Genomic DNA, 254,153 nt, shown 5'->3' with positions numbered 1-254,153 from the left:
TGTTATCCCCATAAATTCTATCCTGCTCTGGACACAAATTTAATAGGGAAAATTTGTCCTTTAAACCAGATAAGGTGTGAAATCTCTTCTAAATCACCAAGAAGTGTATGTAGAGGAAAAGACTGTACCTGATCACTGTGCAAGGTATTACCATGGCACACTGATTTCATGGTTGTTTCTTACCATGTCTTAAATTCATACATCTTGGGAATAGACTAGAACTCCTGCACCTTTTAGCCTTGCCCTTGTAGAAGCATAGGTATCTGTCCAGAAGCCAGGGACAATATCGTTTCTTCTATTATTCTGGTAATCAGAGAAATTGCATTTCTTCTTCAAGTGATTGCTCACGTGTATTCCACAATAGGTGTGCGTGCTCGCCACATGCACCGGTGCCGGAAGCTTTTCCCCCAGCAGTACCCGTATGGGGGAGCGCCCCCTCGAACCCTGGAGTGGCGCCTGCCTGGCGCGGTATAAGGGGAGTTGCGCACTCCCCCCGCCCTCAGTTCCTTCTTGCCGCCAGTGAAGGTGCATTGGAACTGCTCTGCTCCAGCTTTGCTTTAGCTCGTCCCCAGAACTGTTTGTTCGTTCAGCGTTAGTACGTTAGTTCGTTCAGCGTGTAGTTAGTTAGCTGTTTAATTAGTTTAGTTAGTCAGTGAGCATGCCCCAGGGTTTAAGTCGTACGGCTCTTGTAGGTGTTCTATGCCAAGAAGTGACCCACATGCAGACTATTTGCGCTGCTTGAGAGAAACCTATATCAGCAAAAGGTGCAAGGTTTGCAAGTCGTTTAAACCTACGGACCAAAAGAGAAAGGGACATTAGGCTCAGGGCCATCCTGATGGAGTCGGCGCTGACCCCGACCCTGGCATGCTGCTCTGAACCGGTACCTTGCACCGCGGCATCAGTACATGGCAACCCTCCGGTGCCATCGACCAGTTGGCACTGCTCCCCATCCATGGGGCATGCCAAGAGGGCCAGGAAGACTCCCTCTTCGCAGCGGCACCGAGGGAAGTCTGGGACAGAGGCTAGGCCCATGTTGGGCAGTCCTCGATCCCTGCCAGGCACCAGGTCTCCTACTCACTTTGAGTGGAGTAGCCTGGCCCCTTCAGAACAGGCCTCTCTGGGTGTCCGGATGCTGTCCATGTCTGAAGCCCTCCAGGCGGCCCGGGACATTATGTCCATGCTGGTGCCCGGAGCGCCGCCAACGTCAGCCCCGCACTCCAGAGGCAAGCCGCTGCTGGGATCTCTGCAGTTGCCACTGGCTCGGTACCGGTCTCGGTCGAGGGAACATTCCCAATGCCGATCACCGCCCAGCGATTGTTCGGGGCAGAGTCCAGGTGGATTTGTTCTCGACGCCAATCAGACTGTCTGGCTGGGTTCCGTCCCTCCGGGATTCGCGGCACCGCCCGTCCTCAAGGAGCGAATATTGGCGGGACTGCGGCGGGCGTTGCTATCGGTCCTCGTCTCGGAGAGGGTACCACAGTCAATCATGGCACGGTCATCGACGCCGTTCCTGCTCGGACTCCTGCTCCAAGTCTCTGCCAAGACATCGCAGCCCTGGGCGTCGATTGCCGGCGTTTCGCCGTTGTGGGTCTGCCCGTCGAGGTCATTTGCAGAGCAGCTGTTACTGCCGGTACTGGTCCTCCACGTCGAGATTGCGGTCCCATGGCTGTCGTAGATCCCGGCACCGCCACTTCTCCCGGACCAGAGACAGCAGCAGATCTTATGCCAGCCCGGTCTCCATTTGTAGCCGTCCTTCGATGGGCCAGGCCAGGCCAGCCAACCCGAACAGCCGGCCCCCGCCAGCGCCACACCAGGTGCAGTGGCACCGAGCGTAGTGGCTGGCCCAATGGTACCAGTGGGCACTGTGGCCTCCGGTGCAGCCCCCGGTGGGAGCTCGCTGGGTGGCTGGAACTTCGGGGGCACTGTTGGCCTCCCTCTCCAGACCCCCGAGAAAGGAGGCGGTGGGACGTGTGTCCTCAGCACCATGCCCAGAGTCTAACTAGGTGGTGGACCCTCTGGTGCCGACCAACACCCAGAGCACCGCACCGGCCTCTTCTCCCCTCCCGGAGGAAGAGATTGCGGCCCCATCCCCCTCCGTCCCACAGGAGGACTTCAGGGCCCACCAAGAACTCTTAAAGAGGGTGGCAACAAGCCTCCACCTCCAGGCAGAGGAGATGGAGGAGCCCTCAGACTCCCTGTTTTATGTGTTGTCCCCAGCGGCACCAGGTAGGGTGGCCTTGCCTCTCCATGAAGGGATGTCTAAGATTTCAAATGCCCTGTGGCAAACATCGGCCTCGTTGGCCCCCATCTCTAAAAAGGCAGAACACAAGTACTTTGTACCAGCTAAGGGGGCTCTGGCTTCCTACCTCGAGCAGACCAAGCCGTTAAGAAAGTCCTCACAACTGTTCATCGCCGCGGCTGAGCGCACGAGGGGCCAGCCAATTTCCACTCAGCGGCTTTCCAATTGGATCACTTCGTGCATCCGGTCCCATTATGAGCTGGCAGGTGTGTCCCCCCCCCACCCATTGTGAGGGCACACTCGACTCGGGCACAGGCCTCGTTGGTTGCCTTCGTGGCCCACGTCCCCATCCAGGACATTTGTAGGGCTGCCACGTGGTCTTCGGTTCACATGTTCATCTCACACTATGCAATCGTCCCCAAAACCAGGGATGACGCTGGGTTCAGCAGGGCTGTCCTCCGTCCTGGGAACTTGTGAACTCCGACCCACCTCCAACAGGTATAGCTTGGAATCACCTACACATGAGCAATCACTCAAAGAAAAGACAGTTACCTTTTCAGTAACTGGTGTTCTTTGAGATGTGTTGCTCATGTCTATTCCACATCCCACCCTCCTTTCCCTCTGTTGGAGTTGTCTGGCAAGAAGGAACTGAGGGTGGGGGGAGTGCGCAGCTCTCCTTATACCGCGCCAGGCAGGCATCACTCCAGAGATTGCAGGGGGCGCTCCCCTCTATGGGTACTGCTAGGGGAAAAACTTCTGGCACCGGTGCACATGGCGAGCATGCACACCTATTGTGGAATAGACATGAGCAACACATCTCGAAGAACACCAGTTACAGAAAAGGTAACTGTCCTTTTCTCTTTAAAGAGCCTCTCTTTTCTTGCATCTATGCAAGCCCACAGGGCCAATTTAACATACTTTTTAAAAGTTTATATTATATGTCTTATTATCATGGACACTGATTTGCATGTACAATCATATATGTGTATTACCTACTTAAAATACATTAAATGAAAATTTAGCCCAAAGCATTAGCTAATGTGGACCCACTTAAACTTATAGGTTTTGAGGATAAACAAATTAAGTCCTTCAGTCTCTTCAGGAGGTACCTGTATTGGTTTTGTCACCTTTTTTTGTCTCACCTTTTTCTATTTTGATATGTGCAGATAAGAACTGTGTACACTATTCCAGATGCAATGTAAAGTGATATTATAACATCTCTTATCCTACAATAAAAATTTCTTCATATATACCCATTCATCAATTATCCTCTTTGCATCTGCACTTTGCTAGAATCATAGAATATTAGGGTTGGAAAAGATCTCAGGAGTTCATCTAGTCCAATCCCCTGCTCAAAGCAGGATCAACACCTACTAAATCATCTCAGCCAAGGCTTTGTTAATCCAGGCTTTAAAAACCTCTAAGGATGGAGATTCCACCACTTCCCTAGGTAACCCATTCCAGTGCTTCACCACCCTCCTAGTGAAATAGTTTTTCCTAATATCCAGCCTAAACCCCCACCCCCCGCACTGCAACTTGAGACCATTGCTTCTTGTTCTGTCATCTGCCACCACTGAGAACAGCCTAGCTCCATCCTCTTTGGAACCCCCCTTCAGGTAGTTGAAGGCTGCTATCAAATCCCACCTCACTCTTCTCTTCTGCAGACTAAATAACCCCAGTTCCCTCAGCCTCTTCTTGTAAGTCATGTGCCCCAGACCCCTAATCATTTTTGTTGCCCTCCACTGGACTCTCTCCAATTTGTCCACATCCCTTCTGTAATTGGGGACCAAAACTAGACGCAGTACTCCAGGTGTGGCCTCACCAGTGCCAGATAGAGGGGAATAATCACTTCCCCCAATCTGCTGGCAATGCTCCTACTAATACAGCCCAATATGCCATTGGCCTTCTTGGCAACAAGGGCACACTGCTAACTCATATCCATCTTCTCGTCCACTGTAATCCCCAGGTCCTTTACTGCAGAACTGCTGCTTAGCCAGTCAGTCCCCAGCCTGTAGCGGTGCATGGGATTCTTCCTTCCTAAGTGCAGGACTCTGCACTTGTCCTTGTTGAACCTCATCAGATTTCTTTTGGCCCAATCCTCTAATTTGTCTAGGTCCCTCTGTATCCTATCCCTACCCTCCAGCGTATCTACCTCTCCTTCCAGTTTAGTGTCATCTGCAAACTTGCTGAGGGTGCAATCCACACCATCCTCCAGATCATTTACGAAGATATTGAACAAAACCAGCCCCAGGACCGACCCTTGGGGCACTTAATACTGGCTGCCAATTAGACATGGAGCCATTGATCACTACCCGTTGAGCCCAACAATCTAGCCAACTTTCTATCCACCTTATAGTCCATTCATCCAGCCCATACTTCTTTAACTTGCTGGCAAGAATACTGTGGGAGACCGTGTCAAAAGCTTTGCTAAAGTCAAGGAACAACACGTCCACTGCTTTCCCCTCATCCACAGAGCCAGTTATCTCGTCATAGAAGGCGATTAGATTAGTCAGGCATGACTTGCCCTTGGTGAATCCATGCTGACTGTTCCAGATCACTTTCCTCTTCTCTAAGTGCTTCAGAATTGATTCCTTGAGGACCTGCTCCATGATTTTTCCAGGGACTGAGGTGAGGCTGACTGGCCTGTAGTTCCCAGGATCCTCCTTCTTCCCTTTTTTAAAGATGGGCACTACATTAGCCTTTTTCCAGTTGTCCGGGACTACCCCGGATCACCATGAGTGTTCAAAGATAATGGCCAATGGCTCTGCAATCACATCCGCCAACTCCTTTAGCACTCTTGGATGCAGCACATCCGGCCCCATGGACTTGTGCTCGTCCAGCTTTTCTAAATAGTCCCGAACCACTCCTTTCTCCACAGAGGGCTGGTCACCTCCTCCCCATGCTGTGCTGCCAGTGCAGTAGTCTGGGAGCTGACCTTGTTCGTGAAGACAGAGGCAAAAAAAGCATTGAGTACATTAGCTTTTTCCACATCCTCTGTCACTAAATGTTTATGCACATTGATTCCAAGTCCGTTTTCCCACTTATCTAGATTATTAATATTTGTAGGATTTTCAGAGGCATTCTGTAATGGCTTAACTCTCCTATTGACTTCAGTGGGAGCAGAGCTAGGCAATGCTGGAGGGCTTTTGAAAATCTCACTCATTGTGTCAAAAGTGTGCCAGGTGCTGTAAAACAGTCCTCTAATTTCCATCTATGCTGTGTTTAATACCCTTCCCCATACAGCTCTGTTTTGATCTCCCCACTCTTACGTACTTCATACTTATCTTCATACTGAGTATGAACTCAAGAACAGATTCCAGCACTGTTTAAACAAAGCAATATATACATATGATGGAGCAGCCTACAGTTGGATGTCCTCTCAGAGATGCATATTTAATAGTAAACAGACTGTGGGAGATTATTTGTCACAGGTTAAAAAGAAGAGAATATTTAAACCAGTAATGCAAGTTTAAAAGATCTAATGGAGCGTGATTGAGATTATGTATGCTAAATTTGTTGCTAGGAATATAATGAAAATGAAGAGGATTCAAAGAGAAACACACAGTAGGAAGCAATATTAAATAAGGTAGCCGAGGAAAGAAGAGATTATTTAAAAAATCTAATAAGGGAAGGTGTTGGGTTTAGTAATATTTCATGTAAAAAGAGCTGTGGGAGAAATGCAGTCATAGCGCATAATTAACCTGGTATTTCCTTGTTTTTATGGTTTTGAATGGGTAGATATTGCCTTTAATCAGCCTTAACTCGTTTGTAATGAAGTTTTGCTTGGGTGAATTAGATATTTCAGTTTATCTTCACATGTTTCTTACATCTTCGTAATTCCTGAATTTATTGGTGGTAAATGGTGTAGTCTGCTTTAACTGACAGTGCTTAATGTGTGAATCTTTTGGGAACATTATTGCAATAGTAAATGAGTAGACAAGCTGACCTCTGAGATGTTTTACTCATTTGAGGCTAAGATGTGGCTTTTCCACAAACCCTGAGTAAGGGACAGCACACTATTGCATTGCCCCAAGAGCTGACTGGGAACCAGACAGTGACTCTGATTATGCCTGTGCCTGACAGAGTTCTGTGCCTGGTGCAGATTCCTTCCCCTGGCAGACTGGCTTGGCTGTGCTGACCAGCATGTTAGAGGGAGGACCCAAGCGTCTTCTCTTATCCTCCCCCTCCCAGCCCACCTGCATGAGAGGGGGACTAATGCCCCCTGGAGGCTGCTTTTCTCCCTGTTGCACTCAGCAATATATAGGAGCCAGTAGCCCCCTAGCTCATTTGTGCAGCAGCATTAGGCTAGTGATCTAGTCCTCTTGTTGGAGTGCACATAGCTAAATGTCAGAGAGAGACAGGATACAGTGGTCAGCACAGCGATTAAGCCCCAAGAAGGTAACTTGGGTGCCCTTTGGGTGAGGGGAGGATTGCCAGCCTACATCCAGTGGCAAAAGCTTGAAGTAGAAGCATGGGGGTAGGTGCCAAATCCCGCTTAGGAACCATAGTGTTAAGTGTTTATGTCTGAGGAACTGGGCTTACAAGGATTTTTAAGTTCTGTGCCTCCTGTGGTTGGGCAGGACTCTTGTAGTGTGGGCAATGGAAGGGCAGGGCTCTGACATCTACACTGGAATAAAAGACCCATGGCATGGCCATGGCTGGCCCAGTCAGCTGACTTGAGCTTGAGGGGCTTGGACTGCGGGGCTAAAAATTGCTGTAAAGATGTTTGGGGTTGGGCTGGAGTTCAGGCTCTGGGAGCTCCCCACCTCGGGTTGCATGTCGGAGGCTCGTTTGCTGCTCAAGGTTCTCTTCTGTAACAGGCCAGTTACTGAACCAAATACATAGTGAGGGTTGTTTTTGGGGAGGGATGAAGGGGATTAGCCTGTAGTAGGGATTGATTTCTTAGGGATGGGGAATGGGTAGGGGGCATACAATGTAAGGGGGTGTATAGACCCCAGTTACCTTGAAGATAGGGGAGGGGGCAATGAAGGAAGCTCAGGGGAAGGCAGAAGCTGAGCCAGCTGGGCTCAGTTGCAGCTCCACCAGCAACAGGCTTTGTTTCAGTGTGCATCAGAGCTGGGAGGGGTAGAAAGAAGGAAACTCTCCCTGAGACCTCTTTGGAAAGAGCTTGAGACACCTGTGTCAAAAGACCCTCTGAGCCTTATCTGCATTTCTTTTAAAAGGAAGCCCTAAGAGACCCCTCTTTACCTAGGCCTTCTGAGAGTGAAGAGGATGTTGTATGGTGCAACTCCCTTTTTAGTGTAAAAGAGAAAAGAAATCTTTGTTTGTGAATCTAAAATACAGGTGTGGGAGCCTTTCTCAAAGGGATGGAAGCTGCCAGTGGAGGTATCCACGGCAGGGAGTCTCTCACACGTGGCACTAGGGGAGGGATTGTGTTGATGTCTTTTTGGAACATTCTGCAGGGAAAGGGTGCCTCCTGATACAGCAGCTGCACGTGGACAGGGAGCAATAGAAGCAGATGAAAGCATGGTGACCCAGTTTCTGCAGATCCAGCATCAGCAGAAGACACAATCGGCCTCATAATGCCAGGAAAGAAGTGCACTTGGCTGCACAACAGAGTCCTCAGATGCTTTACTGTAGTACAGCTATTGCAACTACTGTATACCGTTCATCCGTGGAAACCTTTGTCTACCTCATACCACTGTGTATCAAGGCCCAGAACCTCAGGGTGTAGCCATGGAATGCACAGCAGAACTTGGGAGAGAAGCTGCACCAGTAACTGCAAGTTTCACAATCCTAGGCTGTCTTGGTCCAGTGTTTGGGGAAAGTCTGAGCAGCCAAGCCACTGCACAAAGTTAAAGTGGCTTCTAATGGCCCTAAGAACATTAGAGCAATCAGGAATTGCTGGGGTTCAGGGATTACTTCACCAAGACCCCTTTTCCCTAGTCACATCTCCTGTGCCAACAACCAGTGTGTGTGTGGCATAGCAGCCAGTATGCTGGCTCTGTACCAAGGGAAGATCACAGGACGAAGGGATAATCCTCCTATGGCTAGTTATGCCAGCTTTAGGGCTGCTTTATGCTTGTGGCATGATGCAAAGCAGCCAAGTACAGCCAAGAAAACGTGCCCTGAGCTAAATCCCTCCTTGAATCAGTTAGGCCAACTGTGGAATATGCTGCACAAGTCAAGATACAAATAAGCTGTGGCTGTACATGTTTAAGCTCCAAAAAGAACTGCACAGAAAAATATTTATATCAATCTAAAACAAGGAAAGATGAGCTGTTAATCTTTGCTTTTCAGAATCAATAAGTCCAGTGGCTGTTTACTGATCAATTGCATCACTATGCTTACTTTGGGCTGCAGACAAACATTTAAAAATGTTGACCTCTTAAAAATTTCTTATTTTTTTAGCAGACACAGGAGTGGAACAAGTCATAAGGTAACATGAAAAAGCCAATGCTGATAAGTTTTTTATTTTTTGATAGGCTATTTTACATTGCATGGGAGTATAGGGATATTTCAGATGGAATTAATCTTTATAAGAATTTAAATATTTGTTTTCCAAAGTAAAGTAACTTCTAAGGTATTCTCTCAAACAATGTTTAATAACTTTTGGGTTGTCTAATTTATTTGTAATGGTAGCCTAGATCAGACAATGATGGGTCCATTTAGAAACCTAAATGGTATCTGAATTATGAAATACTTCAGCACAAGAAAACTATAATTTTTCTCTTGACATCTGAAGAGACATGGTTTTGGAAAATACCAGTATGAAACATAAAGGCCTTACCCTGACCTTTCATCTTGTGTCTGCAATTGATTACAGACACAAATCATAGAATTCAGACCTCGAACTTCCTAATTGGAACTGTTAGTTGTGCCTGCAGATCAGATAGTTAGACCCTGAAGTGTGTATCCACAATCTATTGTGACTATAAACTTGCACCAACAATCAACTGCAGGTGCCAGAGTAGAGGCTGTTGTTGAAAATATCTCTCTTAATATTTTGTGGTAGCAATGTGACAGACGTAAATTTGGGTGTAAAATGAAAGAGGTCCCTTTTTTGATAACAGAAATACTGAAGACTATAGCGATATTAGAAATTCTATATGAGATTTCCCAAAAGACACTGCACCAAATTTTTGATATTTTTTCCCTAATCCTGATCAATGTCAATGTAACTTCATGGCATTCATTTCTAATAATGGACAGTGCCATTTGCTCAATATAAGATATACAAAGAGTACTGAAAGAATCACTTTTCTCTAAAAAGTAAAGTATCTACTGTATAGTGGAAGTTTTGATTGCCGGAGTTGTTCAGTAAATGCATGTTTAACAATAGGAACCTGTAGAGCAGCCTCTTGGTGGCAGAGTGTAGTAACATGGAAGAAGCTAAATACATCAACAGGCTGCTGATTGCTCTAATTACAGTTGGAAAACATTAATGAGATAACTAAATCAGATTATAGAGAAAGCATAAAACAACCAACTAACCATTATGGAGAAAAAATCATATTTAGTAGGTATAATGGAAGTACTGTTCAGGGCAATGTGTGGTAAATTCTAATAACAGGACTGGGCTTAAGGGTCTGTCATGATGCGGTGAGGACAGAATCCTTTCCTTTCAGGTCCTGGGGGTGGGAACAAGATAATCTCCTCCCATCTTGTGGAGCAACAGCAGAACTGCTCCACAGCTCTGAACTGTAGTCTCAGAGCTACAATAGTACCCACAGCAACTGCATCCCCAAGCACTGAAGAGAATAAGTCGTGAATCTGAAAATTCTGGATCACTGGCTGCTCCTCTTTCCCAAACCCTATGCTATAATCACTTCCAGGGAGCTACTGCACAGCGGATATCTACACTGAACACAGGTGCAAACCTCTTGCACAGGCTTCATAAATCTTGTCCCACTATCCAGTAGAATCACATCAACTATGCATCAGCCTGGGGTTTCCTCAGCTGTAGAGGAGATGGCAAGGTTTGCTTCTTAGGGTCCTTGTCAGTGCTGTGGTGGCAAACCACTGTTGAGTTCTGAGGTCAACCTAGAATGAAGCCTTCAGGCTTTTGTACACTCCTTTCTCTGTCCTCCTCCTCCCTACCTTTCTGTGCTATCCCATTCTGCTGTAAATTTGAAAACAGCAAATACTGTTTCTGTAGCCAAATGAAATGGGTCATTTCTCATTATTGCAGGCTCACTGCAGAAATGTCACCCAAGTAGGTGCTGATGAACAAAGGGGCAGCATATGTATTACTACTCGGATTACAGTATTGCCAAGGTGCCTGGTGCTTTACAAATCAACTAGAGATGGAGTCCCTGACCTGAAGAGCTCGTAGTTAGACAAGAACATAAACACAGGGAGAAGCTATGAGGAAACCAGGGTGGCCCTATTGTAGTTCCCCTCCCCGAGCTGGCAGGAGCATGAAGTATCTGCACAAGGAGTATGTGCATATACCTCCTGACAAAGGAACCGTTGGCAGACCATGCCACCTGGCCCCTAGACAGTGGTCTGGGATACAGTGATTATTCTAATCTGATTGTTGGTATAATGTTTATCTATAGACCAAGGGAGGGTTCCAGCCTTGGACTAGGGTCACCCACACTAGATGCACATTTCCCTGCACCTGAATGACAAGGGGATTCACCCTGAAGGAGGGCAGGCAGTGCTGCTCTTACCCTTCCTCATGATCTTTGCAGTGAAATGGCAGCTTTCAGTCAAGGCTTGTGGCATGGAGGAACCCCACTGATGACAGCTGCTTAGCTGTTGTGGCTGATACAGTGCATTCAGTAGCTCCCTGGGCTATGCTTGCTCTCCTGCTAGCATTGTCCTCCTTTATGTCGCACACTCAAGAGAAGTCAACTAGCACTTGATTCTCCCAGAAGATTTTCCACCACGGGGAGCATCCTATTGAGTCTAGGCTGGCACAAAGAGACATGGACCTGAAGCAATTCTGAACCCTCTTAGAACATGCCATATTTCATCTGCAGAAAAGAAGAGTGAGGGGGAGTGATTAATAGAAGGTGAACTTTGATATCGTGATGCAAGAAGGTTAATTAAGAATCTACTATTTACAGCTTTGAAAAATATGTGGACTTTTTATTTATTAAAATTTGATTTAACTCCCACACCTAATCATATTTTTGTTTATCTCCAATAGATGCATATTATAAATCAATGGAGATGATAAAAGCGTATCCTGACTGTTCAGATAGTTATTTTTCTTCCAGCAAGTAAATAACCCATTCCTGGAGTCCAAGTTTTCTCTGACGGCTGAGAAGCCAGGACAGAATTAATGAAATGAGAAGTTTCAGAGTAACAGCCGTGTTAGTCTGTCTTTGCAAAAAGAAAAGGAGTACTTGTGGCACCTTAGAGACTAACCAATTTATTTGAGCATGAGCTTTCGTGAGCTACAGCTCACTTCATCGGATGCATACCGTGGAAACTGCAGTAGACATTATATACACTCTATATATATATGTACACTCTGTGTGTATATAATGTCTACTGCAGTTTCCACGGTATGCATCCGATGAAGTGAGCTGTAGCTCACGAAAGCTCATGCTCAAATAAATTGGTTAGTCTCTAAGGTGCCACAAGTACTCCTTTTCTTTTTGCAATGAAATGAGAAGTTATGCTGAACATGCTCCTTGTCATTTCTCTCGTTTCGTCTTCGAATAGAATACTTCACTTCTGCTTTTAGAGGAAAGATGGCTGCTCATCTCAAAGGAGAAAAACCTCACGTTTGACCTGACTTTCTCCACCGGAATGATTTGGCGTGTGAAGCTGTAGGAGGAAAAGTAAATGTATGCAATTCAAAACACAAATTGTGCTTTTAGCGCAGATTATACTTGACATTTCTACAGCTATTTCCTACTGAGGATCTAAAAGTGTTTTGCAGCACCAATGAATTAAGTCTCTCAACATTCCTGTGTGCTAAGTATTATTATCCACATTTTACAGACGGGAAAAAGGAGACACAGAGAAATTAAGAGATTTGCCAAAGGTCACACAGGAAGTCTTTGGCAGAGCCAGGAATAGAACCCACAAGTCTTAATTTGCAGTTTTATAATCTGAACACAGTCTTTCCTAGTGTTCAAATTCTGAAGATCTAATCAACACAATTTTTACCTATGTTGGAGCAATCCGATGAAAGGAGCTAGATATACCCAATGATATACATCCACTTTGCAACAGAGAAAATTGTCATCGTGTTTGGGTTTTTTGGGTCAGTCATCCTGGCTTCCTATGCTCCAAAGAAGGGCAAGTCAGTAATAATGCTATTGATGATGCATTACGACAAGGTTGTAGAAGGAGACAAAAAAGAAACCCCACATAATTCTCCAGTAGAGTGACAAAAGTGGTGTCGATAACAATGACCATCTTGCAGAAATGTACTTCGTACAGATGCAAGACAAATAGGTGACCAATGGTTCTTTTCTTCAACATGCTTGATGTTGCTGGCATTGCAAGTTTCATCACTTAGGTCAGTGACAATCCTGCTTGGCGCCACACTTGCCCAAGACAAAGAAGGCTCTTGTTCCTTGTCACTCGAGGAGAATGACTTGTAGATGCACATATAAAGAGAGGAATCCTTCACGCACAACATCTCACCATCCCGATCAAAGCAGCACTCTCATCCCTTGGCTACCATCAAAAAAACAGCCACCACGGGAGCACCTAGCAAACTCAGCAGTGGACTCTGCTAAATTTGCCTAAGGTCAGCTGATCGGAAGGACAAGCAATGTGGAGAATGCAGTGAATTTGTATGCTCTGACAACTCCATACTGATGCTGATGTGTAAAAATTGTATACTGACTCACACTGAATGAGACTCCAGCTAGTTCTTTCAATTTGCTCGTTAAATAAAGATTTTTCACCTAAAACATTAAAGAATTATTCTTAGTTTCTGAATGCATTTGGGGGACAAAAGTCCCCCACAATATAGTTAATGTAACTTTTTTCTCAATACTGCATGAACGTTAAAGAAAAAAGTGCTCTGCTGTAAAATGAACCATGTCCTTAAGATTGTTCAGTTTAGCATATGTATGTACAAAACAGAAATACATATTCACAAATATAGGATTGTATCTCATTGATGGAGGTACTAGTAGTATACCTCCACGAGCAGGGCTTCTTGTCCTGCAGCTACGGGGAGATAAGAATCCTCAGTGGAAGGCCAGGTGTGGCCTGGTTTGTGATTAAAAAGATATTTTGTCCACTTGTTTTTTCTGCATCATGTCATATGAATCCTTATAGCAATGCTTCTAGTCTGAAGAACCACTCACGAAGGTGGAGGTTTTTCAGGTGTACGCATCATGAGTTATTTACAAAGAAAATGAAACAAACCCTTCCCTATGTCACAGCAGTAGGTAAATTTTTTGTAAATAAAGATGCAGAAAGAAGAGTAAGGCCCTGATCCTCAAGCAAACAATTGAACTCAATGGGGTTCTGTGCAGGTTCATTGGAGTACAGTATTGGAAAGAGAAATGCATACAAAGATGGAGAAAGAAGAGTAAGGTCCCGATCCTCAAACAAACAATTGAATTCAGTGGGGTTCTATGCAGGTTCATTGGAGTATTGGAAAGAGAAATGCATACAAAGAAATATTTTTTTTTTAAAATATGGTCTTATATGTATATGTCTATAAGCCTTTAGGCAACTTGATATTTTCTTTTTACTGGATAACTTAACATTGCACTAGGAAATGAAATGAAATAAAATAGTATATATTTAAAATTATTTTATTTTTATTTTTTTTATTTGTGTAGGTTTTATTTGCAACGGACGACTTTTTTGCTCCTGAGGAGAATCTCTGGAAGGTATAGTAGGCTGACGTTCCCCACTTTGGAGGGTATGCCTGGACTGTTAAGATTTTAGGCTTCAGAGGCAGGGACTGTAACTTACTGTCAGAGACCAGGACGTGGGCAGTCATACCTAGTGGTTAGAGCGGGAGTCAGCTGTCAGAACCTAGGGTCAGAGCCAAAGACAGAAGTGAGGCGTCAGAGGAGAGGGTCAGAGTTGCGTTACTTGGAGTGAGACAGAGCTAAGAACAAGCAAGTCCCGGAGCCAGGGGTGAAAGTGGGCTGGTACGGCGTACTGGTAAGAAGGCAGTACTGGCCTTTACCCAACCGATATTAAAGCACTGCTGCAGCAGCACTTGAACGTTGCTGACCCCCCTGTTGGTGGCCCTTCCGGTAGGGACCCTACCAGCAGGGCTGCCAACAGGGGGAAAAGGGGCAGCTGCCCTGGGGCCAGCGATTTAAAAGGGCCCAGGGCTCCTGGCCACCGCTGCTGCTACCATTGTCTTTACTGGAAATTACTTACCTTGTAATTATGCTTCTCCCTTTGCAAGATTCTTGTTCTTGGCTCCCTAGTTGAGACAGGCAGAACTTCCTTAGTTGTCTAAGGGCAGTGGGAGTGGGTAGAAGCACAAGACCTCCTTGGTCCCCAGTGGTGCTTGTGTGTGGAATATAACTGTAATCCCTAGAACCTTCCAGTCACATCCTGAATTAGCAAGAAGTAAAAGCTCACCAAATAGTATCAAGCCAATCATTGAAAAATTAATGCCTCTGAAATGCAGCACAATACAAACCGATCAAGATGTAGAGATAAACACCACTAGCTGGAGATGTCTGTGCAGGAAGCAAACCCCATTGTGATTATGCAAAAACATGCTTGCATTATTATGAGAACATAAAAATGGCCAGGCTGCATCAAACCAACAGTCTATATAGCCCAGTATCCTGTCTTCTGACAGTGGCTGGTGCCAGAAGCTTTGGAGGGAAAGAACAGAACAGGGCAATTATTGAGAGATCCATCCCCTGTTATCCAGTCCCACCTTCTGACAGTTAGAGATTTAGGGACACCCAGAGCACGGCGTTGCGTCCCTGAATTTGTTGGCTAATAGCCATTGATGGACCTATGCTCCATGGACTTGTCTAATTCTTTTTTGAACCCTGTTATACTTTTGGCCTTTAAAACTTCTCCTGGCAATATGTTCCACAAGTTGTCTGTGTGTTATGTGGAGTACTTCCCATTGCTACTTCATCTTTTGCATCCCACCCATTAGCTGGTTTCGTCCAACTCTTACCTCTTGTCGTTAACCTGGATTGCTGTTTGGGGTAGTGACTACCTTTTTACTGTGTGTTTGTACAGTGCCAAGCACAATAGGAGCTAGTGCAATACAAATAAATAAAAATAAATAGGTTTCCCTTCAAACTTTGAGGGGGTGGGTGGATGAATGTGAATCCTAAATGATAAAATCTTCTGAGAAGCAGAATTACTAGGTAGGAGATTTTTCTTTCTCTAAAGATGCCATCCAGGCAGGAGTCTCACCCCTAAGATATATCTACACTTTGAGAAGGGGAGGTTGAGGACAAATACCCAGTCCAACTGTGATCAAGCTATTGTCGAGGTATTCAACCTTATTTCATTTATGGACCCTTAAAAATTTTTGAATGGAGGTGCGGACACCTTTGAAAATCTTAGACATAGTCTACGGACCCCCAAAAATCCACGGACCACGAGTTATTGAAAACCACAGTTCTGTGGTAACGACAACATATCACAGACCCCTTAGACATAGTCTTCAGACCCCCGGGGATCCACGGACCACAGGTTGAAAACCCCTGAGCTAGTGCATTAAAAATAGATTGTAGTTGTGGAGATTGGAGCAGCATGAGGAGCTAGTGCCCCCCCTGCGGAGTACAATCCTGTCAGAGATGCTAGTGTGGCTAGCCCCTCCCACCACTTGCACTACCACAGCTACGCTCTATTTTTAGTGTGCTAGCTCGATCAGTGCAGGTGCAGGTATGTTTCCTCAAGCCTGGGACATACCCTTAGAGATTGAGAAACTTGAGGGATGCACCAAGCAAAAACCATGAATAAAACCACAACAAGGCCCAAGAACAAGCCCAGTGTTAACAACATGAATATAGCTGGCTGAAAAATGGAAATTCCTTCCCAGGAAAGACTATATATGCTTGAATTTTGTTTTTTTTTTAACCAGACCAGAACAAAATGTTAAAAAATTGAAATTTTGTGCAGGAAGGAATTTCCAGAAACATTCAGTTTTGGGAGAACCAAAATGGAGGTTTTTGGCTTGCTGGCTGCCTGCCTGTCAGGCTCCCTGGCTGGCTGGCTTCCCTGGGAGCCTGGGGAAGTGACTAGCAGGCAGCTGGGCATCCTGGAAACAGGCTGTCTCGGGAGCCTGGAAATCAGGCCTACTGGGGAGTCAGCCAGGTGGGCTGCTACGTAACAGGGACCTGGCCACTCCACAGAAGCCAGCTAATCAGGGAGATGGCCAGTGGCTCCCCAAGTACCCCTTAGAGCCAGGAAGCTAGCTAGGCCGGAAGTGGGCCACCAAGCTTTCTGAGTAGCCCATAGAGCTGGCTGCCAGACCACTCAGCTCCCTTAGCAGGCTGGGAGCTGGGGAGCCTGGAACAGGCTAGCCTAGTGACCCTGGCAGCCCTTGCTCCTCAACATCTCACTTGGTGGGCTGCTGGAGAGCCTGAGCCCAGAAAGCTGGCCACCCTGGGGAGCTGGGCTGTCTGTCTGGCTTCCCTGGCTGTGCAGTGGATGCCTGCCAGGTGAGAAGCTGGGCAGCCTAGGGAGCCGGAGGGACCCTAGGCTCTCCAATATCCTTCCAGGCAGCCTGCCAAGCAGCTGGTGGGGAGCCCAGGGAGGCAGGCAGTGGGTGGGCACGCTGGCAGGAAACCAGATGCCTGGCTTCCATCAAACATTATGACAGAATGGACACATTCCACAGGAATACGTCAATTCCACAGAACAGAATTTTCCAAAAGAAAACATCTGACCAGTTCTAGACATGAAAAAGAAGGAATGTTTGCATGTGCATTTTTGTTTGGAGCATAAAAGAAGGGCCAGATACCTCCCTGTTTCAGGGCATCTCAGTCACTACCCCATGTAGTGCACTACCTGGGCAGTCCGTGTGGTGTCTCAATCACAAAAACCCCTCACACGTTCACCGCATGTGTATTTATTCTTTCCTTACAAAGTATCACAGGGTAGTGCAGGGTTACAGCAAGTAGAGGATTCCACACAACCTTCACTCCTCAGCCCAGGCTCACCCTCTGAATGCTATGTTCCGCCCACTAATATCCTCCCAATTACTGAGCCAATTGCCCCATTAGCCTAGCAATCGCCACCCAATTGTCAGTGATCCCCAAAGGAAATTGATTACTTGGTTTCAATTAAGCCCGTACTCTTCTCAATGCTGGAGCAACCTCAGTGACCAAGATGCTACTAATAGTGCCTGGTCACATGCCCCAAAACACTAGGCTTAATATTATAGCCTCTAGGCAACCAGAAACAAAGGATCTGGTTCTGCATTGTCTTTTCCATTACGGAGTCATTTACACTTGTGCAAAGTGACGGTAAGGTAGCTGTACAATGAGCCAGTTGGTAATAATGAAGGGTGGTGGCCCCTATTACCTCTCTGACATCTTCATTGTGACAGGTGGCTCTTGCTACTTTTGATAAAAGAAACATTTGTACAGTCTTGTTTATGATTACCAAACTTTTTGATTCTTGATTACTAATTTATTTCAACTGCTGTCTCATTACTACTGTAATAATAACTTCTGAAAGGTACCCAGGTGTAATCAGAATTCAGGCATTACAGTACAGTGGAAACTATTTCAATTAATCAAGTGGGATTTCCCCTCTCCCCCTGCCTCAACTACCATTTCCTTTAATCTCCTAGTAAATAATAGCACAAACATTTAGGAACATAGGAACTGAAGAGTGGAAGGGACCTCCTATGTCCCAGAGTCCAGTTCTCTGCTTTTTGATGACAACCCTGCCATATAATCCTGTTCATACATCTTTCAAGCTCCATCTTAAAACTAGTTGGGTTAACAAATTTTCTTTGCACACATTCTTCCTCTGACTGCACCTCTTTTGAGGAAGCAACTTTAAAATACATTTTAGCTTTGATTAGAATTTATGATGACTTTCAAATACTGCCATTTAAAATACAAAAACAGTTAGCAAACTGTTCCTACGGTCATTACACATGCAAAAATTTCTCTGATATCAGTGGGGTTACTCTGGATTGATACCATATATGTAACTGAAAGAAAAAAACTGGCACATGGAAGTCCAGCTCCTTAGTTGAAGTAGATCAGTATAAATTCATTATTTGATGCATCTGATATTTTTCTAGAGACAAGAATGAGACCTATATGCTCCTTTACTAATAGAATCAGTCAAGCGGCTTGAAACCTGCATGTTCTATGCTGGTCAAAATTCTGTGCTCAATACGCTAAGCTTAGTGGAGTTGTATTGGTGTAAGTGAGGAGAGAATATGGCCTGTTGTTCTTATTTATTTTTTAGAAAAAGAGTCCAGTTTTTAAACCAGATGAATTGACGGATTATGGCAGATGGATGGATGGGAGACAAGGAGGAAAAGGGTTCCAGGTAATAGGCTTAAGATTAGTCACTTAATAAATAGTAACAGTAGAGGATTTGCAGAAGAGGTGGGAAGAGGAGAGGAAATTGACTGACATCATTATGAAGCCTTCCAGTTTTGAGAGTGGTGAGTTTGGAGTTGTTGGGACTGAATGAACCAGAAACGCCAAATGAATCTTTCACAGTGTGAACCACCACATGGACTAAAACTACTGGCTTGGGTTCATCCAATCTATAGGAATCCAGACCTTCAATTTTTGCACAGTCATACTGAATGGCAAGAGTTTAACCAGTAGATAAATTCATGAGTTTAATGCATACTGAAAAAGCTCCAGAAACTGCTTACAAACTTCCTGGGAGTTTGAGTTCTTTTTGTGCTTTAAGTATCCATTCTGTGATGGCTCTTGTTAAGACCTGCTCTTTTGTGTTTTGTTTTTATTTGAAGCCCAAGTACTGTATATACACTTGTAGTGATTTGGGGAGACTCCTAAACCTGCCATTGCTCATTCCAAAATAGAGATGGACCCAAACCAAAATGCTGGATCCAAATACCCCTAAACTTAGATGTATTCAAAATCCAGACTTAGGTCTTTGTCTGAATTTTTAAAATGTCCTCTATTTTATAATGGTGTGAACCAAACTCCCAGGTATAAGCACACTCAAAATTCTGGGGTTTTGAAATCCAGATCTGAATTCAAATTCTGTGGTGTGAGCTCATCTTTTCTCCCAAATACACGCACATTGCCACATTTTGAGAAAAGGCAACCAGATAGCCAAGTTTGGAATAATTCTTTCTTAAAGAGTTGTCGACCTATCCTTTGATTTTCTGTCCAAGGCCTTAGGAAACCACACACCTTTTTAAAATCCAAACATCTAATGCTCTTCAAAATGCCACTATACCAATCAGCAATTTGGTACTATTCATGTTTTGTCAAGTATGCTTAGTGTCTTTATGGAGTTCTTCAGGTTTTGATTACATGCAAATTCCTTCAAAAATAAATTGGAATGTGTTGTAGCTTTTTGATTGTTTTACACATAAGTTGATTTTACAAAAGCACAGATCTGAACACCTCCAAATTTTGGTGGTGTTGAGGATTGTATCTGGATCTAAAGTTAACCACTTGAGCCCTTTTCTTAAACATATTTAAAAAGAAGTGTTGTACTCGCTAAATATTGTTGAAGAGAATTGACACTTTTATTCCCTGGTGCTATATTAAACTTGTTAGAAAACCAGTTTGTCCTCTGTCTTTCAGGACATGATTGGTGTATTATCCATTTGGGAGTACCAGGTATTGTCCGTGGATTTGAGGTAAACACATCTTTCTTTGCTGGAAACTGTGCTCCTCGTATATCAATTCAAGCAGCCAATCACTTCAGCAGCTCCGGACTTTGCAATTAAGTAAAACACACTATATGAAGCTTCCAAAGCTTTCATATTTTCACCTCCTGTCACATTACGAATATTTTTCTGCGACTTTTGGAGATCTTTGCACCTATTTTCAAAGAATTCTACAGGTTTTTCCTCGTATTCTTTATGTTTGCTATCGAAATGGCATTTTAGATTGGATGGTTTCATACTTTTCATTTGTGAGAGTCTCGTAACAAATCACACATAGTAGAACAGGCCCCACCTCATCGCCACTCCATGAAAATCCCAGTTTAAGATATTCTTCAACATATTTGCGAGTTTTTTTCATTTTTCTTTGCAGCTGATACATTCAATAAACTTACAGATGGTTCATACGGTTCACTAATTTTGTCATCACAATTGTCTGATGTAGCCATATCACTGCATTTTTCGGCATAATTATCACTAACATTCGTATTTCCTTCATTATTTTCTTTTGTATGTTTTAAACTTCCTGTTTTTAGCCAGCGATCCATTGTAAATGGAAGAGCTATTTGCTCTTTACATTGTATTGCTAATATTAGAGCCTTATTATTATGGGGGAAAGTTAAGTGCAATAATTTGTTTCTTATGGTAGTTAAAATAGTTACATTTCAGGCATTGCATGGTTAGTAGTTGGAGTGATGTAATTCCTGGAAATATCGCCTTGGGAAAACAGCACTTCTGGCAACGCAGTGTCAGTAACGCTGGGCGACCAAGGCTGTGAATGATGGGGGAATACAGCTGTTGCTTCAATTGTTTTATATCACAAGTTCACACCACTTACCCCACGGTGTTGCGTGTGCTTAATAACAAAACACATTTCAGAGAATTGCTGAAAAAGCACAAGAACAAATCTGCACAGACACACCCCTGGAGCCCCAACCTGGGGTATTCTATCTGCTACTCAAGATCCATAAACCTGGAAATCCTGGATGCCCCATCATCTCAGGCATTGGTACCCTGACAGCAGGATTGTCTGGCTATGTAGACTCCCTCCTCAGGCCCTACGCTACCAGCACTCTCAGCTACCTTCGAGACACCACTGACTTCCTGAGGAGACTACAATCCATCGGTGATCTTCCTGAAAACACCATCCTGGCCACTATGGATGTAGAAGCCCTCTACACCAACAATCCACACATAGACGGACTACAAGCCGTCAGGAACAGTATCCCCGATAATGTCACGACAAACTTGGTGGCTGAACTTTGTGACTTTGTCCTCACCCATAAATATTTCACATTTGGGGACAATGTATACCTTCAAATCAGCGGCATTGCTATGAGTACCCGCATGGCCCCACAGTATGCCAACATTTTTATGGCTGACTTAGAACAACACTTCCTCAGCTCTCGTCCCCTAACGCCTCTACTCTACTTGCGCTATATTGATGACATCTTCATCATCTGGACCCATGGAAAAGAAGCCCTTGAGGAATGCCACCATGATTTCAACAATTTCCATCCCACCATCAACCTCAGTCTGGACCAGTCCACACAAGAGATCCACTTCCTGGACACTACGGTTCTAATAAGCGATGATCACATAAACATCACCCTATACCGGAAACCTACTGACCACTATTCCTACCTACATGCCTCCAGCTTTCACCAAGACCACACAACACGATCCATTGTCTACAGCCAAGCTCTACGATACAACCGCATTTGCTCCAACCCCTCAGACAGAGACAAATACCTACAAGATCTCTCTCAAGCATTCTTACGACTACAATACTCACCTGCTGAAGTGAAGAAACAAATTGACAGAGCCAGAAGTCACCTGCTACAGGACAGGCCCAACAAAGATAATAACAGAACGCCACTAGCCATCACCTTCAGCCCCAACTAAAACCTCTCCAACGCATCATCAAGGATCTACAACCTATCCTGAAGGATGACCCATCACTCTCACAAATCTTGGGAGACAGGCCAGTCCTTGCTTACAGCAGCCCCCCAACCTGAAGCAAATACTCTCCAGCAACCACACACCACACAACAGAACCACTAACCCAGGAACCTATCCTTGCAACAAAGCCCGTTGCCAACTGTGTCCACATATCTATTCAGGGGACACCATCATAGGGCCTAATCACATCAGCCACGCTATCAGAGGCTCGTTCACCTGCGCATCTACCAATATGATACGTGCCATCATGTGCCAGCAATGTTCCTCTGCCATGTACATTGGTCAAACTGGACAGTCTCTACATAAAAAAAATAAATGGACACAAATCAGATGTCAAGAATTATAACATTCATAAACCAGTCGGAGAACACTTAAATCTCTCTGGTCACTAGATTACAGACCTAAAGGTTGCAATATTACAACAAAAAGACTTCAAAAACAGACTCCAACGAGAGACTGCTGAATTGGAATTAATTTGCAAACTGGATACAATTAACTTAGGCTTGAATAGAGACTGGGAGTGGATGTGTCATTACACAAAGTAAAACTATTTCCCCATGTTTATTCCCCCCCACATACCATTCCTCAGACGTTCCTGTTAACTGCTGGAAATGGCCCAACTTGATTATCACTACAAAAGGTTTTCTTTCCCACCCCTGCTCTCCAGCTGGTAATAACTCATCTTAAGTGATCACTCTCCTTACAGTGTGTATGATAACACCCATTTTTTCATGTTCTGTGTGTATATAAATCTCCTCACTGTATTTTCCACTGAATGCATCCGATGAAGTGAGCTGTAGCTCACGAAAGCTTATGATCAAGTAAATTGGGTAGTCTCTAAGGTGCCACAAGAACTCCTTTTCTTTTTGCGAATACAGAATAACATGGCTGCTACTCTGCTACATTTTTTAGTTCTTAAGGAAAGAAAATTCTCCATAAAGGGCTAAATCCAGAGTCCAAAAAACCAGCCTGAGTAGTCAGGCTAGGTGCCAAGCAGATGTACCATGGGAGAAATCCTACCAACCTTTCTCAGGCTTTAGATGGCTCAAGAACTACTCCATTAGAATGAATGAAGTGTATCCATGGCTCCGGATGTGGCCTTTCCACAGTGAATGATGGGAAAAACCATGTAGGAGTAAATCTTTTAGCATCATTTCTCCCCCTTCTTGCCCTGGCTCTATCTTCTTTCCCTGCCTGGTGCCATACTGGTTGCTCGAGGAGGTCTGTTCCGCGCTGATATTACATATCCCTGCTATGTTCCTCCACTGTCCTCTATACAGCTATCCCTTTGTACAGCAGAACTGCACTGGTTCCACTGGCAGGGATCATGCTGGGGCTGCAGAAGAGGAGCCTGGATTTAGCTCCAAGAGAAGAACCGGAGCTATTTTAAAACAAAAAAAATTGAAATAATTCAGCTAAAATGTTTTTGTTAGTAGAAATAATATATCAAATACACTTCCAGCATAATATATTTTTATAGGCATGGTCCACCTAAAATAAGTATTCCTACAAAATGATCAGCTTCTTGCGATGGCACTACTCAGCTGATCAAATAGTGCTTTTACTACTTCTGTCATTCTATATATTTTAATTTAAAAACAAAAATATTTCAATAGCCCTAGTTACTGACTGGGTGTGTGTTTATATTACTCCTGCGGTGGATTTACCAGAGTTTTGGCCAAGAGGGGACAGGATAGGAACTGCAGCTTCAGATGAAGAGTTAAAAGCTGTCAGGAAGGTATATGATGTTGGAGGCTGGCCGGTTCTTGGGATTCTAATGGGATACAGAAGCTTTTACTTCTAGACCATAGTTTGAATTAGGCCTAATTTGATTCTGAGTTAATGTTGAACTGTGATGGCTTTTCAGAGATCTATTATTAGAATGAGTGTTGGTCTGAATCCAGATCCTTGTGAGCAGGTGCCCATAATACCAATTGTGCTGATGGCTTTAATGAGCATATTTACTTTGGCAGCGTAATCAAAGAGGACAACAATTTACTGGGCATGGATACTGAATTATCCTTTCACACTTAGAGGGAGCACCTCCAAAATGGTGTTGAGACATAACTGTAGGACAACCTAGGGAAGTTTGCATGCCGGTGCTGTACCTCTGTATTGAGTACAGGACTTCATTTCTCAGGGCTGGCACCTTTCAAGAGTTCTCAAGTCACTTATTATGTTTTAAAAAAATAAACAGGCCATTAATGTGACGTATCTAATTGCCATGACAGTTTCATTGTCCTGTACAAGGCTTTTCTTCATTTAATTCCAGTTTGTTCCAATGAATCTTGCTTACCTGTGGCCTCGTGTTGGATGCCTCCATTTTTAGGCGCCAGGCTTTAGATACTTTAAATATATTAAGCTGGGTACCCAAACTTAAGGCACTTTTGAAAATGGTCTTGTACAGGTCACATAGGAAATCTGTGGAAGACCTGGGAATAAAAAATCAATTTCCTGACTCCAAACCACAAGATCATCTATTCTTCCCTCCTTGAATGCTGTGGGATATTTGCCTGAGTAAGGACTGCAGAATCAGACCCATAAAGTCTGTATTGCATTACATATGGATTGAAGGTTGTTCTAGGAATATATACTAGATTTACACTAGTGTAAATCAAAAGTCACCCCCAATAGAGTTACTTCAGACTGACACCAAACGTAACTGAGAGCAGAATACAGCCCCTTAACTCTTTATTTCATTTTTGTTTTGCAATGAAAATCTCAGTTTTGACATTATATTAGCATCATGTATTTATTTATTTGTAAATAAAAAATTGGGAAAATAAAAAGTACTTCCCTACACATTTAATCAAAGAACACCCCACCTTCATTTGAATGGTCAGTCCTCAAAAATGGATGGTTTATTTCAAACTTTCTTAGATGACAGATGAATTTCTTTGAAAGTTCAACTCAAAGGTACTTATTTTGGAACTGTATAAGCTGCTGAACACTGGGGCTTAGAATGCAAATACCATCCCAACCCTACCTGTAAAACACAGGTGATTAATAAAGGAATTCTAGCAAGTATGGGGTAGAGAAATAAGGGCTCAAATATATCAGAACATACTGGGATGTATTAATTCTAATTAATAAACATATGGACTAAAGAAGAATATCCGTCACGTTGACCCAGACAACTAATTAATTAATATTTGTTATCAGATGAAGTCAGATGAATGGACTCTTCTGGTTCCTATGAAAGAGTTGAAACCAAGATACCTTGATACTAGCCACAATTATTTTTCTGCCAGCTGTAAGAGAGAATGGACTCACATAAGGCTCAATATCTATCCAGGTAATTGATTTTTATATATCCAGGTAATATATATTATGTAGTGTGTGTGTGTGTGTGTGTGTGTGTGTGTGTATGTATGTATATATATATATATATATATATATATATACACAGAGAGAGAGAGACTCATGAACTATGGTATTTAACAACTTCTTGGCTGGTTCTGTCTATCCAATCTCACGTACTGCTGCCATCGGAACAGGAAGAGAGCAAGTACTTTGAAATAAAGTAACTAGGAAAGTGCTGGGCTAGGTATATGGCTTGGTATGAGGATTAGGTTTTTGCTGCTTTTGGTTGGCTAGTGGAATGATCAAGTAGAAACAAGACACGACAATAGGCAGTAAAGTCTATTAGCAGGGCATAATCTTTATAAATACAAAGCAAACAAGTTAACAAAAGCAAAAGAGTTACAAACCAAATTTTTCCCAGCCTAGAGATTAGCCTAACCTTCAGAGTCTAGGTAGGGAGCCCTGACTTCCTCCAAATATTGTCCTCTTCTCTTCTTCCCTTCCTCTTTCTCTCTAGCAGCCCTTCCTTTTACACAGGTGTTCAAAAGGCATCTGGAGTTCTCCCCTTGTGCTCTGGGGACTAGACTGTGTTCCTGAACCTTCCAACAAATGGGGTTCATGATTCTAAGTCAGTCGTTTACATTTACATTTACTAAGTCAAGTTCACTTGGTGTTTTGGGGTTCAGAACCAGAAAATGTCCTGTGAAATTCAAAGTGAATGCAGCAAGATCTGACAATTCTAGAAATCAGCAGAAAAGCAAGGAAATGCTGGGCTCCTCATGCAAATGCTGGGCTCCTCGTGCAATGAATGCTAATGTTTTAGGCTTGGGTCTTTTTTGCCTTAAATATGCTGAGGTTTCTTTATCTTTGGGTCACAGGATCAGGCAACCCTGCCTCAGACAATTGATAGTGAATAGTTCCAAAATGAACACATCAGCTAACAGGGAAATAGTGGAAATCTATTTTAGGCACATAACCCTCTCTGTGACCATTGGATTGCATTTAGTGATCCAAAGGTGATTGTAATTATGTGAGATAGACTTCAGTCCTTAGGAAACTAGCCTGTCCCGAGCAGTTTAATACCTTCAGGGGTCTGGCAGTTTTCCAGGGCCAGAGTGCTAGACTGTGAAGGAAGGAGGACCTGAGATGGAGGAGGTGCCAGACCAGGCCTCCTGAGCAATGTCAGTCCTGGCTAACACTGTTGTTTCTGGTAGGAACAACCTGTTTTCTCCCAGCCTTCTTTCCTTCATTTCCCTGCCTCCCCCTGATGCTGATCTCACTTATGTATTTGTGTGTGAAGCATGCACAGGAAGCAGTATGGGGTGAACAGGGGAGAGAAAGTGGCTGAGGATGGAACAGAACAGGGAGACAGAAAAAGTAGCTCTGCACATAAAAGTTGGTGGCTTGGAGCAGAAAGCTCATTGCCAGTCAGAATGGGGCCTTCCTGCGGCAATTACGAGGGACCAGAGGTCAGCCAGAGAAGCCTCTTTCTGTTATGTGCATATCTTGGGATTTCCAAATTTGTGAGTTTAATTAGTTTTTTAGTGAGTTCAATTTAAAAAATATATACACCACTGCCGGCAGCCATGCACACGGTTGTGTAGCTCCTGTGGAGATAAACACCACAAGAAGTACCATCTCAGAAAGACATCTTCATTTGTGGCCCCTGATTGGTCCAGACACCCTGTTTAAGCCCAGGAGGAGTTCCAGGAATTGCATGTGCAACAAGATGGACTCTATTGCCACTGCCAGTTGTAGTGTTGGGCCTGCCCCTCTTGATCTTGGACTCCTGGTTCCTGACTCTAGCTCTGATCTTTGGTGCTGTTCCTGGCCTCTGACCATCACTGCTCTGACCAGTAGGCATGACTACCCAATCCACAGTCATGACAGTTGCCTGATTTAAATTTCCTAATGCATTAGTATACATCTGGATAAAGGATGCACTGTATAACAGCAGCTTCTTTTGTAATAAACTGTTCAAATGGAATTTAAAATAATATTTTGCTTTTTAACAAATTTCTGAAATGCTCGTGAGAAGGCATACTCCTAGAAGAAACTTTGGAGCAATCATAGAAATGTCAGGCTGGAAGGAATCTCAAGAGATCATCTAATCCATTCCCACCACACTGAGGCAGGACCGAGTATATCTAGAATGCACAAATATATCCAGAACTGTGTTGTTATAAAGCTTGTTTGATCCTTCTATCAGTTTTGCTCTTTGATTCTCAGTGTGAATTTTATAAACTTTTATAAACTCTACACAATGGTTTAAAGGGATTGACAGTATTCTCAGATACTACTGCACTGGGATTATTAGTGCACTGACATGTATCATGGATATCCTTCTGGCCTTGATGTTTATTAATGACATAATAAATTGAAGAACCCCAGTGTGGAAACGTGTCATGATCAGCTTCCACACTGAAATCCAAACCCTTTCCTTTTATTCCAGTGTCTGTACATTAAAAGGAAAGTACAGTATATTTTGCATTTGCCATCTGTGCTGTACACTGCATCTGAATATGTATAAGCATGGCCATCATGGTTCTATTCATTCTTAAAGATAAAAATCATGCACTTTAATTTTATTTTTTGACAGACGGTGGGATTGCACACTTCAAAGTGTATGGTGTTGTGCAGAAAGACTGGTCAGCTTCTGGCCCAAATGACTTGGATGACTTGGTGGCAATGGAGAATGGGGGTATTTGTGTTGGATTTAGCAGTGCTCAATGAGGCCACCCAAGAAATATTCTAGGTAAGTTAAAGGCATTTACTATTTCTGGTTTTAAATACTAAAAGTAAACTGTATTCACAGCATAGAATCAATGTTAATCATTCTCCTATGTAGTTTAACAAAAACTCCCTCTTTGGTCACAGTAGTTATGATAACTGGTTTAAAGTCGAATTTACTGAACTATGATTCAGTCCTGTAGTCTTTTCTCAAACAAAACTCACATGAGATGCAGGTCTGGGCCCTACCCACATAGTTATATGAATTTACCAATTAAATATATTTGTTTTATTAACTTAATTTATGATAGATGCAATCTTCCATATGGGCCAGGATTTCTAATGCCATCTGTAAACAAGGATTTCACTTCTAGGCCACTGCTCAGTAGTAAATTTTAAATTGTTACATTTAGAGGGCTCATTCTGTAGCCAGAGCTCAGATTATCTTCTCCTGTGGCAAAAACTTCGGGAAGGAACTTTTTAAAAAGAAGACCACAAGGATTTCCTCATGGAGAATCCCCTGTAGCATGTAGATAGTACGGTTTTATTCCTTCCACCACAGAAAAGCTGCCCCAAACAGGGCAGATATCCTGAAATCTGCAGGATACATCCATATAGAGCAGGGGTCGGCAACCTTTAAGAAGTGGTATGCCAAGTCTTCCTTTATTCACTCTAATTTAAGGTTTTGCTTGCCAGTAATACATTTTAACGTTTTTACAAGGTCTCTTTCTATAAGTCTTTAATATATAACTAAACTATTGTTGTATGTAAAGTAGATAAGGTTTTTAAAATGTTTAAGAAGCTTCATTTAAAATTAAATTAAAATGCAGAGCCCTCCGGACTGGTGGCCAGGACCCGGGCAGTGTGAGTGCCACTGAAAATCAGCTTGCATGCTGCCTTTGGCACATGTGCTATAGGTTGCCTAACCCTGATATAGAGGTTCTGAACTCCCTGGCATGGTCTTTCCCCATACCCCTCACCTCCCTGGTAGTGAGCTGCCACTGGAGCCATGCTACCAGGGACTCCCTTTTGGCTTCAAGTGGCTCGCAGGGACCCCAGTGTGTTCTGGGAATGGTGGAGGGCGTGTTATGCAAAATAGTGACTAGTCTAGGGTGGTATTAACTCTTTCAAGGAAATTCTTCCGGGCTAGGACGGCGGCTTTAATGTTTCCACCACTGGTCTGCCCCTTCCCAAATTCCATCCTCTCTCTCACAAAGACCCCAGATCATGTGGAGAAGAGGTCTGGAAAGTCAGGGAGGGAGAGGAAATGGTGCTTTGGAGGTGCCAGAGCCTTCCTTCCCTGGTGGAGCACTCCTCTACATGTGATTCTTGGGGGATCTGATCTGTCCTCTCTTTTGATGCTCTCAGTCTATATCCCTGTGGAGAAGTGTTCACATCACAAAACCCACCACCACCGGCAGTCTCAACAGAAGCAAAGGACTGAATTGAACATAGTAACACCCATTCTGGCCCCCCTAGAAATGGGCGTGCCTGGTTATGGTTGTGGCATACTGGTGGGGCAAAGTGATGAAAATAGCATATCCATTGCCTGCATTGTACATGTTCAGTGGATATACAGCAAGGTGACATACCTGAAAACTACACTCTAGCATCTTTCATGAGCACTGAATTCAGAAAAAACATTGAAAGCAGAGAGAAACCACAGGTGATTTATAGAGAATACCTTCCGTCCACTGTGTTACTGTGACAGGGTGCTCTTAGTAGCTATAAACTGAACCCTTTGGAAGCCAGCACCCTGGTCTCATAGAACACCCAGAGCACTGGTTGTAGTTAGGGCTAGTCTACACTAGACGCGCTCCAGCGGCGCAGTTGCACTGATGCAGCTGCACCGCTGTAGCATGTCTGGTGAAGAGGCTATATGCTGACAGGAGAGAGCCCTCCCATTGGCATAATAAAACCACCTCCATAAAGGGAGCAGCTATTTCCGTGGGAGAAGCTCTCCCACTGACATAGAACTGTCCATATTAGTGCTTAGGCTGGTGTAGCTTACATAAGTTATATCAACATAACCTATAGTGTAGCCAAGCCCTCAGAGTAGGAGGGACTTAGTTTGGGTTTGAAAGGGCAGAAGAGATCACTTGCACCTGTAGGAAACCTGAGGAGGTAATGAGGAAATTAGCTCACCAGCTGGGTAGCTCTGAGTAGAACGCAAGCAGTAAAAAAGGCAGAGCTAAGGAACAGCATGGGACAGACTGAGAGCTGGGCTTGGAACTCAGGGGCAGTTTGGGCTGGTGGCTGACCAGAGCTGGAAATACAGACTGAAAGTGAAAGGCTGGAAGTTATGTTGGAAAACGAGGGAGAAGAAATAATGGGTTAGGAATTGCTTCAGATTAGGAAGAAGAAAAAGGAATAGAAGAATTTGTATCCAAAGAATACGGAGCAGAGATGGATGGATGTATTCTTACATGGCTGAGTAGAATATAAAGATAACATATTGAATGAAAATGTCAGCATATAGAGGGGTTCTCAAACTGGGGTTGTGAGGTTATTATGTGGGGGGTTATGAGATGTCAGCCTCCACCCCAAACCTTGCTTTGGCTCTAGCATTTATAACGGTGTTAAATATACAAAAAAGTGTTTTTTTAATTTATATGGGGGCAGGGTCACACTCAGAGGTGTGCTGTGTGAAAGGGGTCACCAGTACAAAAGTTTGAGAATCACTGGCATATAGGAACTCAAAAAAGCTATAGACAAAAGTAAAAACAGTCCCAGGTAAAGATAGTATATGTAATGAAATGCTTAAGCACCTATCAGAAGGGAGTTTAAGAATTTTACTGAAATTATATAATAATACATGGGGAAAAGGAATACTATTGGCAACAAGCAAAACATGGTAAATTACGCACAGTACCTGATGCGTATAGACCTATTGCCCTCACATCGTGTGTGGGCAAAATGATAAATTAGAGAATAGTAGCATACTTGGGGAAAAAAAAGAAATAAATTGTGTACAAAATGGTTTCAGGAAAGTAAGATGCACAGCTGATCATACTGTAAGATTAGAAACAGAAATACAAAAAACCATGAGGAACAGAGAGTTTGACAGTTTTTTGGACATTGAAAAAGCATCTTACATGGTATGGAGGGAAGGCTTGCTGTATACGCTAACCGCAGCTGGAATAAAAAGAAGAATGTTCTGATGGATAAGAGATTTCTTAAGTGATAGAACCATACAAGTCAGCGTGGTGGTGGCTTTTTAAAATATTTATAAACTTACTAACGGCAGCGCACAGGGGAGCATTATCAGCCCAACCCTATTTAACATTACGATTAATGATGTCCCGGAGGATATATGGGCAGGAATAGGTATTACTCTATTTGCTGATGATGGTGTTATATGGGCCAAGCATAGAAGACTTAAGATAGCAGTGGAGACAATGAAAGAGGCGTTCGGGAATTTCAGAATGTGGAGATACTTGGGGATTTAAGTTCACTTGCTAAAACAAAGGGAATGAACTTCACAACAAGGAAGTTTGGGAAAGAATGAAAGCTCTATATCTATACAGAAAGAATACAGGTAGTTCAAAATATTACATTCTTAGTAGTTATGTTAGATGATAAACTAACTTGAAAAGGTCATATAGATAATATCAAGACTAAATGTAAAGGTAGGATGAATCTTCTGGGAATAATTGAGGTGCAGATAAGAACACATTGTTATTGTTATATAGGACATTAAAAAGACCAGTTATATATTATGGATGCTAAGCCTTTAGAATTCAGCTTCTAAATCAGCACACACAAGAAAAGAAAGCTGATCCAAGCCCAAGCTCTGTGAATTGTATGTGGTGCAAGTATTACGACTCCTTTGTGTGCTTCACATAGCAACCGGAGAAATGCCTATAAATTTAAGGATAAAATTGTTAGATTTTGCCTTTTGGGCTCAGGTTAATGTAAATAGTGAAGATAAGAGTACAAAACAAGTATATGAGGATTGTTGGGAATTAAGTCAACAAGAAGTAACTGGGCATCACAAAAACTCCCATATGCTAATAGGGTCAAAAGGCGGGTATAAGACTTGGGTGAAAAGGAAGATCTGGGAGAAATTAAAATCTTTAGTCATGGAAAATTGAACTACAGCTGGACAGTTATCTCTCTAGCTGTGGATTTGGAATTTTATATGAAAAAACAAAGGGAAGAGCAGGACCATTAAATATGATGACTATGATTTAGGAGTTTATACATGGCAAATCTCTACCAATGACTCTACAGAAGTCTACAGGTAGAGTGGGAATGGCCTTTTGTATCCCTGAATTTGGAATTCAGAGATCTATGAGTCTATCCAATTTTGTGGTCATTATGATGGCTGAATTGACGGGCACACTGTTAGCACAGTGTTAATTGCTTTGCAAACCTGCACAACCATGATGCCAACAGTGGACTTTACAACCCCTCATTGGTTTGCAACTGACAGGTAGCTGTCTGGTGTTGCTAGCTTCCACAAGGCAATAGTCCCTTGGTTCTGCATTAGTATGGCTTCTCTGAATCAAGTGTTCTGGTGTGGGAGGTTTGGTGAAAGCTCATCGCACATCTCCATGAAGGTCTGTTTCCTAATTTAGAAGTTCTGAAGCCACTGCTGGTTATCCCAGGTTTCCAATACGATGTGATCCCACTAGACTATATGATTCTCCTGCACCAAAAAGGATGGTCCAATCATAGGCATATTGTGGCTATAGCAGCATTCACCATATCTGTTCCATGGGACACAAATAGATTCACCTGGATAAGAGATGTATGCCTAGCTATGACTGTTCTATCCTATCTGACTCTTTATCAGGTATAGTGGTGATTAGAAAAGAAGCCACATAAAACAGGAATGACTTAATCAATGAACTATTGTTCTGTACTACAGAGGTAGTACAAATGGGTATACACATTGTAATAGTGTGGATTCCAGTGCATGTTGGGGTACTGGGCAATGAAATGGCAGATAAAGCAGTGACAAATGCCTTAAAATGGGGAGGTTGATATACAGATACCTTTGCATAAACAGGACATCAGAAGTTTGGTTAAGAGAGAACTTAAGAAGCAATGGTAAGAACTATGGGCCAAAGAGAAAAAAGGAAGAAGGTTCTATGAAATGTGTGCTAAACTTGAGGATAGTAGTGTACTTAATAACTATGATAGAAGAAGTAAATTAACTATATTTAGTGTGCTAACAGGTCACTGTGATCTGAATGGTAACTTAAATTTGCTAAACAAGCACAAAGATGGGTTGTGTGATGCATGCAAAGTCAAGAAAGAGTTGAGCATCTGCTGTGGCAATGCAAGGACAATTACATCGAGAGAAAGTTAGTCATAAAGAATCCAAGATGCCTCGGGATGAGAGAAGATAGTCCAAAAGGACTGGTGAGAGTACTGGGAAAATGGAGTAGCATTTAAAAAAAGCATCACTTCACTTTTTTAAGGATACAGGACATTGATTTTTTTGCTTATGTGAAAACTGAGGTAGGTGACGCTCATAGTCTCACATGCTGAGTCTGCTGCACCATAAAACGACAGGAAAAGAAAGGAGTGGGGCTGCACATGACGGCTGCTATGTTGTGATGCACTTGGAATATAAACATCAATAAAGACACTTGGTGGAGGTACTCTGCTGGACTGTATGTGCCGCTTAATTCACAAAAAGGATTTATCAGCCAGGGTTTCCAGGAGCTGAAGGGGGAGCCAGTTCACAGTTTCCTATTTTTGTAGGGATAGGAAGAGCAACATCCATAGAAGATGGTTGGGAAACAGCAAGAAGACCGGACAGGCCACCAGTTTTAAAAGTAAGGAATATGTGAGTTACAGTTCTTATTTTAGATCTGTTTACAATTATTTTTTTCATAAAGATTTTCATTTTAAATCCCCAAGAGGGGTGTGTGTGTATATAGGGGTGTGTGTGTTAGTGAAACTTGTGAAGATTTAAAATAAATTTTTCTTAGTGTGTGTTGTGTTCCCAGGAAGTAGCAGCAACTCATATTGTAGGCATTGCAATATATTCTCTAGGTCTAGTTCAAAACTGTTAGGCCCCCTATGGTCTGTCTTTTTCTCACCATCTCTATCTGGATTCTTAACCTTTCTTGATAATGAAATGAACTATACTAAAAGGAGAGATGATTATCATCTTTGGGAATCCAGGTTGTTAACAGAGAGACAAATGGATATAATAATAAAGTTAAAGGATGCAATATTTATTGAGAAATGTGCAAGCATGTTTAAAGGGAGCAAATTATTAATGGCCTAATCCTGCATTCATTGCAGTCAATAGGAGTTTTGCCACTGATCTCAAAAGAAGCCCTAAATAATGGAAAACAGGTTGAATGCTTATTGTAAGAATTACATGTGATGTGGAATGATTGAAATGCCGGCACTTGCAACTGGAAAGGGATCACTTTGTTTACTCCTTTAGTTTACTTTTGTTTAATGGAACCTTAAGATTAGGATGATTTTGGCTTTCAGACTCTAAAAATGGGATTTCTTCTTGAAGAGAAACTACTTGTCATCTTACAGCTATCCATAAGAAAACATACTGAATTGCTTGTGAATTCTCTGTTTAAATGCATTATATTTGTATTGACCTGCAGATTCCATATCTTACTCAGTCCTATTAATAGAGCTCTAAACCATTCCGTGAAGGTAGCTTATATATTATTTAATATAATTCTTTGCAGAAAAATTTCTCATTGTTAGAAGGGAGGTGGGGGAATCCTGTGTTCAATCAGATTAATTCAATAGTTTGAAAGTAAATCGTACCTTATACTTTTTTCCTTTCAGAAATCAAGTTCAGCTAGTAAATGCAAAAATGTACCGTCTTGCCTTTTACCTTTTTGATTTTTTGTAATTCACCGAACCACGTAAAAGGCTTTTCCCTCTTATTTTCAGGCTGATGACAAAGGTATCCTCCTCATACCAGGGAATGAATGGGCAGTTTTCTGGCTGGCACATCCTTGTGTAATAACTCACATTGAAATAGACACTTTAAAGGTAAAACAAATGCTGCTTATTTGGCCCCTGTATTTTACTGATCATATCAAAACCATATGTTGTACCATAGATATATTGTGCAGGACCATTGGTTACTGGGCAAAGGTGGAGTTAAACTGTTTCAGCAGTTGATGATCAGCTAAGCTCAGGGGCACCTAGGGTGTATCTTCCTTCTGCTGGGCATATCGGCACCAGGACTGGGTAGCATAGAAGCCACTATAGCTGCCCTAATCAGGGGAGGATTCCTCGATGCTGAGGGAATCTTTGAGGGCAGTCACTGAGTGAAATCCTGACTCCATTGAAGTCCATGAGTATTTTGCCATTAAAATCCTGGTTTCATTGAAGTCACGATCGAATGGATTGGAGAATCTGAGCACTTTATATCAGTTCTTACAAAGAGTCAAACCATATTCCTCCAAGCAGTAGGTTTTAAATATTTGTAGAAAAAATGTATTTTATTGAACAAATATAGTATGACAAATGTGGAATTTATGGAATAAATTATGTAGATGTTATTGGTCCTGGTGATGGAGGTGGGTGCATAATTCACTAATATTCATGAATAAATAGAAGTGTTGTGATTTTTTTTATATTAAAATATTTGTAAATAGCTTTTTAATTATTTGTGCAGCTCTACTTATTTCTTCTAGTCATAATTGCAGTATAAACGTAAAGAATCAATTCTGTGTTTTGTGAAATTCATTACTCTGTGTTTCAGCTCTGAAAGCCTAAATTTATCTTAAGAAAATAATTATAATGCAACAAAAATATACAAAAACATGTTACTGTTTGCTGTCAGGTAACTTTCCAGATACCTGCAAACTTGAGGCCTGTGTTCTGAACACACAAGAAGGAAAAAGATTGCATAACACAGAAATGGAACCTTAAACAGGATCCAAAATGGAACCCTTTGCTTTCTGTTACAAAGGTAAGGCTTTTATTTCTAGATCACATGAATACTGTGGACTGTTAGCTTATAGCCTATTGGTTGTATTGAAATAATGCTTTTTTAAAAAAGTGTTTTGTAGGTGTTTATATGAGTAGATCAATTTACAAACACTACAAGGACAAAACTACACAGTATAGTAAGCAAAAGTGGACACACACCTTGTTTTCATTATTTTTTTTTCCCTTGGGGGATGGAGAAGCATTATACAGTATATCAAATAATAATGAGATTTATTTTAGATTCTTGAATTTTGTAGTTTCTTCTCTGTGTATCTGAATTTCATCTATTCTATCTGTAACTAAAGTGTTAGTGGACATATGCTCCCTTCTGTCTATATGTAACAGTTATTCTGTTAAAAGGCAGTATTTAAGTATGCCAGTTTTACCTTACATTTTTGTTTTAGCTTAAGCCTAACAAGAGGCATTTCTTCGACGGTACTGCCCTGGAAATGCAGGATGTAATCACTCATGTGAGACTCATTGTTCCTGATGGAGGTGTAAGTAGGATGCGTCTCTGGGGTTTCCCACGGGCTCTATTTTATACAAGCAAATGAACAAAGAGGATTTTCTAAAAAAGGCTTTAAGGGTTATAGAATGGATGTTCACTTTTTTCCGTATTATATAAACTTGAATATATTTGTTGAATGGTACACATTCATTAAACTAAGCATGACTTTTTCCCAGCAATAATTCAAACATAACAATTCTGTATGTCTCATGGCTGTACAATAATACAATGACTTCTGTACTCCTAGGAATATAAGGAAAGTAATATATTTTTGCTGAAATTGATTTTCTCCAAAAAATACATCAATGATAACACAGTGCACTCCTGGGTGATCATAGCTCATCTTTGTGAGAATCAAAATTGAAGGCCAAATTATTTTAACCACTTTGTAAATCCACTAATTACCCTAAAATGTACTGCCTGTAGTGTCTTAGTGGTGAAAAGAAATGGCATTTTTAAATACAAATAAATCAGAGACAGGCTATGCTTTTATTGTTATGTCTGTCTTAATTATAAGCCAATCAAAAAGATCTACTTATGTTCTACAGCTTTCACTCATGGCTACAGTTCTCATATACAGCCATTTCATAATTATTCATTATATAAATTATGTATTCATAAGCATCTCTACAGCCTATCCTTCTGATAGTACAAAGTGCGCTCATGGATTATTTTGCCAAGATTCCAAACCCTAAGAAGAAAGACAGGTTGTGTCTCTCTGTCAGCTTCAAGTGTGTCAATATATTGGTGGAATTTGGAAACATATATTTCTTTATGAAAACACACAGAATGATTTTAACCCTCCTTTGCCTTGCACTTTTTTTGCTGTAATCTAACACACAAATATTGTCTGTTTCTCTATGAGCCTATGCTTGAAAGTTATGCTTAAAGAGTGCTTAAAGTTATGCTTCTAAACCCCTATTTAGCGATCTAAATTAGTGACCTGATTTTCAAAAATACTGAGCATCCCGGAGTTCTCTTTGACATTAGTGGGAGCTATTGGGTGCTCAGCACTTAAAAAAAAAAAAATCAGGTCAGTGCCTAAATATGTCTTCAGAAGCATAGCTCTAAGCACGCAGTTTTGTGACCCTGGGCCTAGATTATGCTGAATGAGGAGAGAAAAAAGTGCTCAGCCTGGGGCTGACTCCACAAGGCATGGTGAGGCTTTTTGTGTGATGACACATGATCATGATATACTGCAGACAGGAAAAGGTGGCCCCACCTTCTGCTTTGCTTTCCTTACTCTGGGCACACACCAGCCTTGTTCCCCATGCACCTCTCATTTGCACGATGGCTTCTGGGGGGAAGTGGTGTGATGGAGATGGAGAGTAGTTAGGGCCATGGGCAGGCATCTTTATGGGGGGTGAGTGTGGGTGGGTTTTTAATTGTTTGTACTCAAGCTTATATTGTAGTAATTAAAATGCTGCATGATATATATATGAAGGCAGATACGGCAAACAATTTTCTGGAATTTTGCATAATAATTGAATGTAAAATAGCATTGATTGTAACAATTATGGAGGCACTGGCAGTGATTCTGTAGTTAAAGCTGAATTGCCCATGAAATGGGGACTGCTTTTTCTTTATACGTAAGTAGTCTGTCACTGTGAAATTTGACATAAATGTATATTTTATATAGGGTCAAAACTGGGTATTACAGAATTGTATCTGACTTTACTTGTTTAATGCACTGTATTTGAGAGCATTCAAAATATGTTGTGGCATAACATACTGTTTGTAATCTATGCTTTTGATTTACACCTAATTAATATTCCTGACATCATTAGTATTATGTTGTTTATCACTCTTATGAAGTGTCGGTGAAAAGTGCTTATTCTGTAATACTACAATCTATCCAAGGTATTTGTAATCCCTATCTTTAATGTATTTCTCCTCATAACACCCTGCTGGATAGGGAAATGCAGCTATCCCCATTTTGCAGATGGAGAATGGAGGCACAGAGAGATTAAATACCTTGCTAAACGTCACACAAGAAACCTGTTGCAGAACAGGGGATTGGACCCACAAGTGCCAGGCCAGCATCCTCCCCACTGGACCATCCTTCCTCTCATGAGTCATCTAATATGTGTCATCTCTTGTTCTAAGAAAGAAGCTTTTCTCCATTTTGTTTATTAACCTTTATGGCTTACTTTGTATTCTATCCTTTAGTTAAAAGAAAAGGAGTACTTGTGGCACCTTAGAGACTAACCAATTTATTTGAGCATAAGCTTTCGTGAGCTACAGCTCACTTCATCGGATGCAGTCAGTGGAAACTGCAGAAGACATTATATACACAGAGACCATGAAACAATACCTCCTCCCACCCCACTCTCCTGCTGGTAATAGCTTATTTAAAGTGATCACTCTCCTTACAATAAGAAAAGGAGTACTTGTGGCACCTTAGACACTAACCAATTTATCTGAGCATAAGCTTTCGTGAGCTACAGCTCACTTCATTGGATGCGCATCCGATGAAGTGAGCTATAGCTCACAAAAGCTTATGCTCAAATAAATTGGTTAGTTTCTAAGGTGCCACAAGTACTCCTTTTTCTTTTTGCGAATACAGACTAACACGGCTGTTATTCTGAAACCTCTCCTTACAATGTGTATGATAATCAAGTTGGGCCATTTCCAGCAAAAATCCAGGTTTTCTCACCCCCCCCCCTCACTCTCCTGCTGGTAATAGCCCATCCAAAGTGACCACTCTCTTTACAATGTGTAAGTATAATCTCATTTGGAAGGAGAGACTCTCTAACACTCAATAAATTTTGAAGTTTTTAAAATCTGCCCCATAATTATGAGATTTTTTTCAACACCATATTTCAAATTTCTGTCTACAAATATTCTGAAAGTTCACTCCTTCACCGTGTCACAGCATGAGAATTTCCCACCAATAAATCTCACACAAGAGAAGCATGACAAAGTCCCTAAGGAGCCTGAAAATACTTCTAAAACTGGTAACAAATAATCACTCACAAACTGAAATGATCTATTTAAAGCAATAGCAATCAAGCTTTTGCAGTTGGAGAACCACAGAAGTGATTGCACTATTTTTTTAAAATTGCTTTTTTCCCTCCCTGGGGACAGCTGCCAGAATGTTGTCAAGCAGTCCTGTGCCACCTTACTCTAATGTGGAACCAATGACTTTAAAATGAGTTTTCTACCGGTTTCTCCTCTTTAACTAGGGGTGTTTTCTCTGACAAAAATTCTACTAGCTTGTTTGTGCGAAAGGGAGTTCTCTGGGCTTTTGGAAGGGCTACAACGTAGGGGGAGGGAGCAATGACAGACCTGAATTTAAGGTGACATGATGGGAGAATAGTAAGTAGCAGGAAGGGAAGGAAGAGAGTTTGAGGAAATTTTGTGCTAGGGAGAAAGGAGGAGAGACTGAGGGGATTTCTGCAAAGGGGGTGAAGTGGTTGCAGGTCAAGAGGAAGGAAGAGGAACTGATGGGGGTGGGAGAAGGGGGTGAAGTGATGGCAGGTGGCGAGAAAGAAGGGGATCTGATGGGGGTGGGAGAAGGGGTGAAGTGACTGGGGGTTGGGGGGAAGGAAGGGGATCTGATGGGAGTGGGAGAAAGGGGTGGAGTGATGGCAGGTGGGGAGGAAGGAAGGGGATCCGATGGTGGGTGGGAGATGGGGTGAAGTGACTGGGGCTGGGGAGGGAGGAAGGGGATCTGAGTGGGGTGGGAGAAGGGGGTGGAGTGATGGCGGGTGGGGAGGAAAGAAGGGGATCTGATGGTGACTGGGGGAGGAAGGAAGGGGATCTGGGTGGGGTGGGAGAAAGGGGTTAAGGGGGTAGGAAGGAAGGGGATCTGATGGGGGGTTGGGGAGAGGTGACTGGGGGAGGAAGGAAGGCGATTTGAGTGGGGTAGGAGAAGGGAGTTAAGGGGCCAGGAAGGAAGGGGATCTGATGGGGGCCGGGGAGAAGTGACTGGGGGAGGGAGGAAGGAAGGGGATCTGATGGGGGCTGGGGAGAGGTGACTGGGGGAGGGAGGAAGGAAGGGGATCTGATGGGGGCCGGGGAGAGGTGACTGGGGGAGGAAGGAAGGGGATCTGAGTGGGGTGGGAGAAGGGAGTTAAAGGAGCAGGAAGGAAGGAAGGAAGGGGATCTGATGGGGGCCGGGGAGAGGTGACTGGGGGAGGAAGGGGATCTGATGGGGTGGGAGAAGGGGGCTAAGGGGGCAGGAAAGAAGGGGATCTGATGGGTGCCGGGGAGAGGTGACTGGGGGAGGAAGGAAGGGGATCTGAGTGGGGTGGGAGAAGGGGGTTAAAGGGGAAGGAAGGAAGGGGATCTGATGGGTGCCGGGGAGAGGTGACTGGGGGAGGAAGGAAGCGGATCTGATGGGGTGGGAGAAGGGCGTTAAGGGGGCAGGAAGGAAAGGGATCTGATGGGGGCCAGGGAGAGGTGATTGGGGGAGGGAGGAAGGAAGGGGATCTGATGGGGTGGGAGAAGGGGGTTAAGGGGGCAGGAAGGAGGGGGATCTGATGGGGGCCGGGGAGAGGTGACTGGGGGAGGGAGGAAGGAAGGGGATCTGATGGGGTGGAAGAAAGGCGTTAAGGGGGCAGGAAGGAGGGGGATCTGATGGGGGCTGGGGAGAGGTGACTGGGGGAGGGAGGGAGGAAGGAAGGGGATCTGGGGTGGGAGAAGGGGGTTAAGGGGGCAGGAAGGAGGGGGATCTGATGGGGGCCGGGGAGAGGTGACTGGGGGAGGGAGGAAGGAAGGGGATCTGATGGGGTGGAAGAAAGGTGTTAAGGGGGCAGGAAGGAGGGGGATCTGATGGGGGCCGGGGAGAGGTGACTGGGGGAGGGAGGAAGGAAGGGGATCTGATGGGGTGGAAGAAAGGCGTTAAGGGGGCAGGAAGGAGGGGGATCTGATGGGGGCCAGGGAGAGGTGACTGGGGGAGGGAGGAAGGAAGGGGATCTGATGGGGTGGGAGAAGGGGGTTAAGGGGGCAGGAAGGAGGGGGATCTGATGGGGGCCGGGGAGAGGTGACTGGGGGAGGGAGGAAGAAAGGGGATCTGATGGGGTGGGAGAAGGGGGTTAAGGGGGCAGGAAGGAGGGGGATCTGATGGGGGCCGGGGAGAGGTGACTGGGGGAGGGAGGGAGGGAGGAAGGAAGGGGATCTGATGGGGTGGGAGAAGGGGGTTAAGGGGGCAGGAAGGAGGGGGATCTGATGGGGGCCGGGGAGAGGTGACTGGGGGAGGGAGGAAGGAAGGGGATCTGATGGGGTGGGAGAAGGGGGTTAAGGGGGCAGGAAGGAGGGGGATCTGATGGGGGCCGGGGAGAGGTGACTGGGGGAGGGAGGGAGGAAGGAAGGGGATCTGATGGGGTGGGAGAAGGGGGTTAAGGGGGCAGGAAGGAGGGGGATCTGATGGGGGCCGGGGAGAGGTGACTGGGGGAGGGAGGAAGGAAGGGGATCTGATGGGGTGGGAGAAAGGCGTTAAGGGGGCAGGAAGGAGGGGGATCTGATGGGGGCCGGGGAGAGGTGACTGGGGGAGGGAGGGAGGAAGGAAGGGGATCTGATGGGGTGGGAGAAGGGGGTTAAGGGGGCAGGAAGGAGGGGGATCTGATGGGGGCCGGGGAGAGGTGACTGGGGGAGGGAGGAAGGAAGGGGATCTGATGGGGTGGGAGAAGGGGGTTAAGGGGGCAGGAAGGAGGGGGATCTGATGGGGGCCGGGGAGAGGTGACTGGGGGAGGGAGGAAGGAAGGGGATCTGATGGGGTGGAAGAAAGGCGTTAAGGGGGCAGGAAGGAGGGGGATCTGATGGGGGCTGGGGAGAGGTGACTGGGGGAGGGAGGGAGGGAGGAAGGAAGGGGATCTGGGGTGGGAGAAGGGGGTTAAGGGGGCAGGAAGGAGGGGGATCTGATGGGGTCCGGGGAGAGGTGACTGGGGGAGGGAGGAAGGAAGGGGATCTGATGGGGTGGAAGAAAGGCATTAAGGGGGCAGGAAGGAGGGGGATCTGATGGGGGCCAGGGAGAGGTGACTGGGGGAGGGAGGAAGGAAGGGGATCTGATGGGGTGGGAGAAGGGGGTTAAGGGGGCAGGAAGGAGGGGGATCTGATGGGGGCCGGGGAGAGGTGACTGGGGGAGGGAGGAAGGAAGGGGATCTGATGGGGTGGGAGAAGGGGGTTAAGGGGGCAGGAAGGAGGGGGATCTGATGGGGGCCGGGGAGAGGTGACTGGGGGAGGGAGGAAGGAAGGGGATCTAATGGGGTGGGAGAAGGGGGTTAAGGGGGCAGGAAGGAGGGGGATCTGATGGGGGCCGGGGAGAGGTGACTGGGGGAGGGAGGGAGGAAGGAGGGGGATCTGATGGGGGCTGGGGAGAGGTGACTGGGGGAGGGAGGAAGGAAGGGGATCTGATGGGGTGGGAGAAGGGGGTTAAGGGGGCAGGAAGGAGGGGGATCTGATGGGGGCCGGGGAGAGGTGACTGGGGGAGGGAGGAAGGAAGGGGATCTGATGGGGTGGGAGAAAGGGGTTAAAGGGGCAGGAAGGAGGGGGATCTGATGAGGGCCGGGGAGAGGTGACTGGGGGAGGGAGGAAGGAAGGGGATCTGATGGGGTGGGAGAAGGGGGTTAAGGGGGCAGGAAAGAAGGGGATCTGATGGGGGCCGGGGAGAGGTGACTGGGGGAGGGAGGAAGGAAGGGGATCTGATGGGGTGGGAGAAGGGGGTTAAGGGGGCAGGAAGGAAGGGGCTCTGATGGGGTGGGAGAAGGGCATTAAGGGGGCAGGAAGGAGGGGGATCTGATGGGGGCCGGGGAGAGGTGACTGGGGGAGGGAGGAAGGAAGGGGATCTGATGGGGTGGGAGAAAGGCGTTAAGGGGGCAGGAAGGAGGGGGATCTGATGGGGGCCGGGGAGAGGTGACTGGGGGAGGGAGGGAGGAAGGAAGGGGATCTGATGGGGTGGGAGAAGGGGGTTAAGGGGGCAGGAAGGAGGGGGATCTGATGGGGGCCGGAGAGAGGTGACTGGGGGAGGGAGGAAGGAAGGGGATCTGATGGGGTGGGAGACGGGCGTTAAGGGGGCAGGAAGGAGGGGGATCTGATAGGGGCCGGGGAGAGGTGACTGGGGGAGGGAGGAAGGAAGGGGATCTGATGGGGTGGGAGAAGGGGGTTAAGGGGGCAGGAAGGAGGGGGATCTGATGGGGGCCGGGGAGAGGTGACTGGGGGAGGGAGGGAGGAAGGAAGGGGATCTGATTGGGGTGGGAGAAGGCGGTGCAGTGGGGGAGGACGGAAGGGGATCCGGCGCGGGGCAGACTCCGCGCGGAGGGATCTGAGTGCCCGCAGGGGAGGTGCCGCAGCCGCGAGCAGGAGGCCGCGGAGGAAGGAGAGACTGGGCGAGACCAGGGCGGGTTTTTCGTGCAGACCCCCCGGCCGCGCTGTCCTGGTGGCGGGCCCCCGCTCGGCAGGTTGCCGGGGAGACCAGTCAGTGCCCCGGGGCCCGGCTTGCCCGCTGCCTGCGGGGATGGGGATCACAATCCCCGCGGGTCACGTCAGCCCCGTGCCGGGAGGGGAGAGGGGCCGGCTCGGGACAGCTGCTGCGATCCGGGGGTGGGGGCCGGGCCGGGCCGCCTGGGGACGCTATGAATTAGGAGGCCTGGGGAGCAGCCCCAGCTGGTGCCTGGTACAGCTCAGGAGGCCGGACAGCGGCTGTGAATAGCCCCCCACCCGTGCCCTGGCTGGGGGCGGGGGGGTTATGGTGTGTGTTAGCCTCAGCTGCCCCTCCCAGCCCACCTTCCCCGGGGCCATGGTGCCATCGCCACGCCCCCGGGCCAGCTACAGCCTGACGGGGGTGACCCCGGCCAGCACGGTGCTGGTGTACCGCAACGGGGACCCCTTCTTTTCGGGCAGGAAGTTCGTGATCCACCATCGCTACGTGAAGACTTTCGAGGCGCTGATCGCCCTGCTGAACGAAGGGGTGGAGGTGCCCTTTGGGGTGAGGATCCTGTACACCCCCCAGGAAGGGCACCGCCTCCGCAACCTGTCCGACCTAAAGCAGGGCGGCAAATACGTGGCTGCCGGGCGGGAAAAGTTTAAAAAACTGGAGTAAGTATGAAAAACTGGCTCAACATTTAAATTTTGTACAAATCTTTTATTATTACCATAGTTCCGAGAAACCCTAATAGAGATCAGGGGTCCATTGCGTTAGGTGCTATACAAATGCATAATAGGAGACAGTCCCTGCCCCAAAGAGCTGACAAAACTAATTAGACAAAACTAACAAAGGGCGAAAGGGCCTGAAACATTGCACAAAGATGTGAGTTACCTACGATTACACAGTAAATCTGTGGCCAAGAGAGGAATGGAATACTGTTTTCCTGAGTCAGACACCACTGCCCTCCATACCCACTGGAATACATTGACAAACCAAAGCCAACAGAAGTGTTTCCAAAAGTTAAAATGGGGAAAAAAATAGCTAATGGAAATAGTTGGCTTTAAACAACTCTACATTTCTCTGCAGGGTTTGCAATAAAAATGTGGCTGCACTGAGAACCTGAAACTGACTGTGGTATCTGGCTGGTGAATCTTGCCCATATGCTCAGGGTTTAGCTGATCGCCATATTTGGGGTCAGAAAGGAATTTTCCTCCAGGGCAGATTGGAAGACGCCCTGGAGGTTTTTCGCCTTCCTCTGTAGCATGGGGCACGGGTCACTTGCTGGAGGATTCTCTGCTCCTTGAAGTCTTTAAACCACGATTTGAGGACTTCAATAGCTCAGACATAGGTGAGAGGTTTTTCGCAAGGGTGGGTGGGTGAAATTCTGTGGCCTGCGTTGTGCAGGAGGTCAGACTAGATGATCATAATGGTCCCTTCTGACCTTAGTATCTATGAATAAATGTGAAACTGGCAACACTGAGTTTTACTTGTCCAAGCTGATAAAAATGCAAAAAGCAAACAAAGTATAAATAGTGAAAAGTAATTTGCCTTTTTAAAATGTGAACTTGTTATGATTAATTCATATAATTACCCATTTCTTTACCCACCTGTAAAGTGTCCCTTCTAGTGAAGCCAGTTTCAAAGCAGGTGGTACCAACACTTAGGCCTTCTCTTCACCAGGAACAAAGGTGTGTTTTTTAATAAGTGGTAAAATCCTAGTGAAGACAAGGCAATTTGTAGGTTTAACATGAGTTAATGGGTTAAAGATCAATTTGGTTTAAAGAGAATCTCCAGTATTAGTATAAGGACAAAGTTTGGAGTCTACCCCAATGAGGGCAGTGGTACTGACAGCAGCTGGTAAATTACAATAGGAAGGGCCGTCTTGCAGATACTATAGCTTCTAAAATGTTATGCTCTATATTGAGCTTGAATGGAAATGTTTGAACATCTGGAATCACAACTCCATCAACTCCACTGCCTCTGCTGTGTCTCCTAGTTTTGCAAAGGAAGAACAGAGTGAAATTAACAAGATTCCAGTCAGCTTCACTGAAAAACTGTAGGCAGCACAAATTTCATGCACCAGCTGTGGTTGCTGCTGCTGGTTGGGGAAACTGGAAATTATTCCTGAGTAGATTTGGGCTGGTTAAATGCTGTAGAACAAGTGCTCAAGAACATTTATTTGAATTCTGAATTACTGTTTGATCAGACGTGTTTATGGCCTTGATTGTGCTTTTTAAAAAACATCTGTGAGCATGTTTTTGTTTGCAGAAACTCACAGAGAATAGGTGCAGTTTGTATGAATACCCATATTTGCCTGGGTGTTTGTGCATGAACAAAATTGCGTTATTGTTTGTTGTTCCAACAGCAAGTAACTGAAAGGGACATAACTGAGCACTACTGATTATTTTTTCCCTGCATTTTGAATGTGAAACTGAAATTCACATAGTAGTTTTTAACGGAAATCAATTTATATAGTTTCTTATCAAGTCCAAAGATCTGATGTTGACACACTTCTGGAAAGAGTGTAAGATAACTGCTGTTATAGGCCCATAAACATTTTTGTTTATTCCAAATAACAGCTGCTTTTTGAACAAAACTTGGCATTGGAGAAGATGACGTAATAACACAAAACAAATCAAAACAAAATACCACAAAACAAATAAAGAACATCATATTTGGAATCCATATGGGATTTTATAACAGTTTTAAAATAGAGTAGTTCAAATTTAGGACCCAATCATACAAGCTGCTGAAGAATCTTCTGGAGAGGTGTTGTGCATTCTCAACTCCGACTCAAGATCATGGAGAGGATCTTTGCAGGATACTCAATAACTCAGCAGTGTTCTTTTGAACTTACAATATCAGCATCTTAAAAAATAAAAAGCATCCAGAGACCCCAAATGAGATTGAAGCTCCATTGTGCTGTGCACTGTATACACACACAGTCCCTGCCCCTTAGAATTTACAATCTAAAATAAATGGACAAGACAGACAAAGTCTGAAAAGACGGGAGTATTATTTCCTCTTTACAGATGGGGAGTGAAGGTCCAGAGGTTAAATGACTTGCCAACAAGTCTGTTGGAGAGCCATGGAATAAATTTAAATATACTGAATCCCAGTCCAGTGCCTAAACAACAAGCCCATCCTCCCAATTTATAAAATATACCAAAACTGACTAAAACCTGCAATATTTTGTCACTAATTAAGGGTGTCACAACTCGGTTAAATGTTTTATGAAATTACTACTCTGTTGAAACAGATGAATATATTTTGTCTAATTTTCCTTTTTCTCCCCCTTCTGCAGTTATATTCATATAAGCATAAAAAAACCACAAAGACGACGGAAGGTAGTGGTGGTAAGTATATAACTCTTAACACTACCCTTTTAACATATTGTCAGGACTTAGGTTATTAATTGGCAGTATCTTTGTTTCTTTCATAAGGAAAATTTTGAAGCACAAAAAAAATAAAAAAAGATTGCACTCCAATACTTTCTAATCACTGGACATATCCTTGAAATCTCTCTTGCCACAATTTCTCCAACTCTTAATACCATACAGTTTATATATGTGTTTCTCTAAACAAAGGTTCACTATTGTAATGATTATTGTTTTATATCCAATATTTACATGGTAAGGATTTGTAAACCTATTAAAACTTCCTAAATAAATAAGTAGTTAAAGATTTCATTTGCAATTTTATCGGAAAAGATAATGTACAGTCATGATGCTCATGAAGAACAAGACGTGCCTGAAATTAATTGTCCCAAATTTTAGATTCCTGCACTTACCTTTGAGATACACATCACACTTGCAGTTTGTCATGGCTTTTCTTGTCTGTATCACTATGTTCTCCATTACCTGTAGACTGCCTCAAAGAACAAATTTTATGAATTTTTACCAAACAGACAGTAATTATTGCACCTTCTCTTTTTTTATAGGCTGTGCACCTAATAGTATTTGAAAGTGTTAATTTCAGGTGACATTGATTGATAACAGTGCTTTATAAATAATGTAAGCAATCTATAGCTAGAATTTAAGGGATATTAATTTCTGTTACAAAAATAACCCATAAACATAGGGTTAAGGATTTGCATCCAAAGATGAAAATAAAAAGGCTTAACCCATATCCATATTACATTTTTATTTAACATGGATATGGTTACTCAGGAAGACCAGGGCTACTCAGGAAGGCTTGGAAGGTTTGAAGGCTACTCTGGAAGACCAGGGCTTCAAAAAGCCTGCTCCTAGTGACCAGAAGAGCCAGCAAACAGAAGCGACTAATAGGGCAGTTTTGCAAAGGAGTTTACAGGGGGAGCGTGAGAGAGGACTAGATACACTTAACATTTCTTAAACGTCTTTAAACTTAAGCCAAAAAACACCCCCTGATAAAAACAAAACAACAACACAGGAACGAGCTTCAGGAATAAAAAGAGAATGAAGGCAGAAGTCCAGCAACAGAGTGGGGGCTACCCAGTTTATTGCACCCAATGCAGCATGTATGATTACCTACCCTATGGGCAAGTGGCCTATGTGTGCATTCAGTGCAAGGAGCTCCTGGCACTCAGAGACCGTGTACGGGCTTTGGAGACCAGGGTGGCTGAGCTGGAGGAGCTAAGGAAGACAGAGAGGTACATAGATGAGACTTTTCGGGACACAGTAGAACGGTCCCACTCTTGGTATGACAGCTTCTGTGCTGTTGAGGAGATTGAAAGTCTCAGGGAAAGAGAACATCCAACTGAAGCAGAGGGAAACGATTCCATAGTTGGGACCCTCCTTCCAGATGATGTTGTGGTATCCTCTTGCACTGAGGGTACCTCTCCGGGGGAGGGAACTCCAGTTATTAGGAAGAGACAGGTATTAGTAATGGACGATTCGATCATTAGAAACATAGCTGAGTTTGCGATGACCGGGAGAACCGCATCGTGACTTGCCTGCCTGGTGCAAAGGTTGTGGATCTCTCGAGACATCTAGATAGACTTACGTGTAGTGCTGGGGAGGAACCGGTGGTTGTGGTACATGTAGGTACAATTGACATAGGGAAGGATAGGAGAAAAATCCTGGAGGCCAAATAAGAGATTGAAGTCCAGGACCTCCATGGTAACGTTCTCTGAAATGCTTCCAGGTCCATGTGCGGGGCCAGTTAGAAAGGCAGAACTGCAGGGTCTCAATGCGTGGATGAGATGATAGTGTAGGGAAGAGGGTTTTAGATTTATTAGGAACTGGGGAAACTTTTGGGAAAGGGGGAGCCTATACAGGAAGGATGGACTCCACGTAAACCAAAATGGAACCAGATTGTTGGCACATAAAATTAAAAAGGTCGTAGAGCAGTTTTTAAACTAAGGGCTGGGGGAAAGCCGACAGGTGAGGAAGAGCATGTGGTTCGGACAGAGACATCCCTTAGGGGAGGATCTACTAATGGAGATTCTCTACATCCTAGTGAAGAGAAGATGATAAAATACAGGTAGGATCTGATGAGAAACAGTCAAATGAAAAAAAGTCTCATTCAGTTACATCATGTAATGTGAGACAGCTAAAAAGTGAAAGGTTTTTAAAGTGCTTATATACCAATGCTAGAAGTCTAAATAATAAGATGGGTGAAGTAGAGTGCCTCGTATTAAATGAGGATATTGATATAATAGGCATCACAGAAACTTGGTGGAATGAGGATAATCAATGGGACACAGTAATACCAAGGTACAAAATATATCTGAAGGACAGAACAGGTTGTGCTGGTGGGGGAGTGGCACTATATGTGAAAGAAAGCATAGAATCAAATGAAGTAAAAATCTTAAATGAACCAAACTGTATCATAGAATCTCTATGGATAGTAATTTCATGCTCGAATAATAAGAATATAGCAGTCGGGATATATTACAGACCACCTGACCAGGATGGTGATAGTGGCTGTGAAATGCTCAGGGAGATTAGAGAGGCTATTAAAATTAAAAACTCAATAATAATGGGGGATTTCAATTATATAGACCTCAGGACAGGATGCAGAGATAAAGTTTCTTTACACCTTAAATGACTGCTTCTTGGAGCAGCTAGTCCCGGCAGGGAAAAACACCATAGTGGCTCAACACTGTAGCATTTAATTTCAGAAAGGGAAACTACACAAAAATGAGGAGGTTAGTTAAACAGAAATTAAAAGGTACAGCACCAAAAATAAAATCTCTGCAAGCTGCATGGAAACTTTTTAAAGACACCACAATAGAGGCTGTTCAACATAAATATATAACCCAAATTAAAAAACATAGTAAGAGAACCAAAAAAGAGCCCCCATGGCTAAACAACAAAGTAAGAGAAGCAGTGTGAGGCAAAAAGGCATCCTTTAAAAAGTGGAAGTTAAATCCTAATGAGGAAAATAGAAAGAAACATAAACTCTGGTAAATGAAGTGTAAAAATATAATTAGGAAGGCCAAAATAGAATTTGAAGAACAGCTAGCCAAAGACTCAAAAAGTAATAGCAAATTTTTTTTAAGTACATCAGAAGCAGGAAGCCTGCTAAACAACCAGTGGGGCCAGTGGACGATAGAGATGCTAAAGGAGCACTCAAGGATGATAAGGCCATTGTGGAGAAACGGAATGAATTCTTTGCATCGGTCTTCACAGCTGAGAATGTGAGGGAGATTCCCAAACCTGAACCTTTCTTTTTAGGTGACAAATCTGAGGAAATGTCCCAGATTGAGGTGTCATTAGAGGAGGTTTTTGGAACAAACTTGCTAAACTAAACAGTAATAAGTCACCAGGACCAGATGGTATTCACCCAAGAGTTCTGAAGGAATTCAAATGTGAAATTACAGAACTACTAACTCTAGTCTGTAACCTATCATTTAAATCAGCTTCTGTACCAGATGACTGGAGGATAGCTAATGTGATGCCACTTTTTAAAAAGGGCTCCGGAGGTGACCCTGGCAATTACAGGCCAGTAAGCCAGTCTTCAGTACCAGGCAACCTGATTGAAACTATAGTAAAGAACAAAATTGTCAGACACCTAGATGAACATAATTTGTTGGGGAAGAGTCAACATGACTGGTGTGGAGAAATTAAATAAGGAAGTGTTATTTACTCCTTCTCATTACACAAGAAGTAGGGTCACCAAATGAAATTAATAGGCAGCAGGTTTAAAACAAACAAAAGGAAGTATTTTTTCACATGAAGCACAGCCAACCTGTGGAACTCCTTGCCAGAGGATGTTGCGAAGGTCAAAAATGTAACAAGTTTAAAAAAAGAACTAGATAAATTCATGGAGGATAGGTCCATCAATGGCTATTACCAGGACGGGAAAGGATTGTGTCCCTAGACTCTGTTTGCCAGAAGCTGGAAATTGGTGACAAGGAATGGATCATTTGATGATTACCTGTTCTGTTCATTCCCTCTGGGGCACCTGGCATTGGCCACTGTCGGAAGACCAGATACTGGGCTAGATGGACCTTTGGTCTGAGCCAGTATGGCCATTTCTATGTTCTTATGTTATGTTTTCTTTACCTTGCACCTTCCATGGAAGTGAGACAGAAATGAGAATTGAAGACTAGAAAAATTAAAGGAGAGATTATGCAAAACTATTAAAGGGTGATTTCGATTTCAAATCTGTAAACTTGTACGTGACAAATCCTTAGTCTCTACCCACCATTTATTACTCCTTTAAAAAGGGGAGTTGGAAATACAACCGCTGCCATTTCATGTCTTCATCGTCTGGTGGGCCAAGTAGGCTTAGTACTCATTTTGCAAACACATGCAGACCTGTTTCCTGTATCTTGTATTTTGAATTTTTCATGCTACTGTATTTTGCATTATGGGCTCTGGTATTGCACACAGTACATAGCGTGGTAGCATGCTAAATTCAGACACAATAGGGCAAGTGGTGTTAACTCAAACGGACACATGAATCCCCACCTCCTGGACCTCTTAGCCCTCTCTTCTCCAAAAATAGTTGCCACAGTTGGATCTGTGGCTAATTTCTTTTGGGCCATGGATCCCTGACAGCCAGGATACAGATGCAGAGATCCAGGGGATCTGTGATTAATTTGCCAGTGCTTGGAGTCTTTAGAGGCTTCTAGGAAATTTCTCTTAATCCTTGGATGCCATTCGAAACATGGTGAGAAAGGAATACTCAAAGGAGAAAGTGGCAAGATCAAGACCATTGTCACAGATTTTTTTCAAGGTACAAATAACTTCTGGTCACATGCAAAGAAATGCCGGGACATCTCTAGCTTTAGAAAGTGTACTTACCTCGACTTTGACTAAAAATTTCAAAAGTCCAATCCACAGACAAATTAATTGGTCTGGTGTATTTTAAGTCTCTCTTCACCTCTTCAGTCCCTTCATCACCTTTGCAACAGCATTCCAGATCATCCTAATGTTCTAAACTCCTCAACATGCTGCTTAGCTCAGAATCAGAACCTGCACGAGCCTAGCAAGGTCTACATCACGCAGAGCCCAGTTTTGTCACTTGGTGTGTAAGTGAGGGAGCCCAGTACTTCACTGGGGCTGTTAAATTTGCATGTAGGTTTCGATTTAGATTGTAAGACTTTTTGGATGACGGGGATTACATCTTTCTTTTTCATTTTATGTAGTACTGAGCCCACTGTCTGCGCTCAGCAAATACTTACAGGAGGAGCTGATATAAAGTTTGCCCAACATTTTGAATTATAAAGGATTCTTGCAACCTTTTCTTTGAGAATTGTTAACACTTACCAGTACTATGTTGTATGTAGAGGGCTGGAGAAAAAAGCCAGTTTGGGTTCCCTTCATGACACTCCCGGACCCAGCACATGGCCCCAACAGCCCACAGAATTTCAGGGTTGAAAGGACCTCAGGAGGTCATCTAGTCCAACCCCCTGCTCAAAGCAGAACCAATCCCCAATTTTTGGCCCAGATCCCTAAATGGCCCCTCAAGGATTGAGCTCACAACCGTGGGTTTAGCGGGCTAATGGTCAAACCACTGAGCTATCTCTCCCCCCATCACCCTGTCCTGTGGGTACCACATGGGCAAGGAGACTCATGAGGTGGGAAAGCAGGAGAGCTAGGCTGCATATTGCCCTAGCAACCCATCCTTTCAACTCTGGGATAAGAGGCTTCCCCTGCTGCTAGCTTATGTAGTTGGTTCTGTAGGTTGGTTGGTTTGTTTGTTTGTTTGAAGTGGTAGTTGTCTCTCCTGAAGCCTCAGGGTTCAAACAGTACTTGGAGGTTGGTACCTTGAACAGGAGGGGATTAAAAAGTAGAAAAAAATCACTGCACAAGTAGTTAACATGTGCTCTACCTTGGGCTGTAATGGCACTCATTGAGGCGGAAGGAGAGGGGGGAAGGGAAGGCTAAATATGAGACATGATAACAAGAAATTTGTGGTTTCTTACACATGGCCACTGCATCCCTTTAATGTTGTTTGTTAAAAGTCCTCTGGGAGAATCTGTGCTATACATGTTTATCATTAAGGTTAAGAATCCATCACAGGTATTTTTAGTAAAAGTCAGGGACAGGTTGTGGGCAATAACCAAAAATTTATGGAAGCCCATGACCAGTCCCTGACTTTTACTAAAAATACCCTTGGGGAGAATAACAGTTGAGCACAGCTGGGAAGCTGACCTCCGGCAGCTGCTCCACACCCGCTGCTGCTCCTGCAGCCCTAGGGGGGCTGACCCAACCCCAGCTGCTACTTCAGCCCTGGGCTGTTTCTCCAGTGGCCAGGGGATTGCTGCTACAAAGGTCAGCCCGCTCGCCAGCTGCTCCGGCAGCCCCAGGGCTGACTGCTGCTCCGGCCGCCCTGGAGACTGCTGCTCAGGCAGGTCGGGCCTGGCTGCTGACCAGCTGCTGTAGCCCCTCTGCCGCTCTGCTGCTGCTCCAGCTCCAGGAAGGCTGACCCAGTCCCGGGTGCTGCTTTAGCCCTGGGGCTGCTGTTTCAGTGGCCCTGGGGCTGACAGTTGCTCCAGCCCTGCCACTGTGGAAGAAGTCCCGGAAAGTCACAGAATCTGTGATCTCTGTGACAGAATCATACCCTTATATATCATCAGAGGCTTTTCTGTGTTGCCAGTCGCTTTCATACCTAAGCCCAGGATCCTTGACTGGAAAAACTGTCTGTGCCACTCCTGCTTTTGGTACTTTGCCAGCAGCACTAGTGAGCGTGGTAAGGTAGAACTGATGCAATTCTACTTTGGTTTTGATTTTTACTTCTGCTAGGTCCTCAGTACTGAACATATGCTACTGTCAGGGAAGAGGAGGAAGGGGGAGGGAAAGGCTAGCATTCCCAGTGGCAGAGTAGGATCATTCATGTGCAGCTCCGGCATAGTGTGCCTCGCTATGGTGCAGCTGGCGAAGTAGTGAAACTGAGTAGGATAATGTCAATTATTGCTTTTTGGTGCCATGGAGAAAAGTAATAAAAATACAACAAACAGTTGCTCTTACTCCTGTAGGAACTGAAACACCTTAGTTCAAATTAAACTGATGAATTCTCTGAATCGTGCTTCTGACCTAGTTTTTAACAGTTAATCTAAACTGCTACATTTTCTGTATTCTCTGTTTGTCACCCATTATGCTTTGCAAAATGTCTCCTAGTTTATAGTGTTTTCTGAAAGTGAAACCACTGTTCAAGCTCCCTAAGGAATAGTTGTTCATTGAAATTCCATATACAGATTATGGGCCCTGTGAAGGTATAAGGGTTATTATTTGACTGAGGTTAGAGGCCAGCAGTGGGTTGACTGGCTGATTAGCCCCTCCTGCTGCACCTGCAGGAATAGACCTGCAGCTTAACTTGCTGATCCTCATAAAAGGAGTAGCAGGAAACGGAAAGGAGGAACTGCAGTACCTACTAGAGGCTGGAGCTACTGCTGGGAAGAACTGCTCCTGGAAGCAAAAATGGACAGAAAGGAGACTGGGGAAATCCTGTTATCAAAAGCTCTGAGGTAAGAGCCAGGATCTTTGGACTGAGGAACTACAGGGGGTGAGGGACAGACTTTGGGAAGTTTTGATCTTGTTTGTTGAGGAGACTTGAAATAAAAGCAAAAAGGAAACCACAAAAACTGACCCTGCTGGAAATTGCCTTCCCTGGACGCAGTGAGAAGATTCCAGGTAGAATTCCACCAGGGAGTTCACTGGCTCAGAAAGAGCAAGCTGGGGTGCAGCCAGAAGAAGGAGTTATAAAACAGGCTCCAATCTCTTACATATAGTACCTGTAGATCTGAACCCCTTCCATAAAGAAGGGCCGTGGAGGAGATACTCCAGATGATTGTGAATCAAGAGCAGGTGGAAAATGAAAGGAACCACCAGTCCCAGAAGGTACTCCTGGCCTCTCAGCAATGTTTGCAGGAAGCCCAGCTATCTGAGCTTGAGTGGAACAGACTCTTCCAAGTAGATATGGCCTGCTTAATCTCATAGCAGCTGTGGTGAGACAGAAACAGCCATGGAGGTATGGTCCTGCCCCAGAGTTTCACCCAGTCTCACCTTGACCAAGATGGGCAGCACCTGATGACCGAGAGACCCACCTGACCTACCTTCGAGTGGGCTGGGAGAAGAGTTCCTGGGCAGCGTGACTGGTCCCATAACTCACTGGTGAGGCCCAAGCAGTGTATTGGTCACCGAGTGTGGATGAAGCACAATCCTATGCAATGCAAAAGGCTGCCATCGTGGACTGCCCTGGTCTCTCTACAGAAGCTTATTGGAAGATATTTTGGTTGGAGACATTCCTTAATGGGGCATGCCCCTGGGCAGTAGGTCAGTGGCTCTGGGACTACCCAATAACTAAACCCAGAGGCCGAGACTATGGTGGAACTTATTGACAATATTGGCCTAGAACAGTGTTTCCCAAACCTGGGACACCGCTTGTTCAGGGAAAGCCTCTGGTGGGTCAGGCCGGTTTGTTTACCTGCCGATTCCACAGGTTCGACCGGCTCCCACTGGCCGCGGTTCGCTGCTGCAGGCCAATGGGGGCTGCGGGAAGTGGCGGCCGGTACGTCCCTTGGTCCGTGATGCTTCCTGCAGCCCCACTGGCCTGCAGCAGCGAACTGCGGCCACTGGGAGCTGCGATCGGCCGAACCTGCGGATGCGGCAGGTAAACAAACCGGCCGGGCCCGCCAGGGGCTTTCCCTGCACAAGCAGCGTCCCAAGTCTGGGAAACACTGGCCTAGAACAATACCTACACATATGCTGGTACAAGCCTGGGTTCGACGGTTTTGGCCCGCATCCATGGCAGAGGTGGTCGAGACAACTGAGAGATTTCTGGAGGTTGAATTACCTGCAGGTGGGAAGGCCAGACTCTCAGTCAGCTAGCCACACTTAGAAAGGCAGCGAGAGACGATAACCTACCAACCCAGCGAGAATCTACCAAAATTTTACCCCACCCATGGGACCCTACACCCAGAACAGGGGCTCCAAAGTCCCAGGCTTTCAAGGAACCACCATTGCCCTCCTGTGAATGGCTCTGGTATGTTACCGCTGCAGGCAACCTGGGCTCATCCAACAGGGAATGACTCATGATGGACTGTGCCAGTATAATAAAGGGGATAGAGCCAGGGAATTCCAGTTGGGTGACCAAGTGCTCCCACTTCTTCCCAGGTCAGAGAGTGGGATAGGGACAGACTTGGGGAATTTTTGATCTTGTTTGTTGAGGAGACTTGAAATAAAAGGAAAAAGAAACCACAACAACTGATCATGCTGAAAACTACTTTCCCTGGACTCAACGAGACAGTTCCGGCAGAGTTCACCCAGGGAAGGCACTGGGTCAGCAAGAGCAAGCCAGGGTCCAGCTGGAAGAGGGTACTATAAGACAGGCCCCAATCTCTTACAGGCCTAGTCCACAAAACCTTTGCATGAGTGGTCCTTACTCATGTGAGTAGTCCCATTGTGTTTGCAGGAGTGATTCCTTCATGATTTCTGGTTTAGGGCTTTGCCCTTAAGGTAATGGCTAACCCAGAAATGATTGTTGGACTCAGTGTTATAAGTTGAGCCCCATGACATTGTTTTATAATTTTTCATTTTAGTTTTTGGGAATTATTTGTTTCATTTTATCCATTAAAACCATTTTATTATATTTATGTGAATAAAATAACTCAAATGACCGTACATAAATAAAACTAGTGTATAAATCCATATTTATGTGTACTACATCATTTTATTAAGCACTGTTTATTATTCCATGCCTTCAGACCTCACCAACCCCATCGCAGTCAGTCACCCCAAAATACTCTGGACAGCTCCTTAACACCGGCCATAGCACTTCCCCAAAATAATTCCTGGAGCATATCTTTTAGAAAAAAACATCCAGTCTTGATTTAAAAATTGCCCGGGATGGAGAATCCACCATAACTCTTAGTAAATTGTTCCAATGGCATTACCTTCACTAATAAAATTTTACACCTTATTTCCAGTCTGAATTTGTCTAGCTTCAACTTCTAGTCATTGGATTGTGTTATAACTTTGTCTGCTAGATTGAAGAGCGTATTATCAAATATTTGTTCCTCATGTAGGTACTTGAAGAGTGTAATCAAGTCACACCTTGACCTTTTCTTTGTTTAAGCTAAATAGCTTGAGTTTATCACTATAAGGCATGTTTTCTAATCCTTTAATCATTTTTGTGGCTCTTCTCTGTACCCTCTCCAATTTGTCAACATCTTTCTTGAATTGGACACTGGAACTGGACACAGTATTTCAGCAGGGGTCACATTAGTGCCATATACAGATGTAAAATAATCTCTCTACTCCTACTCAAGATTCCCCTGTTTTATGCATTCAAGGATTGCCTTTGTCCTTTTGGCACAGTGTTGCACTGGGATTTTATGTTCACCTGATTATCCAGCGTGACCCCCAAGTCTTTTTCCGAGTCACTGCTTCCCAGGTTAGAGTTCCCCATCATGTAAGTATGGCCAGCATTCATTGTTCCTAGATGTATATCTTTACATTTGGCCATATTAAAAACACTTTATTTTTTGCTTGCACCCATCTTACCAAATGATCCAGATCTCTCTGTATTAGTGACCTGTCCTCTTCATTATTTACCACTCCCCCAATTTTTATGTAATCTGCAAACTTTATCAGTGATGATTTTTATGTTCTCTTCCAGGCCATTGATAAAAATGTTAAATAGCATAGGGCCAAGAAGTGATCCTTGCTGGACCTCATTAGAAACATACCCATTTGAAGATTCCCTGCTTACAGTTACATTTTGAGACTTCTCTATTAGCCAGCTTTTAACGAGTTCAATGTGTGCCACATTCATTTTGTATTGTTCTAGTTTTTTAATCAAAATGTCATGTGGTACCAAGTGAGATGCCTTAAAGATGTCAAAATATATTACATTAACACTATTACCTTTATCAACCAAACTTGTAAAGTATAAAGAAAAAAATTCAAATTACTTTGACAGGGTCTATTTTCTATAAACCCATCTTGATTGGCATTCATTGTATTACCTTTCTTTAATTCTTTATTAATCTTTCCATTATTTTACCAGAAATTGCTGCAGGCTGATAGACCTATAGTTATCCGGGTCATCTCACTTATCCTTTTAAAATATTGGCACAACCGTTATACCAATGTTGTTAAACTGATACAGTTATACTGGTGGTATCCCCAGGTGGACATACTTATCCCAGAATAAGAGTGTGGGTTTTTTGGTTGAGCTTAAACCCCTTCCAAAGTGACACAAGCTAAACTGAAAAAAGGCACTTTCATACTCGAGTGTCCATCTAGGGAGTTATTCTGTTGTAACTATATTGGTTTAAATTCACACCTTAGCTTATAACTTTGTTGTGTAGATGAGCATTTCTGGGCCTCAGTTGTCCTTCTCTAAAATGGCTGTAGTGGTGCTTCCCTGTCTTGCTGGGATTTTGGGAACATAAACACATTAAAGACTATAAAGGTGTCAAGATACTTTGGTAATGGGTGCCATAAAAGTACTTAAAATGGATAGTGGGAGTAATGGTAGTAAACACTGTGCCTGGTAATAAGAGTTGGCAAGATGAGGACTATTGTTTGTGTATTATTACAACACAAGCAACAAACATGCTTGATGTTTCTCAGTGTTTACTTGAAAAACTTCAAAATTGAGTACAGTCCATTATTGGCAATATCTTAAGGGGAAAGGGCACACTTGTGAATCCTACTGCACTAAATTAAATGTTAATAGATGAGGAGTGGTCACAGGTGGTTCCTGATGTGTTATAAAACAGTTAACCGAGGACATTGACTGGAAGTCTGTTTTCACATTGTCAAGGTTCCTTCCCCACTCTGAACGCTAGGGTACAAATGTGGGGACCTGCATGAAAAACCCCCTAAGCTTATCTTTACCAGCTTAGGTCAAAACTTCCCCAAGGTACAAAGTATTCCACCCTTTGTCCTTGGATTAGCCGCTACCACCACCAAACAAATACTGGTTACTGGGGAAGAGCTGTTTGGAAACGTCTTTTCCCCCAAAATACTTCCCAAAACCTTGCACCCCACTTCCTGGACAAGGTTTGTTAAAAAGCCTCACCAATTTGCCTAGGTGACTACAGACCCAGACCCTTGGATCTTAAGAACAATGAACAATCCTCCCAACACTTGCACCCCCCCCTTTCCTGGGAAATGTTGGATAAAAAGCCTCACCAATTTGCATAGGTGACCACAGACCCAAACCCTTGGATCTGAGAACAATGAAAAAGCATTCAGTTTTCTTACAAGAAGACTTTTAATAGAAATAGAAGTAAAGAAATCACCTCTGTAAAATCAGGATGGTAGATACCTTACAGGGTAATTAGATTCAAAACAGAGAATCCCTCTAGGCAAAAACTTAAGTTACGAAAAAGATACACAGACAGAAATAGTTATTCTATTCAGCACAATTCTTTTCTCAGCCATTTAAAGAAATCATAATCTAAAACGTACCTAGCTAGATTACTTACTAAAAGTTCTAAGACTCCATTCCTGGTCTATCCCTGGCAGAAAAACAGCATATAGACAGACAGACAGACCAGACCCTTTGTTTTTCTCCCTCCTCCTAGCTTTTGAAAGTATCTTGTCTCCTCATTGGTCATTTTGGTCAGGTGCCAGCGAGGTTACCTTTAGCTTCTTAACCCTTTACAGGTGAGAGGAGTTTTTCCTCTGGCCAGGAGGGATTTCAAAGGGGTTTACCCTTCCCCTTATATTTATGACACATATTTTGACACAATCATACAGAAGATCGTTCCATAGTTTTATTGCTCAGTGATATTAGTAAATACACACCCACATAGGCAATCATCAAAGCATAAGTAAATATACTGTTATGGTCTGCATATTGAATCAGTTTTTGTCTTTTTTGTCTTTTCACTAACCTTTGGAAGAGAAGAGCCAACTTCTGCAATGGTTTACAGCCCCTGCAAAGTAATTAATTGCATTGGGATTGCGTAGGTTATAAATAAGGCTAAGATTTAGTCATGGGTATTTTTAATAAAAATCATGGACAGGTCATGGGCAATAAACAAAAATTCATGGCCTGTGACCCGTCCATGACTTTTACTATAAATAGGCCTGATGGCCAGCCCTTGCTCCAGCGGCGGAAGCTGACTGCCCCTCGGCCACCCACTGCTCTGAGGATCCCGGGGACCACTACTCTGGGTCCGCTCCGGGACTGCTGCTGCTCTGGGACCGCTGCTCCTGGGCCACCCCAGGACCGCTGCTGCTCCATGGCCCCTGGGGCCAGCCGGATCGGGCCACTTGAGCAGCAGCTGGTGCAGCTGGCCCCAGGACTGCCTGAGCAGCTGGCCTCAAGCCGCTCCAGGAGTGGCCAGTGTGGCTGACCCCAGTGCTGCTCCAACAGTGGTGGACCCAGAGCTACCCCAACAGCGGTTGGTGCAGCTGGCCCTGGAGCCATCTCAGTAGCTAGCTCCGGGGCCAGCTGCTGGGGTGACCCTGGGGTCAGCTGCACCGGCCGCTGCACCTGTGGAAGTCACAGAGGTCCAGGAAAGTCATGGCATCCGTGACAGACTCGCATCCTTAATTATAAGTTAATGCAGAATTTGGCCACTGGTATCTCGGTTAATGTGTTTGTGTGCTAATCCTCATGTATCTCTCTTAATGTTTTCTTTGTGACTTTTAGCACTTTGTTTCCAGCCATTGTTTATGTGGGTAGCTTTGAAGGGGTTTGATGCACTTGCAGTTTTATGATCTGAGTATGTATTACTGGGTGCCCTGTTAGTGTTACTCCTTCTGTCTCCTTAGTTTGCTGTTACATGTTCTTAGGATCCCAAACTGGCTCTAGAATTCAAATTCAAGCAGTTGCGAGTCAATATGCAAATACTTACATGATGGTCTCTCTCTTTTTTTTTTTTTTTAAGTACTTGTGTGGGGGTGCTTTTTGAAAAATCAGGACAGCTTAGTATCCGTGTTCTGCTGTGATTACTATATTCTGAACTGTTGTGTGAGACCCTGTTTGAGTCTTAGTCCCAGTTTCTCACTTCTTGGAAAGGCTGCTGAGTCTCTCAGGGAAAGGAGTTTATTATGCCACTTGACAGTGATCCCTCTGGTTGATCAAACTGTGTCAGCAGTCTCTGAACAGAATCCTCTCCCGGAAGGATGCGGGATGGCGGTGACACTAAGCCTTGAGGATGGGAGAGGTAAAGCAATGAAAAACTTGGGGCTCTTCGAGCCTCCGACAGTTTCTCCAAAATGATGCTCTTCAGAATCTGACCATTGGATGGGACGGAGCTAAAGTATAATCTAAGTATGGCCCAAAAATGAAATGAATACTTTGCCTCAGTTTTCAGGGAGGATGATAATATGGAACATGTGCGTGAAGGCAGTATGGCTGAGGGAAGTTAGTGTCTAGAAATGGAAATTTCAGGTGGAAGAAAATCTTAAAGAGCTTGATGTACTCCAGTCAGGGGGATTGGATAATTTCCATCCCAGAATACTGAAAGAACTAGCACATAAGATTGCTGGTCTTGTAGCAAGGATTTTTAATAAATCTATCTATTTAGGGGTAGAACCATATAGCTAACATCATACCTGTATTTAAGAAAGGGGAAAAAATGTGATCCAGGCAATTACAGACCTGTTAGTCTGACCTCAGTAGTATACAAATTAGAACAAATTGAGAAGGAAATGATAATTAAATTAATGGAAATAAATGGTAAAGGGAATGTTGAGACATTATTGACATGAACTGTGACCGTATAGATCATTGTTGCAACCAAGGTCCTATAGTTGCACCAAATCTTGTATAAAGGAGGTCAAGTAAGGTGTCTATGAAAAGGTTGTAATTTGCTGGTCATAATTATGCTGTCTGTATGTGTCTATTATTTTTGTATTTGAAGTTATGAATATTGGCTATGTACTTGTATCTCAATGTGTTCGATTCTAAGTAGCACTAGTGAAGCAGTTGGCCAGCTTATTGAGAAGGGACTCTTTAGATTAAGTGCCCAGTCAAGAAACACTTAACTGATAGTGGACCTTGGGAGACTCCAAACACTTAACTGAGAATGGACCTTGGGAGACTCCAATCCACATATGAGGAATCTTCCTGGGAACGTTCAAGGTAGCATGTGAGCAATGGTTGCTCTACCTGTAAAGAACTGAGTCATGCATGGACATGTGACTTGCCCATGTGACTCCAAACTCCATCTTGCTGCTGTGCTGTGGATGTACTCCAGAGACAGATTTGAGCCTGCAGTTTATTCCATCACTGCTACAAGCCTGAACCAAGAACTTTGCGATTGCTGTATGTAATTGATTACTTTGACCAATTTTAACTCTCATCTATATTTCTTTCTTTTTATGAATAAACCTTTAGATTTTAGATTCTAAAGGATTTGCAACAGCGTGATTTGTGGGTAAGATCTGACTGGTATATTGACCTGGGTCTGGGGCTTGGCCCTTTGGGATCGGGAAAACCGTTTTTCTTTTACTGGGGTATTGATTTTCATAACCATTCATCCCCATAAGGCGCGGTGCTAGTGGTGATATCGGGAAACTGGAGATGAGACTCGGAAGGGGAGGAGGGCATGGCTCTGAGTTGGCACCAATAATTCTTTCTCTCAGTTGCTTTGCTGGCTGGTTCTTGCTCATATACTTAGGGTCTAACTGCTTGCCATATGTTGGATCTGGACAGAATCTTCCCCCAGGTCAGATTGGCCATGATCTTGGGATTTTCTTCACCTTCCTCTGCAGTATGTAGGTGTGGGCTGGGTATATCTCACTTAATCATTTCCCTGCCATTGTGGAGACCTTGATCACTGGTGCACATTGGTCCCTCATGTTCACTGCCTGTGGACATAATAGTGTAGTCTCCTATAGTCTATAATACTGTGGTCTAATTTTGGTTGTTGGGTTTAGTGGTGTTGTAGCCTTTGGGATACAGGAGGGCAGACTAGATGATCTGGTGGTCTCTTCTGGCCTTAAACTCTATGGCTCTATGACTCTATAACATTTGAACCTGGGTCTGCCATGTATATAACTGAGCAGCACTTTTAAGATTAAAATGTTTTAAACATCCCGCATAATGTGTGTTTTATTTTTCTTGCAGATTAAACCAGTAGTTCATAGTAAAATACGTGTGCCTTCCAGGTGGCAACTGATCTATAATAAGCCACGTAATATCAAGTAAGTATGTTGTGAATCAAAACTCTAGATTTGGTTTTAAATATTCTGCAAAACTCCAAATGTCTAGTTCAGTGGAAAGATTATGTTTATAATGAAGCCCAGGTACAACAAACGTAATTTGGAAGGGCCAAATTCAGTCTTGATTTACACACTGTGTAGCTCCTATTAATTTAAATGTAATTTGTATCATGTGTGAGCCAGAGCAGAATTTGGCTCCCTCTATCATTGTGGAGGGATGGAGGGAGGGGCGAGAAAGAGGGCACCACATTCCTTATAATTATATTGATTTTTTTTTTGGCAGCAAACTATTTTTTGGAAAAAAAATTACATATTCTAGGGAGTTATGTGATGTAGCTTTTTTGTGTCACAGATAATATTGTAAAAGGACACTTAGGATGAAAGTCATATTTAAAAAAATCTGTATTAGAATCACTAAAATAGATTTTTAAAACAGTGAAGTGTCATGAATGGAGGGATCAGAAATGAGCAGATTCTCATAGGGGTACAGAAGGAGGGAGTTCCAAAGGGATGGTCACACTTGATATTGATCTGTGGTGAAATATACTGCCCTCCATATGTTGTTAATAAGGAAGCGTGTTGTATGGCTGCACTACCTCCACTAAAAGTGTGATGTTCTGTGGGCAGTGGAAGCAGTGCAGTTCTGTTGCACAAGAAGTGGGGAAGGAATAACTGGATGTGGAGGAGAAGAGCCAAAAATGCGTTGTGCCTTAACATATGATGCCACTTTAAGTTCCATTTGAGAGAACTACAGTGGTAATACTCATAGGTTACTTAAAGCGATGAGCATTCCAAGAAGAGCCCTTTTAAAAGTTTATGTATTTTATTTACGTATTTTTTCAACTTTTAAAATGCCCATTGTTCCCACTGGATGCATGTACAAATATTTAAATTACAAGAAGTGACAGAATCCAAAAGACAATAATAAGATTATCTGAATCCCACCAATTAATCATTAAGCCTCTATCATCACCCTCTGCCAACAATTTATCTTTCCTAGTTGAAGCTTGGGAAAAATAAATGAGGTTGCACTAGGACCAAAAGTTAACAGATTTGGGCTCTGGCAAATGTAGAATTCATTTTACACCTCCATTTGAGGATCCTACTCTAAGAATGCCCTGCCTTCCATACTCCATGCAATTAAATAAATAGATTTTTAGCCCAGGAGTTTTGTATAATCTCATCTGTTATGGTATCATGTGGGGAAAGAGGTGGTTTCAGATGTAATCATGATCCAATCCATTCAAGGCTTTTGAGGTCAAAACCAATAACTTTTAAATTGCACCCAGAAGTGAATAGGAAGCCAGTGCAGTTTTCAGAATCCAGAGGTATTGTGCTTCTGGTGATAAATGTAACTAACAAGCTAGTGCTGAAATATTTAATCTTCCATAGCCTTAAAGCAGTTCAAACTAATTTCAGCATCAAACCCAAAAAGAGTTGAGATAAAAAATGTAGACTAAAGAGTATTTATGATATCACGTATGATTTGAATTGCTACTTCAAAGAAAGGAAGAGGGTGTTTATTTATATACATAACTCTCAAACGTTGGATGTTTTCCATGAGTACATTAATATAACTGAATTTAGAGATAAAAAAGACCCATTAGGTCATGTAGTTCATTCCCATGACAGTCATGGCTTGCTCCCTACAATATGTTTTCTAGTGCTTTGTCTAATCTAGTTTTAAATTATTAAATTAAATTTAAATTGGACCCTCCAAATCATCGTTCGGGATTATTCTACGGTTTTATATTTCTCACCAACAGGCACTTTGTGTGGGCTATTTTGTTCGTAATTTTATTCTGTAAAAATTATATCCATTAACATAGTTCAGAAAATAATGGTATTTAAAATGTACCATAGCAACACTTTTTTGGTAAATCTAATTCACTGTTTTAATGCATGATCTCTGTGTTTTATATTAATTTACTGAAAATTCCACTAGATGGCCCCAAATATCTTCCAAATCCAGCCTTTCTCATTTTAAAATATTGTTTTAAAGTGGCATCCGGACACACACATCTGCTCTTGACTGCAATTTGACATACTGTATTATTCATCCCAGGAATTATGATTATTATTTTTTATACTTTTTAAGAGTAGAGTTCATGAGAAGCATTGGCCATACAACAATATTAACCTATATAGGGAGTTGTACTATGGCACAATGTGTAACTTCAATGTGTATTTACAAAATATAGTGCACAGATGCTCTTGGAGAAAAAGGCATAATGAGGAAAATTAAAAGTCAAAGGGATGGATGGAAGCCCCAGTGCATAGGGTATTTAAAGCTGAACTGAATAAAACACTTATACATTCGTAATAGGCAATTAATTAATTATTACAGTGTTCAAACATATGCTAGGTGCCCTGAATTATATGTAACTAGTACCTGGTCCCTGTTTCAAGTGACCTATAATCTAAGTTCCCATGTGATGTAATAAAACAGTGTTGGGATGGAGAAGGAGAAACATGAAGGTAGAGTCTCACGGGTATTGCAGCAGCTTTTCAGCACTTGGGCATCATAAAGTGGTTGAACTCCCGCTATAGCTGGCCAGTGGAGAATTCTTCTTGCGTAGCAAAATTCTCTGGCATAAAGCTAGCAGAGCTGGCTCCTTTTCCAGCCCTCCCCTCTTGCCCCAATGTAGCATTCTCCAAAATGCTACCTTCATTCTGCACAGATGCAAGGTCAATTATGGAACTTACAGCAAAGGTGGGAGTTAGAACAGGCTCTCAACTACTATATACCGGTGTAGGATCTGGAAGCTGTAACTAGTGGAGACTCTCTAAGCTGATGGGAGAGAGCTCTCCCATTGACTTAATTACGCTACCTCTGCAAGAGGTGATAGCTATGTTCTCCCACTGACCTAGCGCTATCTACACCGGCACTAACTTTGGTGTAATTTACGTCGCTCAGGGGTGTGGATTATTCACACTCCTGAGTGACGTAAATTATACTGAAGTAAGTGGTAGTGTAGACAAGAGTTGAAAGGGAACAAAATAAGGGAAGAGAAAAAGGGGAAGGGAAACATGGTTTTAATAGGACTAACATTTATGGAGTCGGTATTACTCACTGTGAGTGAGAGTCGCAGCATATGACCCTGAACATTCAGTTGCTACATACAGGCCATATACTATCTGTGATCTCTGTGCAAACCTCCCACTTACAATGTGGGAGATCTGCTCTTGCGTAAATCTGCTTTTACATAGTAAACAGCCCAAGTGTATATTCCAGTCCACCAACTATACCTACGAATGTAACTCAGCCCTCCACACAGGAGGAGTTTGACAGCCCTACTTTAGGGCTTTTGTGTAGGCTGCAGTCACCTGATGCCAATTCTTGTGTACACCACATGGTTGTAAAGCATGGTTCAGCCTCATGCAGTTTTGGCGTTTTGGATGTGCCATACTATGCTAAGCAGAACCAGATACGTAGCACGGTTTGGTGCTTCAATGTAGGCAGGTCCACAAAAAATGTAGTCAGTTTTGGATTGTTGCACTAATCATTTTTGTTAATGGGATAAAATCTCATTAGAATGTTAGTGGCATCATGAAGAGTAATAAGGAAATAAAACATATTCAAACGTTGTTCAAATCACCATCTGTGCTTTATAGAGACAAGACAGTCAGGTTGAACTAATAGACTAGTTTTAGTCTTTTTAATTTAGCTGGTTTGAAGAAGAGAGGTGCTTTCTCTCCACTCCCTGGGTTAGCCAAGCTGCGCTCCCCCATAGCTGGTCCTCTTCCTTGGTGAGAAGGTCAAAGCTTCTCCTGTTTCAATCTACTTTGGCCTGCAGGATCCCTCACCCTTTCTAGGGAGAGAAACCCTATTATCTCCTTGAAATTGCTCCCTATGTAATCAGCACAAGTGTGTGGGGGTGGGATAGCAGAAGCTGCTTGTTCTTCTGAGAGAAAAGAACACTTATGCCTCAAAAAAGTCTGGGTGGAGTGTGTGGCGGTAAGGAGAAATATCAATGTACAACTATGTGGCTATGCAGGGGGAGAGCTCATTTCACACTGTATATGGGTTACCTTGACTGCCCCCTCCTCCTCCATCAAAGGAGCACATCCTCTGTCATTCCTCAGAGTTTCTGTCCATTTTGTGGGCAGTGCTCAAGTGCTCCTTCCCCTCTACAGCAAAATGTTCTAGGGTCACTGGCGTTACTGGAAGCCGCACCAAGAGCCTGAACATTCTCTGCAGTCAGCCAGTGCTTACTCTTGGCCCTGTCCCCTGCTGCTGATATAAAATGCCACCTTCCCAGCCGAGAGTGAGGCTGCTTTTGTGGAGGGGGCCTATAAGGCTGATGGCCCAAATAGCAACATTATTTTTAAAGAGACCAACAGTGCTCTATTCTTTACTGTGACTCCTTCTAAGAAGTGAGGGGTCAGCCAAAAAGTGATTCCAGCCACTCTTAAAGGTTGAGTAGGAACAGCTTTCTAATATGGGCACCAGTGAAGAAATCAATTGATTCTATTATCTCTTTTAAAGGATTGTACATTATTTCCTCTGGGAATTGTGAGGACATCTTTGGACAATATGGAGAGAAAGTAATTGAATTTTCAAGGGCTATATTCTTCTTGGCTTCTCCAAGTGGACATATTTCACTGACTCTCCCATCATGTCAGACAGAAACGTATTAAAGGATACAATTCTTTCTTTTTATGGATGAATTTTCATGTTTTATGAAATGGACTAAGATTTAAAATGTATTGTTGAAATCTTCATGGCTACACTACTAACAATCCAGATTACATAATGTTGTCAACTGATATTTTTAGTTTTTCTTTTGTCTATGTCTTTCACTACTGAAGAAATATGGCTTTTTTTTGTCTTTTGGCAGTGTTTTCACAAATGGAGATATGCTTAAACCACCTGTAAAATTTATCATACCCAGGTTTACTTTGAAAAGCTGGAATTGCGTCCTTGCACTAATAAATGAAAAAATCTTTCTTCGCTGCGGTGGTGTTCATAGGTAAGATTACAACTTGTAATTTAATACAAAAGTCCTGAGTCTGGCAATTTAGGGTTCTTTTTGTATTCATATGCTACACCAGTTATTAATGACAATCTAATATTTTGATTGGTTGTGTATGAAAGAAAATGGAATATCAAGGGCAGGACTTTTCCAGGTTTCTGAGAATTTGTGTTTCCTATTGCATTTAGTTTAGTACCTTTTTATATATCTACATTTAATAAATGTTCATAGCAGTTGTTTTGGTTCATCAGGACACCATTGTATGTATCTTTGTTTTAAAAACCTGGTGTTTTGTATTTAGTACAGACATTAATGGAGAAGATCACAAGAGTAACATAAAAGACACCTTTTCTACCCTTGAAAAAGAACAATCTTTATGGAAGGGCTAGGGTCAGGAAGATAAAATAGACTAGTGATAACATAATGGTGAAGATAAGATTAACCAATGCTTTAATTGTGAAATAGTGCGTCAAATTTATAACTGGCGTAACTTCAGCTGACTTCCTGTTTGGCTAAGGTTGTTGTTTTATTAGTGACTATTTTTTTTTCGTAGTGATCAGAGTGTGCTATGTGGTTCAAAACAGAAAAGAAGGCATGAAAGAAGGCAGAAAAGAAGACAAATCATGCCCTGAGGAGCTTGCAGTATATAGACAGACAAATGAATGAGGGCAAAAGGAAGGGGTTCAACATATATGCCCAATTTAGATTTTTTTGGGTTCAAAACTCTTGGATGCCTTTCATATTAATGGGAAGTTTATTTTCTTTTCTGCTCACAGATCCTCTCCTTAGAATTTAAATAAAATGCGCACACCATGGGCAGACTTCTGTCCCTTCCTCAACTTAGTAGTTTAGAGACAATCCATACTGTTCAAAGCACCCACTTAGGAAACAGCTTTAAACTGTGAAACCATTTTCGTGATTACACCAGAAAATATATTATATCCTCCTCACATATGGTAATTCAAAAATGGCTCAACCATTCTTTCTCAGATTTTCCAGGAAAATGTCCCATTAGGTTAAGTGTTTAAAGTTTTGGCACTGTAAGCAGTTTCATTCAGCGCCTCCTGGTGTCAAAGCGTGGTATTGCAGAGTCTTTGCCCCTAGCGCCCTCTGTTGATCTTTTGGCTCTGCAGCAGCCTGTTTCTGTTCACACCTACCTCTCTGGCTAGGTCATGTCTAGTCCGGACCCCCTTTAAGGGTAACAAAAATTGAAAAAAAAGTTCACGTAAACAAAAGGTTAGACTCACAGACTTTAAGGCCAGAAGGGACCATCATAATCATAGTCATTGCAGGCCACGGCATCTTACCCACACTCTGCTGTAATAGGCTCATAACTTCTGGTTGAGTTACTGAAGTCCTCAAATCTTAGTTCAAAGACTTCAAGCTACAGATAATCCATCATTCACTCTGGTTCAAACCAGCAAGTGACCCCATGCTCCATGCTGCAGAGGATGAGGAACCCCCCCCCCCCCCCGAGGATCTCTGCAAATCTGACCTGGGGGAAAACTCCTTCCCTGTCCCAAATACGGTGATTAGCTAGACTCTGAGCATGTGGGTGAGAACCATTAGCCAGACACCTGGAAAATAATTCTCTGTGGTAAGTATCCATCTCATTTCTTACCTCTGACTGCTGGAGATATTTGCTAATAGAAGTTGCATATGCCATTGTAGGCAGTCTCATCATACCATCCCCTCATAAACCTATCAAGCTCAGTCTTAAAACAAGTGAGGCTTTTTGTCCCCATTACTCCCCTTAGGGGGCTGTTCCAGAACTTCATTTCTCTGATGGTTAGAAACATTTGTCTAATTTCAAGGCTAAACTTATTGATGGCTAGTTTATATCCATTTGTTCTTGTGCCAACATTGCCCCTTAACTTAAAAACTCCTCTCCCTCACTGGTGTTTGTCCCTCTGATGTATTTATAGAAAGCAATCATATTTCCCCTCATCTTTCATTTTGATTAGGCCAAACAAGCCAAGCTCCTTGAGTCTCTTCTTGTAAGGTAGGTTCTCCATTTCTCTGATAATCGTAGTAGCCCTTCTCTGCACTGGTTCCAGTTTGAATTCATCTTTCTTAAACATGGGATTCCAGAACTGCACACACTTTACCAGATGAGGACTCACCAGTGCTTTGTATAGTAGTAATAACACTTCTCTATCTCTATTGGAAATACCTTGTCTGATGCATCCTAGGATTGCATTAGCCTTTTTTTCACAGCCACATCACACTGATGGCTCACAATCATACTGTGATCAACCAGTAGACCCAAGTCTTTTCCCTACTCTGTTGCTTCTAGATGATATGTCCTCAGCTTTTAGCAAGAATTCTTGTTGTTAGGTTCTTAGACCTTCCTTGGGCTCCTCTTCAGCCTGCTGTCTGGACTCTCTTCGCATCCCTTCTTCCAGACACTGCTTCAGGGCCTTCCACAGAAGCCCTGGTGTGATTCCTTCTGCAAATAGTCTTGTCAGCCCTTTCATGAGGTCTAGATGTTTCAGGCTGTCACCTGACCCCAATTAGTTCTGCCCCTTCTGACTAAGATGCTGTTGACTATTGCTGAGGTGGGCTGATGGAACAGGCCTAGCTAGCTCCATGCTTCTTGACCCATAAAAGAGCAGGACAATCTACTCCAAGCCTAAAAGGGAAATTTTGTGAAAGATATAAACAGCTGAAAATCTATAACTGTTCTGTTTTCTCCACTACCTTATTTACACTTCTGTTCATATGTCAGGAAGTGTGCATATTCAGATTTGGTTAAATTGCCTGCTATCCGTACTCACTACAGTATTTCAAATATCCATAACCACAAATTAAAAACTTTTTTTCTGTTAGCAAATGCACTATGCACAGAGGACTAATTCGATGCTAAGTTTGAGTTTTCTGCACCAGAATTTTGAAGTCTGAGGTCCATGAACAAAAGCATGTGCAGGTTTGTGGCAATTAGATTTTGGCATCTACCTATCTGTGTTTGGAAATCCTGATTTGCACATGTTACAGTAATTGTATGCAAAAATGTAGGTGAACAAATTTATGCACTTTTTTGCAATGGAACGTGGGCCTCTCCCTTTAAAACTAGAGTGCCAGATCTTCAATAATTTCCAGTCCCTCAACTCCCATTGGCTCAGTTCCTTGCAAGAGGTGTGCAGCACCTTTGGGGAAGTAACTCGTGGCCCTTAAGGTTCAGCAGTTTTTGTGTTACCGTATGTGCATAAAAAAAATCTTGGTCAGAATGAGAGTAATTTTCCCTATCTTATTATAACTCCAAACTGACTAAATGGATTTTCCTCGGTTTTTACAGGAAAACCCATCATTCAGAGACAAAGCATGGATATGTTCAGCCAAAACATGAAATTTTCTAAAAATTTCACCAGCTTCTCAGCTAGTGAAATTGGGCATAGCTCCACTTAGCTACACACATTTACACCAGCCGAGTATCTTCGCCATTGTGTCTGCATTTAATAGAAAGCAATTGTAACCTTAACTATAGCTTTTGCTCTATAATTGTAGCTGTTTCCTTTTCTATTGCATCATCATCATCAGGGCAAAGCCCGAAGGGACATGGCCTTCTTGCATATCGAGTGCCACTTGGATTGATCTCTGGCTGCATCCCTAACCTGAATTGACTGAATTGACAAATATTCAGATTATGTCGATTACTGGCAGTCATGTCATTCCATAGAAACTTCTGGTGCACAGGTGATCGCCAGCAGTGTAGCAGCATTCCTTGGTATATACACTTTGGAATTCAGTGGTCTTCCATTCTAATGATATGTTCATACCAAGAAAGCTGCTGAAACTGAACCAGCGCTGATGGAGGTGGTTGCTGGGTTTGGCTTCAAATATCCTAAATTTCTGATCTTGTTCTGCCACTTGATGTGAAGCAGCTGACAAGAACTGAAAATGTCAATCCAGTGTTCTTCAGCCTTCCTCAGTTCCCATGTTTCACTGCAATGCTGATTTGCAACTTCATAGGAAGCTTAATGTCACAACGATCCCATGAGGTTGCTGAAGGTCCAAAACATGTCACCAGCTGCTGCTACTATAAGTGTCTATATCTTTTGAACATCCTCCAGCACTATCTATGGTGCTTGCAAATATATAAAATATGTCATTATTATTTAATAAATATTTAATTTGCTTTCTAAGGCTTTGCAATAAAATGTTAAATTGTCCTCCCGTATTAAAATAGTAACTTAATTTATGTGTATTGTTAGGATATAGCTATTCAGGCCTGTCTGTAAAGGCCTATACTCTAAGAATTTAGGTGTATTCTTATCACTTGGCTAGTTATAGAGGTATAAAAGGAAGAATCAAAATCACTGTCTGCTGGTGTAAGGTCAAGCTAAGGCCTTTGGCTAAGCAACAGAGGCAGCCATAAGCTGGGAAGCGACCGGTCACATCCTCACATTCCAAACTAGTCACATTGAAAGAAGGTGCTATTGGGCTGTTAGGAATACAGTGCTGTCCTGATAATGCCTATCGCCTCCAGAGAAAGGGAAGTGCCTAGAAGATGTAAAAGGAAACTTAGTTTGATAGCATCCTGTCTGGCAAGAACTCACTTATCAATAGCTGGGATGTGAAATCCTCACTTCTGTATTGTTTTGTCATTATAGTTCCCACTTTGCTATTGTTTGTCTGTATAATCTCTGTCTGGTTCTGTGATTGTTTCTGTCTGCTGTATAATTAATTTTGCTGGGTGTAAACTAATTAAGGTGGTGGGATATAATTGGTTACATAATCATGTTACAATATGTTAGGATTGGTTAGTTAAATTTCAGGAAAATGATTGGTTAAGGTATAGCTAAGCAGAACTCAAGTTTTACTATATAGTCTGCAGTCAATCAGGAAGTGAGTGTGTGTGTGGTGGGGGAAATGGGAACAGGGAATGTGGGTGGGGAAATTGGAATCATGTTTAGCTAAAGGGGGAACAGGGACACAGGAAGGCTCTGTGGTGTCAGAGCTGGGAAGGGGAACACTAAGGAAGGAAACTGGAATCATGCTTGCTGGAAGTTCACCCCAATAAACATGGAATTGTTTGCACCTTTGGACTTTGGGTATTGTTGCTCTCTGTTCATGCGAGAAGGACCAGGGAAGTAAGTGGGTGAAGGAATAAGCCCCCTAACATGTATAATTCCTCTGTTCTGCTGAATCACAGCTGGGTGGAGCATTGAAAAAACCCTGAAACTTGCACCGCAAGTCTGAGTATTGCATTATACTCTATTCATTGTTACTTCCTAATCTTTATTTCTATTTCTTTTGCTTAAAGCCTGTACACATTGGATGGTCATGCTGTACATGACTCAGATGGCTTAGAAGATGATCATTATTATGTTGCAGTGGGCAAAGAAAAGTTTAAATCTTTGCCATACTGGCGTTCTTCCAGAGTTTCACCAGAAGTTCAGCGGTAAGCTCTTTCTTTCAACATCCATTTTTTCATGTTCTACATATCTTCCTACCGTTTTTTCCACTGCATGCATCCAATGAAGTGGGTTTTAGCTCACGAAAGCGTGTGCCCAAATAAATGTTAGTCTCTAAGGTGCCACAAGTACTCCTTGTTCTTTTTGCTGATACAGACTAACACAGCTACCACTCTGAAACCTCTTTTGTAATGTAATCTTAATTTGGAGGGCCTGATCATGCAAGATGCTGAGGACTTCGACAGTGAACCAGCAAAGAACTTAAGCATGCGCTTAATTTTAAGCACACGAGTTGTCCCATAGGACTTCAGAGTTTGACTAGTTCAGAGTCAGAGTGCTCAGTGCGATTAAAGTCCATAGTTATAGTTTCTGACAGATAGATTTTGGATTTTCTGGATTCAGTGCATTGTCTCATATTTCTTAGTTTGACTGTATCAATACATTCATTTAACTGAAACAACGAGGAGTCCGGTGGCACCTTAAAGACTAACAGATTTATTTGGGCATAAGCTTTCGTGAGTAAAAAACCCACTTCTTCCATGCATCTGAAGAAGTGGGGTTTTTTACTCACGAAAGCTTATGCCCAAATAAATCTGTTAGTCTTTAAGGTGCCACCGGATGCCTCGTTGTTTTTGTGGATACAGACTAACACGGCTACCCCTCTGATACTTGGATTCATTTCACTGAAGTGTTTCAGTCTTTGGTTTTTTTTTTTAAATATTGAAGGCAAATGGTGACCTAACCTTGCTAATGTTCTTAGTGACTGCTGTCATTGCTAGTTTGTAGATTATCTAACGTATAATAGTAAAGGCAGGGCATGTGCCGTCTTTGGGAAACTGAGACGTGTTTCTGCATAACCAGCCTTATACAGCTTCTCCATTAAAATATCTGCCATTTCTATACCGGCATATATTGGCATTCATTTCTGCAACAAATGTTTGCCAAAGAGTTATAGTATGTGATGCTTTTAAAACACCCTTTCATAGTGCACATTGTTGTTGTGAAGTTTTCTCTGAATTTCTTAATTCTGTGTATTTTAAATCACAGCCTTAGCACTGCATTTTCTCTCTCTCTCTCACTCTCACTCACACACACACACATTCATTGCATTTTCGTATTATTTAAACACAGTTATCATTCATATATAAAATGTATTTTCAATTACTTTTCCAGGGTTATATTGCTGGAGCTTTTACTTTTTTTAAAATAAAAGCTAAAAGTGTAATTTTATTGAATTCAGTTATTAAATTGGTTTCTTTCTTGGAATGTCTGTGAACTGCTTTCTAGACTGTAGAAAATGTCAGTTAAAGGGCACCGACAAAGGTATTGCTGAACAGTGACTAGTTTTCATGCCTATCAGGAATTGCTGAGTTAAGCAGTTTTTGTAAAGTGTCTCTATGGGATGTGTGTTGACTGCTCTGAACTGATTGCTATACTGAAAATACGGTTGAAGTATCAGGCAATATTTGTGGGTTTTCTAGTAATCTTTGCTAAAGCTATTTTTCTGTCAAGTTTTTTAATGGTCATTATTATCAAGAGAAGAAAAATATCCATCATTTTCTCTCGTATAGAGGAACTGGATGGATGGTTCAGACTGTTCAGCTTATTCATATGGCTTCTGCTTTTTTGTTTTTGTTGTCCTTCCAACTTCATTTTTATTTTTATATTTCACAAAAATACTACAAGCATTAATTTGCAATGACCAATCAGCCGAATGCATGGAATCCCACTTTTTTCCATAAATTGCCTGTTGTATATAAAGTGCTTCATATCAGTTTGATATTAGAAAATTCATATTTTTAGTGGGTTTGTTCTTATCAAGCTTTCTTTTATTAGTTTTTGAACTAATGTCATGAATGGTAGAACCCAGACCCAGTAGGATTAGAGTTGATGTTGATCTACACATATCTTTTGGCAGTTTTATCATTTGGAAATATACAAGGGCCTAATAAATTTTATACAGTATAATGCAAAATTACAGCTCTAAACACTAGCTTCCCCAAAAACCCTAATGGTGAAATTCAGCCCTGGTGGAGATAGACAGCTCAAGGTTCTCCACACTGCAGAATTCATCTTGGGGAGCACTCGCCCAGAACGGTCTCCATGCTGGTCAGATGTGGTAGATTCTCTTTGTAGCGATGGTCACAGTCTATAAAAGTGTATTTGGTTGATTGGTCACTGAAATATAAATTATGTGGTGGATTTCTGCATTTTGAGTCTGTCAACTTATATCTTTCAGACCTTAAATTGGATATACAAGAGAAATTTCAGCTTCCATTTCAGTCTATTGCTTTTGCTTTTTTGGGAATTGTTGGAGACTCCATTAAGTCAGCAGCCTTCCTCCTGTTTCTGGGAAGTTTCTTATCCAGCATTCAGATTTCTTTCAAATGACTGTGTTGTATTAGAATGTTAGAGCTCATAACAGCATTAATCCTAATAGATTTGGCCTGTATACAGTATGCGCACACTTCCTTAGTTTATGCCCACATCGTTTTTCTTCTTCCAGGAGAAATTGCTTGATCAAGACTATTCATCTTTTTCCAACTGTAGTGAAATCAGTTAAGTGGTGGGTTCAGCTAATTAAAGACATGGTAGGATTCCACTATATCAACATTTCTCTATGGTGATTGGCAGTTCCAATACTACTAATCATTTGCTTGGTAACTTAGAAGGCCCAATTTACTTTTTATCTAACTTTATTGCCAGTGCTCTGATACAGGGTGATAAACACAGTAAAAAAACTTTGATCATCTCATCATTCATAAACGGTTATAGATGAAATGTAAATGATAGGTGATCTGGCATCTGCTGTTCTGGAAATTCTGGTGGCAATCTCTGAATCCTTCCACCTGTTTATATAAATATTGTATTTGAGTTATCATCGTCTCAATCTGTGAATCCAGCTCATCTTTAATTGAACTGTAAGAAGTCTTTATAGAAAGTGATCAGTGTTTTGGATTTCACCTGAAACTGAATTGGCAAACAGCACAGAATATGGAGCACAGAGATACCATGGCTATCAGAACGGGGGCCGGAATATACTCCTCTAGCTAAGGCTGCTGGGTGATTTTGAAGAGTAGTAAATAGGAGGTTAGCATAGAGATCATAGATAATTGTAGCAAGGATTGCATCTGTGATGAAAGGATGCAATCCTTTGTCCAGTTGAAGAAGAAATAACCAGTTTCTAGTCACCCACTGTTATCAGGAGCAGAAATTACACCACTAAAATCCTGAGATTGCAAATCACTTCGAAAATTTGTAGGCAGAGGCCCTCATTTGCAGGTATTGCAGTAACCTCTGCCAACTCCACTTCTCTCTGCCAAAAAACCCCTTATCCCATCTGAACTGACTCTAGTTTCACCAAGGTTCTTATCTCAGCCAGATACTGAGAACACAGGGAAACAGTTATGTTCCGGGCTGATATAACTCAGCTGTAAGTATCCTTTACATCAGCATATCTGTAACGCTGTAAACCATAATGCCTTGCAGTCTTCCCCAGTTTCTTTAAATATACATTGAGTAAAAGGGGTCACAACAAGATTTTCAAACTGTGTGAGACTTCACAAGTGATAACACTCAGGGAAGACCTGCCCAACACAGACCTCTGGGCTTTTCCAAAAGGAATGTGTAATCACTTTAATAGCTCTGTCCACTCATTCCCAAATGTGAGTTCTCTTGAAGCTAAGAAATTCCTTATCCATAAAGCCTCTTCTCTTAAGCATATACTTGCTTAGATGGGTGGTATCTGGTAGATTGCTTCTTGTTTCTTTATGTGTATTGGATTTCATTGACATGTCTGGGTTGAAGACTAATCCATCAAAACTCACCTAGGATTGCTTGCAATTGATCTTGTAACGATTGAAGTTCTCCCTGTGAATCATAGATCAGGCACTTTCTAAGAGGCCTTACATATTTATGTACCAGTTTGGCTTCTGTGCATGATTTGAATCTAATTTAGACTTGAACAAGTGAGAAGATCCTCCCTCTGAGCCTATTAATGATTGTCACTTGCGTTTCATATTCTTTATTTGGGGCAATTACATTAGATAGATGGGGAAGCGAGCTTCAAGCCCTTATAGGCCTTTTTGTTTTTTTCTGAAGGACAAAGTAGGTAGTAAAAGCCCATACAAAGACTGTTAAAGTCAATGGGAGTCTTTTTTTTATATGAACCAATTTTTCCCTCTTCTAGTGTTCGTTCCCCAAGCTAAGCTGTTTATCATAAGATTGGTGTCAAATGAGCTCTTTGTTGCTACACTTACGATTTGAGGGACTTTTACAAATCCCCTCATCTCCTTTTGACTTATATTGGGTTAAAGCTGAGGGAAACTCATTTTCAAGCTACACTTGTCAGAGTGGATAGTTGAATGTACTTCCATTTGTCTTGATTTAGCTCAGGTGCCCATTCTTAAAGGTCAGTGAACTTATTTTACTGGAATGCCTCTTGTGCAGTCTGTATTGTCAGGTACCTATAGCTGAGTTCCATGTGGTAGAGTTCTTACCACACACTTATTCAGTATATTGACTTGATATATTTCCTGAATAGATACTTTTTTAGAAGACTTATTCTTTATTCTTTGTTTAATAAAAAACAGTTTCTTCTGATAGCTTTGACCCTTCCTGGGGGTACCCAGAGCTGTGAGGCACTTCGCTACAAACCTGTGCCTGCCAGGGGTCAGCTCCCCAACTCCACTGGCTACGGGCAACACAAGCACACCCCAAAAGGTCTGTGCATGCCCATATGTCTCTTTGCAGGTTAGCAATAGGCACACTCCAACCTCTAAGCATCTCCCTGGAATATCCAGCCCCTGATCCATTGGATATTCACAGTATTTACAGATTTGCTGCTCCCAAAGAATCAATATACCCCAACTTATCAGTTCCACCTTAGATCACCACTCTTCTTAACAGACAGCACTTAGATATGGTTATAATGAAAACAAATATAAGTTTATTTAACAAATGATAGAGATTCTGGTATTAGCAAATAGAAGTATTGGAAACAAATGGTTACATATAAAATACAATCATAACATACATTCTAGACCCTAGACTTATTTACATTGCAGAACAATGCTCACCCAAAGTCCTAGCAGAATTTTACAGCCAGGCTGGGCTGTGATCCCACTTTCATGAAGCAAACACACACTTTCAGTTTGTTTCCTGGGTGAAGGATAAAATCTTGTCCCCTCTCCTTTTTTGAAATTTAGTTACAGGCTATTGTCTCTTTCCCCAGTAGGTCCCCTTTTCAGAAACTTAGCTTGGGGTTCCTTTGTTTCTGTAAATTCTCAGGTCTGCACCTGGTTCATATAGGAAACATAGCCTGTCTCCATGGATGTTTTTTGTTCTACATGGTGATTAAGTTAGCTCTGAGGTTCACCTCGCCTCAGGTCACAAGCTTTGCTTCAACCGTTTTGGAACCTAATATTTTACATATCTCTTGAACTATTTCCTATACAAACTTCTTGCAACAATTGTGACCAGTGGGCTTCTAGCTTTTGGTAGAGACCTCAGATGCCACACTTTAGTGAACTAATATACTTATATTTAACCCTGTAAAACTGTATGCACCCTACTGTGCCCTCTGTCAGTTGGCACCAGGAGGTCCTTGGGTCATAACAGTATTTGTGGCTCTTTAACAAATTGTTTGCATAGATATTCTGTTTGCGATGTGTGAACCCTTGGTGCATAAACCTGGACCTTTTTGGAAAGCATTGGATGTGCACCCTACTTATGCAGGTAGCATAAATCTATGGAAGCAGGCAATCTTTCCCAACCTCCCACAATTTAACTTGGTAAGTAACCGTTCTTTTTCTTCAACAATTCCCACTATAATTGATTAAAACACAATCCCCAGACCCAAAGGAGGTGGGATCAGAGGAGCCTTACTTGGATAGATTGCAAGAGTGCTATCCCAGGCTGAACATCTTAGCCTCAAGGGTAGTCCAAGGAGTAATGAAGGTGTGAGCCTTTTATATCTCAACAAAGGGGGCATTAGTGGTTTTTGACTTGTGAAATCTCTTCTAAATGCATGTTTGCTGAACTGTGGGAGAGACCTGATTATTTTAAAGTGAAGAGATAGTACAGATTGAAGAAAATGGAAGACTGGTGACGATGAGATCCTTTTTGTTTTGCTTAGATGAAGAACCTCTTGCATTTCACAGAGCAGAAGATTTTCTGGACTCTCTCAGAGCCATCACAGTCCAAGTTGCTCAGCCAGTTGGCATCTTTGTTCTCAGACTTGGGCATCTTGGATTGAGGTGTAGAATCTGATCCTACTCCTGGGATAAAAGTTCTGGCAGGCTGGGGAGAGGCACTGAAGTTTATGCTGCCTGGACCAGCAGGTTGAACCACCAAAATTGATAGGCCCATTCTAGACCTATGAGTAGTAGCATCTGTATTCTATCTTGTCTGATCTTCCTCAGCATTTTGGGATGCGAGAAATAAAAGGGAACACACTGAAAAAACATCTGGTCCAAGAGGGATGCATCTATTGGAGACCCAGGATTATGCACTTGATATTGTGCTGTTTGGCAACCAGGTCTTCTGAAGTGTTCTCTGGGAACAGAATGTTGATGAATGACACTTTCAGAATTACTCTTACTGTGCACTGTATTTCCAGCTGAGATTTTCCATTAGGATTTTTACTTTTACTGGAAGACAGAGACCTGTGTCTGTGATATGGTGATGAACATGAATTCCAAAATATCATGGTTTTACCACATTGATGTCTTGATAAGGGCAGTTTTGCAATTTATGCAGAGAGCCATACACTTTTGCAAAATGGTTGTACATATACATTTTGCAAAATGTGCTGTTCATTTTTGCATAATATTGTGATTGCCTTCACATTTACTGGAATCAAATCTGGTCTTTGTAGGTTGCTTAGTATCTGTCTTGGTTGTATTCTCCATCATTGGTTGTAATCTCCATCACTGGAGATTTTAAACAGCAGGTTAGACAAACACTTGTCAGGAATGGTCTAGATAATACTTATTCCTGCCATGAGTGCAGGGGGCTGGACTACATGACCTGTCAAGGTCTCTTCCAGTCCTATGATTCTGTGATTCTATTTTTAATTAGATGTGATCAGTTCTTTCACTGCTTGCTAGCACTTTCATTTGTAAGGCGTAGTTTTTGCTAATTCTGCAAATATCCTTTTGTTTGCAAAGTCAAATCAATTTCTCTCAATAACCTAGCAACTAATGTAGTCTCTAATTAGTGCATCTGTTAATTGTTCAAATTCATATGGACTGATGTGCTCAGTGAAAAGTATATGTATTTGTTTCATCTTGGTATCTCTTAATATATCTCCAGAAGCAATTTATGGGGCCACAGTAATATCCTGTGGCGCTATGGCATAATGAATGTCTCCCTGAAGCCTTTCAAAGAACTATGTGGAAAATATAAGCACTAATACAATGAACACAAATACCTGCAATATAAATACTGGACCTCCGAAACATCCTTATTTTTTTATATTTGAATAACTGCAGATTATATTATAATTTAAATAGTTTGTAGTTTTGTTAAAAACTTTGATTTAAAAATATTTTTGTAAAAGTATTTTTGCAAATAGTATGTAGATAATCTCTATATTTTTAAAATTTGCTTTGCCGTTAGGTTTTAATGAATTTTGACATTTTATATTTCTGAGTATTGTTAAAACTGTCTGCCTCAGGTACTTCAAGTACCTGAAGAAGAACTATGTGTAACCTCAAAAGCTTGTCTCTCTCACCAACAGAAATTGGTCCAGTAAAATATTTACCTCACTCACCTTGTCTCTCAAGTACTTAAAGCAGTCTTTTTTGGAACTTGTTAAATCTGCTGTCCAGTTCAAAAGACTCTATGAAGAGAATTCACATTATTATTGTGCATTGATAGGGACTGGATGATTCAGGGGGATTTGCACTGAGATACAGAACCTTTCACCTGTAGGTAGTCAGTTCAATCTAGATCAGTAGTGACTAAAAGTTGTCACCATTTCAAGGTCTTTTGAGGGACCTGAGTAAAGAGAGTTAAAGTTCTAACTGTAGTTGCTAGTGGCCACGTGTATACTTCACAATAATCCCGAATGCACAAACAGAAATCCATTTTAGCCTTGGAAATTGAATGCTTTCACCCTCAAGTCAGCGTTTGAAGCATATTGAGGAATATTGTGCCATCAGTTTTTGGGCAGAATTCTTCTTCACTGGTTTCTGTGGGGATCTCTGCTCAAATAATTATGGCATGGTATGGCCCATGAGCAGGCAGCTGTATGGGATTTTTCACTGCTGCTTATGATTCTGTGGCTTGACTGACTTTATAGTCATCAGCTACACTACAAGTTGTGATGACATGGACTCAGGGTTGCCAGTGAAGATTAAAATTCACTATGTTCTATGCTAAAAACCACATGATGTTATAACTTACAAAATGAGACCTTGATTTTGGAAACAGATGAACTGGTGCAGACCCTCATTCCTGCACTGAGTCCTAATAAAGTCAGAAAATATTAACCAAAGGGGTTCTGTGTGGGACTAAGAGTCAGCACTGACACATCTGTTTGCAGGATCAGGGTCTAAATAAGACATTTTCTGTTGCATTAGTATTCAGGTTCATGTCCTAACCACTAGTGGAAGACATGATCACAAACACGTGAGTAGGTCTGAAAGTCCAGCCAAGAGAGGTCAGTGGTGCACATAAAAGCTATCCCATTTCAGTACGTTACAAACTATGCCGTAAACAGGTTCTTGGATCCCAGCAAAAAGTTGTCATTATCTGAAAGTTGCCAATAAGTGAAAGGGCCCCCCATTTTCAAATGGATGTATACAGTACATACCAGTATACATGTACAATGATATACTATAGTCGTATTTTTGTATTGTATTTTTGTTTGATACAATGTTAAAAATAAACAGGAAACATGAAAAAGCCATACATACAAAATTGTTTCCTTTAACATTGCAATTTTTCTCTGTGTAGCTTCTGAAGTAAGATGGTAGGTTAAGCAAATGAAGTAAAACAGTCAGACTGTATTCTCCCTCCCTGCCAACTGTTTATGTGACAGGCACAGGTAAATTAAAAAAGGAAATTTTGGTATACTTACAGTCAATGCTTCAGGTGTGTCACACAAAGTAAAATGTCACACAGTTTTAAGTCATAATTTGTCCAGTGTCATCACTGTTCTTTAGAATCCACAAAACAACAAATTTTAAAGACACCACACTTCTCAGCTACTCACACTCGCTTAGTCTGGGATTCACATGGGGCCTCTAGAGCCTGAGCTTTACTGGTGAGACAGTCGACAAGTTTGAAGTTGTGACACAAAGCCGAAAGTGCACAACTGTGCAGTGTGTTATGAATGTTGGCTAAAGCATGTACGGCAGTAATGTGTGTGCACTGTAGGTCTGGGAGACACACAAACAGTCATGTACTACCTCACATTTGGAGCCAGCAGATTCATTACAAGTGGAACCTGTTCTAAGTTGTCGATAAGTGACATGAGAGTTGCTCATATATGAATTCTGTTAATACTAAAGTCAGTGAGATGTGGTCGGTTCTTGGGAAAATGTTGCTAATAACTGAAAGTTGTCTTTATCAAGATTGCAAATAACCAGCATTAACTGTATGATCTTTTACAATGTGTTATACACTTTCCATGTTGTATCTTTTCAATAAATGGAAATAGGAGTTCAGTTTTTAGGGCTGTCATAAGTAGTGCATTCATTTAAAATATGTTTAAAATAGCAAGAAATGGATTGGCATGGATAGTATTCTTTTTTAGTTTAAAATTGACAAATACTCATATTAGGGTAACTATATTTTTTTTATAGCAGATATGGTGAGTCTCCAAAAAGGCCCAGAAAGAAAAAGGCAAGAGTAAGTGAAAAAATAAAATTAATATTTTTTATACTTTACTTTAGTTTCTTTTGTACAATCAACACTGTAGAAGTAATAAAATATTTCAGTGTTAACAGTTTGATAAAAATAACTCATTACATAATGGGAAATCTGCTTTAATTTATATTTCAGCTCAAATGGTCTTAATTTTAGGCTTTTGCCACATCAAGTAGATAAAATGCAAACAAACATTAAAAACATATTGATACATTTTAAAACTGGGTAATCTTTAAAAAAAATTTCATTCTAATCCAATTGAAGAAAATTGTTACTAAATCCCTATTTTTGCTGCCCTCCCCATCTTGGCTTTACTTGTTTGTGTAAATCCCAGTGGAAGATTCAGTAGTTTCATTATTTAAATTTAGAGAAATTAGATATTTTATGAGAAGAGTCTTCATGCTATGGAATAGGGTTAAAAAACCCCCCAAATGAACCAAAAATTGTATTGCTTCCTTTATCCAGGGCACTGTCAATTGTCTGTTTAGATTGTGAGCACTTAAGAGCAGTGACCATTTCTACTTAGGAACTAGATTGTTTATCATTTTGTTTATCATTTTTACATTGCAGATATTTGTAATAAAAATAATATAAAGTGAATCCTGTACACTTTATATTCTGTGTAGTAATTGAAATCAATATATTTGAAAATGTAGAAAAACATCCAAAATATTTATGATAAATTTCATTTGGTATTCTATTATTGTTTAACAGTATGATTAAAACTGCGATTAATCATGATTAAATTTTTTGAGTTAATCGCATGAGTTAACTGTGATTAATCAACAGCCCCAGTATAATTATTTTTTTGTACATTGGATTGTTGCTGTGACTTTAAGCTACAGAAAAGAATTGGGAATTATCTTTTTGGAAAGCAAGATTATGCTGAATTATGAAGAGCTCATATAGAACTAAAATGACAGAAGAAGATGGATGTGGATAGGGTGGAGAAGGGATTAATGGATTGATTTACCTGTGGCAGTAAAGCATGGGAAGATATGCTTTCTGGTTGTGAAAATATCTAGTAGATGTTAAACTCCAGAGCAGAAGAATCTATGGACTATGAATAAGGTAAATCCCACTGGACACTTGATGCAAACAACCTAATGTTTTTCTATCAACTTTTTATTAAATTTTTAATTTAATTTAATAGCTCACCTTAAGTGATCACTCTCATTACAGTGTGTATGGTAACACCTATTGTTTCATGTTCTCTGTGTATATAAATCTCCCCACTGTATTTTCTACTGAATGCATCCGATGAAGTGAGCTGTAGCTCATGAAAGTTTATGCTCAAATAAATTTGTTAGTTTCTGAGATGCCACAAGTACTCCTTTTCTTTTTGCAAATACAGACTAACACGGCTGCTACTCTGAAAACAGAAAAAAACATAAACTATATATAAACTCGTCATAATGCGTAAACTTCTCGTAATATATTAATCATGTGCTACCTTATCTTAGCTATACTTGAAACATTTAATTATATATAATATGAATGGTTACAAATAAATTGATTTATATTTTATTACTCAGTTAACAAACAACTGAAAGTTGTTTATAAAAATCCAGCAAGCTATAGGGAATTTATTAAAATAAGATAAAAATAGAAGCAATATTCAGAGAAGGGGGATAAAGACAGGGAGGGAAGTAAGTTGGTTGAGAGAGAAGGGGAAGAAAAAGAAGAGGCCCATGAATTTAAGAGAGTCATTCAAATACTCCCAGATGAGCATCCCATATCTGAGAGTTTTTCTAGGGTATTTCTGTTGTGGAATACAATTCTTTTCATAGTGGCCAAGTTTGTGATATCTATGCTCCAGTCTTCATTTCCGTTTTTGTAGTACTAGTCTTTTAGAAGTTTGGTGCTCCGCTGAGCCAAAGTTTTTTCAGATGTATTCAGCTTCCAATTAACATCCATTAGGTTTAAGATGACCTGTTTAGCTTGTAACACAATTTTATTTGATAGGAAAAAATTAACTCTGCATTGTGCCAAAAGCATTGGTAAAGTAGCATTCCCAGAGCATATGGGTTAAGTTAGCGTCTGCTGTCAGTTTCAGAATGGAGAGAGGTAAATAATGGTGTCCCCCAGGGGTCTGTTCTGGGACCAGTCCTATTCAACATATTCATAAATGATCTGGAAAAAGGGGTAAACAGTGAGGTGGCAAAATTTGCAGATGATACAAAATTACTAAAGATAGTTAAGACCCAGGCAGACTGCAAAGAGCTACGGAAGGATCTCTCAAAACTGGGTGACTGAGCAACAAAATGGCAGATGAAATTTCATGTTGATAAATGCAAAGTAATGCACATTGGAAAGCATAATCCCAACTATACATATAAAATGATGGGGTCTAAATTGGAAAGCATAATCCCAACTATACATATAAAATGATGGGGTCTAAATTAGCTGTTACCAGTCAATGGAGTCATTGTGGATAGTTCTCTGAAAACATCCATTCAATGTGCAGCGGCAGTCAAAAAAGCGAACAGAATGCTGGGAATAATTAAGAAAGGGATAGATAATAGGACAGAAAATATTATGTTGCCTCTATATAAATCCATGGTATGCCCACATCTTGAATACTGTGTGCAGATGTGGTCACCCCATCTCAAAAAAGAGATATTGGAATTGGAAAAGGTTCAGAAAAGGGCAACAAAAATGATTAGGGTTATGGAACTCCTTGCCGGAGGACGTTGTGAAGGCCAAGAGCATAACAGGGTTCAAAAAATAACTAGATACATTCATGGAGAATAGGTCCATCAATGGCTATTAGCCAACCTGGGCAGGGATGGTGTCCCTAGCCTCTGTTTGCCAGAAGCTGGGAATGAGTGACAGGGGACGGGTTACTTGATGATTACCTGTTCTGTTCATTCCCTCTGGGGCACCTGGCACTGGCCACTGTTGGTAGACAGGATACTGGGTTAGATGGACCTTTGATCTGACCCAGTAGGGCCGTTCTTATGTCCTTATGAATCACAGTGCCTACATTTATCTGATGTAGTGGCACGTGGTTTGAACAGTTTGAGAGGGGTCCAGTGCATTTCTAATATGATTTTCTGCTGGATTAATCTTAAAAGGAGGTCCAAGAAACAGGTCAGAGCACTGGTTAAAATTTGTTTCCATTGTTTAACAGAGCTGGAATAATTTGTCTAGTTCCTCCTCCCATTTCTTATTTAGGGAATCGGTGTTTAATTAAAATTTCTTGGCCAAGTGTGCATGTACTGTTGCCATAGGTTTTGGCAATCTGAGTAATATTTGGAGAAATGGGTAGGGGGTAGTGCAGGTATTGGGGCCAAACAGATGGGAGATGGCATGTTTAAATTGGATATATTGCCACTTCTTCTTAGTCTGTAGACTGAAACTTTCTTTTAGTATTGTAAAAGGGAAAAAGGTATAATTTTCAATAAATTGACTGACGGTCAAAATCCCTTTTCTAATCCAATCTGGCCCGATGATGGGGTTGCCAGCTCTAGAGTTTTGAGTTACTGCAGTTAGATGCTTTGGTATGTAGAAGATGGTGGTTTTTAGATTTAGTAGACTTGGTATGCCATGTATTTCTGGCTGCCACAATAGTTGGTAATTGTTCTTTAGGGAATCAATAGTAATCCAAGTGCAGCGCATTGGAAAGTGGTAAAGGAACAACCAATTCTTCTTCCATCTGGACCTAATCCAGGATTCTATAGCATAAGGGAATGAGCCACTGTGTTTCTGGCTAAGAATTATTGCATGATGGTAAAGTTTAAAGTTCAGAAATCTAAAATCACCTGTTTTGACAGGGGCTGTAACTTAGTCAGGAGATTCTGGGTTTGTTACCAGCACCCCACAAGAAGGACCTGAACATGGTGTCTATTTTGGTAAAATAAAATAGGAATGTGGATAGGGAGGAAATTCAGCATAAAAGGATTCTAGAAAGGGCATTCATTTTGATTTTGTTTTTTCCCCCAAATGGGGAGAGGTAGTATCTGTCATCTATTTAAATCATGATTAATAGGGGCTTGACTATGTTTTTAATTTAATTAGGGAACAGGATGTCCAAATATCTGAGGTGCATCTGTTGCCATCTATATATCCCAATAGGAGAGCTACTGCCAGCTAAATCCAATAAGGTCTTCATTGTTTCCGACTTATCCCAATTTATTTTGTAGTCAGATAATTTACCAAAGTTATCTATTGTTTGTACAATATTTGAACTAGCTTGATCCGGATTTTTAATCAATAGGAGGATGTCATCTGCATATAGAATAATTTTTGTCTCTGGAGGCCCTGATTTGATCCCTTGAATCCCTTGGTTCCCTAATTAGTTCTGCATGTGGTTCTAATGTTAGATTGAACATGGTGGGGCAGGGTGAGGGACATCCCTGTTTAGTTCCCTGAACATATCAGAGAGCGGGGATATTGTGCTGTTTGTTAGAAGATGAGAGTTGGGATTGGAATATATCAGCTTGATCCATGAAATAAAGGATTTCCCCAACACAAATTTATCCAGGGTAAGAAACAGATATGTCCAGTTCACTCTGTCAGAGGCTTTCTATGCATCAAGTGAAATGATTGCATGGGAATTTTAGGATTGATGCTGGAATGCCATAACATTAATCAACAGATATGTGTTGTCTGCACTATGTCTTTTTAATAAAACACAGCTGATTGGGGTGAACCAAATCACTCATTACTTTTTCAAACATCTTAGCCAATATTTTTGAGTATTTTTATACCAGTATTGATTAAAGAGATGAGTCTATAACTGTAAGACATTTGTACATCCTTACCAGGTTTACGTAGTACAGTAATTAGGGCTTCCCTCATAGTAGGAGGTAATGTACCTTTCTTTAAGGCATCTTTGTAAATATTTGACAGCTTAGGGGCTAGAATATCTTTGAAACTTTGATATAATTCTATCAGAAGGTCATTAGGGCTGGTGGTCTTGCCCAGACTTATTTCTTCCATGGGTTTGATTATTCCCTCTGATTGCAAGGGAGAGGTTAGCCTCGGGTGCTGCTCTTCTGAGATTTCTGGGAGGTTAAGAGTTCCAACAAAACTATTCAGTTCTTCTGGGTGAGGTGGTAAATCATCATTGTAAAGAGCCTGATAGAATTTCAAAAATAGATCACTGATCTCTTTTTGATTAGTAATAATTGGCCCTTGTTCTGATTTGAGTGATGTTTTTGGAACCTTTGATCTCTCTCTTTTAATCTGTATGAGAGAGGTTTCCCCATTTTCTCCCCGACTCCCAGTATGTTTGACTCTAAAAAAAAAAAAAAAAAAAATTCCAGCTTGTGCTGAAGTCAGTCTGTTTACTTCATATGTTAGATTAATTAATTTTTTAAGATTTTCTTGGGTGGGGTAGTTTTCACATTTTAAATCTATAGCTTTAAGTAGAACATACAATTTCAATAACTGAGCCTGGCTAGCTTTCTTCCTACCTGCTGAGTAGGAAATGAACCTGCTCCTAATAAATGCTTTTAGTGTATCCCATAGAATGGATGGGAATATCTCTGGTGTGTCGTTTTGAAGAAAAACTTTAGTTTCTTCTGTGACACAGTTCTGAAAATCTTTATTTTTCAAAAGAGAAGGGTTCAGTCTCCATCTTTTATGAGTTTAGTTCAGCTCAGGAGGAGAAAATCATAATGTCTCTGATCATGATAGACTTGATTTCTTTATTAAGCACTGGGTCCACCAGATTTGTAGAAATCAGAAGAAATGTATTTGTGAATATGGGGCATGTGGAGAAGAAAAAAAAGTGAAATCCTTCATTGTAGGGTTCTGTAACTACCATATATCTTTTAACCCCAATTCTTCTATGTAATCTTATAATTTTTCTAGCATATGATTGTGTACACTGGGGCTGACTGGCTAGTCTATAAAGGGGTTCAACACCTCATTAAAATCTCTTGCTAGGATTGATTCTAGTGGGATATTAATTAATTTTAGAAGAAAAACTTGGATCATCTTTATTGGGTCCATATATGTTAATTAAGGTGTATATAGTTTAAGAGATCTTAGCCTTCACCAGCAAAAATCTACCTTCCTCATCTTTATTTACCCCTAAAATTTGTAATTTGAGTCTTCTGTGAAATGAAATTGCTACACTGTTGGCAGTGGAGGAGAAATTGTTAAAACACCCTTTTTCCCCAACCTCTTTTCCTAAATTTTCTGCATCCAAATCATTAAGGTGGGTTTCCAGTAGGAAGATATCTTTTATTTGAATAATTAGTGCAAAGGAGGAGGTTAGGCATCAATTATAAAGGCTGAGCCCTTATAGTGAAGGAATGAGAAATGCCCTGCTGTGAAAGGTGTACGATTGTAAAAATATGGATCAAGGTAAAAAGATCATAGTAAATTAGGGTTGGCATACTACAGTTTGATTATCAATAGTGCAGGATGATAATGGTGCCAGGGGAGGCATTGTAGCTATTTTTATAATGTAGGAAACAAATGGAATGTACATAGGCCTGTGGTATTTTTGTGTATATCTTTAATAACGATCTGCATGTGTGCAAATGCTAGGGTGACCAGATGTTCCGATTTTATAGGGACAGTCCCGATATTTGGGACTTATATAGGCTCCTATTACCCCCTACCCCCGTCCCGATTTTTCACACTTGCTATCTGGTCACCCTAGCACGTGCACATGCATTCACATTTGAAAGATGAATCATGGGAGGAACTGCCAAGGTAAGTAACAGTATTTAAGGAATATTATACAATACTATAGAATAGAGCACTAAGTATAGTGTATTGCACTAAGCACTTAGGAAATATTTATTTACACAAACTCTTTTCTGGTAGATGTTCTTTATTTTTGTGTAATTTAAATATAGAATGAATCTTAATTTGAGCAAAATGGTGTTTGTCGGATTTGCCTCTTATGTATCTGATTCTTTTTTCAGTTTAATAGAATTATCATCATCCAGCTATAGTGAATTGGAAGAAGGCTTGAAAGAGTAGCAGAAATGTGACCTTACAAGAGTGTTAGTGATTACAGACAATATAGAGTATCATAGATGAGTGCAATGTGTTAAAGTGTAGCTTGATTGCTTATTTGATTCAGATGGATGAATATCTGAAGTTATATATCGAAACCAACCTTTCAAAATTCATGTGCTGTAGAGCTGGCTTGTTAATATGAACATTTCTAACATAATGAAAAAAGATGTGGACTATAGGATATATTTTGTATTATTACACATGCAATAAGGATTACCCATGTCTAACACGTAAGGTTGTAATCACTATTCCAGCTGCTAGAAAGAAAGTTTTAGTAAGATTGTAACTACTGAATGCAGAAATTAAACGCAATAAAGCTTGTTAATATAAGACTTCTGTATTAAAAACAACTAGTTCATTCACAAAAATTGCTGAAGAGAAAAATTATGTAACTAGTGAAAAATTCAGGTAAGGGTAAGATTTAATTTTTTGCAATTTTTTTTTTGTACATAGCATGGGCACTGCAGTTTAATAAATTAAACCGAAAATATAAATAAAACTCAGTGAAGGCCACATGCTTCTTACTTGACATTTTAGGTTAGTAATTTCAGGGACAAGGCAGTATCTCACGATAAATGTGAAACATTCCCGTCATCAATCAACATCATAAAGGAGCAACACTGGAGTTCAAATGTTAGCAAATCTTCCATTTTAATACATCTTCAGATTAGATATGTCATATGATGGAAAACACAGACGACGTTGCTCTGATGAGATTCACTTGAGAAAACAGCACGTCTTTTGCATGCACCTTCATTCATTTCGTTATGGAGATGGATTGACTTCAGAACAGGCTGCTACTGTTTTTTGTTTAGGTGGCTATATGGTTCATCCAAGGCTGTCTTGGGAAACTATTTTTTTAGTATCTGAGTTTTCTAACCTATTACAATAATACTGAAATGTAACTAGGTTTCTTGAAATAAGTGTTATTAATGAATAAATATAGTATTAGTAATAGAACGTTGCATGTTTAGTGCTTTCTTTCCTTTTCTGTAATTGTAACTTCTGAATATGGATTGGTTAAATGGTGTTTATTTTTAAGTGAATTAAGAACACCAAAAAGGTGCCAGAGCAAAAGCTGAGTGACTGGGGATGGATCACTCGATAAATTTCCCTGTTCTGTTCACTCCCTCTGAAGCATTGGGAGCAGCCACTGTTGGAAGACAGAACACTGGGCTAGATGGACCCTTAATGTGACCCTGTATGACCGTTCTTATGTAAAGCAATGGAAACTGAAGGTGTCTACTTATAAAATAAGCACAGTGTGGATAATTACAATGAAATCTTCCATGTACTGCCTTTACTAGCATAATTCTATCCAACTGAGAAACTACATCTAGAAATGAGAAAGTAGTTCAAATCCCTTGCTGATTTATGTCTTGGATTATGGTTGTTAGCTAGGGTGACAATTGGCATCAATTATGATACTTCACTAGGAACTGTACTGAGACTACTTGTTAATTTCAGATAGGCCAGGGAACAGACATCAGATATTAACAACATTCAGTCATTTCCAATCCAGTATGGACTGAGACTGTAAGCAAGAAGTGAAAGATTCTGTATTCTAACTATGTGTATTTTTATGGATTGTTAAGGCAATATAGGTTAAACCTAAAAGACACATGTACTGTATATAAATCTCCTATAAGTGTCCTGTTCTGCAGACACTTACTACTGGGCACAGTGCTTACTATTGTGAGTTGTCTCCCTGACTTCAGTACAGGGACAGGTTTATTTGTGGAAGGAGTTCAATGGAAGCGTGCCCGTTTACAGCAGTGCTGAACTTGATCACTTCGATAATTTTTGACATCTTACCTGGAACAAAGTTAAAAGTGAATGTATCCTTAGGAATTTAGACAATAAAAATTACAAATATATTCTAAAATAAAATATTTGACATTCAGTTTCTTTTCAGTTCTTCATGCACATTGCCCTAGCCCAATTATCCATTAGCCAAATATAATAATCTACATTATCTGGTCTGAAATTAAATGAGCAAATGTACCAGCACAATGTCATTAGTCGACACTATCTTTAGATGACATTTTGCTGCCCCATCTTGCCCCATCTTGCAGTACTTACGAATGTGAATAGTTCCAGTGACTTAAATGACAACCAACAGTCATTTCACAAGTATTTGTTAGACAACCTCTTAAGTCATGCTGATCTATACAATAACAATGGTCAATGTAACAGCAGAACTGATGATACTAGCAGCAAAAGAACTATATATTTATAATTTAGATTGGGTAGATAGTATAAAATCTGCAAAGTCTTTAGTATTTGGATTCATAGGAGCAGCAGTAGCCAACATCTCCTATTGACATTTCTCTTTTGTATTATGTTTGATAAAGATACTTGTTGCACTACTCTATGGGATTGGGCTGAGGTGATGGAACTTCTTTGAAATATAGATGCACCTCAGACATGCGCACACACACACATACCTATAATACATTGCAATGACAAATTTCTGTTGGAAGCTGATCTAGTGAGATAAAATTCCTGATGCATTAATAGAGAATATTTGAACCACCAAACTGAAGAGCACTTTTTAAGGTGTGACTCTTGGTCACAGTAGTTTTCTATAAATAAGTTCCTAGTTAACTTACCAACCAAGCATTCCCTGTCTCCCCTCCCCCGCCCTTGCAAAAGATAAAAATGATGTCGATACAAGCATAAGAAAGGATAGGGAACAAATTAAAGTAGCTGACAGAATGTTGTAGTTACATCAGAGAACTAAAGTGCACCCTCTAGAGCAGTAGAACACATTTCTACAGAATGCTTAATACATTTTACTGTCTTTTGAATCTGGTTTGAATGAGTACCTCCGGATGATGTATGGTCCATTATCACTAATAAGTATACAGTACTTCCCTTTTTCTGGATCTGTTCTCTAATATCCATTTTTAACAAATCATATATTTTTCTCAGATTTGCCTTAAAATAATCTATAAATGTAATTTTAGTGTAACATTTTTCATATCTAACTAAAGCAACAGTATATCTTTTACGTTAAAGGTATAAAGGTGTTTCTTACTGTACAGTGAAATCCCTAATATAAGAAATCAGATGAGAAGAAAATGTTTACTTTTATGTTTTAAATGTTGTAATTTAAAAAGATTTCTTTAAAAAAAAATCACAGCTCACCGTAAATTGATACATACATATCTGAATGCCACTTGAAAGAGGAAAGGTGGTCATCGTAAAGTCAATATAGCAACAGGAAAGTAAGAAAGATTCTGTTCTGGCTCCCAAATCATCAACCAAATAATTAACTGAGGCCAAAATTTTCAAATTTGAGTCCTTAAAATCAGGCATCTAAATCCATGTTTAGGCACTCAAATAAAGTGTCTGGATTTTCAGTCTGCCTTCACTGCCAAAAAAGGAGTATTTTTACAATTAGATAGTTAACTTGAATTAGCTATCTTGCTTTAAAATCCTTGTGGAGTCAAGGCACAGGTAGATTTTATTTCAGTGTCGCTAATCAAGGTCAACCTTGTACCCCTCACCTGGAGTTTACCTCAACTAGGTACATAGAGGTAAAAACTACAGAATGTTGTGGTAGGAATTTTGCCACAAGATATCTAACTCAAGTTAAAACATACCATTTTTGGCAGTGAAAACAACCTCCAAGTACTAATCACTGGGAGCATCTATGAAAATCAGGCCATGTTTTTGGATTTGGGCAACAAAGTATGAAAATTTTGACCTAAATTCCAACTGCAGGCCCAAATTATACCGTTGGTTACACCCTACTGAAAGCACTATTTAAAGAAGAAGAACACGCCCCCTCACTCCCAGCCTATGAAACCGCAGCTTGAGTTTTCAGAGCTAGCAATTACAATAACCATATTTCTGCTTGCAAACAAAGTGAACTTAAATCATAGAAATGTAGGGCTGGCAGGGACCTTGGAGGTATTCTAGTCCAGCCCTCTGTGCTGAGGCAGGACCAAGTATAGCTAGACCTTCTCTGACAGGTTTTAGTTTAATCTGTTCTTAAAAATCTCCAATGATGTGGATTCCATAGCTTCCCTTGGAAGCCTATTTCAGATCTTAACTACCTTTATAGTTAGAAAGTTTTTCCTAATACCTAACTGTGGTGGGGTATGCAAACACCAAACTGGAGAGCAAAGGGTTATGAAGCTCCTCTGGGCCAGGAGGCCCTGTCCCACTGCACCTGCACAGGCTGGAGGAGGAACTTAGAAAGGGGAGCAGAGTAGCTCAGTGGCAGGCAGATAGTGGAGGTGAGCTGACCTACACTCTGAGCTCTGCTGCTTGTGGCCTGGCTATAGTGATGTGAACAAGCCTACAAAGAAAGGACTATTGACTCTGAAGGTTAGAGACTTTATCTTTGTGTTTAATTCTTTACTTTACCCTGTGGGAAGAGAGGGGACTGGTAGGAAGTGATCCAAGGAGGTAGCTGCATAGCACCTGAAGGTGCAGGATTTAGCTACCTAACATTATGCTCTGGATTAGGGCCCAATGGAAAGAGTGGGCCTGGGCTCCCTTACCAGCCCTAAAGAGGGACAGCTAGGGAAATCCATTTCTTGGTGGGGAACCTAGTTGGGGGAAGACTCTAAAGATGCAAGGGTCTGGACCACAAGACCCCCAACCCGAAGGGGAAGCCCTGAATCCCTTGCTTAATCATGATGACCTCCCTGTTATTGGAGACTCTATATATACCCTGAAAGGGGTGGACTTGAAAATGTGACTTGTCTGGAGAACTAAGTCACTGAAAAGACAGATCACTGCAGGGTAGAGCAGTAACAAGAAAGGTGAATGCTGGGGAAGAAGTCAACCTGCCACATCCCCTCCTGATCATTAGGCAGCCTTGGTGGTGAGTGTTCCCCTTCACACTAACCGAAGTCTCCTTTGCTGCAGATGAAGCCAATTACTTCTTGTCCTACCTTCAGTGGACATGGAACACTGATCATCATTCTCTTTAACTGCCCAGAACCGGACACAGTACTCCAACTGACCAGTGCAGAGTAGAATGGGACAGTTGCCTCCTTTGTCTTACATACAACATTCGGGTTGATACACCCCAGAACGATATTAGCTTTTTTCTCAACTGCATTACATTGTTGACTCAGATTCAATTTCTGATCCACTATAACCCCCAGATCCTTTTCAGCAGGACTACTGCTTATCAAGTTATTCCCCATTTTGTAGTTTATTCATTTTGATTTTTTCTTTGTACTTGTCTTTATTGAATTTCATCCTGTTGATTTTAGACCAATTCTCTAATTTGTCAAGGTCCTTTTGAATTTTATTCCTGTCCTCCAAAGTGCTTGCAGTCTTTCCCAGGTTGGTGTCATCTGCAGGTTTTATAAGTATACCCTCCACTCCATTATCCAGTGAAAATACTGAATAGTATCAGACCAAGGAGAGACCCCTGAAGGACTCTACTAGATATATTCCCCCAGTTTGATAGCAAACCCATTGACAATTATTCTTTGAGTTTGGTCTTTCAACCAGTTTTGCACCTACCTTATAGTAATTTCATCTAGGCCACATTTCTCTAGTTTGCCTATGAGTATGTCTTAAGGGACTGTGTTAAAAGACTTACAGAGATTAAGTCATACCATGTCCAGCTTCTCTCCTATCCACTAGGCCAATAACCCTGTCAATGAAGGAAATGAGTTGGTTTAGTACAATTTGCTGTTGACAAATCCATGTTGGCTATTACTAATCATCCTATTATCATCTAGGTGCTTATAAATTGATTATTTAATAATTTGTTCTGGTAACTTTCTAGATATCAAAGTTAGGCTGACTGGTCCTGTCAAGGTTCCTTCCCCACTCTGAACTCTAGGGTACAGATGTGGGGACCTGCATGAAAAACCCCCTAAGCTTATTTTTACCAGCTTAGGTTAAAACTTCCCCAAGGTACAAACTATTTTACCTTTTGTCCCTGGACCTTATTGCTACCACCACCAAGCGTCTAACAAAAATAACAGGGAAAGAGCCCACTTGGAAACGTCTTTCCTCCCAAAATCCCCCCCAAGCCCTACACCCCCTTTCTTGGGGAAGACTTGATAAAAATCCTCACCAATTTGCATAGGTGAACACAGACCCAAACCCTTGGATCTTAAGAACAATGAAAAAGCAATCAGGTTCTTAAAAGAAGAATTTTAATTAAAGAAACAGTAAAAGAATCACCTCTGTAAAATCAGAATGGTAAATAGCTTACAGGGTAATCAGATTAAAAACATAGAGAATCCCTCTAGGAAAAACCTTAAGTTACAAAAAGACACAAAAACAGGAATCTACATTCCATTCAGCACAACTTATTTTATTTAAACAAAACAGAATCTAATGCATATTTAAACAAAACAGCCATTTAAACAAAACAGAATCTAATGCATATCTAACTAGATTGATTATTATTCTTTACAGGAGTTCTGACCTGCATTCCTGCTCTGGTCCCGGCAAAAGCAACACATAGACAGAGAGAACCCTTTGTTTTCCCTCCCCCTTCAGCTTTGAAAATATCTTGTCTCCTCATTGGTCATTTTGGTCAGGTACCAGCGAGGTTATCATAAAATCATAGAATATCAGGGTTGGAAGGGACCTCAGGAGGTCATCTAGTCCAACCCCCTGCTCAAAGCAGGATCGATCCCCGACTAAATCATCCCAGCCAGGGGTTTGTCAAGTCTGACCTTAAAAACTGCTAGGGAAGGAGATTCCACCACCTCACTAGGTAACGCATTCCAGTGTTTCACCACCCTTGTTGTGAAAAAGTTTTTCCTAATATCCAACCTAAATCTCCTCCACTGCAACTTGAGACCATTACTCCTTGTTCTGTCATCTGCTACCACTGGTTATCTTAGCTTCTTAACCCTTGCCCTTCTTCAGTTCTATGGAACCTCACTTGCCCTCCATGAGTTCTCCAAGATAATTGGTAACAGTTCCAAGATTGCTTCAGCTAGTTCCTTCAGTACTCTAAGGTGAATTTCATCAAGCCCTGCTGACGAGAATACATCTAAATATTCTTAACATGTTCTTTCCCTATTTTGTCTTGCGTTCCTTCCCCCTTGTTAATATCTGGTCACAATTCACCTTTTTAATGAAGACTGAAGCAAAATAGTCACTAAACACCTGAGCCTTCTTGAGGTCATTCCTTATTAGCTCTCTTTCCCCAATAAAAAGAGCACCTACACTTTCCTTTTTCCTTCTCTTGTACCTAATGTATTTATATAACCTCTTCTTATTGCCTTATGTCCCTTGCTAGGTATAACTCATTTTCTGCCTTAGCCTTTCTGATTTTGTCTCTATGTACCGGTGCTATTCTTTTGAACTCATTCTTAGACATTTGCTCATGTTTTCACTTTTTGTAGGATTCTTTTTTGATTTTTCAGGCCATTAAAGAGCTCCTGATGGAGCTATATTGGCCTCTTCCTTTTCTTTTTGTCTTTCCTTCACATCGGGATAGTGTACTGTTGCTCCTTTAATATTATCTCTCTGAGAAACTGCTAGCTCTCTTGAACTCCTTTTCCCCTTAGATTTTCTTCCCATGGGGGTTTACCTAAAATTTTCTGACTTTTTTGACTTCTATTTTACTTATTCCACTGTTCTCACTCCATCCTTTCCTTAGAATCATGAATCTATCATTTCATCCTCACTTTCACCCAGATTGCCTTCAGATTTGCAACTAGTTCCTCCCTGTTAGTCAGAATGTTGTTTAAAATGTCTGTTCCCCTTGTTACTTCTTCCACCTTCTGAAACAAAAGGTTGTCCTCAGTACATTTCAATAACTCATTGGACATTTTGGGTTTTGCTGATTAAAGTCTCCTATTACTACCACGGCTTGTGTGATTTTGCTCTGGAAGTGGAACCCTGGAATACCATTTTCACAGTAGTTTTGCTGAGTAGTTCCACACCTTAACTCTTGTTAATAAATGTGCTATTTTGTTTGGTTTTTCACTAGTGTTTGTTTGCTTTAGCAAAGCTAACACAGGACAAGCTGATGGGCTGTCTGTTTAAAGTGGCAAAACCAAGGGGGTTGCAAGTAGAGCTGGTTGGAAACTGGAATTTCCATTCTGTGGGAAGTGCCAACATTTTTAAAAGTGTTTTTTTTTTTTGGTTCCAAATTGGAAGAAAAAGCAAAAGCTAAACTTTGAAGTTTCCTATGAAGTGAAACCCCCAAAAATGTTTGTTTGGAACTTTAGAAACATTTCATTTTGATAATGTTGAATCATTTCATTTACATAAAAACATGTTACTGCAATAACAAAATGTTTCATCTTTTCATTTTGACTCATTTAATTTAGACTTTTATATTAAAAACATTAATGTGCATACTTATATATAATATAATATAAAAGTCTAAATGCAATGAATCAAAATGAATTAAAACATTTTCACCTTATCCAATGAAACATTGTGACCTCATCAAAATGAAATGAGAAAATCTAAATTGTTTTAACCTTTTCCCTGTTGCAAAACTCATTAAAAACTATGAATTCTCACAAAATGTTTTCTTTGACAGAAAATTGTTCCATCATATTTTTCAACCAGCTTTAATTGCAAATCTGATTAGTCTTTCCTGCTATCTTAATGCTATTTCTACATAAGGACTGCTGTATTAGAAGTCTCATAAAGATATGCTTATTGTCTATATATATGTAAGTACAACTTCTCAGTGTTATGTCCCTACCTACAGTGGAAATCTAATGAGCTGACCCACACACAGGAACCTAGTAGCTTCTCTGGAAAAAGCATAGTCATAATTTTTAGCCACATGCATCTAAAATTGCAACTATAACAGTATGAAAATCTACATTATAACAGCAATAATCATGATATGGATTAGTTCTTTGCCATTGTAAATTACAGTCATGGTCTGGTTACGGAAAAAGGCTTTAGAGGCTAATAGAAATATCCTTGATATTGCAGTAAAAATTGATGAAAGCCATTTAGTAATTTTTAATAGTCTAAAATCCATTTAATCTCCCAATTCCAGCTGTTGCTCCTTGTTGAGCCCTGTAACAGCGGCAGTGCAGGAATGAAAGTGGAAGGGCTATTGCTCTTTTCCAGCCTTTGCAAAGTCAAAAGGCCTTCTAAGAAACTAAAGCAATAAAGCAGATGTGTGTGAAGGATTCTGAAATGCATTGTTGTTAATGCTGAATGTTCACAGTTGCAAACAAATTACTTGGGCATATGTAACAGTTAATATAAAAGAGATTGTTAATCATTTGGATGTTCTCTGTTTAATGTTTCATTTAGTCAGAGAAACACAGTGCAAGTCAACCTTCTTGTAAACATTCAGCAAAATCACAGAAAAGTCCCAAACCAGCAGATGGAAAAGCACACTCAGTTTTTTATGCCAAAGAAAGCAAAGAAGTCAAGAAGGCAAGACCTGAAAGGATTACACCCCTGGGATCTGATAAGGGTAATATGAAATACTGCTTCTGTTGTGTAAGGCAACAGTTATGTTTTAAGAATTTTATTTTGATGAACTATTTCCATTTTTGTTTTTTTAAGTCTATGGAATGGTTGCTGAAATGTTTCTATTAAATATAATGTATGAGGAGCAGAGAAGTGAAAATATTTATTGCTCCTTTGGAAGTAGTACAGAGAAAACACACAAACCAATATTTAAAATATAGGTGCATATAGACAGACTTCTTAATCCATAATTCCCTCGCAATGTCCATGTCATTTGGTCAGCCATTTTAGAACGGTTTATGGTGAACATAGTGAACGGTTTATGGTGAACGTAACAGTGTGAAAATATATCCATTTATAACATTTATATCCCTTATTTCTTGTATAAAATCATACTTTAGGAAAAAAACATAGCTGTTGTACTGTATACATACTATGTATATTTGTGTACATATTTCTAAACTTTTCTTAGATTGTAAGATCATTAGCCTTGGGTGTCAGGATCCCAGCTATTGGGGTGCAGGGTTCAGGCTAAGGCTTGGGTTGGAGGGAACTTGAGAATATGGTCTGAATTCAGTCTAGAGGGTCAAGGCCAGAAGCAGCAGTCCGTACCAGCGTCATGCCATAGGATCAGGTCGTAGTTGAGGTCAATGGGCTGCATCGGGGTAGAGCCAAATGAGCCAGCCAAAGTAGGATTAGTGGAACCACGGCAGGGCTAGGCATTAGAAGTGGAGCAGGGGACCAGGAACTGAGGTGTCAGGAGCAGAGCAGGGGTCCAGGAGTGAGGCCAGGTGTCAAGAGCAGGGCTAGGGTCAGAAACCAGGAGCAAGGTAAGGTATCTGGAATGTGCAGCACAATCTGTTTGCAGGAGCAATCCAGGGACCCAAATAGTTGTGCAGACAGCCTCCAGGTGTTTACCCTAGACCTTAAATAGCATTCTTGGGCCAATCAGGGAACACAGTAGGCTTTGCCACTCAGGACTGCTATAGGTGGGACATCCAGTATGCTTGAACCTATAGGGCTCATAATCTGCTGTTCCATGCTTCACTGGAGCTGTTGGGTAGCAGTGTGGATTGAACCAGCAGACATGGGTTTTAGAGCCCGAGCACCTCACGTGGGGATTGTGTCCACCTGCCTACCTCTGTTTATATGCAAGTTTCTTCTAAACATCTTAGGTTGTAAACTCATTAGACTGCGCACTGTGTCTACCTGCCTACTTACATTTGTACAAAACCTAGCACATGAGGGGTAATCAGGTCCTCTGCATACATTAATATTAAATTATGCAAATTGCTGATCTTCATTCTGTCTCAAACTTCTGAATGTATATTCTTGCTTTTTATTAAGAAATAAAACATAATAAATTAAGAGAAGACAAGAAGAAATTATGTTTTGGCTATTTGATTGCCCTTTACTCTTCTAGGGCATGAAGACTGATAATTCAACATTTTTAGTCTGTTTCTGTAATAGTTTTAGTTTACTGGACATTGATATTTGCACTGCTACATAACCCTTTTTTGGCCAAGTGTTCTGCACAACACTTCCTAGTAAGTCCTTTCAGGCAAAAATAAAATATTTCAACAGGAATACATTTTTTTTCCTTGAAACTGATTAGGTTCTGCAACTTTTGGAAATAAAGCCAATAAGATTAACGTTTTTTCTTATTATAGAATTGATTCTTTACTTACTAAGAAAAATAATGAATTTTAATAATCCTACATGTCAGTTTGATGAACAAGGAACTGTGACATGTTCATGGAGGTGTACAAGCAGTATTTGATAACTAATGTTTTCCATTACTTTCCAGCACCAAGTATTTTTAAAGCTGGTAAACCCCGGGGAGAAGTTCAAGGGGCAGCAGAGGTACAAGAAGACAAAAATCTGAAAGTGGAAATGCCTATTGATCAGGTAAATTCAAGGCAAACTTATTGCCCTCTAATAAATTTATTGGTATAAAATATTCTTGGCCCTTTAAAATAGGAATTAATTAGCACATCCCTCTCTCCCTCTGTCTGTCTTTGACAAGAATAAGGTAGAAATAGATTTCCTAGAGTCTCTGGGCAAAAGCAGCCCTTTGTTTAAGTTACTGTAACTATTATATTAGAAAAATTAGTGAGACCTGACTAAGCTACTAGTCTGTAAAAATCCCATGGTTGAATTAAAGATAGAAATAGTGAAAAAACTTGGTGTATGATCTTCCACTTTCCTTGCTGAATTATACGTATCAAAGCACATGTCTTCTCTATTAGTCTTAATGAAAAAGATCAGCAAGCCTTAAATAAGGCCTTGTCTAGATGAGGTCTTAATTTGCACTGATATTTCTTGCACATTGATTGGTGCATATTAGACAGTCTACAATAATTGTGCATCCACTGTAAAATATTTTCTGTTTCAGTATGGATTGGTTTGTATACCTGGCATGGACTTTGGGCGGAGTAGGTGAGCAACATTCTGTGCAAGTATCCCGGAGTGCTTTGCTTTGCTTTGTTGCTATTCTGTATGCATTCTGGGACTTCTCTTGCTTTGCATTGTGGGATACTGTAGCAGTGTGCACTCACTGCTGCAGCGCCTTCCGCTGGTCATCCAGGAATTAACTCATCCCAGCCTCAGAGCGCCTCCTGTTGGCCGGTGTCTCCCTACCGATATCTGCTTACTGGTCAATCTCGACCACTTATAGTACTTCTGATGCCGCATCCCTCACCGGACCACAGTGCCTCCTCTCCTGGGTACTGCCAGTGACAGTACCCCCACACTTGGGCTCCTCCCTTCCCCAGGGAACCCCAATCCTCTAAGCCCCCCTCACCTCAGTGACCCACTGCCAGTCTTCATCTAGCCCCTTCCCTCAGGGGCAAACTGTAGTCTGAAGTGGCCACTCATCATCAGCCAGGGGGTTAGACCTGCTGCCTTTTCCTACTCTGGCTGCTCCCCACAGCCCCAGTGCCCCCTCAAGCCTAAGAAGCAAAGCCTCAGCCTGGGAGTTTGCCAGGTTGGAGCTCCTCCTGCTGCTTCTCCCAACACTACTCTGCCCAAGGTACGCCCCTTCTGCTTGCAGGCAGCCAGTCCTTCCCTCTCCAAGGCTGGAGAAAGACTGACTGCCTTCTGAGCCTGCAGCCCTTTTATAGGGCCCTGCCTGGCCCTGATTGGCTGCCTCCCAGTCTTTTCTGATTGACGCCTAGCCCCAGCCCTCTCCAAGGGCTGGCTTTTAACCCTTTCTGAGCCGGAGTGGGGTGACCGCCCTGCTACAGATACATAGCAGAAGTTAGCTGGGAGTGAGTGGAATTGTGGCACTTGGGGATAAGCTCAACAGTGCCCATGATTCCTCTCCTGCCGTCTTATTAATTTCTTGTGGGCAAGCCTGTTCCATTTTCAAAACATCCGGCATTTTGTGTCTGCTATCCTGGAATAGTGCTCCAAGTTGTGATGCTGACAACTGCCAATCCACAGAGACTGGTGAACATTTATTTGAGATCTTATCGCCAGGTGACTGTGGCTTTGGATGCCATATGCCGAGCACTTTTGGCAGCTGCAACAGCAGCTGTACCAGATTGTTTTGGAGACTTGGGGTGATCAGCCATTGTGGCAGAATGTGAGGATGACAAAGGGCACTGTAATAGGGTGCACTTTGTCCCTGTTTGCAGATACCCCAGGAACCTCTGAGACTCTCCCCATTGAGTGGCAACCTCAATTTATTTATTTACATTTCTAGCACCAATATGGGAATGCAGACCCATGCAGCAATATAATATACAGTGCTTCTCTATGTTTAAACCTTTCCCACCAGGCCAGAAGTCTCCCTTCCTTGAGATTTCTGAACACACTGGACTCAGCTAGCCCAGGTCCTCTCCTGACTCCCTTCCTTCCTGTGTCTTTCTATACTCCTCAGCTGATGGGCTAATTGGTTCATCAGCCCTCCTAGCCTGATCGGCTAATTAGCTTGCATATCTCCAGTCAGCCTTTTCCAAAGGCTATGTCTATACTGCAGTGTAAGCCCAGAGTTAGCAGAACTTTACTTAACAGACCATGGTTTATTAATCTAGGGTTTGAGCATCTACATTCATTTGTAACCCTAGATTAGGAATGGGAATCTACACTGCATTATGTGGGCCCAAGTCCAATCCCCCATATCCGAGACTTCCTAGCGCCCTCCCAAAAGGTGTCCTTTGCTTGTGGTGCAGTGAGGGAAAACTTGACTATCCACCAAACTTAACTGTCCAGAGGACAGTGAAAGCTGTCCTGTGGAATTGTGGAATACTTTTCGTGGGGTCCCAGAGCATGAGTCCAGCAGGTCTGTGTTTACACTGCAAAGCAATAGGGTTTGAACCCAGGGTCCCGGCTTTAGTCCTGTGTCCCAGGTCCTATGCTTGACTCAAGCTCAGACCCTTCACCTCTGTGGGGTCCTGGGACCCTTCGTCTGAGCCCTGGGTTAGCTCAGTTTATGTGTAGATAAGGAGGAGTTAGGCGTGACGCTGACTTTGTAACCAGGGCTTACATTGCAGTGTAGACTTACCCTAAGTGATTAGATTGCTGGCTCACTTAGTGTCCAGCATTCTGCCAGAGGCACTTTCCGAAATCTGCCCTGGGCTCACCCCTGAGCTGCAGCTGTAGCACACTGTCATGAATACTCCCACAACCATTCAGAGCCATGTGGCCATCATCACCTGGAAGCTTGCCACCCCAGACAGCTACTGGTCAGTAGCCAACCAAGCAGTCAGAATTACAAATTTCAAAGTTTCTGTCCCCTTTCTCCTTAACAGACCAAATATCAGTCAGTACAGCTCTCTTGTGGGCAGCAGGACCGGGCTTACTCTAGAAAATTTATATGTGTGCCAAGCTATGGTGGTATTCAGCACTGGAATAGAAATGTAGCTTGTTCTTTAAAAAAAGAAATATTTCCCTCTGTAAACTCTGGCACTTTGAGGTTTATTAAGAACATAAGAACAGCCATACTGGGTCAGATCAATTGTTTGACCCAGATCAATAGCCTGGTATGCTGTCTTTCAACAGTGGCCAGTGCCAGATGCTTCAGAGGGAATAAACAGAACATGGCAATTATCAAGCGATTCATCCCCTGTCTTCCAGTCCCAGCTTCTGTCAGTTGGATGTTTACGGACACCCAGAGCATTGGGTTGTATCCCCGACCATCTTGGCTAATAGTAATTAATGGACCTATCCTCCAGGAACTTTTCTAATTCTTTTTTGAACCCAGTTATACTTGTGGCCTTCACAACATCCCCTGGCAATTAGCTGAACAGGTTGACTGTGCATTGTGTGAAAGTACTTCCTTGTTTTTGTTTTAAACCTGCTGCAATTGGTGGCTCCTGGTTTTGGGAATTTATATAGTGGCATTATGATATTTTTTGCCTTATTACCTGTCCCTTTCCTAATAGTTCCCAACATTCTGTTGCTTTTTTGGACTGCTGCTGCATATTGAGCAGATGTTTTCAGAGAAATATTCACGATGACTCCAAGATCTTTCTTTAGAGGTAAAAATTTAGACCCATCATTTGGTATGTCTAGTTTGGACTACATTTTCCAATCTGCATTACTTTGCTTTCTGAGATCCCTCTGTGACTCTTTACAGTCAGCATTGACATTAACTATCTTGAGTAATAACTTTGCCATCTCACTATTTATTCATTTTCCTAGATCATTAATGAAAATGTTGAACAGCACTGGTCCCAGTATAGATGCCTGGGGGACCCTGCTATTACCTCTCTCCACCGAGAAAACTGACCATTTATTCCTACCCTCTGTTTCCTATCTTTTAACTAGTTACTGATGCATGAGAGGACCTTCCCTCTTAGCCGATGACTGCTTTCTTTACTTAATAGCCTTTGGTGTGGGACCTTGTCAAAGGCTTTCTGAAAATCCAAGTACCCTTATTCAACTGGATCAGACTTGTCCATATGCTTGTTGACACCCTCAAAGAATTGTAATAGGTTCGTAAGGCATGATTTCCCTTTACAAAAGCCATTTTGACTCTTACCCAACATACCATGTTCATCTATGTGTCTGATAATTTACCTGGTATTGAAGTTAGCCTTACTGGCCTGTAATTGCCAAGATCACTTCTGGAGCTGTTTTAAAAAATCAGTTATATTAGATATCTGCCAATCATCTGGTACAGAGGCTGATTGAAGTAATAGGTTACATACCACAGGTAATAATTCTGAAGTTTCGTATATGAGTTCCTTCAGAACACTTGGGTGAATACCATCTGGTCGTGGTGACTTATTGTTTAATGTATCAATTTGTACCAACACCTCCCTCTAACACCTCAGTCTAGGACAGCTCCTCAGATTTGTCACCTAAAAAGAATGGCTCACGTCCTCTGTAGTGAAAACTGATGCAAAAAATTCATTTAGCTTCTCTTCAACAACCTTGTCTTCCTTGAGTTCTTCTTTAGCACTTCGATTGCCCGTGGCCCCACTGATTGTTTGGCAGGCTTCCTGCTTCTGATGTACTTTAAAAAACGATTAGTTTTTGTGTCTCTTGCTAGCTGCTCTTCAGATTCTTTTTGGCCTGCCTACTTATACTTTTACACTTGACTTGCCAGAGTTTATGCTCCTTTCTATTTCCCTCAGTAGGATTTAACTTCTAACGTTTAAAGGATGCCTTCTTTTGTTTTTTGCCTCTGACCACTTCTTTTACTTTGCTTAACCATGGTGGCGCTTTTTTGGTCTTCTTACTATGTTTTATAATTTGGGGTATACATTTAATTTGAGTCTCTATTATGGTGTTTTTAATAACATGCAGCTTGCAGGCATTTCACTTTTGTGACTGTACCTTTTAATTTCCATTTAACTAGCATCCTCATTTTTGTTTAGGTCCCTTTCTTTAAATTAAATGCTAATGTACTGGGCTTCTTTGATGTCCCCCTCCCCATAAGGATGTTACATTTAATTACATTATATTCACTATTACTATTACTACCACTATTACTGAGCAGTTCAGGTATAGTCACCTCTTGGACAAGATCCTGTGTTCCATTTAGGACTAAATGAAGAATTGCCTCTCCCCCTGTGGGTTCCAGGACTAGCTGTTCCAAGAAGCAATCATTAGTGCTATCTAAAATTTTATCTTTGCATCTGGTCCGGAAGTGACACATACCCAGTCATTATGTGGATAGTTGAAATCCTCCATTATTATTGAGTTTTCAGTTTTTGTAGCCTCTCTAATTTCCCTGAGCATTTCACAATCACCATTAGGTTGGTAGTGTATTCCTACTGCTATGCTCTTATTATTGAAGCATGGCATTTCTATCCATAGAGATTCTATGGTACTGTTTGGTTTAAGATTTTACTATATTTAACTCCATGCTTTCTTTTACATATAGTGCCACTCCGCAACCAGCACAACCTACTCTGTTATTCCTGTATATTTTGTACCCTGGTATTATCGTATCCCATTGATTATGATTGTTCCACAAAGTTTCTGTGATGCCTATTTTATCAATATCCTCATTTAATACCAGGCGTCAAGTTCACCCATCTTAGTATTTAGACTTCTAGCATTTGTATACAAGCACTTATAAAATTTATCAATATTTAGTTTTCTGCATTTGTGTGATGTAATTGAATGGGACTCTTTTTCTTTTGACTGTTTCTCTTTAGTTCCTACTTGTACTTTATCAACTTCTGTCCTCTCATCTCTACGAGGATATAGCGTATCCCCTTTAATAAATCCTCCGCTCAGGGATGTCTCTGTCTGAACCAAGTGCTCCTCTGAACCAGTCGGCTTTCTCCCAGCCCTTAGTTTAAAACCTCCTCTAAGACCTTTTTAATTTTACATACTAGAAATCTAGTTCCATTTTGGTTTAGATGGAGCCCATCTTTCCTGTATATGCTCCTCCTTTCTCCAAGGATTCACCAGGTTCTAATAGACTTAAATCCCCTCTCTGAACATCATCTGAACATCGTTGTCTCATCCATGCATTGAGACCCTGCAGTTCTGCCTGTCTAGCTGGCTCTTTGTGTGGACTGGAAGCATTTCAGAGAATGCTACCATGGAAGTTCTGGATTTTAATCTCTTACCTAGGAGCCTAAATTTGGCCTCCAAGACCTCTCTTACCTTTCCCTATGTCACTGGTACATACATGTACCATGACCACCATCTCCTCCCCCAACACAGAATGTTAGTGTATCTAGATGTCTCAAGAGGTCTGCAGCCTTCACACCTGACAGGCAATTCACAATGTGGTTCTCCTGGTTATCACAAACCCAACTATCTATGTTTTTAATCGAATCCCCATTACTATTGCCTGGCTATTCCTAATGACTGGGGTCCGCTCCCCTGAGAGGGAATGAGAGGATGACATCATCTGTAGGAGAGTCTTAATTATGGGATTGTTTCCCTCTACTCCAGCTTGATGTTCTCCTTCCCCCAGACTTTCGTACTCCTCCACAGCACAGAAGCTGTCTGAGTGGGGATAGGACTGTTCTGTTGTGTTCTTGAAAGTCTCATCTAGGTACCTCTCTGTTTGCCTTATCTCCTCCAGTTCACTCTGGTCTCAAGAGTGCACTGAATGCACAGATACACCACCTGCCCACAAGGCAGGTAATCACACATGCTGCATTCAATGCAATAAAAGACATTCCAGAATGCATTATTCTCTTCTGTCTTTGCTGTGGTATCGGTAATGTTTTTAGGAAATCAAAAAGTTGTATGATCTGATGGATAAGGGTTGTCTTGATACCAGTAAGTTTTTAAAGTAGCATGTGTTGAAGGCAGCTTCATAAAACTTTTTCCTCTGCTACTTAAATAGTATTCCTTAAATTTTTAAACCATCAAGGTAAGGAAAAATGCTAAAATCAAGTTTATTCATGCATCTGCCAAAAACTATGGGCTAAGTATTTGCATGTTACTCAGGTGTATGAACCAGGGATTTAAATTGCGGTATATAAACTATAAAACATAAAACATGTATTTATAACATTTTAGTCCCTCTGATGATGATAGAAATGAGAGGAAAAAGCTTCAGTCTTTGAACTTAAAATAGCCGTGTAAGGGGTCACAGCTTTTTACTTGCTCCCTTGCACTATCTCCTCCAATGATTCAAAGCATAGCTTCCAGCTTTATACTCCTGAGCAAGGGTATGCCTTCTAATCCCTGACAGACACTGGATCAGTTAGCCCCCAAGAAAAAGATGCTTTAGAATGTTAATTGCTTGGTGCCTGGGAGATGATGTGTGGATACTTGCTGAAATTCTGTGGCCTCTGGGAGAATACTCCGATTTCCCTGTGTGTGTATGTACTAAAATATTTTTTGATTTGGAATCTATTAGATTCCCTGGAGATAAACACTGTCAGGTTTTGTGTCTACTTTCTGCACAGCACATGTGGAAGGGAGATGTAGCCAGTTTCATTAGCAAAATGAGAGCAGAGTGGGGACTTGGATCTAGCTGAACAGCATATGAAATGGCAAGATTCTTCTAGTGTTTACACTCAGTTACTTTGTGACACAACTGTACCTACAGATCATAGAATATCAGGGTTGGAAGGGATCTCAGGAGGTCATCTAGTCCAACCCCCTGCTCAAAACAGGACCAATCCCCAACTAAATCATCCCAGCCAGGGCTTTGTCAAGCCTGACCTTAAAAACTTTCAAGGAAGGAGATTCCACCACCTCCCAAGGTAATGCATTCCAATGTTTAACCACTCTCGTCGTGAAAAAGTTTTTCCTGATATCCAACCTAAACCTCCCCCACTTCAACTTGAGACCATTACTCCTTGTTCTGTCATCAGCTACCACTGGGAACAGTCTAGGTCCATCCTCTTTGGAACCCCTTTCAGGTAGTTGAAAGCAGCTATCAAATCCCCCCTCATTCTTCTCTTCCTCAGACTAAACGATCCTGGTTCCCTCAGCCTCTCCTCATAAGTCATGTGTTCCAGTCCCCTAATCATTTTTGTTGCCCTCCACTGGACTCTTTCCAATTTTTCCACATCCTTCTTGTAGTGTGGGGCCCAAAACTGGACACAGTACTCCAGATGAGGCCTCACCAATGTCGAATAGAGGGGAACGATCACGTCCCTCGATCTGCTGGCAGTGCCCCTACATATACATCCCAAAATGCCATTGGCCTTCTTGGTAACAAGGGCACACTGTTGACTCATATCCAGCTTCTCGTGCACTGTAACCCCTAGGTCCTTTTCTGCAGAACTGCTGCCAAGCCATTCGGTCCCTAGTCTGTAGCGATGCATGGGATTCTTCCGTCCTAAGTGCAGGACTCTGCACTTGTCCTTGTTGAACCTCATCAGATTTCTTTTGGCCCAATCCTCTAATTTGTCTAGGTCCCTCTGTATCCTATCCCTACCCTCCAGCGTATCTACCTCTCCTCCCAGTTTCGTGTCATCTGCAGACTTGCTGAGGGTACAGTCCACACCATCCTCCAGATCATTTATGAAGATATTGAACAAAACCGGCCCGAGGACCGACCCTTGGGGCTCTCCACTTGATACCGGCTGCCAACTAGACATGGAGCCATGGATCACTAAATGTACAGACTGACACAGACAACTGCATATTATTATGCAGAAATGCAGACACTCCTAGACAATATAAAAACACAATATTACAAAAACTTACTACTGGACAGTTGTTGAGTACAACTGAGTGTGAATGCATTATTCATTTCAAGTGAACTTCAGGCTTTTTCTTGCAGTGTGGGTAAGAATCATTCAGCCTTTACTGAACAGATGAAAAACAAGCTTTATTGAATAAAGAAAAGCAAATTCAGGCTCTCTAGCCTTGAAGTGTTTGAATCACATAACTGATTCTCTTTGTGTGTCTCTGTCTGTCTGTCTTTCTTTCTGTCTGCTTGAATATCTGGAAACACATTAAATGATCTCATGTCAACTTGCTTATTTCCTTGAGTACCCCCAGTTAGAAAATTGTAGAAATATTGCCGGCAATATATATGGGTTGAAGTAGAGAGGTGGAAGAGGCTGGTTTCTAAGATTGGTACAGTCTCTTAATCCATGGTTAGCTGACTGGAGCGCTGTGCTTTGCTATCAGCTATCAACTGCTGCAGAAGTTTTATCAGCACTGTTATCCAGATGTTTCAGAATGGCTATGAATCTTAAATTTGACCTTGTTTTATGTTTCCACAAATTATCTAAGTTTTGGAGTTGCTTCTATTAATTTCTTTGCTATTGAGCTATGGTATATGTCTGTGTATATTGCACCAGGCTACTCCTCTCCAACTATGGTAAGTTAGGCATTAAAAGCCAAATTAAGCTACTGAAAGTAGAACCAGCCCCTGTAGTGGGGAGGAAGAAGGAGCTGCACCAGACAAACAACAGTGCCTGGAGGCATTTCTTCTGTTCAGGGCATGAGCAAACATAAAGTCTCTGAAGTTGTGAACAGCTGTCAGTGAGCATGCTCCTTTGCACTTCTTTTCAAAAGCTGTAAGTGGAGCTCTCCAGTGCAGCTCTCAAGGCTTAAAGGCTCATCTAGCAGTTTCAAAATATCTCCCACAATACATTTAAACCATCCCATGGCTTACTGAATAGTTTGTAAATTGTGGTGATAAGGGATGGGAAATAAAACTGGTTATGTCCAGTTCGGCAGTATTTGACAAATGGAAAGATAAGACCCCAGTAGGGTGTTCAGGAGGCTTCAACCTCAAGAAGCATTTTGAAAATACCTGTCTTTTGATGCATTCTAAAACCAGACTAACCCTCTGCTTTTCAAATGTATTTTTTGGATCTAGAACTATACATTATTCCTGGAAAGACTAATGTATAGTCATGTACAGAGGTGGAGATGAATTGAAAGTTTGCTGGAGGCAGAGAAATCTCTTTATCCCACTTCAGTTTCAACGCTTAATTGTGTGAACACGCACACTTATTGTATTGTTACATATTAACATTCACTTTAAGCTAATGGATGCTTAGTTGCCTCCTTTTATTCAGATCTAAGTATATGGTATTTAAAGATTTTGTGCCTCAAATATGACAGATTTTTCCTTCCATCAAGAGTTTTGGTGGAATGTAACACCAAGATAAGTGTGACTTTGCATGAAGGGTATGAAGCACAACTCCATTTGTTCATAAGAATTCTGCCTCCAAAACCAAGAACTTCATTATGAGCTGATAAATATTAAAGTGCCCAGGTTTACCTTATTGCAGAAAAGTCAGTCAGTCAAATCTTTGGAGCTCTATGTGAGGCAAGCATGAGGCTCTCTTCATATGTATTTAGGGAACTTCTCCACTGGGTTATTTGAAATTGTAATCCTTGTGCTGCTGTATTATAAGATGAGTAAGAAGATAAAAATACAACTCTGTTTACTTCTTCATTCAGAGAATGGAAGGGTGGTCTTGTGGCTAAGGCATGCAATGAGAACTCAGAAGATCTGGGTTCAATTTCTGATTTCCAGCACACTTCCTGTGTGGCCTTGGTCAAATCACTTAATCTCTCTGTGCTTTAAAAGTCCATCTCTAGAACAGGGATAATCAATCTTCTAGTCTCTTTAGACTGTAACATCTTTTGGGAGGAGGAGATCTCTTACTTTGTGTATGTACAGCACCTAGCATAGTGGGGCCTTGATTGTGTTTGGGCTTCTAGGTACTATCCTAATTCAAATAATTAAAGATTCAACCAGTTAGTTCTTTAAAATGCCTCTGCTATACTCTGAAGACAACTTTGAATGGAAGGCTTGCCTCATGTCTCCAGACTCAGCTTGGTTCCTACCTCAAGCTGTTTGCTTTACAGAAAATCCCCCTTAAAAGATTCAGAGATCACTTGATCATTGAGAACTGGGATAAAATTTGTGATAGTTAGGATCCTCAAAGTTGGAACTGTTTATTGTTCCACATAATAGTTTAGGCTGTCTTCTGCATAAAGGACCTGCATATTAGGGGCTGTTATAAAGAGGATGGTGATCAGCTGTTCTCCATGTCCACAGAAGGTAGGGTAAGAAGTAATTGCTGTAATCTGCAGCAAGGGAGATTTAGGTTACGTATGAGGAAAGACTTTCTAACTATATGGATAGTTAAGGTTACCAAGGATGATTGTGGAATCCCCACAATTGGAGGTTTTTAAGCACAGGTTAGACTAGGGATGGTCTAGGTTTACTTGGTCCTGCTGCAGTACTGGGTGCTGGACTAGATGACCTCTCATGGTCCCTTCCAGCTTGACATTTCTCTGATTTTATGATCTAACATGATATCTTTGTGACTTTTCTGTACATTTGTGGCATCTTTCAGGACAAGACCCAAACTATTTTTGTTTCTTGTATTTGTGGACTGTATGGCAGATTCAGGTTATGTTTGCCAGCTTCTGAATTTTTTTTAAAGGCTTGTTGTCTTTTGTTGTAAGTTTATTCTTAGTTATTGTCTATGGCAACCATAAGACATTGGTCTACATACTTTAATCTAGGTAGCCTGGGTAACAACAGTAGTGAAGTCATGGTGTCATTGGTTACCTCACAAGGGACCCTGGGTACATACTCGGATTGCTAGCCTGTGTCAGGGTCTGTGCCACGTTTTATGTACGCTAGCTAGATTAAAGCTGTCATGGGTATGTCTACCCATGCTACAGTTAATTTGTGGTGTAGACATAGCCAATGAAGAGCATAGATCTCATGTTTAATTTAACAGATACAGTTCTCAGTCTGCTCTGTGTATAGAGGAAGGGATTAGACCAGTTCCATGTTTTAAACATCTGGATAACAATACTTGCACAGTACTCCAACAGACTGGTTAAAACATCAGTGTTGCTGATACTTTAAAAATGAAGCAAGGAGAAGTGTTTACCAGTCAGGATACATGATATATGCTACTTCATCTCTATCTTGATCTTCTCCAAATACAAATAATGGCTTTTATGTTTCTTTTTTGCATAAACAAATCTGATTAAAGACACCATCATCTTTCAGTTTCAGGAAGAATGAGAGAGATTGCCTAAGGGCAATGAACTATTACCTCCTGTGAACTCTCTCATTCAGTTCATCTATCAGGTCAAACCACTTGTGACAGTAAAATCTTTGTTTGTATTTTAAATTGAATTTAGAGCTTGTGAAAGGTGCCAGATGGACAGCCCAGGGAAGTGAAGTCATCTGTTTATTCATGGAACAGATGCTGCTCAAGATGCAGCAGTGGGTTGCTGCTTACTAGCCCACCAATATGTAGGAACTGATCTGGAGTGATTAGCTCAGGTTAGCTTGGTTCAAGACCTGACACTCCTTTGCCTCTCTGTTCATATACATTCTAATCATATAGAGACTGAAAGTCATATTCCTCCTTAAGACATCCCAGTGCCAGCTGCTGTTATAAAAGGAGACATAGTTTCTTTTAATTTCCCCACAAAGTCCCCTAATTCTAGTAACAACTGGAAGTTACTATTCTCAGAGTAAGAGATAAACTTGGTCCTGCCTGCACTCTAAGCTACATAGCGTTACTTTTGGAGACTGAGAAAAAGACAGCTGTTTGTTGAGGGCATGCTAGCTTTCTCTTGTGTTCTGTGACTAGTTTTAATTGGCCTTCAAAGGAAGTGGGTCACACACTCTTGCACAGAAAATGCTTTATCATCACCGCTCTCTGAATTTCCCTGGGTATTTCACCGGACACTTTTTTTTTTTTTTGTAGCTCTGTATACAGGTGCAGAATGAAACCTGACTCTATAGGCTTTATTAACGAGGCTTCCCATATATTAGTGCTCCATTTCGGCCAAACACTACATCACCTCCTTGGTGAAAAATGGCTCTTGTACAGACCCATTATTTACTTTTAATTATAAATCCATCTAACTGATAACTAGATCAATAAAAAATTTGCCAGAATACTTTTGTTCTCCACTGTGAATACTTAAGCACAAGAACCATGTGCTCATTGGTTGAGAGACAAAGATAATACCTGTGTTGTTCACCTCTATGATACTAATACTAAAAGAAGTCTTTAGTGACTCATGTTCACAGTTTGCATGGGTTTGCATATACATTTCAGCTGTCTACTCATGATGCTTTATTAACTCTACTAGCCATATAGAGATTGTAAACTGGTCAGCTATTGTAAGAATTTCTTTGCTGCCATTTTTGAACTCATATAATATTTCAGGAACTGGGCCTGCCTGTTACACAGCTCCTTCCTGATATTATCACAAGATAGACCTCAACCTGTTACATATGAAAAGATTATCCTGAAAATAAAGTGGCTTCATCTGTCTCTTTTACTAAGAAATTAAATACAACTTTGGTGTCTCTCTAACTGATACCATATTTACAATGCTGAAATTCTTTGAAGATTTCATTCAAGAGACTGGCAGGAAGTAACACTGCATTTCCATTATTCTACCATCAGTGGACACTTTCAAATTATACTTCAGGGCAAAAAATACAGATAAGTGGAATTACAAAATCAGAAATATTAAACTGTGTTTCTTCACTGTTTAGCCACACTAAATCATTAGGTCGACCCAACTACAATGCACAGGGTGCAAAATTTTTCACAGGCCTGAGAAATGGAGCTAGGTCAATCCAATTTTTCAATAAAGACTAGGACTAAGACTAGCAGGAAAAAAAAATCAGCTAAAGAATACAAATATAATTCCCATTGAAATAACACCAAAAAGTGAAATGTAATCACCAGTCAAGAAATTTTGTTGGATAATACAAGCCTTTGGGACTTGTGATAAAATTTGCAATGGGGATAGTTAACATAGAACCAACCTGGCTTGGTAAACGCGACCTCGTGGAAAGATGGAAACAGAGAGCTTATCTGATTTCCACGTCTTGCTGCAATCTTAAAAGGTGTATCTTGGAGGCCCTCCAAGCAGTTTTCCAGAAGACAGTCTGTTCAGTTTTGCTGAAGATATCAATGCAGAACACCACTGCAGACTTTACTAGAAAAGTCAGACGGGCTTTTGATATTTGCCCATAATTAAAGGGAGACCAACAATTTAAAAAGAAAAGGAGTACTTGTGGCACCTTAGAGAGTAACACATTTATTTGAGCATAAGCTTTCATGAGCTACAGCTCACTTCATCGGATGCACGAAAGCTTATGCTCAAATAAATGTGTTAGTCTCTAAGGTGCCACAAGTACTCCTTTTCTTTTTGCGAATACAGTCTAACATGGCTGCTACTCTGAAATCTGTCAAAAATTTAAAAGTCACACTTATTTCTGAAGATATTTTGTCTACTATTGATACAAGTAACCCCTAAAATCCAGTATAATTGAAAGTTTAGGAAGAAAATCCCCCACAAAAATTCTTTTTATTTTGTGCATTCCATAGCCCATTGTGTAAAGTTAGTTTTCATTGTCTCCACTGTATAGTCCATTAGTTGGTCACTTCCCTCTTTTGTGTGTGTGTGAATCTTTTACACAGCAACAGGGAAGATAAATGTATTTTTAAAAATAAATAGGGCTCTGAAACCCCAACAACGGGCAGGGTACTCAACTTTCAACACACTTTTTAACTGAAAGAAAAGGAGTACTTGTGACACCTTAGAGACTAACCAGTTTATTTGAGCATAAGCTTTCGTGAGCTACAGCTCACTTCATCGGATGCAGACTAACACGGCTGTTACTCTGAAACCTGTCACTTTTTAACTGAGAATTTCAAACTGATATTGTGCCTTTAATGCTAAAGTACTTGGGGTCAAATCCTGGTCCACTGAAGAAAACAGGATTTTTGCCACCAACTTCATTGGCATCAGGATTTGGTCCGAAGGTGAAGATGAAAAGCTTTCAGCAATCAGGTTTGGGTCTCCTGATGCGTTAGGCTTTGTTTAAACACTTAGGAAACCTTGGTCTGCGGCCTGGTCTACATTTAAAAGTTTTGCCAGCACAGCTATACAGTAAGGAGCATAGACACAGTGATAGCGACATCAAAGTCCTTTTGCTTGTTTTTTTCAGGGAACTGGTATAAACTATACTGGCAAAATAATTAAAATAAAATAGACTGCATCTATACTAGGAGAGGTTGCAGGCATAGCTCTTCTGGTATAGCTATACCAGCAAAGCCTATCTAGTGTAGACAAGACCAGTGTCTCAAAGAGTTTCTAATATAGAGCAGCAAATACCAACATTGCAAACTACTAATTTTATTTATATTTTTAAATAATCGCATATGCTGCGCAGGCATTTTACTACATTTAGTCATAAAGCACTTTTAATCAAATTGCGTGGCTTTAAATATTAAAATATTTGAAAACTATATTTTAATTTTAGATCATAATTCGGAAAAAAGAGTATTCAACAGGGTAGGTTGCCATTATTGAGGCACTGCTCAAAAAAAAATCTCATGAAGTTAAGAGTCTCAGTCTCTAACATTTAATTTTTGGGGAGGTTATTGGAAAGGTGGTGTCTGAATAGCTCCAGCTGTATCTTGAACTTGCAAATGTTGCAGATCACTATCAGTTTTGTTTTAGCTGCACAGGTGGTTTTGTTGATGGCAATCTCTTTCAGCAATGGTGTACATGCTGATGAGGATCAAAAGCTATCAGCAGCCTTTGATACTAATAACTACTAGGCTTTGATAACTTGTCTGTGGGATCTTTCAGGAAGATAACCCTTCAGTGGACTCTTTCCTTCCTCTTTGAAAGGTGCTAAAGGGTAGAATGAAAGCATTATTTTAGTTCCCCAAGATCTTTGACAAGCAGAATACTGCAGGGTTCCAACTTGCCAACCATCCTCTCCAATATATATGTCAAGACTTCAGGGGAAATAGGGAGAATTTTTTGTTTTGCAGTGTCCTCAATCTGACAATTGTGGTGAAGTGGTTGGGAGGAAACTGGTTAAAAATGAGCCCAGATAAGATGGAGGAGATGCTGATTTGAGGAGGAGGAAATATCTAGAAGGCATGGTCTTCTATTTGAAGTGTCTTTGATCTTCATTATTCTCATTCTTGTGCAGGAGGAGGAAAGTTTTGGATGCATCTCTGCTCTTGGTGGTGATGCTATTTCAGATACAGCTATCCCAGACTGCCATCATTTCTTTCTGATTCTTCATAGTTTCATAGAGTTTAAGGCAGAGGTTCTCAAACTGGGAGTCGTGACCCCTCAGGGGGTCATGAGATTATTACATGGGGGGTCGCAAGCTGTCTACCTCCACCCGAAACCCCACGTTGCCTCCAGCTTTAATAGTGGTGTTAAATATATTTAAAAGTGTTTTCAATTTATAAGGAGGGTCACATTCAGAGGCTTGCTGTGTGAAAGGCGTCCCCAGTACAAAAGTTTGAGAACCACTGGTTTAAGGCCAGAAGGTACCATTAGGTGTCATCTAATCTAACCCCCTCTATATAACAGGCCATTACATTTCATCTGGTTACCTAGCATTGAACCAAATAACTTGATTTGACGACATCAAGAGGTAGAGAATCTCTACCACTTCCTTTGGTAAGTGTACCAATGGTTAATCACTCTGACAGTTAAAAATGCATACCTAACTTTTCATTTGAATTTGACTGGTTGCAGTTTCCAGTCATTAGTTTTTGTTTATGCTTTTCTCTGATAGAGTCTGGTATTTTCTCCTCATGAAAGTATGTATAAACTGTAATTAAGTCATCTCTCAATCTTTTTTTTTTTAAAAAAAGATAAAGAGATTGAGCTCTTTAAATGTATCACTTTAAGATATTTTCTCCAGCTCTTGGTCCTGCTTTGAGCAGGGGGTTGGACTAAATGACCTCCTGAGGTCCCTTCCAACTCTGATATTCTATGAGTCTATGATTCTATTCTATGAATCAGTTTTGTCACTCTTTTCTGTACCCTCACAGATTTTTCAACATCCTTTTAAAAATGTGGGTGGAAGAACGATAAGCAATATTCAAATATTGGTCTCACCAATGCTGTACACCGGGGTAGGCAACCTGTGGCACGTGTGCCAAAGGCAGCCCGCAAGCTGATTTTCAGTGGCACTCTCACTGCCTGGGTCCTGGCCACCGGTCCGGAGAGCTCTGCATTTTAATTTAATTTTAAATGAAGCTTCTTAAACATTTTAAAAACCTTATCTACTTTACATACAACAGTAGTTTAGTTATATATTATAGACTTATAGAAAGAGACCTTCTAAAAATGTTAAAATGTATTACTGGCATGCGAAACCTTAAATTAGAGTGATGAAGACTCAGCACACCACTTCTGAAAGGTTGCTGACCCCTGCTGTACACGATGCAAAATCACTTGCCTACCTTTACTTTCTATCCCCCCAGTTTATACATCCAAGGATCTTTTATATTCTTTCTTTATCAATTAAATCCTGTATAATTGTTTATCAATTAAATCCAGTACCAGCTTTTCCATTATCTTTCCTGGAATTGATGTGCGGTTAACTGACCAATATTTACCTGGGTCATCCTGCTTTCTCTTTTTGAATATTGCCACTTTCAACATTAACACTCCTACAGTGTTCTGGAATTTCCCTAGTCTTCCAAGACTTATTAAAAATTAACATCAGTGTGCCAAAGATTTTTTCAGCCAATTCTTTTAAGACTCTTTAGTGCAAGCTATTTAGGTCTGTTGATTTTAAAATGTTTATCACTAGTAGATGATGATGTCTAGCATCCTCCTCAGCAACTAACAGACTGGAAATTGCTTCATCATCCTCATGTGATATGAATACATCCTCCCTCTTATTTAAAAAAAAGTCAGAAATATTTATTGAACACTTCTGTCTTTTCTGCACCATTATTAATAATTTTACCATCTCCATCTACCATTGCTAGGATTTCTTTTGTTCCTAATATACCAGGGATGGCCAAACTTTGGCTCATGAACCACATGCGGCTCTTTTATAATTAAAGTGCAGCTCACAGATTTCCCCTCGGGGTTCCCCCATTCCCCACCTACCAGACTGAGGAGGGAGCTTGGGACTCTGCCTTGCAGCAGGGTGGTGGAATAGAGACTTCTGCCCAGTGGGGAGGAGGATCTTGGGCCTTCAGCCTCACAGGGCGTGCCTGCTCGGGTTCTGGGCTTCAGCAGGAGCAGGGCTGAAACCCCGAGCCCCGGCAGGTGCCTCCCAAGGTACTGAAGCCCTGACTCCCAGCAGGTGTGCCCTGGCTTGCAAACTTCTGAAAATTGTCGTATGCTGCTCAGGGGTCTGTAAGTTTGGCCACCCCTGTAATATACTTAAAAAACTCCTTCCTATTGTCCTTAGCCCTGTTAGCATGGATTTTTCCCTATGTGAATGGAGTCCCAGTGGGGGCCAGCTATGGTCACTCAATTAGGGTGAACTGTAACAAATGGGGCAGACAATCCCTATAAAGCTGGTGGATATTCCAATACTTAGATTTACCAAGACAGCATAAAACAGCTTCTTTATTACCTTACTGGTTACTCAGAAGTCCAAACAATACAGTTCCCTTAAAGTGATCCAGCCTAAGGCCTCCATCCAGGTACCTAAGTCAAATATTTCATAGGTTATAGTCTAATGTTCAAATCTCATATTCAGGGCATACCAGCATAACTGGCCGGACTCCACCCATCTGGGTTCGAGGGGCAACACCTCCCCCTCTGCATCAGTGGGAGGCCACTCTGCCTCACCAGATGGCTATCCAAGAAATTCATCTTAAAGAATTCCCAATTTTCATTCATGTATTTCTGTCTAAATTTTTCCTCCCAATTAGTTTTGCCCATAATTTCCCTCAGTTTCGGGAAATAAACCCTTTTGAAGTCGCCACCACAATAATCTGTGCCTAAGTAACTATAAGGCTAGAATGCAATGTGCTTTACTGGGGGATATCCTTGGAAAGGCATAGTTAAGCTTCTAGGAAATGGTGCAGGATGCATGAGAGAAGGGCAAAGGGTAAAGAAAGACAGCCGCAGAGAGTTGGTGGTTCAGGAAGATGTGTGAAGGAAAGCCATCAGAAGATATGGGGATAGCCCTAGAGGGGGAAAAATGATAACGGTCCTAAGGAAAGAGAAAGAATGGGACAAATGGAGGATGGGAACAGAAATAATAAATGATAGAGAGGAAAACAGAAAGAAATTAAATATGATACAAAAGAATACAATGTGTGTGTAAATGAGAGAATGAGAGAGAGAGCCGTAAATACACATTTCTTTTTTCTATTTGCCAGGTAGTCTTGTAGGGTTGATCCCATCACAGATATGATTTTATATTTGTAGTATAAAATTCTGATGATTTATTTTTGTTTGGTTTGGGGAGATGCATTGTGGGAGGGGCAGCAAAATTTTTCTTTGCCTGGAAAAACAATACATCTAAGGTTATCTCTACTCTAAAGCTACTTTGCATTACTCTGACTGTTAATTGTTTCCTTCTCTTATATTTTTCTTAGAATGTATTTAGTCAGGTAGTTTCCCAAAATTTATTTTACTCCATCAAGCCAAAATGAAGTTCCTTGACTTTATGCAGAGCATTTGCAGCTTTCTGCTCTCACAAACCTTCCTAGCTAAATTTTCTCTCTGCTCCTAGTCCCTTTCACTCCCTATGTTCCATTAGTGTTTACAATTAATTCTTGTTTTAAAATTCCAAAGCACCTGCTAAGCTGGTACATGCAAAGTAAAATACCTATGTTTCTATGGAGAAAGTGGTGTCATAACATTGCAAAGGAAACTAAGGTGTCCTGACATGGATCAAGTGCTGCTTGCTTTACTCATACACCTTGTCCCTACAAAGTCAATATAACTACTTATGTGAGAAAGAAGTGCAGATTGTGGCCCAGTGTGTTTAATCTATATCCTCATTGTATAGCAGGAAAAGATGGTTTACTTTTCTTTTACTTTACTTTTTACTTTTAGTGGTATATTGTGGAAAAGAGATTTTTCCTTTTCACTGTTAGAATTACTTTCTGAAGTTTTTTTAATTCCAAATTCAGTCTAGTGCGGATTTAAATTTCTGTAAACTTTATAGAGATTGTCATAACTGTGCTATTTTGTGAACTTCCTTAAATGACCTGTTTACTCAGAAACCTTCTACTAAGCTGATCATTAGCCATTTCAGCATAATGGAAGGAGGTTTTGGTATTTGGTATAATGTTTTTGGTATTGTAAACCACACTCATTCCTTGTGGTTGTGATAAATCACTTTCAAACGTTAATGTTGATTATGAGTTCATATAAATTATTTATGAACTGACTTTCTTTTACTGATATGAAATATACACATTTCGTTATTTAAATACTTTGAGCCAAATCCTTCAGCCATAACTTAGGCAAAAGTCCCATTGAAGTCCATACTCAGCCTGAAGTCAAAGTAAAGTCTGCTGGATCAGCGCTTCTGTTTCTTAACAAGTACATAATTTTTGTGCGTACATATTTTGAAGCACAAATTATTAAGCTAGTATTTCTCTGTCTATTATTACTGTTGGGTAGACTAAAATTTTATTTTAAAATGTATGTTAAAATGAAATTGAAACCAAAATAAGTGTAATAGAAAAGTAGTTAGTAACTAGGATACAAATTCTGTCTATTACATTGATTTTTTTTCACCTAGGTTCCAGCTCAGATTGTCCAAGAAGAAGAAATTGTGGCACCTGCCAGTACTCCTGCTGATGAGGTTAGATTTTTTTGTTTTCTCAGTAGGGAGGAAAGTGTATAAATCTGTAAATTAAGAGTGGACTAGACTAGCAACCCTTGAATCTAACCACTTTTTGAATTTCAGGATTGAATGTGAAACACTTGTATTTGATTCTGAGATCCAAACCAACTAATGTAGCTTTAGTCCTATGTTGGATCCCAAACTGGGCTGGATCTATTTTCTTCTTTTGGTTTTGATGCCATTGAACTCTCAAAAGAACATCTGATCTCATAAAATATACATTATTCAAAGGTAGTGGAAATCTTGCAGGATCATCTGAACTAACTATATTTCTGTCATTTGGGGCCTCAGATTTACAATAACAGTTCATAAAATGTCAGTGGCTGCTGAACCAGCCTTGACTGAGACTTGAACCTAGCCTATAGCTAATCATCACTTCCTTAACCCATCTGTACCATAAATTAAAATGCACTACATTTGTAGTGATGTAAATGTCCTTAATTTTCAAAACCAAGTGCCTAAAGTTAGGTTCCTAAATCCATATTTAGGCACTTAAATAAGTAGTTTGATTTTCCAAAGTGCTGAGCATCTAGCAGCCAACATAGAAGTCAAGGGAAGTAGCTGGCTGTTGAGCACTTTTGAAACTCAGGACATGTATTTTTGTCCCTAAATTTGGATTCACAAACCTAACATTAGGCACTTGTTTTTGAAAATCTTGGCCTAGATTTTTATTCATATTTTATTTAAAAAAGATTTTAAGACAAAGTGCTAACTCTCAGCCTTGTGCAGTACACACTGTGGCAGAAATCCTAGCCCCATAAAAGTCAGTGGAATTTTGCCATTGATTACAATAGGGCTAGGATTTCATCTAGTATGTAGTTTTCATTCTGAGAGAATTGTTAATCTGCAAAGCATTGCTCCTGTATCAATGTCTTCCCCTTTGGGCACTATAAAATGAAAAACAGAGTCAGTGTGGTCTAGTAATTAGAACAGAACACTGCACAAAGGATTCCGAGGTTCTCTTCCTAGGGACAGGTCTACACTATCACTTAAGTTGGTCTAACTTACATCGCTCAGGGGTGTGAAAAAAACCTGCCCCAAGCCATACAAGTTTTGCACTTTCCACAACAGCGCTTTGTCAGCAGGAGATGCTTTCCCGGCAATATAGCTTCTGCTTCTCGCTGAGGTGGAGTAATTATGCCAATGGGAGAGCACTCTCCTGTCAGCATAGCGCGTCTTCACCAGATGTGCTACAGTGGTGCAGCTGCACTGATGTAGCGCTGCAGTGTAGAATTGCCCTAATTCTCCCACAAAGTGTGACCATGGACAAGGTCTCTGTGCCTTGCTTTAGCCATCTGTAAAATGTATGTAATAGTATCTACCTCACAAGTGTGTTGTAAGGTTTGCTTAATTCGTGTCTTTCATGTGCGTTAAAAACTGACAATTATCAAAGCTTGTTCAGCACCTAGAGCCTAATGCACACAAATTCCACCACTTTCAAGCCCAGAGCAGCTGTGAAAGGCAGTGTATGCTGGCTCCAAGGTACACCAACCTGTACAGATGACAGGCTGGTCTGCCACAGTTGTGATAACTACAAGATTTTGGTTGGATAGCTTTACTTTTAATTAAGGTTCGATGCACCCAAAAATAATCATCTTTATTGTAGGCCGAAGGTGTGTGATATTGTACAAGACAGTTTTCTCAGATTAATTAAAGGATATAAAAAGGGAATAAAAAGAAGAGAAGTGTTTGTAATCAATATCGTTTAATCAAAATGGTTCAAGCCTGTATTAAACACACATTTGCTTCTGTTTTTATTTCAATGCCACAAGTAAGCCAAGCGGTGGTTTGTAGGCACTGTGCCCTTTGCAACATAAATAATAGGTAACTAAATGGTTCAGTAATGGAGTAAGTACTTTGATCCCAGATTCCACAGGATAATTAGAAACAAACCTTTGATAATTATTTGTAAAAATATACCCAATAATTATTAATCACATTGTTTACTAACACACATCCCCTTCCATAGATTTATAACCAATTTATACTCTGTAGCTAGAGAACTGGACATACTGTTAATAATCTGATAGATTATTTTAAAGATTTAATGCAAAACTAGATGTTATTCTCATAATCTCTCACATAGTGCTTTCCATTTACAAACATCAGTTAATGATCACAATGAGCCTTTGAGTAAGGCATTATCTAGAGCAGGGATGGGCAAATTTTTTGGGCCGAGGGCCACATCTGGGTGGGGAAATTGTATGCATGGCCAGGGCAGGGGGTTGGGGTGAGGGAGGGAGTGCGGGATGTGGGAGGGGGTGCGGTGTGCAGGAATGGGCTCAGGGCAAGGGATTGGGGGCAGAGGAGGCGTGCGGACTGCGGGAGGGAGCTCAGGGCAGGGGGTTGGGATGCAGGAGGGGTGCGGGGTGCAGGAATGGGCTCAGGGCAAGGGATTGGGGGCAGAGGAGGGGTGCGGACTGCGGGAGGGAGCTCAGGGCAGGGGGTTGGGATGCAGGAGGGGTGCGGGGTGCAGGAATGGGCTCAGGGCAAGGGATTGGGGGCAGAGGAGGGGTGCGGACTGCGGGAGGGAGCTCAGGGCAGGGGGTTGGGGTGCAGGAGGGGTGCGGGGTGCAGGAATGGGCTCAGGGCAAGGGATTGGGGGCAGAGGAGGGGTGCGGGGTGCAGCAGGAGGCTCAGGGCAGGGAGTTGGGATGCAAGAGGGGTGCGGGGTGCAGCGGGGGCTCAAGGCAGGGAGTTGGGGTGCACCAGGGTGCAGGGTGCAGCAGGGGGCTCAGGGCAGGGAGTTGAGGTGCAGGCAGGGGGCTTAGGGCAGGGAGTTATGGGGTGGGATTCAGGAGGGGTTCGGGCTCCGGCCCGACGCTGCTTACCTAAAGTGGCTCTGGGGTGGCAGCGGCACACAATGGGGCCAGGGCAGGCTCCCTGCACACCTGCCTTGCCCCATGCCACGCCGGACGGCTGGAACCACGTCCCTGCGCGGCCCCTGGGGTAGGAGGGGCACATGGCTCCATGCGCTGCCCTTGCCACGCCTCCAGGTACCTCCCCCGAAGCTCCCATTAGCTGTGATTCCCTGTTCCCAGGCAATGGGAGCTTCGGGGGGTGGTACCTGGAGGCAAGGGCAATGCACGGAGCTCTCTGCCCCCCCTGCCCCCGGGGCTGCAGGGACATGATGGCGGCCAATTCTGAGAGTAGCACGGGGCCTGCCACACCATGCGGGGCAATCCTGCGGACCAGATCCAAAGCCCTGACGGGCTGGATGCGGCCCGCAGGCTGTAGTTTGACCACCCCGATCTAGAGTTTATATGGAAGAAACAAGGATGCTAAATGATATGCCTGAAACACAGAGTTAATCAGTATCAGAACAGGGATTAATAGTATCACAAATAATAAACAATATATAAATCCATGAACTAACGGTTCACTTCCAGCAAACCGTTTTTTCTTTTAGTGGGGTTTTCATAATGAGGAGTGGGGAGGAGGTACTTGCAAACCACAGTGATCACAAGAAACAGTGGTGAAAACTAAGGCCAACTATGGTACCTGGATCCTGAAACCTTTTGTTCTGAATGTGTTTGCTGATACACACTCACTCTCTTTTTCCTAGCTGGAACTGGGAAATATATATTTTTTCATTATTTGATTCTTTTTTTGGTGGAAAAAAGAAAAGATTATGGGTGAGACAGTTACTACTTGTAATGACTCAACAGCTGGGAGATGCATTGCCATCTGCTGCTGAGGCAGTTTAATAGCTTAGTCCAAGATTTAAAAAAAAGGGGCCTAAAGTTCGGGCCCTGTAATCCTTATTTGGGTGCCTTAATATGGATTTAGGAGCCTGACTTTAAGCACCTTATTTTGCAAATTTTGGACTTAGAGCTTTAAGTCACTGTCAAAACTGTGATCAGGCCCAAGTCATATGCAGGGAACGTGGGCATAGGAGTTTGGATCTGCCTGAAACAGACAATAACTACATAAAACTATTTTTTGTTTTATCATTCCAAGTGTGAAGGACACACACAAATGAAATATAGAGAGTCTCTTATTTCAGTAAGAACTCAAATAAAGTCAGGATGTGGGCGTTAGTTCTTTACTGGCATTGTGTGGAAGGAAACGGGGAATCTTCTAGATTTATTGTGGCATTGCCCAAAAACAGATACTGGGAAGAGGAAGCTAAATATAATTTTAAATACAAATCTACCCCGAGAGATCGGATATCAAAGGAGTGCTCTGATTAGCAAATATATAAATGAATAAATCTGAAAGTTGTTAGGGGTTTGTGTTCCTCCAAAACAGTTCTAAGAACGTCTTCATTTGTGAAAAGAACATTTGAAAGAAACTGAAAATCATCTATCATTCTGAACATGGAGGACTGAAATAATGAAATGAGTGACCTTCTGGCACTTGAAGGGATACTGTTTAAGAGGAAGAACAAAGAATTTTGAAGAAACATGGAGAGTTTTTGTACCTTTATATGACCTTTAACAGTTATAACAGATCAAATCCAGAAGTATTTTCAGTTTTGTCTGAGAAAAAAATAAGTAAAAGCAGAGTAAGGACTTTAGGCTCTGTATGTCTGTGTCTGATCATACTTCCAGTGAACTGTACTGTCATTGTTGTACTGCTTCTAATATAGTTCTAATGGATATTTTTAAATACCCTTTTATTCCAAGTTCTAGTTTTACATTTTTAGATCCATATTGCAGCTTTAAGCCTCTCTTAAGGTGCAATTTTGCTAGGAGTGTCAGGGGAGCAAAGTGTGGCACTTACTCTACACCCTTTCAAAGAGTATAGCATGTTCCACTCTGCAGTCTTCACCTGCCTAGCTCTTTGCAGATTTGGGGAGAGAAGACTTCTCCCTAGTCCCTTCCAACCCCATAATCAGCCGGAGACACAAGACTCTGGCAGGCTATTCACAGGATGATCTCAAGGCTCAGATTACAGAATGCTTCTGCTTGAGAAGAGGATGAGCTACTTGTGGCTTTCCTTCTCTTCTACACACACCTTCAAAGGGCTAATCCCAGTTTTGCCCTGAGGGCCATACTCTGCCCTTAGAATTGAACACAAAGGGAATTGTGCCTGCATATCTGAAAGCAGAACTCAACCCCTTGTATAGTGATAAAAAAAAATTAAATGACAAAATATGTATAGTTTGGAATATTGATCCAAAATGTTAGCATAACTGAGTGTTTGTGATAATGTCATTATATTCTTCATGGAAAAAAGATTAAACTTGTCTGTCTTTGTAATTCTCCAAGCACTATGTTTCTTGAGAAATTGATGCCTATAACTTACTTTTAGTAAAAATGTACAAACACTGTTCAGGTCATTAAAATACAGTGAAAAAGTCAATTTGAGATTTAATAGAATTTACAATAAAGGAAAATGGTGTGCATGTCAAAACTATTCTTTATATGTTGTCCGTGTGTGAGATTAAAACTGAGAGCAAAGAAAGAGTGATAAACGTTAGTAATGGCATTGCAACTGAAAGTGCAAGTGACTAATCGTGTACCTTTTTTTTATAGGTTGAGGAAGATGGAAGTGCCTATGAGGATATTGAAAAAAAGGTTTGTATAAAAAAGAATGTCAAGTTACTGGTTTCAGAGTAGCAGCCATGTTAGTCTGTAGCTGCAAAAAGAACAGGAGTACTTGTGGCACCTTAGAGACTAACACATTTATTGGAGCATAAGCTTTCGTGGGTTATAGCCCACTTCATCAGAGGCATAGAATGGAACATGTAGTAAGAAGATATATATACGTACAGAGAACATGAAAAGGTGGAAGTTGCCACACCAATTCTAAGAGGCTAATTAATTAAGATGAGCTATTATCAGCAGGAGAAAAAAAACTTTTGTAGTGATAATCAAGATGGCCCATTTCAGACAATTGACAAGAAGGTGTGAGGATACTTAACATGGGGAAATAGATTCAATTTGTGTAATGACCCAGCCACTCCCAGTCTCTATTCAAGCCCAGGTTAATGGTATCTAGTTTGCAAATTAATTCTAGTTCAGCAGTTTCTTGTTGGAGTCTGTTCTTAAAGCTTTTCTGTTGCAAAATTGCCAACTTTAAGTCTGTTACTGAATGACCAGAGAGGTTGAAGTGTTCTACTGGTTTTTGAATGTTATGATTCCTGATGTTGGATTTGTGTCCATTTATTCTTTTGCGTAGAGACTGTCCAGTTTGGCCAATGTACATGGCAGAGGAGCATTGCTGGCATATGATGGCATATATCACGTTGGTAGATGTGCAGGTGAACAAGCCCCTGATGGCGTGGCTGATGTGATTAGGTCCTCTGATGGTGTCACTTGAATAGAAATGTGGACAGAGTTAGCATCGGGCTTTGTTGCAAGGATAGGTTCTTGGGTTAGTGTTTTTGTTGTGTGGTGTGTGGTTGCTGGTGAATATTTGTATCAGGTTGGGGGGCTGTCTGTAAGTGAGGATTGGTCTGTCTCCCAAGATCCGTGAGTGAGGGATTGTCTTTCAGGATAGGTTGTAGATCTTTGATGATGTGCTGGAGAGGTTTTAGTTGGGGGCTGAAGGTGACAGCTAGTGGAGTTCTGTTATTTTCTTTGTTGGGCCTGTCCTGTAGTAGGTGACTTCTGGGTACTCTTCTGGCTCTGTCAATCTGTTCTTTCACTTCAGCAGGTGGGTACTGTAGTTTTAAGAATGCTTGATAGAGATCTTGTAGGTGTTTGTTTCTGTCTGAGGGGTTGGAGCAAATGCGGTTGTATCGTAGAGCTTGGCTGTCAACAATGGATCGTGTGGTGTGGTCTGGGTGAAAGCTGGAGGCATGTAGGTAGGAATAGCGGTCAGTAGGTTTCCGGTATAGGGTGGTGTTTATGTGACCATCGCTTATTAGCACTGTAGTGTCCAGGAAGTGGATCTCTTGTGTGGACTGGTCCAGGCTGAGGTTGATGGTGGGATGGAAATTGTTGAAATCATGGTGGAATTCCTCAAGGGCTTCTTTTCCATGGGTCCAGATGATGAAGATGGCATCAGTGTAGCACAAGTAGAGTAGGGGTACCCGCATGGCCCCACAGTATGCCAACATTTTTATGGCTGACTTAGAACGACGCTTCCTTAGTGCTCGTCCCCTAACGCTCCTATTACAAAGAAGATCGGGTGGGTTAACACTGGGGCTGCTCTATTGGAGAGAGATTTAGAGCACAATTGTAATCTCCTGATTTACAGAGGATTTTTAGGGGCATCATGAATCTCATTCATATCTATGGAAAGGGTAACATTGCAGACAGCAAAGAAACTGGGTTTTCAAATGGGGTCGAAATAGTTTCATGTGGAAGCCCAAGCACAGGGATGGAATTTAAAGGGCTCTAGGACTGAAGATCCTGCAAAGGGCCAATCATTTGTTACTCCAAGAAGGGGACTGAACTTGAAGAAGTGATCTGGCTGGAGAGCTGGGGCAATAAAAACTGAGAAGGCAGAGTCTCCAGAGATGAAGCCCTGGGGGCATTGCTTTATACCAGGGCCGGTAAGGACTTAAAGCTAGCCGAGAAGGGGCTGAGGACTGAGCCTAGAGACAGGCTAAAGACTAACGAGGGCACAGGGATAGGCCCTGTTGGACCTTTTACCCTGGAAGGGATTTGTCTGTGCATAGAGACCGTATGTGACTTGGCCAGAGGGCTGGGCCGCTCAAGTCCCACCTGACAAGGTTAACAACTCACAGGGGGTGTTGGGAGCAGAGAGAGTGAGTACAGGTTCACACCAAATGGACAAGAAGTGAGTGAGCCCCCTCACAGCAAGTTGTCATGCTATTTTCAGGAACGATTTGTCTAAGGCTATTCACTGTATTAGAAACATGATCATACATGCTGTCCCCTATGGGAATTTTGGCATTGAAACTTGGCCAACGCTTAGGAGAAATGTATAATTACCCATTGTTAAGAGGCAATATCTTCCTATAGTGTACAAAAATCACTTAATAAAACTGCATTAGTCGGATTAAAAATATGACAGAGAATCTGTAAAACATTTGTAGAGCTCAGAGTGAAAATTTTGTGTTTCAGAAGTAGTAAACAAATTAATTATATATACAGGAGTAGCCCATTAACAGTCACCAATTCAGGAAAGCATCTTGATTCAGGAAAGCATCTCTATTCAGTGTACCACTTAAGCATGTTCTTAACTTTAAGCATGTGCTTGAGTCCCATTGATGTCAATGGGACTCAAATACATGCTTAAAGTTAAGCATGACCACAAATTCTGTCCTGACTAGGGACAGAGTAGAGCACATGCGTAAGTTCTTTCCTGAGACAAGGCCTTAAACAACTTTATGTTGGAGTAAAATGTTATTAATGTGAGTAAAATAGTTTACATCTTTTACTTGTGATTCTAATGAAGGGACTGTATGTGTGTGTGCATTTCTATATATATTTAGTTTAGTTTCATGTGCCACCAATACATTAGTTTAACCTACATGTCAGCATGATTATCCTTTAGTATTTACAATTCATTATGTCCTGTGTACCAAATTCTGCTTCCAGCTATACTCTCTATAATTTATGGGGTTTGGATCTGTGCATGTTACTAACTTTTAAGCATTCAAATTCAGATAAGTTTTTCTCCCCTCCCCATAATCTCTAATATGTTGTAGAACACATTATATATCAAAATAGTATTAATTTGCAAAAACAACAGACATAAGATACATAGATGCTTCAAGGAAACTAAGAGGGTAAAGTGAAGAGTTTAATACTCAGAAAGGGAATATAATAACAATTGTATTTGAAATAGGTTTGCAGGCATGTAACTTAAAGCAAAACTTGACTTTGGATGTTTAAAATTTAATACCCAAAAGAATTGTATAGTTTGATTGTTACAAATCTTCTTCCTTTATGAGTATTAAACTCTTTCCTATTTTTTGTGTGTGTCTAAAGAATGTGAAGGTTAATGTTTGTAAAATGCTTTGAGACCCTCAGCTAAAGGTGACAAGTATCATGGAGAAATTATTATTTTTCCCTCTCATGAAAATTTTAAACTGAAAATTAGATATTTGCACTGGCAATATTATCAGTGTGTACAGCTGATTACGTAGGTTTAAACAAGTTATGGGACTTGAATATATGCAAAAAACTATAACAGTAATTGATAATTTTTGGTTGCTTTATCAGTATACTAGCAAAGGGTTTCTCTTTAATTAATATTGTTAGAACTGCCAATAAAACTCAGATTGTTTGATCAAGTGTCTCTTGCATAGAAATTTTGTGATTAAAAAATCAAAGTCACATTGATTCTGTTTATTGATTTTTATAATATGTTGCCCACACAGTATCTTTAATTTTTTTTCTCCACTTATTTTCTTTATACTGTTCTCTGGCTACAATTAAGTATTTTAGTACTTCCCACCTAGACAAGGTCACCATTGATCACCGAGAAGTTGTATAAACTAAGCATCAGTCATCAATAATGCTAAACAGGAAAACAATGGAGAGAACATTCAAAACTGAACTTTTAAATGTCCTATCCATCCATTTAGGTTTTTATCCATATTCATTAGCATATTGTATGTAGAGGAAGATCAAGTATTAATGCAACAATGAGTTAGAGCAGTCACAGATGCTGGCTTCTAATTTTCCCTGCTCAGCCCCAGGCCCTACCCCAAATCCACACCTTTCCCCAAGCCCCCAACCCACCTCTTCCGCCCCCACTCCACTCCACCCCGGCCCTGCCCCCACTCCACCCCTTCCCCCAGACCCCACCCTTGCCCTGCCTCTTCCCACCCTGCTCCTCCCCACTCCCGCCTCTTCCTCACCTCTTTCCGCGTGCACCCCATCTCCACTCCTCCCCCTCCCTCCCAGCGCCTCCTTCATGCTGCAGAACATCTGTTCTGCGGCATGCAGGAGGCGCTCGGAGGAAGGGGGAGGAGTTGATTGGCAGGAGGCTGCTGGCGGGCGGGAGTGTGGGGAGGGGAGCTTGGCACCCACTAATTTTTGTGCACAAACTAGGAGGCATGCCTCTCTGGGGGGGGCACCAGAGGTTCTTTGGGGAGGCACAAAGAAACTGGGATTCTGCAGGACTCACTGCCATAATAGCAGGAATGGGATAAAAATAGAGTGGTTATTGCAGAGTGGTACGGGAGCGGGATTAAAAAAAAAGATGATCCTTCCGGGCCACAAACAACATGTATGTTCCAACCAGCAGCTGCGCCTCTCTGATCACCCAGCTATGAAGGCAGGGCTGCTGCCAGCAGAAGCAGCATTGCCACCCTTACTTCTGCTGGCCTTCAGAGCAGGTGACGGGAAGTTGGTGGGGGACAAATTCTGTGAATGGTAAGGGTGGCGTGACGGGAAAAGTTTGCGTACTCACTTAGGAGCTCTTTTACAGCCTAATGCTGTAATAATGTCCCATTGGGAAGTTTTTCACTATATCTAACCTTCCATGATTCCATCTGATTACTCCAAATTACACCCAAATAATTCTCTTTTATCTTTTGGGCCAAATTCTTCCTTGGAAATGTTCTGGACATTTCCAGTGACTTCAGTGGGAATTGCATTTGTATATCCAAGAAAATAATTTAAATTGTGTTTGAATTTGTTTTTTTGTATGCTTCAGATATTTGTAGCCTGCCAGCAAGTCTCCCCTTATTTTGTTGTAGCCATTCTATACATGTTAGCTGTTTTAATTTTTCCTTATAAGTCAATGCGTCACCGTCTCTGAACCTGTTGCATAGAAAAATACCAATGATTTGTATTTCAGGAAAAGAAGAAAGAATGGAGCTTCAAAAATATGTTTGGATTCTTTCTCAAAAAGCCTGAAGAATCTAAAGGTATGTTATGCAGTTATTGATGGATTAGAAAGAACTCATGCACAAAACAAATTTACAACAGAAAACTGTAATACAGTCATCCTAATTTTGTGTTAGATGTAGCTGACTTTCACCTTCCTGCATAAACTCTCCCAGTCAAATCTCTATTTGTAGGTTTCCTACACTGAATGATGTAGATTAGGAATCTTTTGAATCAGCAGATTTGAAATTTGAGCTGCAAGCCAGCATGTATAAGTGTATTGAACTGGCTGATGAGGGTATAAGTATGAGTGAAAAAAAAACTTGGCATCAGTTTTCCCCTGCTGCTAAATTATGAATTTGCTCTTTGAAATAAAGTTGGCTAACAATCTGACAAAGTTATTTTTATGCTGCCTCACATAGCTAATAGATTGGTTAGTGCCATGGCACTGTTAGTGGAACAGGCCTGTGTGAAATATCTAGTGCTGGTGATCAAGATAGCGATTCTACTACTATCTTCATTGGCTGCCTAATCTAGGTGAAAAGGAGACCAAGTGCATGAATCTTCCCCGCTGGTACATAGCCCCTGCATAGGCAAGATCCTCGCAGTACCTCCTAAGTGGTACCAACTGGCAACTGGGTCCTTGCATGCCCAGGCAAATTCTGTGAGGGAGCTTGGAGCAGCAAGGGGTCCCAGAAATGTAGTGAACATGCCCTGACACTCACTAACCTATGCCCCTAATTACTATGTTGATTTCTGTGGTTTCTGTGGCTGATGAGAGTATTCTACTCTACAATGGCATTGCAAGACGATGTCTACTACTATAGAGCAGTGGTTCTCAAACTATGGGGTGGGCTACACAAGAGAGGCGCGGGAATGTATCAAGGGAGGTGTGAGCTGTGTGCTTTTTTTTTTTTTTTAAAGAGCTCTGGCTGTCAACCCTTGGTGGCTGGGGCTCATGCAGAAGGGCTATGCACACCTGGGAGGCGAGGATAAAAGGGACAGCTGGAGCCCCAACATACTGGGGCCGACAGCCAGAGCCCCACCACCTGGATTTGCTCTAACCCCTCCCCCCCACACACACACAGTTAGTCCCTCACTGGGAGGTAGCCTGGGCTTGGGCTCTCCTTCCCTCAGTCCCTCACCTGGAGGTGGCAGGACTCTGGCTGTCAACCTCGGGATGGCAGCAGCAGCGCAGAAGTAAGGGTGGCAATGGGGAGTTAAGTCTGCTGTGAAAAGTGATATTGACAAATACCACTTTTCACATTGCCTCCCTTACTTCTGTGCTGCTGCTGGCAGCGGTGCTGCCTTCAGAGCTGAGTGCCTGGCCAGCAGCCGCTGCTCTCTGCTCTATCTTCAGAGCTGGGTTGCTGTATGTGTACTTTGTGTGTGTACTTTGTGTGTGTGTGTGTGTGTGTAAACGCCTGCAGACACAAAGAAAGGGGCCCCAATCAAATAAGTTTGAGAATCACTGCTATAGAGGGCTCATGGAATAATTCCACGTTGACAGCTATAGCCTGAACCCTAACTCTTACCAGTTCTCTTGGGAATGCGTGCTGCTGGAGCACTGCTGAATGGAAAAGAGAGCATGGATGGTGTGACACAAGCCATCACCACAGAAAATAATTCATGCCCGTGATCTGATGATGGGGGAAAGTTTTACAGTGATGGGCAAGTGGCAAAGCCACAGGTGTGGTGATGCTGGTGGCTGTAGTCACACATTTGAATGTAGGTGGCTCACAACACCAATTATAAATGTTTCATGGACTATCAGGACTTTATGCAACAACGCTACTGCCAGCCGACCTGAGAGAGGCATAGCACTTGTAAGGGAGTATGTTTAGCCATGTAAATTTAAATCACATTCAAAAATCAACCACAAGAGGGGGAGGTTGCTCATACTGAATAAGTAACACTGGTACTTTCAGTAAAATTTAGTTAATAGTTAATATATGTTTTTATTTTTTCACAAAATGTAAAAATTAAAGATTCTATAAAAACACAAATTCCACGTTTTTCTGTGGGAAATGGATTTCTAGGGTCCCTGGTCATGAGATCCAGTCTAAGCTTAGAGACGTACAGAATCAATGGTAGAATGCCAAGGTAGATGAAATCCAGGGCTATGCTGACCCTCATGAGAACAAAGACTTTGTGCTGCTTTGAAGACATATCTGTTCCTACACATACCACTACAGTGGTATTGAAGAGTGTGGACAGCCTAACACTGACTATTGACAAAAGAGAAATCCTTCAGTGGTGACAACAGCGTTTAAGTGATCTAACACACTGTCCAACATCAGAGACAAGACATTAATAACAGTAATTGATCAGCCAACATGTAATAACATGGATGCAACCCCATCCTGTGACAAAGTCAGCACTGCAGTCAGTGCCACAAAGAAGTTCAGGGCTCCTAGATCTGATGGCATTCCTGCAGAAATATTCCAGTATGGAGGTGAGATCCTGCTGAGGTGACTGCATAGACTATTTCTCAATACACGGAGTACAGAAGATGTACCGCAAGACTTCAAAGACACCACCATTGTCACCATAATCAAAAGGAAAAGTTAAAAGTCCAGTTGTGGTAACTATTGCGGTATCTCATTACTCTCCATGGCTGGAAAGATTCTGACTAAAATATTCTTTGATCATCTATGCAACATAGAATCATAGAACTGGAAGGGACCTCGAGAGATCATCTAGTCCAGTTCCCTGCACTCAAGGCAGGACTAAGTATTTAGACCATCTCTGACAGGTGTTTGTCCAACCTTCTCTTAAAAATCCCCAATGATGGAGATTCCACCACCTCCATAGGCAATTTGTTACAGTGTTTAACCACTCTGACAGTTAGGAAGTTTTTCCTAATGTCCAACCTAAATCGCCCTTGCTGCAATTTAAGCCCATTGCGTCTTACCCTATCCTCAGAGTTAAGAACAATTTTTCTCCCTTCTCCTTGTAAAAACCTTTTATGTACTTGAAAACTGTTATCATGTCCCCTCTCAGTCTTCTCTTCTCCAGATTAAACAAACCCATTTTTTTTCAATCTTCTTTTATAGGTCTTGTTGACCTTTCCTGGACTTTCTCCAATTTGTCCACATCTTTCCTAAAATGTGGCGCGCAGAACTGGACACAATACTCCAGTTGAGGCCTAATCAGCGTGGAGTAGAGAGGAAGAATTACTTCTCATGTATTGCTTACAATACTCCTGCTAATACATCCCAGAATGATTACTTTTTTTGCAACAGAGTTATAGTTAACTCATATTTAGCTTGTGATTCACTATGACCCCAAGATCCCTTTCTGTAGTACACCTTCCTAGGCAGTCATTTCCCATTTTGTATGTGTGCAACTAATTGTTCCTTCCTAAGTGGAGTACTTAGCATTTGTCCTTATTGAATTTCATCCTGTTTATTTCAGACCATTTCTCCAGTTTATCCAGATCACTTTGAATTTTAATCCTATCTTCCAAAGCACTTGCAAACCCTCCCAGCTTGGTATCATCCTCAAACTTTATTAAGTGTACTCTGTATGCCATTATCTAAATCATTGATGAAGATATTGAACAGAACCGGATCCAGAACCGATCCCTGCAGGATCCCACTCGTTATGCCCTTACAGCATGACGGTGAACCACTGATAACTACTCTCTGGGAACGATTTTCCAACCAGTTATACACTCACCTTGTAGTAGCTCCATCTGTGTTGTATTTTCCTAGTTCGTTTATGAGAAGGTCATGTGAGACAGTGGGTATGTCTACACTCACATTTTATAGATCTCTAAGTTGCTGGCTCAGGAGTCTGAAAAATCACCCCCCTGAGCACAGCAAGTCTGAGAGCTTTAAAGCGCTAGTGTAGACAGGCTCTGAGCGCTGGGAGCCGGGCTTCCAGCACTCAGAGCTAATCCCCTCAGCAGCACTTTGAAGTTTCCATTGTAGACATACCCAGTATCAAAAGCCTTCCTACAGTCAAGATATACCACATCTACCGCTTCCCCACTATCCACAAGGCTTGTTACCTGTCAAAGAAAGCTATCAGGTTGGTTTGACACTATTTGTTCTTGACCAATCCATGCTGACTGTTATTTATCACCTTATTATCTTCTAGGTGTTTGCAAATTGATTGCTTAATTATTCGCTCCATTATCTTTCTGGGTACAGAAATTAAGATGACTGGTCTGTAATTTCCCAGGTTGTCCTTATTTCCCTTTTTATAGGTGGGCACTATATTTGCCCTTTTCAAGTCTTCTGGAATGTCTCCCATTTTCCACGACTTTTCAAAGATAACTGCTAATGGCTCAGATATCTCCTCAGTCAGCTCCTTGAGTATTCTAGGATGCATTTCATCAGGCCCTGGTGATTTGAAGACATCTAACTTGTCTAAATAATTTTTGACTTGTTCTTTCCCTATTTTAGACTCTGATCCTACCTCATTTTTACTGGCATTCACTATGTTAGATGTTCAATTGCCACCAACCATCTGGGTGGAAACTGAAAGAAAGAAGTCATTAAGCACCTCTGCAATTTCCACATTTTCTGTTGTTGTCTTTCCCCACTCATTGAGTAATGGGTCTACTCTGTCCTTGGTCTTCCTCTTGCTTCTAATATATTTGGAGTACTTGTTTCCTTTTATGTCCCTAGCTAGTATGATCTCATTTTGTGCCTCGGCTTCCCCCCACCCCGTCATTAACTTCACGCTACTGGAATCGCAATGCGGTTTTGGGCCAACATGAGGTATGGCAGATTTGATATTGGTAGTCCATCAGATGCATAAGAAATGCAGATAACAGCACCTGTCTTTATAGACCTGGCTAAAGCATTTGACACCATCAGTAGACCTGGCCTTTGGTAAGTGTTATGTAAGTTTTGTTGTCCAGAAAAATTAACCAACATTCTGAGACTATTTCATGATGGAAATAGTAGATGGTGTTCCGTCCAACCCATTTCCTATTACTAATGGTATTAAGCAGGGCTCCATTATTGGTCCACTCTTTTTCAATCTCTTCTATGCAGCAATGCTTGATGATGCTACAAAAAACCTGAATGCTGGTATCAGGATAAATTTCCAATCCTCAGGAAAATTATTTAATCTGAACAGGCTGCAATCTTCCATGAAGATCTTCAAGGCAATTATTTATGAGCTGCTGTATGCCGATGACTGTGCTCTAGAGATACATACTCCAGAAGATATACAATGGATTACAGACAGATTCACGCAGTCTGCAGAGAGGTAAGGGGTGACAATCAATCTGAAAAAGACAGAGGTCATGTCACCAGGAAAACCCTACATGAAACCAAAAGTCACTATCAGCAACACACATCTGAATGCTGTTACAGACTTTTACTATCTTGGTAGTATATTGTCGAATGATGTTACTGTAGACAAGGAGCTGATAAGTTGTATCAACAAGACCAGTTCATCATCTGTCAAACTATAAGGCAGTCTGGCAGCAACATGTTATTAAGCTTCAAACTAAGTTAAACTCTATAAAGTGGTTGTACTGTCAAACTTCTTGTATGGGCATAAGACCTGGACCTGCTACAGGCATCATATTAAGCTGCTAGATAAGTTCCATTTACAACATCTGTATGCCGTACCTTGCGTCAAATATGGCAGATAAAGTTACCAGTAATGAGGTTCTGGAATGTAGTCACTCTACACAAATTGAAGCCATGTTTATCACATCACAGTTACCCTGGGCTGGTCGTGTGTTGAGGATGGATGACACCAGCATGCCAAAGCAGTAGCTGTCTGGCAAACACAGTGTGCAACTGCATATGAGGCAGCACAAGAAACGCTTCAAGGACACACTGAAACGTAACTTGAAACAGTTCAATGTTGATTTTGACAGCTGGACTGATGTTTACAGATCATGCTGGCAAGCAGTGGTCAATGATGGATTTACCCAATTCAAGATTAACTGCAGTATGGATCTTAAAGGATACAGGCAGAGTTGTAAACCTCGGCAGGCACAGACTGTAATCCCTTCCTTGGCATCAAGACATAAAACCACCATCAGCATCATCTTTGGTCATGAAGGACAACAACAACAATGTGAGCTATTAAATAGATGTCTGCTGGATAGCATGTGGTTAGATTATGGGGATACAGATTAAAGAGTAGAACTCAAGACATTATGGATCCTACTTTGTACTTAGACCTCAAGCTCACATTTCCTTTCATATACAGATATGAACTCTGAACTTCCACCTTCCTTTTCAATGTATTAAGCTTAGCTATAAAATGGTTTCTATTGATGTTGTTATCTCTACAATAAACTGAAAAGAGTTTATCTGAATCTTATAATAGGAGGCATGGCAAAATGCACTTGGAATTGTGAATTTAAGAACATAAGAATGGCCATACTGGATCAGACCAATGTTCCATCTAGCCTAGTACCTATTTTCTGACAGTGGCCAATGCCAGATGCTTCAGAAGGAATAAATAGAACAAGACAATTATCAAATGTTGTCCAGTCCCAGCTTTTGGCAGTCAGAGGCTTAGGGACACCCAGAGCATGGAATTGCATCCCTGACCATCTTGGCTAATACCCATTGAAGGACCTATCCTCCATGAACATATCTGATTCTCTTTTGAATACTGTTATACTTTTGGCCTTCACAACATCCCCTAAAGATGAGTTTAACAGATTGTCTGTGCATTTTGTAAAGAAGTTCTTCCTTATATTTGTTTTAAACCTGCTCCCTATTAATTTCATTGGATGACTTTCACTTTCTCCCCACCAGTCATGATTTTATAGACTTCTATCATACGCTCCTTTATTCATCCAATTTCTAAACTGTACAGTCCCAATCTGTTTAATCTCTCCTCATATGGAAGCTGTTTTATATCCCTAATAATTTTTGTTGCTCTCTCTGTACTTTTTCCAGTTCTAAGATACCTTTTTTGAGATGGGGCAAGCAGAACAGCATGCAGTATTAAAGGTGTGAGTGTACCGTGGAATTTGTATAGTGGCATTATATTTTCTGTCTTGTTATCTCTTTCCTAATGGTTCCAAACATTCTATTAGTTTTTTTGACTGCTGCTGCGTATTGTGCAGATGTTTTCAGAGAAATATTCATGATGACTCCAAGATCTCTTTCTTGAGTGGTAACAGCTAATTTAGCTTATTAAGTGGCTGTTGGGTGGCTCGGCAAGCACTACAAATGCTAGAAGAAGCTAATTTAGACCCCATCATTTTATATACATAGTTGGGATAATGTTTTGCAATGTGCATTACTTTGCATTTATCAACATTGGTTTTCACGTGCCATTTTGTTGCTCAGTCACCCAGTTTTGTGAGATCCCTTTGTAACTCCTCACAGTTAGCTTTGAACTTAACTATTTTGAGTAATTTTGTATCTTCTGCAAACTTTTCTACCTCACTGTTTACTCCTTTTCCCGATCATTAATGTTGAACAGCACTGATCCCAGTACAGATCCTTGGGGGACACCACTATTTATCTCTCTCTACTGTGAATACTGACCATTTATTCCTACGTTTTGCTTCCTATCTTTTAACCAGTTACTGATGCATGATAGGACCTTCCCTCTTATCCCATGACTGCTTACTTTGCTTAAGACCCTTTGGTGAGGGACAATCTCAGACTGGATCACCCTTTCCACACATTTGTTGACACCCTCAAAAATTCTAATAGATTAGTGAGGCATGATCTCTCTTTACAAAAACCATGTGTGCAATGTCATGGGGTTCACTCACCACTAGGGGTGCCTCCTCCTGGCCACTCTGGGGATTAGCTCCTTCCACATGCTGCACTTTCCTTTGGCAGTCTCTCCACCCATCTTTGCAACTCCAGGTACTCCTTCTTTGTAACTTGGCCCTCAAGCCAGGTCACTATGCGCCCTCATCTCTTGGGGTATCAAAGTCTTTCAGGACAAACTGTCCCAGGAAGTCTGCTCTCCCCTGCCTGGTCTGTGCCACTTTGCCAGTGCCTGGTAAGGGAACCTGAGCCCACTCTCTACTCCAGGACCCAGTTCTGGGGCCCTCTCATCAGCACCCAAGATCTGCCCTATCCCATACCTTGCTGCTTTTCCCCTGAGCCTTTCCTACCTTTCTGGCTCTCCCTGAAGTCTGGGTTTGCCACTCACACACCCTCCTCCCAGGGAGTAACTGTAGACTATCCTCTATAGTCCCAAACATACCTCCCTTCTTCTAGAGGGTGACTGCAGACTCCTTCCCTGCAGCCCCTAGCTGCTCTCAGCTCCTGGGCTTTATACAGGCTCCTCCTGTTCCTGCCCAGTCGAGCCTTATCTAATTAATCCCTGCTCCCTGACTCCTCCAGATGCAGTCTGGGGACTTAATTGGCCCAGCTAGCCAGTGTAACCCCACAGACCTTGTGTGGGGTGGACACCCATCACATGCACCTCCTTTTGTGTGACGGTTTCCATTTATGCATATAACTAGCTGTTTATGTGCACAGTTACAGGAAATGGACATTCAGGGTTGGCATGCAATAGTTCATGTGTTTTTACACACATTTGTGAGAATTTGATCCATCTTGTCTAATTTTTAAAACTTACTTAGCTGTTAGACAAATCAAAGGACAAAGATAGAATGATTTTAAAGTTACTGCTGTGATTAAGTTTAGGCCTTGTCTACACTAGAAACGATTTGTCGGTATCACTACGCCTGTACAATTATAACCGCAAACATTCCAAGTGTAGATGCAATTGACACCAACAAAAGAGTGCTTTGCTGGTATGGCTTATACCAGTTCCCTGAAAAAACGTTTTTGTTGGTAAAGTAATTGCATCTACACTTTTGATGGTATAAAAATGTCATAAAAAGAAAAATCACAGCCCTAAGAGATATTACCTCACTGGCAAAGGCCTCTAATATAGACGAAGACATAGTGAAAGAATTGTTTTGTTCTGAGCACCCTTTCAGATTTCAAATCAGGCTAATCTCTTTGATTGTTGATAGGTTTCAGAGTAACAGCCGTGTTAGTCTGTATTCTCAAAAAGAAAAGGAGTACTTTTGGCACCTTAGAGACTAACCAATTTATTTGAGCATAAGCTTTCGTGAGCTACAGCTCACTTCATCGGATGTTGATGATCATGTGGACAATTCAAGTGTGAGAGTATTTGGATATAATGGACAATGAGGAAGTGTTGGAGTAATCAGTGGAGCATGCAAAAGGACTGATTAAATTGACTTGCCTTGTGATCAACAATTTTTAATTTTAAAGGTTCATTGTGATTTTGTGATTAATTTAAATCCTGTCTATTTTGACATCTACTTCAGACATGCAGAATCAGCCTACTCAAAGCCAAATAAATTATATTATTCTCTAGCTCTCACTTCCCTTCTTTCCATTAATTTGGTATACTTGGAATACTGTATACAGGGCTTCTCCCTATTTCACGTGCTGTTCTTTGGTAGATATTGTAAGAAAGATTAACTTCATAGAATGCCTTTTTTAAAGCTCAGTTTTGTTTTTAGATGTACTGGATACAGAGAGAAGAGATGTGTTTAGGTTCTTCTGAGAGGCATTGTGTTACAGAGAATTGAACAGGGTGCTGGGGGCACGGGGATAGTGGGTAATCCCACTTCTATTTTTGAGTCATGCAACTTTGTGTAAGTCATACTAGATCAAATTCCAATTTTATTTTACAATTTAATTGACTTCACATGAGTTGTACATTAGCTCACAATTAGACCCTGTGTCTGTTACTTCCACTATCAAATGTTGATAATGCTTACCTACCTCACCTGCAGTCAGAAAGGGTTCCCAATGAGTACAAGTTATTGTTTCTCTTGTCATCCACTTCTTTTAGGGCTACTTATGTCAGGTAACTCACATCATTCTGAATTGTAGGAATGAGTATGTCGTGGAGAATATGATGATGATGTCCTTTTAGCAGAAACTGAGATTTGTGATCTGCTAGGTGAAGAAAAAAAAGAGATGTGTACAGGTTCCTGTCATGAAACAGCCATTTTACTAGAACGCCATGTCAGTTAGTTACTGCAAATGTTACTGTTTGTACTGCTATCAATTCCTGCAATCTCTTTCCTGTTTTCTTTATTGGAAATCAGACCCCTGACAACAATCAGTTACATCTATGGACCTTTAACTTCTGTGGATTTACACCAAGGGAAAATCTGGCCCAGGAACAATAATAATTCTATAACTGGACACTTCACTCAGTTACATCATATTGTAGAACTGCTTCCTTGTCCAGTGTTTAGGGTAAATATTGTGACTGAAAATTCTGTTTTTCATTTTCTTCATTTAGAAGTGAAACTTAATTAAAAGATGATGGCTAATACAGTAGCACTATTTATTTCTGGATAGATGCAGCAGATGAGTGCTTAGTTTTCATTGAACTGGAGATCATAATGTGATAGGGTCTTTTTAGTTTAATATTCAATAATTTAGTTAAATATCTATATTTTAGCCTTGCTATTGAAAGGAGGTTACGGAAGTAATCTATTTTTATACTGAATATTATCGTTCTATTCCTACTTTTTCTATAGATGGTCTTTATTGCATGGATTTCAAAGGATGCTGCTCTTTCCATGGGACCGTATTTAATTTTGTCACTCAAAAGCTTGTCTCTTCACCAACAGAAGTTTGTCTCAGAAAATATATTACCTCACCCACCTTGTCACCCTATCCAATGTTACTGTTATTTGAGACCCTGATTCAACAAAGCACAAACATGTACTTAACTTTAAGCATGTGCTTTAGTCCCATTTAAGTCAATGGAACTTAAGCAAGTGCTTAAATAAACTTCTGAATCAGGGCCTGAGTTAGGTGTTTCATGCAGCCTTTCATGTCATATCACAGTCATATCTGATTTATAATACTGTGTGTATATCCTTCATAATTTCATAACATAGCAGTAGGACACTGTGCCTATGCTTCTTTTTGCGAAGTTATAATGTAAAGGTATTATAACATTTTGACCTTTTATTATATGAACACACCTCACTGGAAGACACATCTGGAAATAGTTTGTTATTAACTGTACTGTATTTTAATTATATGAATTATAAAGTACATATTTTGGGTATTTTTAGATGCACATTTTTAAAGATGTAGTTATGTGTTCACCTGGCTGGTGTACATCAGGTGCATGCAGAGTTGTGCCTTTAAAAATCTGTTCTGTAACTGCTTCGTGATAGAGAAATTTGCAGAGACATAGGTTCATATATTATTTTATATTCAAAATAACAATTTGTTAACATTTGATGACTGTTGTTATGGTGCAGAGATTTATTTCCTTGTCAAGGCAGTGGACTCAGGCTTTTACTTACAGCAAGAGGGCTGTTTTAATGCTTGTCCTAGGTAGTTATTTCATTCATCTAATCCATTCTGAACTGTCTTCCTCTTTATTCTTCCAGTAGTGTGATCTTTACTACTACGGTATTCTAGCTATTAGCTGTTTAGTGTGAGATAGACCTTCACTGTTTCACCCTTTCATGAGAATTATTATTTTTCCGACTGTCAAGGCTATTATGAGCCATTTTGTCAATAGTAAGGGTGTATTAATTTGGAAGGACAAGGAGTCATATAATATCTTGATTAGGGGATATTTATTTCTAAGGCTGTGGAGAGGTTATTAAGTATTTCTGGCCAAAAAAGTCAGTTCAGAATATGAAAATCTTATGTGTGAAATACTAGCTGTTTGCTGATGTTCAGAGAATTGTAATCCTTCACAGACGTTTCTTTTATCCAGTCATCCTGATTTTGAGGGTGACTTCAACAATCATAGTTTGTAGCAGGGGATCTTTGCATAGATCCATAGAGCCAGTGTCTGGTTGTGTTGACAACCATGTTGTTTCTGTACCTGGCGCTGTGCTTCCAGCTGTGGAACGTCTTCTTAAAGTTGCAGACACCCATGTTTACAGCATGGTGCCGTGCTATGTGGTCAGCTGCCAGATGCTCGAAGATCAGATCAGAACTATTCATCGTATGCAGATTTTGTTTTGAGTATCTTTGAAGTGTTTCATCTCCCCTCCACATTTACAATTGCCAGAGCTTAATTTGGAATATAGTATTTGTTTTGATAGACAGGTCTCAGGCATATGAATTATATGACCAGCCCATCCCAGCTGGACATAAATCAAATGAGCCTCAATACGAACCAAACCGGCTTTTGCCAAAACTTCTGTGTTGGACACCCAATCCTGCCATTTGATGCCCAGAAGATGTTATGTGTGCCACAAATGGAAACTGTCAAGCTTCTTAATGTGCCATTGATAACAGGGCCATGTTTCACATCCATAGAGTAATGTTGTGAGGACAATAGCATTATACACTTTGATTTTTTTCTGTAAACAGGTTCTGTTACTTCCAGATTTGGTGATAAAGGTAACCATATGCAACACTGGCTTTCTTAATTCATGGGTCTGCAAAGATGTACTTAGAGGCTTATTGCATTTTTACCCTGATAGAGTCCTACTTTATATACTCTATGGGGGGAGGAGGGCTTTACAGTAAAACCTATTGTGTATCTTTCTGAAAACCCCTTAATACTGCTGAGTTGGTGTTTGTCATTTTCCGTACTGTTTTCCAGTCTCTTTTGTTGAACTGGAGTTTTTAGTTCATTTGCCTATTTGATTTTTTTACTTTTGTGGCAACAGATTTGATAGAGTTCAGCTATCAACATATATTGTATAAAACCTGCTCTATTTCCAAAACTCTTTCTTGTATGGAACTCTTAGAGGTTCTGAACCTGCATTCTTTATACACCTAAAAGTTCCACTGCTTCCAGTGATGGCTTTTGGTGCCCAAGGAATGCAAGATTAGGCTAATTATTTGCACAGTTCTGGCTACTAGTGGTAAAATGGGTTGCTTTGCAATATCCTTGCAATACCGTTTGTTCTCTGTGTTGGCAGCCTTACTGATGTGCCAAATAGTGTATTATGGAACACACACCATTGGCTGTTCTTCTCAAATGTAGATTTCATATGTCTTCAATCTTTGGTTGACTTATTGTGAGTAGATGACCGGTGAGAGGAATGTGTCATGAATGTAGTAACAAAATAAAGTGTGCTTTCATTGATTTTTTTATAAACTGTGAACGCAGAATCGTATATGCAAACAGTATATGTCTTGTGTATATATTTTTTATGTATATATACATACTACATATACAATGTACTCTATATATTTCATATGCCTGATGAACATATAATGTTTTTAGATATTGCTTTTTGTCTTCCCTTTTTATTTTAGTTTTATATTATTTTCATTAGTAGCTTGGCTATTTTGTAACAACTGTGATCAACTATGCCTAGTTGTTTGACTTCTTTCAGTGAATCTGCCTACTCTGTAAGCATGCAGGTGAATCACTTCAACATGCATTAGTTTTGTTGTATAGTCTTGGTTGTTGCCTTGGCAGATCTTCTGCGTTGAAAAAAAAAATCACCTCTTGCCATTTTCTTTCACAGTAGCACAGAACACACAAACGACGTCTACTCAAACTATCATTCAGATATCAATATCCATAAAAACTCTTCCCAACTTCTGACCTGCAAAAGGCCATACATGCTGTGAAACATTACATCTTGCCTGGGCCTATGCACCATGAAAGGACAAGAGTTGTTACTGAATCTGACTACAAAAACAACTGTCTTTAAAGCGATGATAGGGGAATGGACTAGATAGACAACAGTGAATTAGATGACTAGATGGCAGTGGTTACTCGTAGCTTTTAGGTGATTTATCTGTTTGTTTATTAAATTGTAAATCCCATTTTTGGCACCTGTGACCGTTCTGCTGGAGGTAGCTGTACTTAGGCTTCCCCGCTCTTGGAATGCAGTGGAGATGTGAGTTGCCTCCCTCTTCCCCCTTAATTTCAGAGACAAAAAGATCCTTGTAGCCCAGAGCCTTTACACTGGCCTCTCTGGAGGGGAAGAGAAGAAGCCCCAGCTGCTCTTTTTTTAACTACAAAGCAGGAAGACAGAAGAAACATAGGCCAGGGGAGGGATTGCCAATGAAGAGTGAGAAGAAGAAATAAGATAATCCAACCACATTCTGCACTCAACTGGACATGTGGATGTCTCATTGAGATCAATAGGAGCTCTACGTACATATCTGGGGACAGAATTGAGTCCATCATGTCTAGTGAACGCTGACACATGGTTATTTAGCATGGAAGTTGTTTTTGCTCTCTTTTCCTGGAGTTATAAATGTTATTTCTTGAAAGGGTACTAGTTACTTTAATGAAAGCATAAATTAGTATTTATATAGTGTTTTACATAGTTTAGGGAGACTAACTTATTGCAGTCAAAATCTGTATTATTTTAAAGTAAAACAAAGAATCTAATTATAAAATGTTTTATCACATTTATTTATTTATTTTGTAGACAAAGAGGGAGAATCCGAACAAAACCAGCCTGCAGAGGAACCCATACCAGAAGAAATTAATGAAAAAAAAAGGAACATAAAAAGATGATTTCAAATGTCATGTCATGTTGTGCTATAGAGGTACGAAAGATGTTAATACTTAATTTTCCCCTTATTCTCTTCCTTTCTGATTTGCAAAATGAGCTGGATTGAAATGATTGGCTTTAAGATTTTTTAAAAAACAATAGAAACTGGAGATTAAATATGCCTGATTCTGAAAATATCTCACTAGTGTGCTGGAATATAAGGCCCATGCCTACACTATAAACTTACACTGGTATAACTACGTCGCTGAAGGGTGTGAAAAATCCACACCCCTGAGTGATGCAATTATACTGAGCTTACCCCACTCTCATGGAGGTAACTATGTGTAGTTTAACTATGCCTATGGGAGCAGCTGTCCCATCAGCATAGTAGCATCTTCACTGAAGCACTACAGCGGCACAGCTGCACTGCTTCAGTGTTTTAAGTGTAGACCTGCCCTAAGGCTCTGGCATTTGTCCAAGAGTCAAGTGAAAATGTTCCTTTATTCCTATATTGATTTGTGACCCACATTTTTTGAAGGCATTCTTTAAATTTTTCAGTAAATGTATAGATTTTTAGGCCAGAAGAGGCCATGATAGTCTAGTCTGACCACCTGCATAACACATCATAGAATTTCACCCCGCCCATAACTTGTGGCTGAACAAGTGCATACCTTTTAGAAGCCATCCAGTCTCAATGTAAAGATTCCAACTGGTGGAAAGGGTACTGAATTCCTTAGTAAGATGTTCCACTACTTTATTATCCTTCCTATTAAAAATGTCGTCTTTCCAGTTTGAACTTTTTTGACTAAATAAGGAAATATATTTTGCCTCATAAATGTAATACTTTACTTTCTACCTATATGTAATAACTATATGATATAAAATCATGGTGTTCGATCCATATTATTATTGCTAAAATTACTGCTTCAGGGCATGGATTTCCCCTACCCTTTTCTTGAGGATACCATCGTATCTGGTAGCATCCATTAATTCAGGGTGTCTAGTATCCTGTTTGAAATGCTGTTCCTGAGGATGGGAAGGTGAAAGCCATGACTGAAAGCCATGAAAGCCATGGTGAAGCCATGACTGTTCTACAATCATCTCACAGTAGCTGCTGGACACTGGCCTGATCCTCAGGGCTGGCCAGGTTCTCCTGGACACAGAACTTGAGTGGGGGCCTGAGGGTGGCTTTATGCTGTCTGTGGCTTTTCAGGAGGAGTTTAAGGTACAGGTTTTGATCTATAGAGCCTTAAATGGCTTAGCGCATACTGACCAAAGAAATCACCATCCCAGCATGCCATGCGTTTGTGTTGTAAATCAGTAAAGTGCTTGAGCTGATGCCCTGCTGATGTAGCAAGAGGCCTCAGGGCTTTGGAACCTCCCTCGGTCCATAGCAGCACAGATGTAGGGTATGCTGCAAAGCTAGTCTTCAACCTTTTTTGAAAAAAGCCGGAGGAGAATTGTTGGAGCAGGATGGTGATTTAAGTTGGCTAGCTTGCTGGCTATAGGCTGTACTGAGCAGTATAGCTGCTGTTTAGGGATACTGAAGTGTTATTTTAGAGGTGGGTCTCTAATTTACGGGAAGGACTCCTAGAGTATATGACAGCTCAAGTGCCTCTGATGACATCCACTACGATAATGTGGGGTGGGGACAGAGGTGGTTTTTCAGGTAGGTAAATCCTAAACCATTCGTTTAAATTCCATGGGGAAAACCACAGGCATCGTAAAGCCACCTTTTTAGTGTATGTATAAATGCAAATACATTAATAAATAATTCTTAAAAGTGAAACTCGTAAGCAGATGTGCAGGGTGGGGGGCAGGGAATCAAACCTGATTTAAACATTAAGTAGTTAGTCCTGATTGAGTAATCATAATAGTGCATCTCTATATAACTTTTAAAGGCAGCTACAGTGCTTGCAAATTCATATGGCCACTGAGGGAGACAGTGTTTTCCAGTGATAACAGTAGTGGACTGGGAGTCTAGAGACCTTGGGTTCTATCACTGATTCAGCCACGGACTTTTTATGTGAACCTGGGTACATGTGCCTCACTTGTGTGTAAAAAGATGGTAATAATGATACCTACTTTTGTATATTATTTTGAGATCCTTGACTGAAGGAACCTATATAGGTGCCAGTGAGTTTTATTTATCTGTCAATGAACTCTATTTCAAATCAGGATTGAGCTTTAAATGTCAAATTGTTTCAGACTGGGATTTTAGTAGGTAAATTGGTGAACTCTTCAGTGCCTTACAGTGATAGTTTTTCTTTGTGCACTTTCATATACATTTTGTTAGGCTCCTAACCTGCAATTTATAGTGTGATGCACTGTTGCAGAGCCCCATTGACTTCAGTGGGGCTCTGTGTGCATGTAGCCGTCTGCTTGTGTCCTGTCACCTATAGGACCAGAGCCTTAGGCCCCCAATCCTGCAAAGACTTTTGCACCTGTTTAATTTTATGCACTGTGAATAGTCCAACTGAAGTCAATGGGACTGTTCACAGTGCATAAAGTTAAGCACGCTAGCAAGATTGAGGCCTTAGATTGTAAATTGTTGTTTGTGGGGACTGTGTCATCCTAGGTGTCTATATAACATCTATCATATTTTGGGGGACTTCAGTAATAATAACAAACAACCACAGTCATCTGTGTTTTGACATTATCTTTTCATTTCTCTGTTTCAGGATTTTAATGATGCAGGCCAGGATATAGTTTGCAACTCATGAAATATCATGCTTATTACAGGGGACTATCTTCTGCACCATCAGTTAAGACATAAAGTTCCTCATAAAGAAACAAATACGTTCCTCCATCTTTCTTGCACAATTAGAAGTGTAAACCTTTAGTGAGTGGTTATGTGATCTTTACTCATTCATTGGGTATGTATACATGCCTCCTATTAAGCCTTGACTAGTACGTTTGAGAATGAAGGAGTTTAATTAGTGACTACCAAGTACTGCAATCTTTACTATACATGTTGTTGATGATTAATTTTTTTTGTAATTTTCTGATGAGTTATTTCTCTGTTTCTGCCTAATCAGCAGGCATACTGCGAAATATAACTGCACTTGCAAGAATATTACCGTCTCATAAGATGAATATGTTTGATGATTAAATTAGGTAGAATAAAGTAATAACAGTCACATACTCAAGGAGAATGACATGCTGATCCTTTGCTTTGGTTTGATGACCTTTATAAAAAACAGAATAGCATTTTAGAAACAATCCAATCTATTTCAAGTCAGTCCCAACATAACAAGGAAATGTAAAGAATCCTCAATAAGCCATATGCTTTTGGAAAATGAAGGAATTTCTCCTCAGTTAAATTAAAAATACCAGCCTTGATCTGAGGTCAACATGACATAAATCACTGAGGTAGCAAAAAATTCTCAAACCTGATAAGAAAACATATTTGCTGCTAAATTTAATTACTAACCTTGATCAGAAATGTGCTTGCAGCCTAGCATTCATATCAGGAAGAGACAGACTTCTGTGCAAACAAAATGAAATATCTGTTGTTTCCTGCATATAAAATAAATCCTTTCCTACCCACATTTTCCCTAATGATAAGCACCAGTTTTTAGCCATATCTTTACACAATGTAGTATTCATGAACTCGTAACTGTTCTTCCATGAAATACAATTGTTTGATGTAGGGCCAGCACAATTCTGATTGAGAACTAACATGCAGAAGACGAAAGATTTGGAACAACTTAGGAAATATTACTCCTTGAGCTGTCTGTGACTAAGGCCCTGATTCAGGACAGTACTTCAGCACATGCTCATGTGCTGTCCTGAATCGTGCTTTCCTGAATCATGGCCTATGTGCTTAGTATTTGGAGAACAGAGTGAGAGAATATGTATTCGCACCCAGAAGGAAAAACCCTGGTGCTCCCCTGTCATTCTGTTTGTATCCATGTATTGTAAGCTCTTTGGACTGTCTTTCTCTTCTGTGTCTGTACAGCTGCTAGTGCAATGGGGTCGTGGTCCATGACTGGGGCTCCTTGGTATTATGATAATATGCATAATACATAATAGTAGAATAGTGTTTTCACTAATTAAGTCTCTTCCCAAGAAGAAAGACAGGAGATGAAAAAGAGGTCTTTGTAAGGTATTGGTTTGGTTTGGCAACCTTTGATTCAGGAATTATGGTGGTAAGAGCTGTTGCTTTAAATTAGATATCCATGGCTGCATATATGTATCATTCAGAAGCTAGTCAACCTCTCCTATTCTGTGGAGAATCATTTTGGTGAAAAGGTTGAGGTCAGTATACAGAGTTAAAGGAAACCAAGGCCTGCTTTGTTCACTGTATTCCACAAACTCTTCTACTGTAGAGAGGCAAACGGGAAAGTGCTAGTCCTAAGGGACCTTATGCCAAAGGAGGCTCATCATAGGGGAACAGATTCCACCCTTAGCACCCTCTACACTGCAATCAGGACAGCTGGGGCAGGAAATGTTTCTGCCAGCATTCCTCCAGTTCGCCGCCTCCTCCTTTAGCGAAATTCTTTGCTGGTGGGTTATGGTTAGAATCTGGTTCCTTTGTGCAGCTCAGGTGATGTGAAAGGGCTGGGGTATAATGCAAAATCTAGCCTTTAAAGTAAAGAAAATTGTTCATGTGTAATTCTTTTTCTTTTGAAGACTACACAAGATTTCCACTCACCCACATACCAAACCAAATTCTGCTCATTACATTGATTTTTGTTCATCCTGGCAGATAACTCTTGTGTGTTTGTTTCAACAGCGTATTTATGGGAATTTTTGCTTGCTGTGTTGTCAGGAAGTTACTGGATGGTTCTAAGGAGGACCCTGACAATTGGAATAGAGGGATTTGGGTGGGGGCTCAACTACCAGTACTGCAGAGGTCCTAAAAGCTAGGAGAATTCTTGGACATTGTGTTTCCAACATAAGGAGCCAAGAGTCTGAGTAATTTGATGCTATCTTTACAGAGGAGTTATTACAGGTAAGCAATTTTCTTTACTAGTAAGCTGAAATTTAATTTGAATGTAGAAAAATAATACTCACTTTGGGATACACAATGCAGCATAAGGTACAGATACTGGTCTAATTAAGTTTGTTTCCCATTATAGCATAATAAAAATAGCTCTGAAACATCAAGTTAGTGCAACTCTGAACTGCATAGCCTCCTTAAGTAGCTGTCAGACCTTGCATCTTTGTGCATGAAGTATAGGACAGTTCCCATTCTAACTTGTGAAATTTGTATTTCTGGAGCTTTTACCAGGTTTAACCTTCATAAACTCAGATGGCTCAAGAAAATGGAATAGAGGGTAATATCTCATGTCCTAGACAAATTTCTTTAAATCACAAGGTCACCTTGTGCCTCAGCAAATTAAAAAACCACAAATTACAAGAACAAATTAACTTAGAAGAAGAAAGGTACAAATGACATAACTACAGAGCACTGAACAGGAAAGCATTGTTGTGTAGCTTCCGGATGCCAAGTACATGTTTAACACAAGATCTTGCATGGAAAAGCTGAACCTGCAGTTTTTTGGTTAGGATCTGTTTATTGGGAGGGAGAGAGAAACTGGGTACGCTATTGACATCTTGACTGAAGTAATGTAAACAATGAGATGTTGGTCTTAATGCTATCAAAGATGAGAAGAGCTCTCAAGTTACAGGTAACGGAGAGATGAACAAGATATTTACTAATTATGCAGAGTTTATTTGACCCAGATATGAGATCTTTTTTTTAAAGAGCACTTGATACTGGTAGCCAGCGTTTGATATGGTTGAATAAGGTCAAGATACCAGCATGGAGGATATTATATTTTGGGTATGTTTAATGTGATTTAAACATTTTACACATGTACCCCAGCCACGTTAGAAACAGAACACGTTAGCTATATATATAAAAACCTCATGAAAACCAGATTTACTTAACATTTAAAATAAGTGTAAAAAGGTATGATTAGAGCTAGCAAGGTCACCTTCCAAGAGTTCATAAAGTGTGAAATATCCTTGAAAAACAGGTTTAACCTTAATGTCACTGCTGGCACTGCTAGATTTGTCACGAGATGTTGGAGTGGGGCTCAGGGTCCCCAGACTCTTCTGCAGAGGCTATTGTCAGAAGCCAGCACGGCAGAAAGGAAGGCAGCACATGCCATGCCTTGTTTCAGAGTACAGCAATGGCTGCATGAGTATGTGGTCCTCTCCCTGACAATGCTACTATGCATCTCTATGAAACATCAAGGCAGTTGAATTTCTCTGGAATGATGTCAAGGAGAAAGTGCATGAGAGTTAGAGATAACTTGTTCTTAGCCGAAAGGAATCCAGTTTGGTCCAGCATTCCAACAGAAGCCTGAGAAAGACAACCCAATATCTATCTTAATGCTGTTCATTTTTCAAGTATTAGATGCTAATCCTGGATTCAGAGCCAAGGGTATGTCATTCAACAAAACATCCAAGATAGGCTAGGACCAGTGGTGTGCAGAGTGAAGGGGTGAAGAGGTAGAATTACTCCTTTTTGAGAAACTATGGGTCAGAGGCTCAGCTGGTTTAAATTGGTGCAGCACCATGTAAGTCAGTGCAACTAGGCCAATTTGCAACAGCTGAGGATCTGGCCCCATAACTCTGCATTTCCAACTTTCAGGCCTTTACTCGTTTTAGGGTGGTCTTAACTCAGAGTGTTTTTGGATTTCAAATGTTTTATTTTTAAAGAAGTTATAGCTCTAATTAGAGATGGGTCCAAGCCAGGCCATTTGAGCATCACTGAACTTTTGTAGGGGAGGGGTGCCAGATCACAGATGCAAACTATAATGGATGGTTCCATTCTCTACAACTGGCTAAACCAAAACTCTGGAACCAAACACTCCTGCCATTTGGGAGTTTTCCAACTTTGGATCTGAATTTTGCAGCTCTGACTCATCTATTGATTTGAAAGGTTTGGATTATTTTCCTTATGTTGTTGATACAAGTTTAGTGTTAATCCCAGTTTAGCAAAGTCTTTGGTCTAGGGCTGAGACCTTTGAGTCCTGATTCCCAATTTTGTTAAATAATCAGTAGATCACAACGAAGATAGACTTTCTTTTCTTTCCTGGGTCATATGAATTAATCTGTTCCTTGCCATTGTTCCTTGTTCCATAGCTATTATAGAACTTCAGTCCTTTTTTTTGTTTTTTTTACATGTAGTTTAGAGACAAACTGATTATAACAAAGATAACAGTGGGAAGGGAAGGGCATCTTTCGATATAAAACTATGTAAGAATTTCCAAATATTAAAAAATACTCTTTAAACTCATAGTAAACATTAAGCTTCTACCAAGCAAGCTATAGGAGAACGCTCATTCTTTCTGAGCTGTGATGTTAATCAGCTATTGTCACTCAAGACACATAAGTGGACATTGAGTTATGAGACACTGTTTTATTTGATAAATGACATTTCCAACTAGTATTTAAAAAATCAATTTCTACATAGCAGTTGTCATGTTTCACCTTATATTTGAACTGAAGTGCTATAGTGAAACTCATGAGAATGCAGATTATCAATCATTTTAACCTTCTTCACAATTTTTTTAACTCCCAGTTTAGCACATATTGAAAATAGCGGCAGATAAGACCATAAGGATTAGGTGGAAAATGTGGAACACACTAGCTGACCTTTACATATAAACTCTGTTGTTGCAAGCCCTACACACCTGTGAGCTGCAAAAGAAAGTAATAGATTCTTGTGGAAATTAAAAAAAAGTATAAAAATTTTTAAACACACACACCAAGACACCAGCCTTTTAGAATATCTTCTGTGGCAGTTGCTAATAATTTCTGGATTATAATAAGTAACATAAAACACTTTGAATGAGAACAGCTGTAGATACAGGTTTTTGGGTTTTTTTACAGATGCTGTATCTATTTTTGAGCAGTGAGTGCATTTGGAGAAGAAGGGACCCAATCATCTGAGTGCTCAGCTCCCAGTGGCTTTATGGAGGTGCTCATCCTCTTACAGAGCTGGAGTCAAAGGGGGAAATTTAGTTTAGGAAGGGAAGGAATTTTGTTTTGTCATCATTTAGACTGTAGATAGCCTTATTAGTCTTTGAAGCCACGAGGGATTTAAAATACAGAATTGCTTATGAAAGCCCAACAGCTGTAAGATAGGGAAAATACATGTTCCTTTTACAAGTGGTAAATATATGGGCATAAGTAGGCCAAAGAGCTAGCTATGAATATGACAAGATACTTCTTGTTAATGAAAAAATAGGACTAAAACTATACTTTTGCGGAGCTATATCTGGACTCATTCTGAAAATTAAGTTTCAACTTTCATGTGAGTTTCACCTTAAATTGATCTCTAGGCTTTTCCAATCAATCTTCACACATTAGATTGCTAATTCTGAGTTATAACGTCCATTGACAGTCTACACTATGGATTAAGTGTGAAATCATGCAAATACAAGTCACAAATCACAAAAGAAGAGGTTAGCCTCTGGCATGCTTAGCTGACATCTCTAGAGAAATTTCTCAGAAAGTGCTTATAGTATAGATCTTTGCCAAGATTGAAGTGCAAGATAGCAAATCCCTCTGGTCCAGTCTAACTCTTTCTACCTTAGTGCAGTAATTGCAAACAGGTCAGGAAAATTTGGTTTCTAGAGGAAATAATTTATCAAAACAACTTCAAGTGATTCCCAAAATGGAATTTGGAATTATGACTCTCTGGCTTATTAAAGTATTGATAGTTGTGATATTGACTTGCAGTAGGAAATTTTACATCATATTGTCAAGTAACACTATAGTATGTAGAAGTAAAAGACAAACAAAACAGAAATTTGCTATTGATTTCCCCCCAGAATGAAAACACAGCAGTCCAGATGGTCAGCTGCAGAAAATCAGTGCAGCTCCCTTGTCTTCTGTGGAGCTATGTCAGTGTATACCAATTGAGTATGAGGTGTTTTAAATACATAATAGAAATACATGCTAAATAAGCTTCCATTTTATATTGTGCTGTCAGCCTAAAGTATCCTGAAACATAGGCGCCGACTCCGTGGGTGCTCCGGGGCTGGAGCACTCAGGGGGAAAAATTGGTGGGTGCTCTGCACCCACTGGCAGCTCCCTGCCCCAGCTCGCCTCTGCTCTGCTGCCTCCCCTGAGTGTTCCGCTTGATCCTGCTTCTCTCCCCCTCCCAGCGCTTGAGCCGCAAAGCTGTTTCGCGCAACAAGCCTGGGAGGGAGTGGGGATGAGGGGGAATGTGGCGCGCTTGGGGGAGGAGGCAGGGCTGGGGCAGGGATTTGTGGAAAGATCCAATAGGGGAGGGGCGGGCGCAAGCACCCACCGGCACCAACAAAAGTTGGCGCCTGTGTCCTGAAAGTCTTCATGTACTGAGGGCTAACGCCTGCCCTGTGGTGCACGAGTGTGCAAGGCTGGGAACTTGGGAATAGGGAGCCCTTCCCACTGCACACACAGCCAGGCAGCTCCCTCCATAGTTCACAGGACTTGTGCTTGGTTATAATGCTGGAGAATGCACCATGTCCCCAAGCTGTGCCTTGCCAAAATTGACCTCAGGTGCAGGAATTCACTGGCAGATGGTTGGGTATGCTCATCTCCAGGGCCAGATTAAGACCTTTAAAGGCCCTAAAAACGGAAAAGATTATTGTGCCCCCCATATGTAATTCAAAATAAAAACAATACTATACCATAAAATAAAATTTTATTTTTTGAAATGACACAAAACTTACATGTATGCTGAAATTAAAATAGCTTCTTTCTAGATTTTCTGATTGCAAAATTCTGGATAAGTTCATCGAAGCTGACTCGATGAAGCATGTCTGCTTCCATACACACTAGGGAAAGTGAATCAAGTCTGTCCTGACACATTGTTGTTCTCTGAGGGTTTTTTATTCTTTTCAGCTGAGAAAAAGAGCATTCTGTGGAGCAGTTAGTAATCATCAATGTTAGAAAAATACGTAGTGCGATTTCTACATTTGGAAACACACATTGTATTCCGTCTTTCAGTGTTGTGTCATGAAGATCAATGTGACTGAATTTCGTTTTTCCTGTTTCATTAAACTTTGCATGCATATAACAGTGGAACTGCCGTACTTCTCCACAGAGATTCATATTCAAGTCAACAGGGTATGAGTCAACTAGCTTTTGGAAACCTTGTGAATATTATTCGTCAGATAAGTTCACATCGTTTAGAAAAGAAAATCTATTTGATACTTCTTTGTACACTTCACCTCTCCTCTTCATATGAGCTTCAAGTGTATCAATTATAGCGTAGTAAGTAGATGCGCAATATTACACAATGTACACTATATCTATCTATCTATATCTATATATATATGAAAGAAAATGAATCAAGTACGTATAACTCAGAAGAATATATCAATAATAAAACAAATTTATTGCAATACATGACAGGATCTGATTTCCTCGCATTATTTTGATCTACGTTAGCAGGACACCCTCCTGGTTTAGGTGGGGATAAGTAATAAAAAGAGAACAGAAAAACGGGGGAAGTGTGTATAGTGGAGTGTAAGGAAGTCTAAAAAAGTTTTGATTTTTCTCATGATGACTACTTCGATACTTTTTTTGAAATATCAAATTTTTTTTTAAAAAATCTTTTTTTTTTTTGGTGCCCCCTGCTTTGCTGGTGGCCTAAGTACGTGCTTATTGTGCCTATTGGGTAATCCAGCCCTGCTCATCTTCCTTGCTCAGAGAAGCAGCAGAAGATTCCAGCCTGTGGATTCTTGTCTTCCACACAGAACTGACCTTGGATTCACCTTTGAAAGAAATGTTTGCTGCCCACCCTTGCACAAAAACTAACGGTAACTGATTCCTTTTCACCAGAGTCCTACTGCTATACACAGGGCTGGCCTAAGGATTTTAGGGAGGGTGGGGGAGATGATGCATTGAAATACATACCAAACTTAGTAACTCATTTTTGTTACAAATATGTTTGGTATTTTATGTCTTCCCAGCTTTCTGCTGCAGAAATGGAACCCAGTTACTTTCCCCTTTCGGTCAGAGGGATCAATTCATGTCAGTGTATATTTATTTATTTATTATTATTTAGAGCTGTCTTCACTTAGTTTAAAAAAAAAAAATAACAAAGGGAGGTCCACAGCTTCTGCTGTCACAGGACTCAAGGCCAGTGCTGAGCATCCCTGTGTCAGAAGATGTGTGGATGGCATATATTAATTTAATTTACTGAACTGGCAATGTGTGGGGTTGCACATATGGCACTGGTCTGGGAGGCAGCAAACCTGGCTTCTATTACTGGCTCTGCCGCAGATTTGCTGCATGATCCTGGGCAAGTCACTTCCCTTCTCTGTGCCTTCACTGAGGTCAAACTAGGTCATCTAGTGGTCCTTCAGGCCTTAAACTCTGTGAAACTGGACAGAGTAATATTCAAGCTTATACATATTTATGTATAAAATATATCATAAAGACTCTTATCTACTCCATGGCTGCCCCTCTCTGCACAATTGTTCCATGGAGCAGATAAGGTGCAACCTGTATTTGCTCCTGATCTCAGGGCTGTGATTCCGGGGAGCCATTACATAGCTCAGCCAAGGTCTGCTTTATTCCTCTCTGCTTCCCTGCACTTTCCTTGCATAAGGCAAGGGCACAGTCAAGCCTCAAGGCTTTTGGAGGGGGTGGGACGTGATGGAGGTCAAGGCTTGCGTGAAGGTTGGGAGCTTTATAGTCATTGATTGATGGGTGTCTAGCTGGTATTTGTGGTTAGTTTCTTTGAATCACCTGCCTCCACTGATTCTCCTGGGGCATTGCAGCTTCCATGCCAGCCCTTACTTTGGCCTGTGCTTGGACAGCACAAGCACTCCCTTGATAAATAGCTTTTGCTGCGTGCTCTGTGGTGTGCGGGTCTGGGCTCAGACCAAGGAGGGAGCTGGTCCATAGCTGACAGTCCTACATAGTGAACATTTTGCTATCAGCTCCCCATCTTTTAAACTAAGAATGATCAAATTTGAGAGCTTCCACTTATTTGTGGTAATATGGCACAGGGAGAGAGGCATTCCCTCAAGTCAGAAGACCTGAAGCCATTTAGGGATTTAAGGGTCAAAAACTACACTTTACACTCCATCTAGAAACTAATAAGCAGCCAGCGCAGACCACAGAGCACCTTGGCAAATGTCAGGAAATTTGTCTATAAGAGGCAAAATAAATGTTGTCTTTGGCAGGTTTCAAAGTCAACAAAACATGTGCTTCATCCATAGATTTAGGGGACAGAGGATTCTGGGAATTTATCAGACAAATTTGAAAGCTTGAAAATCCATCAGGATCTGGCCACTTGCCGGCAAGAATCTGTTTAATTACACTATGAACCTTGTAAGAAAGATAGGGTATAAAGCAAATCTTAGTTAAGCTAACTGCTTAGCTGAATACCCATGCCACCTTTCTTTGGGTTCTTTTAGTTTCAATAGCATAACTATCCTTAGCAAAAGCATCCAAAAGTATAGGATATAAGGAGGTAAAAATAGTGTTGGACTACAGTTTTGATAATATAAAAAAATTGGTTGATATGTTAACTATCCAGGTTTTCAGAATCAAATAATACAACCACAATAGACAATAACTGCAACTTAACCACTATTCTGGAAAGGGATTTTGTTTAGACTTTTGACTAAACGTCGCTCAAAATAGGACCTCATTTGTGTCAGTTTAATTTGTTATGAGCTCTGCAGTTGGTAACACAACAGAGGAAAAGCAATCCAAAGTTAAAGCATAAGACAATTGCTTACATACCAGTTCACTAAAGTCTCCATCCCAATGGGTCCATAGCAGTATACCATTTTAACCTACTTCCCAAACAAGTTACATTAGCCCCAAGATCTTATTAGCACATGTAGACACAAAGAACTTGAAAGGTTGTCTGTATCTGGTACTGCAAGTCTCAAGCTCAGGCCCCTAGAGCTGCCAAGCGGGTGCTTGATCCTCTACACCATGAAGCTCTGAGGACTAGTTAAGGGTACTGCTGCTAATACACCACCAGGAGAGGCTACAACCACTGACTCACCAGGGTGAGATGACTAACAGAAGACTGCTGATTGGCCTCCTCTTCCTCTTCCTGTCCCATCCCTTGTCTGAGCAATTAGTTGTGTGGCCTGTTGCTGTCCAGACCTCTGAGACTGGGTGCCTGGTTCCTGATACCATATGTTGTCCCTGTCACTATGCCTGATTCCTGCATCCTTGCCCTGACCAGGTATTAACTGTTGACTCTGGTATTAACCCTGGGTGTGACTTTGGATCCTGACTCTGGCTTTGATCCTTGGTGTGATTTCTGACCCTGATTCTACTCCTGGCTCTAACCAGTAGGTCAGACAGCCTACATTATGGGCCCTAATTGTCCTCTCACCATCCAATCAGGGAATGAGGCATCACCTTTGAGTTCTTGCAGCTGGGGCTAGAATTTTCTAGAGGTTTTTTCCAAAACATCTTGTCACACCTCTTGTGTAAGACACATTAGGCCATAGCTGTTGGTACAACCACCTTAGGACATACATTGAACACTGGCTTGTTTGCTTTGGTCAGCAACTTATCGCTGCAAGTCCTTTTCATGGGCCCCTCTGCAGTGCATCCAATAGCCAACTTTGCATGCTATGCTTGGTCAAGTTGCAGTTTCTCCATCAACACTCTGCTAGCTGCTGAAATGTCCAGTTTAAAGTTCATATAGTTTATACAAAGTTCCTCCACATTCTTTGAACTTGTTTTAACAGTCCATTATACAATGCAAAGTCACTTCAAGAACTGTTGTTCTCCAGCAGGTTGCAACAGCTGTATAAATTTTTCTGTTCTCCTTGTTTTAACAACAATGTTGGGATCTTTGTATGTATGGGTGAGTTGCCTCTGTGCCTTATTGATCAAACAGTTACATTTCTGAAACAACTAGGAGTCCGGTGGCACCTTAAAGACTAACAGATTTATTTGGGCATAAGCTTTCATGGGTAAAAAACCCCACTTCTTCAGATGCATGGAGTGAAAATTACAGACACAGGCATAAATATATGTTGGCACATGGAGAGAAGGGAGTCACCTTACACGTGGAGAACCAGTGTTAAAGGCCAATTCAGTTAGGGTGGATGTGGTCCACTCCCAATAATTGAGGAGGAGGTGTCAATACAAGAGAGGGAAAATTGCTTTTGTAGTGAGCGAGCCACTCCCAGTCCTTATTCATTTCAATTCATTCATTTTTATTCATATTTCAATTCATTTGCAAACTTAACACTGTCACTGTGCCCTCCTGATTCTGGGCTGCTCTGGGGACTGGACATGCCCTGATGTAACTACAACTTTGGGGGACTTTCTAAGTTATGGCAGCCTCCCTGGAGTTGCCTTATGGACCAAAACACTTCCTGGAATCTCTGTAGCACCTAGTGCTGTGGCCCCTCATATGCTTCCTGCCCCTGCCTTTGGGGCTTGTGAAAGGGTCCTTGAAAGACACAGTTGCTGGACTGGGGCATCCTCATCCAGCACTAACTGGGGCATCTCAGGTACCTTTATGCTGCTCTGGCCTTCTTAGGTGGTGTAAAGGGCTAGGGGATGGGGCTGATGATCTCATCCAGGGTCTTTAGTAAGTAGGTAAATTCACACATGCTGATCTGATCTTCATTATTTCGCCTTTCACTCATATATAATGAGGTACAAAAATTCTCAGAGACTGTGTATTTCTTCTGTTTAGAGTTAACTTTGTCTTTACCCCCCTTTTGCAAGTATGTTTTTCTTTTGTTCTCTAGCCTCAGTTTATAAGTTATTATTTTATGAGATGTAGTACCCTACGTAATTAGGTGGCTGCATGAGCTTTATTGCTTGACTTGAAGCAGTCAACACACTTGGTTTCAGAAGTAACCATTTTTTCCCAGACTAGTTTGGTTCCTCTTCGTTTGACATGTTATCTAGATCAGGGGCTCTCAGTTTTTCTTTCTGAGGGACCCCTGAAACCTGCTTACGTCCCCGGATCTAGATAACATGTCAAACCCATAAGGTTTCAGAATGAAAACTGGAATAGCAATGGCATTTTTTATTTTAAAAGAATTTCTATTTACAATATTGCTGCAGCATGTCACATTTGAAGAGGTTCCTGCATTCCATACAGAGGAGAAATTCATACTGGTAAGTACTAGCATATTTCAACCTCTTAGTTTCAGTGGCTAAGAAAAAATGCAGGCATTTGGAAGCTGTTGAAATACAGGCACAATAGAGATGATGATGGTCTATTGCAGTATTTCTCAACCTTTTCAGGTTGGCAATCCAAAGTCAAATGTTCATGACCCTCTTACATTTACTGTAAATGTTAGAGTAAAACATGTGTCAATGACAGGCCTATCTAATTTATTCGTGTGAGAGTATTTCAAGAGGATGACAGAGCATTGAACCGTGAAGGATAAAGGTGTGAGGGGAATGGAAAAGTGAGATTTTCTTTGCTGTAGAATGTAATAAAATTAGCAACACCATTTAATGGTCGCTTGGGGGGTCACGATCTACTGATTGAGAAACACTGGTCTATAGATTTGTTAGCTAATCTGTGCATACTAAACTATGGGAGAATATTAGGGAAAGTCTGTGAAGGTAAAATAAGGTCTTTGCTTACAGACAGCCCCCAACCTGAAGCAAATACTCACCAGCAACCATACACCACACAACAAAAACACTAACCCAGGAACCTACCCTTTCAACAAAGCCCGTTGCCAACTGTGTCCACATATCTATTCAGGGGACACCATCATAGGGCCTAATCACATCAGCCACACTATCAGAGGCTCATTCATCTGCACATCTACCAATGTGATATATGCCATCATGTGCCAGCAATTCCCTTCTGCCATGTACATTGGCCAAACCGGACAGTTTCTACATAAAAGAATAAATGGACACAAATCAGACGTCAGGAATTATAACATTCAAAAACCAGTCGGAGAACACTTCAATCTCTCTGGTCACTCGATTACAGACCTAAAAGTTGCAATTCTTCAACAAAAAAACTTCAAAAACAGACTCCAATGAGAAAGTGCTGAATTGGAAGTAATTTGCGAACTGGACACCATTACGTTAGGCTTGAATAAAGACTGGGAGTGGATGTGTCATTACACAAAGTAAAACTATTTTCCCATGTTTATTTTCTCTCCCTACTGTTCCTCAGACATTCTTGTCAACTGCTGGAAATGGCCTACCTTGATTATCACTACAAACGGTGGTTTGTTTGTTTTTTTCTCTCTCCTGCTGTAATAGCTCACCTTACGTGATCACTCTCGTTACAGTGTGTATGGTAGCACCCATTGTTTCATGTATTCTGTGTATATAAAATCTGCCCACTGTATTTTCCACTGCATGCCTCCGATGAAGTGAGCTGTAGCTCACGAAAGCTTATGCTCAAATAAATTTGTTAGTCTCTAAGGTGCCACAAGTACTCCTTTTTTTTTGTAAAATAAGGTGTACTTCCCTTTTAAATTAAAGCCTGAAACTACTGCAAGATTTTATTTAGAACTTGCCTGAGTGCCTTTTTCCCTACAAAATATGATATAGTTTACTTTAAAATTCATGTTACAATAGAATCTCATTTGACACAGCTCTTTGCCAAAATGACAAAAGTTAATTTCAAGGGAAGTTTGAGCTCTCTATCTTTGTACTTTTCCATAATAGCCATGTTTCCCAGACTCTACTGTGTGATAGCTCAGTTTTGGTGTACCGCACAGAATAAGAAAAAAGGTAATATAATGGAGAGAAATTTTTTTTCCAGCTCATTTCTGACATGCCTTATTCAAGAAAATGATTGTTCACACTTCACAGTTTGGTCTGTCTATCAGGCTGGGAGTACTGCAGCGTGCAATAGTAATTGGGATGACGATTGTGGTGAACTCTCTCTTTGACCCGTGCTTTAACAAAGAGGCTTCTATTTGTCACTCCAGTGTTCAAAATGCTCATTTCTGATCTCACAAGGTGCACATTTATTTAAAAGATTTTAATACAGGTATAAAAACAATGCTTTATCTGCAGATTTAGTACACCATCAGCTGGTGCAGCCTTCTTTTGGGATTACACATTTCAGCAATCACCGTTCTCTTCAATGAGACGGTGTATAATTGTTATGCCACTGAATTTCAGTAATTTTCTTGGGTGCAGGGCCAGATGTTAAAGGAGGAGTGTAGATCTTAGGAATCTGGTTTATTTATATGTTTAAAGGGGAAAACCAGTAGTGTCTGCATGCAATTAAAGATCCCCTGGTATGTTCCTGCCCCCTACAAGATCTGCTTCTTCTCCATTTGTGAGCTATCAGAATTTCTCAAATGGACGTGGTGTGAACGTGTCTAGAATTAGCAAATTTCCCCTCATCCCCCATTATTTGGTGTGATACCATCAAGAAGAAAAGGCAGATTTTGTCCATAAATTACATGCAATGTTTAGTATTTGTCTACATCATGTGGATTCATGAGACACTATGGAAACAAAGCAGTGGCCTTGATCCTGTGCTGTGGATGAGTAGCCAGTATTGCCAACATAAGGCACTCAAAAATCATTAGTCAAAAATTGCAATTATGGGGGTTGCTCTGTACACCAAGCTCCTAAGATTCCAGTTGTTTGCCAAGCAGTCCATGACTCTGAGGCAAGCACTGTTGGGGCTTCAGCAGCTGGGCCTTGTAGGCGCTAGCCCTGCTGGGTCCCAGTAATCACTCAGACACATGGCTAAGGGAAAGGATATTTTACTAGGGCTGGCGGAAAAGAGAAAGGTTGCAAATACCTTAGGTTCAGAGGCATAAAACAGTTACAGTTCAAAGTGAGCGATAGTGGTAAATGTTTGGGTCCTGAGATCTTGCAGGTTTACAGGCAGAAGCAGTTAGTGTCTCTGACTGGGGCCCCTTTGCACTAACTTCCTGCCCAGCGACTGCTGCTCCCCCTCAAGGCCCACATGGCCTGCACCAACTGTAATGTCTGGTGGTCTCCATCTGTTCCATACTTGGCTCTGCATATGGTTCCTGAGGATTTACCTCTGATTTCAGCTTCTCTCCAGCTCTCTGCTTGCCATGTAGCAGCTCCTGGCTTGCCAGGTGGCTGACACTTCCAAACGGAGCCCAGCCATTTCCTGGTTCAGGCCTTTACCGTTACCCAGCCAGCAGGAAGGGGTTGTGCTGTAGGGATAGGGCTGATGGTAGTTTAGTCCGCTGCTTAGCAGACCCCTCACAACATCAGGTGCAGGCCCAGATGCTAAAGTAGGAGTGCAGAACTTAGGAATTTGGTTTTATTTATATTATATTTTATTTTATTTGCCTTAAAAAAAAGTCTGTAGGGTTCAAGGTTTTTTCTCAAACCATTGGGCTAGAAATTTACTTTTAAAAAAAATGAAAGCTGAAGTTCTCACATAATCACCTGGGCCCTGGGAGCGGGGCTTCTGAGACAAAAACATCAAAGACTGACGATAAAAATCACAATAGTTGGTAACCAAGATTTGCTCATGAGTGAACTGTGGATCTGGGGTAAGGGCATGTAAAGGTGTTTTTAAATCACCTTGCTTTTCCCCAATCATGGGTGGACTGTGTGGTGGTCCAGTTTCCTAGCATAAATTGCAACAACCTGAGCTCTGTACTAAGTGCTGCTGGGAGCCAATAGCCCCAAAGAACTATTATAGAAACCAGGGCTCTCTGGGGCACAGGGAAACTCTTGCCACACCCTTATGCTGGTTGCAGGGCCACATTGTGCTGGGTGCTTCAAACAAATATAAAATGAAAGACAGTCCCTCCCCCCAAAGATCCATGAATATTAATTGTGTAAGGCACAAGATAGAGAAGAAGGGGGAGACAAGGCTAATAGTAGATGGAACACCAATTGTTACTTTCAAGATGACATACTCTTTTCATTTGAATTGGTCCCTTTTTATCATATTCAGCAAATATGAAAACATCTTTCAATGGGGTTCTGTATGCAAAGGAATCTTACCACATGCCTTCAAACACAGAGGGACTTGATTTTTCCCCTTCTTCATTCATTCTTAAGACCATAAAAAGAGCCATGCTGGGTCAGACCATTGATCCATGTAGCCTCTAGCCTGTCTCTGACTTGGGCCAGTGCCTGATGCTTCTGAGGGAATGAACAGAACAGGGCAATTTATCAAGTGATCCATCACCACGTTGGCCAGTCCCAGCTTTTGGATATTTAGGCACACCCAGAGCATGGGGTTGTGTCCCTGACCATCTGGGTTAACAGCCATTGAGACTCCTGTCCTCCCTGAATTTATCTAAAATCTTTTTGAATCCACTTATACTTTTGGGCTTCACAACATCCCCTGGCAATGAGTTACACAGATTGGCTGTGCATTGTGTGAAGTACTTTTGTTTGTTTTAAACCTGCTGCCTATTAATTTCATCAGGTGACTGCTGGTTCTTGTGTTATGTGAAGGGGTAAATAACACTTCCTTATTCACTCTCTCCACACCATTCATGATTTTATAGACCTGGATGATATCCCCTCTTAGTCATCTCTTTTCTAAGCTGAACAGTTCCTGTCTTTTTAATTTCTCCCCAAATGGAAGCTGTTCCGTACCCCTAATCATTTTGTTGCCCTTCTCTGCACATTTTCCAATTTTAATATTTCATTTTTGAGATGGCATGATCAGACCTGCATGAAAGGTTCAAGGTGTGGGAGTACCATGGCCTTATATAGTGGCATTATGATATTTTCTGTCTTATTATCTATCCCTTTCCTAATGGTTCCTAACATTCTATAAGCTTTTTTGACTGCTATTGCACACTGGGTAGATGTTTTCAGGGAATTATTCATGATGACTTCAAGATCTTGTTCTTGAGTGGTAGTACCTAGGTTAGATCCCATCATTTTGTATTGTATAGTTGGGGTTATTTTTTCCAAAGTTCATTACTTTTGCACTTATCAACATTGAATTTCATCAGCCATTTTGTTGCCCAGTCACCCAGTTTTGTGAGAGACTTTGTAACTCTTCACAGTCATCTTTGGACTTGACTATCTTGAGTAATTTTTTATTATTATTATTTTGCTACCTCACAGTTCACCCCCTTTTCCAGATCATTTATGAATATGTTGAACAGCACAGGTCATGGTATAGATCCTTAGGGGACCCTGCTATTTATCTCTTTCCACTGTGAAACCTGACCATTTACTCATACTCTTTGTTTCCTATCTTTAACAGTCACTAATGCATGAGAGGACCTTCACTCTTATCCCATGGCTGCTTAGTTGGCTTAGGGCCTTTAGTGAGGGATTTTGTCAAAGGCTTTCCTATGGAAGTTTTTCATAGTTTTTTAGGTATGAACTTTGTCAAGGTTCCTCCCCCACTCTGAACTCTAGGGTACAGATGTGGGGACCTGCATGAAAAACCTCCTAAGCTTATCTTTACCAGCTTAGGTCAAAACTTCCCCAAGGTACAAAATATTCCACCCGTCGTCCTTGGATTGGCCGCTACCACCACCAAACTAATACTGGTTACTGGGGAAGAGCTGTTTGGATGCATCTTTCCCCCCAAAATACTTCCCAAAACCTTGCACCCCACTTCCTGGACAAGGTTTGGTAAAAAGCCTCACCAATTTGCCTAGGTGACTACAGACCCAGACCCTTGGATCTTAAGAACAATGAACAATCCTCCCAACACTCGCACCCCCCCTTTCCTGGGAAATGTTGGATAAAAAGCCTCACCAATTTGCATAGGTGACCACAGACCCAAACCCTTGGATCTGAGAACAATGAAAAAACATTCAGTTTTCTTACAAGAAGACTTTTAATAGAGCTAGAAGTAAATAGAAGTAAAGAAATCCCCCCTGTAAAATCAGGATGGTAGATATCTTACAGGGTAATTAGATTAAAAAACATAGAGAACCCCTCTAGGCAAAACCTTAAGTTACAAAAAAGATATACAGACAGAAATAGTTATTCTATTCAGCACAATTCTTTTCTCAGCCATTTAAAGAAATCATAATCTAATGCATACCTAGCTAGATTACTTACTAAAAGTTCTAAGACTCCATTCCTGGTCTATCCCCATCAGAAACCAGCATATAGACAGACACACAGACCCTTTGTTTCTCTCCCTCCTCCCAGCTTTTGAAAGTATCTTGTCTCCTCATTGGTCATTTTGGTCAGGTGCCAGCGAGGTTACCTTTAGCTTCTTAACCCTTTACAGGTGAGAGGAGCTTTCCCCTGGCCAGGAGGGATTTCAAAGGGGTTTACCCTTCCCTTTATATTTATGACAAACTTAGACCCAGTATTCTTGCTACCGCTGTTTTCCCCTCACTTATCCTATAGCTCGTGATAAACTTGTGCCAAAAAATGGTAAGTGAGAATAATAATTTATAAAAGGGTGAATTGAGATGTGAAAACTCATATTTTTCTACAGAGGTGAGCTCTCCCATTGTTTTTAAATGAATATGTCAGAGTAGAAATGTGGCCTATATGAATGCAATTTATAAGCGTCAAATGTCAAAATAGATTGAAATTGGCAGTGGAAGGATGGACAAGCTGGAGCTGCAGTGAGCTGTTAACTAGACACTCCTTCAAGTACATGGAATGCAGACCTCTTTCAGCTGTTGTTCCCACTACCAAGTCTACTTCAAAATTTAAACCATCATGTATTGTTAAACTTTATGTTGTTTTAAGAAACACACTGAAAGTGACTATATTTTTAAGTCTCCATTTTTAGCCCTCATCTCCATTTCCTGATTTGAGATAGGGCTGCTGCCTGGATGACCTCATCCAGGAGTCATCCAGGAGTCCTCAGAGCAGAGAGGTTTTTCCAGTCTTGTGCCACATGCTGCTTGGCTGGACTGGAGGATAGAGGCCATATTTTACTAAATGTATAGTAAGGATCTAAAAAGTAATGTAGTCCTAGGATAACCTTTAGGTTTGTCAGAGTTCTGTGTGTTTTCCAATTGTGTTCATGGAATGGAAGTGTAAACCCTATGGCCAGAAACTCCAGAGGGGAAAGCACTTTTTACTCCCTCTACTGGTGAAAAGAGAAAAATGCTGCCAGCGAGCATATTAAATGCATAGGCTACCTACCCACAATTCCTCTAGTGAGGAATTACCATAACTGTACATAAACTTGGATTTTGGGGGTAGTGGGGAAAGAGCTGTGAGAGTAAGAGATGATATGGAGGAGAGTAACAGAGCAGAGTGGACTTGGTGAGGCCCTGTTCCCCCAGCACCTTAATAAAGCTTACTCATTAGCTGGGTTAGGAGATGGTGCTTCCAGGCAGACCGGGCAAGATGCTCCTTTGGGATTGGAGACAGAGCTGTAAAGAGACGCTTGCATATCTGCTACTTGCTGATCCAAAGAGTGAGTTCAAGTTGGTGGGTGGGTGAGGTCAAGGGACTATCACCTGGTGAACAGTCTCACCAGTGAGTGGGAAGGGAGTTAGATTACTGCCATGTTATTGGAAGAGGCATGGTATTTTACTCTTTATTTACATATATTTTGTTACTGGCTCTTCCCAAATGTATGCCTCTGTTTCCTTTCCCTAATAAAGATTTCCTTGTTTGTACACAGTCTTGAAGTGTTTGAGAGTGGGGAAACCCAGTACTAAGGGCACAGAGAAGGCACATTTAGTTTTCCCAGGTTTCTGGGTGGTGGCTCAAGCCAGTTTAACTGTTTGTCAAGAGGGACCCTCGATATATTGAACACAGCCCTTATTTGCTGCTGTTAACCACATCACAGAAGGGTTACAGAAGAATATTTTTATGAACAGAATTGGAATGATTTATCTGTGTGATGTTATGAAACATGTTTATTACATGGTGGTTTAGGTTTATTTAAGTGTCTATAGACCTTGCAAATTTGTTTTTTTTTAAACTATATTGTGTAGAAGCCTAGTTTCAGCCTTAACTTTAGAATGACTAATTGGGCTAACTTCATCCCTGGCTCAAATCCATTGTTTTCCACAGTCCTATATTACTGGAGAAGATGAGTTTGGCTCTCAAACTCCAAAAAAGATAAATGAAACCCTAAATTCAAAGGAAAATATCACTTGCATTTGCCCCAAATAGAAAACACACAAGAAAATCTTTTCAATTGTATTTATTTTTGCTTTCAGTGTCAGGGAAATGTATTTAATGTTTTGTATCCCTTAGTGCAGTGCTACTCAAAGTGGTGGTCCGCGGACCGGTGCTGGTCCATGAGCCATCGGCTGCTGGTCTGCGCACACATTGGGGAAAAAAATTGCCAGTCCCCTACATCAGACAGCTTGAGAAGCACTGCCTTAGTGTACCCATCTTAGCTAAGAGGCTGGAATGTGTATGATTGATCCCAAGAACAAACAGAGCTCTGGATGTCAGTGTTCAATTTCATCACTGAGATCTTCCTTCAAAGTGAAAGATGCAGAGATGCATTCTGAGGAAAAAGAGGTCTTTTCAGAATCCTTACTGCTGTCCCTCTCAATTGCTATCAGAACTTATCTGTAGAGCTGTTAAGTTTCTGCTAATCTTAATAATTTTTAAGGACTTTCATACTAACTATTATAGTTTGACATTTAGGGTATAGTGCTACTATTGTAGTTTAGAATATAGTACAATGGTTTCAAACTGTGCCTAGAACCTGAGTATATATTAAAAAAGAAAAGAAACTCCAAAGACCACAATGTGAGGATACGTGCTCTGTTTCTTTAACTCTTTAACAGGAATCCAGTCTGGAGGGGGCTAGGGATGCTGGAGATGCTGGACAGAGTAGCTTTAGGGGTAATACTGTTTTCCTTATTCTAATGCAGTCCCTTGTTCAGTGAAAAAGTTCCCCTTTCTGTGATTCTTTGTCATTGTCACATGACACTGCATGGCCATTCCATTCTGAGGCCTTGTTTACACTGGCAAGTTGCTGCACAGTAAAGCAGCTTTCTGCGGTGTAACTCCCGAGATTTACACACGGCCAAGCCACTTAGTGCACAGAAACTCCTCAATTGCAGCATTGCAAAAAAACCCACCTCAACGAGAGTCATAAGCCTTACAGCGGAGAGGGTCCAGCGCTATATTGACAGTGTAAACACATTGCAGCGCAGAAAGCAATCAGTTGCCTCCGAAGTGTCCCATAATCCCTCAAGTGGCCGCTCTGCTCATTGTTTTGAACTAGGCTGCCCTGGAGACATGTGCCCCTCCCCTTTCAAAGCTCCCTTTCTGACAGCCGTTGTGTACTGTGCTGATCTGCTCCAGGACACAAAGCAAACCATTAATGTGGAATGCTTGTGCTGTTGAACACTTAGGCAGGGGTGTGTGTGTGAGAGAGAGAGAGAGTGAGAGCAATTGCTGCGCAGAGGGCTGGGGAGGGAGGCAGGGGCTGATGTTGGGGTTTCCCCCTCCCCCTGCCTCAGGACTGGTTGCTTCCTGCCGCTGTCTGAACTTACAAGACAGCATGTTGACACACTATCTGTTCCCCAAAACACACTGTCTCTCCTCCCTCCATACACATACACACTCCCTGTCACACACTCTGCCACCCCCCGCCCCTTCAGTGGAAAAGCAGCTGGCAATGTAGTAGGATGCCCATGGAACAATGGGATTGGGAAACCTGCATCACCATGAAGCTAGGGTGACCAGATAGCAAGTGTGAAAAATCGGGACGGGGGTAGGGGGTAATTGGGGCCTCTATAAGAAAAAGCCCTGGATATCGGGACTGTCCCCATAAAATTGGGACATCTGGTCACCCTACATGAAGCATTGCAAACCCTTCCCAAAGCACCCTGTGGCCAGTTGCACAGTGGGATAGCTACCACAATGCACTGTTCTCTTTGCCATTGCAAGCGCTGCTTATGTGGATGCGCTCCAGCATCACAAGGAGCGCAGTGTGGACACGCAACAGAGGTTTAATTCCAGCGCTTTAATAAAAGTGGTATAACTTCTTGTGCAGAAACTTGCCAGTGTAGACATACAAGTCAAAACTTGTAAGCAAAAGCTAGAGATTAAAAGTGATTCTGACAACCTCTGGAACTTCCCTGGGGAACGGATGTGATAAACTGGGACATTCCTGACATCCATTAAGGAGGTCACATTCTGATAATATTCAATTAGCGAGGGGAAAAAATAAACATATGAGTCACCAATTACCTAGTTCAATTAATGAGCAGCGACTGGTATGAATACAAAAAGGGAAACTGGAGATATTTTCATTCATTACATTCACTTCAATAAATGGTCAATTAATCTTTAGAATGATAAAACCAGTAAAGGGGAGCAGATGAAAGGTGTTGCTCAGTGATGTGTGCATTTCACTTTAACCCAGTTCAAATATAAGCTACTTCATGACTGATAACCCTGTCAGTTTGTGATTAGGGACAAATACATCATCACATACTTATAACAAGATATCTAGCCCAGTCACAGACAAAACAAACATTCCAGATTAGACCAAACCAAAATGCTATTGGAGAAAGATTAATAAAAATGCCCAAACCTATGAGAATCTTGAAAAAATGTCCCTTTTTTTCCGGCAATGTTTAAAGTGCAGTAGTAAGCATTTGGTGCACATTTCAGCAGAGAGGGATTTGTTCTCAAGAAAAACCGGCCCCTCTGGAATAGAGTTGAGAAGCATTCATGTGATACTTTGGGCAGCATTTGCATGGCAGGATCAGGCAGTATGCTGCTTGATCTATATCTATTAGGATAATGCCGACTCTAGGGCTATCATGCTGAACCCTTCTCAAACACTAAAATAGCCTTTCACTGAAAATTGTAAAATGGGGTAAATGCAGAAACTCTCGTCATAGGCCCAGATTTTTAAAGGGGTTTTGACATTGCGCTCAGTGCTGCAATGCCTAATTTATTTAGTAGCCTAAATCTTATTTTCAAAAGGGCGTTAGGTTCCTAAGAACCTGAATTCCTTTTGAAAATGAGATTTAGGGCTTGTCTAGACTAGCACTTTACAGCGCTGCAACTTTCTCGCTCGGGGGTGTGAAAAAACATCCCCCTGAGCGCAGCAAGTTTCAGCGCTGGAAAGCGCCAGTGTAGACAGTGCACCAGCGCTGGGAGCTGCGCCCCTCGTGGAGGTGGGTTTTATAGAGATTTTTAAAGAGTTTTTTTAGAGCTCTCTCCCAGTGCTCTGCTCTGCCATGGCAGCGCTTTAACGTTGCCAGTGTAGACTAGCCCTTAGGCTCTCAAATCGCTTAGGTTTCACAGCACTGAGTGCAGCAACCCCTACATATCTTTAAAAAGCCAGGCCATAAGCCCCGAAGCCCAGGTGTCCATAAGAGACTTGGCAAATGGACAAAGTGCTGGAGTTTCTCTTTCTGAAACAGAATTAGGTGGTGCTAATCCCATTCGGGAGCTCTGTATATAAATTGTCTTTAGTTTCAGCACCAGCTAAGTAATTCTGCTATGCTAGTGCCACGCCTTCCTTCCAAAACTGACATGTGGGAAGCTGAGGGACATTTTATAAGCCAAGTTTTTCATACTTATCTATAAAATACCAAGCAGCTGCAATGATGAACAATACAAGCATATATTTAATTGTGTGTATAATTCTGATTTCTGCATGCAGAGTAAATTAACAAACTCCTACTTACTAGCTAATTCAGAATTCAGTATAGAGCTGGGGCCTGACAAATACACACTAGAAACCTGCTCCATGGAAGAACAAATCCAGCCTGTCTCATCATCTACATGTCCAGTATATGTTACAAATCTGGTCTTACCAACAAGGTAAAAATACATGCAGGAGTTTTAACAACATAGAGAAAATAAGTAATCATGATAATTTGGATTTCTCATACATATAACTGCTCCTTTGTAAATAATACAATCGTGCAAACACATGCTTCACTTCAGGTACATGAGTAGTCCCATCAATGAGACTACTAATTTGTCTAAAGATAAAAGCATGATCTGTGTAGGAGACAGAGCTTTCTCAGGAGCTGGTCTGAGACTGTGGAATGAACTGCCCTGGGAACTAAAGAGCATCAGAAACCTCACCATCTTCCATTCTGACTGCAAGGCATAATTCCACATTCTTGCCTACACTAACAAACACATACCAATATTTACACATTCAAACAAAAAATACAACCACCAGCCTACCAAAGCAAAACACTGCAATGCACACACAATTCTCGCCTCGGAAAGAGGATAAAAGAGAATGAACCACATGTGACAGACGTTAGTCAATTAATATTAACATGTGACTGGAAGGTGCTCAGAAACTATGGTGATGAGGGCAGTTTAAAACCCCATCTAAAATAGATGTATTTTTAGGATCAGGGCCAAAGATTGCTCTTTGAGAGAGAGACGCTGGGGCCAGATTCTGATCTCTATTACGCCAGTGTAATTCTTGAGAAATGCCATTTGTTTTAATGGCATTGACAAAGATTAGATGAAATTAGAATATTGTCCAGTGTTGCTGCCTTAAGGAGCTTGTAATCTTTTACTGGTCTATGAAGAACTACCATAGCTCTGGTGTTGTATAAATAAATAATAGTGCTTTGCGTGAGATGCTTTCCACCCTTCTTTTCAAAGCACAAAAGAAATTTGAATCTTCAGATCTGTCACATGCTAATTTATCAAGCTGTATGTACACTTTCTTTTAAATAGTCTGCACCTTTTCCCACAAGATTTCAATGCCACTTCATTGGTATGGCAACTGTTTATCTTAAGTCTAGCTTCTGTGTACAAGTATTGCAATATTTGGTTTTTTTTAAAAATCTGACTTAAGGAAAACTGAATTCTTTTTCTTTTAGCTGAACACTGTAGGTATTTATAAATGATCCTCCCAAAGAGCACAAACTTCCTGGTGACTCATGTGACCTATGACTTTTGCTCCTCACTCTGGGAATTCAGTAACTGTGGAAACTAAAAAATGATCACACTTTAAAAAAAGCAGTGGCTTTTTAAAATTAGGCTGCAGGCTGCAGATTGTAAGCTTTAATACATTTGCTGAAATAAATGGTTATCTTTAAGCTGTTTAGATTTACCTTTTAGTGACTTCATACATGGGAAAATATCAGATGAAATCTGTCTCTTGTTAATTTTTAAATGGTTTTATCTCTTAAACTTTACTATCTTATTAAATCAATAGGTGAACCTTGGATATGAGACTTGTGTAAAATTTCCCATGTTGGTGGAAGAATTCATCATATGCGCCAATACAAGCATGTCTCAGAAATTCATGGTTGTAATTTAATTTTATGGGGTGAGAATCATGCAGCTCATCATATTTCTAAATTTAAATTAACAGGTCTAATCTCCCAACTTCCACTTCCCAGTTTCAACTGCAAAGTCAATATGCTTGAAAAAAACAACTCCGAAGTTGTTTATATATATATATATACACACACACACACCAAAAGGTAGGCATATATATATAGTTTATCGTTATATAGAAACTGTCATTTCCCTCTTTTAAGACCAACAGGCAGTACCTTGTGCTATGTAGCTATACTGTGGTTTACATTCACTAGTAGTAATGGAGATGTATACATCGGGAAAAAATGCACCTATCTATATACACACCAAAAGGTAGGCAAGCCTTGTCAGGAGTATTATTCTTGTTTATTGTAACATTTAATATTGTGCTAGTGCACAGAATCAGAGCCTCATTGTGCTAAGCACTTTACAAACCTACGTCTCCATCTTGCAACTGGATCTGTGCAGACCCCCATGTCCATGTTGAGACTGTTCATTGACTTTAAGGGCCATTTCTCTGTAGTGGTGACTAACTTTAATGCTTGAGCTAAAAGACTCAGGCCTATTAGCCATGGCTGAGTACTAGCGATCACTATGTGGTGGCCTACCCACCACTAGAGGGGACAGTGTCACACCAAGCTGATGGCGGGTTATATAGCATAAAATCCTTTGTGTTTAAAAGTAAGCATGTGTTTAAAAGCTTAGACAAGAAGGAGTTTGGTGGCACCTTAAACACTAACAGATTTATTTGGGCATAAGCTTTTGTGGGCTACAACCCACTTCATCGGATGCATGGAGTGAAAATTACAGATGCAGGCATTATTATACTGACACATGAAGAGAAGGGAGTTACCTCACAAGTGGAGACCCAGTGTTGACAGGGCCAATTTGATCCCATTCCCAATAATAGATGAGGAGGTGTCAATTCCAGGAGAGGCAAAGCTGCTTTTGTAATGAGCCAGCCACTCTCAGTCCCTATTCAGGCTCAAATTAATGGTGTTAAATTTGCAAATGAATTTTAGTTCTGCTGTTTCTCTTTGAAGTCTGTTTCTGAAGTCTTTTTGTTCAAATATAGCTACTTTTACATCTGTTATAGAATGTCCAGGAAGACTGAAGTGTTCTCCTACTGGCTTTTGTATGTTACCATTCCTAATGTCCGATTTGTGTGCATTTATTCTTTTACGTAGGGACTGTCCGGTTTGGCCAATGTACATGGCAAAAGGACATTGCTGGCACATGATGGCATATATAACATAGTAGACGTGCAGGTGAATGAGCCTCTGATGGTGTGGCTGATGTGGTTGGGTCCTATGATGGTGTCACTAGAGTAGATATGGGGACAGAGTAGGCAACAACGATTGGTTCCTGGGTTAGTGTTTCTGTGGTGTGGTGTATAGTTGCTGGTGAGTATTCAGGTTGGGGGGCTGTCTGTAAGCGAGGACTGGCCTGCCTCCCAAGGTCTGTGAGAGTGAGGGATTGTTTTCCAGGATAGGTTGTAGATCGTTGATAATGTGTTGGAGAGGTTTTAGCTGGGGACTGTATGTGATGGCCAGTGGTGTTCTGTGATTTTCCTTGTTGGGCCTCTCCCATAGTAGGTGATTTCTGGGTACCCGTCTTTTAGGGGCAAGGTTGCGAAAGATTGGCGAGGGGCTAAGTGGTGGACTGAGTATGTGATTGGATGTAAGCAGAGGATGCAGGCAGTTCCAATGAACTTTGTCCGACAGACCCTGCCAAAAGACATTGTAGCATAGCTCAGCATATTTTTGCCTGTAAACGAGTCAGTTTATGTAATAAGCATAAATCGTACATATAAGAATGTAGCCAGCTGTTGACCCCATGTAACCCCAAGATAAGCGTGGAGAATATAGCGCTGCAGAGGACTCCCCCCCGGCGGAGTCCTGCCTGGTCAGCTGTCCCGAACGGCCAGAGTCCCTTGCAGCCCCTCCGCGTATCCTAGGGGCTCACCGCGCAGTTTTGAGCGTAAGTTCTTCCTTCCTTCAATAAAGCATAGTTTACTATTCTTAGGCCTGAGTGTACTCCTTTCGCTGGTATCTTCCCCCACAGCCCTTGCGGGCACACGTCTCACTCTGTCAATCTGTTTCCTCACTTCCCCAGGTGGATATTGTAGTATTGTATTCTTAAAACTAAAAATGTTCACTCCATGCATCCGATGAAGTGGGTTCTAGCCAACGAAAGCTTATGCTCAGATAAATCTGTTAGTCTTTAAGGTGCCACCAGACTCCTTGTTGTTTTTGTGGATACAGACTAGCATGGCTACCCCTTGATATTTAAAAGCTTAGGTTGTTCTGCTCTCTTACATCTGTGTTAGATTACTTTTATTAATTTTGTTCTTGGATAAATTCCAGGGGAAATCCTGTTCATTTTTCTCTTGTTAGTAGTTTAATGGACTACTTCTCTGAGATATACAGGGGACCATATCCTGTTTGCCTAATTTTTTGTTTAGATAGCAAAGAGTTTTTATTTCCTAACATGACTCTAGTCAGGTCATGTGAGCTAATGAGGTTATGCCCACCAGTTAAAGCAAATGCGTGTCCACTCAAATGTAGACGTTAACCCCAGTAAGTAGAGTGGCTCATTGACACAACTACAAATCATCACTCCCAGACATGCTGGAAAATAGAGACTTTCTATTATATTTCTCTGTAAGACAGACCAAGATCCTGAAGGCTAATCATTCACATGTGCAGCATTCAATTAAATATTGTTCTCTACTATTCTGTAAAAAATGGAGTGGAAACTGCAAAAGCTGAAGGCACCATTATCTTATTATTAGTCATATTTATATTACCGGGGTGCCCAGAGGCCCTAATTGGTATCAGAGTCCCATTGTACTAGGCATTATACAAAGCAATGCAAAGACATGGTCCCTATTCCAAAAAGCTAAAAATGAAAGAAATTCTGGACTAGCATGACATTTTAATGCTTGATGATTTTAGACAGTATCTATCGGATTTAAACATCAAACCCTTAAAACTGTTGTTTTTTTTGGCCAGTTTATGGGCTGCATCATACACTATCGTTTTAGCTGGAAGCAGAAAGCAGGCACAACACATTTGGCATAACTGAGGTAAAGTGTGAGATAATTTAACAGATGAAATTGTTTTGCAACCAGTCATTCCACTTACTGAAAACTTGATGCAGAATGCTCAGCTTGATGCTTCTTTTGTCAATCAGGCAAGCTGTTTATAAATCTTTTAAACTGCGGGTAGAGTAAATCTTAGAAAAATCAATGTATATTTGGTTAGTGATCTTAAAACAGCCTTAAAGCAATTTATTAACCCATCTCAAGAGGAATGTGTATATTTATGGTTACAGTGTGACATGAAAGCATTGGGGAGAACAAAGACCATGCTGCATCTGGAAGCCCAGGAGAAATTCTGGCTGACTCAGCCAAAATTCTTCCTGGGGGACAGCAAGTTGAAGTGGCAGCTATGTCACTATTTGAATACTTTGTTCTGCTATGCAGGACAAATGCAGGCAGTGGATGAGTCTCTAGTCCACTCGTCAGTGTGTTGTGTGTTCTCCTCTGTGCCCAATACACAGAGGATGGTAAAGTCCATTACAGTCCCCAACTATAGAGGCTGGCTCTTTAGCTCAAGCTGTAGCAGCTGGTGCTTTCAGCTCTGGAGACGTCTGGCTCAATCCCTTGTGGTGACTGTCATATAAGCAAAAGTCTCTACTCTTATTCAACCCTCTATCAGGAAGCTAGCTCTACCAGAGAGCAGCGGCTCCACTCCCAAGCCATAGTGTGGCTGGACACTGTACAGTGTTGATAGAGGTGGGCACAGGGAAATCTCATTGTGCCTGTCTCCTGCATTTCTCCTGCTCCCTGTACACCTGCACAGGGACAGCCACAGTCTTGGCCCACACATACAGCATGTCTGAGGCTTAATGTTTGCAGTTTAACATTTATTTCCTTCTGGGTTCACTTAGGCATGTTTTAATATTCAATATATTTTCCTGGATTTAAAATGTGTCTTAGTTCTTGATGAATGTGAAAGAAAAAAACAGAGAAAAATGTGCAAGTGGAAAAAATAGAAATAGCATGTTTGTGCAATCTATGCTTTGTAATCTACTGTGGGGGAAAAGGTCTATTTGAATTCAATATCTCATTTCAGCTCTTGTTTCAGCTGGCTGTCCATAATAACATTCATTTCACAGCTATTATTTTGTCCTGTTAGAGCTGCTGTTTCAAATAGATGGGTACATGTACTTGATCAAACACCACATCCATCCAACCCTGAAGATGCTAAAGTTACCTCTTAGGGGACAATTCAGCCCTTAGATCTGTCTCACATCTCTTTGTAATACAGAATAATGATCCTAACTGTCACTTTCATCCAAGGCACTCTCGGGGTTGTACTGTCGAAGCTCTTAGTCACACAGGGGAACAAGGAAGAGTAAGGCCCACCATACTCTCTCATGTGGTCCTGCTCAGATTGGGTCTCTGGCCATAGTTGAAAGGGGAAAGAAAGCATACTCCTTTCTGTATGCAAGCCAGCAGGTAGTGGCGGTGAGCGGGAGTCATGGCTCTGTCCCCCTTACTAGCTAGTCAGGGTAGCTGGCTGGGTACACAGCAGGGAGTAAGTTGCCCCATGAAAAAAAATGAAGTAACTTACTTCCTCCGCAGAGCACAGGAGGAAACCTGACAATCTGTTTGTTCTCTGGCCTATTCCTGGGGCACTGTAGCTACTTGTGCCCCTTGCTCAGCGAAGAGTGTAAAGGTACATTTTTGTCCTAATTGTTAAAACCATGAATCAGGCCTCACAGCAACCCTGTGAAGCAGGTCAGTATTAGCAGTGTATTAGAGATGGGGAAACAGAGAGAGACTTACCCAAGGTCATGCAGCAAGGCAGAGACTGTTATAGGGGGTTCGAAGAGCCATGCACTTGCCTTCTAGCCCCTTGCTCCTCTGTCAGGGCAGTAGAGGTACCTGTTCCCAACCTTAAGCTTGGGGTTTTCGGCTTTCCCCCCACATCCGGGCCTAGTCCCTTAAGGAGTGTGATAGAAGGACCTGGGCCCTTCTTCTCCACCAGGTCCCAGCCCAGGGCCCTGTGAGAAGTAACACCAGCGGGGTCCTCCCTGAAGTGAGTCTTAGTTGCTTCCCTGGGCTACTTCCTACCCATAGATCCCTTCAGTTTGGGGCATAGCCCCTTAGTCCAAACAGTCAATCATCTTACAACAAAAGAAACCTAGGAAGCAGGGCCCTGCAGGACCTACTGGTTCTCAAAGTTAGTGGTGGCTAGAGAAGGCTCAGTCTGTGAGTCTTTATTGTTCTGCAGTCCCCTTTCAGGCTTACTCTTCTATCTGGCTTCCCGAAGAAGGATTCCTCTTTGTTCCAGCCTGTCCAGCATCCTTTGCCTGGGCTTCTGAGCCCCTTTTAATCTGCTCCTCCAGTCAGAGCATGGTCGGCAGCTCTGGAGGCACATGGCTACCTGGGCCCATTATTGCCTTTTAAACCCTTAGGGTCCAGTGTAGGGTTTGTATACAATACCATACACCCTCCCCCTCGGCCCCTGAGTTGCTGTGTCACAGGGCTGATCCAGGTCTCCTCCATCATATTTGCCATGCCTCTGTGATGGGACACTTGAAAGCTATCCCTCTGCAGTGAGTGGTACTACTGCAGGATGCACAGGTTATGGTCTTTCGTGGAGTTCAGCCACCAGAGTGGTGCACGGTCAGTTATGGGGACAGTCCTTCTGCTTAGTAAGTAATATCAAAGGGTATCAACAGCCCATTTTACTGCCAAGGTCTCTTTCACAATGACCAAGTATGCTATCTCCAAGGGAAAAACTTTCTGCTGAGAGAGAGGATGGGATGCTCTTTTCCGAATTCCTGAGACAGTACTGCTCTGAGCCTGATATCGGGTGTGTTGATCTGTACAATCATTGGCTTCGTGAAGTCTGGGATAGCACTGGTTTCTGGCTCAAACTGTCTTTCAGTGCTTTAAGTGCTTTTCACCCAACAGATTTTTTTGGGCACCATATCCTTTACCAGGTCCATCAAAGGGGCAGCAATGGTAGTGAAGTTCAGGATGAATCACTGATAGTACCCCACCAATCCCAAGAAATGGCAAACCTGCTTCTTGGTGGAGGGGACAGGGCAGGCATTTACGGCTTAGACTTTGCCCAGCAAAGGTTGTAACTGCCCCCCTCCCACTGTATGCCCAGGGGTGAAAGTAAGGTGGTAAGGGCCGGTATGGTGTACCAGTAAAAGGTAGCTGCCAGTACCAGCCTGTATCTCTGACTTTAAAGTGCTTCCGTGGCAGCACTTTAACATTGTTGCCCCTTTTGAGCCCCCAGTCGGCGGCCCTGCCTTCTCTTTAGACTTGGGTGTCAAAGGGATCTGCCAATACCCCTTCATTTGGCCAAGAGTGAATATATACTTGGCCACCCTCAGTCTTTCTAGTGGTCTGTTATCCTGGGCATGGAGTATGTGTTGAATTCTGAAATTTCATTCCACTTGTGGAAATTGATACAGTACTACATTGACCTGTCATGTTTGGGCACAAGCACAATGGGGCTTCTCCACTAACTCTGAACTCTTCCTCAACGCCTAGATCTAACATGACCCAGAGTGCCTGGCATATCGTCTCCCACTCATCTTTGGAAGAGGTTGCAGACTCCAACGCACCTTTCATATGGGTTTGGTGTCAATATCGTGGGACACCAGAGGCATTTGTCTTGGAAACACCAAGAATACCTCTAGAAATGAGGCAACCAGCTGACAAACTTGTTGCTCCTAGTCAGGCTGCAGATGTCTCCCTACCAGTACAGGGGTAGGATCTTGGGTCATAGAAGCCCATGGACCCCAGTTTGGGGTTAGGGAGGGAACAGGGTGTTGAGGAGACCCACCTGGTCCTTCCATGCCTTCAAGAGGCTGACATGATAACCTGGGAGGAAGAAGCTGACTCGAGTATGTCAGACCTCATAGTCAACTTCCCCCACTCATCTCATCACCTTGAAAGGGCCCTGCCATTGGGCCAATAACTTTGATTCCAATGTCAGAAGCAGGAGTAACATTCAGTCTCCTGGCTGGTACTCACATAGATGGGCCCACCAGTCTCCTGGCTGGTACTCTCATAGATGGGCCCTCTTGTTACAGGTCTGCTGTTCAAAACTCATTATTTCCATTTTCACAGATTGAATTCTGAGATTGAAAATTTGGTTTAATTCTGAATCATAATGAAAAACAAAAATAAAAATTGAAACTCCCTTCAAAATGAAATTGAGAAAAAAATCATTTGAGGTAAATTAAAATATTCTATTTCAATCAAACAGAAACATTGTTCCTATTTTGACTTTTCGTATTATAATTACATTTTGAAACAAAAAGCTATTTTGATATGAAAAATAAAATGTTCTGTTCTAATAGGGTCAAAATGGAATGTTTTGATCTTATCAAAATATTTTTCAATTTTTTTAAAACAAAATTTCGTCAAAATCAGTATGTTCCTGCAGAAAGTTAAGATTTTGACAAATTGGAAGTTTTTTTCATTTGAAAATGGAAATTGGAAAATTTTTGACCAGCTCTAGTAATTTTTATATATATGATATAATATAATATATAATAATTATTTTACTGCGTAGTTTGAACATCAGACAGATCTGAATCACCACAACTAGAGCTGGCCACAATTTTCATCCAGAATTCTTTTCCATTGAAAAATATAGTTTTGTCAAAGTAGAATTTTTTCACAGCAACATGTCAATTCAACAAAATTTCAGTTTTCTGGCAAGAAATGTTGAAATGAAGTTTTTCATTTAATTCACATTTCAAGACATTTATCATAAATATCACTTTGTTTTTCAGTGTAAAAAATTGACCCATTTTATGTCACCGTCTATACACAAAAAGTTAATTTAGTTTCAATTTAAAACTGTTGACATTTTTCATTTTGACATTTCTGATTCAAAACTCTTCAGAATTTTCACTGAGACTTTTTTTATATTTCAACTTTCTATTCTGATTCTGAATGGTAACTAATTTTTGAAATGTTGAACTTTCCTACAGGACAAAAATTCTATTTTCCAAAGAGCTGTAATTATAATTAGGGCTGTCAAGCAACTAAAAAAAATAATCGTGATTAATCGCATTGTTAAACAATAATAGAATACCATTTATTTAAATATTTTTGAATGTTTTCTACATTTTCAAATATATTGATTTCAATTACAACACAGAATACAAAGTGTACAGTGCTCACTTTATATTTTTGATTACAAGTATTTGCACTGTAAAAAACAAAAGAAATAGTATATTTCAATTCACCTAAAACAAATACTGTAGTGCAATCTCTTTATCATGAAAGTTGAACTTACAAATGTAGAATTATGTACAAAAAATAACTGCATTCAAAAATAAAACAATGTAAAACTTTAGAACCTACAAGTCCACTCAGTCCTACTTCAGCCAATCGATAAGACAAACAAGTTTGGTTAAAATTTGCAGGAGATAATGCTGCCCATGTCTTGTTTACAGTGTCACCTGAAAGTGAGAACAGGTGTTCGCATGGCACTATTGTAGCTGGTGTCGCACATTATTTACTTGCCAGATGCGCTAAGGATGCATATGTCCTTTCATGCTTCAACCACCATTCCAGAATGTATGCGTCCATGCTGATGATGGGTTCTGCTCAATAATGATCCAAAGCAGAGCAGATCGACACATGTTCATTTTCATCACCTGAGTCAGATGCCACCAGCAGAAGGTTGATTTTCTTTTTTGGTGGTTCAGGTTCTGTAGTTTCTGCATTGGAGTGTTGCTCTTTTAAGACATCTGAAAGCATTCTCCACACCTCATCCCTCTCAGATTTTGGAAGGCACTTCAGATTCTTAAATCTTGGGTCAAGTGCTGAATCTATTCTTAGAAATCTCACATTGGTACCTTCTTTGCGTTTTGTCAAATCTGCTGTGAAAGTGTTCTTAAAACAAACGTGCTGAGTCATCATCTGAGACTGCTATAACATGAAATATGTGACAGAATGTGGGTAAAACAAAACAGGAGACATACAATTCTCCCCCAAGGAGTTCAATCACAAATGTAATTAACACATTATTTTTTTAACGAGCATCATCAGCATGGAAGCATGTCCTCTGGAATGGTGGCTGAAGCGGCATATGAATCTTTAGCATATCTGGCATGTAAATACCTTGCAATGCTGGCTACAAAAGTGCCATGCAAACTCCTGTTCTCACTTTCAGGTGACATTGTAAATAAGAAGCAGTCAGCAGTCTCTCCCATAAATGTAAACAAATTTGTTTGTCTTAACAATTGGTTGAACAAGAAGTAGGACTGAGTGGACTTGTAGGCACTAAAGTTTTACATTGTTTTGTTTTTGAGTGCAGTTATGTAACAAAAAAAATCTACATTTGTAAGTTACATGGTCACGATAAAGAGATAGCACTACAGTACTTGTATGAGGTGAATTGAAAAATGCAATTTCTTTTGTTTATCAATTTTACAGTGCAAATATTTGTAATAAAAATAATAATATAAAGTGAGCACTGTATACTTTGTATTCTGTGTTATAATAGAAATCAATATATTTGAAAATGTAGAAAAACATCCAAAATATTTAATAAATTTCAATTGTTATTCTATTGTTTAACAGGGAGATTAATCACAATACATGTTTAATTGCAGTTAATTTTTTTGAGCTAATCATGTGAGTTAACTGTGATTAATTGACAGCCCTAATTATAATCAAATGAAATAACTTGTGGCATGCTGATAGTGAATTTTACCTCACTGAGCTGCACTGAATTTCTCAGTAGACTACAGTTACCAGTAATGGAGGGAAATGAATCAAATACTTTGAGAATAGCATATAGAAATTGCCTACCATTGAAAACCATCTCTCTGCTTGTCTACATATTTTGCTGGTCACAAGGCAAATTCAAAACAGATTAGTTTGACAATGAATGAAGATTGCATCACACTGACAATGCTTTTGGCAGAAAGTCTTGAATTTCCCCTCTTGCCCCTGGAAAATTATACTGTCATGCAGTACAGCCATAACTTTTTTTCACGTTAACTCCCCTACTGTTGTGTAGTTGGAACAATATATCAATAATATCTGCTGCTTGCAATGATAGCAAAGAAATCATGGACTGACGCACTTTACAAGATGCCTTGTTTTTTGTTAGCTTGTTTTGGTTGTTATTTTTTATTTTATTTTGGGGCAATCTGCAAGAAACAGTTTACATCTTATCTAGAAGTCCCAATCTGCAGTTAATGGAGAAAGATTAAAAACCTACCTCCTAAATCCCCAGCTGATTTCTTCAAGTTCTTAAGATGACCACTGTCTATTCTTGTGGATATTTTAAGACCCATCCTCAGCTGCAATTTTGTGTGTTTACAACACTTTGCTGACTTAACTGCTAGTTGGGAATCCCTACCTACCGCTCCATGGAGCAGGAATCCCCAGGTGGCACGGAATTATTGTAGCGGTTCTATACCACCTTTCCTTTGCAGCCCCTAGTGTTGATGGACGGCCAAGGAAGGAGAGAGTAGCTGGTGCCTGCTGTCCTCAGGCTGTTGGAATGGCCTGCTGGGGGATAGGCCACCAAGTTAGAGCAGCTCTGAGGCTGCTCCAGTTTATTCCTGAGGCTGAATTCTTTCCATTACATGGAACCAAAGGTAAGGTAAAGCTGCATTTACCCATTCCCCCACTCCAAACTCTTTAAAGAGGGCAATTTCAAATGATGTGACTAATTTGTTGTGTGGAAAAGAGAGCAAGCAATATTAAAAAGCTTTTACATCATCTTATATCATTCATAAATACAGTAGTGTAAGGGACCAGGGAAGAGGCAGTCTGGCCTAGAAGGCACAGTTAGGCTAGTATCCACAGGTCAAGGACAGCCAGATGGCAGCAGGATTCAGTGTAGTTGCTAGAGCTGGGATCAATAAGCAAGAGTCAGGGTCAGAGTCAGGCTGGAGTTGGAGAACAGAGAGCAAAGATAGTTACCAGGCTGGAATCAGAAGGTCAGGGTTAAAATCCGGCTGGGGTCAGAGACTGGCTATCAGAAAGCAAGGTGACGTCTGAAGCTGCAGCAGGCCCAGAGTCTTTGTAGTTGCCCAGACAACTGCCTGGGCCACCCTCCAGGGTTAAATAGTGAGCATGCCCAATCAGAGGGTGTCAAGGTACTGTCACTCTAGACCCTTTAGGTGGTACTTCCTGCAGTGCTTAATCTCCACAATGTTTCTTGGCTGCACCTCTGTATGACCTTCTGGTGGTAAGTACAAATATCACCTATCCTAGGCTCTACAGACCTGGGTTTTAGTCTCACAGATCCTTACAAGCAGGAACAGATAATCTCACCAGACTGATAATAATGTCTTAAGCTCCGCAGAGTATGCATGATTTCTTCCAATGACACAAAGAAATTTTCTGTGTAAATATCTTCATGCCCATTCATCTGCTTACTATAGTTGTACTAACTGCACACACCCGATTGGACATGGCAAGATCATTTTACTGCTCATAACATCTCATTTTAATTGGTAGTTTGATGCCATTGAAACTGTATCTGCCCTGACCTGTCATCATAATTTCTTCAGTAGCTTCCCTTGAACAGCCTGTTTGTTTTGTGCTTTTAGTAGGAGGTAGGTTACAGATCATCCTAACCCTTCAAAGGCCTAAAATTCCAGTAATAATGAATCAAGGTTTCTATATTTCATATAGTTTAAAGCCAGAAGGCACCATCTAATATGACCTCCTGTATATCACAGACCATTAATTTCACCCATTTACTCCTATATTTAGCCCAATAACTTGGGTTCAGCTGAAGTAGGTCAGTCCTCGGGAGACTTAACTGTTGTGTGCCACAGAGAACAGAAGAGACAGAGTCGTGCATGTTAGAGACCCATACTGTTCTCTAATACAGAGCCATGAAGACGCCCTCAGCTAGAAAAACACAGGGAGGGACATACTTCCTAAAGGTGGTGTTACTGCTGTGGAACAATCACCATCATCAACACTATTCACCAGAAATGTCAGGAAACAATCCCTGCCCCACACCCCACCGTAGCCATCCACAGTCTTTGAAATGTTGATTAGAAATGAAAATTTTCATTTCAAAATTCCCCCCAAGGAAACAATTTTTTTCCCCTGGAATTGACATTTTCATGCAAATTTTTTTGGTTTCAATTAAATGGCATTTTTCAACAGGAAAGCTTTTCACACACAAAAAATTTAACCAGCTGTAATAAAGACCAAATAGATTAATTTTTTTTTTATTTCAGGCTGAATTATGTAAACCTCTGTCCACACTTTATCTACTAGTTGGGTTTTGTGAGATACCCTGGTAATTTTCTAGAAGTACAACTCAAGGCCTGATCTGTAAGGTCCAGACACCCTCCTCCAAGATTCAGAATACTCTCAGATCTCAGTGATTCATTGAATGGGATCTGAGGGTGCTGATCATCTTGTAGAAGTTGCTCAGCACCTTGCGGGATTGGGTTTTAGATTAGGCTTTCTGGGATGCATAATTTAACTTCTCCTGTCAGGGAGTCTTACTCACTATGCTCCTAGAACCTCAAATTATATCAATAACTGAGGAAGAAACATAACTGTCACCAATGCACAAAAGAATGTTCAGAAAAGGACAAAGATCAATTATTCCCATTAGCAAATGAAGGTTGAAGAAGAAATGTTCTTAAACTACAGAAGGAAAAGTGCAGGGTAGATATTAGATGAAACTTCGATAAAAATTAACTATAACAAGCAATTCAATGAGAGAGGTTACAGTAGAGTGCAAGGTTACAATAGATACTCAGCTTTAGGGATGATTAAATATATTAATGCTGATCTTATACAGTGAGTGGATAGATTAATGACCAACTAGAAGTTTCTTCAAACCCAAATTATTCTAGAAATTGCATTCAATCTGGTGACTATAGCACGTGTTCACAAACATGTCTGTGGTGCACTTGCAATAAAGCCAGCTACAAATAGCTTCCAAGGGCAGTGAAAGCCAAGATCCAGATTCTAGAGAACATTAGTCTTTCTGCTACCTCCTGCAACCGAGGCAGATCATGTATAATGACATTCCATTTGTTTGCATGCTCATTGCTTGTACAAATTTCATATAATAATAGGTTCAGAGCTGTGCTTTGTGTTACATATTATGCATGGCACCCCATATTTTATGCCACAGAAGGTGCTGAACATGCTCCCCATCTATCTCTTGCCACAGATTCCTCCCTCACACATGTGACTTCTGCTTAAATGGGGAGTTGACAAATGGAATCTAAAAATAGCTGTCTGACACCGCCTCTCCACTAAGCCATAATATATGCATTTGAGAGCATCCTCTCTCTCAAAAAAAGAAAAGAGAAAAAGAAATCAAAACATTTCTGTATATAAGCACATTTAATTAGAAGCATCAGGTCTTACTAGAGAACAAACTGTATCTTAGATTAAATGCTGGGAGGACATGTCAGGCAGTACTACAGCTTTCTCAGGTACCTTCAACTGTTTAGTTGGAAGGACACCAGACAAGATCATGGGCCAATTCCAAGTTCACTTGACTCACAGATAATGCTTTGGGCATTGATTACTCTGGCTTATAGGGTTGATTGATAGTAAATCTCCCCAATTACCATTTATTAAGCTGGTGTTTTGCAAAATGTGGGGTGCACTCCTCTGAGGAAGGGAGTGAGCTAAAGACTAGCTGAGGGTATGAAGACCGAATCTCCTCTCAGCTGCTCTCTGCAGCCTTAGCTTTCATTTAATGAAAAATTAGTCTCTGGCGGTAATGATTGTGAAGAAAACCTTCAAAATGTACCAGAGTGTAAATAATGCAACCTGACTTTGCAGAGAACCTGAAACAATAGCTCTCAGGTGTTGTGATGTCCTGTCTCTTTAAATATTTGGATTCTGTGCTCACTTAGACAAGAACATCACTTTAGTTTCAGTTCTGCTGCCAGAACAATAAAGCTATCACAGTAGACAGCTGTGTTTCTGTCTGCCGCCTCTGTGTCTATCTCCTCCTCTGCTGGATCCAAATATCACATATTGACAACACAAATCTTGTATCCCAGAAGTCTCCTGTGCTTCCAGTGCCCGACTAAGAAGAAGAAACAGTAAGCAAATAATATATTAAAAAGGGAGAAAAAGATCACCTAGAAGCACAAGGTGGCAGACTGCTGCTTTTTATGCTGCAGGGACAGCTGGAGAATTAGGCGATTAAAGGGAGAACAAAGGAGGTGGTTTCTGCCATTGCTATCCAATTTTTGGAAAGACAGAGCAGTGGAGGAAGTAAGAAGCCATTTTGGCTGACCACCTGCAAGCCTGCATTAAGGGTCTATAGCCAGCAGAGGGAGCCCAACTACAACCAAAGGAGTGAATCTGCAGTCTAAGCATACCGACAGCAGAGGGAAATCAAGCACAGGTAGCACTCACTTTAAAAAAAAAAAAAAAAAGTTTCCCTGTGCCAGTGAAGACATTCGGGAGGCCCGAAGTCTGACAAGAGAGAAGAGAAAAGGCAACTTTTGTGGACAAAGTTGGTGAGTTTGCTGAAGACCGCAAATCATAGGTGGTATACTTTGAGCATTGAGAACAATGCTTTCTCTTGTGAAGGGAATGGTACTACAAAGTACTGTGTTGGATCATAAGAATCCCCAGTGTACACAATTCATGTCACGTCAACATGAATGATCTGTGACTCAAGGTTGATCTTATGGGGAATGCATGTGATCATTCTGAAATCACGTCAATCTCAGGTTTTGGAAGCTTCTTCATAAAGGTCATTTTGGCATTGCACAGATGAAGGGCATAGCCTGGAGTCATGCCTGGTGGCTAGGGACTGACAAAGATATTGAGAGGAATGCAATGTGATGTACTACATTTCAGCAAATTCAGCATGATTTTGGCCTAGCTCATTCACACCTTGGCTTGTGGCCTCAGACACTTTGGACATGTATTCACATGGACTTTGCCAGACCATTCAAAGGTTATATGTTTTTGGTTATAGTAAACGCCCATTCAAAATAGCTAGAAGTTTTCAGAATGGCTTCTACTACAGCTACCAGGACAACTGGACATCTTTGTACCTTGTTTAGCCAATTTGGTTTGCCACTACAGTTGTTGCATGACAATAGATCTCAGTGCTGTTCTGAAGAATTTCAGAGGTTCCTTTACCTTCAGATGGCATTCAGCACATACATTCTACTCCTTGTCATGCTGCTACAAAGAGACTAGTGGAATACTCTGTGCAGACATTTAAGTATGGTTTAAGAGCTAGCAAGTCTATTTTGCATCATCAACAGAAACTGGACCATTTTTTGCTTGTTGACTGGGACTCACCACTGTCAGGGCTGCGGTATTGACCTCAGGCCTCCCAGGTCCTTAGGCAGCATCCTTAGCCACTGTGCCACAGTAACGCATTAAACTACTGGTGCTGACTCCCAGTCTTATTGCTAAAGGCCTACAGGCTCAGATCACCCATGCCTCAAGCCCCTGATTAGGTCGACAGGCAGCACTCTCATTGGGTAGCTGGACTATATAACACCTCCCCAAGAGGAGGTGGAAGCTGTCTGAGCAACAGGCCACTGCTGGTTGCTGCCAAGACTGTCTTCTTGTGCTGCCTCTTCTGACCCTACCTTGTTGCCTTACTGCATCGCCTGACCTTTCTTTGTTGTCCTGCTATCTCGCCTGCCCCTACCTTACTGCCTCACCTCCCCAACCCACTGAACTGGCCATCTTCCAGCTGCTGACTCCTGCGAGAATGCCAAGCTGCCTCTGATACAGCTTGACTTGCCAGTTATCCGGCCACCTGCGCATGCTTGGCTACTGCTCTGGACTGCACTCTAGCCTGTCTGAGCCACTTAGCATTACAGTTTGTTCAGCTTGTTTTAGTTTCCCCATACCCAAAAAGGGTATAGAAGCTACAGGTATGGTGCCCCATGCACCCCAGGAGACACTGAATCTCCAGGAACAGAGCACTTGCCTACAGATGGAAAACCAAGACTTACAGGCCACAGTGGACCGACTTCAGGTGGAAAACTGCACCTTGTGAGAACAGATCTTAGGAGTGCAAGCAGCCCCATGGCCCATGTTGCCTTCAGGACCTGAACCCCCTGTACCTTTACCAGAGTGCTACGACAGTATCCGCAGCAAGTTTTGAGGTGTTGTGAACCAGTGCAGGCTTTATTTCCGCTGTCATCCAATACCTACCAGACAGACCAGGTAAAGGTGAGACTGGTCATCAGCTTTCTAACAGGTGAGACCCTGGACTGGTTGTCCTCTCTGCTAGAGCAGGATCACCCATGCTGGATGGCTGGGACACCTTCCTGAGAGCATTTGTGACAATCTTCAATGACCCATACTGAGCTTGCACCACTGAGGTGGCCCTACAGAGACTTCGCCAGGCTTTGGGATCATCAGCAATGTATTGAACCCTCTTTCAACACCTGATGGTGGATACAGCTTGGAATGGGCTGGCCCAGCTGTCATGCTGTCTGCAGTGGCTCACAACTGTGAGTGCTTACCTCAGGGCAGACTGTCAGAAAACAGGACAGACACTCCAAGCCGGTGATATGTTCTACAAGTAGATTTCACCAAGCCAGTAACAAATGTGAACTCTTGGATCACTGTGCCAGTCTCACCATGGAGTCACAGACAGTTCCCTTGGACCCTGCAGTCTATCTTACCACCCAGACAAACTGGACTTTATGATAAAAGGTCACTTACACCAAAGATCACATCACATTTAGGTTGCTTCCAGTCCCAAGAGACTAGTCACTTACCCCAGGTCAACTGGTACTCTGGATCTTTCACCAAAGACAACGCTGCCAGCCAATTGGCTTCACCTTTGCTGACCCAAGATGGCATCCTCCCCACCCCAGAGAAACAGATTCATAATCCATGTGAGGCTGTGTGTGATTCTTATTCAGATGTTGTCTGAAAAATGGGCCACTTAATTTAATTTTCAGCAGGAGTTCTTTTAAACTATCACTTAGTCATTGCTAATTTTCATACAATGTTATAATGATGACAATCCTTTCAAATGTATACAACACATTTCATCTTCAAAATGCTTTTTCAGTACTAATTAATCCTCACTGAGAAGTTTAATGAGCACATGCCAGAGAATTGTATGCTGACTTCATGCCAATTACCAATACGTTTACAAGATGCATATTCAAGAAGTTTTCCAGAGAAGAAAAAGACATGATTTAAATTAGCCTGGGAGGTGGCTTTGTGTGGAGTGAAGTTATATGCTGGCTTGGTAAATATTCTAAATGTCGGTATGCTTTGCTTAGAGGCTCAGTTGTCCTTCCCTGTGAGCAGGTCAGGCTTCAAGTTCAATGGTTGAGGCTAAAAAAGATAGCATTTTTATTAGTATTATCATAGTGCCTGGGAGCCCTAGTCATGGACCAGGATCCCATTGTGCTAGGTGCTGTACAAGCACAGAAAAAAAGGCAGCCTGTGTCCCAGAGAGGTTACAATCTAAGTAAGAGCATCTCCAATCAAAAAACATTTAAATTAAGGGTACTTTGGCAGCTAAAGACTCATTTGAAAAAAAAAAGTTTGAAAAGCTATGCCATACACTATTAACTCATTGGTTAGGGATTGGCAATAGCCAGATTCACAGTAGTCTGTGGAGACAGGTAAGGATTATTAGCCTCACTTTACGTGTGGAGAAGGGAAGGCAGAGAGGTTAAATGACTTGGCCAAAGCCCCAGGAGAAGTCACTGTAAGATCCGGGATAGAACTCAGGGATTCCTAGTTTCCAGGCCTATGTTTGCTGCTCAGTCAATGTACATGCTTTTAAGGAATGTGCTTTATATAGAGCTGATTAACTGTCTTTTTGTTACTTTGTATGTAACATTTGGGTGGGCTAGAGTTTACTTCGCTGCCCTGCTCCTAGTACCACAAACAACCTTCTATGGAAAAGCACATAAGGACACAGAATTCATAGAATCATAGATGATTAGGGTTGGAAGAGACCTCAGGAGGTCATCTAGTCCAACTCCCCGCTCAAAGCAGGACCAGCACCAACTAAATCATCCCAGCCAGGGCTTTGTCAAGCTGGACCTTAAAAATCTCTAAGGATGGAGATTCCACCACCTCCCTAGGTAACCCATTCCAGTGCTTCACCCCCTCCTAGTGAAATAGATTTTCCTAATATCCAACCTAGACATCCCTCAATGAAACTTGAGACTATTGCTCCTCGTTCTGTCATCTGCCACCACTGAGACTGGCCTAGCTTCATCCTCTTTGGAACCCCCCTTCAGGTAGTTGAAGGCTGCCATCAAATCCCCCCTCAGTCTTCTCTTCTGCAGACTCAAAAAGCCCAGTTCCCTCAGCCTCTCTTTGTAAGTCATGTGCTCCAGCCCCCTAATCATTTTCGTTGCCCTCCACTGGACTCTCTTCAATTTGTCCACATCCTTTCTGTAGCGGGGGGGGGCCCAAAACTGGACTCAATACTACAGATGTGGCCTCAGCAGTGCTGAATAGAGGGGAATAATCACTTCCCTCAATCTAAGGCCAATGCTCCTACTAATGCAGCCCAATATGCTGTTAGCCTTCTTGGCAACAAGGGCACACCGTTGACTCATATCCAGCTTCTCGTCCACTGTAATCCCCAGGTCCTTTTCTGCAGAACTGCTGCTTAGCCAGTCAGTCCCCAGCCTGTAGCAGTGCATGGGATTCTTCTGTCCTAAGTGCAGGACTCTGCACTTGTCCTTGTTGAACCTCATTGGATGTCTTTTGGCCCAATCCTCCAAGTTGTCTAGGTCACTCTGGACCCTATCCAGCAAGGAGTGCACAGGGTCAACTTCCCCACAATCAAGTACAAAACGAACAAAAGAAATTAATTTAAGAATTAAGTACCAATTATATAAGGATAAAGAAACATAAATTATAACAACCACAATTTAATTTCTCCAACATAATATGGCTACTTTATAATCCACAGACATTATCCTCGCAGTTATACATAAACATAAATAAAGAAAACAAATGAAATCTTAACAGGTCAGTCCTCACAGAAACACAGTGAGAAGAAATTCAGAGTTCCCAAAAGCTTAGGTTGAGTTCACCTAAGTCTTAGTTACAGTCTTGGATCACCAAATCTATACAGTCTGCTTACTCAGTCAAAAGCACTGCAACAATATCTTCTCTTCTCCTGTTTGTAGAAACCTTGAACTGGGATCCATGCAGACTTTTTTGCCTCCTCTGCTGAAATCACTCAGTTTAAGTATCTAGATTAAAAAAAATCCCATGACAAGAAAAATGCAAACTGAGAATAGCAAAGTATAAGTGAGACTTTCCCCATCATCACATTTTAATATGGGAAAAGTTGGTGAATTATACTCTTTGAGACAATTTAACTAAAACATTTTGGCTGAAATCAAACTTTCAAAGTATCAAATTTAAGTAAAAATTTAAATTTTCCCTTATCACTAACCTGCTGCAAAATGCTTCAGAGTTAGGGGAAAAACAGCCTGCTTTCTGCTCTTGGGGCTCAGTTTCTCTGACTCCTCACTGGACACATAGCCTTTTGCAAAGCAGCTGCCCTGATTGCTTGGCCTCATGAAATCTGAGTCCACCAACAGGGAACCTATAGAGCATACCCAAAACTACTACACCCAATTCCAGAAACTTCTGAGGGTATGTCTACACTACGAAATTAGGTTGAATTTATAGAAGTCGGTTTTGTAGAAAGCGGTTTTATACAGTTGATTGTGTGTGTCCGCACACAAGTGCTCTAAGTGCATGTAGTCGGCCGAGTGTGTCCACAGTACCGAGGCAACTGTCGACTTCCGGAGCGTTGCACTGTGGGTGGTCTCCGTCGCCATCTGAATTCTGGATAGAAATCCCAGTGCCTGATGGGGTTAAAACATTGTCGTGGATGGTTCTGGGTACATATCGTCAGGCCCCCGTTCCCTCCCTCCCTCCGTGAAAGCAGGGGCAGACAATCGTTTTGCGCCTTTTTTCTTGAGTTACCTGTGCAGACGCCATACCACGGCAAGCATGGAGCCCGCTCAGCAAACCATCACCGTATGTCTCCTGGGTGCTGGCAGACGTGGTACTGCATTGCTACACAGCAGCAGTTAATTGCCTTTTGGCAGCAGACAGTGCAGTATGAATGGTAGCCGTCATCGACATAGTCCTGGGTGCTCTTTTAATCGGGTGCCTGGGCAAACATGGGAGTGACTCAGCCAGGTCATTTCCCTTTTAAGTTTTGTCTCGTTGCGATTCAGTCCTACCAGTGCACTGTCTTTTAACCTCCAGCCAGCAGAAGATGATGGCTAGTTGGCATACTGCACCGTCTTCTGCCGAGCACCCAGGAGATGATGACGGCTAGTGGTCGTACTGCACAGTCTGCTGCCAGCAAGATGTATAAAGATAGATGAAGTGGCTCAAAACAAGAAATAGACCAGATTTGTTTTGTATTCATTTTCTCCTCCTTCCCTCTGTGAAATCAGCGGCCTGCCAAACCCAGTTTTGAGTTCTATCCTTGAGGTTTTGAGTTCTATCCTTGAGGGGGCCATTCAGTTTCTCGCAAAGTCACCCCCTTTGTTGATTTTAATTCCCTGTAAGCCAACCCTGTAAGCCATGTCGTCAGTTGCCCCTCCCTCCATCAGGGCAACGGCAGACAATCGTTCCGCGCCTTTTTTCTGTGCAGACGCCATACCACGGCAAGCCTGGAGCCCGCTCAGATCACTTTGGCAATTAGGAGCACATTAAACACCACACGCATTATCCAGCAGTATATGCAGCACCAGAACCTGGCAAAGCGAAAACAGGCGAGTAGGCGACGTCAGCTTGGTGACGGGAGTGATGAGAACATGGACACAGACGTCTCTCAGAGCAGGGGCCCTGGCAATGTGGGCATCATGGTGCTAATGGGCCAGGTTCATGCGGTGGAACGCCGATTCTGGGCTCGGAAAACAAGCACAGACTGGTGGGACCGCATAGTGTTGCAGGTCTGAGACGATTCCCAGTGGTTGCGAAACTTTCGCATGTGAAAGGGCACTTTTATGGAACTTTGTGACTTGCTTTCCCCTGCCCTCAGGCGCAAGAATACCAAGATGAGAGCAGCCCTCACAGTTGAGAAGCGAATGGCGATAGCCCTGTGGAAGCTTGCAACGTCAGACAGCTACCGGTCAGTCGGGAATCAATTTGGAGTGGGCAAATCTACTGTGGAGGCTGCTGTGATGCAAGTAGCCAACGCAATCAAAGATCTGCTGATATCAAGGGTAGTGACCCTGGGAAATGTGCAGGTCATAGTGGATAGCTTTGCTGCAATGGGATTCCCTAACTGTGGTGGGGCCATAGACGGAACCCATATCCCTATCTTGGCACCAGAGCACCAAGCTGGCGAGTACATAAACCGCAAGGGGTACTTTTTCAATAGTGCTGCAAGCACTGCTGGATCACAAGGGACGTTTCACCAACATCAACATGGGATGACCGGGAAAGGTACATGACGCTCGCATCTTCAGGAACTTTGGTCTGTTTCAAAAGCTGCAAGAAGGGACTTTATTCCCAGACCAGAAAATAACTGTTGGGGACGTTGAAATGCCTATATGTATCCTTGGGGACCCAGCCTACCCCTTAATGCCATGGTTCATGAAGCCATACACAGGCAGCCTGGACAGTAGTCAGGAGCTGTTCAACTACAGGCTGAGCAAGTGCAGAATGGTGGTAGAATGTGCATTTGGACGTTTAAAAGTGTGCTGGTGCAGTTTACTGACTCGGTTAGACCTCAGCGAAACCAATATTCCCACTGTTATTACTGCTTGCTGTGCGCTTCATAATATCTGTGAGAGTAAGGGGGAGACGTTTATGGCGGGGTGGGAGGTTGAGGCAAATCACCTGGCTGCTGGTTTCGTACAGCTAATCACCAGGGCGGTTAGAAGAGCACAGAGGGCGTGGTGTGCATCAGAGAAGCTTTGAAAACCAGTTTCATGACTGGACAGGCTACGGTGTGAAAGTTCTATTTGTTTCTCCATGATGAAACCCACCGCCCCTTGGTTCACTCTACTTCCCTGTAAGCTAACCACCCTCCCCTCCTCCCTTCGATCACCGCTGTCAGAGGCAATAAAGTCATTGTTGCTTCACATTCATGCATTCTTTATTCATTCATCACACAAATAGGGGGATAACTACCAAGGTAGCCCAGGAGGGGTGGTGGAGGAGAGAAGCACCAGGAGGGGTGGTGGAGGAGGGAAGGACAAGGCCACACAGCACTTTAAAAGTTTAAAACTTTAAAACTTACTGAATGCCAGCCTTCTGTTGCTTGGGCAATCCTCTGGGGTGGAGTGGCCAGGTGGCTGGAGGCCCCCGCAAACCGCGTTCTTGGGCGTCTGGGTGAGGAGGCTATGGAACTTGGGGAGGAGGGCAGTTGGTTACACAGGGGCTGTAGCGGCGATCTGTGCTCCTGCTGCCTTTCTGCAGCTCAACCATACGCTGGAGCATATTGGTTTGATCCTCCAGCAGCCTCAGCATTGAATCCTGCCTCCTCTCATCATGCTGCCACCACATTTGAGCTTCAGCCCTCTCTTCAGCCCGCCACTTACTCTCTTTAGCCTGTCACCTCTCCTCCCGGTCATATTGTGCTTTCCTGCACTCTGACATTGTCTGCTCCACGCAGTCGTGTGTGCTATGTCAGTGAGGGAGGACACCATGAGCTCAGAGAACATTTCATCACGAGTGCGTTTTTTTCGCTTCTAATCTTCACTAGCCTCTGGGAAGGAGAAGATCCTGTGATCATTGAAACACATGCAGCTGGTGGAGAAAAAAAAAGAGGCAGTGGTATTTAAAAAGACATTTTCTCTAACAATGGCTACACTCTTTCACGGTAAACCTTGCTGTTAACATTACATATGCAGCACATGTGCTTTCGTTCCAAGGTCGCCTCCCCCCACCACGTGGCTAGCCCCTCACCCCCCACCCCCGGCTAATAGCGGGGAACATTTCTATTCAGCCACAAGCAAACAGCCCAGCAGGAACGGACACCTCTGCATGTCCCCTTAAGAAAAGCACCCTATTTCAACCAGTTGACCATGAATGATATCACTCTCCTGAGGATAACACAGAGAGATAAAGAACGGATGTTGTTTGAATGCCAGCAAACATACACTGCAATGCTTTGTTCTACAATGATTCCCGAGTACTTGCTACTGGCCTGGTGTGGTAAAGTGTCCTACCATGGTGGGTAGAATAAGGCTGCCCTCCCCAGAAACCTTTTGCAAAGGCTTTGGGAGTACATCCAGGAGAGCTGCAAATGCCAGGGCAAATTAATCATTAAACATGCTTGCTTTTAAACCATGTATAGTATTTTAAAATGTACACTCACCAGAGGTCCTTTCTCCGGCTGGCGGGTCTGGGAGGCAGCCTTGGGTGGGTCTGGGGGGGACTGCCTCCAGGTCCAGGGTGAGAAACAGTTCCTGGCTGTCGGGAAAACCGGTTTCTCTGCTTGCTTGCTGTGAGCGATCTACAACTTCATCATCATCATCTTCCTTGTCCCCAAAACCTGCTTCTATGTTGTCTCCATCTCCATTGAAGGAGTCAAACAACACAGCTGGGGTAGTGGTGGCTGAACCCCCTAAAAGGGAAAGCAGCTCATCATAGAAGCGGCATGTTTGGGGCTCTGACCCGGAGCGAACGTTTGCCTCTCTGGTTTTCTGGTAGGCTTGCCTCAGCTCCTTAAGTTTCATGCGGCATTGCTTCGGGTCCCTGTTATGGCCTCTGTCCTTCATGCCCTGGGAGATTTTGACAAATGTTTTGGCATTTCGAAAACTGGAACGGAGTTCTGATAGCACGGATTCCTTTCCCCATACAGCGATCAGATCCTGTACCTCCCGTTCGGTCCATGCTGGAGCTCTTTTGCGATTCTGGGACTCCATCTTGGTCACCTCTGCCGATGAGCTCTGCATGGTCACCTCTGCTGATGAGCTCTGGCCGGCGTGGCAAGCTGCAGGTGACCATGCAAACAGGAAATTGAAATTCAAAAGTTTGTGGGCCTTTTCCTGTCTACCTGGCCAGTGCATCTAAGTTGAGAGTGCTGTCTAGAGCGGTCACAATAGAGCACTCTGGGATAGCTCACGAAGGCCAATACCGTCTAATTGCATCCACAGTACCCCAAATTCGACCCGGCAAGGCCGATTTAAACGCTAATCCACTTGTCAGAGGTGGATTAAGGAAATTGATTTTAAGAGCCCTTTAAGTCAAAAAAAAAAAGGGCTTCATCATGTGGATGGGTGCAGGTTTACATCGATTTAATGCTGCTAAATTCGACCTAAACTCCTAGTGTAGAGTGTGGAGAGCTAGTTGTTCATCTGCCTAGGAACAATGAACCAGACCATATTCATTCCTACTCCTCAAATAGATATTGTAAAGAGCTCTCTCCCTATTTGGCAGGTGGGTTAGATATGCTCTTTTGTTAAAGCCAAAATATTTCACGGAGACGAATCACTTTTGACACAATATTTGACTTGAGGATTTCTAAGGTCCTGGGTGGATTCTCTCATCTCTTCCAAATTGGGAGAGGGTGGAGTGAGAGAGAGAGAGAGACCCAAATCAAAAACCTGACCTTTTTGATCCCAAATGGACATTTTGATACAATTCTATTTTGTGAAAACATTCCAAAAGTTTTGTTTTTGTTCCAATGTGGAATGAAAACAAACATCAAAAGTTGCTGCAAAACAGAAAGGTCAGTCTCTGGCCAGCTCCAGTGTTCTGTTTAGAAATAGGAATCTACTTCAGGTGCTTCATAAAACTTTTTTAATTTGTTGTGATGTTTTTGCAATTGTTTATACAATGCACAGTAGTTTCATTTCTTTAATGCAGATAAGTAGCTAGGAAGGTAGCTTTTTTCTAATATGAGATAATCATTAGTGTTACTGCTATTTTCTGGGGGATGGAAAATTCCCACCAAATATATAGTATCTAAGAATTTTTAAAAATATGAATTATTTGACAGACTCTTACTATGTATCCTATAAATATACTAGACAACTTTTTAAACACCTGATATTAGTTACCTGATAAAATGCAATAAGTCTAAGGAAGCTTTATTTAAATGCATCACATATAGACAGGGTTTAAGGTCTTTCAACAACGAAATAAACCCAAGTGGCTAGTCAAAGTTCAGGGCCCTGGGGATGTTCCACTTTGAAGTAGCAACTGATGGAGTCTGTTATTTTCTTTGATACTGTCTTGCTTATTTATAAAGAATGAACTATGTCTTTGAATGGAGAAGGAACCTAGAACAAAAGGAGCATTTTTAGTTTATAGCCCTTAAGCATCTTTAGCTGATGGCTGACCCAAAATCTCTGGCTAGCTTTTTTTTCCAGTGTCATCTTGTCCCTAAAGGCTCCTGTTTGGTTTTCTGGCCTATCAAATCAACCCAAAGCCCCAACAACAATATTTAGCCAAAAGTGCCTGGGTGGGTTCATACACACCTTTTTTAGGGGTGGGCTTATGTTTACAATTATGTTAATTGAAGAATGAATTCACACCTATCAATCTCAAAGAGGTTTTAATTCAATCTATAACAGAGGTTCTCAAACTTTTGTACTGGTGACCCCTTTCACATAGCAAGCCCCTCCCCCCTTATTAATTAAAAACACTTTTTATATATATATTTAACACCATTATAAATGCTGGAGGCAAACCAAGGTTTGGGGTGGAGGCTGACAGCTCACAACCCCCCCATGTAATAACCTTGCGACCCCGTGAGGAGTTCCGACCCCCACTTTGAGAACCCATGATCTATAACAAAGTTTCACCCACCTCAGGACAACAACATATTATTTACTCAGGGGAGGACATCAGCTGCTTCAGAGCTGTTCCAGTGTATTACGTTAATCCTTGTAAAACAACATTTGACAACATTGTTACCAGGAATGGAGTCAACTATGACATTTTCTACATAATGGAGAAAAACGTGTCTGACATGATGACTGACTTTGGCTCCATATAATATCACTCCTTGGTGTGGAATCATTAAAATTAGTGCAAAACGTCCATTTTTGGAAAAAGATATTTTTTTAAAGCATGCAAAATGAGAAATCCACCCCTCCCCAAAAATAATACACTTAATTGTTATGCCTTCTTCCAATATATGAAAAATGGCCTAAAATTCAATTAAAAAAAAGGTAACATTTTAAAATGCTTGTAGGCTGCGGATTTGTGTAATCCAAGTTCCAACACACACTGATTTTCTTTTAATGGAAGAGTTATGAACCCCTGAAGATGTTTTATAAGTGAAATGCTGATAGGCTGGTAAGGTGAGTGTAAAGCTTTTTGAGCCACCTTGGCCTTTATCATGTAACTGCTTCATTGGCTTGCTGCGCTGACACGGGGCCTAACTGCACAGGTTAGGTCCTAAAAGCCTGGCTCCAAAGTGCTGTGTTTTCCTTGCACATTATCATCTGAAATAAAGATCTGAGAATCTACTAGTCAGGTGTCTGGTGTGAATATTGTGTTTGCAAATTTGAAGTTAACGCCCTATATATATTATCCAATCCTCACTTAATATTTCCACAAACATTCCTGCCAGGAAACATATTTGCTGGAAAATCTGAAGAAACTAAACACAAACAGGATGTAAACACAATGAGAAGCAAATTTGCTTACAAACCTGAAGAAAAAAAATCTGTGAATTTTTTTTTAAGTACTCAACTAATTCCCTTTATTAATTTAGGCCTGACTAAGGAAAGCTCTTAAGCGAATGCTGAACCCCAACCCTATTCAAAAAAGAATTTAAGCCTGTGCTTAACTTTAAGCATGTGTTTAAGTCCGTACCCTTCCTTAAAGGAATACTTTCCTTTATTTGGGTCCTAAACTCTATTTCCAGCTTGTCATAACCATACAGCTAAGGGTAGCCTAGAATTCCTCCTTACCTGTAAGGGGTTAAGAAGCTCAAATAACCTGGTTGACACCTGACCAAAAGGACCAATGGGGAAAGAAGATACTTTTAAATTGGGGGTTGTGGGGAAGGTTTGTTTGTGCTCTTTGTTTGTGTGTTCTCTGGGGAAGAAGAGACGCATCGGGTCAGAAAAACTCCTTCTCCTAAAATCATCCTAAAATGAGTCTCAATATTGCAAGAAGAGTAAGTAAATAAGGCAAGGCGTGTTAGATTATCTTTTGTTTTTAGCTTGTGAATTTTCCCTTTGCTAGTGGGAGGTTTATTCCTGTTTTTTGTAACTTTGAACTGAGCCTAGAGGGAGCTCCTCTGTATTTGTGAATCTTTTGTTACCCTGTAAAGTTATCTTCCATCCTGATTTTACAGAGGTGATTCTTCACCTTTTCTTTAAATAAAATTCTTCTTTTAAGAACCTGATTGATTTTTTCAGTGTCCTATAGACCCGAGGGGTTGGATCTGTGCTCACTTTGTAGCCAATTGGTTAGGGTATTATTTGCCAGCCTCCCCAGGAAAAGCAGTGTAAGAGCTTGGGAGGATATTTTGGGGGAGATAGGGCTCCAAGTGGCCCTCCCTGAATGTTTGTTTAAATCACTTGGTGGTAGCAGCATACCATCCAAGGACAAAAGGAATTTGTGCCTTGGGGAAGTTTTTAACCTAAGCTAGTAGAAATAAGGTTAGGGGGTCTTTCATGTGGGTCCCCATATCTGTACCCTAGAGTTCAGAGTGGGGAGGGAACCCTGACACAGCTGGTCAGTGATTTGACTATTTTTGGCAAGTATATTTAATTCATTTTATACCTCATTGATCTTACAACTTTATTTTTTCTCCTACTTTTCCATTGTTGCAATTTTCCAACCTGAGCACTGTTGCTGGCATTGGTTTTTTTTTTTCAATTTAAAAACCAGAAACACAGATGTTTTGTGCTTGTTTTTAAAGCGTATGCCATGACCTCGTTTTTGCAATATGTTCCTGCTCCCTTCTGGTTGTATCTATAGAGGGTTTTACTAAAATTGACAGACATACTAATTCTATAACACTAGGAAGTTGGTTAGCATTTTTTTAGCATCTCCAGAGCTTTTCCATTACTCTTCTCTCAGAACTATTCAACATCTTTTACAAGAATTTCTTTTAGGAGTGCTGCATGTTCTGATACATTACATTTTCACAGATTGGTCAACACGCCTAGAAACGTATCCTATTTTCAGGCAGTGGCATACTCAAAATTGCATCAATCTTACTTTTATCACATTTCAATCTATCATAGAGTGTATGACCAAATTGTGGTATTTTACTTCTTTGAGATCCCCCCCCTTTTTTTTTTTAGCTGAGAGGGACACAGTCAAGGTTGTCAGGCCTAAAAACTTGGCCTAAAACTTCTTTTTATGTCCTTTCTGCAAGGTCCCTGTAATCAGTGATATTATTTTTCTTCTCCAAAATAAGTGCACCAATTCTCTCCTTTACTATCTCTCTCGCACAAAAACAAAATGATCATGATTCAGCACTCACAAGCAGGTTTCAGTTTCAGTTGTAGGTAACTAGAAGACTTAGAAGCATAGGCGGCGGGTACCATGGGCTGGGGGAGGCTGTGCCTCCCCAAACAGCCAGGCATGGCCCTGCCCATGCTCCATCCCCAACTGCCCCCCCCCCCCCACTTGAATTTCCTGCTCTGCATGCCGTGCCGCTCCAGAATCCAGTAGTCCCTTGTGCGGTGGCCCTGGCTTGGGCTGGGGCCGTGCTGCCTACCTTCCTGATGCTCTGGGACTCGGGGGGTGGGGTTAGGCCGCACGACTCCCTCACGGTCCTCGGGCTGTGGAGGCTGGGGCCATGCACCATCTGCCCTCCCGGCGCTCTGGGGTTGGAGAGGCTGGGGTCACGTGCCGCTGGCGCTCCGGGGCTGGGGAGCTAACCTGGGGCATGGACCAGTGGCTGTGGTCGGGGGAGGAGGCTCTGGGTTCCAGCAGGGGGGGATGCAGAAAGGGCAGGGCCTCGAGAGGAAAGGGGTGAGGGGCTAGCTTCCCCCAGCTGGCGGTTCACACGCCACCCATGCTTAGAAGAACAGTGAGATTTTTTTTTTTAATTATGAAAACTACCTCAAAATCATTTCCCCTGACTTAGCTCTGAATTCAGCAAAGCACTTAGTAAGCATTGGTTTAATGCTAAGAAATATGCTTAATTTCTAATGGACTCAATGAGACTTAAGTAGATTCTTAAAATTAAACATGCTTAAATGCTTTGAGGTCTGATCCATAGCCCATTGAAGTTTATAGGAATCTTTTAATTGACTTCAATGGACTTTGGGTCAGGCCCGCATGAACAGGGATCAATTTAAGTATGACTTTAATGTTAAGCATGTGTTTAAGTGCTTTGCTAAATTGGGGCCTTAGTTTTAATTTGATTTATTTTGGGCTCATGATGCTTTTCAACATTAAGGCTCCTATGCATCGCCTGTGTGCTTTTTTCTCTCATCTATGTCCTTGCATGGTTAAATTATTCTTCTGTGAAACCATTTTGAGTCTGAATGGATTATAAATAGCAGGTATATAAGTGTATACTGCCCAAATGGTGTAGCAAACATATAAAGTCTCATATGAGAAACATTTGGGTGTAGGATAAATAATAACAAATAAGACTAGTAATAACAATTGTTAGAGTTTTAAACTCGCTTCAAGGTGTTAGCATTATATAACATTTAAAAGTTTGCTTGTAATTTTTCTTGTACTCAGCTGTATTTTTAGTTTGGACAAATATGCTGCGGTCTCTTGGGTGAACTATCTTGTTAATTCTGTTTTTTCCCTGCAAATATAATTAGATTTGCCAAATCATGGGACTCATTATATTGCTTGCTTTCTGGTGGCATGATTCTTTAAGGCACTTAAAAGTTTTGCTGGCATAGCTACATTGGTTAGAAGTGTGAAAAAAAGCATCCCCCTAACCAACACAGCTGTATCAACAAAAGCCGTAGAGTACTGTGCTTTTGCCAGGATAGCTTATTTCATTAGGGGAACTGGTGTGACCTATAGTGTCAAAAGCACTCTTTTGCCAGTATAACTTGTGTCTACACTAGCAGAATTTGTTGGCATGGCTTTACTAGAAAAATAGCTCTACCGGCATCCCTTGTTGGTGTAGACAAGGCCTAAGTCCTTGTGCGGTGCACTGCACTGTTTCTTTGGTCTGGTACACATGTGCATGGAGGCTATAGTTGGACACAAGTATGGTTAAGTGCTAGATGTACAGTCCAACAGGCATCCTAGGGGTACAGCACTAGAGTTTGCCAGCAGCCCACCGATAACGAAGGGGGGATTGTGATCCTCAACACTCAGGGGAAAGGGTGGCAGCCCAGGCCTCTCGTTCCTTTGACACCCCCCCCCTCAAGGGATATGGTATGACCTGGCAAAATCATTGGCACTGGTGGTTGATAGGTTGAGCAGCCTTCCTGACAAGAGTGGGCCCCTCTCTGACGAGGAAGTAATGCTGCTGCAGGTTTGGGGTGTGACCGATATCCTGCAGTGGACCATGGATCAATCAGGGAGGATCACCCCCCACCCCATTGCCAGTCGCAGCATTCCTAAAAAACTCTAGCAGGAGAAATGGCAGCTGATGCCTCGAGCTTATGTGGGATCTGATTGCTTGCTTGGGAAGCATCTAACAGGGTTAAGGATAAGATCTGGAAAGGGGTATTTGTGGATTTATTTACCTTGCTGTTCAGGGAAGAGGAAGAGGGAAAAAGGGCAAAAGAAGGAGGGCAAACCTACAGACCTAATGTGTTTGAAACTCTTCAGAGCTTGTCTGCAGCCTTTGGCATTTATGAGAGTATAATTTGTATAAAGGTGTTATGGCGTTTGTTATTGGACTACCCCAGGAAAAAAAGATGTAGCTTATTTATGGAATGGATTTTCGTCTGGTTTTGGGTGTCACTCCTGGGCAGAGAACTTGAAGTCTGTTAAAGGCTTTGAGCGTGTACTGAAGGCAAAGATTGCCTCGGAGGTGGCAGCAGGGAGAGTGGCAGGCCTCTTCCCCAGGCTTCCAGTGCTGGAATTGTCCATATTTCCCCTGGGTGAGGTATCAAAGAAGGCAATCTGTCATCTGTCCTACCCCCAGGACTCATCAGTAAATGACTTTATTGACTCCCAGCTGTGTTCAGTGAGATACTCATCTTTTGGTGCTGTGGTAGCTCTGATTGCATCCTGTTGCTTCCAGTTTATCTCAGGGATTTTAACTAGTTTGGGACTTCCAGTTTGAAGGCCCCTGTTGTTTTGATGAAGCCATGCCCGTGGGGTGCTCAGTGTCATGCGCTGCTTTCAAAAGATTCACTTTGATGTTGAAGTGGGCAATTGTGTGTGAGACTGGCTTACATCTGAACAACTTCTTATATGCAAGAAGATTGGTGACAGGCAATGGTAAGTACATGTTTCATGTGTTTCAGAACCGAGCTAAGTGTCTCAGGGTCCCCCTTGCCACAGAAAAAACAGAAGGTCTTGCCCAAAGTTTAACCTGTCTGGGCATTGAATTCGACAGTCTGGGGTGTTTCTATGTTACCTACAGAGAAGTTGGAATTGGGAAGGGTACTGATATGGGCTCTCAAAGGGGCAAAGAAAATTACACTGAGGCAGCTACAGGTGATGCTGGGGCAGCTAAACTTTGCATGGTGGGTGGTGTCTACTGGTCAGGCATTTTGTGCCCATCTGGTGTCTGCCTCCTCTGGAGTGCGAAAACCCCACCACCTTATGGGGTTGATGAGCGAATGACGAGAGAACTGAATGAAGAACTGAATGTCAGTGGCTGCAGAGAGTTTGGCCCATGGCAGGTGCAGGCATTAGGGTGCTGGAAATCAAGGTGTTACAGGACTTATGTCTGCACCAAGGAAAAGATTGCAGGGAACAATAAAATATAATTAACTCAATGTGCTTGTTTGTTTCAGAGGCTACCCAGAGCATACACAATGTTTGGATTTGTGGGCACTCTACAGTGCACTGGGCCCACAAGAGAGAGGCCAGGATGGCAACTAGATCTCAGCTGGGCTTCAGGGCTGAAACTATTTGCAGCCAGTGGTTCGGCAGAAGAGCCAGTGCAGTGTGATCTGCTCATGCCACTTGTGCACTCACTGATGAACAATGAGGACTCACCTCACATCATGGCTATTCACCCTGGGGAGAAAGATCACAAGGACTGTACAAGAGTCAGCATGAGGGACAGAATCAGGGGGTGTTAGCCAGATTAGACAATCATGGCCAGAGGTGAGATTAGTATGGTCAGAAATACTTGCAAGACAGGTTTGGCAGGGAGCCGCAAACACAGCCCATGTGGACAAGGCTAGAAAGAAAGTGAATAGGGAGGTCACCAAGATGTTCCTGGGGTTCAGTGATATAAGCATAAGGATATGCCTTACAATTGGCCTGAAGTTTTCACGGAGGGTAGCATACATTTGTCAGATGGAGGTGCTGACATATGGCAACAGAATGTGAGGGAATGGATTGGGAAGGAATTGTGACACCAGGCAGTATGGATGAGGGGGGACCAACCACTGACAGCCCTTGTGTCTGGTTTTCAAGTGGTTAAAAGTATAAAATGAATAGTTCCCGAGGTAAAAGACCCGAGATTTTGGTAATGGGCCTTGGACTCATGGGATAGGGGGAGACCTTGGAGCCTTGGCAGGCTGAGGTCCCCACGCTTCCGCTCCCTTGGTCTCTCTTGCAAGCGGGCAGGGTGCTAGGACTCAGAGTGAGCTGAGTCCTGGGCATAGGCTGAGGGGAGCCTACTATGAGTTGTGGATTAGATGGTACAGAGACCTGCAACCACTACGCTGGAACCAATTAAATGCCTGGTATAGGAGAGTATGGGTGATAGGCAGGTAGCGCCTCTCCCTTGTGCAACTTTAATAAAAGTTGCAGCCTGCCACTTAATTCCATGCATGTGTCCTCATTTCACCACTGTGTCCCTATCAATAGATATTAAGGTCTACCTGCTCATAGGTCAGGTTTTCTAAACCTTTAATCATTTTTGTTGCTCTCCTCTTGAGTTTCCAATTTGTCCAAATCTATCTTAAAATGTTAGGTTTAGAGTAGCAGCCGTGTTAGTCTGTATCCGCAAAAAGAACAGGAGTACTTGTGGCACCTTAGAGACTAACACATTTATTGGAGCATGAGCTTTCGTGGGTTATAGCCCACTTCATCGGATGCATAGAATGGAGCATATAGTAAGAAGAAATATATATACATACAGAGAAGGTGGAAGTTGCCATACAAACTGTAAGAGGCTAATTAATTAAGATGAGCTATTATCAGCAGGAGAAGAAAACTTTTGTAGTGATAATCAAGATGGCCCATTTAGACAGTTAACAAGAAGGTGTGAGGATACTTAACATAGGGAAATAGATTCAATATGTGTAATGACCCAGCCAGTCCCAGTCTCTATTCAAACCCAAGTTAATGGTATCTAGTTTACATATTAATTCAAGCTCAGCAGTTTCTCCTTGGAGTCTGTTTTTGAAGCTTTTCTGTTGCAAAATTGACACCCTTAAATCTTTTACTGAGTGACTAGAGAGGTTGAAGTGTTCTCCTACCAGTTTTTGAATGTTGATGTCAGATTTGTGTCCATTTATTCTTTTGCGTAGAGACTGTCTGGTTATCTTGTGGCATCCAGAATTGGACACAATACTCCAGCTTAGGTCTCACCAGTGCTGAATAGATTGGGACAATTACCTCCTGTATCTTACTATGACATTTTCGTTCGTACACCCCAGAATGCTTCATTTTATGAACACTTTCTGCCTTTCTTTCTAAGAGATGAACATAAGTCTGTACCTTTGACAAATAATTGCCTGGAATAATATTCTGTGAGTCTTGGCACTTGAATATGTCCCTTTGTTATTAGGGGCTGCTGATTTTCCCTCTTAGGTCTACTCATATGTTTCTTGTCAGTGTCACTCATCATTTGCATTTAACTTCAGGTGACTTTATCTGTCATGGAAATAGTCATGATTTAGTCAGGTATGAGATGACTTTTTGTAGGGCGCAGCTTACTTTCCCACTGTAACCCCTTGGGGTTTAGAGAGCATGGCCCCTTTAAATCTTTTTCCTATTGGAGTGGGGGAGCAGTGAGAGAAAGGAGGGAAACTTGGGGGTGTGGCTCTGGAGCCCGATGAGACTGGATAAAGTGAAGGAGGGAGAACCTGCCTGAAGCCTGGGAAGGACAGGGTGGCCAATCGGGGACACCCCAGGACAGGAGCCAGGAGGAGCACTGTGCCAGGGAGGCATTGCCTGAGAAGGACAGGCCGGAGCTGGACCCAGTATCACTCACTGCTGTCCAGAGCTGCATGGGGCTGTGAGTCCTGGGGCTTGTGACTCTGCATTGGGAATAAAGAGGGAGGCTGCTAGTTAGTTAAGTGGGGAGGTTGTTGCTCTGTGTTGCTTTGCAGAGAGCGGCAGAAGAGGGCACCGGAGGGATTTGTTGGGGAAAGTTCACTGGCGCCGGAGACGACCAGGGGCAGCCAAGACTCACCATTGAACTGGAACTCTGCTCAGGACTCCTGAACTGTCTGTGCGGACACATTGCTCAGGGTCTGCCCTTTCAGACTGTGCTACCACTGGGCCTGTGGGGCCTTGGTTTGGATGCAGCCCTGTTCGACTGTTCCCCCTACATTTTTTTTTTAAAACTGAGATGAAAGTCACTCCGGAGTTTCTTTGCTCTGTGAAGGAGATCCCAGGGTGCGCAGCGTAGGTGTGTGCGTGTGTGTGTACTGCAATGTCCCCGTATGGGCCACCAAGTTTAACTTTAGTGCCCTCGTGGCCAAGATGGAGTCTGCTCTGCAGCCAGCTCCGGCCAAGAGATGGCGCACGCAGGAATGCAGCAGGAAAAATTCCTTCCACCCCAGGGGCACCTGTTCCAAACCCCCCAGAGTGAACACACACACCCACAGGAAAAGTCAATGGATATAACAAAGGGAGATATTTATTTACAGAGGGATGAGATATAGCACAGACCTTGACTTCATATGTTTGTGTGCAACACTACATACTATGGTAGTGGTGGAAAAAGACAACAATATCCCAAGCCCTAAAAAGACTAAAGATTTAATGGCAGCTAGCTGGAAACAAAATCAATATTATCATTTTCATGGATGAAAAGCTAAGTTTACCCAGAAGGAAAATGTAAAGGGGTTGTAATAAGCCAAATTCGCTATACTCATTAGCTCTAATTAGTACTGACTTACACCCCTGTAGAATCCCATTCAGGACAGTGCGTTTGTCATTGCTAAATTCCATACATTATCTAGAGATGCACTAGCAATTTTTAATGCTCTGCTGCTGGTTTTTTTTTTAATTCCACTCACAAGGATTTTTTTTCAGATACAGCCGTACTTGAAAAGAAAAGGAGGACTTGTGACACCTTAGAGACTAACCAATTTATTTGAGCATAAGCTTTCGTGAGCTACAGCTCGCTTCTTTTCTTTTTGCGAATACAGACAAACACGGCTGCTACTCTGAAGCCATACTTGAGTATTTCATGCTCCTATGATCTCCCCTAGGTTTCAGACTGGTGCTGGACTCCTGAAGAAATGTTTGCTTAAAACTGGATCTCCTCTAGAATTCTGAATCAAAGTCCTATAGAAACGATCTGTTTTTACTGTTTGAGGGCTTGTCAGCATGATGCATTATTCCGCACTAGAGAGGTATAAATTCTAGTAAGCACCCTGCTGGTGCACACTAGAATTCCCCGTGTATTCATGTAGAACTGCTTGGAAGGCGACTACATGAACTGTGCCAGGGAACGTTTAGGGCACATCAGCAGGGTCCACACAGGCCAGTTAGTGCACAACATTCTAGTGTGTACTACAATTTACACCTCTCTAGTATGGACTAGTGCAAAGTGAAGCCAAGTCCTGAGCCTCATTTTCCTTATAGAAAACTATGTGTCTGATTCCTGCACTTCAGTCTCCTTCATGTGTCTGTTATGAGAACTGTCATGGACATTTGATGGAGTGGACTGTATGTTGAAGACAATGCATTACTGTATGTTGAGAGCTGAATTTCATTTGCTCACTGAAAGAGAATTCAAGCTTGTTCCCAAGACCATAAAATACAAAGGCTAAGCTGTGTCCATTTTGAATGCTTAAGTCTGGAAATGATACAGCTAATATGGGTGTGCAGTTGTATTTGTAACAGCCAACAATTTAAACAGGTGGAAGCTTAACAGAGTCTCAGAACAATTTGAGATAGGGTGATAGTCATCTATTTAAATGTGAAATCAAATTACGCTCATAACTGAGTGTATTCATTTTTATTTGAATGCTAAAGAAGTTTGTTTTTTATTTCAGAAATAAAGGACGGTGACCATATTGTCCACTTTATATTTCCATGAAGTTAGCAGAAAATGACTTTAAATTCAAGAAGCATTCTTATATTTGTGGAGGTCAATTCACAAGGCTCTTTGCAGAATTGCAACTTGCCGATCATAAGCATGCAGTTTCCTATTAAATTCTTTGAAAGCAGACACCTGAGTGCTTTTGATTAAATATGGAAAAGCTACATTTAAGCTTGGAAGTGAAATTTAAAAGGATTTTTTAAGACACTTTCATACCAAAAAATGTTTATTCTAGTTCTTTAATGTTTTTGGGTTTAAAGTTAATTCTATAGCCAGAAAAAAATAAAGACTAATCCAGGGAACATGAAAGAGATTACCTGCAACAGCTGATAAAAGAACCCAAGGGGGGAAAAAAAAACCAAGTGGGAAATGTAACAGCATCCTCATAGAGCTCATACTCATAGACTATCAGAGTTGGAAGGGACCTCAGGAGATCATCTAGTCCAACCCCCTGCTCAAAGCAGGCACAATCCCCAATTTTTTTGCCCCAGATCCCTAAATGGCCCCCTCAAGGACTGAACTCATAACCCTGGGTTTAGCAGGCCAATGCTCAAACCACTGAGCTATCCTGTTCTCTCTGTTGTGGAAACATACAACAAACACTGCATTAGGAAACAATATGTTATCTTTCATGTAGCTATAGTGCATATATATAGCAAATATTTTCCAAGTTGATGGTGATAGCTTTGGAGGAAAAAGATTCTAGCAGGAGGAGGGCTGCTGCCGTCTCTGTGCCTAGGGGTGAAAGGACTGAGTGGAAAGAGGCCAGTTGGAAGAAGCTGATTGAGGGCTGCAGTTGCCCTGAATTATAATTCATCTCCGAAAGGAGGGCTAAGAGACTCAAGGTTTGAGCAGAGGAAGCCTACCTGAATGGGGGCACAGGCCCCAGAAGGAGGGCTGTTGGACTGCTAAACTTAGGAGAGGAATCCTGTCTGAATTAGCAACCAGGCCCCAAAGGCAGGGTTGGATTTGAGGGTCTAAAGAAGAGATTTTTACTGTGTAAAGGAGTTGACGAATAAGACCTCAGCACTCAGTTCCAGGAGTAAATTACTGCAAGAACCAAGAGGGAAATGAGGGCAGTGTGCCTGCAGGGTCAGGCTGTGCCACAAGGGGGCAGCACCCTGTTACACTGACTAAAAGACACTGAGCCTTTCAATTATTATAAGTAAAATAAGACTAAGAGGATTTGAGATATTAAAATCCCAGGGCATTTTGGAAACCCTAATGGGTGGATAAAAGGGTGGCATGCAGCTACTGGCCTGACCATGGAAATTTCTGCGAAGGACTGTGACTTACAGTGACACACTCCCTCCCTGAGCGCCATAGTCTTCAGGAGCACTGTGCAGGCTGCACTGTTTGTTCGGACAGGGCAGGCTGCTGATAACCCTCTCTGCGAGCCTGGATGGAAGAGGGAAGGCCATGGCCTTGTCTCCCCCAGGCCTTCCTGATCCCTTTGGAAAGTAGAAGCGGCCCCTGAGCATTGGGATCACGGGTGTGACAGGTATTTGGGTGGGCTGTGCAGGGGCGTGTGTGTGGAGTTCCTTCCACACACCCCACACGTTCTGTCCAAGCACAGTCCTCTTACAAGCTGGGCCCCAATAGCAGCCCATGCACTGGGGCTGTTGTCTGCAAACCTGCCCCATTCTTCTCCTTCAAAACCCTCCTTAGAAACCCTCCTTCGCTGGGATGCCGACAAAAAACTTGACAACAGTTAGGTAGCTGGTGTGCTGAGACCACTGCTTATCTTGCTGACCAATATTGTCTCATTGTTTCCTTTTGCTCCTCTGCCTGTTTCTATCTGTAGTCACTTGTCTTATACTTAGATTGGAAGCTCCTGGTGGCAGGGACTGTCTTTTTGTTCTGTTTGTACAGCACCCCCTAACATAATGGGGTCTTTGTCCATGAATAGGGCTCCTAGGTGCTACAACTATACTACTAATAATAATGCATCCTGCCACCCTTACCGATATGAGTATTCCTTATTCACACAAGTGTCCCATTGACATCAACAGGTTTTGTTATGCGAGCAAGGATTACTCACATGAGGAAGGGTGGCAGGATGTGTCCATAGCACTGGTTAAGATATATGCATTTAATTGCAAGCCAAACAAAATAAAAATAAAACCCAACAAATAACGCCTCCCGCTCCCCATCCCTGCCCCATCCCCCATTCATTGATGTGTGAATTACTAAACTGGAAGTCGAAGTCCAAGCCTTTGAACAATGGTGCAGAGAACAATGCAGTCAATGTAGTTCTGGTCATGTTATAACCCCAGACAATAAATATGGGCTATAACCTAAGATTTGGCCTCCCGAGTGCTGGAACCTGTTAAGCCTCTCAGAAAAGAAGAACCAGTTTTATCCTTGGAGTAATAACTTTTTTCATTTTGGCTTTCTAGAATAATAACATTCTTAATTTCCTTAGCAGCACGGATAGTAGCCCCAGGTATTGACACAATCCATACTGTATTTCAGTCCATGCTGCTACCATCTATCAATCCTAATTAATATCAACTCAGCCTGGCAGAAGCCCTCCTCTTGGAGATTCACTTATTCACAACTCTCAGTCTGTTGACTTTATAAACACAGGGCCCAAATCTGTGGCACACATTTGATTAACAAGGCCAGGCGACCCACTCTGTCTTGATTTGTTTTAGCCCTAGGACTTTCAGCAGCAGCTAAAAGAAATAGTCCTCAAATGCAGGGTGTGTAGAGGGTGTTAAATTGAGGTACTTGTATTCAGTGCTACACATGTGTATCCATTAGGAATTTTCCTTGTCTCTCCTACACTTAAGGGCCAAATCTACCACCCATGTTCATGATGAGTGGTACTTTAATCTACAGCTAGTCCCACTGATTTCAACAGAGCTGGTTTCACTGCACAACCCTGCGCACTTGGATTTGGAGGGCAGGCCAGAGGAAGGGCAAAGACAGATCCCCTGCTAAATAGATCACTAGCCATTGCATCCTTAAGGCTCATGGATTTAATACTTAGATGCTTAATACTGAGGCTTGCTGCAGAGAACAGGGTTTAGTTCTCTAAGTGCTTTTTTGAGCTATTTTATTCCATTGTAACAATAAATATAATGGATTACTTCTGTCCCAGTTCAGACCAGAGCCTTCACTGGTGAATAGCCCCAACCATTTCTGGGATGGATGCAAAACCTAACAGGTGAATAAAAAAGAAGACGTGCTGAACTTGAATAAATTCAGTGTTTGCTAAAGTTCAGAAATGATTTCTGCATTGGCGTGGCATATAATTACCTATGTGATCAGTGACTTTATGATCCATGAGGATCAGAACTCCTGTTACTGAAGTAATGTAGTAAAATATATATTTATCTAGCTACATGAGATGCTGTGCTCCAAAACTTTCATCCAGTAAACTATCGTTTGTACTAGGAACTGTTTCAAACCACTAGAAACAAGATTCATTTTTATCCAAAGGGCCCTTGATCTCAGACAAGGTCCTTAAGTGCTACAATAATAGAAATAATGATACTAGACTTTCTTTTTAAACATTGCTTGGAATATTACAAAGAATGTAGTATTATGATTTCTCACTAGATTTCAGTAAAGGCAACAATTTCATTCCTTTTCGGTAATGGTACCTGCACTGACTAGACTCTGTATGCTGTACATATTCTTCAAAAGTATCAGAAGTTCCATTGATTAGTAAAACTTTGCTTCGGGCCTAGACATACCTGGTGACATAATCCAGCATTTAAACAAGGTCACTATAGCACATGATGCAGTCAAGCTACAAGTACTGTGTTCCATCTCTTTTGAACTTTAAGAATATTTCACCCTCTATTCCCTTATGTCCAGCAGGTACATCCAGCTGGGTCTAATTTATACAGAATAAACCTGAATTTTAGGAAGGTGGCAATTGCCATACTGGATCAGACCAGAGTTCCAGTATCCTGTGTCTAACAGTGGCCAGGTTTCAGAGTAACAGCCGTGTTAGTCTGTATTCGCAAAAAGAAAAGGAGTACTTGTGGCACCTTAGAGACTAACCAATTTATTTGAGCATGAGCTTTCATGAGCTACAGCTCACTTCATCGGATGCATACCATGGAAACTGCAGCAGACATTATATATACACAGAGAATATGAAACAATACCTCCTCCCACCCCACTGTCCTGCTGGTAATAGCTTATCTAAAGTGATCATCAAGTTGGGCCATTTCCAGCACAAATCCAGGTTTTCTCACCCTCCACCCCCCCCCCCCCACAAATTCACTCTCCTGCTGGTGATAGCCCATCCAAAGTGACAACTCTCTACACAATGTGCATGATAATCAAGTTAGGCCATTTCCTGCACAAATCCAGGTTCTCTCACTCCCTCACCCCCCTCCAAAAACCCACCCCCATACACACACAAACTCACTCTCCTGCTGGTAATAGCTCATCCAAACTGACCACTCTCCAAGTTTAAATCCAAGTTAAACCAGAACATCTGGGGGAGGGGGTAGGAAAAAACAAGAGGAAATAGGCTACCTTGCAAAATGACTTAGCCACTCCCAGTCTCTATTTAAGCCTAAATTAATAGTATCCAATTTGCAAATGAATTCCAATTCAGCAGTTTCTTGCTGGAGTCTGGATTTGAAGTTTTTTTGTTTTAAGATAGCGACCTTCATGTCTGTGATTGCGTGACCAGAGAGATTGAAGTGTTCTCCGGCTGGTTTATGGTTTTCAGACTCCAGCGAGAAACTGCTGAATTGGAATTCATTTGCAAATTGGATACTATTAATTTAGGCTTAAATAGAGACTGGGAGTGGCTAAGTCATTATGCAAGGTAGCCTATTTCCTCTTGTTTTTTCCTACCCCCCCACACAGATGTTCTGGTTTAACTCGGATTTAAACTCGGAGAGTGGTCAGTTTGGATGAGCTATTACTAGCAGGAGAGTGAGTTTGTGTGTGTATGGGGGTGGGTTTTTGGAGGGGGGTGAGGGAGTGAGAGAACCTGGATTTGTGCAGGAAATGGCCTAACTTGATTATCATGCACATTGTGTAAAGAGTTGTCACTTTGGATGGGCTATCACCAGCAGGAGAGTGAATTTGTGTGGGGGGGTGGAGGGTGAGAAAACCTGGATTTGTGCTGGAAATGGCCTAACCTGATGATCACTTTAGATAAGCTATTACCAGCAGGACAGTGGGGTGGGAGGAGGTATTGTTTCATATTCTCTGTGTATATATAAAGTCTGCTGCAGTTTCCACGGTATGCATCCGATGAAGTGAGCTGTAGCTCATGAAAGCTCATGCTCAAATAAATTGGTTAGTCTCTAAGGTGCCACAAGTACTCCTTTTCTTTTAACAGTGGCCAGTATCAGATACTTCACAGGAAGCTGTTAGAATCTTCAAAACAGGCTGCTCATCAGGTAAGTATTTTTATGACCCCTGTTGGTAGTGGTTGGTTTATGGTTGAAGCATAATGGCTGATATCTCTTCTATGTTTTGTCATTTCTAATATAAGTGTGTATATTCTCATTATCCATGTGTCAGTTTTTTTAAATCCTTCTAAGCTCTTGGACGCATTTAAGTAGTCCACAGGTGGTTAATGAGTTGTGCAAAAAGATCCTTGTACTAATTTTAAGTTTTGCATTTTCACTGATTTCCCTTTATTGTTGTATCATGAGAAAAATGGTATCCTGATTTGCCTTCTCTAGACTATTCATTATTGAATAATTATCTGCCTTGTCCCTCCTGATTCATCTCCCCTCTTAACTACATTTCTAGAACCTGATTCTCCACTGTCTTGCACCATGGGCAGTCATTTTCTCCTGGGCAAAGTGGGTATAGAATTCTGATCTGGTAGCATTTAACATTCAATTTGAATATGGGGATGTTTGTATAAAAGATTCTCTTCATAGGGAAGTCTCCAGTCCTGTAGTATTTTTTGTTACCTCTCTGGTCCCTTGCTATTTTTCTGCTAGATCTCTTTTGAGTTGAGTTGAGATGAGATGAACATAGCATTCAAGGTGAGGGAATACTATCCATTACCATCTAATAGTATTCGAATATTTAATTCCATTACCTGCATGTTCAGCATTGTAAAAGTCCTATTCTATGAAATTTTTCAGGTGAGTAGCTTAACATAAGACAGAGAGAACATCTGAGGAAAATTATAAAAGAGTACTAGGGGTTATTAAATATATGTAGCAGTATTTCATTCTTCTGCTTATATAGCATCTCATATTACTGGAAGTTTGCAACCACAGTATCCCATTCTGCATGATCCATGGCAGATCTCTTTGTGGATTAATAGTCCTTTTGATCCACCCAGGAATATCACATCATCTGTGCAAGATCTTCTTTTTCTGCCTCATATTCTTCTGCCATCAATTTTCGCTTTCAGAGCCGGTGAACATGTATCGCCCGCTGAACTCCTAAAATGTGCCCTGCAAATCAAATCTTTCTTTTCATAAGATCTCTAACTAGTGTTCCTGAGTTCCAATCATCTCCAGTATTTTTTCATTGGTTACATGGCCTATCCATAAACTGTTTGGAATTCTTCTATAACACCATAATTTGAAGGACTGTAGTTTCTTTATTATTGATTTTTTGAAAGTCCATGTCTCACAGCCAAAATTTAACACATACCAAATGTAAGTTTTTAAGAGCTGGAATTTAGTCTTTAAATTTATTCCCTTCTCATAAGAAGTTTATTCTTCCAGAATGTCTCTTTCTCTCTTGCTAGTCTGGTGCTGAGTTCAGTGTCTGATCTTCGATCTTCTGTAACAATGCGTCCTAAGTAGGAATAATTTCTCACTTGCCGTATGACTATGTTGTTCATGGGAATCTTGCATGTTTTCCAAGGATCCTTGCATACCACCATAATTTTTATCTTGTCCACTTTTAACTGTAGATCATATTCTTTTGTAGGGAACTCAAATATTACCAAACTAATTTTCCATTTTTTAAATTCAGAATTCCTCAGAAGCTAAAACTTGCATGTGATCAGATCTGATAAATCTCCTCTGAGATGACTTTTAAGGCCTTTTCCTCCATGCTGCTCCTTGTATGATAGAATTTGTATTATGGCTGTTTCAATGAGATGAAAAAAGTCTCATTCCTTAGTTTTCTGAAATTTCCGTCATTCCAACTGTTACAGTTTGACTGAATGACAGGCTCTGTTATAGACCACACTGACAAATGCAATTAATGGTATAATCTGAGAAAATTGTTTTCATGTATATACTCTAGAACCTGTCTGAACAGGAAAGTAGAAATTGCTGAAGGAAGATTGTAAGGGGGAGAAACTGGTTTTCCACAAGGAAAGGTAAAAATAAAAAAGCTACTTAATGCTAACTTGTGCCTTGTTAAATATTGGGAAGTGTTGACCTTTGATCCATGACCTGATCTTGGAACTTTTCATATAAAGGCTTTTTATGTTATTCATATGTTAGAATAATCTAAGCTGCTTCAGGAAATGCTACTATGCAAATAGAAGAAAATATTATTTAAACCATTTTTGGAAATAGGCTTTGCTATGAGCAGAAGGTCTAGTAAGGCCTGACAGCATAAAATGGCAAAAATTAGCATGGTTATAAGGACTGCTTGCAATATTATGCCTTGTAATAAACAAGTAAACCTCAAAAGAATATAGACAAGCTTAAAATAATGGATTTTAGGGTAATTCTGGCATAGGTAATAACGAGGTTAACTGCATTAACGTGTTGGAAATACTGGGAAATGTACTGATGCAAATAACTGACTATCAACAAGTGGAATCCCAGTTATAGTTCCCTGGAATAGCACACATAAGCAGAAGGCTGGGAGGTAATATAAATATGGTCACTGGACATGTGCGACTGTACAGGAAAAAGGGGCATAAAGTAATGTGTATTTTTAACCTCCAGTGGGCATACAGGGGTGATGGGATGGCAGAATCCTGGATCATCCCTTTCCACTTATGATGGGGCGGGATAGCTCAGTGATTTGAGCATTGGCCTGCTAAAGCCAGGGTTGAGAGTTCATTTAGGGATCTGGGGCAAATATTGGGGATTGGTCCTGCTTTGAGCAGGGGGTTGGACTAGATGACCTCCTGAGGTCCCTTCCACCCCTGATATTCTATGTTCTCCACTTAATGTTTTCTTCAGTTTTGGTTTCTAACAGTCTTCACAATGTTGTGAGTATGTAACTATTTAGAGTTGTCATATTCTGCATATCTATTGTCTGTGTGCTGATGCTTATGTTTGGACTTATTTGAGTGCTAGGTAAAGTTTTCATGTTTCTATATATGTCCCACGAATCTCATTTTTCATAATAAATACATGTCGCAACCTAACTGAAGAACCTGTTACTGGTGACTTGTGCAATTTGCATCTGGCTTGATCAGAAGGCTATAGAAGTGTTGTACATAGCAGGTACTTTAGTTATGACTCATTAAAAAACCAAAAACCAACTAACAAACAACCCCACCCCCCCCAATACACTATAGAATACTCTACCATTTCTTCTCCCAACCATTTTAGAGACAACTTTCAGTATATACACACATTGTGCCTGTCACAACTATTATTTTACCACTAGCAGCTGAAAGCCCTTGCTGTCCACCAGGTGTGGTGGATTGGCATAGTAATTCACCCTCTGTGCAGTCTCCATCGTACGACCAATGAAACTGTTGCATGCAAATTAGCTGTAGGGTAAGGGTGATGATATCAAAATGGTGTAGGACTTTTGGCCTGACATAGATACATGCCTTCCTGTTGCACAAGTTAAAGTGGCCGAGAACTTAATCAGATGGCAACAGACTGAATCCCGGAGATGAGTGAGCCTAGTAATATTCTGAACAAAAACTGCTCTCAGCCATACTTGTAGCTGTTTCCATCACTTCACACTGACTCAACAGGCATCCTAGACTTCAGAGTGACATCAAAAGTGACAGTCTTTGAATCCTTATATAGAAGACCACTGGGGTAACCAACTTTAATTTCCAGTATTCCTACTGCTTTGGTTCAAAGAACTTAAAACTAGAGATGGACCCAAGTCCAAAATCTGACTCTGGATCTCAGCTTTCACAGAGGTCAGGGATGGGTCGCTGGAGTCAGCTGGATCTGGGGTTCTGCTTCAGCTCAATCTGTATGTGAAGTTCCATTAAAGGAGTTGGGTTTAGTTTTTGCTATTTTGGGGGTTGACTGACTATGCAAATGTTTAAAGTACATATGTATTTTCAGTTTTACTGTATCCCTTCAGGGTATGTGTGTATATTTTATAGCCAGGGAAACACGAGTGGTTGACTGATCTGACCACTGGATGTCACTATTTCTCCATGGACACACCACTTAAAGATCCTTCACCCGGACATAAAAAAAAATAGCTCTTGAAGCAAGTCCATATATGTCTGTCTCAAATCAAACAAGCCCTTTCATCATTCAACTATGGGGAAAAGACCAAACATGCTAATTTACTAAATTCAGAATGTAGTGGCTTTGTCTTTCATTCAGAACTGAAGAGAAGGTTTAGATCTTTAGTTGGACAGTACCACCTCACTTGAAATTTGAAACAAAGTGATTTGTTTTTGCTTTGAACAGTAAAGCAGCTCAGAAATTAAAGCATTTGTTTATAGTTTATTTTGTCATAGTATGCATTCAAATTTGGTAACCTTAATACAATTATTTGTGTATTTTAAACCTTCTTATGCTAGGAGGAGAGAAGAAATGTTTATAATAAACCTGTAAGTGCAGCAGTTCTTGGTAAAGAAATAATTGAAGATTGCCGCATAAAATTGCAGTCAGTCAATCAAAGGTAAACTTATATTGCTTATAATAGCCCATTGCAGCTATGGGCATAAACTCACCTAAGAAATTAACTTTGACAACACATAGATGTTAACTCTTCTCCCGGCAAGTAATAAAGCTTTTGTGGTGAGTGGGGAAAAATATTACAACTAGTAAGTTCAGCCCACGAGAGAGATACTCCTCTCATGATTTCCCAGAAGATATGGATGATTGCTGCCCAAAGTTTGATTAATGCAGCAAATGTGTATCACATGGCAACAGACAGTTCTTCTTGCAGCATTCTTCATTTCATGGTGTATATTTTACAGTCAGAGGGTTGTGACAGGCCCATGGCCACCTAGGACTTCATGTTCATCACTGGGTTGCACACCATGGCTGCTTGGAACATCACTGCAACAGTGAGGATAGGTTTCAGATCTCCACACAGCTGACATTTTGTGTTATAACCAGTAGAAGACAGTGGCACACATATAGCAGACAGTTAACTATAGTACATTGAATTCAAAACAAAGGGTTAAGGGTCAGCATATTTATCTGTGAAAAGGGAGAGGGGTGGTAGATAAAGCTGAAGCTCGAGGAACCCTCTTTACAACTTACTTTCACGGAGAATTTGTGCACATTCTTGTTATGATGTTAGTAGCAACCACATGCTGTAGGTGCACTCTCAATGAAAACGTCACATTGTGTTTATTGATCATCCTAGGGTTCACACTGATATAAACTAAGAAAAATATCATGGGAGTATACTCTACTCAGTAGTCAGCAATAATGGGTGCTGGAAATGAGTCAACATGTACTGAAATTGAGACACAGTGCCCAAATTAATATAGACATGAGAATACATTTCAAATATGGGTAGAGGAAATTACCTTTAATAAATAGACACAACAAAATATTCACAGTTAATTTTATTTAGTTAGTTACACACTTTGTAGGTTTAAAATAAAGTAAACTTTCCCCAAAATGTTGTTGCAAGTTCCAAAGGGACCGTTAGTGGGCAATTCTTAAACATGTTTTTATAAAGCTAGGGACATTCATAGGGGAAAAACAAACAAAAAACAACACCCACAAACAAAAAAGCAAAACCACAACTTTAAGAGTGGAGTTAAGTTGTAAATATGTATCAGTCACTTAAAGAGAACCTTGTAACAAATACAAATTGTAGTCAAAAGCAAATATTGGAAGGCCAGGGAATTCTAAATCAAGATTAAACTGTTAAAAATGTGGGAAAACAGTTCCACCTCATTTCTGTCCCCTCTGGGGTTGAACCCACTGCTGTCCAGAGAGATCTTACCCTCATACTACTTTGTTCTTTTCCAGTCCATTTTAAAAGTGAGTGATTTTCTTTCTTAATATTAGTTCCTTGTTTTACTAGGCATAGAATTGATACCTAATGGACAGTCATTACCAGGATCATTCTTTCCTTTTTAGAAACTTGACACTACACTCACTTTTCTCCATCATCTTCTCCCCAGTTGATGGTAATTTATCATAAAATTCCTTTTATACCCTATTCACCCAGAGTCATCAGTTTATATTTGTTCAAATTGCCCTTTCTCTGCTCATTTCCAGTAATTATTTTGTAGGTTCTTCCTTTTTGTCTTAATTGTGCAAACATTTTTTCCCTATTTTTCTTGTTAAAGACAGCTCTTAAGGAGTTCAATATCTAGAATTGCTGAGTTGTCATTAATTCACCTCCTTGTTTATTAATGAGCTTTCTCTCCACGTACACTTTCCCTGACACATTAGTATAAGTCTTATTCTTTATAACTTTTAAATAATTACAAATTATTGTTTTTCTCCTAACATTTTAGTCACTGTACTCCCCAAAACTAAACTTCTACTGTTGTCATTATTAGGGATAGAATAAACCAATGAGGTCACCTAGTTCCTGTTTCTGCTTTGCATACTCAAGTGTTTTGTTTTGAATCCTATAGGAGATTAGTCCATAGTCGAATTGACTTCAATATTAAAACATGTTTCATAATCTCCAGCCAACATTTTCCTTTACTTTATTTCATGCCATTAATTCAAGGTTCTCCCTAAACTTTTATTAAGCTTGACTCCTTTCAGTAGACAGTTGTCAAATCACCACATTATGTATCTTTTTAGAGCACTTCTGACCTTTCCTTATTCCACCACCATCCCAATCCTTTCATCTTTTTTACCCTTTCCTGGATCCTCTCCTACTTGCCTTTTTCTTATCATGAGTTGCCCTTAGCTGCTCAAAATATGAGCACAGCAATGCTGTGGGCCTGATTCTGACTTTGAATAGTGCTTTACTCTGCATGTAGCCCCATTAGCTTCAGTTGAACTATGCACAACGTAACCATTCAACATAAGCAAGAATGATCATCTATTCCTGTTTTAAGGGGGTCAAGCACCCACCTCCCATGAGCAACCCCTCTAGTTGGGTGTGTCTGCATTCTTTCAGTTCTGGTGAACCCTTTCAGTGGTTCTCAGGCAGCTTTTTTCCCCACTGACTCAGCCCTCCGGCCAAGTCTCACGCACTGAATGAACCAGAACAGACCCTTTCTGGGGCATACAGTCCACCAAGGCCTGTCTCTCTAACCCTCCCCAGGCTCAGTCTTTATGTAGTCCCAGCCCTGGTATGGGGCTGTATCCCCACGGCTTCCTCCCTCCTTGGAGACACTATCTTCTTGCATCCCTGCCTGGGCTGAGTCCCCACAACCAACCAGCAGCTCCTTCATTGCTTCCCCAGTCCCTGCTAGCAAACTCTTTGGCTCAGTCCCAGCAGCCTCTCACTCCCCCAGTCCCTGCCAGCAGACTATCTTTAGTCCTGCTACTCTTCCAGCCAGACACATAAGCTTTTTTCTCCAGCTTCAAGCAACAACTAGCTACTACTCTGTTCTGCAACTCCTTTTATATGGCCCTCCTGGCCCCTGATTGGCCCTTCCAACAGCCCCTCTGATTGGTTGCTTCGTCACAACCACTCTAGGCATGCAGGACCTCTCCACTGCTCCTTTCTGGGATGGGTGTGGCAGAACCCTGAGGCCTCCCTTTGGGCCTACTCCACTGTATCACACCAGTGTGAAGAGAAACTTCCTTCTGATCTTTGGCTTACTTCTGTGAATCTGTTTCCATACAGCTTTGACTTTTTTTTTTTTTGGCACTTGTCTGCTTTCTAACCAACAATCTAACTAACTCTTTTGTTTAAGATTTTTCTTGTCCACATGTATTATCCTTTTTTCCCCTTGATAACACTCACTTTATTAATTTGGATACTTCACAATTGTCTGTAGATTTGCTTATATTTTCCCTTCATGTTGTTTTTTGATTCAACCTCTCATACCTTAGCCTGGTATTCTCTGTAAATGTAATTCATGTTTCTTTTACTTCCTCCTCAGGGACATTTCTGAAGCTGATAAAGAAAGCAGGGCCCTTCCAGCTTCTCACTAGATACTTCATCCCATCTAAATAAATGCCATGCAGTACTATTTGTAACTATTCTGTGTTTACAGACTGTTAACCCATTTGTCAACCACTCCTTGATCCATTTCACTTTATTGTCTCCAGTATATCTTGTATGGCACTATGACAGGGTAGCTTGCCTCTTGAGGTCTGGAGGGCCTCGGGCTAGTCAACTCTTATTACTAAAGAGGCACAATCGGGTTGGATCAGGTAATTCCCCGTAAAGGTCAGCAGGTGGCTACACTGATGGGATAGGCTGTGAAATTGTACAAAGAAATGCCCCTGCAGGGAAGATCCTGATACCAGAGGGGTTGTAGGCCCAGAGCTAGAAGCCTGAGGTTTTAGCCAGGTTGGGCCTGTGAGCTGAGTGGGCTGACAGGAGAAGGAAGCTAGTGGGTTGAGCCCTGGCCAGAAAGAGCTGGGGCTGGTGGATTTGGGTAGAGTAAACTAGGACAGGAAGAGCTTTTGTGTGGCAGAAGACCAGGGCTGAGTATGAACCTTTGTGTTATAATCTTTATTTTGGGGAGTGGAGGATTGTTTGAACCATTTCTGTAACTCAACCAGATCCACGTGGGGGTGCTGTTAGCTATGAGAGAGACTGTGGTGTTCTTAAGGGGCATGCAAGAGGCTAATAGGGTCAGGGTGCCTGCAAAGTGACCATAGGCTATGGGGGTGTGTGTGCTCAGTTAATGACACCCCTACTACGGGTGCTGTGCTGAATGCTTTGCTGCAGTCTAGACCTTAATAGGTTATATCTATTGAAATCCTTTCAGTCACACATTTTATAATAGTAACAAAGGGTTTTGAGTTGGTCTGGGATTGCTTTTTTAAAAACAACTTATTTCTTATGTTGCTGTTATCCTAAAAGATCTGTGTGAAGAGGTTTAAAGGCCCTTCAGCATGTAAGGGCTTAATGGTTTCCTGCCTATCACATGCCTGCTCAGGCTGGGTTACAAAAGGAAGGGGAAGCTGATACAAAGGAGGCTACCATGGGTAAGGGTATGCTTTCTTCTCCCCCAGCTGACTGACTCTGGAAAGGTTGTGGGTGGTTGGTATCCAATAGTCTGGATTGACTTGCTCTGGTTTTGAGTTTGGGATTTGGAAACAAAACAAGTCCCGAATAAAGGGATATGAAGAGAGTTGAGACTTTACTCTCCTAGCCCTAGCTGGTCAATCTGTATGCTGGCTTACAACTGTCACCTTGCAATAAACATTCCCTGAACCTTCTGCCTACATGGAGGCCAACTGATTCCAGTGAAGCTGTGTGGGGGCAAGGTTTACCTATATGACACTTGCTGCAGGACTTGGGCCTGTGTTCTTACTAATATTTTCATAATTTTGTCATTTTAACTGCAATTATGGATCCCTAATGTCTGGGGGCAGTGGGGTGGGGAGAAATCACTAAACAAACAATACAGCATTGTTTAGTTACTCTCTAGCCCAGCTGAAGGTGCTGGCTTTGAGCTGTGTTGAGGACCCATATGGGGTTCTTATTTCTAAGGGCTCTGGTGGATTCTTCATTGCTTGAAGTCTTCAACACAAGACTGGATGACTTTCTGACATATATACTCTAACTCGGGCTCAGAATACTGGCCTTGATGTGGGAATTACCAAGTGAGGGTCTATGGCCTGGGTTATGCAGGAGGACGGACTAGATCATAAATGTCCCTTAAAATCATGAATAATTCTTCTGTTCCAAAACTCAGAAGTACAGGGCCCCATTCAGAGGTGATGTAAATGGTAGTGCCTGTTACATACTGATAAATCTCTGAGGGTGTGCATAACAGACTGACTGCCCACTTAACCTGACCCCTCCTGCTAGCTGCTTTTTCTGCTACACTTTGGTATGTAAATCTTACCAGCTTACACTGCCTTTCAAGCACTTCAATTGAGACACCTGGGTGTTACATACGTGGCCATTTGTGTCACCCCTGAATGAGAGTTTATTTTGTCATTGCTTCCTTTCTTCTGTGTCTGTTCAATTGCCTCCAAATTATTAAACTGCTCAGGAGAACCCTAAACTCCCACCAGGGCTTTTCGAATGGTGGCGTATTGTCAGCCCGAAGGCTCAGTGTTCCAAATGATGCACCAGAGGGACAGACACTTACTCCTTGTAGTTCATAGTGGGATTTGTGTTTGTATTTCCACATGTTGCATTGAAAATTTGCCTTAGAGTTTTCACATATCTAATCTTTAGTCCAGTGTTTATGAATGAAACTTGAAGGCAAACTGCAAACTAAGTTATTAAAATATATATTAAATTTATGTCCAGTCCCTACAATAGCAGTCCTCCCACCCCCCCTCAGAAGATAGGGTTACAGAATGCTCTATGTCCTGAAAGTAGTGGATTATTTAGTTGCACCTTAAACACTTCTTGGGAAAGATTATATGGTTAATAAAGCAATCCATTTGTTTCGTTGTTTTTGAAAAATGTGAAGCTGTAAGCCTGGAATTCAACTTGTATTTAATCACTGTATCTGAAATGTAAGACGTTGTAAAGAGGACATTAGGCCAAAAATGTTAGAAGTTGCTGTAGATCTTACTTCTAGACAAATCTTAGAGAGGTGCAGAAGTTGTCACACACCTGCTCCTACTGCATGGTTTTTGGGAAGCAAGCATGTTCTGTGCAATCAACTCCTCACTTCTCTTAGCACAAAGTCACCAAGAAGAAAAGTGTGAAGACCAAAATGTTCAAACAACTGTTGCTTCCTTAGTCTGTATGGTATTAATTTCATATAAGAGACTACATGATTATGCAATGTAAACCAACTAAGCCTTATATTGTATAAATTAGACAAGTAGGGCTAGTTTGTGACCTTCCCAGAATAAGGGGAAGGAGGAAACTATGGTAGGTCACACTCTGTGCCACCAACATGGTAGCTTAGCTAAGCCACTGGGCATGTTGGGGGTGATAGAGTCAAGGCTCTGCATTCTCCTTGCTGCCTCCTGCCCAAAATGGGGGACATAGTTCTGCAGCGCCTGCTACCTCCTGCCTTGAGATGGGTGAATAACTGGCTTCAGTGGCAGTTCCAAAATGCTGAGAACTCAGTTTGGGTTGAACTGAAACAAAAAACTTCAGAATTTTTGGTGAATTGGAGAAGTTTGGGGGAACTTCACTTTGGGTTGAACAAAACAGTTTGTTCAACCTGAAATTAAACATTTTGTGTTCAGGCATTTCTCACCTGTAATAAAAGCAAAGGATATGAAAGAGTAGCTGCATAGACAACAGCCCTGTGTTGTAGACACTCAGTTGGCATGGGGGAGACCTAGGTTTGAATCCCCACTCTGAAACAGGGATTTGAACCCCCATCTCCCAGGTAAATGCTCTACCACTCCAGAATAGTTAACAGCCTGATGGTGGTTTTCTCAATGTCTCCTGATGAAGCTGTTCCACCTGGTATGTATAGATAAATAAAAGTTGGGACAGAGACAGACTCTCTATCTGGGAGGAAGAACACTTGGGTTCCAATCCCTGCTCCAGTGATGATTTATAAATAAAGTGGAACAGTTTCCACAGAAGACACCGAGTATCCCACCCCAGAAAGGAGGGTGAGTAAAAGCTGAGTAATAACTTCAGGGTTTAAAGGCCCAATCCTGCAGGTACTAAGTCCCTTTTGAGAGGTTTACAACACCCTCAGCTGTTTTTCCTGCCCTGCCCCCCCAAAGTTCAGGAGAAGCATTGAGAATATTTGGCATCTCTCAGAATATGGTCCTGTAAAGATTTAATTCAAAGCAGCTGATACTAGCACAGAAATCTCTCTTCCTGTTTTCTTAATAACATATAGACTTCTATTAAAGCAGGGCTGATCCCCATAAGTTGAAATCCGCTCCTATAAAAATATCAGACAAAATTTGGCTGCTAAGGATATCTTGGAATCTCTTAAGAGAGCAAATGGAAGCTATGTAGAATATATGAAACATGTCATGGCATGAATAAGATGTAAATGCAGTGCTTGGATGATTGTAGCAGTCAGTGTTATAGCATATGACTGATCCAATTGTGAGAACAAGTTCCAAATGTCCATATTCCATTCTAATTTCAGTCTTGAGTGAGAGTGGAAAGGCCAGTGGTTTTTTTTTTTTAAATCCTTTAACTAAATTTCTCCATAGCTCATTGATACCAGGCAAGGAATGTAACTTTGAAAGACTGTGGGAACATGGGGGGAGATGGACAAAAAAACCAACAACCCAAGGTAAAGAGAGTGCGAATTTCTTTTTGTTTGTCTCAGAGCATTACTGATTGATCTTATACAACTGCAGGATGTTAGATCAAATTATGCCAGGGGATCTGATTTTCTCAGTCTTTCCTCAAGAAAAAAGCAGCTGGAACCAGCATCCTGGTTTCAGTTTATCCACTAACTGCTCACTATTTTTATCTACACGGTTTACTCAAGCATGTGAAGAAAAGTAAAATATAGTCTAATGCAATGGTTCTCAAAGCCGGTCCGCTGCTTGTGCAGGGAAAGCCCCTGTCACGCCGGACCGGTTTGTTTACCTGCCGCGTCCGCAGGTTTGGACGATCGCCGAGCCCACTGGCCACGGTTTGCCACTCCAGGCCAATGGGGGCTGCGGAAAGGGCGGCCAGCACATCTCTTGGCCCGTGCTGCTTTCCGCAGCCCCCATTGACCTGGAGTGGCCAACCGCAGCCAGTGGGAGCTGCGATCGGCCGAACCTGCGGATGCGACAGATAAACAAACCGGTCCGGCGTGCCAGGGGCTTTCCCTGCACAAGTGGTGGACCAGCTTTGAGAACCACTGGTCTAATGTAAAGGGACAAAGACTGGACTCCACTGGAAAGTGGCTCGGAATGTATTTTTGAATGAGAGTTCCATGTCCTAATTTTCTAACTGACCTACTATTCTCTATTTTAGCTGCTTTTCAAGTTCTGTTGGGTGGTAGTGGGCCATTTGGTGAAGTATGGGGTATGACTCCCTCAGAGCCCAGTGTGGTTCCTCCTTTCTGCACTGGCATTATTGCTTTGGAGTAATGCAAGGAACTGCCACAAATCGTAAACACCCTGCCTTCATCGCACACTCATATTTTGCTGGGCACAGGAGGAAGTCCAGGACTGGCGATAATACATTTGGTCCTCGGCCTGGCAGCAAAGAACACTATCCCTAACCCATTAGGCTGATGCAATGTGGGTGTGGTAGAAGGTCTGATCTTCAATACATTAAACATTTTTAAAAGGCTTATGCTAAAATGGTTGTGCCAGGGTGCAGATAGCACATAGGTTTGTTTAAACACGGTAACAAAGACCACCTTTTTTAGATTAAAAATAGTTTCCTGACGTGGCAGTGTAACAGGCCAGAACCGTCACCACTGTAAATAGAGGCAGCTCCAGAGCATCCATGGAGCTATGCTCGTTTACACCAGCTGAAGAGCTGGCCCATTGTGTAGATGGGACTTTGGAAGTAAAGGTATTTTTCAGTCACAAGTGGAGAGGAATGCACACACTGTCTCTTTAAATGTAAATGTGCTGCTTTATTAAAGCTGATTAACTGAAGTTTTCTCTTGGAAAAGAAATGAGTAATTTGGACACAGCTGAGACCTTGCAATCACAGTAAGTACTTGTGGTTTCTGACCCTGGAGCTATAACCCAGCTGCATCTGCTATTTGAGCATGACACTATGGGAGCAATTATGCACTAGCCCTCCATGTAATGGTCAGTCTAATGGCCACTCACAAGGAACATTACAATTTTACCCTATGATACCATGTTTTAAAATAGGCAGAAACATTGGCTTTGATTGCTGTTAAGTTTAATGATTTGTGAAATCATTAGCCACAAAAATTGTCCCTTTTATCCAGGCAGTAAGTTGAGATTATTCCTTTTTATCCATAGTTTGGCCTGCTACTTGTTCTATTAGAGACTTTTCAAGCAACGCACTTGGATCTAATACCCTAAAACTCTTAGATAAAATTATTTTAACCAATGTTCAGTGCAGAGTTGGGGAAGAGTTTTGAACTTAAATGTTATGAAGTAACAAAATGAAGAGTTTTTTTTAAGAAGGAAGTGGGGTGCCAGCTTCACAGAACTCTTGCTGATAGGTTCTGCTGCCGACAGTCATTTAGCTTTCAGATAATACAAGCTGGAGAGAAGGTTTATGTTGCTAGTGACCTGCTTCCTATTCCAAATGTAAATAGCAATTTGCAAAGCTTACATCTGGATCATGATTCAAACTCTTCCTTCAGAATATAAAAGCATTAAGATCCAAGGCCTCAACTGGGGTTAACCTCTCACTAAATGTGAGCTGGAGTCCTTAATCAGACTGGAGACATAGGGGTCAGATGACAATGTTCTGACCTGGCCTAAAGTCATCATACAGAAAGGGTTGTCTTTCCCCTTTCTTTTCTAGTTAAGAGTACTTAGCAATTACATAGGGATCTCCATCCATAGATCTCAAAGCACTTTACAAAGGCATGTAAGCCTTTACTGATGGATAAACTGAGGCACAGATGTTAAGTCTCTTGCCCAAAGTTACACGGTAGATCAGCAGCAGAGTTGGGAATGAAACTTAAACTTTTTGATTCCCAGCCCATGCCCTATCCACCCAACCATGGGCTTGTCTGCATGATGAAATAATGTGCTCTATGGGGCTTTGATTCCTAAAGCGCACTAATATGTTGTGCAGAAATTGGTTGGTGTAGACCCTGCTTGTGCACGAAGGTTCCCTAGTGTGCTTTAACATAGCACAGCTTCATACAGCACTACTTAAAGTGTACCAGCGGCATCTACAGGGACCACTTAATGTGCAACACCACTGTACCGCTAGAATGGGTCTTGTATGCTTGCTTGTGTGCATGTGTCCGAACTAGCTCAAAGGTGCTATTATAACGGGGTAGTGGGAGGCTGAGGCAGTAAGTACACCAAACACTCAATCTTCCTGCACCTCAGCTTAACTCGGTGTTGCAGCACAGGACAGGGTTCTGTTTTCAGGATCTCTCAGAAAGCATTACACAGAGTTAAACCTTGGGGCTATTGTATATAAAATCCCGACAAGTAGGTGTTAATAGTTCCCAGTCAGTTTAAGAGTACCATATAATTTAGTAAACATTTAATACACACAACATTGTAAACAGTAATTGGAATACTATGAATAACTTACACAGGCAGTAAATGGACTAGTATTCTTTATACAGACACCCCCACTTTGTTGCCGTTATATTTAAATATAAGGCTCCAACATAATATTTATATTTCTATACACTGGCGTGCACAAACACATTCTCCTTTGATTTCCTTTCAGAGATTTCTCAGTCTTTATAGTGACCGTAGTATGTAGTGTGTCACTTGGATTCTTCAGAGTTTGAGGAGAATAGCAACACTTTAGTCCTTTCAAGTACTTCAGAAACCCAACAGTCTGGGGATCTCTACAGCTAGCCGCGGTCCAGCCATAGGTTAATAGTTGACTGGTCCTCAGTTGCTAGTGAAGCTGAAATCTGTAGCCTGTATCCAAAGTGGTACAGATGTTGGGATCCATAGACACATCTCTTGGTCCTGGTCAATCAGCTGCTGAATAGAGGGATGTTTTTAACTATTATTTATAACCTTCTTCCCCTTTCACTTTTGTTGGGCTGAACTTTCAAATGATAAGTATATGCAGGATCTGCAACGCTCCTTGCCCACAATGCAACCTTTCTATGCAGTTTCAGAAACAGCTACTGAGTATGACTAGTAACTTCCATATCGTACTTCTGGATGTTTCTAGCTGAGTTGAATGTGCCCTTCTAGCTGAGTTGCCCTGCTCTGTGCACATGTGCAGAGACAGATTATTCCAACTAAAATCCATCTCTCCTCCCCATGGCTTCTGTTTCTTTGGGCCAAAGTAAATGCTACAGTATAAATCATACGGGTTATTCTATGATGAGTGCTAGAATTTCCATGTTCTCATATATGCTAGAATATAACTATAGTGTGGGGGCTGTTCCTTATCCTTCCCTTATACAATAAGTATTGTACAGTTATGGATTTGAGATTACTTAACACTGAAAAAGTATAACATTTCACACACCCTCAGAGGAACCTCACAGTTGTAACCAAAATACCTTTCCATTCCCATGTCTTGTGGTTACAGCTCCTTGCATAAGGGGAAGAGCATCTTCAGAGATTCAGGATTTCATAGTCTGAGAAAGCAACTAGATTTCTTGTCTATGGATACTACTTGCAGGGCACAAGTGGCATGTACAGCTTTGAAACTGTGTTGCAGACCTGCTCTATGGTTCTGCTTATGCTTTATTTTTTCTCTCTGGTATCATTTGACAGTAAGTAGGATCTAAGGATGGGCACTGGATGGGGAGTCAGGAGACATGGGTTTAATTCCTGTCTCTGTCACTAAGCTTCTGTATAACCTTAAGCAAGTCATTTCTCCATATATCTATTTTCCTTCACACTGTTCATCTGTCTGAGGCAAGGACTGTTTCAGGACTGTATAGTGCCAAGCACAAAATGGCCCTGACAGCTATGTTTTTGACTCTCCCAATGGAATAAATCTCTCCCACTGGAATAAATCTCTTGGGAGAGCACCCCTTCACTCTTTATTTAATTAAGCCCACCTCTGGGGTTGTTACTGCTAACCAGTCTCATAAGAGTTGAGATCTGCAGAGGCAATCCTTGCTGGCCTGAGAGGTTGCTACCCAGCAGTGGAGTTCTGAGTATATGGTCTCTACATTTCAACACTCAGTTTCCCATTTCTTTGGAATCCTTCAGTGGAGTTTCATGTCACTCCATCCTTCAATGGTGTTTCATGTGGCTAGGGATGCTGACTTGTATGTAGTATATTGCATGATCTGTTTGAGTGTGCTCATGTGCCTCATTGATTACTATTCTCAGTAGAGAAGAGGAGCTTCCGTGAAGTAGATCTGGAGGAAAAATCTATTCCAAGAACTCCAGTTACAAATGAGTAACTGCTATTTTCTCAGTATATGGTGTGGCAGGGAAGAAATTGCCTATAAGGAAGCACTGGGAAAAGCTGTCAGGAAGCTTAACAGTACCCAAAGGAACAATAGTAGAATGAGGGTGGGCCTGAGCACCTTGGCAGGAGACCAGGAGCAGGTTCCTGGCCTTTTGGAATACATCTACACTGCAATAAAAGATCTGTGGCGTGGACAGAGCTGACTTGGTTTTGCAGGGCTTGGGCTCTGGGGCTATAAAATTACAGTTTTTTTTTTTTTATTGCAGTGTAGACATACCCACAATCTCTTAATCACAAATTGGAGTGAAAAGTGGTCTTCCTGGAGCTAGTCATAGCAAACATTCTCTACTGATGGAGAGACTAGAGCGAGAGTGAGCGAGCAGGATGAAGGCCAGTCTCTGTGGCAGCATTTAGTATAAATTAAACTTTCTGGTGACAATAGGACCTACTTCTTTCCTCTGCCTTAGTTTTTTACCACATTTCTGCTCACCAGTGTTGGTGAAGATCCTCCAGTAGTGTCAAGTGGAATAGCTCCATTGATTTCTAAAAGCTGATTTAGACTTGAGGTCAGTGGAGCTATGTGAATTTACACCAGATGAGAATCTGGCCTTTAGTTTGAAAGTAGCCCTCTAAGTATTTAACAGACCTACAGTTTATACTTTACTGGCCATGAAAAAGAGGTTGACAAACAGGGGTGAAAGTAAGTCTAGGGACTTACCCGTACGGGGCTGGGCTGGGGCCGGCTCTGGCCCCTGGAAGGGGTGGGGCCTAGGGTGGAAGGGGCGGGGCTGGGGGAGGTCAGAGCCAGCCCCGACCCACCCTCTACCGGCAAGTGCCTCCTTCCCCCTCCCCGGGGTAACAGCGGCAGCCGGGGGCTCTGGCAGCGGTTTAAAGGGCCCTGGGCAGTAGCGGCGGCCGGAGCCCTGGGCCCTTTAAATCGTCCCCAGAGCCCTGACACCGCTTCCCCAGGGCTCCAGCAGCAGGGCTCCGGGGACGGGGCTCCGGCCGCCACTACCGCCCCACACCCTTTTAATCGTCCCCGGAGCCTGCTGGAGCCCTGGGGAAGCAGTGGTGGCGGGGCTCCGGGGATGATTTAAAGGGCCCAGGGCTCGGCCGCCGCTACCGCCCCAGGCCCTTTAAATCGCCCCCCCCCAGCCCCGCCACCGCCGCTACCCCAGGGGTCCGGCAGCAGGGCTCTGGCAGCAATTTAAAGGGCCAGGGGCTCCAGCCACTGCTGGGAGCCGCAAGCCCTTTAAATTGCGCCTGGGGAAGCCGATCCACCCCGGTACGGCGCACCGGCTCTTGCCGGTACATAATACCGGGGCGTACTGGCTTACTTTCACCTCTGTTGACAAACTATCTAAAATTGGAGCTACACTCCTTGTGGCAGGAGACAGGATTGGCTACACTGAATACCTAACTGGTTGGCTAGTTGAAGAGGACTGTTCTACCTTACAGATGGAAAACGACCCATTAAGTCATCTTGTTCACACCACTGCCAGTGCTGGGTTGTTTTATACAGTATGTTCTCTACTGGTTTGGCCAGTCCAGTCCCGGCTGACCCTGGAGATTGGGTTTTTATTCACTTCCCTTCAGAGATCATTCCATAGTTTGATAGGACTGTTCCTGACATCTGATCTAAATGTTCCTCTTTAATTTTGTCCCATTATTCCTTACTATACTTTCTAGGGCCTTCCTCAATAATTCCACTAGCTCTTTAGTGTTTGTCCTTCAAATGCTATGATGCAATTATAGTTCCCTATAGAAATGCATCCATAAATTCTACAGTGGTGTGGATCAGTAATATAAAAACTTCATTAAAAAGAACTGTCAGGGGTTTTAGCTTCTGGGAACAGCAGCCTAAGATATGGCAGCTATTTTTTTCTTTATTCTTTTGTATGATTGTACACTTTCCAGTCATTATTGCAATCATAAATGTAAAGCTAGTTATTAACATTACTAAGCTCATGTTCATGCTTTCTATAAAGTTCCTTGTTCATTTGAACACACATTATCTGTAAGTGGCTTTTTAAAAGTAGCCATTGGGTGCAGTCCTCAGTCTAGGGATATTTATTTCAAAAGCAATATTACAGACTGTCTCTGCAGTATGTAACTTGACCTTGTTTGAACTCACTTATGAAAGCTTTAAAGTAAACAGATCCTTCTTGTCCTTTTCTGTATAATCCACTTAATTAATCTGGGGAGATGAAAAACTTGTTTCCAGTGAGGACAAACTGTTTTCCAGAGAGGAAAAACTCTTAAAGACATGCCTGTCTTTGCAGCGGTGTCCCTCTGGTATCATGAACCACAATATAAAGAAAATTATCCAGAGTAAACCAAACTGCTTGTAATTGTCTAATAGATTGGGGCTAGTGGCTCCTGGAGCCTGATTGTTCTGTAAACCTGACCAGTGCTTGCCACTGCAGTTGAAGTCAAAGGGAGTTGAGTGCCCAGCACTCCTTGAAAAATCAGGATCAAGGCTTTCAGAAACTGAGGCACACAAAAGCAGTGTCCTCTTATGATTTTTTTGTCCTTAGTATTTAAAGAATTGATGAGACTGAACTAGGTCTCTTACTACAGTTCTTACCGAGTTCCTAAAATAAAACTAAGAATTAGCATCACCAATAAATCTTCACTTAAGAGAGGTAAGTAACCAGTTTTAATTAAAGTGGGTCATGGTGGATGATTGCTTACTAATCATTATTCTAATTCCTGTACTACTTTTAGTCTCCTACTCTGAACATTATGCATAGGTAAAATTGTCAAAAATAGCCCTGACCTAGCCAAAAAAAAAAAAAAAAAAGCATATTCTTAACTTTAAGCACATGAGTAGTCCCATTGACTTCAGTGACACTACTTGGACATTTAACTATGTGAGTAAAGTGCTTTGCTGGATTGGGGCCTTTGGATATGTCCCAGCTTCCACTAAAGTAAATGAACATCTTTCCATTGATGTCAGTGAGAGCTAATCATGCTCTAAATCAGCAGTTCTCAAAGCCGGTCCGCCGCCTGTGCAGGTAAAGCCCCTGGCGGGCCGGACCGGTTTGTTTACCTGCCGCGTCCGCAGCTTCGGCCGATCTCGGCTCCTACTGGCCGCGGTTCGCCGCTCCAGACCAATGGGGGCTGCGGGAAGTGGCGCGGGCCAAGGGACCTGCTGGCCACCCTTCCCGCGGCGGACTGGCTTTGAGAACCACTGCTCTAAATGAACAGAACTTGTTGCTTAATTGCAGGGACCGATCTATGTGTTTTCTGTAAAGCACCTCTCACAATGGTGGACACTATAAAAATACTAATTAATAGCATTGACTAGGAGAGACATTTAAAACATAAAAAGAACACACAAATGGTGACCAGTGCCAGTTCACTGGACTCAAAATACTGAAAGCTTTTTGGAATTACCACTTCTAACGATTTTGCTAGATTTAATAGGGATGTGATTAAACATACCTGTTACAGCACCTTCTCACGCAGTTAGTCTGTTCCACTTCCCTTAATATATTTCAATGCATTGCCCCAAATATATATTCAGCACTACACAACAGAATACAAAAATGACCAAATATTCACGTTCCAGCTCATGACTTTCCTTAAGTGATTTCCCATACTAAAAAAGTGGCAATGACCATCTTTTATTGCATGTCTATATAGTACCTGGCCTAACAGGGCCTTGATCCTGACTGGGGCCTCTAGGCATGACCATAATACAAAATAAAGTTCCCTGACCAACCTATATCTAACCATATTATGCAATAAGTTCTGTTCATTTAGGATGTGATTAGCTCTCACTGACCTCAATGGAAAGATTTTCATTTACTTTAATGGAAGCTGGGACATATCCAAAGGCCCCAATCCAGCAAAGCACTTTACTCACATACTTAAGTGTTCAAATAGTGTCACTGAAGTCAATAGGACTATTCACATGCTTAAAGATTGAGTGGCCACTCATTTTAAGCATACACCTTTTCTCAGGGATTCAAACATGGTTGATTTTTAAAAGTGGTAAACACTTATATTTTGTATGCGATGCTGCAGAAATGAGTTTATAGGAGTGTTTGGAATAATTGAGGGTAGAAGCTTTATGAATAGTTTCTGGAAGGATGCTCCAAACATAGGGACAGCATGACAGGAGATGCAGCGGTGTCTGTGGGAGAAACAGAATCAATCTGATGCAGCTTGTGGATGATGCCACATAGATTCCACTACAGCTGATTTCTATAGCCCTGGTATTTAAAATATATGGAATGTCAAAACATACAAAGGTTCATCTCACTACACCAGACAAGCAGGATTGCTGGTTGGCAGACAGCAATTATTAAACAATGCTAACCTTTAAGTTTGAACGTGATTGTTAAAATATAGAATTAACACCCCAATAAGGTGAATGGGAGACCTTTCTTGGTATTATTTAGAGCTGGCTGGAAAAATTCCAACTGCTTTTTTCCACAGGATATTTGGAACCCCCCAAAATTTTCAGAAGTTATGAATATAACCCCTGCAATCTCAAAGGCAAGAGGTCTCTGCCTGGATTTGTAGGAAAAAATGGCAGGGGCTCCTTTAAGTGTCTCCTTGGGGACTGAGGGGATCAGGAGGAGAAGAACACATCACCTGAGTGGCTGGGTAGGCCAGTGAGGCTCACTTTTTTCAGTGAAAAAGGAAAAAATGGGGAAAGTGGCTTGGGAGTTGTGGGTGGGGGGGAACTAAAAGGATTTTTAGTTTTCATAGAAAAATTCAAAAACTTCATAAGGTAGAAAATTTCTGTCATCTTTTTTGTTATTTTTTGGGGAAAAGGCCACTTTCCATCAAATGTCTTGGATGGAAACATTTCTACCAGCTCTCCTTGTCTTAGTGTATTTAGCTGCAGACTCAATAAGAATGTATCTTCAGTTCATACGTAACGTAGGTTCTGTAGGATAAAGCAAAGGCCTTAAGAAGGAAACATCTTAATTAATTAAGTTTGTATGGCAACTTCCACCTTCTCTGTATGTGTGTGTGTGTGTGTATGTATGTGTGTGTGTATATATATATATATATATATATTCTTACTATATGTTTCATTATATGCATCCGATGAAGTGGGCTGTAGCCCATGAAAGCTTATGCTCTAATAAATTTATTAGTCTCTAAGGTGCCACAAGTACTCCTGTTCTTTAAGAAGGAAACAGTTTGTCCTAGCTTGAGTATTTCTAATTGGCATGGAGCAGGGTAATGATTGCTTTGTCTGCTCCTTGGAAATTCTCAACTGAGTTTCCTCAATGGGGGTTGCTCTCTGCTGGCAACTTTCCTGGCACGTTTGCAGGGCTTGGTGGAAGGCAATCTGCTCAGCTGGGATGTGGGAGGTGTTTATAATCAAAACCAACACTGTATGAAATTGTAGTAGCAGAACAACATATTTAGCAAAGAGGCTCTCAAAAGGTAGCTGTTCTGGGAACACAGACTCCTCAGTCTTGTGCATTGCACTGCACAGCTGGATATGTTATCAGCTGGAGGAGAAAAAAGTATCCAACATCCATGAAAAGGATGCTTGGGTGTCAAAACAATACAAAGGCTGAATAAGCAGAGACCCAAAGAAGAAAACTCGTGGAAACTTGTGACCCAAAGAGAAAGGGTGGTCTAGGGGATAGGATGGTGGTGTAGGACTTGGGACACAAGTGTTCAATTCCTTGCTCTGCCTGGGCTCACATAGTGAGTCTATAGCAATCACCTTGGCCCACATCTTCAAAGGTATTTAGTTTCCTAAATGTCTTTGAGGATCTGGACTTTAGTCTCTCTGGCTCACATGCTCAAATGTATGCAGGTGCCTAACTCCCACTGAGTTAGGTACCTAAATACCTCTGGAGGTCTGTGCCTCTGTTCCCCATATCCAAAGTGGAGATAATAGTACTTCATACGTGCATTGTGAGGATAGAGACATTAAAGATTGTGCGGTGCTCAGATAGTATGTTTATGGGAAGCCATATAAGTACCTTTAGATTACAGTGCTATAGAATAACAATACTCGTATTTTCACTTTCTAGGGCAGGGTTGTCTTCCTTTGTCTTTTGAAAAGCCTAGCACATTTTGGGCAACATAAAAAACACTAATGATAATTAGAACTGAAATGAATATGAAAAGGTGGTGCAGAGAGTATGGAGCCCATTTTGTACTTACCAAATTCAATATAATGAAACAAACAATGATGACATTAAAATTGCTTCAGTACATTTCAGTGGACTTTCATTCCATTTATAGCACAGAGTTTTTCTCCAACTATAAATAGGTTCCACTGCTATAAGCAGCACTTGAAACCTACGCAATGGATGTTCAATATTTCACTCTAAGGTAATTAGCATCTCTCCTAAGCCAAAGCCTTGGAAGGAGAAGCTGCTGGCTCCCAAATGACTGTGGAGAATAGTGGGGATAACAATGCTGAGCTCTTAGGGGTGTTAACCATAAATTAATTCATTTATAAGAACGGCCATATTGAGTCAGACCAAAGGTCCACGTAAGCTCAGTCTGCCAACAGTGGCCAATGAAGGTGCCCCAGAGGGAATGAACAGAACAGGTAATCATCAAGTGATCCATTCCTTGTCGCCCATTCCCAGCTTCTAGCAAACAGATGCTATGGACATTTCAAAGCATGGTTTTGCATCTCTGCCCATCCTGGCTAATAGTCATTGATGGACCTATCCTCCAGGAAATTATCTAATTCAGTGGTTCCCAAACTTGTTCCGCCGCTTGTGCAGGGCAAGCCCCGGCGTGCCGGGCTGGTTTGTTTACCTGCTGCGTCCTCACGTTCGGTCGATCGCGGCTCCCAGCGGCTGCGGTTTGCTGCTCCAGGTCAATGGGAGCTGCTGGAAGCGGCAGCCAGTACGTCCCTTGGCCCGTGCCGCTTCCAGCAGCTCCCATTGGCCTGGAGCAGCGAACCGCGGCTGCTGGGAGCCGTGATCAGCTGAACCTGCAGACGCGGCAGGTAAACAAACCAGCTCAGCCTGCCAGGGGCTTTCCCTGAACAAGCGGCGGAACAAGTTTAGGAACCAATGATCTAATTCATTTTTGAACTCTGTTACAGTATTGGCCTTCACAACATCCTCTGGCAAAGAGTTCCACAGGTTGATTGTGCATTGTGTGACTACTTCCTTATATTTGTTTTAAACCTGCTGCCTATTAATTTCATTTGGTGACCCCTAGTTCTTGTGTTATGAGAAGGAGTAAATAACACTTTCTAATTTACTTTCTGCACACCAGTCATGATTTTATAGACCTCTATCATATCTCCCCTTAGTTGACTCTTTTCCAAGCTGAAAAGTCACAGTCTTATTAATCTCTCTTCATATGGAAGCTGTTCCATACCCCTAATTATGTTTGTTGCCTTTTCTGTACCTTTTCCAATTCCAATATATCTTTTTTGAGATGGGGTGACCAGATCTGCATGCAGTATTCAAGATGTGGACGAACCATGGATTTATATAGAGGCAATATGATATTTTCTGTCTTATTATCTATCACTATCCTAATGATTCCCAACATTCTGTTAGCTTTTTTGACTGCAACTGCACATTGAGAGGATGTTTTCAGAGAACTATCCATAATGATTTCAAGACCTTTCCTGAGTGATAACAGCTAATTTAAATGCAGTCATTTTATATGTATATTTGGGATTATCTTTTCCAGTATAAATTACTTTGCATTTATCAATACTGAATTTCATCTGCCATTTTGTTGCCCAGTCACCCAGTTTTGTGAGATTCCTTTGTAACTCTTTGCAGTCTGCTTTGGACTTGACTATCTTGACTAATTTTTTATTGTCTGCAAATTTTTCCACCTAGCTGTTTATCCATTTTCCAGATAATTTATGAATACGTTGAACAGTACTGGTCCTGGTACAGACCCTGGGGGACACCACTATTTACCTCTCTCCATTCTGAAAACTGACTATTTATTCCTACCCTTTTTTCCTATCTTTTAACCAGTTACTGATCCATAAGAGTACCTTACCTCTTATCCCATGACAGCTTACTTTGCTTATGAGTGTTTGTGAGGGACCTTGTCAAAGGCTTTCTGAAAATCTAAGTACACTATATCCGCTGGATCCCCCTTGTCCACATGTTTGTTGACCCCCTCAAAGAATTCTAGTAGATTCATGAGGCATGATTTCCCTTTTCAAAAACTATGTTGACTCTTCCCTCAAAAAGTTATTTGAGGTGATGAGTGCCGTAGAAAAAGCTTAAAAAGGGCACATGATTGGGACTTTCAGTTTTGTTCATGTTTCCTGTGCAGTTTGTGGGGAATAGTTATTCAAACCTTTAAAAAGCTGGGAACAAAAATTAAGCATCTCTGTGACAAATCGGTGTGTATAACACAGGCATATTGTATCTGAAGAACAAATTGACATTTACTGTTTAAATCACGTTATCACACAAGTGGTAAAACAAACAAGAGTGTAAAATTATAATCCTGATTGTTCAGATCTCCATCCTTCTATGAAAACACAGGAAATATGCTGCTGCATTAATGGCTTTAGAATGCCAACAGACATTTACAGGAGGGACAGAAGGCTCGACTAAAGGTCAGTTTTATTGAAGAGGGAAAGTACAAACCTTTATTTATATATTAATAAAAAAGATTCCAAGTGTTTAATATGCCTCAGAGGTACCACACTGAATTACTTAATCACCTTATTCATAGATTCTAAGGGCAGAAAGGACCACTGTGATCATCTAGTCTGATCTCCTATTTAACATAGGCCATAGAACTCTTCTGAATTAATTCCTATTTGAACTAGACCATAGCTTTTAGAAAAATAACATCTGACCTTGAATTAAAAGTTGTCAGTGATGGAGAATCACCATAATCCTTGGTAAGTTGTTTCAGTGGTTAATTGACTTCCCTATTAAAAATTATCATATTGTTTTTCTGTAGTGTATTGAAAATTGTTTCACTTGAAGTGATAGCTCATAATATTAAGGGGCTCGATAGAGAAGTGTGTGATCTCAGTCATATACAGTTGGTCTGCAGAGAGCCAGCCCACAGTAAAATGGGGAGAGTTGTGCCTCTCTCTTTAGGGAGCAGCCTGCTTTCCCTCTGTTTTGGGGTTCTTGTGTTTTATCATTCTGAATTCTAAGAAATAAAGTAATGATGTTGCAACACTTCAGCAAGAATATTGTAATTTATCTAATTTCTCTATAATTAACATAAGACTGGGGATATATAAGATTAAAGATAAAATGGTTACATATTGCAATATATAGTTTCTAGTTTATGAAAGAGGAAGATGTTGCAATATATACTCAGACTTGAGCAGTATCTTTTTTTATGAAAATACTATAGGAGATACTGATAAGCAAAGGGCTTTCTTTCCTATCACTGACTGGGGAAAAACATTTACTATGCTTTCAAATGGTTTCCCACAAGAACCTGGTGCGGTGTAGTAGCAGGACATAATAGAACCTCTGCTTTAGTTTCTCAAGCATTTTTTTTTGCACTTTGTGCCCCTCTACCCTTCAGACATTGGTCCCATGCTTGTCCCTTTCTCCCCACAATGGAAGACAGAAGGACAGCACAGTCACCTAATATTGGAGAGTAGGAGGCAGGGGGCAGTTGTTCAGGAGGCAGGAAAAGGATGGGTGCTGAGTGCGTAGTGGAGGCAGGGCACTCCAGGTTCACTCTCATCCCCTCCCCTATGTAGACTTGTGTCAGGAGTTGTCAAGTTTCCTTCCCCACTCTGAACGCTAGGGTACAGATGTGGGGACCTGCATGAAAAACCTCCTAAGCTTCTCTTTACCAGCTTAGGTCAAAACTTCCCCAAGGTACAAAATATTCCACCACAATTTGGATTGGCCGCTACCACCACCAAACAAATACTGGTTACTGGGGAAGAGCTGTTTGGACACGTCTTTTCCCCCCAAATACTTCCCAAAACCTTGCACCCCACTTCCTGGACAAGGTTTGGTAAAAAGCCTCACCAATTTGCCTAGGTGACTACAGACCCAGACCCTTGGATCTTAAGGACAATGAACAATCCTCCCAACACTTGCACCCCCCCTTTCCAGGGAAATGTTGGATAAAAGCCTCACCAATTTGCATAGGTGACCACAGACCCAAACCCTTGGATCTGAGAACAATGAAAAAGCATTCAGTTTTCTTACAAGAAGACTTTTAATAGAGATAGAAGTAAATAGAAATAAAGAAATCCCCCCTGTAAAATCAGGATGGTAGATACCTTACAGGGTAATTAGATTCAAAACATAGAGAACCCCTCTAGGCAAAACCTTAAGTTACAAAAAAGATACACAGACAGAAATAGTTATTCTATTCAGCACAGTTCTTTTCTCAGCCATTTAAAGAAATCATAATCTAATGCATACCTAGCAAGACTGCTTACTAAAAGTTCTAAGACTCCATTCCTGGTCTATCCCCGGCAGAAACCAGCATATAGACAGACCCTTTGTTTCTCTCTCTCCCTCCTCCCAGCTTTTGAAAGTATCTTGTCTCCTCATTGGTCATTTTGGTCAGGTGCCAGTGAGGTTACCTTTAGCTTCTTAACCCTTTACAGCTGAGAGGATTTTTTTTCTCTGGCCAGGAGGGATTTTAAAGGGGTTTACCCTTCCCTTTATATTTATGACAGGAGTGGTACCAGGTGCGCAGCTGTCCCTGCCTCTAGTCTGCTTCGGAGCCCAGAAAGACCACTTACAGCTTCTGAGGAGGGCCTGCCACCTCAGTGCTGCTACTTTCGATCAGCATGAGGCAACAACTACAGTGACCCCTTCTCCCAAATCTGGCACTCTTGCAGGGTGCAAGGTTGCCCAGCTGTCTGCCTGACCTCAACTTGAGGGAATCTACCTCCCTGAGCCTGGGCAAAATTTCAGTCAGCCTCCTAATAGTTCCCTCATGCAGGGCTTGTGGTGGCCAGCAGCATGCAGCTGGCTCAGAAGTGCCTTTGCTCTGTACTGTTGGCTGCCCTGTGATGACCTTGTTGTGACCATGCCTTCCTTCCCCCAGGGCATGCCCCACAGTTTGGGAACTTCTATTTTAAAGAAACATTATGAGCCTATCACACTTTTTTTAACAGAATAATATAAATGTAATCTAGGAAACCAATAATAAAATATCTCTGAATTCTTGGCAAGCCTGGAAAATAGTTTCTGCCACTTGTTGTTCTGATTACTTTCTGAAAAAGGCTCTCAGATCAGTTTGTTCTTGGACTAAAACACCCTCAATTAAGAGCAGCTGTTGGACGTTGTTAGTAGAGCTAGGGTGACCTGGTGTTCGGTTTTCGACTGTAACACTGGGTTGAAAAGGGACCCTGGCGACTCCGTTAAAAGTCCGGTCGGTGGTGCTGTAGAGTTAAGCCAGGCTATTCCCTACTTGTCCTGGCCTCACACTGCACACCAGAAGTGGCCATCAGGTCTGGGTCCTAGGTGAGGGTGCACGCTGCCCCTCCCTGAGCACCAGCTCCACACTCCCGTTGGCCAAAGAGAGCTGCGTGGGTGGTGCCTGCGGGCGAGAGCAGCACACGGAGTCTTCTGGCCCCCCGCCTAGGAAACGGACCTGTGGGCCACTTCTGGGGCGTAGTGCGATCCATGTTGCCAGGACAGGCAGGAAGCTTCTCTTAGCGCCCCTGCTCCACTGCTGACCGTGAGCCACCTGAGGTAAGCCCGTGCCTCAGCTCCCTGCCCCAGCCCTGAGACCCCCCAAACCCGGAGCCCCCTCCTGCACCCCAACCCCTTCATCCCTGGCCCCCCCCAGAGCCTGCACCCCCAGATGGGATGTAGGGGGGATGAGGGCTCCAACTCCCTGCCCCAGTCCTGAGCCCCCTCCCACACCCTGAACCTCTCTGCCCCACCCCCCTACCCTGAAGCCTTCTCCTGCACCCCAAACCCCTCATCCCCAGCCCCACCCCAGAGCCCACACCCCCAGATGGAGCCCTCCCTCCCTCCCGCACCCTTAACCCCTCATTTCTGGCCCTACTCTGGAGCCTGCACGCCCAGTGAAAGTGAGTGAGATGGGGGAGAGTGAGCCACCGAGGAAGAGGGAATGTAGTAAGCGGGGGGCAGGGCCTCAGGGAAGGGGTGGGGTAGGGTGTTCAGTTTTGTGGGATTAGAAAGTTGGCAACCCTAAGCAGAGCTTGTGAAGGCCTTACACTCAACTAGACAGCATTTCTCTGTATGTAACATGGTAACTCCTGAATGCCACATGTAATGAACCAAAAAATTTCAGGGGATGTTCTAGGGATCAACACTCAGAATCCTATTGACTTTGGGGGAAAATTGGAAAACCAAAAGGAGAAAATGGGGGACAAATGGAGCTCCTGCCAGTGCTTTAGTACGGCCTCTAGCACCTCTGCAAGTGTCCATAATCAAAGAACTGATTAGCACCCATTAACAGGGCTGGCTCCAGGCACCAGCATTCCAAGCAGGTGCTTGGGGCGTCACTGTGAAAGGGGCGCAGCCTGTGTGCCATCAGGGCGGTGTCTTGTCTTTCCACGGTAGCGGCAATTCGGTGGCAGCCTCTTTCCTCAGGCTGCCGCGGCAGCAATTCAGCGGCAGCTTCTGTCTTCAGATGTCCTGCTTTGGTCGGCAAAAACGGTAAAGCCGGCCCTGCCCATTAGTACCATAATGCACAACAATACTCCTGCTTCCTCTGCTTATCCTCCTAATAGCTTAATATGTTGACATTTCTCCCAGCCAGAAAAACAATAATGGGGGTGGGGAGGGAGGAGAATGGAAGGAAGGGGGAATGCACACAGCCCCTGAAATGTAAGGGGAAAATGCAGGAACCTGGTATGGGAGGAAAAGGGAATAGGGCATACAGAACGCCTACGCTTCAGGGAGAACATACTGCGTCAAACCAATGGTCGCTCTAGCCCAGTACCTTGTCTTCTGACAGGGCCAGTGACAGATGATTCTGTCAGTTGGAGGTTTAAGGATGCCCTGAGGATGGGATAGCATCCCTGACCAAGGTGGCTCATAGCCATTAATGGGCCTATCTTTCACAAAATTATATAATTCTTTTTTTGAACCCCATTATACTTTTAGCCTTCATCCCCTGGCAACGTGTTCCACAGGTCGACTGTGTGTTGTGTGTTGTGAATGTTCTGTTCGACATTGGTGAGGCCTCATCTGGAGTACTGTGTCCAGTTTTGGGCCCCACACTACAAGAAGGATGTGGATAAATTGGAAAGAGTCCAGCGAAGGGCAACAAAAATGATTAGGGGTCTAGAACACATGACTTATGAGGAGAGGCTGAGGGAGCTGGGATTGTTTAGCCTGCAGAAGAGAAGAATGAGGGGAGATTTGATAGCTGCTTTCAACTACCTGAAAGGGGGTTCCAAAGAGGATGGCTCTAGACTGTTCTCAATGGTAGCAGATGACAGAACGAGGAGTAATGGTCTCAAGTTGCAGTGGGGGAGGTTTAGATTGGATATTAGGAAAAACTTTTTCACTAAGAGGGTGGTGAAACACTGGAATACATTACCTAGGGAGGTGGTAGAATCTCCTTCCTTAGAGGTTTTTAAGGTCTGGCTGGGATGATTTAACTGGGAATTGGTCCTGCTTCGAGCAGGGGGTTGGACTAGATGACCTTCAGGGGTCCCTTCCAACCCTGATATTCTATGATTCTATGATTCTAAGAAGTACTTCCTTCGGTTTGTTTCAAACCTGCTGCCTATTAACTTCATTAGGTGATCCCCTCGTTCATACTGTGAAGGGGTAAATAACACTTCCCTATTCTCATTCTTCACACCGTTCATGATTATGATTTTATGGACCTCTATCATATACCCCACCTCCCTCTTAGTAGTCTCTTTTCTAAAGTAAATAGTCCCAGTCTACCTTGAGTAATTTTGTATCCTCTGCAAACTTTGCCTCCTCACTATTCATCCTCTTTTCCACATAATTTATGCTCCCAGTACAGATCTATGAGGGACCGCACAGCATTCCACAGCAATGGTCCCAGTACAGATCTGTGAGGGAGCTCACTATTTACTTCTCTCCACTGTGAAAACTGACCATTTATTCCTACTCTTTGTTTCCTATATTTTAATTAGTTACTGATGTATGAAAGGACTTTCCCTCTTATGCCAGGACTCCTTACTTTGCTTACGAGCCTTTGGTGTCAAAGGCTTTCTGTAGGTCCAAGTACACTATATCAACAGCGAGGGATAGCTCAGTGTGGGGGAGGGATAGCTCAGTGGTTTGAGCATTGGCCTGCTAAACCCAAGGTTGTGAGTTCAATCCTTAAGAGGGCCATTTAGGGATCTGGGGCAAAACCTGGGGATTGGTTCTGCTTTGAGCAGCGGGTTGGACTAGATGACCTCCTTAGGTCCCTCCACAGAACCCGCTATGAGGGGAGAATGGAGGATATTGGAATGGGTGGAGGGGAGAATTGGGGGCACACAGAACCCCTGGTGGGATTGCTTGAACTTTGGTATGGGAGGGGGAAATAGGAGGACATGGGGGACAGATAGATAGAGCTTGTGCCATGGGGAAAACTGGAGGACCCTGGCATTTGGGGAGAGAGGAAGGGGAACACTCAGTCTCTAGCCAGGGGAGGGAGAGGGAGGCAAGGCCCTGGGGAGAAGGGGGAGATGAGGGTTTACACAGAACCCATGCCATGGGTTGAAGAAGATTGGGAGAACCCTGGTATGAAGAGGGTGGGAATGGGGCACAGAGCCCATGCTATGGAGGGCATGGGCAAAATGAGAATGGAGGTGCTAACAGAGCTGCTAGTATAGGGAAAGAATGGGGGACCCTGGTATGAGAGGGGAAGATGGGGGCCACACAACCCTTGCGAAGGAGGAAATAGGGGTGAATTTCAGGGAGCCCCTGAACTATGGAAGGTGACCCACAGAGGGAGGGGTTGTGGGAGAGAAATGGAGGTATGCAAGGATCCCCTGCTGTGTGCAATTATCTCAGCACCAATTGAGACATTGTTATGGAGCTTTTGGAGGCTATCAACCACTTTTTATCTATAGACAATTTCAGACATGGTAGAGGTTGTGGCTGTGCTAAAGAGCTGGCAGAGCCTCCATTCCTGCCCTTTCTGGTTTTCTGATCTTCCTTAAATCAATAGAATTCTGACTATTGTTGCCCAGAACACTCCTTGAAATTTTGGAATTGATTGGATGTGGTGGTCAAAGGTGATCTCATCGCAGACAGAGAAATGTCATCGAGCTCAGTGTAAAACTCAGCCAATTATGCCCTTGTAAGGCTCAGTCCTGCAAGATACTGAGCACTCCTGAAAGGTATTGTCATCAACTCCTGTTCAAGTCAGAGGAAGCCCAGCACCGTATAGAATCAAGCCCTTATAAAAACTTTGATGTGAGAAAAATAAAGGTAGGTCTTCACTTGAATTTTTAGTCATGTGACAACCAAGCAACCCATAATACACACTCAGAACAAATTCTGTACTTCAGTGTTTAAAATGTGTGTGCATGATATAGCTGCTGTTATGAGCATATTTATCAAGCAGGAGATAATTTAAAATCCCAATTCTCAAAATACTGAGTGAATTAGAAGGTGTTTTTTCGGTGTTAAAGGAACTAGTCTGACTTTTTCCCCCTCAGAAAGTGATGGTGTATATTTTTATAAGCAGGCAGTTAGAGACCAATATCTTGCTCTGACCTAGGTTCAAGTGTGCTTTGTGAAGAACTTAGCCCAGGGTGCACCATGTCTTTTAGAACTATTTCCTGATCAAATAACGGAACGGTAAATACTCAATACATTGAATACTGATTTGATTTGCTAGACTGAAAGAGAAACCTCAGACTAGTGTTTAAAGAAAAAGTTTGCTTATAATAGTAATATAGGTAAGGATACCCCTAGAAATTTTTGATATCAGTGCCTATAGACCTATTCCCACTGTAGCTACTGGCCTCCGCCCCACTGCCCAGCCCAAGAGCAGTGTCACTCCACATCCCTAAGAGGGGACATGGGCAGAGGGAAGCAGGGCAAAGTCAGGCAGGCCCCTGGGTGGGGATCCTTGGTGTAGGAGCTGGCCCCATGGCAGCAGTGTGGAGGAGTAGGGCTGGCCACACCAAGGCCCACTACCCCTACTGTCTCTCCATCAGGGCACGGGGGAGACGGGGCAGCACTAGGGCCGAGATTGAGTGGGTAACATTGTGCACGGGGGTTGCAGTGCCCCTCAGGTTTAGTGCTGTGACTCCTGTGCACCAGGTCTCAACGCTGCTCGCTCAGTTTGAGCCCACTGCAGAGTCCCAGCGGTGCCAAACCTGAAGTGGCTGTGGAGTGCTGCTGCTCCTCACCATTGCCAATGTCTGTAATGTGTGTGTGGCCAGTGTTTCCTGACCATCAGAAAATACTTTACAGTCCATTTCTTCAATGAAGCAGAAAAGCCAGTGTTTTCCTTTGGAAACAAACTCCAGATATGGCATCATCAGCTAAAAGGTGTGGGATGTGCATCTCTACAAGTGCAGCTACTGACTAGTTTTCCAGCTTCACATGAGCAATACTGTAGGTATCCAACTTTTCCCTGCTGCTAGCACTAGATCTTCCACTACCATTTGCTGCATGTGGCTGCCCTAGACCTCCTTGTTGTAAATTCAGTTGCTCATATCAATAATGCTTTAAAAGAAAAACACTTTTTTTAAAATAAAAAAGAAAAGAAAAATGTTTCAAGGAATTCTCCTGCTCTGTAACAAATTGGTGCACACTGCTGCACAGATACTATACTGATGGATACCTACAGATAGATATTTGCTGGTATTCCCAATAGAAGCAACCATCCAGGAAGGGAGATGGAGAATTGGAATAACAGAAGTGTTACAGAATTGACACAATGGTGGGAGGAAGCTTACCTTGTCTGTACCTGTATGATACTTGTCTTAACCAATTCGCTTTTATAAGCATCATATTCATTGGCAAATGTGAACTAAGTCCCCAATCCTGCAATGGTGAACTGCTGCGTAGTATCAATTGAAGCGTTGCAGCCTGAAAAAAGAACCTGCCAACCTCAAAGCTTCAAAAGGTACACATCATTTTCTTTAGCCTTTACGGTTCATAGAATCATAGAATATCAGGGTTGGGAGGGACCTCAGGAGGTCATCTAGTCCAAACCCCCTGCTCAAAGCAGGACCAATCCCCAACTAAATCATCCCAGCCAGGGCTTTGTCAAGCTTGACCTTAAAAACCTCTAAGGAAGGAGATTCTACCACCTCCCTAGGTAACCCATTCCAGTGTTTCACCACCCTCCTAGTGAAAAAGTTTTTCCTAATATCCTACCTAAACTTCCCCCACTGCAACTTGAAACCATTACTCCTTGTTCTGTCATCTACTACCACTGAGAACTGTCTAAATCATTCCTCTTTGGAACCCCCTTTCAGGTAGTTGAAAGCAGCTATCAAATCCCCCCTCATTCTTCTCTTCTGCAGACTAATCAATCCCAGTTCCCTCAGCCTCTCCCCATAAGTCATGTGCTCCAGCCCCCTAATAATTTTTGTTGCCCTCTGCTGGACTCTTTCCAATTTTTCCACATCCTTCTTGTAGTGTGGGGCCCAAAACTGGACACAGTACTCCAGATGAGGCCTCACCAATGTCGGATAGAGGGGAACGATCACGTCCCTCGATTTGCTGGCAGTGCCCCTACTTATACATCCCAAAATGCCATTGGCCTTCTTGGCAACAAGGGCACACTGTTGACTCATATCCAGCTTCTCGTCCACTGCAACCCCTCGGTCCTTTTCTGCAGAACTGCTGCCTAGCCATTTGGTCCCTAGTCTGTAGCAGTGCATGGGATTCCTCCATCCTGAGTGCAGGACTCACCACTTGTCCTTGTTGAATCTCATCAGATTTCTTTTGGCCCAATCCTCTAATTTGTCTAGGTCCCTCTGTATCCTATCCCTACCCTCCAGCGTATCTACCACTCCTCCCAGTTTAGTCATCTGCAAACTAGCTGAGGGTGCAGTCCACGCCATCCTCCAGATCATTAATGAAGATATTGAACAAAACCGGCTCCAGGACTGACCCTTGGGGTACTCCGCTTGATACCGGCTGCCAACTAGACATGGAGCCATTGATCACTACCCGTTGAGCCCGACGATCTAGCCAGCTTTCTATCCACCTTTAAGTCCATTCATCCAGCCCATACTTCTTTAACTTGCTGTCAAGAATACTGTGGGAGACCGTGTCAAAAGCTTTGCTAAAGTCAAGGAATAATACATCCACTGCTTTCCCCTCATCTACAGAGCCACTTATCTCATCATAGAAGGCAATTAGATTAGTCAGGCATGACTTGCCCTTGGTGAATCTGTGCTGACTGTTCCTGATCACTTTCCTCTCCTCTAAGTGCTTCAGAATTGATTCCTTGAGGACCTGTTCCATGATTTTTTCAGGGACTGAGGTGAGGCTGATTGGCCTGTAGTTCCCTGGATCCTCCTTCTTCCCTTTTTAAAAGATGGGCACTACATTAGCCTTTTTCCTGTCATCCGGGACCTCCCCCGATCACCATGAGTTTTCAAAGATAATGGCCAGTGGCTCGCAATCACATCTGCCAACTCCTTTAGCACCCTCAGATGCAGTGCATCCGGCACCATGGACTTGTGCTCGTCCAGTTTTTTTAAATAGTCCTGAACCACTTCTTTCTCCACAGAGGGCTGGTCCCTTCCTCCCCATGTTGTGCTGCCCAGTTCAGCAGTCTGGGAACTGACCTTGTTCGTGAAGACAGAGGCAAAAAAAGCATTGAGTACGTTAGCTTTTTCCACATCATCTGTCACTAGGTTGCCTCCCTCATTCAGTAAGGGGCCCACACTTTACTTGACTTTCTTCTTGTTGCTAACATACCTGAAGAAACCCTTCTTGTCACTCTTGACATCTATTGCTAGCTGCAACTCCAAGTGTGATTTGGCCTTCCTGATTTCACTCCTGCATGCCTGAGCAATATTTTTATACTCCTCCCTGGTCATTTGTCCAATCTTCCACTTCTTGTAAGCTTCTTTTTTGTGTTTAAGATCAGCAAGGATTTCACTGTTAAGCCAAGCTGGTCGCCTGCCATATTTACTATTCTTTCTACACATCGGGATGGTTTGTTCCTGCAACCTCAATATGGATTCTTTAAAATACAGTTCCTTCAGTTTAGGGTTAGGGTGATATGGTGGGGTTCTATGTTGGGAAAATAGCAGCAGCAGGAAAATCCAGACCAAGGGGGATGGATACACAAGTAAAGACTCAAGTATTTTTATGAGTCTAAAAATGAATTCCTCTCAACTTTAACATTGCTTCCTAAACACTGAATTCTCACAGCCAAGGTTTAGGTCCAATTTGAGATCCTGTATGGGACGTAGGCATGAAGACTTGCAGTACGCCACTTCTGGTAACTGCCCCAAACCAACTGCCAAACTAAACTTCTTTCATGCAGCTGTCAGCCTTGTCTTAGGAGGGGCTCAGCAGTACAGCCCGTTAAAGAAAAAGACTAGATGGCTTTACACATTTGGCTCATGCAGTGGGCAAGGCCATCATAGAGCTGCCCTAGGAACTGGGGCTATGCATACTTACAGTATAAACATGGGACTAACTAAAACATCCAGCATTCATATCTCCTGGTGTAGGAGCTGGCCCCATGGAAGCAGTGTGGAGGAGTAGGGCTGGCCACACCAAGGCCCTTCATGAGCAGCATTAGTGCTGCCCACGAGCACAGCACATATGGTTCTTGTAAGTGTAATGGTTACTTGGAAGAATAATATCCCTGTTCAGCACTATATTTGCTCACATTTAGAGCTGGATCAGGGCCATTGTACACCAACCACCTTAATAAAATATACAGTGCAGTTAACTTTTATATACCTGAATGCCTTTCCTATAGTGTGCCCAAATTATATTCATAACTTAAATTCCACAAACCTTATAGCAGAAGAAACACTCCATAGTTTTATGGGAAAGATGCATTAAAGACGTATGGTAGTTTTTAAGAGGATTATAGCACTGGATTTATGAGCAGATGATTTATAAGGATTTATCACATTTGAGTTAGTAATTATGTTTGCCAATAAATTTCCCAGCCAAAAGCCATTTTTTTTACTTTAATTTTCATTTTATAACAAGTGTTATAAATTGGGGGTGAGTCATTTTGGTCTTTGTCAGGGTTGGCAGATACAGCAAGTTAGTTTGTCTTTAAATGCCAGGAGCCAGTGTGGCTTTATTTTGCTCGTGTTTCTAGGGTTTGC

The 254,153-nt window shown here is 41.9% G+C and overlaps 2 protein-coding genes across 2 annotated transcripts; both read left to right on the top strand.

The window, feature by feature from the left end:
• Nucleotides 1–11,946: 11,946 nt before the first annotated feature.
• ALLC (allantoicase) lies at nt 11,947–36,451 on the top strand (the record flags this gene model as incomplete). The annotated part of the gene is given in 13 exon segments (XM_077811466.1): nt 11,947–11,997; nt 13,969–14,019; nt 18,557–18,605; nt 18,608–18,640; nt 19,885–20,022; nt 23,546–23,667; nt 25,092–25,224; nt 27,832–27,987; nt 33,678–33,751; nt 34,848–34,954; nt 35,747–35,801; nt 35,803–35,877; nt 36,302–36,451. Coding segments are annotated over 13 exon segments (1,194 nt in total), but the record flags the coding sequence as incomplete, so codon positions are not given.
• A 7,692-nt stretch (nt 36,452–44,143) lies between these two features.
• On the top strand, nt 44,144–139,284 carry DCDC2C (doublecortin domain containing 2C). The gene is made up of 13 exons (XM_077811465.1): nt 44,144–44,442; nt 47,076–47,127; nt 63,242–63,318; nt 68,178–68,309; nt 73,576–73,713; nt 83,539–83,584; nt 99,818–99,983; nt 101,787–101,887; nt 122,367–122,429; nt 127,952–127,993; nt 133,143–133,212; nt 138,181–138,397; nt 139,038–139,284. The coding sequence occupies exons 1-13, from the start codon at nt 44,144–44,146 to the stop codon at nt 139,282–139,284; spliced, it is 1,650 nt and encodes a 549-aa protein (XP_077667591.1).
• The last annotated feature ends 114,869 nt before the right edge of the window (nt 139,285–254,153 follow it).

Source organism: Eretmochelys imbricata, chromosome 3 (assembly GCF_965152235.1).
Source record: "Eretmochelys imbricata isolate rEreImb1 chromosome 3, rEreImb1.hap1, whole genome shotgun sequence".
NCBI lineage: Eukaryota > Metazoa > Chordata > Testudines > Cheloniidae > Eretmochelys > Eretmochelys imbricata.
Note: the sequence above shows the minus strand (reverse complement) of the source record. Positions and strands in the feature narration are given on the sequence as shown.

Bases quoted from the DNA above. Each gene is read 5' to 3' on its own strand.
- DCDC2C (XM_077811465.1), top strand. From the start codon at position 44,144: ATGGTGCCATCGCCACGCCCCCGGGCCAGCTACAGCCTGACGGGGGTG. The intron at 47,128-63,241 runs GTAAGTATATAA...TTTTTCTTGCAG, and splicing joins GACGACGGAAGGTAGTGGTG to ATTAAACCAGTAGTTCATAG. The intron at 101,888-122,366 runs GTAAATTCAAGG...TTTTTCACCTAG, and splicing joins TGGAAATGCCTATTGATCAG to GTTCCAGCTCAGATTGTCCA.